This window comes from Theobroma cacao, chromosome 9 (genome assembly GCF_053813885.1).
Source record: "Theobroma cacao isolate CCN51 chromosome 9, ASM5381388v1, whole genome shotgun sequence".
Lineage (NCBI taxonomy): Eukaryota > Viridiplantae > Streptophyta > Magnoliopsida > Malvales > Malvaceae > Theobroma > Theobroma cacao.
Window position 1 is genome coordinate 4,799,490 of NC_142647.1, and position 267,299 is coordinate 5,066,788.

Here is a 267,299-nt window from a genome sequence, read left to right on the forward strand (position 1 = left end):
TGAAAATGGAAGGGGAGAGAAATAGTTTATTCCCTTTCCCATAATTAGTAAAGTTAGTCTCATAGTTTAATGGAATATTAATCGAACACTTGGATGGAGATTGAGATTGAGATTATATTATCTTGGATAGTATATCTTACCCAACTAGCATTTGTCTTATAATAGATTTATTATTATATATTATTATATTTAATAATGGTCGACCAGATTGTTTTTAAGGGTATTAATTAATTAATTAATTAAGCTTCTGAGTTTAATAATCCAATGCACCCTTTGGCCAAGTTGAAGAATTTATTAGTCCTCTCTAATTGACATAGAAAACAACTCCATTTGCTAAATTTCCAATTACACCTATTTGGCATTATAATGAAAAGGAATCCCTCTCCTTGTAAAAGATAAGATAATGTTGTCAAGATAGGTTTTTTTTTCTTCTAAGCTTGTTTGACTATCCGTTAAGTTAATTATTAGAGCAAGTGCAGAATGTTAATTAATTATTTATGATAACTATGTGAAAGTGAGATGTGAGACATCAATAATTAATTAAGTTCATTGCATTTAACTCTTTTCTTATGTGAATGAGACCAGACTACAGGCTATATACATCCTAGACCTAGAGAGTAGAGTCTATGCAAAAATATTCTAAGAAATTAAGATATACTACTATATTTAGTAGTCTATATTCATTGAAATACTTGTTTGATCTCTTTTTTACCCTCTCCTGAACTACATACTTTCACAGCTAAAGAATGGAAATTCCTTCCCTTTTAATTTATTAAAAGTGAAAAAAATTATAAAATAAATACAAATATATACTAATAATCCCATTTATAAAGGTTTTGGATTTGATGAGATGCGTCCAATTGCTTAAAGATAGTCCTAATTGACTTGCAAACAAATAATGCAACGCATGGAATCAACCAAGTTGCAAGGCGAATCTCCAAATTCCCATTTTATATTTTCCCGTTTGTACTAAACCATGTACTGTTTAGGGCTTTGTACTAACCATGAGCTTCAATTATTAATGTAGTTTTTGAGGTTAAAGATTTGCTTTGAAGTTGCTCTCTTGCACTTTGCTTTCTTTATCACCAAACCCAAAAGCAAGCACTTTTAAAGCTAGATATTTTATCAGTTGCAACTACAAAGTGACAAAAAAGCAGTGCATGGAACGTGGTGTTCGATCAAAAACCTCTTCATTTAGGCACTTTGTAGAACCCAATCCTTGCGCACTAAGAAAATTCTGTTGAAAAATTAGTGTATTTCATAAAGTTTTAATATCTTGCATTGTTAAGATATAAGAGAGATGAGTACTTTATATATGAAAACTAATAATGAACTTGTTGTAAAGAAGAACAAAGAAAAAGGACTTGTGCACACATTATATTGGATTAAGTCTTAAGAAAATGTAAATTTCCTACTTTGTTATATAATTTTATTTTTCTTTTAAATGTTATTTGACTCAGTGTAATTTTTCTTAATTTTCGTTGATTTTAAACTGGTTGGTCTTTGCGTTCATGGTATTTGGTTCTATTAGCGAAATATCCTGTGTTCGCAAAAACTGTAACATTTGCACTTTTGACTTTTATTGGGATTTAATTTACCAAGTAAAATTTGTACATAACATCTGCATTTTTTTCTTTTACTTTCTTGATATTTTCTTTTATCTGCTTACTTTCTTTTATGGTTTTTTTTTTCTTGAGTTAAAGAATGATAGAACCATTTTAATATTTCAAATTATTAATTTTTTTCCTCTTTATCATAAGGAAAAATATAATTTGCTATATGTTGAAAAATAAACAATAAACTTCCAAGTAAAAAACAAATGATGGACTGATGGTGATTTTTTTTCAAATAAGATTTTATGATAAAATTATTGAAGTCAATCAGCTATGACAGTAATTATGGCTCTAATTTACTTCATTGCCATAGTTTTGCCAATTCTATTATGAATTCTACATTATTGTTTATGTTACTTGATTTAACTTTACAACAAGTAGATAGAGGCAGCAAGCAGATAACCTAAAAGGAATTTCTGCCATTTTGCTTTCTCAATTAAAACATTGTTGTTGCATAATTCATTTTACATGACAGCATGAATTCACTGTCATTTGACATAAGTAGGAATATGGTTTATTGAGCTAAGGAATATGCTGGATTTGAACATTACTTTGACAATTACCTGGTTGTTGTGTATGATTTGAACACTTCTCTGATGATTAAATTGTCAATTGAGATTGCATGAGCTGGTAGCTATAGGCATGATTTTATTGCCACTAAATTTAAATGAGTTGATATGCTTATTTTTGAAACATGCATTGATGTGGTCAATAAAACAAAATGATTCTTGACTTCTAAATTTGATATGAAAGATCTGGGGGGAGTTAATGTTATTTTGAGTATTAAAATCATAAGATGTGATAATAGTTTAATGTTAACACAAAAGCATTATATTGAGAGGCTATTTAAAAAGTTTGAACATTTTAATATCACACCTGTAAGTACTCTTTATGATGGTAGTATCTTATTAAAGAAAGATAAAAATGATAGTGTGGCTTAGTTTGAGTATATTCAGATTATTAGGAGCCTGATGCATTTAATGAATTATACTTGACTTGATATAGTTTATGTTGTGTGTAGACTGAGTAGATATACACAAAGTCCCAACAAAATCATTGGATTGTCTTGAGCACAGTATTAAAATATTTGAGAGGTGCCATATATTTTTTATAATGGATTTCTCGCTGTATTAAAAAGATACAGTGATGCTAACTGGATCTCAAATTCAGATGAGACAAAATCCACAAGTAAATATATATTCACCCTTAGTGTGAGTGCTTTAACTTGAAAATCAACCAAACAAACAATAATTGCTAAAAATAAAATGAAATCAGAATTTTTAGCTTTAGAGTTAATTGGGGATGAAGTTGAGTGATTAAGAAACTTCTTAATAGATATTCTGTTGGGAGTGAAACCAACACTTTTTGTGTCTATGCATTGTGATTGCTAGACGGCAATAGTCATTATAAAGAATAAAACTTTCAATGATAAAAATAGACATATTCGCTTGAGACATGATATAGTAAAGTAGTTGCTTAGAGATAAAATTATGTAAAGTCAGAGTTAAATTTGGGCGATCCTTTAACTAAACCCCTAGGAAAAAAATTAATTAATAATACATTAAGAGAAATGGGACTTAAGCCAGTTAAGGAAATCAACAAATAATGGTAATCCAACCTATGTAACTGAAAATCCCATGAATTAGATTCACATGGGTAATAACAAGTTATTTGTTGATATATTGATATACTATTAAAAATCATTGTCCTTATGTAAATAGTGCAAAACTGCAATGAATGAGAAGTTGAGTTAAATTCCTAATGAGTTCCATGTCCCTTATGAGTAGTGTATTAAACTGCAATATACACTTGATGAAATCACTTATATAAGTGTGAAGTGGGGCCGCTCCTATGAGAATTGTGACAAGTTCACTAGAGCACTTATGAATAACTAGGCACGTGTATGGCTTATTTACACAAAATTGTGTGGAACAACAGAAATTGTAAGGATGTAATGTGATTAATGGAAATCATATTTCACACAAAGAATTTTTTGTTCATAAAAGTTACAAACTTCATCAAAATTCTATGATTTATGTTTCATTCTCTTTAAGATTAGTTCATAACTTAAAAAGTACCAGTCACGATGCATTACACTCAATTGAAATTTGACCCAGTAAAAACTTCTTATGAAACCTTATAAAATATGTGGGGGATTGTTGAAAAAATATTGTATTTCATAAGGTTTCAACATCCTACATTGCCAAATTATAAGAGAGATGATTGCCTTATATATGACAACCCATTATGACCTTGTTGTAAATAAAAAAAAAAAAAGAGGTCTCACGTGCCAACGAGATTAGACTAGGTTTCGAAATTTTTCTTGATTCCCTTTGATTTTTCGTTGATTTTATGCTGATATTTTGTAACGTTAACTAGTTGAAACAATCTTTGATTCCCTCTAATTTTCCACTGATTTTATGCGTAGTTAAAACAATTTTAATGATTTATGATTCTCTTTAATGTTATTTGACTTCTCATAATTTTTCTTGATTCTCTTTGATTTGTATGATTAGGTGAAACTAGTTAGTTGACACAGTCTTAATGATTTATGATTCTCTCAAAACTCTGCATAATTTTTCTTGATTCTCTCTGATTTTTCGCATTTTTTATGCTTAGTTGAAGCAGTCTTAATGATTTATGATTCTCTTAAATGTTATTTGACTCTGCTTAATTTTTCTTGATTCTTTTTGATTTTTCATTGATTTTATGTTGATATTTTGTAACGTTAACTTTCTACTCTAACTTATAAATATAATGTCTCTACCTCAGTCACAATACACCAACAGTTCTCTCATTTCCTCCAAAGCTTCTATGCATATTTTCTTTGTTTAAGATTTATCGTTAATCTGATTAAGCTTGATATTTTTTTATTCTCTTAAACATTATTTGACTTCACATAATTTTTCTTGATTCTCTTTGATTTTTCGCTAATTTTGTGCTGATATTTTATAACATTAACTTTCTGTTATAGCCTATAAATACAGTCTCTCTACCTCAGTCACAATACACCAACAGTTATCTCATTTCCTTTAAAGCTTTTCTGCATATTTTCTCTATTTAAGATTTATCGTTAATCTGACTAAGCCTGATATTTCTTGATTCTGTTATTGGACTCGGTATAATTTTTCTTGATTCTCTAATTTTCTATTGATTTTATGTTGATATTTTGTAACGCTAACTTTCTACTCCAGCCTATAACTACAGCCTTTCTACCTCAGTCACAATACACCAATAGCTTCCTCATTTCCTCTAAAGCTTCTTTACCTTTTTTTTTTTTTTTTTTCTTGTTTTCCCATTGAGTTTTTTTTTTTTTTTAAAGAAAAGTCTTTTTGCTATTCCTGTTATCTTTTATTAGTTTGTGAAAACTAATAAAGAACAGTATGTTGAATGTTGGAGGATAACCACTATAATCCTTTTACACCAAATTTCGTATTTCGAAAGAATAAAAATTGTTTTTAAGAACAGTGAAATCACACTTCAAACTTTCTTATGTTGTTTATATGTTTTTGTTATTTTACCAACAAATTCAACATAGGAGTACTACACCAATACAACTCTTCTATTCGTTTTTGGCAAAGGCTTGCTTTAAATACCTCTCACTCCACTGCCTCCAGAAATTCAGGTTGCTAAGTTAGGTATTAATTAATACGACCTTCATGATATGGATGTACTAAATGGTGGAATTGATTATGAGGAGATGGATATCATAAAGGCTTGTGAAGCAGAGAAAAAAAAAACAAAAGACCTATTGTTTGTAGGTCCAAGGAGGAACTGTTTTCTCAAACATTTCTGCTGTTTTTCTAGGATCCACTCCTCCAATCTTAACTTAAAAAAGAAAATTCAAGATGCTTGAAAATGCAGACAACTAGGATTTATTAAAAAAAAAAAAAAAAACTCATCAATTGGTTGTGTCACACATAAGAGGTGAGTACTCTTTTGTCTCCTTTTCCATTTAATTACTTGCACTTAATTATTTGATTTTGAGATTTCAAGTGTTTTCCTTAAAATAAGATATAGTCCTCTTACATGATTATTAAGTAAATTTACTTAATTTTGTCTACTTTCTTTGTATAAATAAAATTATCTTATACTACAAATCTATTTACCTTATAATATCCAGTTATGCGATAATTGATCTAGAAAAGGAAGCAAGTTCATTTATGATGTGAATATATGGGAGATAGAAAAAGCAATGAATGGGGGCATGACCACCACAAATGTCGCATTCAATTGAAGGAACTCAACCACTAACTTATAACATAGGATGCATGCACTTTGATTCTTTACCACATTCAAACCAAAGAAAAAACAAAAGATAGAAGGGGTAAGATTACATCATAGATCATACTCCAAAGTTGAAAACTACGGCATATGTTGTTGAATGTCTATGTGCAAAGCACTTTCATACCTTCGTTTCTTGACATTATTTAATGTCAGTGATTTTGAAGCATAGTGCGATCATTTGTACAAGGAAAAAAGAGAGCGAGGCGCAGCTCTTGCTTTATAGTGTGAGTAGGTGAAAGAAGAGAAGTAAAAGACAGTTCAGCTAATCATCAATGGCTTTTCCAAAGGGGAAAAAAAGAAAATAATTACAGAAAGTGGGTTGTTTTCCTCAAAAAAGAAACCCTGCTATGCCCCTTACTCTGACCAGATTATTCTTTACCACGAAGCAAAGCACATCATGCAGACGCTATTGGTTTGCTTGAACACTGAAAATGGCATGGAGACCATGAAGGAAAGGGTACACGTTTGCAAAGTACAATTTCCTCAACATCATCAATCTTAGCGTTTTAATTAATTTTTTTCAACAAGGAATTCAAACCAAATTTGTACCTAATAACTAGGCCAGAATATGCTGGTTATTTACAACCCTTTTCTCTCACTCAGCATTCCGCATAAAGTTCATGCTCTAAGATAGCTGCAGAAGCCGCCTCCATTTATCTTCAATAAACCATACATCATTTCTTTATGTTTAAAATAGCAAGAAAAAGGCGACTTGGAAAGAGAACTTTACGGAACCCAAATCAGGCGAAATTTTGGTCATGTGGTACATATCTACAAACTGAAAGAAAATAAGGAAAGAAAGTAACAGAGATAGTTTCCAAAATTGTATTCTTGAGGACGAGGACCCGTACATGAGAAATAATATGATTGCTGAAATCTGCTTGATAAGAATAAGGATTATATCCCTGCCGATAGGCTGACAAAGGTGTTGTTGAATGTCGTTGAACCAATAGCAGCTTCAACCAATGGATATGTATTATATCTGAGAACTACAGATCAAACCTCTGTGAAACAAGCCAGAGCTTTCTCGGACTGGTGCTGTAAAGCTCGAAACTGTGACAATTGTCATATAAAATCTGCAGAAAGCACACCCAAAAATAAGTTCAACTGAATCCACGCCAAAACAATAAGGCCATTGTAAACGAAATGGATGTCTAGCTTACATTCTCACTCTAGCTCTTAGATGCCATTGATGTAGGACCAAAAAGTAACTAGTAATGAAAAACACATACAAACATACAAAGCTAATAAATAAACTGAAACTCACTCCAGCAATGCTCTCAAGAACTGCTCCATTGTCTGAATTTGCATATTCCACGACGATTTTCAGTAAAAGAATCACGAATGGACTGGAGCATGGAAGATACAGCAGGAACACAACCCAGATCTTCATCATGTTCCTACAAAGTTAATTAAAACTTTCTTTAAGAATATCTTAAACATGAGTTTGAATATTTTTATGTCTGTAATGTGTGTGTGTGTGTGTGTGTGTGTGTGTGTGTGAGAGAGAGAGAGAGAGAGAGAGAGAGAGAGAGAGGGGTATTACCACTTCAGCAAGACGCTCATCAAATCCCATAGAATTTGTGTCACTGGGCATGAAAATTTTTCTGTAAGCTGTCCTCAGACACTTAATCTAGAACCTTGCCCAAAAAGAAAAAGGTACAGCACTTTTAAACACATGACCAGGAGTTATCACAACAAAGTAGAAACTTATCTCCATGTATCAAGGGTATAGAATATAAGTGATGAACAATCTAACAAACTAAAGGAAAGGCAGAATAAAAATAACAATATTGCACTTAAATAAAATTCCAAGAAGCTGCCTGTAACATCCTCCAAGCAATAAAAGGACAAAAAAGACTAGCATTCACATATACTGGTTCCTTGCAAATTCTATACCTTATGTTTGTTCAAAAAATTGAACATCTGGATACTATATGTTGATTTGAACAGCAACAGAAGCAAATATACATTAGAAACTAGAATCTTTCAATCTTGATAGACTACAGCCTAACTCCATATCCAATGAGTTCCCACATAATATCACCCATACGTTATAGGATGAACTTATCTTACCATGTCTTTCATTTCTATAAATATACTCAATAAACATTTTCTTGGCTGGAGTTAGACTCCATAACATGCACTTTGGAGAAAGGCATACCATAATAATGCCTTAAACCCATGACAGCGGGTCTTGTGGCCAATATCAAACAAAAAAAATCATAAGAAGGTGATACATTTCAACACAAATGCTACTCGAGGAAGAACTAAGAGAAAAAGTAAATGCAACTTTGAATAGTTTTCTGAAATTCCACCTACATACTATGTTGGTAACCAAAAACCTCAAGCAAAATCCAGAAGACCATGATATGCAATTTTAAACAATGAAAGACTACATTATAGACAAGGATCTTTTTGAAGGAAAGTCTTTTCCATCCTACACCAATAATATGATGGAAGTAAACTATGAAGCCATCAGAATAACTGCTGAAACTTTTCACCAACCTCTGTGACTAGGAATCCACGACGACGAAGACCCTCCAAATTCAAACCACGAAGCTCAGCTCTCTCTCCAGACACCATCATGTACTTTGGGACATCTTGTGAAACCTTCATGCAGGAAACAAAGTTGAATTTGGTTGTGAATGCAAAGGAATGTCTGTAAGTCGTTTGCTATATGATAAACCTGCCCTACAGCTGGATTATGTAACTGGAGGACTTATTTAGCATCTTATTGCAGTGTAAGGCACATATGTAACTAAAGGTCATACCACAGATCCACCACCAATGAAAGCAAATGAGCCAATATGACAAAATTGATGAACAACACTTGCTCCTGCAGTGTGTGCATGGTCCTACATTTGTAGCACTTGAATCAAATTTAGCAGACACTGTAATCTAAGATAGAAACATATAGAAAGACATTTTCCATAGCAAACAGTAGACGAAGGAGTTACCTCCACAATGACATGGCCTGCCAGGAGAGTATTGTTCGCAAATATGTTATTATTACCAATTTTGCAGTCATGTGCAATATGACAAGACCCCATGATAAGATTGTTATCACCAATAACCTGAATACACATGTTAGTTAGATAAGGGAGGAAATGCATGGATAGCATACACATGTTTATGACTTCAATATATAAAGACAAATAATGTTGGTAGTTTTATATTCTTATCTACCGTTATATCACTTGACTTTGAAGATCGATGGATTGAAGTAAATTCTCTGATCTCATTGTTGTTTCCAACATCAAGAAAGCATTCATCACCTGACTAAAACCACAGAAATATGATCATAAGTGGTCATATCTTTTGCAAATATTAAACATTTGAAACATAGTACACAGCTGCTATCAACGTACACATGCACAACAATTCTAGCCATTAGCAACATACATTTGACTATGCATCAAAAGCTGAAGAAGATAAGTTACCTTATACTTCATGTCTTGGCATTTAATACCAACCACAGCATGATGCCCAATGATGTTGTTGCATCCTATTACAGTATGCCCAGGAAGATCATCACCAACGACAGCACCACTGCCTGATAAAGTTTTAGTACTTCCATAAATTGCAACATATACTACATAAAATAAATATATTTCCAACAGAAACTCAAAAAGAAGAAGAAAAAGAAAAATGACCAAATAGAAACTCACGTCATCAAAATGCAGTGGTTCCCCAATTCAGTATTTCCAAAAATATGGCTTGAAGGATGCAACTGACATCCATTTCCTAGTTTTGCGGAAGAACCAATTGTGCAAAAAGGACCTATTGAAACACCCTGTGCCATAAATTTTGAAATTTTACCGATGGATACAAATCATTACAAAGGACACAGCAATCCATAGCCCAACTAATGATTATGCAAATAAGGAAAGATGTCAAAAGGCAATTCAACAAACAGAGAGCCGTTGTTAAAGTAGCAAATTGTTTGACAGGGAAAAGCCAACAAAGAACTGGGTTTTAACAAACAAAACAAATCACAGATTTTCAGGTACCTAACTACCAATGCCTATTGAGAGAAATACGTTCCAGGTCTTAAACAAAGAAGGAAAAAAAAAAGAGTAGAAAAAGAGCACCTGGCCAATCACAGCATTTGGATGAACAATTGCAGTTGGGTGTATAAAGCCCGTACCCTCCTTTTTATTCTGAAAAGCATCTGGTTCACAATCATGGGGAAAAAAAACAAGAAAGAAACCAATGTAACAAGTTGTTCAAGCTTCATGGTAAGATAGATAAAAGTGAAAAAAGAAAAAGAAAAAAGAAGGGCTTATTACAGTTGAGAGTTGAGGAGAAGCGATGCAAAGATAGAGTGGTGAGAGAAGAGCTTAACGGCTTTCGAAGCTTGAGCAGGGAATTCATGGATTGCCGCTCTCACTCTTACTCTCCGACAATGGCTGATCTTTTTCGACCTTTTAACGTTTTCGTTTCTTCAACTTTCAGCCGCCGCGCCCCCGATGCATCCGATCCTGTCTTTCCACGCAGATTTTATCCGTTAGTTTCGTACTATGACTCGTGTTAATCTAGACCGCTCGTTTAACCGACAGGATCTAGATGTACGGATGTAAATACACGTGGATTTATTGAAACAAAAAGAATAAATATTTGGGCCTTTTGGGCCAATTGGTAATCTCAAGAAACTTGGAATACTTGGAGTTTTCATTGTGAGTGGGTCATTCATTCTAAACTAGTTTTGAATTGAGGGTGGGAAAGGCCCAATAATAATCCGACGACTGCCCTACAGAAAGGCCCAATAGTTTATAACAAAGAATTTATCAAATTCCAACAAAATATGATTTTTTTTTCTTTTGTTACACCGATTGAGTTGCGAACCATCTAATCTGCACCATCGAAATTTACAAACAGGGGAGTGTTGATTGCTGACATAATAGAATTGAACGGTAAGCAAGCTCCCTCAATTTTCTTTAAAGAAAAAAAAATAGTAGTTGTTGAGCTTACATAATACAGACTGACAATGAAAACATACTAACGAAATCGGCATGTCACCGATTGACATGATTTAATGGAAACAAAAGGCAGAAGAATGCTATAAAACTATGGTTCAACTCTAAAAAAAAAAAAAAAAAATGGGTGTAAGGAGAAAAATGATATAATTTACAAAATGTCCACTCAATTTTACAGCTGTATGAGCATGACCATATGAATCTATACCATAATTCACCTCAGTTAATAACAAAGGGTGACACTGTTTCCAAATTATATTCGCCTTAGCCCTCAGGCCTTCTTCACTCTTTCCAGAGTGAGCTGCCTATCTACTCTCTGTGCAGTGTAGCTATCAATATCTTTCTGCCTTGGTCAAGATCGGATTACACAATGGTAGGCATTGCTTCTGCTGATATTCAGTCTACCTGCTTCAGCAGCTCGGCAGCTGTTTTGAAGATGCCCAGAAATTTATGTATGGACAGTCCAATTTGTGATGACATCCCCCTCCAACATCCGTAGCACCTTCAGTATGAACTAGAGTGAGTTAACTGTAGACTGACAGATTCATGTAAAATGTTTATAAGAATCAAACAGGTGGGGAAGGTGTTGTTTCTAGAAGTAAGTGAAGTTTAATAGGCTTATAAGCAAATATTGTTAAAAGCATCTTTCGGCCAGTAATTGTTAAACATGAAACTCAACCAGATTTGTAGCAACCACTACAGAAATAACTAACAGTGCCTCCGAGCAGATAGCCAATGCACAAAACTATAAGGTGCACATACACATGTAGAAATTCTTATTTCAGACATGTTGGCATTAGGTGAGTTTTTCACAGGTTTTGCTATGATAATTGAAACAATGATGATCAAATAAAAGTTTTTTGCAAGGGATTTTTATAATATTAACTCCAATTTACCAACCTGAGACATGCGAGGCCTTGAATGAGGATCCCGCCTGATGCACAAGGAAGCACATTGCAGCATGCCATAAACATCTTGCTCTGTGTAGCAGTTCCCCAAGCGGGGGTCAACAAGTTCCTGCATGGCATGACTTTCTAGTAAAGGGCGTGCCTGCTCCAAATTCGAAACATCACTAGTGAGAAAATGAATTTATGATAAATTTTAAAGTGATTAATATTTGCCCAAGGAAATTACCATACAATTAGAAGCAAGGGACAAGATAAACTAGAAGGTGATCTGTTGATCCTCTTATGACAAGAAGTCAATTTACTTTTATCAAAGATTTTCTGCAATCACCAATCTACAAAATTGTAACCTAAAATCCAGTCAGTTTCGTACCCATTCTGTGAGGCACTGCTGTCCCTTGGGCCGATTTATGTCCATAGCTTTTCGTCCAGTAATGAGCTCTACCAATACCACCCCAAAGGAGTAGACATCAGCTTTTTCAGTAATTTGGCCACTTTGCGCATATTCTGGAGCTAAATACCTACCAAGAATGTTTTCCTCAATAAATTTGTCTTCAGTAGATCATAAAGCAACAATGAAAAAGAAGTTATGTAGGTGTACCCGAATGTTCCAATTACTCTAGTTTCCACTCCCCTGTCTCCATCTGGCTGCCACCTTGCCAACCCAAAATCCCCAACCTAAATGATCCAGAAGCAATAGTCAGTTTGCATTCCCTGTTAATGGATAACTATAAAAGGCACACACGATATGTGCCTATTGTTTGACAAAAAATGAAGAGCATTCACACTTGAATGGGCAGTGCATTGAGGGCAAGATACAGCTGGTCAAGATAAATTTGAAAATTTGTTCACATAGAGCTTAGAAGACATGACATACTAAAGGTTCAAAATCATGGGTGAGAAGGATATTGTTAGGCCGCAAATCACGGTGTACTATACAACCAACTCTGCATTCTTCATGAAGATATCTCAATCCTCTAGCTGCTCCAACAGCAATCTTTTTCCGTGCAGACCATTGCAACGCATTACGATTATGTCCTGAAAATTGTCCATTTAGAGGAGTAATTATCAATGACCATTGAGGACAAGGAACATATTAGACTCACACACAACCATCTCCAGTCTGAGGACCAAGCAGCATTTCCCAATTAAGAAAGTTTCGACCAGTGATTGGAATGAAATACATGCATTTCAACCCATGTTATCCACAAAAGAAATAAGTTTGACAAAATTATAAAGGTATTACCTCGAAAGGCAATCTAAGAATTGATTAAACATCTTATGTAACTAGACACACCATTCCCCCAATAAATAGTCAACAAAAAATCAAAGTGGTCGTTTAAGGGCATGATTTAGGACATTCCAGTTAACTCAAATTAGTTAAGTACCAATAGTTTTGAAGTTCGTTAAACTGAGAAACTGTGATAAATATATCAATTTCAATTCATAAGCAAAGAAGAAAATCTCCCTTGATATTCTCTAGCTATTTGCTTGTCCATGATCAAGATTAGTGAGTCACAAATAAATTAGGATAGAAGAGAACTTACCATAAAGATGAGAATCCAGAGACCCATTGCAAATGTACTCATAAACTAGCAATCTTTTTCCATTCTCGATGCAGAACCCAATCAGCATCACAACATTACGGTGCTGGGCACAACTTAAAACCTCAACTTCTGAGCAAAATTCTAGATCACCTTGAGAACTAGCCAACTTATGTTGCTTTACAGCAATCGCCTGACCATCTGGTAAGATCCCTCTATGAACAGAGCCAAATCCACCTTCAGCCAAGAAATTCGATTGTGAAAAGCCATTTGTAGCATGTTCCAATTCAGCATAAGTGAACCACCTAGGAGGGTGCCCAAACACAGGGGCCTTGTGCTGACATATTGAACATAATGGAGGTGGTCCAGGAGGAGTATTTCTTGACAGTGCGATAGCTTCCCTCACACTTTTGCTCACCTTCAGATCAAGCCTGTAATTAAGGACCCCGACATCAGGTTCTCGATTCAATGTAGATAATTTCTCCAACAAAACACTATATGTTGAACTGCGAATGTCAGCTGTCTCTGGCTCGAAAAATAATCTTGTTTTAGGAGGATCTATCTCACTGTCAGAGCCCGAATCAGATTCAAACAGATTTTGGCTTTCTTCAGTTATAAATGAATACTCCTTCTTCAAACTCTCATATAATCCGGGGAGGAAAAATGGTGAGGCCCCAGGATCTGAGCTTGATATTGATGAAGTTCCAACATCTGTAGTAGTCAAAGACGATTCATGATCTGGACTGCTCACAGGAGTCACAAATGGCCCCCTAATTTCATCTAACCGGTCATGCTTGCTTTTCTTATGTTTAGGATATGCTTCTGACTCAAATGATAATGGCCAAGCCACTTCAGGTGCCATGTTAGGTGATCCAACCAAATTCAATCGCAGAACCTTTGGCTGAGATCGTTTCATGACCACAAGATTGCATTGCAGCTCTTCCAGGCAGTGTTTCTTCTCATGTTTTAATCTTCTGTGCAAAGGTTTGATAGCAATAATAACAATAATTAATTGAACAAACAGAAGAATCAAAATGAAACTAAAGTGAAAAAGGAAGCTTCAGAACATGAGAATGTTGGCTACTATACACATGTGTTAACTAAGACCTTGTGTAATTTGCATATTCTTACATAGCTAAAAGCATGCTTAAGCTTAAGAACAATATATGATACATCATGCAAGAGAACAAAGTTTACATTGTATATATTACTTATCCAATATAACCCAGTTTGATTGAGCTTTCTTGGCTTCAGCAGCCACTATCCCATACGGTGATCCAGGAACAATTTTTACCCTGACCTTGACCTGTAAACAGGAATTAAAAACTCAATACTAGGAACGAAGCATTTAAGAACTAAAGAAACATCTGAAAATAAATTAATCCACTAACCTTCTCTGGGTCATAAACATCTTGTAACTGAAAAATCATTTGCGAGCATGAATCTGCAATATCTTGTTTTTGATCTAAACTTGTTTCTGAGAGAGACTTCCAATGACCAGTGGTGCAATCACTGGTAAATCTTGAAATCCCCCATATCTTTTTACCTGGTAATGTATTAGATCTCGATAGGTTATCAACAGCAAATACTAAGAAGTGAATGTGACCAGCAGAGACCAAAAGAGATAACAAAGCAGCAGAATGCTTAAACCACATTCTCAGTTGTAGCAATTATATATAATTGAACCTGATAATTGCATATTAAGCTGATAAGAAAGTATACTGCACATGATCTTAGCCTAACAGCCAAGAATGTTATTCAACCCAATAATAGGTTAATGTCAATAATGTTCATTCTTTTGGCTCATGCTAAGTGGCCATTTATAATCTGTGAAGCAGCTGTATCAAATACAGCATGAAGAGGCTAAGATTAACAGTTATGAGCCACCCAACGGCCAAGTTCAACAAAGGAAGAAAGGAACATTATGCACCAGAGATCTCTACTATTTACTCAAATTACGTGAAGTTAAAAAGCATCACCAAACATATGCTCCATGCTTTATTCTCATTCTATTATATAGAAACTAATAATTTCAGAAACATAAAGAATTCAAAAGTTTACTCGTGTATTAAGGCGCAGTTTCATTTTCCACTGCAGCATTTACATACAGAGGACAAGGCCATCAACAGGTTCGCCAAAAGTTTTCTTCCTAATCTATTGAGGAAACTGGTAGGCAACTTATTTTGTTGTAACGATTGCATGTTGCCGCTTGTTAGACTTAAAGGTTTCAAGATCCAAACCTGGCAAAATCTCTATCTACTGAAGTTTATACTTTAAGCTCTGGACCATCGACAATAGTTTTTGCCTTGAACATAAGAAAGTGGTAGAACAAATTTGTGCTCAAATGTATGAAGGAAAGCCCAGTGCAATATTTAATTCTACTAGGTGGCTCCTCTAATCCCCCAATCAGCTCAATGACTTGTATCATCATTAAAAAAGTAAGAAGAAAACAAATAAAAGTAAAAGGAGATGTGTTTATAAGGTAAAGTAAGTTACTTGAGGAGAGGGCAGGAATAACCACCAGCAGCTTAATGCAATCCCCAGGCTGGACGACATGAGTCAAAGCCCAGACGAGAGCAGTCCTTGGGATGTCCCTTGCTGCTTTAACAGCCACCACCACTACTTTACCAGCCAAATCTGAGGTACCCTTCTGTTTCATCTCCGAAGCCAGCTAGAAACTAAACCCCTGTGCACCTTCCACACACCCCATAATCAAAACCCGCATCCCATTTCTCCATCAAAACAAAACTCTTGAGCAGAAAAAATTGCATTTTTGCTGATTCACAATAACCCAGATGCCTTTTTTTTTTTTCTAAGAGATGCCCAGAAGAAAAGTTTGATATGAAGAAAGAGAAGTTGATGGGGACGTGCACTTGAAGGAACTTTTATCAAATCAAGTAAGCTCTTTCTCTTAAAAAAAGACGTGTCTAAACTCTAGCTAGCAAAACAAGCCCTTCTTTCTCTCTCAAAAAGAGAGCTTCGGATGCAATAAAGGAACATGTATCAGCCCTTGCAAGAACAAGCTCAGCTTTCTTTCACCGAAACTGAGGCTGCCTTTTTTTAAGCTCATGTAACGTGCGTGAGCTTTCTTTAGAAACAGAATTTGATTCCTGTGAGAGCGTGAAATAAAGCGGGTGGCCTAATTTGGAAGCCTCCTTGTCAACTGGTTATCGGTATACATCCTTATCCTCCTGCTTTCAACAAATTTACAAGCAAGGGGCAATTGCCCAATTGCCAATATTATACAAATCACAAACGACAAAAAGAAACGGTCTATCTGTATTAGGAAACGACGACTGTTTAATACCAAACCACATGTAATTATGTAAGCAATTACCTGCACGATTGGAGGAAACCCTTCCCTTCCCTATCTATCTCCTTCTCAAAGAAATGAATATTTAAATGAAATTAGAACTTTGCATGGAGCCCTCAAATGTGGACTTTACCTAGCAATGAAATGTAGTTTGATCCTTTTCTTCTCGACAGAAAGTTGAGAGTAGGTAATGGGAGGAAGTTAATTCTTACCGTGTAGTTTGGAATCTGCCACCAGTGTTTGGTATTGTGCTTTACCTTCCATCTTTTGATAAAGACCAGATGCAATACTAGTAAATTCTTTTCTTTTCAAAAAAAAAAATTCTAGTAAATTCTTTTGAAAACAACAACAATATCCTTTAAGATATCGTTATTTGCCCAGTTTGTCATTTGTGATTGTTTTACTATTTCATCACCATTTTGGGATTAACTATCTATCTAGGATGCAACAAAACTGCCTATTTATTGCCCATATTGAAGTTCCCATTATTTTATTCTGGGAAATTTTTTAGGCATTGTCTCCTTGGAGACAGTAATCAACTCTTTTTTTGAGTCTGAGGCTAGATCCAGCTAGTAGACCTTAAATATGAACAGGTGGGCATAGATAAACTAATCCTTCTCTTTAAATGTGGCACTTAAATTTGTGCCAGACATCAAAATAAATTTCTTTTGTTTTGTGTTGCTCTGATATGGCACAGCATGGCAGATTGGTAGTGTGGGTAGGACATATGAGCCCTCACACTGACAAATGAAGACAAAGAGCTAATGGTAGGGCATGACTTGGCATAGGTAACATCAATTATGAGCTTGCTGGCATCCTGAATATAGCTGCTCACATTTTCTTCAAGAGAAATGTCAATTTCTAGCCAACAATAGCAGCTTATAGCTGGCTTCCTCTCCTTGAGCAGATTTGAATTCTGTACAAGTGACCATCAGTCAAAAAGTAATCTGCACCTACAAGAAAAATGCAACAGTGCTGAATTCAAAATAAATAATGGGTAATCACATGACACTTTACAGCAGATTGTCTATTTACACTGAAGACAATTTATCTTAAGGACTGAATCTGTAAAAAAGACCTTGTTGTTTGTATATCCTGCCATATAAACTATGAAAGAGGAACCAAAAAGTAAATTCAGAGGTAGGTTGGACTTAGGTGTGTAAACATCTACCAATGTAATTCTTTATGGAAGTGGGACCTAAAGTTCGCTAGCTACACGAAGTGAGTGACTACCTTTACAAAAGATATAAATCAAAGAAACCTTAAGATATTCCCTCATGTTATTCATGCATGGAGTAGCTCCAAATCTATGCCTCTCTAAAAGAAGAATAATAATGATAAAAAAAAGACACAGAAAAAGCTTTAACGTTTAAAGATAAATACAATGGCATGATACGATTGGTTGATGATTACCGGCTTTAAGAATTGATATATTCCATCAAAACCATCCAAATATTTCATCTATTCACCAAAGTATGAGATATCATTCAACGTTTTTTTCTTTTTTTTCTCTTTTGCTATGCTGGAAAGGTGAAGCAGCCTTTGATGAGACATACGGCAAAGAAAACGATAAGAGGCACTACCAAAGATGAAAACTTTTGAGGTCACTAAATCGTTCAGCTTTGAGGCAGGGAGGGGCCAAAAGATTTAGCTTAGCAATGAGTGCAGCACCAAAAAGACAACTGAATTTCACAATCACATTCACATCCTGACATAAGCTTGCTGCTTTCTTATCTGCACCAAAAACAATGAGGAAGATGCTTTTTCTCTTTTCCTTGATAGGCAGGATTATAATTTGGTGGGGAGCAGAATATGTTATAGTTGCTTATACTAGGGATAAATATTTCCGCCAAAATCCCCTTAGAACTAACTCCCTTTGCCACCACTCACCCCCCCCAAAAAAGATTATAATAGTAAATCTATACAATATCTTGATAAAGCATAGCTCATATAGGCACAACAATGCTTATAAAAGAGGAACGTTCAAAATTTGGATTTCCTTTTAAGGTGCCTGTCACGTGTTGCCAACAATGAGAGAGCTGATCTTTTCTTATCTTGGCTTTTTGCCAAGCTATGATGAACTCTGTATATATTACACTATATTTATTTCCCATCATGGCTTTTTGGCAAGCCATGGGGAAGAAAGATCACTTTTGCTCAAATCTCAGTTAACCTGAAGTCCAAAGTACAAACAACAGTTTTGCAAATGAACCGCAACCCCAAGCTTAGCCTAAGGCCATGATCTGATTCTAAGGAAGCTGATTACTTGATTAATGATGTTTCACCATCCATCTACTTCCCTTGTTAGATTTGAGATTATTCTTTAACAGAATTGGGCTTAAAGCCTTGTACTACTTCTTAATTGGATTGGGCTTGTAGCCCAAGGAAATTTAGGAAAGGGGTAAATTAAGGATGCAAATGTTTTGCAACTTCGAAAAAAGGAATAGGCAATATGGTCTTTTTGTATTTTTCATTGAAGACGCCTGTTATAACTTGACAACATGACAACGGTCGTTTTCCAACCAGGGAGAACCAATGCCGATGGGAGCGACTGAATTGGCCGCTGTAGTCACCAGATTGAAACGAGAAGGTCACAAGCGGACCAAACACGACTCCCAGTTCTCCAAATGGAAGGTTCAATTCAATCTACAAAGTCCCTTATCCCCCATAGTTTCCCCATAAATTGCTGAATTCTTACTGGATTGCATCAATGCATTCCCTTCCTTCTATCAGTTATTGTTTCTAAACAATATCCACATCCAATTTAAACTTGATTTATAATCTTTTATCTCTTCTGGATTTTTTGTATCTTGATGTGTTTAGGTTCTCATTGGGCCTGATGATTGGGTAGACTATTCAATAGGGAAAGAAGGAGTGGCCAGATACAGGGTTGAAAATCTTCCCAAAAATTCAAGCTCAGGGCTTTATGAGCTTGCTATATACCGTAGTGGCTCCTCGAGCAGGGAAAACACTGGCAAGCTTGGCCGGTATAAGGTTTTGGTGGTTTATCTTGGGGAAGCTGACAATGTCAGGACAAGACTCCAACAATATGGCCGTACAGGTGCTCATTTGGGTAGAAGTAGCTCTGGAGAAAAGGGATGTGGATACTTTGAGGACATTTTTTCAAGAGGCTATTCGATTGTGTACAGATGGGCTCCTGTGAGTATATTTCTTTGCAGTTTTTTTTTTTTTTTCTGATTTCAATTTACTTGTTAACCTATCTTATGAGTCTTGAATGGAAACTATTTGAGAAGTTAGAAAAATAAAAATTGGAATAGTAATTCTTAGCATTGGAGGCTATAAACTTTGTTATATTTTTCTGGAGTATCTTTAATTAGTAAAAAACAGTGATAAGTTAATACATAGTGAATGAGATATTTGTTCTAATGATATTTCATTGATCTTCTAGTTTGCATTCATTTGGATTGTTAACGATCTTGTATTTGTGATTTTTTTTAGCTGTTCTGCAATTATGCTACAATAGCCAAGCCTTTTACTGCCTATAAGTTGGAGTTGCAGTCTCCCAGAAATTAATACTGTGAATATTAATGCTTTTTAGGGTGAAAATAGTAAGAATTACTGGAGAAACTAGTATTAAGAGCAGTGAAAGTACGTGTATACAACTTGTTAAGGTCAATTTTGCAGGTGGTGAACCAGTATATATATTTTCTTCTTTAGACTGTTATAAGCTCTTAGTCTTATATGAATTACAGATGGTCCTCGAGAAGGACTCTTAGTAGTACTCCAATGACAAATTCTGGACTCTGAACCAGATGAGATGGTTTTTGAAAGCTAAATAACAGTGAAAGTGCACTTGTTAATAAATGTTCTTTTTACATATTCACCCACCTACACATAGCATTCAAATTATGCTTGATTGATTGTCCGTAGGGTGTCTTCCCAGTATGTATAGACAGAAGAATGCCCGCAATAAAATCTTGCTATCTAATTTTCTAAATTTTAATATAATTTTCCTTTCCCCTATTGAATGCTAAGTAGATGGAAAACAAGGCAGACGCTCAGAGAACAGAAGCTCAGCTTCTCAATACCTTTGATTATGCCTGGAATAAAGGTTCTAATGGTGCACGCCGCCATGACAATATTCTTCGGAAACTTGATAAAGGTGCATCCAATCGTACCCCACCAGCCATTTTCTCCAGAAAGCTTCTACCCTTCCATCAAAAGCAAGTAGGCATCAAAATCAAAGCAAGCAAGCTGCTTTCACAAGACAGTGAATTCAGCAAATATTCTGATGGAGAGGGCTACAACTTTTTGTGGCAAGTTTTCAAGTTCAGCAGATCACAGCCTAGGTTAGTTTTTGATCGTGGTGGCTCTAATGAGAATGACACTATCATTTGTGGGGTGGTTTTAGTGGATGGTTCCATTTGTAGAAGGCCACCACTTGAAGGAAGAAAAAGATGTGCTGAACACAAGGGAAAGAAAACTAGGGGGTCCTCTGTGAGTTTAAGTACAAGTGAGAAATCACACACGCATAAGGCATGCTCAGACTATGTTATTTTTGGAAATGGAGAATACAATGTTAATGGATCAAAGATTCCCAGCTTTGGCACAGTGCCTTCATTGATTGCAGGGGACTGTCCTGCAATTGAGCGCTGCAGCCCTATTTGTGAAGTTGCCATGGATGATGGCTCTCTTTGTACTAGGCAGCCAGTTTCAGGAAGAAAGAGGTGTGATGAGCATAAAGGGAGGAAAATTTGTAACTCCAATTCAGAGACAACAAGATACCAGACAGTGCCATATGTGGTTTCTGATTCATATGCTAACGATGCTTTAGGTTTTGACAAAAAATCCTCAGAAACTTTTATACGTGGAAAAGTGGAAACTGGAGTTGCTCCACATAGGCCTGTTTTCAATGATGGCTGCGATTCTATATGTGGGGTGGAATTAGGTAATGGCTATTTCTGCACAAAGCAACCTGTTAGAGGAAGAGTCAGGTGTGAGGAGCATAAAGGGTTGAGGGTTACTAGTCTACTCTCTGGATTCGATGCAAAGAGCACATCCCATGATTTTGACATGGATCCAAGATTCAATTCACATAATTGGAAGTACGGTCGTAGCAGTAGTAGTACAACCATTTGTGGAGCACCCACCCGCAATGGTTCTTCCTGCCAGAGGACAGTTAACGGAAATGGAAGATGTTGGCAGCACTCGAACTATGGTTGTAGTAGTATTAGTAGTAGTAGTAATTTTAGCACAAAGAACTCAAATTATGGTGATAGTAGTACATCCATTTGTGGAGCACCCACCCGTAATGGTTCTTTCTGCCAGAGGAAAGTCAAGGGAAATGGAAGGTGTTGGCAGCACTAATTGGTTAAGGCAATTGTGTCTCTTGGGCAGAGATTTGTGGGACTTCCTATTTATCATGGATGATGGTCTGAGTGCCGCATTGGGTGGAGAGTCACCATTTCTTCTGCTCTGGAGAGAGTGCAGGAACCGAAGAGTTTTTTAAGTATTTTGTACATTAGATGATGGTAAAATCAAAATACTTCATAAGAACAGTTTGGTGTCTCTTATTTCAAAATGATGTTTTTGGCTTTTTAATATTAGCATTGTTAGTCAATATTTAAAAAAAAATTATACCTAATACTATATAAATATTTTAGAATACAAAAGCTTTTTGAAAAAAAAATCTGTCCATGTTCCCTCTTAAAACTTAATAAAATTCACTTTGATATTTAATAAACTTCAATATTTGACAGAAAAGAAAACAATTTAAAATATAATAAAATTCTAGAACGAAATTTATGAATACAATAATTTGTCTCACTTTGATATATACTTAATAAAATTTAACATTTGACCAAAAAAAAATTGTTCTAAACCAAATTTATTGATTAAATTTAACATATAATTTTAGGGTTTAGACAGAGGCAGCCGCCCATACCCTTATTTTCATAAATTTATTAATGATGTAAGTTTGTTGGACCTTGGCTTTAAAGATCCAAGATTTACTTGGAGACGAGATCTGCTTTCGGAAAGGATTGATAAGGCGATTTGTAATACAGATTGGAGATTGAAGTTTCCTGAAGCCACCATTCAGCACTTGTCTCGAATTTGTTTAAATCATAGGCCTATTTTAATTAGTATGCCGAATGGGAAAGTGAGACACAAAGGAATTAATTTTTCTTTTTCAGGCAGCCTCACTGACACATGAGAATTTTAATAACTTTGGTGAAAAAGAATGGGTTGCAGCGAATGGTATTCAAGGGGCTTTACCGAATTTTGCTTCTAAAGCAAAGCAGTGGAATTTTGAAGGTTTTGAGAATATATTCTTTCGGAACAAAAGAATCCTGGCTCGACTCAATGGTGTGGAAAAAGCCATAGAAAGCAGGCATTCTAATTTTTGGAGCGAGCTAGAGTTTAATTTACGTCTCGAGTATGAGACTATTTTGAGATAGGAAGAGATTTTCTAGGTGCAAAAAGCTAAATTTGATTGGTTTGATGCAGGGGATTGAAATACAAGATACTTCCATATTTGTCCTTCTAGAAGGAGGTGTAAATCTAAGACACTTCGTCTCAGATTATCTAATGGCAATTAGTGTGACGATCAGGATATATTAAGGTCCCATGCAGTTGAATTTTTTTAGTAAACTACATTCAAAAGAGGACGACATTATTCCTCCATTTTCAATTCGGGGTGCTTTTCCTTCTGTGAAGGAAAATATGAGGGACAATCTTGTGCAACCAGTAGATGAAGCTGAGGTACATGATGCTCTTTTTGAGATGAAGCCTCTTAAAGGTCTGGGAGTGATGATTTCCCGGCTATCTTTTTTCAATCGCAGTGGCATATTGTTGGGAAGGATTTGGTGTCTTATGTCAGAGAAGTATTCAATGGTGCTGATGTTGGTAATGATTTGTGTAAATCAATTATAACTTTAATTCCTAAAATACCATGCCCTGAGGTGATTTCACAGCTTCGGTCAACCAGTCTTGTACCTATTGTTTTTAAGATCCTGATGAAGGTTATTACAAATCGGCTTAAGCCGATTATGAGTCACCTTAATGCTGATACTCAAGCCAGTTTTATTCCTGGTAAGTAAATTTCGGACAATATCATTGTAACGCAGGAAGCTATGCACTCATTCAGAAAGAAACAGGAAAAGTTTAGGTGGATGATAATAAAAAATGATTTAGAAAAAACCTATGAAAGGTTGAGATGGGAGTTCATATATGGCACTCTGATAGATGCCAATATTCTAGAATGACTCATTGACATCATTGTTAGAAGTTGGAATAGTGGCAGTTCACAGGTCATATGGAATGGATCGTTTTCTAATAACTTCTTTCTTACTAGAGTGAAACGAGGAGATCCATTGTCTTCTTTTTTTTTTTTTTTTTTTCTTATGCATGCAGTGCCTATCTCATGGCATCAATGAAGCAGTAACACAAGGGCTTTGGAAACCAATTCGCTTTGGTAGAGGAGGGCCTGCTTTACCTCATTTATTTTTTGTCGATGATCTTATTTTGTTTGCGGAAGCTTTAGTTCCACGGATGGATGTAATCAAAGGCGTGTCAAATCATTTTCGCAAGTATTCCGATGAAAAGGTTAATGTGGAGAAGACTTCATTTTATTTTTCCAAAAATGTTGGGATGGATATAATTCATGCAATTAGTGAATGCTCAGGCTTTTCTCATTCAACTAATTTGGGTAAATATCTAGGAGTCCCATTATTGCGTGGCCGTAAGAAATATTCCTTATTCAAGTATTTGGAGGAAAAAATTTGCAACAGATTGTCTTCTTGGAAAGCCTCGGCTCTCTCTTTTGCAGGCAGACTGACATTGGTAAAATCAATATTATTGTATATTCCTTCTTACGCAATGCAAACAGTTGCCATCCCGGAGAAAACTCGTGAAAAAATTGAGATGCATTGTCGTAATTTCCTTTGGGACGGGGATTCTAAAGCTCGGAAAATCCATGCTATGAAGTGGAAGAACATGTGTCGACCTAAAGAGGAGGGAGGATTGGGAATTCGATGCATGAGAAAAATGAATAACGCTTTCTTGCTTAAAGCCTGCTGGAAATTAATCTCGACACCAGCATCTTTATGGGTAAAGGTGGCTAGGAGTAAATATAACATTGGTATGAATTTAATACCGAATAACATCTGTAAGGCAAGGGCCTCAGCTTTTTAATGCTCAATTAGTAAGTTGTGGGATGCATTTAAAACCAATATGCGGTTGGAAGTTGGTAACGGTGTTACTACGAGATTTTGGTTGGATAACTAGTTGTGTGATTATCTCTTAGCAGCTGCTGCACGGACCTTGGGATTGGAAATTGATGATTCGAGCAGTGTTTGTGAGTTCATTCTATCTAATGGAGAATGGGACCTATGTCATATTGCAGGCAGGTTACCAATGGAAAAGTTTAATACTTTTAACAAATACGCTCCCTCCTTCATCCAGCTTAGAGCCAGATAGACCCTTTTGGATGTCTTCCTCTTCAGGTGTCTTCATGGTGGCATCGGCTTATGCAGCGTTGGGAGGTATTTTGGAAGTTAAATCCACTCATAATAGCAGTCTATGGAATCTAGTTTGGAAGTGATGCGGTCCGGAAAGAATTCACACCTTTCTTTATCATGCTTTCATGACAAATTGCTCAGGAATAAGGAAAGGCTGCGAAGACGTTTCACGAATGACCCAAGTTGTCCTCGATGTCATCTGGATATCGAGTCAGCATCCCATGTGTTGAGGGATTGTCTAGTAATCACTGCACTTTGGTGCAGAATTCTCCCACAAAGCTTACAAGGTGCGTTTTTTTAATTCTTCCTTTCTTGAGTGGCTGTCTTTGAAGTAGAGTAGAAGTAAATTGTTGATTAATGGCATTCCTTGGAGTACGGTTTTTGGTGTTACTTACTAGTTTTGCTGGAATTGGAGAAATCTTTTTGTGTTTGAGAATAAGGTGATGACAATTGAGAATCAAATGTCACTTCTTAATAGCTGGGTGGGTTCAATACATCAGGCCTGTGCCACTAATGTGCCGAATGTTATGTCAACTCATTCCTTAAGTGAACGACGGCTTACAGGGTGGCAGCCTCCTGAACCGTTAAATATGGATGGAGCGTTTAAAGCTTCTGTTGGTAAGTCAGCAGCTGGTGGTACATTACGAGACAACCATGGTGTGTGGAAAGGCGGGTTTTCACTCAAGTTAGGCAAGTGCACTACCTATAGAGCGGAGTTATGGAACGTCTACAAAGGTTTGTTATTGGCATGGGATTTGGGGTATAGAAAAATTGATCTTCAAATTGATAATAAAATGGTGGTTGAAGCTCTCAAGAATCCGACATCTCATCCTTACTCCAATCAATTCAACCTCTTTTTAGGCATCAACGGAAGGTTCACGGCATGTTTCTAGGGAAAACGATCTAGTTGCAAATTTCTTGACTAATATTAACTTTTCTAGTTTAGAAAAATTTATTATTTTCAATAATCCTCCTAGTATTGTTTCCGACATATGACGTCATGATGTATGGGACTTTGTGTTTTTCGTATTATAAAAGTATAAACCTCATTTTCCTAAAAAAAATATAGACAAAAGAAAGAGCGAAATGAATAACTGCGTTACTAGTACGGTACCTGTATATGACTCTTACCAAACGAAAAGTCATTCTCTAGCGACATGTTTGGTAGAGGGAAAAAACCTTACTCATTCGGAATAGTTGACAGTTCCTCAACTGAAGCAAATCTCCCCACGTGTCACCTCACGAACTCCCGACATACAAGAAAGTAAACGTAAGCAAGCAGCTTCCACAAACTTTGTGTTTCCCCTCTTCTCATCGTGCCATCACTGTAAAAAGTCCGCCCTTTCTATCCTATAACGCCGCACCATCAGAAACTTCGCTAACGTACGCCACCACCAAAAAATGCCGGCCGGCGATCTGGGGTACCCTTCTCCGCCGCCTTCCCAAGCGACGGAAACACCCGTGGAGGAAGACGATGCGTGGGTGTGGGCACAGATAAAAGCCGAGGCACGCCGCGATGCCGAGTCGGAGCCGGCTCTAGCTAGCTACCTCTACTCTACGATCCTATCTCACTCCTCTCTTGAGCGCTCGCTTTCCTTCCATCTCGGCAACAAGCTCTGCTCCTCCACGCTGCTCTCGACGCTCCTCTACGATCTCTTTCTGAATACTTTCTCCTCTGACCCTTCTCTTCGAGCTGCCGCCGTCGCCGATCTCCGAGCGGCTCGCGTTAGGGACCCTGCTTGCGTCTCATTCTCTCATTGCCTGCTTAATTATAAGGGATTCTTGGCTTGCCAGGTAATACACTTTCTTAATTTCCTCTGATTAATTGAATTGGGTTTCATAAGCTATTTCAATAAGTCCGATGTACTTTAAAGGATGATTTACGGAAGGAATATTAGGCCTTACATGGTTTCAACATTAAGTTTTTTACATCATTATAAGTTACATGTTGGACTTTAGATCAAATTCCTTGCTTGACATGGACGGTTAAGATTGAATACCCTTTAGCACTTTGAATAAAAATGGTATGCTTATTGTTAATTGAATGAATGTTGCAAAAGGAATTTGTCTAAATAATTGGTTTTTATTGATAGTGTAGAAAATTGGGGGAAAATGGAAAAAAATTAATAATATTTGGAATTTTGTTGCTATAGGCTCATCGAGTAGCACACAAGTTGTGGACTCAATCACGTAGGCCGCTAGCATTGGCGTTACACTCTCGAATCTCTGATGTCTTTGCTGTTGATATACATCCCGCGGCAAAGATTGGGAAGGGGATTTTGTTTGATCATGCCACTGGAGTGGTGATTGGTGAGACCGCGGTTGTTGGTAACAATGTGTCGATCTTGCATCATGTTACACTTGGTGGGACTGGGAAGGCATGTGGGGATCGCCATCCCAAGATTGGAGATGGGGTGTTGATTGGGGCTGGTGCAACCATATTAGGGAATGTGAAGATTGGGGAAGGAGCAAAGATTGGAGCAGGGTCAGTGGTGCTGATTGATGTGCCACCTCGGACCACAGCTGTAGGGAACCCAGCAAGGCTCGTGGGAGGGAAGGAGAAACCCTCAAGGCACGAGGAATGCCCTGGAGAGTCCATGGATCATACTTCATTCATCTCTGAGTGGTCAGATTATATCATTTGATCACCCAGTTTCAGTTTTGTTAATTGTTAACTATTTATACTTCTGTTTCGCATCCTATGATGTTGAAGCTATTAAAAAGTGTAATCTGTTTCTTATTTACTTTAAGCTTCGATTATACAGCGAGGCCTTGAGTTATGATCATGTACTGAGATATGTTGACAATAAAGTAATACTAATTTTAGTAACTGGATCATCTGGCAAGAATGTTTTGGTGATTGCTATCCAACAAGAATTACCCTCTGAATTCTGATCCCATCGTGGGACCCCATAAACAAGATTCTTTGAATGAAATTTGTTTTATAAGGGTAGAAACTGAATAGAAATTTTGATGAGAGAATGATCAAGACTAATCTAATTTTGAACCCCCTACTGGTGTAGTTTTTGAGTTGGCTACCAGTTCTCTTGTCCAACCATGGTGCATTGCAGGGTAGATATTTTGATGGGGAGCTCCATGGATGACACCTTGCCCAGCATTGGTGCAGGATGGTCTCCAGAACAGCCAGCATTTGCAAAGCAGCTGAAGCACTGAAACAGCTTGGTATTTGGCTGATTAGTTTTGAACTTTTGGCGCTATCAGATATGCTGACAAGAGATGGTATCTTGTCACGGCAGGCAATACCATCAAATATCAATTTTACTTCATTCAAGTTAACTACTTGAAAGAGGAGTACCCAAAAGAACATAAACTTGAGAAAAACGCTGTCGTTTAGGTCATTTATTGTTTGATAAGTTTATAGACATCCGCTGCTCGGGGACCGCATTACTTTGGCCCCCGTAAGAAAAAAACAATGGCGTCTCTGGTGTCCCTTCAAAACACGGGAAATTCCATTAGCTTCTCTTCCCACTTAAAATCTTCCATCAATGCCAAGCACTCTCTCGCCTTCAACGAGAAAATCAAGCTCTTTTTTTCTCAAAACCCCAACAAACTCAAGCCTCCATGCACCTACGCGGCATCCCATAACACTGATAGCAACAGCTCTACCAGGACTTACCGCCGCCAAAGTGTCACAACTCACCGCCAAACCACGAAAAATCGGCCGAACCCTCGTAAATTTAACACTGAAAACCGAAACGAAAACCACCCATCTCCTGAAAATCCAACGTTTCAAAGTGTTACCGTGGATTTGATGAAGTTATGCAAAGAAGGCAAGGTTAAGGAAGCTTTAGATCATATGGGTCAAGGTGTTTTAGCGGATTTTAATGTTTTCGGGGCGTTACTGGATGCTTGCGGGAATATGAATTCGCTAGAATTAGCCAGAAGAGTTAATGAATTTTTTAGAAGATCAAAGTTTTCTGGTGATATCGAATTGAACAACAAATTGATAGGCATTTATGGGAAATGCGCTAGTATAAGAGATGCTCGCAGGGTGTTCGATAAAATGCGTGAGCGAAATATGGCTTCTTGGAATTTGATGATAAATGACTATGCGGTGAATGGGAAAGGAGATGATGGATTGTCGTTGTTTGAGGATATGAGAAAAGATGGGTTTCAGCCGGATAGCGAAACTTTTCTGGCGGTTCTATCGGCTTGTGCCAGTGTGGCGGCTGTGGAGGAAGGAATAATGTACTTTGAATTGATGAAGAATGAATACAGGATTGCTCCGGGAGTTGAACATTATTTAGGAGTGATTGATGTTTTTGGGAGAGCTGGGTATTTGAATGAGGCTGTGGAGTTTATTGAGAATATGCCTATTGAGCCAACGGTGGAGATTTGGGAGGCAGTCAGGGGTTTTGCACGAATTCATGGAGATATTGACCTTGAGGATCATTTTGAGGAGTTGTTGCTTGGATTTGATCCTCCTATGAGAAGTGAGAATGAACACCAAGCACCACCAAGGAAGAAGCATTCTGTGATTAACATGATTGAGGAGAAGAATAGGGTGATTGAGTATCGGTGTATGAACCCTTTCAAGGGAGAAGTAAATGAGAAGCTGAAAGGTTTGAATGGGCAGATGAGGGAAGCAGGGTATGTGCCTGATACAAGGTATGTGCTTCATGATATTGATCAGGAGGCAAAAGAGCAGGCCTTGCAATACCATAGTGAGCGTTTGGCAATTGCTTATGGTCTTATTAGCACTCCGGCAAGGACACCTCTTAGGATCATTAAGAACCTGAGAATCTGCGGCGACTGCCACAATGCAATAAAAATCATGTCCAAGATTGTTGGGAGAGAGTTGATTGTGAGGGATAACAAGCGCTTTCATCACTTCAGGGATGGCAAATGCTCGTGTGGTGATTACTGGTAAAGTTGTGGAAAATACTTCCTTTGATGTTGTTTGTAATGTTAGTTGCCGCATCAAGGAAAATGTAGTTGCTGACTGCAGAGTAACTCATAATTAGCATTGTGGAAAGCTTTTTGGATTGTACATTATGCTTGTATTGAAATTTAAACATCCATTCAATAGCAACCTTTTGTCATCACTGAAACATTTCTTCACATCAAACAACTTTTTGCTTCTGAATACCTACCTACTTCGATCAGGGAACATTCTGTTCAAGGATTTTGTAACCCCAAGCTGACTCAGGTCAGAATGCTGCCAAGAAACATTTGCTTCTGTTGCAGTAAAGAGATATCTCATAGCATCCACCATTTTTGAGCAACCATCAGAAATCCGTAGTCACTTGATTACCTGGACCTTGTAAGCAATCAACTTACTACCTATATAATCTTTAATTTTTGAGTGTAATAGCCTTTTCCATCAAAACCTTGGTCCTCAGTAATATTGTAGCTAGTGACATACATACGTCCTCACTGATATTTATTTCTCAACAGCAGTAGTCAAAATTCTTTATTCCATTAATGCCCAAATTATTTACATTGTGTATGAGTCTAAAACTTGGAAGACTCATCATCCTTGATGAAGAAACTGCTACAAGTCTAATCAATAGAGTTTGCTACCTGATCATCCCTTTATGTAAGCTGTACAATTTGTACAGCTTAAAAGAATCGAATGTACAAGTGAGATGGCCTGACTTGGTCAGTAATTAAAACATGAGAATTTTGAAGGTGAAGCAAAGCACCCAATGAATGAGATGAATTAGTACTCATTGTTATGAATGGAGATTTCTTTTATTTGTTACCACTTCTATCACAGCTTCATCATGGGATGGAACTCTCAGGCTTGATTTCATGATTTCATAAACTGTAAAACCAATTGCCGTAGACGGTACAACCTGGAGTAGACATACAAAAATTAATATAACAAATGAACGATAAAAAGCTCACAAAAGGGAAGGGCCTTTTTCTACCTTAAGGTAGTTGATGCTCAGCCCTGAAAACAATTGCTTCCAGCCCTGATTTTGGGCAATCATAATAAGTGATCCCATCGTTCCCTTCAACTCGGGACTGTTGGATGCCGAGACCCTTTGGACCTAATAAGACAGTTCTCATCCATTACTTTAGAATTCACAGTTTGATCACTTTTCAATTGCTCTTTTGGATCCAAGGAGTAAATATACCTGCATTTGCCTCCTCACAACATCAAGAGGATATGTGAAAGTTTGGCCCAAGAGACCAGCTACAGACCCACATACTAGATTCACCATTATTTTTTTCTTCTGCTCCCCAGGTACATGGCGTTTCATCTCCTCATAGAAGTAAAACTTCAAACCAGCATATGGGAAGATTCCATAAAGTGATGGAGCTGAGACAATTTCTCACATATTAGCAGGAAACCCCACAAGACGAAAAGAGAAGCTAACAGCAGATTAGTTTTGAAATTCATACCTACACCACGATAGAGGCCTCTGAGCCCAGACCCTTTGTAAGTCTTTGAAAAACAATCAAGAATTCCTCTATAAATTTGTTCAGTACTAACTACCCCTTTCACATTAATCTTTGGTGGACCAACAACCTGCACTAGCAAATACAACTTTGTCAGAGAAACAGAAAAAGCTCAGAAGCGAGTGCCAGGCTAACTGCCCTGGCTGCAACTCCGAAGAGCCTCCAGCTTTATAATCAACTATTTACCTGATAAGCTAATTTAGTCCGAATCAAATCAAGAGGATAAGTAAAAAGCACAGCAGTTCCTCCAGCAAATGATCCAGCCACAAGATCAAGTACAGGGCCTCTTCCAAAGTCAGGAAAACCATTGATGATCCATCTACGGTACTGCTCATAAGCCATATAATGAAGGGCCGCATAGGGAACAATTCGAGCAACACTAGCACCATTTCCTCTGCTCATCCCATAAAATAAGTAAGAAATTGAAGATAACTTTTCAGAACAACCTTCATGTAAAGGATAATGAATTGGACATCAACCTGTAGAAACCCAGGATGCCTTCTGTCGTTGCAATCTTTTTAATGGATCCAAAGATCCCTATGCTGTGAAATTCTCCTCTTCTAGTCTGAAACGGAATAATGAATTAGTTATTTCTGCTAATGCAGGGTAAATCTTCACATGTTGCAGGTACTTGGGCCTTGGCGGGTGGCAGCGCAATATCAAAAACCACAGCCTCTCATTACTAATGATTTGGTTACATCAAGGATATGAGTTTGTTATTCCTCAACTTTTAGTCACCTAGAATGCAGACGGCATTCCGAAACTATTGGGAAAGATCAAAAAATCCACATTGGTAGGGTTTGAGAAGTTAAATCTCCTAATTCTCATCAGTCATTGATACTCAAGAATATCAGAAAGACCCCATCTTGGCGAAAAATGAACAATCCCAAAACCCATATAATCTTCACCAACAAAACATCGTCTCATTAAAAGATAATTCACTGACTTCATCGCACCTAAGTTGAGCTACGGTCAAAACAAGGCATCACAAGCTCGAAAATCAACTATGGATGCAAGCCATCAGAAAACTTTTTTTAAAAAAAAAAAAAAGAAAGCAACAAAATCACAACCAAGAAGAACCCAAGAATCCAACAACCATGACAAAGAGTAAAGAGACACAAAATAAAGCAAGAACCAAGAAATCAAGTCAAAGTGTTAAAAAAAAAAAAGGAAAAATCCAACTTTACCTGTAACAAAATCTTGACACGCTCAAGTGGGGCAACAACGGTCTTTGCAAGGCCCCCAGCAACACCTCCAGCAATGAACTGCTTTGCAAACAAAGGCATGGACTCTATGATCCCATCAAAGAACATACCCAGCTCTCTTTCTTCTCCCTTTTTTTCCATTTTAACTAGGCCTTGAGGCCCCAGATAGGGAGAAAACGAGAGATTTTAATTGTAAAAAAAGATTGGTTCTTGAAGGAACAATAAGGGAGGGAAAGCAAAAGAAAGAAGAAGAAAAAAAAGAGACTTTTCTATCTGTTGCGGTTCAGTATAAGGTCCGAAAAATGTGGTTTTTATATGTTTTGGACAACTGACAAGTCAGAGGAGTCCATGCCATGGCTCCTTGGTAAAGCAGAAAAGGGCAGGTAACGAGTTTCTTGGAACTGCTTTCGGTTCTATTTTATTCTGGAATGATACTGGCTTTATTCCCTTTTCTGATCAAGAATCTTGCAATCTTGGCCGTTCAAATTTTTTTCTCTCATTGGTTCCAGCTTGCCAGCTGAACGTTTGCACCGTTGGCCAGTCGCCAGTGGCAAGTACGGAATGAATAATTGAATATGTTGTGCTGGCCCATCTTCTTTCTTATTAAGAAATCAAATCGAAGCAGCAGATACGTGAAAGGAAAATATTGTTGTTGTAAATGAGTTTTACTTGGAAGTCAAAAGAATTAATTTCAATGCGTGAATTTTAATAGATGTCATTTTAAGAATTATTTCGTTTTCAAGACTCGGTATGGTATATTAAGAGAAAATATATAAATAACTTCATAAATACAATAATTATAAATTTTAACTATTTCTTATGTTTTAAAAGTAATTCATTTAATAATGCTTGAACAAATGTATTATTTTCATAATTATCTTACAAAAAATAATTATTCTTATCATATAATATAATCTTTAAATTACAATATAAAAAGATAACATTTCATATCTAAATTTTAAAATTATAATATTTGTTCACTATTTTATTAACTTTTACATTTAAAATATTTTCTCAATATATCCTTATACCATAAGATAACAATTCACGTAAAAAAGCTACTAATTAATTTAATAGTCAACATTTTTAATGATGTGGCGTCAATAGTCCAACGGTTTGGACAAACAAATATTGCAATCAAAGTACTTATGAGGGTAAGAAAAATAGTTTTTCTTCTTTTCCTTATTAATAATAATAAATACAAAAGCTCTGCATAACAAAATTTTCAGTGGTAATAAACTTGAATACTCGTTCAAAGTTGACTGCGGCATGACGCATCTGTTGTCTTTATAATCGAATTGAATACCTCCAGTTGTCCCTGTCAGAGGTCTAGGCCAATAGATGGTGACAGACATTGAACCCACAAGTGGGATTGGAAGTCTCTCATCAGAGACGAAAACAGAATCAAGCTGCGTAGGAAGAAATGAAGCAATGACTACGTGGAGGTGGGCAGAAAAGCTGGTGTTTATTAGATTTCATGAAAACTATGTTTGAAACCCTTGAACATCATAAGTGGTTTTCTTCATAATACTAGTAATATCTAGTTCATTACAGAAGCCCAAATGTTCCCAAGCAAGGATTAGACCTACATGTCATTTGATAAACATTATCAGAATTTAGTGATAAAGGCTAAAACTGAATCTGATCAGATTCCTAAAATACGTGGGCCTGATCTCATAACTTGATTCTAACTCGGCCTTACGTTCACGCACCAAGCTACCTTAAGCCTGGACGATGACTTTCCAAACATGATCCGATTTGAAATGAGATGCGCTAGGAAGATGTGACGAGGGTGAAAGGCAGAGATCATTGATCCTAAAGATAAAGCAAAATTCTACATTTATCAACTGTTGCTTGAGCTGATTGTAAGAATAGACAGCAATACGACAACACCCTCCACTGTTAAGGGTCTCTGGTATGACGTAGCACTCCCACCACTACCTAGTGAGGAACCCGGAGTGTTTGAGTAAATGATTCAGGCGAAGACACTGAAATGTGGAGCTTGCAATCAGATGAATTCGATTGAGAAGAAGGATTGCTGCCACTGATGCTTTGTTCTGCAGGGATTTTGTCGATAAGGTGGAGTAAGATCTTCTCAAGCTCTTCACCGTTGCTCCATTCATGAACTTCTGCTTTGACAAGGGCTGGTTCCCTAAAAATACGGTCCCATAAAGGATACTTCTTCCTTGGCATCACGTAATCACTGCCTTGAAGCCTCAAAGTGGGGCAGTAATCACCTCTCCCATCTCCCAGGTAGATAAAATTCTGCCTTCCACCTTCAGGAGCAGAAGCATAGATATGTTCGAGTACTAGGCCCTACAATAGAAGAAACCACAATTAAAACTCTACCTTAAGATGAGGAATAACTAAAATGAAAATATTTTATAGCAACACAAAGAATATAATTGTGGGATACTAACATACCGTAACTATTAAATTGCCAAACTAAGATCCTGGAAGGCAGCATATATCAAGCAGTAAATGAGCAACCAAACTATGATTTTATCAGTAATAGTGTGCATTAACTAAATAAATTCTATGTATTGTGATGACTGATGATGATGTAGCAAAAATTAACCACATTAGTTATGCACTGGTGCTTAATCACACAAAATATTTCACCCAAGCACCTAGATGCCAAACCAATATAATTCAACATGGCTAGAATTGACAGAAATAAATGAATCCTACTTTTCTCTATGCCAAATGCATAAACACTGACACCTTGCTTATTTTGAGGAGTAGGAGTAGATTGACAGTACATAAATTTCATGATAAAGACCCTTTTAGAAAACACATTGAACAAAGAAATTCAGATGCTTTAGAAACAAGGATGACCATATTCCCTTGCAATTCATAAATTCCCTCAGTTCTTTCGTGAAACTGGAAGGAATGTCAAAAACCATACCAGAAAAAGGACTGCACAGACTAATCCACCCTAGCATATACCAATATATCCATCTATCAAATAAATAAGTCTCCATTTCTACGATATGCAAATGTGTAATTAACACTCTATCAGCTTCACATAAATTCATATTATAGAAAACCATCCAAAAATTCAATCATCAGAAGGTCAGTGACTAATGAACCAGTGATTGAGAAACCATCACATGATTTGATAAATATGCTCAATCAGTGAACTCGTTTACCTTGCACAAATTGGAAGGGCACAGACTGCACCCATGTGGAGATAAGGTAGAATCATGATAAGGAAAGATCCTCAGCCTTCCTTCTTCATCTACAAAGCTTGGGTTTGTATAGATCTTTGAAAAGCAACCCAACAGACCCTGATATTCCAAGATTTTCTCAATGAAGAACTGATTTGCGTCACTGACTATCCTCAAGTCGCATCTGAAATTTCATAACAGTACCATGACAAGCATTATCAACCCCAGAACTTGACAAAGAACAGACAAGGAAAAAAGAAATGACCAAGATTACAACCCAAGCGCGTAGGCTGATTTTATAGCAGCAGCAATTCTTGGATGCAACGGAGTCCGTTTCAAGCATGCTGCAATCTCCTCAGCTGTTCTCCCTTGGGAATGAAGCTCTTTCATCATCCTATCCTAAAATTAGATTTAACATATCTATTAAGTTCATGATATTAAAAAGCCTCTACTCTCTTTCAGCAATAATTACAAAAACAGAAAAGTTTAGTACAGTTAACAGTAAATCATGCTCTTTACTTTTTAATAAAAAAATCAAACACATTTGATATGATGCAATTAAAACAGAATTTAGAAGCCTTAAAACTTTTGTAGTGGTAACTTATTAGCATAGAACGTAACATTAATTTGATAATTTCGAGTTCATAGATAATGCAGTTTCTTTCTAGTAATCAACATCTGTGAAGGAAGAAAATTTACAAGATACTGAAAATTTTAAGAGATAAATCGGATGTTCCCAGCAACCAAACATAGGGTAAATCAAATACTAATATTAACTAGCAATGATCAATAAAAATAAATTATTTATTATTATAAGCAAGCAAATCGAGTGGTAACGGATAAGAAAGTTAAATCAAAAGGCAACACAAACCATGAGGGAATTCCAAGGCAAGGTAGAGCGAAGCCGATGGAAAAGGTCGGAAAGGCCCATCTCTGCCACCACCCAACTGTCGCTGTCCCCGTCTATTATCGTCCGATCAAAGTCAAAAACCACCACTATTCCTGCCATTTTTAGGCAGCTCTCCGACGCCGGCCTGCCCGCCCGCCCGCCTCAAAACTGTTGAATTTTTTTTTGGTGATGTGGAGAATGTATTCGGTGGGAACGTGGAGTTGGTTTTGTGGTGGTGACGGAATACCTGAACTTGACCGTAGCCGTTAGATCACCGAACACTATGCCAACACGCTTGATGCGTGGTCAAAAAAAAAAAAAGAAACGAGGTTGGACTATTCAAACCCTATCAGCAAGGCAAAGACAAATAACAAAAAGAGTTTCCGCTTTTTCTTTTCTGCGAGTCCAAATGAAAACAAACGTTTCAAATGCATTATCCAATTCTTCCCATTCTCATATTCTTTTCTTGATGGTTTCCCTTACCAGAAAATCATGTAGTCTTTACGTTCAAATTCTACATCAATTTTTTTTTATTATCCAATCAATAATTTTAGGCTTTGCGTGGATTGAAAGTAAAGATGAGTAAATTTTGCATTTTAACAAAGCTGGAGGTCGACTTCCTCCAAAATTTTGAAGTCAAGACTCCACCGCAAATACACCACATCTTCCATAATGAGGTATTTAATTAAGCATGTTCCTCTCCCATGGAATGGGTTCATCCCATCCCCATGTGCTACCAAATCCTCCAAATGTATAGCATTATTAACACAGAAATTAACAATTCAGCCACGGGGTGACAGAGCGAGAGAAAGAGAGAGAGAGAGAGACCCTGAAATATGGGAAAATAATCACAATAATTAGGGACTTCAACTCCATTATTGGTTGTTCGTCATCATCATAAATAAATTCAGAGTCCCCTTTAGAATTTACATAAACACAGCTCAATGACTCCTTTATGACTGACTACAAAAGAATCAATGCAGGCCACGGTTACCCCTCCCTATATTCCTTCAGATTCTTCCCGTATCTACAGCCCCATCCCAACTGCTTCTACCCTTCTGATACTTGCTCTTTTTTTTACCAAGACAAAAAAGAACCAAAAATTTTTTATAAAAAATGAACAAAATAAATCCAATCTCTCTGAGCCCCTGGCCCCCTATCAAACTTCAAGGGAAACACGTGTCTTTATAGGTTTTAACTTCAAACCCATGCTTTCTGGAGACAGAAGCTCCGGTGAGATGCAAGATGGACTTAAAGGGCTCCTCGGGCTGTCACTCAACTGGCAAGGCCTATACAACCCATACCCCATGAAGAAGTATTCCATAGGTATCAACATTGCATGTGGCTGTTCTTCTGTCACCATTGATCCACAAGCCTGGACCTGCATACGCAATCCATCCTCCCCCATTAAGTATAAGATTTGGAGCTTTCATTTAGGTACACAAAGCATTAATCATCAAAAAGAAGACTCAGGAATTAATTGAAAACAGCAAATAAAAAGGGGAATTTATCAATATTACGAGAATGTTATTAACAAATTACACCTCACAGCCCCAAATGCGGGAATCCTTACTATCATCCAAGAGGCTCATTGACCTACCCATAATTGGGAGTAGGTGAGAGACTACTAGATACCCCTACCGATTTGCAAATCAAGTGTAATATTGACCAGGTCAAAAAAGTGTAACTAAGAATGTACATGACACTGACTTTGCAGAATATCCAAGTATCATTCAACATCATTTTAGCAAAGCAATCCCAGGTACATAGTAATCCCAAAAACTAAGTACTACTTACCTCAACTAAGGCACTAAATCTTCTATCCAACTTGGATGTCATGTAGAGGGCCTCAGAATGAAATGGTGAGTTATCCCCAACAAATATTAGGGTACGACATCTGAGTCTCTTCAGCCCACTGCTAAGGTCAGGTCTCCTGCAGATTGGCAAAACAAAGTTTTGAGCACTTGAAAATTCAACGTAATAAAGACTAGTAATACGCAAACAAAAGAAGTGACAATAAAAATGTAGTCATATTATTTTATACCTATTAATTGCTTGAAGAAATCGCATCACATTTGAGCCATGCCTCTCATCCAGCAACTAAGAAAACAAACATGCCATAGGAATAAGTATGCCAACTTTCAAATTCACCATTTAAATGAGGGTGAAATAGAAACAGAAAGAGAAATCCAAATCCAGCATACATGCTATGCAGGAAAGAAGAGAAAACCAAAATAAAAGAAAAAGAAATGCTTAAGCACTAACCCTTCTGCATGCTTGAACTATATCCGACTCAGGAACTTCTGCATTACCACGAACTTCCTGTTACAATTTATACGAATCTCATAATTCAACCTACTCAATAAGTGAGGTTATACAAAAAGAAACTTACAAGATAGACTGCTAGGATACCTTGCTGAAATAACGTTGAAGCAAAAACTCTTTAAGCAGTCCACACATTCCATAAAAATATAACAAATTTGACATCACCTACAGATCATAAGTCATTTTAGTTATACTATAGAAATTTAATACAAAGGATGTTAGATATAACCAACAATCTAAGGAACCTTGTTATAAAACCATTCTGTCCAAGAGGGGGCTCTGCAAAGAGGGGATATAAGTATCAAACCAAGAACACGTTCTCTGTATTTCATCTGCAATGCAAAAGCTTTGTCAATGAACTTGTACATCAAAAACATTTAAACAATACTACTCAAAGGATTCATAAAGAAACATACAGCAAACAGAGTAAGGATGTAAGCACCCGCAGTTACTCCCATGCACATCACTGCACCAAGCCTGATGCCATCAAAAACAAAGTTAACACATAATCTCAACTATGAATTTGTTAACAAAGACGTCCACTGCTCCTAATGGGAAAAGAAACCCCTTTCAATCAAAACATAGACACCAGAAAAACCAGATAGCTCTCTATTTAGATGCCATGCAACTTTATCATAAGTCAGTCGGCCGCCTCAACTATAAAAGAAAGTCTTGTACGTAAAATTCAGAATGAAACAATGCAAAAAAGTATTAGCAATCTGATTACCCAAAAAAGTTAAGGACCTCAAGGATCTGATCAGCTAAGTCGTCAACACAATGGGCAGAAACACTTGGACAAATTGGAGCAGCTCCCAACTGCAAGAACTCTTGTGAAAGTGCCAGAAAAGAAACTATGTGAGTAATAGAATCCAATAATTGATATAGTGTGTTATCAAGAAATAAAAAAGTCCATAGATGACAGAAATAAGGTATTACAGGCATATGCCAACTAATTTACAGACCTCATGCCCAGGAGGACTAATATGGTAAATGCAGAAATTATGGAGCAGCAAGGAGGCTGCTTCTGGACAAAAGAACAATCCTTGGAAACAAGACATATCTGAAGAAAATTACCAAAATAAGGAACAAAAGAGTTGTAAGAAAGCAGACTTGAAGATATACACAAACTAAGAGAAACAATGCTTCCTAACGAACTTCTCTAACATGCAAATGTGCATACATAGACGCATTGATCCAGCTAACAACAAAAATTATGAATGAAAAAGAGTGTATATTGAAGAAACTGCAAAAGACTACTCCTGAATTGTGTATATATTACAAGTTCATATAACAGGGGAAGAAAAAAAACAAAGGGAAGAAGACGCTCTGGTATCCAACACCATTATACTTACGATTCAAAGCCAAATCAGGATATGTAATTAGGGGTGGCTTGTCTTGGTCCCCATATACTATAACAGACACAGAACCACAGCGCGTTCGTACATGATGTTCCTGAAAGATGTTTAGGCGAGCACATTATAAACACATAAAAGAAGCATACCAATCAACACATATGGTTAAGCATTGCAAACAATCATAGATCAGATGCATTGAAACTTTGAGTACCATAATATTTTCTAACTACGTAAGTAGTTGTTCAAAAAGAAGAGCTATCAGTTATGTAAGACAAATCATTTGTTTCATGTGACCCTTTACGAAAAAGGAAGAAAAGAAAAGAAACACTGTAAATTATCTAAATAAATTTATTCATCAAAAAGTACTTCCCATGTGCACTCACCTCTTTTAGGGAAATCCAACTTAACATTACTTTGCAAAAGAACAGAAAAATCAAATTAGTGGTTCCTGATATCAATCATTGCATTCTTCAAAAGAGATGACAGTCTAAAAAGAGAGCACAGAATCTCTCATATTAAAAGAAGACATTGATATTGCGTTGATGTAAAAGCAAAATTGTAAATTTACAGGTAGACAATTTTAATATAATAAAATAAAAGTGAAACAAGGAAAAAGCTATAGCCAAGGTTTCTTCAATTAACTGCAAAAACAGGTTGCATAGTCCCGAAGAATGAATTGTTGGAAGAATCCATTATCCAACTTCTTTTGCCATTAGAAGCAACAAACTAAGAAGGAAAGAATCTCCAACCAATCAAAAAAGAACAGCAAAAGCAGATAAATCCAAAGGCAATAGCAACAACAAGTAACATTAGAGAATTACACAAGATCAGAAAAAAAAAATCAAATACCCAATATACATAAGATTGTAAATGAACCAAAAAAGGGTCTATCTTTGTGATTCAAAAGCCAGTAAATTTACAGCACATTTTAAGACTTAAAAGAACACAAATTTGAATACAAAGTAGGATGCCTCATTTACCATAAGAGAGGTAAAAAGATAAAAAAAAGGTTGAGAAAAAACCAAAAAATGATTGCTTTATAAATTTAAAAAAAAAAACGGAGGACAGTTGAAACTAGAAATGGAAACTAACCGAGCTTACTAAATATGTAAAAGAAAAGAAAAAATATATAATAAATTTGGCCAAATAAGGAATGCATAGATCTGATGATACCCATTTCGTTAAATTCTAAATATCGCAGAATTAAATTCAATGAATTTCGAATCAACCCAACAGTCCCCCGTTTTCAAAACAACAGAAAAAATGGGTTCTTTTCCCCATAAAACTAACCCCAATTCAGAAATCAAAATGGAGAACATAAAATGAAAACAAAAAAAGAGTGAAAAATAAAGAAAAATGGAGCGGGAACGAACCTTTCCACCCATATAGATCTTTTCTGTATCCAGAGGAATGAAATCGTTTGACTCAGCCATGGCCGTGGCTCTTTCTCTGTTAACTTCAAACAAAGAAAGAAAAGCTTTCTTTAAAAAACAATAAAAGCTTTTCTCTCTCTTGCTTCTTTCTTCTTCTTCTTCCTCAAGAAATATAAGCCCCTGGCTTTGATGGCTTATAAAGCTAGCGATTCTTTCTCTCTTCGAAAGCTCTCGTCCTCTCTCTCTCTCGCTCTGTTTGTTTATTTCTCTGTTTTTTTTTTTTTTTTTAAGCAGAGGTGGAGCTCCACCGACGCATTTTAGGAAACAAATGGATTTACTTGTTTTAACCCCTGACTCTGGTCAAATCTTAACCCTCGGTCAAATCCAGTCAAAAACGCGGCAGTATTTTAAAACATAAAATCGTTTAAACGACGCCGTTAAGAGCCGACGAAAGATACGGATTTACCAAATGGGCTCGGTTGTTGGTGAACATTTTTTCGGCTTTTTGTCTATTTCTCTTTTCTTTTCTTGTAAATAATTAGGGAGCATGGGGTATTATCATTTGGTTTGACTTAAAAAGAGTGATTCGCGCCGTAGTGATGTGTACGTCTGACATTGGATGCCCTTTTTGTGGGTTCCACGTCTTTTCCATTTTACTAATTAAATTATTTCTTTTTCTTTTTAGGTTTTTTTTTTCTTTATTTATTTCCACATGGATATAATATGGCCTTTGAAGTTACAATTTGGTGTTTGCTTTGCCGTTCATCTGACTCAAATTGATTAATCATGCCATCTTTTTCCAATAATAATCAAATTGTTATGTAAATATTTTTTTTCATGTCATTTTCCATGATGGTACCATTTTATTCTATCAATTTTTATTTAATTTAGTCTGAGCTGATTAATTATTGTCCATTTATAACCTAATAAAGCAAAGACAAATGTCACCAGCACATTACTATTCCATTTCCATTACTTAAAATAAATCATCAAACTAACATTAAAATTAAATCTATAATACCACCATGTTACGTTGATCATGATCCATAAGAGACAGCCCAATCCAACGGGTCACAAATGTCCACACCGTATTTTGTTTAGTATTATTTGTTGGTGAAGTTGGGGTCCACCACTTTTTTTTTTTTTGGTTTTTCTTTTTGCAATTTCATCACATTTTTTATAACCACCACATATTTTCTTTTTAAATGTTTGATTGATAAAGGTAAAAAAAACTTAAGATTATATGATCTGTCACATTCCATGTGCTTAATCTTTATCCCCATTTTTTTTTTTTTTACTATCAAAGAAAAACATGTATGTTTTTTTCACCTTTTTCAATTAATTTAAATTAAAAGATACAGCTAAATCCTTTTTATCACTTGATCCTATCCTATGCTATCCTATCCTATCACTTAAATGCATTATCATCAAGAATTATGGAAAAAAATTCTATCAATTAAGTTATTATTTATAAAATAAATTTGTAATTAATGCATTATGAGAATAGTGTCTTAGCATGTACTCAAAGATACTTGTTAACTAAATCTCTTTTACTTGTGTTTGTGAGCTGTGAAGGTCAAAATTTACCATTTTGGCAAGTGACAAATGCCAACTGGAAGGATCAACCAGACGAGACGACCACTTTTTGACATGGTTGGTTTTAATTAGGCAGAATTCCAAGTGAAATATTTGGCAGATCTAAGTGTGCATGGATAAGAGTAATTTGCTTGGTGTGTGGATTTGTTAGAATTTATTTATGGTGTCCCCTGGCTTCTACGATGCACACGTGACACGCTCCTTCCCGAATCTTTATTCAGAAATTAAAACCTGACACTCTATGATCAGACAGTACATGCAAAATCTTTATATTTTGTTGAGGAATCCAATCCATGGCATCGAAATACTTGTTTCCAAACTTCAAACCACTTGTTTATAAAGTCGATCAGACACAATTTTTTTAATCGAAAAATAGGATTGAAATCTTATTTTTTTAAATAAAATATTATACATTAACCAATAAATAAAATAATATTTGAGTACTCATCAGACACAATATTTGCTTTGATTTTGCCTGATTTTTTTTTAATTTAAAAAGTTATTATAAAGTAAAAAATAATAATTTTTACAATTAAACTAAAATTGTTTGGTAAATTTATTTTTTTAGTAAAACAACTTATATAAACTTTAATTTTAGTTAAAATTACTATAAAATGTATTTAATAAATTAGAAAAAAAATAAGTCAAATAAAAAAAAAAGATGAGTGTGAAAAAAATATAATATCCCCTATAATATTATGAATCGTTGAAAGTTAAAAGGAGAATATAAAAAAATATTTGTTGAAATTTATGAACAACCAAAGTAGTATTAATAATGAATGAAATTCACGTTTAGTTATTGATTTGGTAACCCATTTTTCTACTGAAATCATCAACTCTAATTTCATGCAAGTCTAGTGTCACCTCATTTGTTAAGTACTATTAGCTCAAATGTGAAATTTATTGCTAAAAAGTTGAAGGATTCTATAATTTTTATTGTTAAAAGAATTAAAGCTTATTTCAACTTTCTTGTAGTGCAAAATATTGTTATACTTAAAAGAAAAAAAATTTTAAAACTGAGTTACCACAAATGACTATAAATATTGATTTTTCAATTTTCATATAATTTATATCAACAATCATTGACTTATTTGACTAATTATTTTAATCATAATCAACAAATATTATATACATAAGAAAGAAGTTAAAAACAAATAAACATTATAGAATTGTCATATTAAACAACAACTGAGAAATATCGACCAATAAAAAGAGTTTTCAAAGTAAAAAAATAATAATAGAAAATAAAATGAAAAACAAAACAGAAAGAAAAAAAATAAGACTTGAATGTAGTTTTAAATTTTGAGTTTTTTTTTTTTTAATTTTTGTGGATGATTTGCAAAAAATGGGAGAGAAGAGGGAGATCAATAGCGAGAGAGAGGAGGAGGCATTTTTCGAGAGAGAATTTTTTTGAAAAAAATAATAATTGTCTTAAGAAGCTATTTAAAAAAAAAAAAGAGAGAAAACTCCTATTTAGAGGTTTTTTTCTATTTTTTAAATTTTTTTTTAAGAATTACTCATAAAATACTGTTTGACTTAACTAATTTACAGACTAAATTGAATCGTTCCTGTTTTCTTGCTTTACCCATTTTTACTAGTATGTTAGAATTCTAGCTTTTGAACTTATTTCTTCTCAAACAAAAGTAAGAGAAAAGGAAGTTTAGGGCATAAGTTTGGCCCTTGAATTAATTTAGGATATATGAATAATACGTTTAGGATTTACTCTAAATATCCAATAAATTGATTTATGATATCAATGCTGATTAGATTTGAATTATGTTTAAGTTGTAGCAACCTAAATTAGATAAAAAAAATTAATAATTACGACATATTGATTTTGTATAATCCTATGCACGGACATGGTTGTAGTTTAAACCCGAACCTCAGAGCAGTTTGGGTCAGGCTTGAGCTAAGAAGTTTGAACCCAAACTTGGTCAATATTAATTTTAGTAAATAGTTAATGTGTTTTTATTAAAATCCAATTAAAACTATCTAAATTTTAATAATAAATGTGTGCGGGTTATAGGCTGACCTGGGCTAAAGCTTCAATGCCTAGGCTCAAATGAGATCCAACTTGATCACGCCCAGGCTCGGCCGATGGACATTTTATCGGGCTAGAAAACAGAACTGCAATTCATGCTGTAGATGTTTAAACCGGAGGGGCAAAGCTCGTATACACCAGAGCTGCTGGCTCAGACTCAGTCGGGGGTAGAGACAATTCTCTCTCTAATCTGCCCCAGAAGCGCGCACGACTCCATTTTGTTGAAGAAATGTAAAAGGTTGAAGAATGAACCTTTGGTTTAAATACAATGCAACTCAATGCTTAGTGTGTTTTCAATTCATTGTAGTAGTGAATCCTTGCTGATTAAAACCTTCCCAACGAAGTGGCATTTCATAGCAAGAAACTTTACTTCATCCCAATACTCTGGGCTGCTACGAGACTCTGCGTCAAATGGATCTCTAAATTTTGGGAAGGCAATTCACGGGCAGCTGATAAAAATTGGTTTGACCTCTTGGACTTCGTTGCTGCATTTTTACACAAAATGCGGGAGCTTTGGGTGCGCTTGTCAGGTTCTTGATGAAATGCCAAATAGAAACGTTATGTCTTGGACTGTACTCATTTCACGGTTAGTATCCGAGGGACATAGCTATCGTGCTATGAATTTGTATTGTAATATGAAAAAAGATGGTGTTAGGCCAAATGGGTTCACTTTAGTGACAGCCTTGAAAGCTTGTTCTATGGGATTTGAGTTAGATTTTGGAACACAGTTGCATGCAGAAGTGATTAAGATTGGGGTTTTATTAGATACATTTGTTGCTTCTGCTGTTGTTGACCTCTATGCGAGATGTGGTGAGATGAAACATGCAGAAAGAGCATTCTTTTGCATGCCAGAGAAGAATGTTGTGACATGGAGTGCTTTTCTTAATGGTTATGCAAAGATGGGTGATAGCCAAGAGGTTTTGAAGTGGTTTTGTGGGATGAAAGGAACAGAAACGAAGTTTAGTAAGTTCATTTTATCGACTGTGTTTAAGAGTTGTGCGCGTTTGGGAAATTTGCAAGGAGGCAGGGTTGTGCATTGTCTGGCAATTAAGATTGGCTCTGATATTGATGAATATCTGGGTTGCTGCATTATTGATATGTATTCCAAGTGTGGGGTTGGCGAGGATGCACAAAGGGTCTTTGAGGCCATCAAGGTTCCCAACGTGGTTGCTTGGACTTCAATGATCAACTGCCTTGATGGGCAAGGCAAGAGTCAAGAAGCAGCAGAGATGTTCTGCTTAATGAGACAAAAAGAGGTGAGACCAAATCAGCTTACCTTTGCTAGTATTGTTCGTACTGCATCCAATTTCAGTGATTTGCACTACTGTCAAAGCATTCATGCTTGTATACTCAAATTTGGCTTTGAATCTGATAAGTTCCTAAGCAATGCGCTTATCACCATGTATATGAAAATGAAATCTGTTCAAAATGGTTGGGAAGTGTTTAATGCAATGAGTTCTTGGGATTCAACTTCATGGAATTCGCTTTTGTCTGGTCCTCGTGACTGTGAAACTTATCATCAGGGACCAAAAATCTTTTGCAAGATGCTTGCAGAAGGTTTTAGGCCCGACGTTTACACTTTTGCTAGCATTCTAAGATCCAATGGCACCCTGGAAAATTTTGGTTTTGGAAAGCAAGTACATGCCCATATAATGAAGAATGGGCTTGATTGTAATAACTTTGTCGGAACATCCCTTATTGACATGTATGCCAAAAACAGATGCTTGGATGAGGCTGAGTTACTTTTTAATGAATTGAATGAAAGAGATCTCTTCAGCTGGACTGTCATCATTGCCAGTTATGCTCAAGCTGATCAGGGAGAGAAAGCTGTCAAATGGTTCAATAGGATGCAACGGGAAGGATTTAAGCCCAATGAATTCACTCTTTCATGCTGTTTTAGTGGTTGCCACAACTTAAGAATGCTGGAAAGTGGGCTGCAACTTCATTCCATGTCAATAAAGTCTGGACTTCTAAATGATACCTATGTTGCAAGTGCACTTATTGATATGCATGGAAAAAGCAGGTGCATAGAAGATGCTGAGGCTATTTTTAAGGAAATGGATTTCCGGAATACGGTCTCATGGAGCACAATTATATGCGCATACACTCAGCATGGGCAAGGAAAGATGGCCATTGAAGCCTTCAAAGTTATGTTAGATGAAGGTTTCCTTCCTGATGAGGTTACATTTATAGGTGTTCTTTCCGCATGCAGTCAATTGGGTTTAATTGAAGAAGCAAAAATGTATTTTGACTCAATTAGCAAGGTCTACATGATTTCTCCTACGGTTGAACATTGTGCTTGTATGGTCAATGTATTTTGTCGAGCAGGTAAATTTGAAGAAGTTGAAAGGTTTATGAAGGAGAGGAATCTAACCGAAAATGCCATGATATGGGATACTGTTCTTTGGGGTTGTAAACTGCATAGTAATGTGGAATTTGGTGAAAGAGCTGCCAGAAAGCTTTTTGAACTTGAACCTGAACTAGAGTATAATTATGTGACGTTATCCAACATGTTTGCAGCTAGAGGAGAGTGGGATGAAGTTGAGAAAATTAGGGCATTAATGTGCAATCAAGGAATTAAAAAGCAGCCAGGGGGCAGTTGGCTTGAGATCCATGGTGAAGCCTACATGTTTTATACACAGGATACTTCTTATCCAGGTATCAAGGAGATTAATATGCAGATGGAGAAGCTGATAAAATGTAGAACGAATGAACACAAAATTATTTCAAATTTCAAGCAAGATTAAAGGATGTCAATTCAGAGGAACCACCATTTGTGCAAACTCAAGAGATGTATGGCCATGGGGAATCAGTCTCAAGGCCAATGTTAGTCAGTTGGAAACCACCTCGTAAAGCCCACAACTTAGCAGCAACACTTGTAGTTACTAGCAAATTACTTGAAATCCCAGCTATAAATTTTCCTTGCATTAAATTTGGCAAAGAAAAAGGGAAAGAAAGGAAGGAAAGTTTGAATAAAGTTGTAAATAAAATGATCAATTTAAGTTGAGTGAGTGTGTTTCTCTCACTTTTGAAGGAATTGGATTTTGAGAGAAAGGAAAGGAGCAAATCCACTCACTTTCCTCCCCTCTTAATTTTCCTCCTTAGAGAAAAGGAATGACACCTTTCCTTCATCTTTTGATCTTTCCGTCCAACCAAATACGGTGTTTATGATCACAGGTAACTCCTCCTAACCAAATACAGTGTTTATGATCACAAGTAACTCCTCCTGTCCTAACCTTTCCCGGATTGCCCAAAACTGATCCATCCGCCTTAATTTTGGAACATCCCAAATTTGGTGGGTTTTCCAAGCATTGATGGCAGTAGTCTTCATTGTCTGTTTAACTGTTTGTTATGTTCTTCCATGCTGGTTGGCTTTTTCTTTGATGTTGTGAAGTTGTTGAGAAGCCCCTTTTGCCATGTGAAACACTGTTGTTATGTTGAAGCCACATGGTCCATATTGTCATGGAAAAGAAAATGCTAATCCTGGGGATATTATGATGAATAAAGAGAGTATATTCTACCTGCAATTCTTTTTCAAGCCAATCAAAAACATTGATGTTAAACAAAATCCTAAGTTTTTTCTTTTCTGGGAGTTGGTATAGTTAATAAGGAAATGAAATGGACAACAAATCATCAAAAGTTTATGCCTCTTCATCAGAGAGTGGGTTCTCAACTTCGCTCTCACTACTCAAATCATCATTAGTAACAGCTGAGACCTTGTCTTTAGCTGATTCAGAATTGCTGCAAAGATCATACTTAAAATACTTGATCTTCTCCTTGTCTGCACTTCCATTTCCTTTCCTTTTTGTCCTGAAGCTATCTATCAGCCTCATTGAATGAGCAGCGGTCATAAATGCATCTGTCAAAGATTCATTTTTCATATTATTTTCTTCATCTTCATTTTCCTCTTTCCCTTGGTTATCAAAGTAAAAGAGAAGATCATCCTCAAGTTTCTTCCCCTCTAACTTTGATACTGATCGCTCATAGTCTGCCTCAGAATCATCAACAAGTAATTTAGCACGGCATTTCAAGATGCTATCATCAAATGGCTTTATCCCTTGTTTCTCAAGGTTCAGTAGCCAGTCTGGACAATTGGATTAATTGCAGTAAAAAAACAAAGAAAGCAGTTAGTAATGTATCTTAGAAGCTACAGTTACTGTGGACACTAGAAATGACTAGTGGAGGTACTCACTAATAAGAGCTTTAGGTGAGGATCCACTTGTTCTTCCTGCTTTCTCATCCATGCCAATCTGCCTCATGATGCATTGGGTTATTTGAGAGGGTAAATGAGAATTGGCAAAGGCACTTGTATAACGAGTAGCTCTTTTTTGATCCCCATTATTTCTACAGCAAACCAAATGAGGAGGTAAATGCAATGCAGGCTTCATTAATTATAACTTGAACTATAACATTTATCTATACCTGGAAAACTCAATGCCTTCAAGTGTGACAATCAATCTTGTCATGGCAATACTTTTATTGTGCTCGGCTGGTAGGTGAACTGTCTCTGACTTGAGGAAAGAATACTCAACCAAGATAACAGCATCATACAAAATATTTCTCAGCAGAACTCCATCTTCAAGTCCCTGCATGGAGTGTCCCTTCAGTTTAAAATAACCATCAACTAAATGGATGCGTATTTTCCCATGACTAGGTTAGAGTTTGACCAACAAACAAAATCTATCATCAAGCTTAATTCTCTAAGCATGACATAGTACATATGATTGATGGGATCAACTGTGCTCAAGGTATATCAAAATGGAAGCCCAGATCCAAGTTCAAGCACACGTTGCACCAGATCTATGGATAGGAAAAAGAAAATGAAGATATGGACACACTTCTAGACTCAAGCCACTGATACTTCATTCTCCCTGCCCCACACTTAATGCCTCTAATCCACTATTTTGCCCAGGAAAAGGATATAACTATCACCTTGCAGCATGGAATCACTCAATGCTTAAAATAGACAGCTAAATCCTATAAACAAATTTGTCTGTAAGCAATCATTGTTCCTATGGGGAATCAGTTACGGTGCTGGGACAAAGGGGGAAGAGAGTAAAGAATAAGAGAGGCAGCTAGAGGCCATGATCCACTGATGCAGAACCATTAATGCAGCATATGCATTTGGATGGTTTAAGCACTTGCATAGGCAGACAAACACAATTTTCTAACCACAGCTTACAACTCATACAAATTTAACAGTTGTGAGCATTGGCAGACAATTTGATACAAAGCACAAAAACATACTACTAAAAAGAGGAGGAAGAGATATTAAAAATTAAATATCCAAGCACAGCAAACTAACCAGAAAGGAAGTCACTGGCAATGCCAGCTGCAGCAGCACCCTGACAAGTATCTCTGATCAGCACAAAGTGATAATCAGATTGTAAGTATTGCAAATATGACAAGGGAAAATGAGTGCAATCATGGGGAAAAAGGTAATAATAAAATCAGTATATCTTTTCTAGGAAAACAATATAGAGACAGGCAAAGTTAACTAATTAAGCTAAACCAAAGGGGAACTGCTCAACAGTGCACAGTGTGTGATGTCTCACTTTATTTCACATGATTTGAAATTTGTCCAAGGCAAAAGGCATCCAAAAATACCCAAGCAAAAACTGAACGACATTACTATCAGTCAAGAGAAACGAATGCATTTTGCTAAAAATGAAAGAAAAAAAAAAAGACAGAATCTAAAACACACATATAAGCTTAAGATTTAGACAATGTTGAAAATATTTGGCACATAAATGCTCTTCAGACATCTAAGTAGAAGTACGCACTTAACTGAGAATAATGTAATGCCAAATACTTACAGAAAATCATGCTAAAAAATTACCTCAGGCATTACAAAACAAATAATAACAATTAAAATTCAGACAAAATTTCAGAGCACTAACCAAAGAAATAAAAGTTGTGAAAGCTGGAGATTAAAGCAACAGACCGACTTCTCAACTCTTTCTCCAACACCATCCCTTCAGTCCCAAGCCTTAAATCCAAGCAAAGTTTCAACAAAAATGCCTCCACCATAACTACACCAGCCAAGTAATTCACATCAAACCCTCTTTCACTAATCACTCTACAAATCTCATCACTCAAAAACGGAAAAAAAGATTGTAAATTTGCATTTCTATCCATCCAAATAGAAACCAAATCCTCAAACGGAATTACCAAATTCACATCAAGACCTTCACTCTCCTCACTCAATTCCTTACAACAGCACATGCTAATATAGCCAATAATCACTTCAACCATAGACTTTACCTTTTTAATCACTTTCTTCTCCCTCTTTGAACCCAAGTCTTTTCCTAGTACTTCCACAACTAACTTATAAACCTCTAAAACAATTGGCGCAAGCAATGCTATGCTTTTAGAAGAACTACAGGGACTTGAACATGAAGAAACTAACTGAAAGAAATCCTTTATGATTGATAATTGATTCAACGGATCTTCATTTGTAAAATTATGGCTTCGAAACGACAAAGCAGAGTATACCCAGACGGATTCCAGAGGTGGATCAATCTTTGCTTGCATTAAATCATAGAATTTATCAATGAAAACAGAGAAATTTGGGGTTTCTTTGTGGGTTTCAGCTAAAAGATCTTCCAGGGATTGTTTTAGAGAAAGTTGGTAGTTTTCACCAATCAGAAAATTGGGTTTTGGGGAATTTGCAGAATCTTTCAGAGATAAAGCCATGGCGTTAGTTAAAAGCTTAAAATTTGTGAACTGTAGGTGTCAAAACAAGGGAAGGTTTCAAGAGCTAGACTTTGATTTTCCTAAAGAGCTCAGCTTAGCAGGCTCCCAATGTAGGGTTTTGGTGGATTTCAGATATCCTTCAGTTTGGTTCTCTCCAGTTCATACTGTTCCTGCATGATTCTGCCACGTAAGCACAAATGACTGTGTCCCAATATGAAGTTTGGACGGCCCTGATCAGACAGAGAACTCAAGTCAGCGAAGTCGTCCCTGGGGTCACCAAAAACCAGAACTACGTGTATTCTCGAATCCTATTGGTTGACAAAAATGGACCCCATGTTTTAAAAGCTCAAAGCAACCAATCACATGCAGCGAAACACGTATCAGTTCTTTTCTTTCTTAAAACAATAAACTTCAAGTCCACTTCGATCAGTTCGTTAAAAAGGATCTTTTCTAACAACTCTTTGAGTTCAGCTAAACGTTTGTTACAATCAAGAGAGTGTTATGGGAAAGATGAAGCAAATTTTAGTTCTTCTTGTATCAGTTTTGTTATTGTCAACGTGGGTGCCTGTCTCTCTATGTGCCAAGAAGCCAGTGGCAGTTGCTAGAAAGGAAGACATTCCTTACATCAAATGTCAAGTTTGTGAGAAGCTGGCATCACAGTTGTACCAACAAGTGCAAACAAAACAAGCCCAGATCTCTCCCAAGAAGGTCTTTTTATCATCTGGGTTTGCTTTTTATTGTCTAAATTTTCTATCTTTGAATTCTGTTTTTGGTTTTTTTTTTTGTTTTAATTCTAAATTTTCTGTTTGGTTTGGTGGGTTGTTAGATCTCAGAATATCAAATCATTGAGATCGCGGAGAACGTTTGTAATTTGAAGAAGGAGGAAGCTGATTGGATTTTGAAGATTGATATAGTAGAGCAAGGAAATAAGTTGGAGGTAAGATAAATTAATCCTCAGTGTTGTGGCATTTTAAGGTTTTTCTGCTTTCTTGGATTTTCTTTGTTGTTCTTGTTAATGTCTCGATTCTGAGTAATGATGAAGGGAATAAAGAGTGGAGAAAAATAGGTGTATCGATTCAATTAATTTACTATGCTGACTCAAGAAAGTTTCATCTATTTGCAGCTAATCGAACAGGATGCCGAAGGGATTTGCAATTCAGAGTGTAAGACAATTGAGCGAGCTTGTCAGGAGGTTAGAATTTTGATAACATAAACAAGATGTTCTTTTGATCGATCAATGCAGTCTAGTCTCTATGTGAGCATATCAAATTTTTGTGCATTGTTTTCATCTAGAACTGTATTGATACATCATAGTATTAACTAAAATATCAGCCCATCAAACTTGGTCTTTGGTTCTTGTAGTGGTGATCTAAGACTGTTAAGCCTGGCTGCTTATGTTTTTTTCCAGGTTATGGGGTATTCTGATACTGATGTTGCTGAATATATATACACGTCCAAGCCTGATATTGAGTCGCTGGCCAATTATCTGTGTAAAGACCTGGCTAAGGCATGCAACAGCAAGCCTCCCCCACTACCAAAGGTAATCGGGTTCGCTATTCTATGCTCCTCTCTTATCATTATGTCTAGTTTTCTTCCTAATATTAAGAAAGAACTAATCCTCTATGAGGTAGACACTTGTTATTCTGTGGGAATAGCTGAATGGCTGAACTTTGGTTCAAATGTGGCTGAGTCACCCAATCCTTCTTGCTGTTTTCAGTAGGCTATTAATTGCATGTGCATCATGATTCTCCATCTGTAATAAAATGCTTCATCTCTAAGAACCTTAGAAGCATTACTTCTGTAGCATCATTTATTTTTGATAGATTGCTGTCTGTTGTGTTATTTTGTTGAAGTACTACTTTCTGTTTTTGTGGTGAATTGCTGTGAGGCAAAGAATTGGATTGTTACTTCAGTACTTTTTGAACTGAATCTACATAATTTGGATAATATGAATGTAATTTCACTTTCCCCATAAAATGCTTTGAATACAGTAGCCTGACTTCTCATATATTATTTTACTTGGGTACAACAGTGTCTTCATAGCTCTAAAACCCTCTCCTTTGTAAACTGTGTTTTTTTTACAAGGAGTTTGTTGTGTATTATGTTGTATGACAATCTCCATTGATGGTGTTTTCTTTTACATATGGTGTGAGGAAAAGATGAGTCAACTTTATGCTCAATCACTGATTTGTTCTCATTGATGCACACAGGATAGGACTCCGGGAGAACCTTTTGTACCCAAACCAACTAAAGAGGCTGAAATGGAAAAGATGTTACGATCAATGGAGGTGATCAAAGCTTTGTTGCTAAACATCATGCTCTGCATACCTGATGTTTATATCTGATCTCTGTTTAATTGTTTAATTTTATTGTGATTCAGGGTATGCCAGGGGCACCCAGCATGAAAATGTATTCAAGGGAGGAGCTGATGAACATGAAGAATTTGGGTGAAGATGCAGATGATGAAAATGACGACGATGATGACGACGAAGAGTTTCCATCTAATTTGGTACTTATCAAAACTCCGCAGCACATAAAAGTTTTCATGAGGTTCTTGTTTTGATTATGATTTTTTCTTTTCTCAGGGAAAACTTTTGAGAGACAAAGAAAGTAGAAAAGGCGATTGGAAACAGAGGATCAGCAAAGGCATAAAAAATGCAAGTGAATCATTGAAGAAACATGCAACCAAGGTCTCCAACCGGGTACAAAGGTGGTGGAGAGGAATTAATGCTGCCCGTTCGAAGGCCAGCAAGGCAGAGCTTTAGGATACCTTGAATTCTACGTGTGAGGAATACCAATGGTTAGCATGTTTTCTTCCGCTATATTAATATGCTTTGTTACTTATTTACTCGGAAGAATTTGATTCAGTAGGAAATCAGAGGAAGTAAATCCCCTTTTTCCCTAAACTTGTCTTTCCCCGCCCTTTGGGAAGTTTTGATGATTGTTTTCGTCCGTGGGGACTCTCTTAACAGTGTCACGAGTAGCAACTTCATCTTTTTGCTGATTTCAATACACAATATGTTGAAACGTCTCTCTTCCTATCTGCTCCTCTTAAGGTTTCTGGCGTATTGTCCATTGCTTACTTGCCTGGTAATTCCACAATAGATTGGCCTTGAAATGGATCTAAATTCTGAAATGAATACTTGGAAATGCAGCGGCCTACTGTTGAATATATGGTAATTCCCAATGCTCTGCTCCGGCCGAACTGTCACTTCTCGTGTCTGTCATTATAACCATGGTACTCCAGACTTATTAACAAACCCATATCTGAATGCATTGATTATCATACAGTGCTTGTAACTCCATTGATATAACATGAACTTAGGCTTATACAAAAGTGCTGCTCAAGTTCTCATCAATGAAAGTGGATTTAGCATTCGGACTTACATCAGAAGTTCATAGATAAACACTAGTAATGCCTCCGCTTTACCCTAGCCACTATTTGCATCAGATCTTACTTCTCATTCCTTCAATTGGAAGGGAGAAAAATTTTTAGGTTAAAAATAAAAAAAGCAAGTGCAAAGCGTGCAAGGATTACGTTAAATATCCAAAAAGATCTTGGCATTCTAAGTATCGAGAATCTATTTGATTCTAATTTCCTCATGCATTCATAGGAAAGAATTAAATAAAATTACAGGCAACTATCGTTACATTTCACATGAAAAAACCAATATATGGGCATCTCATTCTTAGGCGATTAAGGAAAACTAGAATACAGATGCATTAAATAGGAGCAGAGCTTCATGCCTTTGACAATTCATAAATTTACTTGTGTTGCAGAAGCTAATAGTCATGAATACCGTGACAATCAGCGCATCTTATAGAATTGAACTTTCGAAATCACACATCGTCGACCACTCAATGAATATTTGACCATTATATCGACATCTCGGGGATTCTTCTTGTTTGGTGCAACAGTCATGCTACCAACTATTGCCTCCCCTTCACATACGGTTAGCACATCCTCTAGGTATAGGACTGTTTGCTTCCAATGTGTAGCTCGGGATCTTGGCCCTGCATTTTGTTTTGATTTGAAGAAGTCAGAAACATAGATTAATTGCACAAAACTTCAGGCTTGAGCAGATGCATTATTGTATTGCCAGGGCAAAAGTACTTCTAAGCTGCACTTGCCGCTTTGTATTTGTAGATAAGATGGAAAGGCCGAATGATAGAAAAGTTTGCAATCTACTGACTAGAACCAAAATGGATGTGGGGCAAGAATGAAGAGACAAACCTGTAGAGAAGCCCATCAATTTGTGGCACTTGGTAAATGATACATCAAAGTATGCAACAAAAGCATGGATGTAATCATCACGTTGTGCAACAAGCTTAAAAGGTGCAGTGAAAGAAGCATCGCCAGGAGCCATCTTGGAGATATCCATTGTCTGAATAAAGAAAAGCAAAATGAAAAATGCAATAAATTCCAAAAACATTATGTCAAAGAATTTCCCTCAAGCATGTACATATAGATACACAATAATACACATTTGTGCTGTGTATTTCTCACCTTGAGAAGGTGGCAATTTGTCACAATTTGATTCTGGTCAACTGTGTCAACAAGAGGTTCCATCATAGCTTGCTTTTTGATGCAACTCATGTCAAAGCCGTAAACATTATTCCAAACTGTAGCAAGACGATGCCATGGAGAAAAGATGGGTATATATAAGAATACAGAAATCAAATTGCAATGAACCACAACAGAAAAACTGATTGAAAGCCCATAACCACATATGAATGAATACAAAAAATTATATCAATCTAGGAGTCTACTATGCTTACATTCAATCTTATCATCTTTGTACTCTGCATCCTCAATTGCTGTCAAGTAAAGAGAAGCTTTATCTGGTAGCACAATTCCATCATTGACCTGAAACAGGCAAAGGAATAACTTGAATGAAAAGAATTTAGTGTATTTGAAACGAACAAGATTTTGCTTTCAGGAGCAAGACAATAAAATTAAGCTCAAAATGCAACTTAGCCACACAGAGCACAAGCAAAAAATGCTCTAGAGAAGTTGGCACGAGGATGGAGTTAAAAGTCTTGATCAATTAAAAGTCTCTTGATCAATTAAAAGTTATAGCCAGACGCAAAGCATCCATTTACAACTCACCTTGTACAAATCATAACATGGAATAGATGATTTAAGCAATCATGTTAAGACATTTTAACCAACAGAGTGATAGCTGCAAGTTAATGTGCCTCCAACCCAGAAAAAGAGCTTAACATACTAGCAAGTGGAGATTAGGAAAGGACAAGACAGACAGGGATATAATGATAAGACCACGCAACATTGCCGTTGTTCTTTTAAAATTTGTAGATTGGTAGCACAACAGTACACTAGATATGATATCACAAGAAACAACCCACAGAAGGCAACCTGCCTTGATGGCCATTTGACAATAACAAACTCCAAGCCATACCTAACACATACAGCTCCATAAATGTGGCATATCTGGCATATATTATGTTGAAATTCCAACCTGTATATGCATGCATGTACTCCAGGTTGAATATCAGTTTTACACAGCAAACACATAAATGAATCGTCAAGGAACTTCCTATTACAGAACAGAAGTACAAAAACATATTTCTAATATCAACAATCATGAAAATATCTCACGTACAGACATTTATAGTATCCATAATAGCAGTGACTTACAAGCCATTTATCACGGGCATATAACACTGTATTCAACATATTCTCAAACAACAAAAAGTAACCCATCCACTCTGATATAATGATATCTACTTTCGCGACAGGAAGCTCAATTTCTTCAATCTTTCCTTTCAAAACTGTAACAACTGTAACAATCAAATAATTCTTGGGTAAACAGCAAGCTTAAATAGTGGAAGCAATACAGTAAAAGACAACAAATTTTAATAAACTCACCATCAGACACGCCATTTTTTTCAACAATTTGTTTAGCCATATCAGCCATATGAGAACACTCAACCTAGGAAAGGAAAAATATTAACCAAATTAGGCAAACAAGGAAAGGACACCAGGAGTGTAAGAATTATGAGATTATTAACAACATGTAAAACAGAAATAAAAGGAAAAAGGAAAACTGAAACACATACTGCATAAACATGTGCTGCCCCTGCTTTTGCACAAAACAGAGACAAAATTCCAGTTCCAGCTCCCACATCGAGAACTACTTTATTCTGGAATAGAAACTTATTCTGATAAATAACGTTTTGATATGTCTTAGTTCGCACCACATCCTTGAGCATTTCCTGAAATACAGGGAGTGTCAGGTTAACATAGAGGAAAACCATTTTCCAAACAAAAAAGAAGTGAAAAACTTATCTGACCCTACCAAGTTCTTCCACTGTAATCAAGAATAATAATTGCAAATGTAATTTTTCATAAATTGCCTTAACGTACAAAGGTCAGTACACAAACGACAATTGTTTTTGGATAGTAAGCACAGCAAATTAATTCATGGGTAAGCTTAAGTAAACAGAATAATTACAACCAAACGTTCAATCAGAGATATTCAGCACCCAACATATCACAAAGCAACAGTGACCAAAGCAAAAATACTCTATAAATAACTCAACAATAATCAAACAAGAAACTGCTCTCCGCTCAATAGTCCAAGTGCTGCACACTTACTTCATGAATACCTGCATAACAAAAAAAAGTAAAAAAAATCAAAATAAGCTTTATAAGGAAGTGTTCACTGAACATAAATAAAATTATGTAGTATAAAACTTCTAACATTAGTCAATTCAATGCACTGCCAAAGATGGACATGCCAATCCATTAAACATATAACCATTTGACCAGGGACCACAAGAGTTTCATTAATTACTTAGATGTAAACAAACTATTGAGCTGAACAAGCTCTAGTTTTTGAAAAGATTGAAACTTGTTCTCTCATTCCAAGCTTCCTCATAGGCAAGGTCAAAAGCAATACTAAAAAAGCCTCACTTTCCCATAGTTTTCTAATCAGCAAGACAATAACAGTCAAAAAGATGCAAACTTCAAAAATGAATCTCGAGTTAAAGAAAAGAAAGAAGAAAATATACCGAAGTGAGAGTAAGAATCGAAGTAATAATCAGCACTGGTTTTATCATCATCGCCTTCGCAATCGACAAAGGAGACGTCAGGTTCTCCCATGGAGACGTCTTCGGTAGCTTTATCAATGGCGACGATTGATTCGTCGAGATTAGAGCTGTCTGTGGCGGCTTCCTCGTCGTCGGCGTCTTGAAACCGAATCTTGGTTCCTTCGAATCCGTTCGAAGAGTTCGTCGACGTTTGAGCTGCGTTGCTGTTTTTACGGCGACCCATCTTTTTAGAGAGGAAGCTTAGGGTTTTGTAAAGGGAAGCAGGGCGAGATTACTGATTAGGGCTTTTTGCTTGAGACAAGGTGAGCTCCAGTTTGGAGGCTACGCTTTTGCTTGTATTTAAATATGGTTGTGTCTTCCCCTCGTGACCTTTTAGAGGGACGATAACTTTTAAATTAAGAAACACAAATATCTACTTTCAAACATCGCAAGGTAATAAAAAAGAACGGAGTAAGATCGCATATGACGTCGTTTTACTCCCAACTGTAGGAGTACATGCTCGAACTTCCTTCACTGAATCACCACCGTGCACTTTCTATTTGTTTCACCGGTCAAAGCACGGCGTCGTAAGTCAATGTGAAAATAGAAAGGGCAAATATGGTATAAAAAAAAGTTTTTTTTTTTTTACCATTAACGTTCCGCATTACAATATGAAACTTGTAGCTGAAAATAATAATAATAATTGTTCAAATTTTGTAACATATAAACATTGAAAATTATTCTCTTAACTGTCCATACAAGACTTTTATTCATCAGGCATGTTTTACACAACGGCGTAAGTCGAATAGCTGATAAGAGAGATATCTCCCCACATTTCAGGTGCACTAACAGTCATTATTTGTTAAATTTTGGCTTCCCCACCATTTTCGGTGTAACTAGAGGCCTTGCTGAGTGGTGGCCATGGTCCTCCTGCCATGACAGCTTCGATCTCCCATGTCTCCCGAGGAACTTTGGTCATGTTCTTGCTGCCACTGGCCGTGACGAGCTACGAGAGAAGAAAGGAACTGTATGATTAAGTGAGACCACAAACAGAACAAAAGCCCAGAGTCAATTCTAACCGTATAACAGGTGTAACACGTACATGAAAAAGCTAAGTTCTATAGCTAGATCCATCCCACATGAGTGAGCTTTAAAACATCCACGGTACATACAGAATTGCATGCATTTAGCAAGTGTTATACTGGCCTAGTACCAATTCTCACCAATACCACAGATCCTGCTGTAGGTCATCTGTAGCTCTTCAAACTTATTCCTAGCTACTTGAAGACCAACAATCAAGTGCATGAACTGAATTGTTACAGCACATTTGAAAGATTTTCGATCAAAACTCAGTTCAGCAACATATCTCATTGTCTCCTTCGGTTCTTTATAGCTAAAACTTAGTTTGGCACTATGAGTTTTGACCAAGTCTATTAACAGCACAGGGAAATTTACTTTCTATCTCCACATGCATGTATGTGTTAAATATGAGAGCATGTTTTAAACTATATTTGAAACTTAGACAAACTACTTATACATGTAAATTTAAATCAGGCAGGAAATTTTGGACTTGAATGACTGTAAGATTTACTAAATACAATACCACATCACTTTCTATTCGAACTCCACCAAAATTTTTAAATCTGTCAACTATTTCACAATTGAAGAACTTTGAAGTGTTTGCATTTTCCATAGCCGGAACCAACAATGCATCGATGAAATAGCATCCAGGCTCCACTGTTATCACCTACAACAAGAAGATGAAAGCTTAGTATGCATTCTGCAGGTTTGAAGCACTGATTGAATTCCCTGTGCAGAATTTTCATGAAAAAGAACAACAGATCACTTCTAAGAAAAACCTTCAAACTAATAGATTTATTGCAAACTGATTCTTTGTCCAAACGTTTTAAGTGCTTCACTTTAGAGTTAAAATAGGAGCAACTAACTGAACATTAAAGGGATGTTACCTCAGGGTTTCTTCAGAAAAATAGTCACTATGCTATAATTTTATGTACTACCAAAGCACATTAAGAGGGCTAATGGGTGACTGAGCTTAATTATAAACTGAGAACCTATAATCAATCAGAACAGTTGGTATTGGGACCTTGAATTGTAGTCCTTGGAAATAAATTCAAGGTCTAAAATTTTAATAGAGAGTGATGTCAGTGCCAGCCATTAATTCCACCAAATGGTCATGCAGCAAAGCAAATCAAACATACCATATAAAATTATTTTTCAAAATTCAAACTTAAGCAATGCTTTGGTAAGAATGAAACAAATATATTAATTAAAACACAGTTGCGCAACATTCCGATGTCATTCAACTACAAACGTATCAAAAGACATGTAATGTTTAACCAGTGTTACAGTGTACACAGAAATCATACATACATCATAGCTGTGCTGATCATAGTCCTAAAAGTGGAAAACTCCTTTGACAACCGAAAGGCAAACAAAAGCACTTACCATTCCCTCCTGGAGTTGTCTAGCAGTACGCAAAGACTTCAAACCAGGTTCTTTTGGTCTTTCTACTCCCTGCTAGATTTCCAATCCTTCCAATTCAGGGAAATGAAAAATATAGCTACTAATAAATTAGAAAAAAGTAAGACTAGCATTGAGATCAAATCCATAAGTAGATAAGTTAATCACAAGGACCTTTGGATAACCTCCAGGGTCATGAGTATCAATACCCAAGAAATGGCCCAGACCATGAGGCATAAACATAGCACCCAGTCTCTCAACCATCATATCATCAATGTTTCTACAATAAAAAATTGAAGCCAGCCACTTATAAGTTTAGATTTACTTCTAATAGTAGTAACAAAAACTGAATAAAAGAAATAACTATATCATCAAGAAAATAGAATTTACCCAACAAGGATGTTTCCCTTTATCAGAGACTCCAGAATGATTTTCTCAGCTAATCTGAAATAGATAACAAGGAAACAAGAATATACAAATTGAAGATAAAAGAAAGAAATTATAACAAAATTATCTCATGAGCATTATTATTTTTTGGCCTTACCTGTGCATATCCACCCAGCTTACACCAGGCTTCATTGTAGTTATAACAACATTGTGAGCATCAAGGACAGCCTGAGGAGCATAGCAAGTAGAAAAAGGAAGATCAAACAATGACAACTTAAACCAAAAGGATTGTCTTTTCTTTTCTGTTTTTTTTTATTATTCAAGTAAATATGAGTTCATACGAGGGAACTTGATATAATTCCTATCAATCATTGATCAAAGAGTAGAGAACTAACATTATATATAAGGCTTTGATCACTTGTAAACTTCCCATTCACCTGCACAGATGATAGGATGTATTTTAGAGAGGAAACTTACCACCGTATACTAGAGAACAAGCAGTTCTCTTACTCCCAGTCCCAGTAGCACGGGAGAAGTTTGATATTCCTAAGATATATCAGTATTCTCTATACAGTGTAGAAAAACTTAAAATTGTATCCCAATAGTGACTTGCAAAAACTGCAGTAAGAAACTTAAATATTATATGCAGCCATGAAACAAATACGTACTGCATGTTCTCTAAGCAACTCGGCCCCAAAGGTCACAAAGATACTCACTGATAATTCCATGCAAGCTACACAAGAATTGGACATGCAAAGCCTGCATTTTCTGCTTCACATCTTTGGACAAATGCTATCCATTCAATTTCTTTTTCTTTTTTGATTAATCAGATGATGGTATAACGGTATGGCAAAATTAAATCATAAAACTGAGAGATATAGGAAGGACTAAAGCATAGAAAAACATTGAGATTCTTTGTGAAGTTGCATTAAATGCTTCAATTGAAAAGTGAAAGGCCCACATCCAGCATTCAACACACAAGCAAAGAAATTAATTGCAATAAAAATACACGTACTCACAGGGAATGAGCAAGTAATGTCAGATCCATAGAAACTGTATTCAGCTCCCATGTCAAGCAAGGCCATATCTCCATCTTCTAAGATCTGCAGGAAAGACATAATAGTATTCAAACCTTACCAACTACTTCCAGTTTATCAGATTAACTAGAATACATCAATTTAAAAGTCTTAATGCTACTCCTTCAGCAAGCACGCGGACATACCCACTTACATCTACATGCTTTTACAAATATTCACCATTTATTTCATTAAAGAGAATAAGACTTCCTAGGTTTGAAGTTCAGATCAAAATCTAATGAGATCATGTTTTTCTTGTGCAACAAAATTGACATCTATTACAAACATTAAAGGACAAAGGACAAAAATTATACCTTATCATTAGGAGCTGCAGCATGTCCATAATGTAGAACAGCACTGCACCATTAAAACATAAGGATCGTTATTTTAATGGAATCTCATATCAATATATTCACACTCAAAAATTAATCATACAACAAGTAAAATTTTCCAAAGTAAAATCAAAATTCACAACTGCAGTACATTTCTCAAATTACGCAGCTGGTGAGCTGAGTACCAATTCTTGACCTTCAAAATGTTTTAAAACAACTGTAGCTACCCTAGGTTTAATTTATTTGAAGTTTAGTTTAAAAGGTAATCCTCAACATATAGATAATTGGGCATGAAAACATTACTAATGTGCTGTTCTTACTGCATTGCATGTACTGAACAAGTAACAATCAGAAACTGAGGTAATCCTTACCTATTTTCACCTGTAGCACAAATACATGTGTATGAACAGTGCCTACAGCCACCATACATGTAGGTGTGATGAAGAAACATGCTTTCCAACTGATATTCTTTCACACCTGCTTTAGTTTTTCTCATGACCTAGTTACATAAAGTACAGCAAATATATGTTAAATTATCATTATCAATACACTTAGGAAACTTTTTTTGCCAAGATATTATTAAATACAGGTGAAGTAAAAGATGAAGAAAAGGAAGAAAGAAAGAAGAACAAAGGAACTGGCCACAAAGTAGCTTCTAAAACCATGTCGAATGACAGATTAATCATTTGCTTAGATATGCAAAGAAAAATATAGACAATTGTTGTTCAAGCAATGAGATAAAACAATACCTCAACATGAGCTTCAGAACTTATATCATTGGCAAATTGGATAAGTGCAAGCTCCAAGTCTGACTTGAAAACGCGGCACTCAGTCAATATAGGATGCAGAGTTGTCAAATCTGTCTCAAATTTTTCTATTCCCTAAAAACAAGAGAGGAGAAAAAAACAGTATAAGCATCTAAACTAACTAATATGGCACTTTTACATAACATCATAAAAATTGAGTCAAAGGTAGTGTGCCAGTTCAGTAACTTTGACATTAGAAAAGAACACTAGAACTTGAGGAACAATATCACTCTGTTCAAAAGGCAAAAAGCAAATGAAAGTAGAATAAAGGATGAGATGTAAAACCTCAAACTCAGCTGGTTTTGAGAAATTATTGCTATCAGTGTTAAGCCCATGTAAGAGGAACAACAATGGTTTTCCAAATCCCTTATATTGGTCAACCAAGACTTGAACAATTTCATCAGTATAGTAGACCATGCTAACCATATACCTTTCCTGCAAACAAGAATGTAAACATAAAAATTACTAAGCATACGCATGCACTGGCGTCACAAGCTGGAAAACATTAGTAGAAGAGTCACCTGAAAGTAGGGCAGTGGCTTTATTTCTCCCATCCAAACAGCGTAATCTGCAGGTAACCTAGGTGCAAATAGTATCGACTTCCCAGTTGCAATGTCCTTTAGTGAGTAAAAAAAGATAAGTTTATCAACTTCAACAGTTTATAAATTCGATGAGCTATATTATTTAAAAATGGAATCGTAAGTTAATGAAAATGTAATTTTAGAAAAGGAAAAATGTATAATATGGAAATTGATGCATAGAACTTACAATAGCACCATACAAACCAGGCTCTCTTACACCAAAAAGATAAGCGAAGTAGCTCTCTTGCCTGAAAACCGATGGATTATAATTAAGTTTGAATTACTGCATTAAACTGAATTGTAATTCAATTGAAAGTTTACAAGAACAAGGCATGGTCTACGTACCTGAAGAGTTCGATGTGATCAGTGCAATAGCGCGTTTGCTCTTCGCCTCCCTGTTCGATCGATTAATCGAAGAATCTTACATCAATGAAGGCGTTTATGAATAAAATTTAATGGAAATGATTGGTTTAAGAGTACCTGAAGCAAGACGAAGCCGTGGAGGGGACGAGCGGAGTCGGAGAGGTGCCGGAGAAGAGAATCGAGGAGCTTTTGACGGTTGGAGACGTGGAGCTCCATGGGGACCTCCGGAGGGGAGAGAGACGACGGCGATGATGAAGCCATGGAAATGGCTTGAGTGCTTGAGGGACACTACTATTTGGCATTTTTCTGTTGAAAGTTCAGGAGTCCAAAACGACGACGCATATAACATGGGCCACGTATTGGGCTCCAATCGGTTTTTTTTTCTTATAATGATTGGGCATTTAGGGAAAGATAATGATTGGAAAATAATGACAACTTAGTACGTTTGTTTTAATGGAATATATTTTTTAAAAAATGTTTTCAGATTTATATTTATTTTTAAAATAAAAAATTTAATTAAGATGTTAAATATTTTATGAGTTAACAAGAAAAGTATCTATTGATCACGTAAAATGTTTTACCCTCTTGAGAGGCGTAAGACATTTGTTAGAGTATTGAAAAAACACTTTTATACTAAATTTAATAGTATAAGTTTGATGAATATTAATATTTAATTTAAAATATATAAAATAATATTTAAATAAAAAATTAACTTAAAATATTAATATTTAAATTATTCAATATTATCAACATATTAAAAAAATTTTCAAATAAAATTATTCATTGCAATTAAATTTTTAGTTATAAATTGAATAAATCTTACTAATAATTATAATAAAAAAATATTTCAATGATTTTCACTTAATGAATATACATTTATGAATTTAAGTTTTATAGTGTTATGATTAAAAAAATGATGAAATGGAAAATTTTTTGAAAATTAGAGTTTACTTTCATTATAGATATAAGGTTAAATACTTTGGAAAATATTATTATTTATTTTGTCAATTTTTATTTTCATTCTTAATTTTGATCGAAATGAGTGAGAATCAAATGTCACCCTTATTTTGTAATCAACTCATATTTATCATTTTAATACCCAATTAACTCCACTAGGTGAAAAATTTTTTTTACACAATGATCTAAATAATAAAAAATATTTTCGATAATTTATCAAAATAATATAAAATATTAAATTTTTTATAAAATATTTTACACAAAAAAATTTCTTTCAATAATTTATTTTTCGATTACCAACTGGGCTTAAATGACTTTTTGAACCTTTTACCTATGGCCTTAAAAACCTTTGATAAGGTTTATTCTTTAAATATTGTTTACAAATAAAAAAGTCATCTAAAACTCTTTGTCAAACTAGCATAACACCTACATAGATGTATGTAGTGTAATCAACCACTACAAAAAATTTGGCTATTTTCAAAACGAAATTTTTTGTTGAAAATAGGCCTTTTTTCGTTGGAAATGTTTATTTTCAACGGATTTTTAACGAAAAAGTTTGTTAAAAATTTCGTCGGTACAAGACTTATGGGTAATACTTTTCGTTGAAAATCCGTTGAAAATTTGAAATTTTGTCTATTTTTTTTAGAAATTCGTTGGAAAGCCCATTTCCAACAGAAAAAACAGTTGGAACAATTCTTGTTGGAAAGCCTATTTCCAACAGAAAAATCAGTTGAAATTTTTTCTGTTGGAAAATTTTGTTGAAAATCCTATTCCCAACGGAAAAACATTTAGCATTTCCAACGAAAATTTCGGTTGGAAATATTTTGACTTATTATTTTTATAATAAATTTTCAGAAAAAATTACCAGTTTTCATTCTGATATTAAATTTAATTCCGCATTTGAACTGTAAAATATATAAAAAAAATACACATTACAAAATTGAAATTCAAGTCCTAACATCTAATTAGAAATTATCCTTAACACACAATATATAAAATAGTTTGATACATATGACTATTAAACATAACTAAATTAAAAAGTATCCAAGTGTTTGCACTGAAAATTATACATCATGTGAGGGAATTTTTTTTCTTACTTGTCAAGTCTTGAAGGTCCCGCATCGCCAAGGTTTGAACGCGCATTACTCATAAACATGGTTTCCATACGTGCCATAAATTCACTCATGCCTTCCGCCATCACATTTCTCATTTCTTCATGTATTTTCCCACGTATTTCCTCACGTATCTTATTCAAGTTTTGTGTAAAATTTTTCACTTTTTCTTCCAATGCATTTGTGAGACTGTTAAAGTTTAAGTTGATAAGGCCACACGCAGACTCAAATGTTGCTACATTGGATTGTGTTCCAGTAAGTAAAGCTATAGCAGGGACACTAGTGCCGTTACATTATATTCTTTATTATCTCCAACAGTCGATCAAAACATAATTCACTCAAATTGTACTTCGTCTTAACATTTAAAAGTTGCGACACAGCTGAAAGTGTTGTGTACTTTGTGCAACCTACCCACAAAGGTTCCTCTACATTGCTTAACAAAGAGTAAAAGGGAGATGCATTTGGATTGGGATCTTTTTCCACAAAGCTCGACTCATTTTTAGAACCATGATTGAAAGCAACTTTGGGACGCATAGCATCTCTAACCATTCTAGTATATGAATTTTCTATTTCATCTTCATATGTAGGTACTCGAAAAACAACATCTCCCTCAAATCTAAGGGATGGCTCAACTCTAGATCTACTTCTTGATGATTGTCCAACATCATCTTCCCCATGTAAACTCTAAATTGTGTAAGCCCCAGTAAAACCCCGGTTTAGGATAGGTTCTGTGACTTTATCTTTATCTAAGAACTTGTTGTTACTACATCATGTGCAAGGGCATCTAATTTTATTCTTTCACATAAATATAGTCTTCGAACATGCAAAAATAATAAATTCAGTAACTCCATTTACAAATTCAGCTGTAATGAATTCATTCTGTAATCGACGGTACATCCAAGAGCGATCTCCCGACATTTTGTAATCATAAGTGTCATAGAATATCATTATGAAGACTAATTTGTATTGATGGTAACAAAACAATTTGTTAACCTTACATTCCAATATGTATTTTATATATATATATTCAAAATTATATTGTAAGATGCAAAGTAGCCCTTATAGTATAAATTATTGCATACATGAATTATCAAAAAACCTAGGAAGATGGTTTATATTTATTAGGATAAAATCAAATTGAACAGCATGAGTATTGTCGACGGGTCAAAATATATGTACTATTATCCATTGGAAAGGCTAGTATCATTATTTATAAAATTGAATAAAAACAGGGTTGGTCAGTTCTCAAATACCAACATTTAATTGCTTGTGTGTTTCTCTTACTCACCTGCAAAATTAGACCAAAACCCAATCTCGTTTTGAAGCAGACCGAACACTGTTTTGATGCTTCCAAAGCCGACCTTAGCCTTTGACTAAAATTAAAGCAATGAAACGTTTAGGCTTGTAACCCTAAATCAAATAATTAAAACACAATAACATCATTAAAAATACCTGGGGCGCATCAATTGATAAACAAATATTGATAAAAATCAAATAAACAAGATATACAAAATTAACCCCTAGGGTTGGATTTGTGGAAGGGATCGGACAGCGAGTAAGGCGGCACTAGGGGGACTAAGGCTACGGGGACAGATTCATTCACAGAGTCTTTGGGTCACGATGGGAAAGGTTCAAACCGGAGAATATGGCAGTAGGACGACGGGGCCAAAGGCGATGGAGAGAGACCGATTACTGTTAAAATAAGACAACGTCAGAATCGGAGTCAGGCCATCGGCAACGGGACAGCACCGGAAACGTCGTGGAAGTCGGGCAAAGGTTTTAGAGATAAGGGAGAGCGTCGCGAGTAGAGAGAGAAAATGGCATTTCAAAAGTCAGGTTTGGGGAGAAATTTGGGACTTTATAGTTAGGGTTTAATAATCAAAATTATGTCGTTTTGATGTAGGGTTAAGGGAACCGAACATGGCAGAACGGCGACGTTTTGTATCATGCAACTAATATTCATTTTGGTTTAATAATAAATTAAGTTTGGGAGATTTCATTCAAGTTTGGATTGGTGGAAGAAATGGTTATCTTTTAATTCTTTTAACATGTGGCCAAAGGTTCAAGTCTTGACAATAACAGTACTTTTAGATATTTTTTATTTTCGTAAAAAAAGTTTTTTTTTTAATATTACTCAATATAAACCATAGTGAAATATGACTAAATTTTTTATATACATATATAATGATCACAACTTATAGGTTATACATTGATATGTATTAACCAAATTTGTATAATTAATTATCAATATGATTTTTTTAAAATGTATGATTTGGATCCTATTATATTAATAATTATAATCATCTAAATGAAATTTACTATAATCTTACATAAATTATATATTAATATATATATGTAGACTTTTATTTAATATATCTCATATATATATATATATATATATATATATATATATATTCAGTTATAAAGTTATATCAATTAAAAAATATAACTTGTACTTTAATTTTAATACAATTATATATTGATTTTTTCCTTAAATCATACTTGTTTATCTATATATATATATATATTTTCTATTGCTTTCGGTTATATTTGCATGAATACATAGATATAATAAAATAATATTTTTTAAGCACAAATATTAATAAGTTTATTATAAAACTTCAATCTTAATTTACATATATTAGCTAATTATAATTAAAACGTAAATAAAATAATATATATTTTTTTATATGATTTTTATATCTTATCATGGTTTTTTATAAAATATAAAATTTTACATAGTTATTTTGTTCAATTTTGGAATAATATAACATTACCCTAATTTGGTATTATTAATCAATATTGTATAATTCATTAAAGTTAAAAAAATTATACAAAATTACTCAAAGGAAAACATATTTAAACTTTTAAAAAATTTTACTTCAATAACTATATATTTGCTTTTAGTAATATCTAATTTTTTAAAAATAATTAATAAAATTTATAAAATTTTATAATTGAAAAAATTATGATTATTTCCAAAAGAATTTTCCAACGGAAAATTCTGTTGGAAAGTTTAAAAAGTCATAAACACTTTGATGCATTAAAAAGTTACTTTCCAACGGATTTTTAACGAAAAATTTCGGTGAAAAGTTACTTTTTTCAATACATCATTGACTATTTACATTTTTTAACGGATTTCCAACAGAATTTTTCTTTGAAAATTTCGTTGGAAAGGTTAAAAATTACATAGGAAAAGTTTAGGGTTTCAATGGAAAATTTCGTTGGAAATAATAAACAGTAAAAATTGCGTTCTGAAGATGGAATTTCCAACGAAAAATTTCGTTGGAAAATTTATAGATTACACCCAGTTAGTTTGATGAGTTTACGGTTCCAACGAAAAATTTCATTGAAAATTTTCGTTAGAAATATTAAATAGTACATAGTATTTTGGAAACTGTCAAAATTACACCTTTTTTTTTTAAGTTTAAAGTTCCAACGAAATTTTTCGTTGAAAATTTCCAATGAAAAATTCCGTTGGAAATATTAAACAGTAATATGTGTGTGTTGTACAAGTTAAATTTTCAACGAAATTTTTCGTTAAAAATCCGTCGGAACAAGTATTTAAAAATTTTAATTAAATTCCGTTGAAAATCCGTTAGAAATCCGTTACAAATTCGTTGGAAATACAATGATTTTTTGTAGTAAACCCTTTAGACCTTCAAAGATAAAATATTTAGTTTCCCATAAAAAAACATATTTCATCACTAAGAACAATGTAATATATGGCATATTTTTACAAGATAGCAGCTGTATACATCATAACAATACAGCAAGTCATTGAAGGAGTGGGATTATAAACATGACGACCACTAACAATAGGAACTCCTAATGTCAAACCTTATATTAATTTTTAATTAACTCCTAATTTGTACCATATATGAACTAATTTGACCTTAAGAGCTCTTTTTGGTTTTGGTTATTTAGTTAATTAAATTTATTTGAAAGTATATGTGTCACCCTAAGATATTAGATATTAAGCAGATATTAGATGAAGATTTGAATTGGTTGATATAAATTATAAATAATTACTTCTTTTGGTACACATGATATTTGAAGTGTTGTTATGGTTTCACCTGCTTAGTACCTAAATCATGATTAACTTCACAAATAATAATGCTATTATATGCACTTTTGCAGATAAAACATAAAGGCAGAAGTCAAAACAACAATATTTAATTTACGTGTAACCAAAAAAAAAATCTAAGCAAAGCTGTTAAGGAAACTGCAATATAAGCTAAGAGTTATGAATCTAATTAATCTGATTATGATTTGGTATGAAATCTCCAAAGATTACCCAATTTATATAAAAGTGGGAGAATATAGTATAGTGGGCAGATTATTAGATTTACTCTAACTAAATACTATCACATGAATATAATAATAAGCTTATTTAATTTAATTGTGGGTAGGAGATGCTTAGAGGGTTTAATTGTTTATATATATATATACCAGCAAAAATTTTGCAATGAAGCTTTTTAAAAAAAAAATTTGCTTGGTTTTTGTCAGCATTTGATGGTGACAGAATTAGGTTTCTAAAGACATGAGGGAGAAAAAGGACGAGTTTTTCCTTGGCCAGATTGATGGATTCTGAAGCCAAAGCTCAGGATTTCTGGAGTTTGTCTATCATTTCTGGCTTTCAACTTCATAATTTTCTATCTTGGAAATTTGTGCCTGGTATACGAGCTAAGTAAGACTAGGAGAGCCTGTTCTCTGCCGATTTGAACTTTGATAGGCAAAAAGGATCCTCTTCCCTAACTCTGACATCTTTCACTTTTGGTTCCCCTTTTTGATCCTGATCAGATCATTCAAACAAATTTGCAACCCCTGCATTGAATAATTATTAACATTGTCATTAGTCTCACTAATCCAAATAACAACTCCAAATGGCTTTGTACTTAATTTTGTCTTTTAACAGTGTGTTAATGTCAATGTCATGAGGAATGAACTATTAACTGGCAATATAGCTGGGGTATATCGAGCAGTTTGGGTGTATGAAGAAGGAAAATTTTGTTGCCCTTCATAAAAGGAAATTTTTTTTTTCTATACAATTCATCTGTGCTGCCTCTTTCATTGAACTACCACTCACTTTTTAGTCGGTGGCAATTTATTTAGGATTCTTATCTTTTAGCCGTATTTTGCAAAGAAATTAGGAGCGAAAAGGACCAGAGCTGCTTCATTGAGCTGTCTAAAATCTAAATATTGCTTTGATTTTGTTGACATGTGATGGTGATAGAGGTCGGTGTCTAGCTAGTAAATACATGGCGGAGAAAAGGGACACGAGTTTTTCCTTGGGCAGAATAAGGGATTCTGGAGCACAGGGGCAGGATTCCTGGAGGTTGTCTATCATTTCATCTTACTTTATGGTGATAATCAATCTGGGAATCAAATTTTCTCTTGGAAATTTGTCTGCTAAGCATGACTTCTCCCAGCTGGTTAATATTCCTTGAGCATTCTTTTCTTTTGTTACATTACGTCTTTAAAATGCTCTAGTTGCGAAGTCAATGGGGAAATTTCCATTGACTTGGCATTTGGTGGTAGCAAGTTGTTCATACTGGTTTTTTATTCATACAGAGTTAATTTCTAACTTCCTTTACGTCAGCAGATGTATTTTGTACCAAGAAAAGTAACGCAATCAGTGACAGTAACAGCATTGGAAATGTGGTCCTTACTTGGCGGGGAGGATGATGCATGGCATCTGAAAGCTAAGATACCCACAGGGTCAGAAGATCTTGAAAGTTGAGAGTCGTATATTAAATGGTTTTCCTTTTCTGGTGTGTTTTTTCCCCTTCCAAGACCTCTTGTTGCACAATTATATTGGCTTTCCCTAGCTAGCTAGGGAGATTAGTTCATGACTCATTCAGAAGATTTTCTCTTCTCTTGGTCATCCGTAACCAGTATTTGATAAAACGTTACATCACACTATCTGTGATCTATCAACAGATTTGCAATAGATCGACAGTCAATGGTAAAACTTAATAAACGTAAGCCTACGCGGAAACAGTATCGGCATTTGTCTGAGTAGGTTTCACCGGTGAAGGAAGTGATCAATGATCATGCAATTTGCTTGCTTCATCATCCAAAGGTGTTCAGTGAATTTGCTACCAGCATAAGATATATCAAGTTGGCAAAACATGTGTACCCTTCAATTTGCGAGGCCATCATCCAATCTCTAAACAACATACGAATTTGTATATTAAAACCCCTTATTTTCAAGAGTTTCAATGTAAGTTATGATGTATGGATGATTGTGAGCGATGCTGCTGCCTGGTTGGCAAGGGGCTGGATGAGAAGAAAGCGAAATCATCTATTCAAATATAATGAGATAAACAAATAAAAGAACGAACGAAATATGCGAAAATTTTAAATATAAAAAAAATAAATATATATCGAAAAATTTATGATTTCTAGAACTTGTTGGCTGTTCTAGGATCACAATTTAGGGTGCACAAAAAATTGTTAGTAACAAATCATTCCAACAATAATGAAGATATGTATTCTGCGGGTGGAGGTGAGGGGGGAGAGTGGGAGAAAGCACATGGAGGAGAATTATAGAAAATTCTTTCATGAAAAAAGGCAACTCTTGGCTCGTGTGTTTCAATTATTTGCTAAATACTCATCCAAAAAATAATTCATTTATATGGGGAAATAGAATTGTGCTATAGAATAAAAGCAAGTGAGAGAATTAAATAGTATTTACATAAATATCTTCTTAATTCATAATTTCATTTTTTTCTTTTTCAAAATTCGAATTTAAAATCTCAAATTCTTAATTGTTAAAGATAGAGATATAAGTAGAGCTAATACTAAAGAATGATATATTGAATAGTCTTAATCATGTATTAGTGGTAGTCAAAACTCAAAAACATATATGTGGACGCCAGTGGATCACATTTTTTGTGCTTCATTACAACTATATATAGCAACATATTAAGAAATGTGTAACACACAAAAAAGAAAAACTAAAGTCAAAGAACATCTTTGTTGTACTATATGTAGGGCTAAGTATCATAATTATCAACAGGAAATTTCTAATATGGAGACAATGATGAGCATGTTTCCGATGGAACAATGCATGCTTATATGGGGTTCACAAAACGTGTTCGTACAAACACGCTAAGAATCTTATATGCGATATATATATATATATATATATATATATATATATATATATATATATATTATTATAAGCCTAATTAAGTAAGCACGCAATGCAAATTTGGACGAATGAAAATGAAGAAAAAGAAAAACACTTCAATAATGAATGGAATATATTATTATTATAATTGTTGAAGCATGTAATCTCATTGCAAAACCTTTTGTTTTTCTTACATGGCCAGAGTTAGTATTAATATCCGAACTACCCAATATTCTATGCTTCTCTCTCTATTGACGTGATCTTAGCATGATTAGAATAAAGATTCCGACGTGGCATGTCTTTATTGGCAATGTATCTTCCGAGAAGATACATGCCCGCTAATAGGGATGCAAATATACACACACCCGCTTTTATCTACAGTCGTAGGCTTACCTCATTGAGATGCGTCTGGGTAATTAATTATGTAACTCCAGGTTGTTTGGTCTCTTACTAGGGGTTACAGTTTATGAATTCTAATTTTCTTCCAACAAAAATTGGACAGAGAATCTGTATCTTGCAGGATTTCAATGGTGAAGAGTTTACCTTTTGATTATAAAATTACGAGCCAAAACAGCATGTTACGTTTTTTTTTTCCTTTGAAGAAGTTGCTGATCGAGAGAGTGATTTCGGACGTTTTAACCGCATGTCGGCGATAGAAGTGGAAGGCAATTTCTGTCAGGCGTCTGGTAGAGCAGCAACATCAGATGCAGAGATAGGAAGAACATATATACTTTTAGTTCCTTTTCCACTTTCTAGTCTATATTCAAAGCATATGAGGTGACAAAATATGGTCCTTAAATTTTGTGATGTTGACTCACTCAGCAGCTGAGTGCTGACAATTCGAAAACGTACTTCTCCTTAATCCTAAAAACTCATTAGTAGTACTAAATTAAATTAGTGTCTTATGTAGATAAGAAGGGTTGGGGGGGTAGTGCTCTGAGCCTGTCCAGTTGTAAGTTCCCTATTAAGCCAATTGGCCTGTCATTTTCCTTTCCGAAACCCCAACTTCTGGGGTGCTTCCGTATCCAGTTGCTTATCAGTTGGATTCCACTAAGTAGGGAAAATGTGAGCAACAAGACTTAATTGACAAGACTGCTTCTTAGCTTGGAGTTACCTAACACACTGACTGTACTGTTTTTTATATATATTTTCTGATATGGTACTTCAAGTTTATCTCTTGAATCTTGATGTAGCAGAAAAAGCTGGTTTTGATTATTCCCTGTCTCCCCATTCATTTAAAAAAAAGGGGGGTTTACTCTAGAAATATGTGATTTTTCCAACTTTAGCTACTGCTTAACTCTGTATTCTAACCAATGACAGAAAACAACCAGCTTTTGCTCTGTAAGTTGACAGTTGAAGAATGAGGTTTACCTTCATCATTAAAAGCAATTAACTCCACTCTTTTCCAACCAATAATTCTGTTATTATAATACTGTAACTGCCCATAACACACCAAATCCCATTATTATTCCAAAGATTAAACCAACACAAATATAAAAATTGAATTTTTTCCCATATCTGATGGAGGACCATTGCTTGATACTTGTCTCTCTCCTAGAGGCCGAAGTTGCGGAACAGTCGTCATCGACCACTCTTCTCATGTTCTCTCTACTTTGCACTGGTGTATGCAATCTATTAATTGCGAATCTCCTGCTGGTTGAATTCCTGCACATGGGTACTCATGATCTCCATCCCCACGTCGTTGATCATAGACAAGAACTTAAGCATATTCTTCTCTTTGGTTTTTGTTATGAGGATGTTGTTTATTCTCTACGTTAGTTAGTTCAAATCTAATAACTTTCTTTTTTTCAAAACAAAAAAAAAAAAAACCAACATAATCTTGACAAATATCTTAACTCTAATTACATGTAGGAATATACCTACATATTTATTAATAAAAAAACAAGCATAATGTCATTGATGAATGAATCTAATTTGCCATGTGCAAAAGTTAATTAGCTTGCTAATGAACCATTATCCTTCATTTGCTTTTAATCGATATATGTGCTTTAGTTTTTTCTTCAGCATATATATGTGCCTAGGAAGGACTAACAGAATATAGTATACCAGAAATAAACAAAGCATTTCACTTACCAGGCACTGAATGATCTAATGATCATTTAGTATATCATTAACTGAATGATTAAATCATAAAAACCCCATGATTGCTTTTGTTTAAGATTACATTCAAACCTTATATTAAACCTTAGATTAGATTAATGAGCATCCATAATGTTGAAAAATCCTCAACCCTCTGAAGAAGTAATAAGTTCTGTTGCTTGAAACTAATGCATCAGTGGGGCCATCAGATCTTCTCGGAGCTTCTCTTTTGTCTCAACTTTGTTTGCAAATCAGAATCTTAATCTTGAGTAATTAGGATCTTTGTCAGGTCATCGGAACTTAACTACTCTTAGATCTCTCGGCATGATTGTGTGTAATATGCATTCTTCACGTAAGATTTGGTTTCACTGAGGAACTTTCGTTTTTTTCAACAGGGATTTGATTAGTCATAGGTTTGGGAAGTGGGGAATTGCAAAGGGAACTCGATTACAATTATTTAAAAGGAAAATTAATTAGTACTATACATATTACAAATCAAGAGAGTAATTACTTGAAAATAGTATTATAAAGCAGATAAGAACCATTGTCTATTCTAACAATTTGAGAATTAAAGGCCTAAATAGGGCACCAACCTTCCCATATCAACCACCACATTTGGCATCGATCTCGTGGAGATTGAGATAAAGAAAGATTTGACAAGATGACAGTTGTCACTGGAGATAAATACTATCTGTAAAAGGAGACCTTTGATCTTGCTTACTCTACAGAATCAATCATTGATATTTTTTTAATTTTCTATCTTCTGAAAGATCCAGGGCAAGTTGTAAGGCCATTTTTTCTGTGTCAAACGGCTTCCAGGATCCTATATAAGGGCAAGTCTTTGGCAAAGGTTTCATTCATCTGCTATTCAGCTCCTTTAAGCTCTCTTCTCTCACTCCTCTATCCTCTACCCTGTCCTTGTTCATACACAACAGCTCCCTTACAGAAAAGGCCTTACTAATTCAGCTAGAAAGATAGACATGGCTATAGAGAATGAGCAACCTGCTGTTGGACTATCAAAGGTTGCAGTTTCTGAAACTCATGGAGAAGACTCTCCATACTTTGCAGGTTGGAAAGCATACGATGAAAACCCTTACGATGAATCAAGCAACCAGTCAGGAGTCATACAGATGGGACTGGCTGAAAATCAAGTAAGTGTCAGGGCAAAGCAGTTATCTAAAAACAGCAAAAGAAGCAATTAGAATTTGCATGTAATGTTGTTTGTTGTTCCTCGAACAGGTTTCATTTGATTTACTGGAGAAGTACTTGGAAGAGCACTCGGAAGCATCTAGCTGGGGGATAGGAGCACCTGGCTTTAGAGAAAATGCTTTGTTCCAAGACTACCATGGACTGAAATCTTTCCGACAGGTACTTTCCTTGAACCTCAAGATTGTTATTTTTACCTAACACTTTCATATATAGGCACAAAACCAGAAAGCAGCTATAGTATTGCAACCCGACTAAACCATGTTCATTTTGCACACAGGCTATGGCAAATTTCATGGAGCAAATTAGAGGGGGAAGAGCAAAATTCGACCCTGATAGAATAGTCCTGACTGCAGGCGCAACTGCAGCTAATGAGCTATTAACATTTATTTTGGCAGATCCTGGGGATGCTTTGCTGGTTCCAACTCCATACTATCCAGGGTAAGAACAAGTTCGAATAAGAACTTTTTTCTCGGAATTTCATTTCCCATGCACTTCCATGCTCATTCATATTTTTAAACAAAGTAATAAATTGAACTGTTTTGTTTCCTCCAGATTAGACAGAGATCTGAGGTGGAGGACCGGTGTGAAAATTGTCCCAATCCATTGCGATAGCTCAAACAACTTCCAAGTTACACCTGAAGCTCTGGAAGCTGCATACGAATGTGCAGAATCCATGAACTTGAAAGTAAGAGGAGTACTGATAACAAACCCCTCCAATCCGTTGGGTGCAACAATCCAAAGATCAGTCCTGGAAGAGATTCTTGATTTCGTCACACGCAAAAACATTCACCTTGTCTCAGATGAAATTTACTCTGGATCAACCTTCTCATCATCCGAATTTATAAGCATTGCAGAAATTCTTGAAGCTCATGACTACAAAAATTCTGAAAGAGTTCACATTGTTTACAGTCTTTCTAAAGATCTTGGCCTTCCAGGTTTTAGAGTCGGAACAATATATTCCTACAATGACAAGGTTGTCACAACTGCCAGGAGGATGTCTAGCTTCACCTTGATTTCTTCTCAAACACAACATCTCTTGGCCTGCATGTTGTCTAACAAGGAATTTACCGAGAACTACATCAAGACGAACAGAGAGAGTCTGAGAAAGAGATATGAAATGATCATCAAAGGGTTGAAAAATGCGGGGATTGAGTGTTTGAAAGGCAATGCTGGTTTATTTTGCTGGATGAATCTAAGTCCATTGTTGGAGGAATCTACAAGAGAGGGCGAATTGGCTCTTTGGAAGGTTATCTTGAACGAAGTGAGGCTAAACATATCACCAGGATCTTCCTGCCATTGCTCTGAACCAGGATGGTTCAGGGTCTGTTTTGCAAACATGAGTGAGCAGACGCTAGAAGTTGCACTGGAAAGAATACATAAACTCATGGAACAAAGAAAGAGCAAAGAAACCTAAAATAATATTCTCGGTAAATCAGTCATATTCACCAAGTTTTTAGTGGGGTTCTTACCCATTTAGATTCTTTGGACGACGTAACCCGCTTGAAGGTTTGGGTTTGTGTCATTAAAATGTAAAGAAATATTTTTATTTTGAGATTCTTGTTTAGGTGTACGTGATTATATTCTTGTTTTCTTGCTTCTGGTAAGCAAGTTCCCTAGAAATTCTTCCATTTATTTAATTGGAAGAACTTCTGCTGTTGTTTTCTCTTGTCACCTAAACTACTTAAATTATATATACTATTGTCTTTGATTTACTTTGTAATGTCTTTGACTTGGTCATTATTTAATTCAAGCAAGAAATGTGCTTGCTTTTGAAATCCTCAGCTCCACACAATCAAGGTTTTTTTTCCTTCTTGGGTCTAAAAAAAATTACTTAATCAAATTGGCTACCAACCAACCAAGGGAAGTAAGTCAATTCAGAAGGCTCCACAGTGTCATGAAATCAGGATTATGTAGATAGGCGTGGAAGGTCAAATAGCTCCCAAGATACATATTTATGTCCACATGAATTTTTCTAGCTTTAAGATAATTTTCCCACCTCACATTATCATTTTGAAGCAATAGATAAGTGTGTTGGACTACTTTGAGTTTTGTGAGAATGGATGATAATCAAACCCTTATGCATATTCGAGATTAAACTTTAAATGAAGTAATACGATTTTTTATCATAATTGATCTCGTATTTTATTTCAAATCTTAAAGTTTTAATATTCATAAAATGAAACAGTACGATTTTTTATTATGATATATCTCGCATATCATTTCAAATCTTTATGATTCAAAAGTAAATACATTTATTTAACATCTAATCAAAAAGTTAAATCTAAAAATTTTATTTGATGGAAGCTATTCCCATGTCATCGAACAGATTATAATTTTTTTCTTACTATGCGTATTTCGTTTCAAATCTTAAAATTTTAACATTTATAAAATAAAACAATAAAATTTTTTATTATGATTTATCTCGCATAACATTTTAAATCCTTATGATTCAAAAGTAAATACATTTGTTTAACATCTAATCAAAAAGTTAAATCTAAAAGTTTTATTTGATGGAAACTATTCACATGTCATCGAACAGATTAGAATTTCTTTTCTTGCTATGCTACATGGTTTTTTAGGCCAAGTGATGTAGCTAGGCAATTACTTGCTGCAACCCACACCATGCAAAAGACGCACACACATCTGTGCATGATGTGACGCCTTGCATATCATACTTCACAGATAAAGGTTAACTATGAAGAAAACCAGTCACACTTGTTTTCTTTGTAATTATCCTACTTTGCATTTGAAAATATATATAAAAAAAATCATAATCCTTCAGAAATATAGCAAGTTTGGTTCTGGGTTTCACAGCTCTAAATCAAATCTTTTCATTTTTCTCATATATTTATGCTTTTATATTTAAAAACTGTACCTGGCAACTATGAATGGGGTAGGAGATAGAGACATGCTCCCTGCAAATATGTTTTTGAGCTGGATTGTGGATATGAGTTTTTGTTTTTGTATATGGATTCAGATGAAGGGTCATGGCACCTTATTTTTGTTTGGGTGCTAGGTTGCTGGTATTTTTGTTTTACGGCTTCTGTAAAAGGTCTAAAGGAAAGGGTTTGTAGGTTTCTTCATGACCTGCGTCCTGGGATGTTTTCGTTCCAGAGGAAAATTTTCCTTCCCAGTGAATCAATGCAAGCTCTTATGATTTCAAAAAATAAAATAAAAGTGTACCTGGCAACTTGAGATATAATCCATTATCCACCCAAATTAATTATGCAGTTGTTGGGTTCAGCTGAAAATCTTCTGAGCAAAACACCCATAAATTATCAATGTATTAGTTGGCTTATCATCACCACATTCTCTTGAAATAATTATTAAGTTGGTTAAAGAGATAACAATGAATAAAGTAGCGGCCAGAGCCACACATCAACACCCCCCGCCCCCGCCCTCTAATTAACCCCATGGCTAGCTAGGTTGGAAAGCTGGACTTTGAATCTTTTGACATTAGAAGGTTTTTTTTTCTTTCTTCGTTTGGGGCCAACACATATTTCAGTTGATCCTATCAATTGTCATAATGAGGGCATGCTCAATAACACTAAGCTTGATTAAGATGTACTGATAATTAGATACTTTAACGACTGCATGGCTTGATTTTATTTATAATGTAATAATTAGTACATAAGATATACATACAATATTCTATGCAATTAAGTTATATATATAAAAGTTTGCGTATGATCATAACTAAACACCGAATTAATGGGCCACCGGTAATTAATCATACCATTTTTAGTGTTGGAAAATCAAGCGAGATTATTGGGAGTGATTACATCTTATCATTAGAGTGATTAGGCCTTAGTTTGTTTATCTATGTATCATTCAGAACATCTCATCGACAACTAACGTTTTATGTGCTATGATATGATATTTATCTAATCATACATTATATGCTAACTTAATCTAGCTATAGTTGATTTGATTAAAAAAAGGCAAGTCCTATTGGCAGGATAATTGTTTGCACAAATTAAGCATCAATCAATTTTATGAACCTCGAGAAATATTAGTGGTCATGAATTATACTAATCTTTAGGAAGAAGACATAATACTACTATTAAGCTTCCCTGTGAGGAAAAAATTTTTTTATTGGTAACTTTTTAGAGCAATATTTGACTTCAATAAGGGCATTTTCAAATTGTAATTAAAAATCAAATTAAAGATTAATATTGTTAATTAAATATTTGAAAATTTCCGAACAATCTGAAATAATCCCTACTTAAAAACGATTGAGAATAACACTAATGGCTTTGATTTAAAATTTTATAGTCAACTGATTTTCTTTTTGCCAAAAGTAGGATATGCTATTATTTTAATAATCATTAAATTATTGTAAAACTAAAAACTTCAAAAAGATCAAATTGATTTAAAAATATAAAAAAGGAAAGAAATACGTGAAGAAAAAAAAAATTTGAAAGAAAGAGAGCATGTTGGCACACGTGTGAACATTGTGGTTAGGATCCTATTTTCTCCGAAGGCCTGAGCAGCTCTGTTGACAAATTCTACAGTTTCGTAGTCAAAAGTCAGCCGAAAGCCAAAAAAGTTAATTGAATGACAGCCGTTGAGATCGACTCACAGGAGGACAAATCGTGAATGCCCCCATGATAAAAGCCACGTAAGCAGATGATGGAATGGTCATAAACTTACATCCTGGCAGCCAGCCACTTGGATGCATTGCTAAGAAAAACGGGGCAGTTTTGGTTGCGTAATCTGCGGCTGCCACGGGAGGCAACGGTCCACATTTGATCACGATCCATTCCAATCAGGGAAGGGAACAATTGGGATGGGAAAGCTTGAAAAGTTTTAGTGATGGAATGATTGTAAGGATGGATGGCATGTCAAAGATGTGTTGTTTAATCAAAGATTTACATGGTACAAATGATATCACTTTCCAAAGTCCAAACACATTATCCCAACAATATAGTACCAAAGCTAATCATTCAACTCTATGCAATAATACAACCTTTTTGCCATAAATGTTACTAGTCTTCGAGTTGGACGATAAGAATCCTAATCAGTTTTGACTTATTATCGGGTTACAATTTCTTGGGACCCAATTTTTTTTCTTCAAGTCAGTTTAATTTTTTCGCCACAATGTTTTTATATTTGTCCGTACAGGCACAACCAGCACTGTGAGAGTATATTCGTCAAATGAGACTTATTTTTCGATTATGTAGTTTAATCCGAACTCCGTCCATCGTTTTCATTCTTGCAACTTGAGATAAGTCTAAACAACACCCTGTTTAATAATTTTTTAATGACTTATATTTATCTTATTTCGATCAATTTATTTTAATAACAAATATAGTCATCTATTAGTCTGGCGTAGATCTTGGTCAAAATTTCCCTCTTATTACTCTGGCTAGATCTAGTCTTCTAGCCAAGCACATCAGGCATTCATCACGCAGCCCAACCCCAAATTTAAATTATGAGTTAAATAAATAGTCATATGGCCGGTTAGCCATTAATTTATTTGACCTATAATTGACAAGTGAATAAATTATTAACTATATGTTCCCATAACTATAATTTTGCTCACGTGTTGTTGCAGGGCAAAATTTTTTTATTTGAATCATTTGTAATTTTTTAAATATTTATCCTTTTTACATATCTTAATATACATATGTATAAAATAACATGAATATCTCATAAAATTATTTGCAACATTATTTATTAATAATTAATATTACTTAAATATTTTCATTTTTTGTTCATATTATAATCATAATATTGTTGATATAATTAATTAAAATTTTCCAGAGTTTGTTTTAAGATTTAGCTAATAGAATAAAATACAATGGAAAAGATAAAATTAGTACATAACTATTGTATGTAATGATAAGTGTATCTATCTCCTTATCAAAAAGTGGTTTCTAATCCTCAATCTAAAAAAATTAAGTGTGAATATGATTTTCATACATTATATCACTTCTCATAAATGAGTATATTACATATAAATTATTTAAACCTTTTGAGTTTATTATATAATCTTATTTTTTTGTATAATCAATTAAGTATACTATATTTATGCTACACATTCTCCACTTTCATTTCTTTCTTTTTTTGACAATATAAAAAAATAGTCTGAAAGAAATTATTTTGAATCTATGTAAATAAACATATAAGTATAATACATTACCGTATAAAAATAAAATAATTAGTTTTTAAAAAGAAAATTAAAAATTTAAAAACAATTTAACATATACATTATAATTAAATAGCTTTAATTATATCTTTTTGTATTCTTTATTATCCTTGAATTAATATTTATTTGATATTCTTTTATTTAATAACTCATATATGATTTTATCAAATAGTAATTAAATATTTTAAATATGTTATTTAATTATATATTTATTTTATTCAATTAGGTGTATTTTTTTATGTCACGCTTATTTTTTATTTAATAATAATATGTTTGTATCACGCTATGTTCATCTCTTTTTCCTTTTTTTTTCTTTCTTTTAATATATTAAAATAAAACAAGGAGCTTAATTAGTAGGGTCTAAGAGGCCTTAATTAGCTGATAGTCAGCTAATTAAGGTTCCTTAGGAACCTTACTTTTCTATTATGTAATATAATTTAATTGTAAGTTAAACAAATTGATAAATTGTCACTTTTGTTAATGATGAGCCTACATGTTTCGGTAAAATAGCTATACCAACTATTAAATTACTGACCCATTTAAAATATTTTCATAATAAAATTTAATGATATATCTCACTTGATAATTTCAAAATACGATCCATTATTGTGACACAATATGACATAAAATTACATAGATTTTAGTTTATAATTATCGTGTTTTGTATATTAATTATATTAATACATTTAAAATATGATGATTATGTGTCTTAAACTCTCTTAATTTATTTAAAACTTGTTTAACTCATTTAATTAATTAAGATATCTTGCCAACCTACATAATTTGACTCATACAACCCATTTATGAACTTTTTTAATATAAGCATTTAAAAGACTATTTAACTCTGTTAAAACGAGTTTAAACAATTAAATTTAACATGCTTAATGGATATATTATTTTGTTATAATATTTTAAGATTGTTAATTTGAAGTTTTAATATTGAAGTTACATGTTTTATTAACAAATATTTTTGAATGTAAACATGTTATTTTATTAAAATTTAATTTAAACAAGTTAATCATTTTTAAACATATTATCAATATCATATAAACTTTAATCTAACATGTAATGGTATCGTATTATGTAAAATATTTATTAAACATAATTGTTTAAGTTTTAATTCATTGACATATTGAATTAATTATGTTATTTTTAAATTTATTTATATAATTATTAATATTTTATGTTTAAACGATATAATTAAAGTAATTAAAGGACGTGAACACAAATTAGAATATACTCTAATCTCACCTTTATAAGTTATTCACAATTAAAACCTGTACAAATCACATGCATCATGTGAAAAATATGGGCCAATAAAAGGACCCAAAATGTTGGGCCTTATTCTAATTTTTACAAGCTAGAAACATGGGCTGCTGAAAGGCTCTTCTTCAAGACTAAGAGAGATAGAATCCACGCTGCAGAAGAAAAGGCCCAACAACCATTTGTGAGGACTGAGGAGAACTGAAATAATAAAAAAAAAAGAACTGAAATAAATTCCTGGAAATCGCAAACTGACCCCTGAAAATTACAGAATTTAAAACAGAACCTCAAGTAAAACCCCAATAGGGTCATGAGCGAACAAATCTACCGATCCCAAAAAGCTAGCTTTCTCAGTCTCTCGCTTTTCTTTCTGAGGTAAGCGGCGAGAGAAGCCAGGGCCACCCTACATCCCACTCTCGTCTTTGCCTTCAATCAACAACACGCTCTGTTTAGTCTTTTATTTTTTCTCTCATCAAAGGTAAGATTCACTTCCTTTTCTTAGATCTACAATTTATTTGATCTTAAAACATCTCTCAGTTTTCTCTTATCGTTTTATTCTCAGATCTATTGATTTTAGAACTCGATCACTATCAATAGTTCTTTTATTTCCACTATTGATTGCATTTTATGTTGATTTTTAGGGTTTTAATTTGCTGATTTCATGTTATTCTCAATTGCAACATTTTTTTTTGCTATTTTAGGTTTTCTAAGGCGTTTTTGGAAAGAGAAATTTGATTTAAAAAAAATTTTTTTTGTCTTATTTACGGTGCAGATTTGAGGTGAGAAGTTGATGGCGTCAAAGTTGCAGCAGTTGCAATCTAAGGCCTGTCAAGCGTCGAAATTTGTGTCCAAGCACGGAACTGCTTACTACAGGCAGTTGTTGGAGCAGAACAAGCAATACATTCAGGAGCCGCCGACAGTGGAGAAGTGCAATGAGTTGTCTAAGCAGCTCTTGTACACTCGCCTAGCTAGGTATTTGTTACTTGCCTTTTGTTATTTGCGCCTCTCATTTTGCCGCCTTGAAGACTTTGAATTCTGATAAATTGATTGCAATGTGTCGTTTAGTATCTGATTTCCCTTTCCCTATATTTTTTTTGCAATGTGTCAATATATTTTGCTTGCATTATTGAGTTCTGAATTCGCCTGCATAAAAATTGACTACTAAGTGTATGTTAACATGTTATTTATGTATGGCACCTAGATTAATCATATACTCAAAATGTCATGTTTGTTAGCCCGTGTCACTGTGAGTTTATTGTTATCTCTTCCACCATCAAAAGTTTTGGCAAGGAAAAAAAGACAGTGAGATATTGGCTTATATCACGTCTTTAGATGTCAAAGATTTTGTTTGTAGAGCTCCTAAGATCTGAGGTCTAAAATAACAAAATGATTGAAATTTCCTCTGTTGAACAGACTGCCACAGAGACTAACACAGTGAAGGAAATATGTTATTATTAGTCCAAAAAATCAATCAAGTTGATTCCCAGCAGTATTTTTCGGGCACAAACCAAGTGAATTTTTGTTTTTGACAGAGTTAGCGGCAAATGAAGTTGTTCTGCATGTGATTTCAGTTTTGAGTAGTGAAAATCATGCAGTCATAATGTCTTTGGTCATATAGGTGTAAGTTGTCCGCTGCTATTTTTAAGTAATGAGTATGGTGCTTTTATCGGTATCTACTAATTTTGTTTATGATATGAAAGTCTATGTGGTTGTTAGTAGAATTGGACAAATTGATAGTGTTTATGGCATGTTACTTAGGGCATGGCATTGTTAATCCTTGAGCATTGATGTTGCTTGTTCTAAAGGCTGCAAAATACTCACCTCTAGTATAATTTGTTCTTGATCTTCTCATATTTTTATATTTATCTTGCATTATACATGAATTTTACAGTTTTTCAGTACATCCAGGTGTCCCATGTTTTGGTTGAGATACAAAGTTTGTGGATGAAGCATGGGTATTAGGATTCTGGTCCGTGAGAGATGAGTTTTCTTTGTCACGTTAATAGGAAGGTTCTTGATGGTGATTGTGAGAGAAAATTGTTCAATAGGACAACTTGGATTTAATGCAAGCTAGTGAAATTCTTGCAGTTGAGATTGGAAGACCTTCGATGATCTTCTGGCAGTATATGGAGAAGCCATTTTCTGGCAATTTCTCTGGAAAAACATTTCATTTTGTTACTCCTAACTCTCAGTATGTGACTCATGTTTGGGAGTTTGCCAGTTTCATCTTGAGAAGGATGGGTAGTGAATGAACCAGCCTTGCAACTTACCAGTAAATACATGACCTTTTTGAGTTCATGAGCACAAAATAATGAGACTGTGCCATTCTATTTAACATTCTGGAAATTTCAGTGACTGTGCATGTGATGTCCTATGAACTTCCGAAACGGAGGAGAATAAAAGAACAATAACAATGTGGCTGGGTTTCTTATGATCGTGCATGTTGGAAAGAGTCAATGATAATGCTTCCATGTCTACTTGTGTATTTATTTGCAATTTCCTCTTTGTTATATGCCATCTCTTTAGAAACAAATATTAGATTATTCTATGGAGGCAGAAATACTGGTAAAAAATGAGAATCACCAGTGCATATAACAATAACTCCTTTTGATGCAATTTTTGCAGTATCCCTGGCCGTTATGAGTCATTCTGGAAGGAGCTTGATTATGTCAAGAATCTGTGGAAGAACAGGCAAGAACTAAAAGTTGAAGATGCTGGTATTGCTGCTTTGTTTGGGCTGGAGTGCTTTGCATGGTATTGTGCTGGTGAGATAGTGGGAAGGGGTTTTACTTTCACTGGTTACTATGTCTGAGGGTGATCAGCTGGTGGAAGGTCTTTCAGGGAGTTGGATGTGTATGCCTTTATCGTCTCGTTTGCACAATTGAATTGCGTCCACTCTAGATGCACATTTTTGTTATTTCGTGAAATTTTTGAAGCTGAGAAATCAGTGGTTAACTTGATAGCCTGAATAAGCCTTTCTATTGTTATGTTATCTTAACAGAGAATCTACTGCAACCAATGATTGATGATAATGGTGCAAATCACTCTCAACTTATTTACACTAAACTTCCAATCTGTTGCTATTCCTAATGTTAACCAGCCAAATGTTAGCAAACTTTTAGACGTGGTTGGATGATCGATTCTAACATTAACGACCTAACCTGGACTAATAATATTTAACTAGTTTCTGTGACTCAGATTTCCTTTGCAGCGGATAACAGCTTTGTTGGTGCTTTTAACAGTTGGTTGGCATCTGTCCAGGGATCACCAATGGTCGCCCCGACATATTTTTACTATTTTAGTGGTTGTATTTGCTAGATGAAGAGCTTTTCTGTCATTTGGGTTTAAACTTGGATCTCATCAAGGCCATCACATAATCAATATAGTGGCAGTCACCGATCTATGTTTAATTCTTCAGTTTATTTGTCCATGAAGCTGCTCCTGAATCTTGATTTCGAATTTGAGCAATACAGTGCGATGGATTTCGACCAGTATATGAGATAAATACTAGAGCATCAATTGCTCTTGGTTTGATATTTGCCGGAAATGAAGATCAAAAGCTTTTTTCTTTTCGGCCTGGAAAGAAGTAATCAGGGACCTAGCACATCAAACTTTTGCTGCATTTCCTCCTCTTTTACTTACTACATTCATTGTGACCTTGAAAATATCTATATTAAGATATATCTTGAATAAATATACAAATAAAGAAGGAAGGCGTAAATGTCGATCGCGATTCGCGAGTGAATTAAATCCACATACGAAATACTGGTCCAGCCCATTGAACGGATTCCGCGCTGGCACTTGGCTCCGGAGCTCTCAATGCTTGGAAGGGGGTTTTTCGTAATTTCCTCATTTCCTTGTGTCGTTGCGCGGCTTTACCGTGCTCGAAAGAAGAACAATGTTAGACAAAATTGTTATGACGACCTGAATCAGTAGGTCAACTCGAGGAAGAAAAGAAACTTGTATTGAACGACGAATCGGTGACAGAATGCCGTCCGGTGCTGCTATTCCTGCTCGGACACGTGTAGTAGCAATGTTTGCCTTCGTCTTCGTCTTCCTCACAGGCTTCGCTGATTCCGTCACCAATGATTCCAAGGTCTAATATTTTCAAAACCCTAGCTCTCTATTCCTCTTTCCAATAAGTATGAGAATTCAAATGACCGAATCCAATTGTTAAATTTTCTGTTCACTCCGTTTCAAAAATTAGTTGTTGAAACAGTAATTTTATATAATTACGCAGGTAAAATGTAGCAGAACCTGCATAGCTGAAAACTGTAATTGTGAGTTCCATCTTCTTTATCTCTGGAATTACCTACTTGAGAATTCAACTAGGTTTTTTTGTTTTTTCATTAAATCTTTTTCTTAATTAATTTCTAATATGGAATGAAGCGGTTGGAATCCGATACGGGAAGTATTGCGGGGTAGGGTGGTCTGGCTGTCCCGGGGAAAAACCGTGCGACGATCTAGACGCTTGTTGCAAGATCCACGACAAGTGCGTCGAGAAGAAAGGTCCCAATATTCTCTCGTCATTATATAATTGACATATTTACCAATCTGCCCACTTTTCCATTTGTAATTGTTGGCACTAGTTTCCCTCTCTCTGAGATTGTTTGATAACAATGAAGGTAAAACAGAATACCGTAATGCAGTCGTTCTTTCACAGGTTTGATTAACGTGGGATGCCATGAGAAGTTTAAGAGCTGCATAAAGAAAGTACAAAAATCCGGTAAGGTTGGATTTTCTCGGAATTGCCCCATTGAAACAGCTGTGCCTACCATGGTGCAGGGTATGGATATGGCCATCTTATTGAGCCGCTTAGGCGGCACCAGGCTTGATGAACTCTGATTTCTCAGCTTGTAGTTTGAGAGAATTTGATTGGATTTTCTCATTTAACTGTAGATTATTCCATTTGATGGGAATTTCGATGCCATGTATTTTTAATGAAGATTGAAGAACAAGAATTTTCATTTTTCTTGTTTGTCAAAAACAGCATCTACAGATTGGCCACTAGTTGATGTTTACCCCACAACCAATTGGACTGGCTAAAACTGACCTAATCACCATTTAGTTTAGCAACCAAATGGTGGAGGCTTTCGACTTACAAGTTTCACCGGACATGTTGTCTTGTCAGCACGAATTTTTGAACAATAATGACATATACTTCTTCGGGAGACTAATATTCGTAGCATTACCTAGCATAAGAGCTATGCCAAAGTTGAAAACTATAAAACAAAAACAATAATGGCTTCTTCATTCCTAGGGAATTAATATGCGACTTGAATCCGTTGACATTATCATGAAATTTTGATATCTTAATCATCTATCATTATAAATATTTTTAATAATTATTCAAAATATATTTATATCACTAGAAATTCTATTAATTTTTTTACGTAATTTTTTAATCTTATATTCAAAATTGATAATTACGGTAATGTGACGTTACTTTACTAGATTTTGGACATTACCTCTTAAATAGTACATCTTATAAATTTCATTTATTCTATTAATTTTTTGTGGATTACATTTTCGTATCATTAAAATGTAAGAACAAGAAGTGTTATGATAGAAATCCAAAAATATAAATGCATACTCGTAAAAGAAATAGAAAACATATTTTTCTTGCAATATTAAACCAAAAATAAAAAGTCTTGGAATATGAATCCTTACTTACCGCAGAAATGAAGTTGATCAACCATGAGTATGGTTCTAAGAAGCTACTTTGACTTTTATTTCTTACCCAGAGTTTTGATGGAAAATTATGTCCACGTGGCGTAAAACTAAAGCTGGTTAGGAGACAAAAAAGAAAAGAAACTGAAAGGGGCAATCTGGTAAATCCCGAATGTGAATTTCCGTGTCCCCTCTCTTAATCAAATGCTGACCCACAGCTTTTCTTACGCGGTTCCCAATCTGAGTGTTCTAATCAGATTCGTTTACTGACAAGCACAAGAAATTAAGAAACAGGAAAAAGGGCACAAGGTTTATTTTTTCGAAAAGAAAACGGAAAAAGGCGAGAAGGAAAGAACGAAATTCAATTTCCGCGAAAGTCCAATCGATTCGTATAACTTTCTTCATCTCTAAGATCCCAAAGGTTCCGTTTATGATCATCGCTCAAATCGATATCACATCTCACTTTCTGCGGCCCCTTGAAAAATAAAAAAAAAAACCTTTTAATCCCTTCCACTCCCTTATTATCGATTTGTCAGACACGCACCAAAAAAAGAAAAAAAAAATATGCTTCACAGGAGCTTCAAGCCTGCCAAATGGTAATTCTTTTTCTTAATTTTAATTGTTTTATCGATTGAATTTTGGGTGGTTTTTCGATTGAAGACGAAGTGATCGTTTGACTTTTTTTAGTTTTGATTGGTTTTGGTTTTTTGAATTTTGACTTGATGCAGCAAGATAGCTTTAAAGCTAGCCATACCGCGAATAAAGCTAATGAAGAACAAGAGGGAAGCACAGGTTAAGCAGTTAAAGAGGGAATTGGCTCAATTGCTGGAGTCAGGGCAGGATCAGACGGCCAGAATTCGGGTATTCAATTTGATCAAAGTTTTATAATCTTGACTTTGTTTGTATTTGTGGTATTAATTTTGGGTTTTTTTTTTTTTTCAGGTTGAGCATGTGGTTAGGGAAGAAAAGACTGTGGCAGCATATAATCTTCTTGAGATATACTGTGAACTTATTGTGGCACGTATGCCGATCATTGAAGCCCAAAAGTGTGTAAAAATACTTTCTTTAGTATTTTGTATTTTGATTTTATTCTTCTTTGAATGTTTTGCTGGAGATGCTTATGGAATTAGTGAAACTTTCACTGAGTTTGCAAATGTTTGAACAAATAGAGGAAAATAGACCACCATTGTTAAAGCAATTGGACTTGGTCTTTGGAACTCATAAGTTGCCTTAATCTCCGGGGAAAGTCACATTCAATCCAACTGCCAAAAACTACTTTGATTTGAAATAAGTGGCTTTCCATTAGAGTTTAGGGCACCTCTTTGTTTCGTTGAATTTAAATAGCTGGATACCTGTGCTTAAACGCATAAACAGATAAACATGTATGGATGGAGAAACGTATAGTTGCTGGTTCATTGAGAGATGGTTTTATAAATCTTTGGGTCTTTCTGCCAGATTAAATTTTGCCGATTGTTATTGTTTTAATTACTTTAGGTTATATTTTGCTTACTTGAATTTTCAGAAACTGTCCCATTGATTTGAAGGAAGCAATTGCAAGTGTCATATTTGCATCTGCAAGGTGTGAAGAGATACCAGAACTCAAGGATGTCTCCAAACATTTTACAGCAAAATATGGAAAAGAATTCACTTCTGCTGCTCTTGAACTGCGTCCTAATTGTGGTGTTGGTCGTATGGTGAGTTTGAACAGGAGGTCTACTCAGGAATGAACAATAGTTGAAATGTAATAATCAGCATATTAGACCAATCTGAAGTTTGATAGTAGTATTATTGACCGATGCTTATGTTGTTTCTTTTAGTTGGTTGAGAAATTATCTGTGAAAGCACCTGATGGTCCAACCAAACTAAAAATTTTGACTGCAATTGCTGAGGAGCACAACATCAAGTGGGACCCCGAATCATTTGGAGCAAAAGAATCAAAGCCTTATGATGACTTGCTGGTAAGACTAGTATAGTGCACAAAAGGTTATTTTTTGTTTGATGTGCCAACAATATAATCTTACTTAGGATACTCAGAGAAATATTCAATTATGAAGTGGTTGTATATTGTTATTTGTTTGTCAAAGATTGAAGGATTTGCTCAACAACTTATGTTCTTTGCATATAAATTTACTTGTGCAGAATGGACCTAATACTTTTACAGAGGCCTCCAAAACTTTGGCTGATCCTCCTAATGCACAAGCTTCACCCAGTCACTATGAGCAGAGACCTCCAGGTGTTCAAGTTCCTTATTATGATAAGGGACCTCCTAATGTTCAAGCTCCACAACACATTGAAAAAAATGATGCGCCTGCAAGCTTCTATGAGCACAGCTCAATATCATCTTCTCATCCTAAGAATTTTCATTATTCAAATAGTAGAGCCGATAATTCAATGTCCTCTGGAACTTATCCTCCAAATTCAAAACCTGATGGTATGTTAATTATTAGATTCAAACATACTGATCTATCGACTCTTTGTGTCTTGTTGTCTTTTTTTTTTTTTTTTTTCATTTAGCTTTTTCATTTGCCAGTTAATTATTAGTATATATTTGGGTGCTCTGTTTTGCAGGAACTAAAAATCAAGGGATTGAATTTAGGAATTCATATTCTGGGAATGAGCATTCTTTCTCTTCACCAAGGCAGCATTGGAATATGGAATTCAAGGATGCTACTGCTGCTGCCCAGGCAGCTGCAGAATCTGCAGAGCAAGCAAGTATGGCTGCCCGAGCTGCTGCTGAACTTTCAAGCCGTGGAAATATCTCCCAGCAGTATTCAACAGAATCACACATGTCATCTGCTCAGGGTATGAAAGATGGGGAGCAAAAGTATGCTGGCTCAGCATCTCAAAATGAACATCTTGCTGGACATCCAGTTAAATTTTCCCTTCATGGAAGGAATTCTAGGAATTATGAACAAACTGACAGCAATGAACAACATAACTGGGTAGAGGAGGCTGAAAATGTTTATAGTAACATTGTGAGGAGCGGTGATAAATCTACTCAAGGTTCCTTTAAGTCTACTGCAGCTTTCTTCAATGAAAAACCATCGGTGAATAATCGAACTGCAGATGCATATTCTCAAAGAAACTCATCTGAGGGCAGGCGGATGGAGCATTTTGCTGAATTAAGTATGAAGAGAAACTCAGGTGAAAATGGGATGCAATTTGTGAATGAACTGCATGATATTAAGAATCCTCAGAATGTTGATTATTATGAAGTCAGGGTCAGGGAACAATCAAGCGCTTCTTCTTCTCTTTTTCAATCAAACACTTCTACTGATGATCATGATGTTGTCTCTAATTTAAATCGGCAGAAGTCAGAAAATTATAAGGGAAACTCAGGCAAAACTGGGGCGCTATTTGTGAATGAACTGCATGATACAAAGAATTCTGAGAATGCTGATTATCACGAAGTAAGGATCGGAAAGCAATCAAGCTATTCTTCATCTCATTCTCGTTCAAGTACTTTTACTGATGATGATGATGATGTTGATGTTGTATCAAATTCAAACCGTCAGAAGTCAGGAAATAATTCTGGTGACAATTCTTTTCTTCTCAATGATAAAGGAAGCCTTCAAAGAAGCACAAAAGAAACAAAAGATTCTTATGACAATGCTTCAGCAGTTTTTGATGATTATGGATCAGATAATGATGGATGTAATTTTGATTTGGAGGAAGAGCATAAAGTACATGAATACAGTATGAACTTTTCATCTCCAGGTCAAAGTTCACCTACTCATCCATTTACAAGTATAAATTCTTGGAGCATTGAGCAGAATGTTGAGTCATCTGCAAAGCCCATTTCACAGTCGCATATTTTTTCGGAGCAGCAGTCTACTCCTGTCTTCTTTGAAAGTTCAACTAGCTCTGCAGTTCCTTCACATGGAGATGACTTGCCCGTGACTTTTGATAATTACAGCCCTAGTTCAGAAAGCGAAGAGGAGGTAGACAAATCTAATTTTGTTAGGAACACTGATCCTAGTATAGGTAGTCATAAAAAGATTATCGGTTCCCACCAAGCTGAAAACAGTATTTTCACTCCCCAGTTAGCTGAAGGCATGGAAGATACTGAACCTTCTAAAGATTCTAGTCTGGAAGAAAGTAAGGAATTGAACTTTGGAAACTTGACAGGTGGGCTTCGAAATAAGGGTTATAGGCATCTACTACCATATTCAAAAATTCAGCAAGGCAATGCTCTATCCCCTATAGAGGCGGCCAATCATCCATCTACCAGAAGTAAGCAATCATCACCTCCTGCAGCAGTGGAGGCTTCAGTTAGTTCTGGATCTTACAGTCAAGAGCCACACAGTCAGAAACGGGAAGTAGAAGTGAATAGAAAACTCAGCACGAGAACATCAGTTACTTATTTCGATTCTAGTGATGATGACTCTGAGGAGGAACAACCAAAACAAACTTTTAGTAGCACTCAAGACCAATATAACAAAATTCCAAGCTTTGAAGAAAATAAAAGATCTAGCTTAAGGGTCTCTGACCCATATTTTGGTTCAGGAAATGGTGATTTTGATGAGGATCTTCCTAAAACAAGTTTAAGTGCTCGTTCAAATGCTGGTTTTTCTCGAAGGACTAAGGCCTCTCCTTCAAATTCAAGGAGAAGTTCCAATCTTAAAGCTACAGTTTCCTCTGAGCCAGCAGTAGTTTCTGACTATGGTAGGGAGAAGAATTCCTCGTCAAGGAGTTCTAATGCTGATGTAGCTCTGCCAAAGACTGAGCCTCAGAAAAAGAACTCAGATCACTGGGAAAGTTTTCAGCATCCCCGATCGGCAGCACAAGCAACTTCAAAGCTGGTTTCAGATACCAAAAGGTCTTCATTTGATGGAAGTTTGAAATCATCAGAAAAGAAACAGCCATCCACTTCTGTCCCAAAGATTATATCATCAGGAAGTGCCAAAAGTTTGAAGGCTCAAACTTCAATTGGAGCGGGACCATCTAGGGAGAATGCTAGTCATGTTCACCCAAAGCTTCCTGATTATGATATCTTGACCGCACAGTTAAATTCTCTCAGACAGAATCGCCAATGAATATAGGTGCTTTTGGCATTCTGATAAGATGTGTTACATTACCACTACTAGTTTCTATGTGCATGTTTATACAGGTTCTTTTTGAGGTTTATAGGAATGTGAAATATAACATGTCCAACTAGAATCAAAATATTATTTGTTTATTGATTTGTTTGATATACTTCTTTGATTTGGAACTTGCTGTAATAAATAGAGACTGGAGAATCGAGTGGAATAAGTTTCTCAGGCTGAGTTTTGGTGGTTCAGTGTTGTGTTTTCGGCTTATATTAGCATGCAATATCATCAGTTTTTTTGGACATGAATATGTGAAGAGAGTAATTTAGCCATTGAGCATGATGTCTATATTAACATGATTCAAGCGATTATGCCCTCTAAATCATTTGCAGCCATGGCTTCTGTGTGAAATTCCTGCTTTTGCTCGAGCAATTTAATGTTGTCCAAGGATGCAATAAAATCGTGTGGAAGGGTGCAAGGGCTTTCTTAGTATTCTCTACCTTGACTTGTTGGGTAAACCAGGCATCATTCTCCGATGACCGGGCCTGTACCAAAGTTGATCATGTTTTTGTTAAGGTGTAGTTTCAATGGCTACTTCTACTACTTAATAAACTTTTGCGTGTACAGAACTTCAAAACAAATAGTAGGTTTGGTTAATTCACTTGTTGTAACTCATGTATCTTGATTCTTTTGCTTAATTTTGACAGTTTTTTCTTTCTTTTTAACTTTTTTTCTGTAATACAAATGCTGTAGTATCAAATGTCTATCATTTGTTGAGGGTTTTATTGTGAAAGAAAGAGATTTACGGTAAAATATTTAAACACTTTTAAATTTTGATCAAAATTATACAGAAGTTCATTAATTTACGAAATAGATATTTTACTCAAAAAAAAATTTATCGTCAAACTCATAAGTCCAATGGTTAGGATTATAGTAATATTTTTTAGGTAATTTTACTCTCGAGCATGTCAAAGATTACAATATTGTATAAATCTTTATGTTTCATTTAATTTTTTTTTTAAATACCTTTCAAGCTAGATCCAGCCGAATCCGCAGAGATCGGATTGGATTTGGTCAGAGAATTGGAAGTAAGTTTTTTTCAAAAAATAAAAAATAAAAAATAAAAAAGTATTTTAGTCTTTTTACTTTTTCTGTTAAGGATATTAAGGTTTTTGGAGCGAAATGTCTATTTTTCAAACCAACAGATTTTTATGTAATTTTGATGAAAATTTCAAAATGTCTAGATAGTTTACCAAAGATTTAATTACCTTGCATAATTAATTATTAATTTAAAAGAAAAGGAAAAATACTTCTCATTTGACAATTACATTGAACTTTACGTGCATGGGCACCTTCACAAGATCAGGAAGAATGTAAAGCTCGTGGGTTCCTACTTCCTAGCTAGTGCATTTTTCTCATGATGTGATAAAATGTAGAGAAAAAGAAATTTTTGATAACTTCCTCGTAATTAAAGGTTAATATATACATTGTAGATAGTTGATTTTGATTAATATTTATTATCTGAAAAATTAATTTATCGTGTAACATTATATAAAGAATAATGAGTACAACCATTACAAGTGAAGAACTACTTCACGCTGAACAAGTAAAATAAGTGAATCATTATTCTATGTGAAACAATTAATATAAGTAGAACAACTATTTCGCACAAAATAATAATTTCACACAGACGACAATGAAGTAATTTGGAATAAGTGGCAAAGTTCATAAGTTATTTTCATTTTGAGATGTTTCGAAGAGTTTGGCTTGGTGGCTCAGATATGAAAGTAGTTAAGAAGTCTTCCTCTTAACCTTTTCTTGAAGTTCAAATGTTTCACCCTCTTTTCTTGTTCTCATATACTTGTTCACATACACCTTCTTCTCTTATACCAATTCACGTATAGCTTCTTCTCTTATACCTATTTACGTATAACTTCTTCTCTTATACTTGTTCACGTACAGCTTTTCTCTATTAGCTCCTACTCGAGAACAAGTCTCATTAAATATAATTACTTCTAACTGTCACATAATAAGTTTCTAACCGTTACTCAATATTAACTCTCAGTAGAAGTTACCTAACATTAAATTTCTTCTTAATGGTATCATTTATTACGTATATTAAAACTTTTTTTTGTAACCGTTACTTCTGACACTATATATAGAGCATTCACAATTAAAAAAAGAGACTTTCTCCTTCACTTTCCGAATTACCCGACTTTTACTCAAAGCTTTTCTTTTTAGCCTATTCTCATTTAGAACACCTATTCTTTTCTGATTCTCTTTCAACTGCCATGTACTTCAGAAACTGCTCCAATCTTCCTCTCCGTTACCTCCGATACATCTCTTACTTGTTTGCAACGCTTCCTCAACCCTATTTACATATACTTATCAAAAATTTAAATATTTGATTTAATGATAGATATATATATATACTTAACTTTTTTTTAAATAAAAATAAAAACAGAAAAATGCGTTAATTAAGTTAGAGAAAATACTTGAGAATGAAAGAAATTTAAATCGAATAAATAATTTATTTATTTAAAATTTTAAAGGACATCAAGTTGGTGTGAGCTTAATTCATCTATAGTTGTATATTAATACACATATATTTAGCATCATCTGCAGGCTCTCTAAGCTTTCATCAGACCTTTGCACGATCCATATGATCAGTTGTTAGGCTAAGAAACTACTAAGGTATACCCTTCTTTTCTCCTTCAACATTCTTGTTAGAGATTTAATTTATTAACCATATGAATTTCTACGACTTTAATAGCACAGTAACAAAATTGTGTCCTTGTTTCTCAAGCACGTTGTTGCAGAGAATGGAAAATACCCCGAATAAATCACTTCTCAAGCATTATAAAGGGTTGTTGCAGAGTATTGACTTGTATGAGGTATGTTTCATCAATTCTTTCAATGTATCAGTTTATGCAGTTTTAAGTGATCCTTTATAAAGAAATGGAGCGAAGTTCTTATGGGGTAATTTTATGTGACAGTATATCATGGAAACCAGCGTGTACCCTAGGGAACCAGCACCTCTCAAGGAGCTCAGGATTGCTACTGCAAACCATCCATGGTAAATCTTTCTTTATTGACTGTTTTATCGGATTATTCCTGTTGGATTTCATTGTCTGAAATTAACATGAAGAAACGATAACATTCGTTTTAAAACTGTGTGATTGCATTTTGATTATCTGCAAAGCAGAAGAAACAAGTCTGAGGTATCTGCCAGGGACACTGATAGTCCTATTTTTTTTCCAGGTTCTTCATGAGTGCTGCGCCCGATGCAGCTCAGTTAATGGGGATGCTCCTTAAGATAGTGAATGCAAAGAAGACAATCGAAATTGGTGTTTATACTGGGTATTCTCTTCTCCTGACAGCTCTTTCCATCCCAGATGATGGCAAGGTATTTGCACTGCACCTCTCCATTTCATTGTCTCTGATAAGTCTATTTGCCATAATCTCCTTATACATAAGTAAAATTCATCTTTGCAGATTGTAGCCATAGATATAAACAGGGAAACATATGAGATTGGTCTGCCCATTATCCGAAAAGCTGGTGTTGAACACAAAATCGACTTCATCGAGTCCCAAGCTATACCAGTTCTGGACAAGCTTCTAAAAAATTTAAGCACTAAATATCCACCCTATAAATCTCTACTCCCATTTTGTATTACAATTCTCGAACTCCAATGAGTCAAACTCATTTTCTTCTTTGTTTTTTTATTTCATCAGAAAGAGAGTGAAGGGAGTTTTGATTTTGCATTTGTTGATGCGAACAAGGATGATTACATGAATTATCATGAGAGAATTTTGAAGCTAGTGAAGGTTGGTGGCCTAATCATCTATGACAACACTCTCTGGAGAGGCACGGTTGCTCTACCTGAAGAGGCTGTTTCAGAAGACAGAAGGGATTCCAGGAGGTCCATAATCGAGTTTAACAAATCCATTGCAACTGATAATCGCCTGGAAATCTCTCTTGCTCCATGTGGTGATGGGATGACCATTTGCAGGCGTATATGCTGATGTTCTTCTTCACTTCTCCGAAGGATCTTGAAATAAATGAAAGCATGTTGGAAGATCCCACTATTTACTGACAATAAGCATCAGAACACTCGGATGAAAATAAGATTAGCACAAAAGTTGAATCACAATTCACTTTGGGTGAGTGGCAATGAACTAACGACGTGTGACAATGATATTCTAATCTTATTGTCCGCTCCCAAATTTATTCCCGCTTTAGCCAGACAAAGAAAGAATTAATGTAGAGCTGTTGTTCTTATATGCATATGTGGCTGCATTCTGACATGTCACGTGGCATTGTCACGTCGTTCTTACATGCTTGAGTACAGGACGTCACGTGTTTAGACCGAAAACAACCCAAACTTTTTAATCACCAAAACAATCTCTTTGTACCTTATTTTTCTTTTCACGAATTGAGACAATTGGGATCATCGACGTTTTCCTGATCGCTGCTATCTGAAACGGCAATAAGGTCAAAGCCAGCACCTTGTTCACATCTCCGGGGTAATCTATCTCTCAATTATTTTGGTCCGCATTTAAAACTATGGGAATTTCTCCTGCTGTGAAGGCTATTATTAGATAGCTCAACTTAATCAAATCTACTCATCTCGATAACCTTTCACACCAAACGAAACTTTCTGTTGATATACGGGTTCATCTTCTTCCCGTCTTATCTATGTTTCAAAGTTTTGAACTTTGTATCTGCATATTGGTAATTCTTGTCCAAACAGGATCCTTCTATTGTTTCATTTGCCACGGGACTCAAGGATCGACTCGCTTGCCCTTTTAATTATGAACTTCATGTTTCTATTGATATGTTTATGCAGATAATTCAAATTGAAACAGAAAACTTTTGGTTGGTTTATTTGTTAAAGGTTATTGCTTTTGGGAATGAGGGTTTTGATAAGGAGTGGTCAATGATTAGGATACTTTTTGGGATTTATTGATTTGATTGGACTAATGTAAGTTGTTACTTGGAAACACCGATTAACAAACTTTGGTTTTCCTTGAAAATTCGAAGTTAAGTCACTTTTGATCTGTAGCAAATGAATGCGTAGGATAGGGAAGTCCTGTTCTGTTTTCTCACAACTACTTTCTGGACCTAAATCTGATCATCTTTTTCAACTGTAACTAATATTTCTAACTCTAAAATGTATTATCATCGAATTATACATATTGAATTTGATCAAATTGTGTTTTCCCTCCTGTAATAAACATTAGCAAAATTTTGGTAAATGTTTCCCCTTAACAACTTTGGGTTGCCATTGGTTAATTTATGTTCCAATTAAAACCTTGACTGATAATATTAGTTGCTCTATTGATGTTATATGTGGTCTTATAAATATTGGACTTGAATCATGAATGTTAGTGGTGACTATGACTCCCAACTTATAAACCATGTTACAATTACATTTCATCGTGGACTTTTAGAACTAGTTTCCTAGCAATTGTTTTCTATTGTAAAATGTGAGTTATTGGTAGAAACAGTTTGAGAGCTATGGATAATGAAAAGAAAGAATCAACAAGTTTCAGTAAGGGATTACTGCAGAGTGAAGAACTGTATCAGGTATAGTATATCTCTCAATCATTTTATTTCTTATTCTGTTGTTTAGATTCTTAATAGATACTACAATAATGTGACAGTATATCCTAGGGACTAGTGTGTATCCCCGTGAATCAGAGCACTTGAAAGAGCTAAGGGATATCACTGCTACCCACCCAAGGTAATATAGTACTCTTCACATTCATTTTAGTTAAATTTTTTTTTTTCGCCTACCACTCTCATTTTCTTGGTAATTGACTCAAACCAAAGTAGATTCAGTAGGTGCTCCAAGCACCACAGGGTGAAACCATTGGCTCTAATCTTAGTTTCCACATTGGAGCAGTAAAAACCAATAATATAAACTGATAACTTGTGGTTCTTAAAATGATTCAGTTCAGAGGGCATAAAGTCCATAATCAGAGCCCTTAAAATTTCACCAACAATGAAAATTGATTTGTTTCTAGACCTCTTAACCAATGGAGCCAAAGACAATAAATGGTATATTTACAACTAGATAACCATGTACTCTGTTAGCTTCTAAAGTGAAGTGATTGTCTTGGACTTTGTAGCATTTTATCCAGGAGCATAATTAACTTGTTACTTTCCAGGGCTGTAATGGCTACTGCACCTGATGCAGGGCAGCTAATTGCCTTGCTCTTGAAGCTAATAAATGCAAAAAGGACAATTGAAGTTGGAGTTTTCACTGGATACTCTCTTCTCCTTACTGCTCTTACAATTCCTGAAGATGGCAAGGTAAACAATCCATCTATTCTATAAAGACTAATATCTTAGTCCAAGAGTAAACAATCTGCATGTGGACCTGTGTAAAATAACATGCAAGTATACCCTGATTTCCTCTAAGGGCTTTTTTACTCGCTTTGTATGAAACTGTCTTGAAGACCATTTACTTGATGTTCTCTATACTTTTTTAACTGTGCATGTTAGTGCAGATTGTAGCCATAGATATGAATCGAGAGGCATATGAGATAGGGTTATCAATTATCAGAAGAGCTGGTGTTGATAACAAAATTGACTTCATAGAGTCTGAAGCTTTACCTGTCCTTGATCAGCTTCTTGAAGATGTAAGGATTCCTTCTTAGTTGTCCTAGTACAAAATCATTTTATATTCCATAAGTTCTACATTTCGTTGCTTAGCATCTTGCATTTGTCATCCAAATTAAGATTTTTGCTAATATTTCACTTTTATGTTATGGGGGGTAATTCTCATTGTGGGATTGTGGATTTGTTGCAGCCTGGAAATGAAAACGGCTTTGACTTTGCTTTTATTGATGCTGACAAGATCAATTACTGGAACTACCATGAGAGATTGATGAAATTGGTGAAGGTAGGTGGGATTGTTGTATATGATAACACACTGTGGGGAGGAACAGTTGCATTGTCTGAAAAGAGCACTCCAGAGGCAATGAGAGAGGGCAGGCAGAGAACACTGGACGTTAACAAATTGCTTGCAGCTGATTCTCGTGTCCAAATTTCACTTGCACCACTAGGTGATGGGATCACAATCTGCAGGCGTATTCTCTGAATTCTTGAAGTTATATATTGTTAGGCTCGACAAAGCTATGCCATTGCGCTTGTTTATAGTTCTTCTTAGCCTCAGACGTATCAGTTTCAGTTTCAATAACTGCTGTATGAGTTACTCTTCAATCAATGAATATTCATATTCTTCTAAGTTACCATTCTGTTCAAATTTTATTTCGTAGGTCAGATTTCAAAGGACATCAGTGATGTAGAGGCTCAGACTTTTAAAATTGATAATTAAGCATTCATCCCGACATTGTTATCATCATTGGTTAATTCTGCTTAATTCTTGTATTATTTTTTATATTATGTATTCACTGCATTGTTTTGGTACTGCACTTTTGGATGTTCAAAAAAAGAATCTGCACTCAGATGTGTTAAGCCATTAATGTAGTAGTAGATATATGCCTTTCTCCTTGGAGCAAATGTTTATCCATCACAGTCTACCTGGTTGAACCCAATCAAGAGGGAGAAGAATCTACAGCACTTTCGCATGCCTTAACAATTCCAGTGGAACGCTGTGTTTTCATTTCCTCCATGACACAGCCTCATCTCAGTACTAGCTCCAGAATTACTCCCATTAAACTCCTGAGCTATGTTGGTTCAGAAAGCATAATCCGTACCGTTACGAATCATATATATTAGCCTTGTAAATGTGATGGGTTTAGCCGTCCACCACCTAGAACTACATTATGCCTGTTTCCTTGGACCTGCACGGACATCTTCACTATAAATTCATAGCCCTGATGTCTCTCTCGCAAAGCAGTCAGCTAGATTTGCAGATTTATATCTCAAGCTGTCAAGCAAATTGCAATGACGCTGAGACAAAAGAACAGCTGCCTAGTACCATTTCAACTATTACACCAAGGCTGCGGAAGGAATGAAATACATAACATTCAAGAGTAAAATATTGGTCAACCTATGGGAGACCAAGTTTACAAAATAATTGGAAACTATTCAGATTTTTAAATTGCTTGACCACCAATCTGAAAAAGAATTCCAGCAAAGGCGAAATAACTTCTATTGCTAAAAGCGGAAAAACAAAGATTCCTTTAAGTTTAAATAGTACTAGCTCTAACTTAAGAGCATTTTTGTTTCAAATTTGATATCATACATTTTCTCTTGGACTGGTGTAGCTAAGTGAAACATTTTGAACTAGAATCTTAGCAAATACTAAGGGTATTACAATAAAAATGGGGCATATCAGAGGTGCAAAGCCTTCATTGGCACACCACCTGTGGCACTTCAAAATTTGAGACAAATAATGTTTGCAGCATCAAAATTCTAAAATGATATTTACACTCATCTTAAATCAAAATACTGAAAAAACCGACAGTAGCTAAAAGTACTTTTCTCCGCAAAAAAAGCAAGGTTTGCTTTTGTAGTTCAATTATTACAAAAATCAGAACTAATTGAGACATTAATCCAAAAGTTACATTCCAGCATTTGATATTTAATGATACAAAATTCAGATAAATATTGATTGAAAGTTCACAGATAAACCAGAGCTCAAAGTACTAGTCTTCTCTTTTTCCCCATCTAAAAGAGAGTAGAAAGACAGACAAGTCTAATGAAAATAACCAAGAACCTGCCCACCTACATTCCTACTAATGGCTGCTTCATGATCCAAAATACCATCTGGAGTTGAAATCACAACATAACCCCACTGCAAATGAGATTTTTAAAGGACAAGGTAAGTATTAAACTATAAAAGGTCATCATCTCATGATATGAGGGATTATACAGACATAGCTGGTATATTTGCTTTCCTTCTAGCCAGCACTTTCTTCACAAAGTTATGGCAATGAATAATTGAAACACTCAAAATACAATGACTTTTAACAAACCTGATGTGTTGGAAGTTTAAGTGTTGTGTACTTTTCAATATCCTTCGCTTTGATGTCCTGCCTGTAAGTGAGTGCCTTGCAATCATTTACCCTGCCTTGCAGTTCAACTGTTATCCTCCCCACTCTATGTGGATCATAAACCTCAAAATTCTTGATGTATCCTTTCAAAAAGAAAAATTACAAAGAAGGTAATGACACAGCAACAAGCACAAGATTCAGCAGTGGGCAGTAGCCACAAGTCTAAATATAGAAGACATCTAGACTTTTAGCCTCATTAGTCCCTAAGATTATGACTGTGCCAATGCATCATACAGAGCCCTATGCCTAATGGTTTCCAAAAACAAAGCTCTATTTGACAAAAAGCGAGGAGAAATTTCTCAGAACTCCCATCCACGCCATATTGATGAAATAAAAGGGCACACAAAGATAAAAACCATGAAATCTGGTAATGAACTGAACAGCCCAACTGTTACTGAGTTTCGAGTAAAGTTGAAAATCAAATAGAATCGCAAAGGAAGATATTATTTTCATAAAAATTCTGCAGCTATCAAAGAAATGCCAATTGCCCTTCAAATTCATACTGGATTAGGTAACTCAAGTGGCAAAAACTGATTAACCTTCATATGTTAAGATTATAGGTCCAGTTTAAAAGTGAACCAGCGGCTTAAAACATCCAAAATTTTATCTCACACAAAACTTCAAACCAATAAAAATGAGTGTAACCAAGTAAAGAAATATACTATATAAGTTAACTCTTAGACACACATAAGCATAAGCATACGCATTAATGATTTGACATCAGATAACACTAATTTCCTGCACAATAAAGCCCCAATTTAAGCATTGCAGAGAAGTTCAACAAACAAGAAGCAAATTTCTAAACTTTTTTACTGGGTCAGTACAACCATAACTAATCCTTGAGATTACTCAATAACAATTTAAAATCGAGCAAAAATTCATTGTTATTAACCAAAATAACCAAAACCCATTAGTAAAACTGCGAATTAAAAAAAAAATAAAAACAAAAAAAAAGAAGCTTACCTCGATATTTCATGATCTTGAGAAAGGAAGACATGACGGTGGAGATTGGTTGCAATTCCACCGTGGCTTTGCCCCTCCTCTCCGCATTCACAATTTTCCTCAACGCATCGTTCAGTATCCTCCTCCCCATCTCTCTCTCAAACCAGTTCTTAAAGCTAACCGGCTAAACCCCGAATGACGGCCAAAACCTCCGTTTCAATCGCATTACATTTTAAAAACTCTACCATATCATTTAGGGGTATTACTGTAATCTAACAGGCAACCTAAAATGGCATTTTGGCTATTACACGAAAATACATGGTCATTTCGTAACTTGGCCAGATTCTGAATGGTTGTAAAGACCGGTAAACCATGTGAAACAATTCTAACACCTTCCAATCTGCTGTCTAGTCTTTTTTTTTTCTCCACTTCGTTTTCTGAAATGGAGGATCTACCTCAACCTCTTGTCGTGGAAATCCTGAATCGACTCACCGATTCCACCGACCTTGCTCGGTGCCGACTCGCCTCCAAAACACTAAACTCCCTCTCACACGAGGTCCGTTCTGTTAACCTCCTATGCAATTTGTCTCGCTACCTCAAATCCCGCTCGCCGGAGACCAAGGCCCACGTCACTCCCTTCAAGGCAATCTTCAACAACCTTGTCCGCGAATCTCGATGTCTTAACTCAGTGTCGATCGGAGTCGATAAGTCGCTCAGGGAAATCTCGTACGATGACGTGGATGACGAGTCGGATGATTTGTATTTGTCCGATGTGGGGTTTGTGAAGGAGTGGTTGCCGAAAATTTGCGGGGACCTAAGGAAGTTGTCGATTTCGGATTTTTGGATCCAGTCTTGCTGGAGGAAATCTGACGTTTTGAGCTTGATTTCTTCGTGTTGTAAGTTCCTCGGCCGTTTCCATTTCTTACTTATTTTGGCATTGAAAATAGGAGAATTAGTTTGAAATTGAGCTTAATGGAGTGGTTTTAAGGCAAATGGGGGGGGGGGGGGGGGGGGGGGGGGGGGGGCGGCGGTTTGATTTAATGTTGGAAGGCAATTAACTTGCTTTAAAATTATGAGAAGTGGGATTATGAAAGATGGTTAAGCACACCTTGTGAAATGAATTAAGCATCAATTTTAAATTTGTTGCCTTATAGGCTAAAGCTTTTCTTTTTTTTGTTAATTTATATTGTATCTTATGCAAAGGCCATTGCTTTTGTTATGTGTCTGTAGGCAATAATCTTATGGAACTAGAGCTGAAGAATGCTTGGCTTTCAGTTGATGGGTTGAATCCGATGACTAGGCTAACAAATTTGACACTTGAATTTATTAGGCTTGAGGATGAGGACCTAAGCAAAATTAATGATTGCTTTCCTTCTCTTCGAGTTCTGAATTTGGTTGGTGTTGGAGGACTTAAAGATCCGAAGATTCATCTCTTGCATCTTAAAGCCTGCTTATGGACAGTCTCAAATGCTCCGCTTTCTTTGACTATCTCTGCTCCCAACCTGGTGAAACTCAGACTGAAATGTGTTAAGCCAAAATCACTTGTGCTTGATACCCCATTGTTGTCTGATTTCCATCTTTCAGTTGAGGAGGTGTATGATTTTAGAGTGAAAGAATTTTGTAATTTGGAAAACTTTCTGCTTGAATCTTCAAGTCTTTGTAGCCTCCTTGGCATGTTTACGTCTGGTAAATCAATTAAGAAGCTGACAGTGGATTCTCTCAAATGGAATGAAGCTCTTGAAACAAGAAAATTTGGCTTGGAAGCATTGTTTGATGTGTTTCCAAATGTAATATCTCTTAATTTAGGCCCTGGGGCTTGGTCAGAAGCAGAGATTTGCTTTCGCAAAGGAGGTTTGAAAGATAGGAATGCAATGAAGGAGTTGACAGAGATTGTGGCACATTTAGTTGTGTACGATATTGAAGTTACCCTGTCATTTATTTACTCTATCTTGGATAAATGCACCAACTTATCAGACATGGCATTACTCCTCCACCCTAAAGAAGATTCTAGAGCTGCTAGTAGCCTCATCTCTAGGTGTACAACTTATGGTCCAAGAGTAAGATGGAGATGGGGAATGTGGAAGGAAGGATCGAAAGATACCTGGGTCTTTGTTGGCATTTAATTTGGTAATCCTCCTTTCTTGGAAGGAAATGGGAATGCTTAATCTTTTGTGCTATCTGTCTGTTGTTTCTCTGGTATAATCTTCCCAATGAAAAACAAGACACTTTTTCAGCAACCTAAAGTAGTTAGAACAAGGATTGTGTCTGTAGATGTACAAAAAGTTTAGTTTTATGGGGACACTAGCAAGTATATCACCTGTACAAATGAATTAGTTAGTTGCTTGGAAAGTGAAAGCATAATGGCTTGCAGCATTGCATACATGTCTGGCCTTCTACAGCCCAAACTGCACAGATGGGTTCTTACATCTTCTGATGCATTTTTGTCCTGAATCCTGCAGCAAACTCCATTGGTTTTAAGTGACTGCACAATTTAGATGAATAACAACAGAGTTTAACGCCAACTACCTCAGTATCCTGCCTTCCAGCAGAAGGAAAGAGAAAAGGGGAAAAAGGAGGAAAGAAAACCAAGCATCACCGAGCTGATGCTTGGTTGTTGTTTTGTAAATAGGGTATATTAGTATTTTCTTTCAGGAATCCTTTTGCAGGTTGTATTTTTCTGCAAAGCACAATTCCATTGGTTAAAAATGTAAATATCCTTTGTTTTCTGAACGTGGTGCTGAATTGCTAGCCTTCTACATCATGTTTGTGTTTCATTCATAAATGTTGATTTTGTAGCTGGAAAAAATAAATCAATGGCCGTTTCATTGTCGTATTCTCTTTGATAAAGGCTGTATACTTTTCCCTAATAGCACGTTTGGTATGGGGAATAGCTATGCTATTCCCCTTCTATTCCTGATCATTTTCTACACCTTCGTTTGGTTACAAATTGGAACACGGAATACGGGTGCCGCAGGAATAAAAATTCCATAAAGCTGGCTTTTAGCCAGCTTTATCTATTCCCTCCCCCACCCCCCGTAATATCTATTCCATGTCTCATGGAATAGCTATCAAACATGTAATGACTAAAATGCCCTTACCAAATGTTGGGTTCAAAAAAATAATTTTCTTCTTTTTTTAAAAGGGTTTATGAATTTGCATTTAATCTATCAAAAGACATAATTTACAATTTTTTTTAGAAAAAAATGATTCATAATATATGAAGAATTGGCTTAAAAAAATCTATACACAAATTTAATTGATTATGATAGATAAAATATAATATAATTAAATTATATTTTTAAATAATTATCTATTTATAAAAATATGTGATTAAATTATAATTATTTTTAGTAATTAGGGAAAAATATAATTATGATGGATAATTAACTTTTGGGATAAATGTGTATTTAAATGATAATAGGGATAATTTTATTTTTTTATGAAAATAATTGTTAATATGGTCAAGGGTATTTTTGTCTTTTTATCACCTATTCCTTTCTTATTCCAATCTTATTTCTACCAACCAAACACTGTGATAAGTCATAATAGCAATTCCTGCTCTATTCCATTCACAATATCAAACAAAATAATAACTATTCTATTCTATTCCCACTTTATTCTATTCCCACAGAATAGCAATTCTATTCTATTCCTGCCTATTCCGCGAACCAAACGTGCAGTAATTTTTAAGTTCCTTTTATTCTTCGATGAAAACATCATTGATGAAGAAACCATTTGTGCACTTTTTAGTAGTTCATGGTGTTTTCTGTTTTAATTTGCAAGTAACCCCATTTGCACGTAAATTTGGCTTTCTTCGGTCTAAGGGTAATGGAAAAATAAATACAGGATTTTACGACTAGTAAATTACCCATCTCCAGGTAATTTTAAAAAGGAAGCAGAAAAAGGAAAACGTACCAAATTAGGGGCGCTCCGAGAATCGAACTCGGGACCTCTCGCACCCAAAGCGAGAATCATACCACTAGACCAAGCGCCCAACGATAATTTTCCGCACCTAACTTATTTTGTATTCTTCAATTCTGACCCTTTCCACATTGGCTAGGGTTTTTGACCCCGAATATAAGAGCACAACTTACGGTATCCCCATGGTCAAGCGATCCTAAAAACCTCTTTGCCGCCTTCCTCTCTCTCTCTGTGGCGGTAACTTCTTAGCTTTCTTTTATTCTAATTCCATTTTTTTTCCCTAACCTTGATTTCAGTTTACATTCCCTTTTCTACGATAGTAAATTTGTTTCCCCCGTTCCCCATTTTTGTTTCGGTACGATCTGATCTCTATCCATTTGTTCTCAGGTAAAAATGGCGACGGTTCCAGGGCAGTTGATTTGGGAGATCGTGAAGAAGAACAACTGTTTCTTGGTGAAGGAGTTCGGCAGAGGCAACGCCAGCGTCCAGTTCAGCAAGGAGAGCAACAATCTCTACAATCTCAACTCTTACAAGCACTCTGGTAACCTTATCCTCCATTTTCCTGAACTTGTGTTCCTAGAATCCCAAAATAGAAAAAATGTCAATTGTTTTGATGGTCTTTTCTGAAATTTTTACAGGTCTAGCAAACAAGAAGACTGTAATTATTCAGTATGGAGGGAAGGATCAGTCGGTGTTGCTTGCCACCTCAAAGACTAAGAAGCAGAACAAACCCGCAAGTTTGCTTCATAAATCTGTTATGAGGAAGGAGTTTCCTAGGATGGCTAAGGCTGTTGTCAACCAGGTATTCTACGAATTTGATTATTAGCATTTAATCTGTTATACTAGTTAGAAACACGTGTAATTTTGGCTTGTATTCAAACCTCCTGGAACACAAACATTGACTACTCTTATGTTTGAATGTAATGCTCTTTGCTAATATGCTAATTTTCTGTTTAATGCTACGTTGATTGTGCAATTTTTACTGGGAATGTTATTGTTAGTTAAACAACTTTTATTCTAGAATAGTTGCTTGTAACCATCCATTGCTGGTTTTGTCTTAGAAGCGGTGATGAGAAGCTAACATATAAGAAGACCTATCTTATAGTGGGTTCTTCAGTGAAATATACTTGTTACGCTTGGCTTCTGAGCTTCCATCCTTGACTACGGAACCTTGTTCTTTTCCATAATCTTGTCTATTCTGCTATCTTGTTTGATCAGTTGTTGCTGCTAACAATAATTATTGATATCAAGAAGTTGTCTTTTTTGTGGAATGTCTTGCATTAGTCTTACCGTGATCCATATCCGTGGATGAAAAGTTATGGAATGTGAGCCTTTTACTGACTGCTGCTTGTTTGATGGTTTCAGGTTGCAGATAATTACTACCGACCAGATTTGAAGAAGGCAGCCCTTGCAAGACTTAGTGCTGTTCATAGGAGCCTTAAGGTAGCCAAGTCTGGAGTCAAGAAGAGGAACAGGCAGGCTGTCAAGATCCCTGGTAGGAAGTGAGATACTTAGGGAACATGCCATGCTCGCATCAGTGTTGGTTTTCTTTAGTTCCAAAGTTTCAGACAGTAAATTTTTCACTTTATGTTCCAGGTTGATGTATTGGAAGAATTGTTACCTCTGCTTGAGATGTTCAACCTAAATTTTGAGATAATTGGTTATGAGTTTAATTTTTTTGTGCATTTGGAAATTTCAATTACACTATATATGGGTGTGCAGTTTGAATTTTCAGTGATTGAGTTGATTTGATAAGGCATACTATAAATTTCAATAACTGGATTGTACTTTTCAGCAATTGGTATTACGTAAACCACCCTCCAAACTTAATAGTAATTGGTAAAAGCATTTAGTTAATGTAATTTTACCGTCGGTTCATGTGCATAAATAATTTTATTGAACAACTTGAGGAAAAGTTTTATAGCCCCGGATATTTGTACACTTATGTCAAAACAGACTTGTTTTCCTTTCTTTAAGAGATCTTTAATGATCAAGGTCAAATCTAAATTAACATTTGATTCATATCTATTCATTGGAATAACTTGTGTAGCGGTGTTGTTGTCTCCTTATCTCCATGTCATCGATGATCAATCTTTCAATAAACACTATAATTTTGCTTGATATGCAAAACAGTTTGCGAATTTAATCTCAAGATGGTCACAATGAGCTCTATCAGAAGGTTAAATGATGAATTACCCCAATTCCAAAGGAAGATTAGGAAAAGGTTTTTTTTCTTCAATATTTTCATAATAGTTGAGATGCTTCTTATTTTATTTTAGGGTGATTAATGATCTTAAAATAAGTAATAAAATATATTAAAATTAAAAAAATGATGTGAAAAGATTTTGATCATCGATTTCTTTGAAAGTATATGTGTCAGTCTATAATAAAAATAATAGATAACTGTAGTATTTTTTAATAAGTCATCCAATTTATTTCGTCAATACTATATGCATACAAAGAAAATTAAACTGTGGCCTTCTCACTTTTCTTTAAGTCCATTTGTTATGGGCCATGAACAAGGTGTCAGCAAGGGCCTCAACCCCAAATCCAATCAACTTTCCTTTTTTAATATCACGTGCGCTGCACGCGAGGAGTGCACTTTGTTGTCTCTTTTGCATCTCCACTTCACTGGATTTATCATAAATAGCCCTAACTTATCCCCAATTCGTACAACATAATTTCCCGCTCTCAGTTCGCCATTTCCCGCTCTGCGAAACCCTAACCCTCCAGCAAATGGGGCAGAAGCAGCAACAACCCAACCCCGATCCTCTCCCCGAACCCAAGAAAAGACGACGCGTCGGTTTCTCCAACATCGGTTTGCCTACTCTTTTCCGATTCTTCATTTTCTGTTTTCACTTTTTCACCCGAAATGCATTTCCCATTTCGATCTTCACCTCTCCTCTCTTCGCAGTAATTTCCATTTTTATTATTTTCCGAAGTGTATTTTGTGATTCAGCTCATTGTTGTTCTTTTTCCTGTTCAACAGATGCTGGAGTTGAGGCCAACGATTGCACTAAGATTTATTTGGGTGAGTTTCACTTCTTTTGTTTTAAAATAAAGTTTTTTTTTTCTTATTTTCCCATAATTTATTTAAGCTGTCATTGGTATTAGTTTCATGAGTAGGTTATCTTCTGCTGTTGGAGCCTAAACTCTGTTTTTGGGTTTTGCTGTACTTTGGTGAAAAAATAGGAGAAAAAGAAAGTTAATTTTCTTGAATTTATCAATTGGATACTTTAATTAACTGCTTTAAGTAGCAAGGAAGACAATATTGTGATTTAGCCTCGATGAGAATGTTTTTCATAAGATAGTTAACTTTGCTCTGTCTAGAGTAGAGGCAGTCATAACATGCAACACATTGATCGAAGCATTTTAGAATTCTCCACAGTATATAATGCAGTCAGGCGTGTTACTATTGTATTCAAAAGTGGCATTGCTGCATAATTTGTCAATAATTCAGTTGGCAGACTCAATTCATTGTTAAATTCATTATATATCGCATGGGCCTAGTTCAGTGCTTCTTGATTGTTGGTAAATGGTTGTTCTTAATTATACATGGGCTACTTATTAGGTCAGTTTTTAGTTTTCTAAATTTAATTTAGCTGACTTTCTTTCCACTTTAAATTTTGATATGTTCCATTTGAACTTTCTTCTGATTGCTGATTTGTTTAATTGATGGTATTTAGTTTCTAGGAAAGAGGAGGTGGGAACTTCAGATGGTTTCTGTATTAGTCCAGTTGATTTGAACAGCTTTTTTGAAGAAGATGGGAAGATATATGGTTACCAAGGGTTAAAGGTAATATACATTCATAAGTTGCAGCACACTAGCCTTTAAACAATCTTTTATTCTCTGTGATGGCTTAGTTTTGAGGTATTGTTTCGTTTCATTTTATGCAGATAACCATCTGGATTAGCAGTATATCATTTCATGCACATGCTGATATTACTTTCCAAGGCACATCTGATGTAAGTTGAAATTCTCATCCCTGAACTACCAGTAGCAGTTTAATCTCATTTTATATCATATGTTGAGTCCGTGAAGCATTTTTTGTGTCTTTCGTGGCATTTTAATGATTTCTACTGTTATTTATTTCTAGGGGGGCAAAGGGATTACAGACCTGAAATCTGCTCTTGAGGTATACATTAGCTACCATTATAAAACCTTACTTTAATCCCTGATTTTGTGAGGCCTTCTTATTAAGTAAGTCTTCTTTCTGCAGAAAATTTTTGGTGAGACTCTTTTGGAGAACAAAAATGACTTCCTGCAAACTTTTTCAACTGAAAATAATTTCATCAGGTATTATGCCATGAAAATATTATGCACATATAAAGATGTATTGCCCATTTCTCTTTGCATTGTCAGGTTTCTATTCCTTTCAATAATGGTGTTGTGAACTTAAGATGTTTACCCTTTTCAGTTCAGCTGTATCAACTGGAGAGAAGTTGCAAAACAAAGCCTCCAATGGCCATATAAGTCATTTTAACAGCAATTCAGAAGCAGCCTCATCTGACCTGGAGGTATTATTTTACTATCTTTGCTATCTTTGCATGCACTGAAATGGGTGTTGTTCTCATTAATATCGTCTTCAATTATGGATGAATAAAGTGTTTGTTTTGTTGCCTAAATGTCACTGTTATACCATCTATTTTGTGTTCCATTTCCCCAACCTGAAACTTAAGTGTTCAAATTCTATTATATTTGGTCTCAAATTTTGCATTGGAACTGAGCACAGTGAGTTGGGCTGCACTTTTGCTATTATCTTTTGAGATTGTTCATTGTTGTTTCCCATCTTGATACTAGTTTTATTGTGACACCTGTTTGTGTTAGTTTTTTCATATTATGAAATTTTCAGGTACCCACGACAGAGAAGTTCTTTTTCCATTCCTTTCAATAATAATTTCCCTTTTTTGTTTTGCCCTTTTCTGTTTCCATATGCCTTTTTGGGCAGTGATGGTTTTAGTCCGTTGAATGATAATTTACATGTTATAGGAGGCTAGTTGTGGTGAGAGTGCTCATTAATAGTTAAGAGCAGCATGGGAAAGTTCCATGGAGTGATTTTGTGGGAAAAATATTTGATAGATTAAGTTACCTTGATGTTAACTTACTGGTAGATTGCATCACTATGAAATTAATGCTATTGAGTTGCATGCATGTGAATTTTGATATGCTTTCCTTCTGTTAGGTTGTTCGCATGGTGGTAGGCAATTTGGCTGCTGGACATCTTTATAGTCACTTGGTACCTCTGGTTCTTCTTCTTGTTGACGGTAATTCCATCACTTGTCACTGCATATTAATGGCAATATGTATTTCACTCTTAATATAATCTAAACAGTTATATTTTCTTGATTAGGTAGCAATCCTATTGATGTAACTGATCCAAGCTGGGAGTTATATCTCTTGATTCAGAAGAAAATGGATCAGCCAGAGAAACCTCAACATTTGTTGCTTGGTTTTACAGCAGTCTATCGCTTTTATCGTTACCCTCAGGGTTCACGCTTACGACTTAGCCAGGTTTAATCTCTTTCTTTGTCATTATTCATGTTAGTATCGGAGGTAGACTGAATGAAACCCAAACTATTTCACTCTTCAACAACTTTGGCATGTTGGTATATTTTACTAATCACCAGTAGCATTTTTCATGAAATTTTTGTTTTTGGCAGATTTTGGTATTACCTCCTTACCAGCACAAGGGTTACGGCAGTTACATTGTGGAGGTGCTCAGCAATGTTGCAATATCTGAAAATGTTTATGACTTGACAGTTGAAGAGCCTCTAGATTACTTCCAACATGTGCGCACCTGTTATGATGTAAAAAGGCTGCTAGCCTTTGACCCAGCCCAGAGTGCAGTTAAATCAGCTGTCATGCGTCTGAAGCAAGGGAAATTGTCAAAGAAAACCTGTGTTCCTCGATTCCTGCCACCTCCTGATGTAGTTGAGGATGTCAGGAAAACTTTGAAAATTAACAAGAAACAGTTTCTTCAGTGTTGGGAGATTTTGATATACCTCGGCCTTGATCCTTTAGAGAAGCATATGGAGGATTATGTGACAATCATTTCTAATAGGGTGAAGGCTGATATACTAGGGAAAGATTCTGAGACTGTGGGAAAGCAAGTGATTGATGTCCCTAGTGTTCATGATGAGGAGATGTCATTCGTCATGTTCAGGTCTCAGAACAGTAAGGTTGGTGGTGTTCAAATGGATGAAGATCAGGCAAAAACTCAAGGAGAGCAGCTGCAGCAGTTGGTTGATGAGAGAATCGAAGAGGTCAAGTTAATTGCGCAAAAAGTGTCTCAGAAACATGTATGAAATACCAGTTTCTAGGCATGATGCATTAACCAGGATAAGTATTACTGAAAATTTATATTCAAGTTGTAGGTTGAGGTAAATTGAGGCTTGTTTGTAAATTTTTGAGTCGTACTTTAATTTAAGCTTATCGTAGAATATTAGCTGACTTTATATTTCATAGTCCATGTCGTCATTTTTATCCTCGTAGTAATATGAGCAAGCCCAAGTGGTTGTTGAATCAAACCCTGTCATATTCACTTCCCATTATTTGTGGCTTGGACCTATGCAAAGCTTTTGAGCAAGCATTCATGAGGGCAAATTATTTGGTTTTTGAACTAATATTACCAGTAAGCTTACTACACTATGGCTTTGACAGTGTCATCCTCAGCTTTCCTATTTGGGCAGTTGGCCCATTGAAAGAGTGGTAATGCTAATGGTAGTCTATATCTCAACAGTATTTTGAACTCTTACTATCTGATTCTGTCCCCTTTTGGATTACTGAATATTAATGGCATATTTGCTTGGCAATTAATGTTTTTACACAGGCAAGTTTTCCTCCACTCCTGCATGAAGCAGGCAGCGCATGTGTTTGGTCCTCCATGCAAGAATAACAACCATCTATTACCATCCTTTACCTACTGGTTCAAAATATTTATCCTTGTTAGTATCACAGAGCCTAAAGTATCATCATTTAATAAAGTTATTAGACAGCACGGTCTCAGCAATCATCAGTTTCACATTGAGTTTTCAAACCTTTGTACATTCATAATGAGTGGAAAATGGTTAGATGTTTCCCTTGGTAGGGTGCTGAGTTAGAAAAGCTAAATTCTGTGAACAGTGTAGCCTGCATCCTCCGTTGTCAAGTCCTCCTTCCAATTTTCAAATTCAGATCCACCAAATACCAATTGCATAATTCCAACGTAGCTGTTGAATGAAACATTAAAAGGGTCAGTCGGTATATACATTCAAACCAGAAATTATGGCCAAGGAAGTAACAGAACAAGCAATGGAATTATATACATTATGTAAAGTGAAGTCAAACCATCTATGGAACTAAAGGTGATGAACAATTAATACTTTTTGTATTCGCGATCAGCAAGTTCCTATTCTTCTAAGAATGCCCATGGCAGAGATACTAGCAGTTTGGAGCTAGTCCAAATGTTTGGTCAAATAAATGTTTACTTCACCTGATATGATATAATGGGGATTCCAGATTCATACAAGTGCCAAAATGTTGTCCAAAGAAATAAATATGTAGGAAACTTACTCAGAGCTTATCTGTGTCAATGCATTTATCAGAACATCCAGAAGCAATGGTTCAGTGGTCCCAATATCCACCCTGTTTAAAATTTTTATCATATTCATGAGACTCGCAGGAATCACAAAATATCCATTTTCAAAATTCTAAACAAATTCGTAGTATGCACAAACTCAGTGTCTGAAGAAAACAGGAAAGACACTAATTTTCATTTTAATTGAAACCTATACCATATGCGTGCCACGTTGTCTTGAACCTCAAGATCCCCAATGTTGTAAAATGTAGTTGCATTCACATTTGCTCCTTGAATGGCATCATAACTTGGTCTTTTCTCCAAAGGAGATTGTGATAACTGCAGAAAATACATTAGTAAGCAACAGACTTCTTTTTCAAGGTGCTGGACATGGCACACTCAATCTGAATTAAAGAGCATTAATTCTTTTGGAACTCCAAGTATCCAGGAAAAGAAGAATAGTCCATTTCTTTTCCAAGCAATGGAATTTCCCTTCTGATTATTATAAATTCATTGTGTTACTTTAAAATGGGAGTTTCTTCATTTAAAACAACTAAAGAAAACACTTACTTGCATATTCATGGAATTGCATCCACCAAGCCGTCCAATGATGTGCCATGATCGAATTGTCTGCAAACAACCAGATCATTTGAGTCATTCAATTTTGTTCTGAAGATAACACCATTAAGATTCAACAAATTACTTACATCACAAATTAAGGAGATGTCTTTCTCCAATGGAGCATTGTAGAATTCAAACCAAATGTATGAGTTTGAAAAATCAAATCTGCCAGTGTGGACAATAAGAGCCAATTAATAAAACAGAAGCTCTGACAAATTCTATCAATTGGACAAGCAATAGTACAAGATGTTAGTAGAAGCTGACTCCAATCTCTGGGAGTGAGACAAGAACAGGCAATCATAATGAAATCCACAATTATAGTAACAGATTCGTAATGTAAACTAAGAGAAGTTAATAAAAGAAGATAACTCGAGTGGCAAATGAGGATTTTCAACCATTTGGCAGTTCATGATCAGCTACAACCAAGCTAAATTCCACAATCATGGAGCGATGTGAAAAATTGTTTATCTAACAGGGCCTCCTTTCAATGCCTCTTCGCTAGTAATCACAAACTTTGTCTTGAAAAGGTTCCCCCATCTTAGTTTCATCACCAATTACAGAAGGTAACACAAACATTTTCCAACTCTTGAAAACATCCCAATTCAGACAGGGATCCATTGAACTTAAAAAGTTCTTAAAAGATCTACTATTGAATTAACGGAGTTGGAAATTGTCACTATTGAATTACAGCAGAGATTCAGACAAATCCACATCAGAGGATAGATAAAGAGTGAATGAATTCTAAATCAGGGCAATCAAAAGTGCCTCCATTGAATCAAGCATAACCAATGTACAAATGAACTCACTTGTTGAATGTTACTTTCATGGGTGTTGCAGAGCCAGTCTTTGTGTGCAAAATTTTGTTTCTTTTCTTCCTCAGTCTGTCTTCCATCTGAACATTCAATCATCCCCATCAATTAAAAGCATGAATACGAATATGCTCGCAAATCTCCTACAATATTCCTCTTCTCTAAGAAAAGAAAGAAAAACCCATAAATATATGCAAAACAATTTATAAAGTGATTGAGTCTTTACTTACTTTAGACCGAGCTTTTTGTGGGTCATCAAGACAACTCCCAAGAATCTCAGCAAATTCAGGGTCTTTATCGTAATTCTTCTCCTCTTCCCTCCCTCTAAATCCACTTCTTGCCTCATATTCTTCATTATCTTCTTCCTCATCCATCTCTATCTCCAAATTTTGGGCACTCATTTCATGGCTTCTTTTTGCTTTAACCACCAAAAACGAAGCCTTGGGTGAAGCATACTTCTGTAAGGAAAAATTAACAGCTGAAAACGGCGGGAAGCAGTTGAAACGGAAAGAAAATTCAGGGCGAGTAATGTTGGGGGCTTGAAGAGAAAAGGCTCCTGGGTTTAGGATAAGCATTTTCTTCTGTTTCTTCTTTCTATAATGTTAGTTTCAGTGTAGAGATATCGCTTGGTAGCTTTCCCTTAATGGGTGCCTCTGCAAATGAGAGAGGGGGGGTTTAGAGGGCCTGTCTGTCTAAAACCCTGTGAATTTGATCTTATCTTATACTATTACTTGCAACTTGGAAGTTCATGAGCTAAAAACTTTTTCTTTCGGGTTTAAATAGTATCAAAGCATGCTTAAAAATTCAGCTCTTTAGGGACAAATATATAACTAAAAATAAAATATTTTTAGCAATTAGAAAGAACATGGAAAATCTATGCTAAAAGCTACGAAGTAAATTATTTGTTTGATGATTTTGATTGCAAGCATGTTGGTTATTTGTTAAGATACAGGAACCGAACCTTTTGTGATGGGTTTTGAAAAACATATCACATGTTCAAGTTGCTAACTTGAACTAACATCCAATGGAAACTTAATAATTTTGAAGTCAAATGATGGAAAGGAAGAAAAGGTTGAGATTAAATTCTTGATTTTAATTCTGTATGATGACGATGATGATGGTGAAGAATATGAAGTTTACCTTCTTAACCCAGATTTTAAAGCTTTTTGGCAACAAAAGTGACTGAAAATTGTACAGGACTGTAATTTTTTTAACCATGGTAGCTATCAGTTGCCACCTTGCTTACCATGTCCTCCGCTAAAAACAAAACAGAAACAAACATGAACATCAGTGATGAGACAGACAAGGGTTGAATGATAGAAAGTGGAAGGGCAGAAAATTTTCATGCAGGGCCGGGCGGTAGGAAAAAGAAAAATAATCATGCAAAAGGCGGGCCATCCATCCACGCATTCTCACGCGGATTCCACGCAATGTTATGGACAAATTAGATCCAATAAAAAGTTTTTTGAGATTGACTTGTACAAGACGTTCCCCCAAGTTTTTTCTTTTTTTAATTAAACCAAACACCTTCCCAAGTCTAAACCATGACTGTTACATCTTTCCCACTTGTTTCTACTATCTCCAAAGATGCCTTTGCTTTCAGCAGACAGCTCACAGACCACAAAAAGGCAAAGTTTCAGGACTCTGGAGATGGTGAGCATGGACATGGATAAAGAGTTTGATCAGCAGCCCTTTGGGGTGGACTATGGGAGGCTCGAAAATGGCCTTGTTTACTATGTTAAATGTAATTCTAAGCCCAAAAAACGAGCTGCTCTGGCTCTCGCTGTCAAAGTCGGGTTAGTTTTCTTTTGGCTTTTGTTGTTTTTACTTCATTGGTATGTTTATGGGGTTAAGCGCATGCAATTTTGATTTTATTGGAGAAGTCTGGTTCATTACACATGACTCTGGGTTCTTGTTGTATATGCTGAAACTAATATGTAGTTGATGGAAGTCAAGCACTTGCTACGTTCCCACACAATCCCATTTATCCCCACTGTAAAATTAAAATCAATTAACTGAAAAAAATCATAGCCTTTTGCATTCGGTGCAAATCATGTGGTATTTATGCTACACTTAAAGAGTAATATGCTAATTTACTTGCACAAAAAAGTTCCTTAGCTTTGATTCTATCAATAATTTTTCAGCTTAGCATTTAATTGATCAAGTCTCCAAAGTTTCTCTGTGAAATCCTTCTTTATGCTTGTTTTGAATCCATTTATACGAAGTTGTGCATTTGTGCTTGAATCTTGTCTGCACATGTTGATTTGGAACTCTAAAAATCGGGTTCATTACAGCTCAGTTTTGGAAGAGGAGGATGAACGTGGAGTTGCTCACATAGTTGAGCATCTTGCCTTCTCTGCCACAAAGAAATACACAAATCACAATATTGTCAAATTTCTGGAAAGTATAGGAGCAGAATTTGGCCCTTGTCAGAATGCTGTAACATCTTTTGATGAGACTGTATATAAGTTGTTGGTCCCTATTGACAAGCCTGAGCTGTTATCTGAGGCTATTCAGGTCCTGTCAGAGTTTAGCTCAGAGGTATCAGCTAATTGATTTAGTTTGGTAACTTCCATGATGGCTTTTTTCTTTTTATTTACATATTTGTGACATGCAGATTCGACTCTCAAAGGATGATTTGGAGAAAGAAAGAGGAGCGGTTATGGAAGAGTATAGAGATAATCGAAATGCTAGTGGAAGGATATTTGATGCATATTGGACATTGATGATGGAAGGGTCAAAGGTTACAGCTATTGAGTCTAATTCAATATTCTTTTTATGTACATCTATTTATTAATTATTGCATTAATGCATTAATAAGGCACTTATCAAGAAATTTTTTTCATTCAAATAATAATAAGAAGAAAAAACTATGTATTTTTCTTTTTAATCTAACCATGATGATCCTTTTTACTGCTTTTCTAATGCCAGATATAGTGCACAACAGATACTTCAAAGAATTAAAACATCAAACATAATTTAAATCATTATTGTGATTTCATATTGTACCATTTACATATGCCAATATGGAAGGATACTGGTGGTTCTTCATTTTTTTCTCTTTTTAATTGGGAAGAAAGAGATAGGGCAAGGTACTTTAGCACTGTTATAATCTTATTTTTCATTTCTGACATCAGATTTTCTTATTAGGGAGCAAGTATAAGATCACTGCTCCATGCATGGTCTTTACTGAAAATTTTCTTCTCACTTATGGTTGAAGTGGGTAAAGCCTGATTTTGAGCAAGTAATTTCATTGATACTTTTGATTGGCTCATGACTTGTCAATCCTACTTTTGGGGTGTTATGCTAATTTTCTGCTCCTTTTACAACCTTGGTTGACTGCAGTATGCAGAGCGTTTACCAATTGGATTGGAAAATGTAATAAAAACAGTTTCTTCTCAAACTTTGAAGCAATTTTACCAAAAGTGGTACCACCTATGCAACATGGCAGTGATAGCTGTTGGAGATTTTTCTGATACAAAGGTTGGTCTTGGTTAAATTGCAAATTCTCCTACTGGAATTACGAGTATGTTAAATTAATGAATTTTTCTTAACAATCTCTCTCTTTCCTTCTCTCCCTCCCTTTTTAACTATCTAGAGTGTCATTGAGTTGATAAGGACTCATTTTGGGCATAAATATTCAGCATCAGACCCTCCACCCATTCCACACTTTCTTCTTCCTTCTCATGAGGATCCACGCTTTTCATATTTTGTGGAGCCTGAAGCTGCTGGGGTTAGTAAAGTCTTAATTCTTGAACTTGTTTGTGCATGTATATATATCCGTTAACAAGACAGGCAAATACGCATTTGTTCACTTGAATGTTTGTTTGGAAAAGTCTGCAGTGAGGATTGGCTATAAGATGCAAGTGGATGAAGTAAAGACAGTGAAAGACTATAGGGAGATGCTTGTGAAATCTATGTTCCGAAATGCTCTGAACCGGAGGTTCTTTAAAATTTCTCGCAGAAAAGATCCACCCTATTTCTCATGTTCAATTGCTGCATATGTTCTTGTTCACGAATCCAAGGCTTATATAATGACTTCCTCCTGTAAAGAAAAGGGGATTTTAGAAGCACTAGAGTCAATGCTTATTGAGGTGTGCCTTTTTCCTTTCATATTGTGATTTTCTTATTTCTTTTCTTTCTTTGCTCTCTCTTCTTTATTTCTTTTGCTGGTGCATTCCATCACAGGTTGCAAGAGTACGACTTCATGGGTTTTCAGAACGCGAAATATCTGTTGTCCGAGCTCTAATGATGTCAAGGATAGAATCTGCCTACCTGGAACGTGATCAAGTGGAATCAAGCTGCTTGCGATATGAATATTCGCAGGTGTGTATTTATTGGATTTGGACTTAAAGCTACAACAAATCTGGAAAAGCATTTTGTCTTCATGTTTTTGTTTTGCAGCACTTCACTGACAATAAACCCATTATTGGGATTGAGTATGAAGCTCAGCTCCAAAAATCTATTCTGCCTGGTGAGTGAAATGTTCTAACATCATTAATTTGCTGTTTTTAGGCATATTATAATAAATGAGTCTCATATTATATATTGTTCAATTCATGATTTTATCAACATAGATATATTAGCATCAGAGGTATCCAAGTTTGCTGAGAAATTATGGACACCATGTAGCTGTGTCATACAGATAGTTGAACCTCAAGCTTCTGCTACAATTGATGACCTGAAAAATATTCTCAAAAAGATCAACAAACTTGAGAAAGAAAGGAGCATTTCTCCTTGGGATGATGAACACATACCAGAAGAAATTGTCAATTCAAAGCCAAATACAGGGTAGAGTTGCTATCTATTTGTTTTGCCTCATTGTGTCATATAACTTTATAATATCAAGACTCTAAAGCTATGATTTTTACCTAGATAGTGTTCCCTTATCGTTTTGACTTTACAAATCACAAATGGAATTCATAAGCTGAAATAATGCAGCCATGCATAGTAGCACTAAATGTGTTGATTCTTCCGTTCTCAGTCTGAAATGATTTTCCTCTTTTGCCCATTAGCATGGTTGAGTGGCAACTTCTCTTACATGACTAAGTAGGGGAAATTTAAAAACAACTTGAGCATTTGAGCTACAGTATATATCTTTTAGGCTTGGGAATTATAACCCATTACTGAATAACAAAACAAGAAGTTTTTATGTCTTCCAAGTTACATGGCATTTTGAGTTTGGACTGAAAGAACTTCTTGCATTAGAGTCATATTCTCAGGTTAGAATCTAGCACATTTTCTTCTTGGAGATGTCTGACTAGAGTGTGTTGCAAAGCTGGCAGACAACACAATCTTGCTTGTATTCAGGTCCATGGCTTCTTATGAGCACACTTCTCTGTCTTCACATCTACTTTTAATACTTCTGATACATCATACTGGTTTTGGACTTCGGAAAATTAATGAAGATGTTTACATGTTTTGCATTTGATTGAGCTACTAATAAGGCTCTTCTCAATTTTGTTGTTCCTATTAGTTTCAATTTGGAGTTGCTAGAATTTGAGGCACATGCATGTGTCTGCGAAATTTTAAATGTGTGATTTTCTTATTTAGTAAACCGAGAGAATTGATAAAGAGAAGATAAACTCATAAGAGGGAGAAGAAAACAGGGATAGGAGAATGACAACATTTTAGTGTACTGTGCTGGTGGGGAGTGGGGGCAGGCAAAGAGAGCAGAAAAAAAATAGGAAAACAGAGATGTCAGCTTGGGAAAGAGGCCAATTCAGCCATGCTCATTATGTATTAATACATATAAGAAGAGCATATTGTATCTGTCTTACTGCCGACGGTAAAATTTATTCCTTTAAAGTCAATGTAGTAACTGTCACAGGGTCATTTTTGCTTGACATGCACAGCACTTGTGCTTGCCTGTGAGTGGCACTAAGTGATTCTAGCCTTAGCCAGCCTAGTCTACTGTCTGATTGTGATCCTGTTTAAATTTAACAAGGTGTTGTAGAATAATCTAAACTAATGAATGGGATGACTTTTACTCAACTGTAACAAAATGAATTACTATTGACCTTCTGAATAAGCTTTCCTATCTCTTAAATTTCTGTAATTAGACATGTTTGCATACTCCATTTACTCCATTAGTAAGAGCAACTTGGTTTCAAGATTTGAGTTATAATTAGGTTAATTATCTGAATTTATTATGTAACTCTGTTAAAACAATTTACTTCAGGAACATTGTTCAGCAGCTCGAACACTTAAATATTGGAGCTACTGAATTGATTCTGTCAAATGGCATGCGGGTTTGCTATAAGTGTACAGATTTCTTTAATGACCAGGTAAACTTTCTCTATGCCTAGCAGTGTCTGTAGTTAGAAACCCAAACAGTTTGAATTCCACTGCATGTCAAAGAAAATAGTCAAATTGAATCCTAATGCTAGTTAATTGGCCCCCTAGTACTTTCTAACTGCCATTTTATTTCCTGGAGTTTAAGGTGTGGGTTAGGCCTTGTTCGGACACCAGTTAATGTGAAGCATATAATATTACCGTGTGTTTCAACAGGTTTTATTCTCTGGGTTCTCCTATGGTGGTCTATCTGAACTCCCAGAAAGCAAGTATTTTTCATCTTCGATGGGATCCACAATTGCAGAAGAAATTGGTATGTTTGGTCACAGACCATCAGTACTAATGGATATGCTGGCTGGTAAGAGAGTTGAAGTCGATGTAGAGATCAGAGCATACAAGAGAACCTTTTATGGTGATTGTTCACCCCTCTACTTGGAAACCGCCTTGCAGGTTTGCTTGTAGCAGTAAAACTATTGTCTTTTACTATCTTTTTAAATTTTAAAATATTCTGTTATCAATTATATATTAAAATATCAATGATACAATATCTATAATATTAAATGATATTTAGATTACTGAAAATGGTTTGGTAATGTTTTCAGAGAGTTACACAAAAAGAACAGTTAAAATCTCTTTTCCTCATGGAAGCAGAATGCTCTGCCTCTTTCCTTTGGGGTGCGTGTCTGTGTGTTCAGAAGAAGGTCACTTGGGTTTAAATCGCATGAATTAAGGTCCTCCATGCTGAATCCAAAGTAAAAGTTATTGTTAGCGTAGGAGACCTTATATAAGTTGACATGTTATAGATGATAACATATTGTACTTTGATTAATTGGGCCAACAGCTAACTGGAAGGTAATGCAGCACCATAGCCTAATTAAGGTTGAGGTACTAAAGAAATAATCGCTAGAGTGATAACACTTCAAAGTTATCTACGACTTTGTAGAGTCAGACCAAAAGTAGAAGACTTTCACACCACACTGGATACATTTAAGCTTCCTAAGGTTCTTATGCCTAAAAGATGAAGCATACATCAACAAGCAAATTTAAAAACACATCATTCATTAGACTTCTGCACTATCTACTTGTTCTTAAGCTTAAAGTTGGTTATCAAAACAATAAAAGAAATAAAGGTTTACAATTTTTGAATCATGTGGTAAACATTTCTTAGTTTTGTAGTTTCTAATAACTCCTATTCTGGCAGCTTGTTTACCAACTGTTTACGACAAATGTAACACCAGATGATGAAGTCATTAAGAGAGTGATGCAAGTGAAAGAACAAGCAATTCTTGCGCGAGAAAGGGATCCTTATACTGCATTTGCCAACAGGGCAAGGGAGATCAACTATGGAAACTCTTACTTTTTCAGGGTATGATGACCAGTTGTCTTGAACTTTTCTGAGAATTTCAGGTGGACGTGTCTCCTTGTAACGAAGATACAATTTTGATTTGCAGCCTTTCAGAAAAAGTGATCTTCAAAAAGTCAATCCATTGAAAGCATGTGAATATTTTAATAGTTGCTTTAAGGATCCATCAACTTTTACTGTCGTAATTGTAGGGAATATTGATCCCACGATTGCACTTCCTTTAATACTCCAGTATTTGGTAAGTTAGGACTCTCTTCAAGCTCTCTCAGTCCAGGTTTGCATAAAATTTTATTTGTTATCTTGGTTTTTGATTCTGCATGCAGGGTGGAATACAAAAGCCTAATGAACCTATTTTCCCTTTTAACTGTGACTACATCAAGGGACTACCATTCAAATTTCCTAAAACCATAACTAGGTAAGTGAAGTTTATGTCTGATGGCAGTAAACATCAAAATATTTGACAATAACAGTTTCTTGGGGCTCACGCTGCATGCATCTGCTCATTAACTTTTTGTGCTGGACGCACATGCTCCTGTTGAAATACAGTACTGACATATTTGATGTGCTTGTAGAGAAGTTGTATGCAGCCCCATGGTGGAAGCACAATGTATGGTCCGGCTATGCTTTCCTACAGAGCTGAAGAGAGGAAAAATGGTTTGTCATTCTTTTTCAATTAATCTATTAGAAGCTCATGAATGAAGACCTAATTCCATTATTGACTGTAAGTATCATTCTGTTGGAACAATTAAATGGCAGGAAGAAGAGATTCACTATATCGGGTTCCTGAGTAGACTTCTAGAAACAAAACTACTGCAACTTCTCCGCTTCAAGCATGGCCAGGTAGGATGTCCCATATATTTCCCATTCAGAGTACCATTTGTCTTGTTCTTTGGCCTTATTTTTTGAGTGAACAATATTTCTGTGTCCTAGATCTACTCTGCAAGTGTTTCAGAATTCATTGATGGTGATCTGCCATGTGTAACTGGTGATGTACGTGGTGATATTAGAATAGATTTTTCTTGCGATCCAAAAATCTCCTTGAAGCTGGTAGGAATTCTACAGTTTTATATTTTGCCCTTTTCACCTCTAGCTGGATTTTAGTCATTAAGTGGCCAACCATCTCAAGAATTCAGCCGTGCAATATTTCTTACCAGGTTGATCTGGCTTTAAGTGAAATATTACGTCTTCGAGAGGAGGGGCCTTCAGATCAAGATGTTACAACCATACTTGAAATTGAGCAGAGAGCCCATGAAAATGGACTGCAGGTAAAATTTCTTTCTGTACTTTATGCATTCAGTATTATTTTGGTCCATCTGGCAACCAAGATGAAGAAAAGTATCCTACACCTACAATTCTTACCTTGCCAGAAAACTAGTTATCTTCCTCTGATCTTTCTCCTCTTGATGTTCACCTATGGACTAGGATTCAAGATGTGAGAAACAGAGTAATTTATGCAGCACTTTGTTCTGTGTGCTAATTTGCTCTTACACCTTTCAGGAGAATTATTACTGGCTAAGTAGGATTCTATGCAGCTACCAATCAAGGATTTATGCTGGTGACATTGGCACTTCCTTTGAGGTTTGTGGCTCTGGTATCATCTTTCTGTGAAGCATATCTTGTAGTTCTGCCTTCTTTCTGTCTTCAAATGTTTGGTTCTCAAGTGAATGTCTTGTGTTGCATCTAGCCTTGTAATAAGAATTTAATATGTTCTAGACATGGAATTAGTAGTTTGATCATAAAAATGAGGCTGAGATTTTAAAACAACTTTAGGTTTTCAGACTAAATCTAGGACTAGGAAGATGGAAAATTTACTAAATGCTTTCCTAAAACTATAGTTTTTTACTTTTCTCTAATTGGAAGAAAGCTGTTTCCAGTATGAAGTTACAGCAAATATGTTCTAATAGCATGTGATTGATAGACATTACTGTCTAAAGGAACTTTGACCCCCAAAAAACACCCTCAAGGATGGCCTCTTGCTCTTTTCGAAGTTGTCTTATTTACATGAGTAAAATACAAAGTAATACTTCGATTATTGAAGTTGAAAATTTTATTATTTCTCTGATGCAGATTCTAGATGAAGGGCGTTCAAAAGTTAGAAAATCGTTAACACCATTAACAATGCAATTGGCATTACAGAGGATAATGCCTCACAAAAATCAGCATACTGTTGTGATTCTAGTGCCCCATGTATCTTGGTTTCAGAGGCTAAGATCATTTTCACAATGGACCCTCAATGGGATAGATGTGAAGGTTAGTTATCTAACCATTTTACTACTATTATCTATGACTATCAGCACATTTTCGGCACCATGATATTTTTTGAATTTCTCACTACACCCCAGTGATATAAAATTTTCTTCCTGATGCCTATTTTGTTTTGTTTATGTGTCTGACACAATCATTTGAGTTGAATGCAAATTTTCTTTGCTAGTTTTGCAAAATTATAGAAGTTTAGGCTTCAACTGTGTATTTGATATTTCCTGTTTTCTCCAATCATATTTTATCTTCTCAACTCATCTCATGCGTAATTTCTGGAAGTACACATTACACAAGGTTTTTATGCATTGAATAATGTACTGTTGGTGTTGGCAGATTTTAGCAGCCATTGCTGGTTTGACAGTTTTGGCTCTCAGCTTGCAGAGGTATTCGCGCAAATCTTAGAGATATCCTGTTCATCAAGTCTTCTGGCAAGTCAGGATGTATCATTTCTTCATTGGTGAAAACTGAAGAGACAGGTTCACACCACCATATTAATATAATTACCAGAGAGGAAGAGGATGCAGCAATTGATCTATATAGTAGCTGAAAAAACGCATTACATATTTTATATCTGCCCATTTCTGTACCTTTAGTCCTTCTTTTGTTTTGTTTATGTGAAGTAGCAATTTTTTTTTCAGAACAGTGCAATTTTAGTGATGTTCATTCTGATATAAATTTGAAATGAAGCAATAAAGATATTTGTTAGGGGTCATGTTTTTATCCTTGTTGTTTTTGTATCACTTGATCATACAAATCAAAGCATTATAAACCTAATGCAATATCTTAGACAAATGAAAATCCTACTTTTATTAGTTGAAGAAGAGTCAAAGCTCCTTTTTTACACTCTGTTGTAGAGAAGAATGAAGTGATAGAGAGGGTTGGAATTGTGGAAGGCTGCCCATGAATGCATCTTCCCAAATCACAATATCTTCTTTATATTACAGATAGAAAGTTAAATTTTCCTTTATTTAAAGAAATGCCAAAATCAGGGCCATCCACCCATTTTGGAAGGGAAAAAAGAAAAAAGACTGAAAGGGTAAAGCTTCCTAGTATTGCAACAATGGAACTAACTAAAACTGAAAACTGCAATGGAAGGGCAATTATAAGTTATAACCAAATCCATGCCCACAGAAAAGGAGAACTGTAACCACAAGGAGTTAAGACAAAGATGATTCCAGGCAGAGTAAGGAAACGGGTAATCCGATTCAATAATAATTTTGAAACATTCAGCCCAAGAAGTCCACAAATGCGAATGGAAAAGTATACACCAAGCATAACCTAAACTTTTTATGGCTCTTTCAAATGCAATGATTATCTTAATAAATATCTAATAAAAGTAGTATTATTCTTTATTCCAATGCTAACGTATAACATTTGAAACCATCCCCTGGTTTCTTTCCTCCCGTCTTAGACTTTCTAACAGGATATTCTGACAGCATCGGAAAAAGAGGAGAAGTTGTTGTAAAAAGTTTGAAAGGCTTCCGCGTTTTCATTTGCATGCAGAGGCTTGCTGTCCACGTATATCTCACGTGGGATTTTTAAACAGGTTCCTTCCGCGCAATGCAATGGAAAGTGCAATGGAGTTTGGCCATTGACCCATAAAGGCCAGTGTCCTCTCTTCTATAGTCATATTTTATATCAAAAGCGACAGTCTCCCCCATATATATATATAGATGAAAGGAAAGAAACTTCTTTTCAAATTGTGCGTCCTGACTCAAGAGAAAGAATCGAGAAATGGGGTCGCTTTTAGCAGAGAAATCATCCTTCGCAAAGATGCAAAGTTTCAGGTCTCTGGAGCTGCTAAACCTGTCTCTGATTCAAGAGGTTAATCAACAGCCCTTTGGAGTTGACTATGGAAGGCTTGATAACGGTCTGGTTTACTATGTCCGCTGCAATCCTAAGCCCAGAACGAGAGCTGCTCTAGCTCTTGCTGTCAAAGTCGGGTTAGTGTTTTACGTTCTTGTTTTTTTCCCCCCCTTTTTTAGGGGTTTCAGCTTCTTTGATTTATGCTGGTGTGGTTGTATGTTTGTAACAATCTCTGTTATTTGGGAGCTCAATTTCATGGATTCTTTTGTATCTTTCTTGCTGAAGCTAAAACAAGAAAAGTCGTTGAAAGCCAAGCATTAGCCAAAGCTTCCTCTTCTCATAGCAGAAAATACTTGCTGTTTCCCAGATAGATCCTACTTATCACTACTCTCAACTTATTGTGGTCTTAAATTTGATGAAATAGGCTAGACAGCTTGTTGCATTAATTAAATGCATAGAACAAAAGGATTTTGTGGCTAAAGAGCAATTTGTTAAGTTAGTTTTTCTAGGCTTAAAATTTTCTTAGGTGGGATTGAATCAATAGTTTAATTTAGGTATCATCATGTCCATAAACTTTCTATCAAATTCTTCATGTGATTATTATGATTTGCTTATTATAATAATTATGCTTCAGTCTAGACTCTAGAGCATGCAAGTTCATGGTATAAACTCTAAAGAAGCTGATTTTTTATATTCATGGCAGCTCAGTTTTGGAAGAGGAGAATGAGCGAGGAGTGGCTCACATAGTTGAGCATCTTGCATTTTCTGCCACAAAGAAATACACAAATCACAATATTGTTAAATTTCTGGAAAGTATTGGAGCAGAATTTGGTCCTTGTCATAATGCACTAACATATTTTGATGAGACCGTATATGAGTTGTTTATCCCAATCGACAAGCCTGAATTGTTATCTGAGGCCATTTTAGTCCTGGCAGAATTTAGTTCAGAGGTTTCAATCAACTTTTTTTTTTGTTTGAATATTTTCATGATGCCTTTCTTGGTTTGGTATAATTACTTTTAACATGCAGATTCGACTCTCAAAAGAGGATTTGGAGAAAGAAAGAGGAGCAGTAATGGAAGAGTACAGGGGGGGTCGGAATGCTAGTGGGAGAATAGAAGATGCACATTGGGCTTTGATGATGGAAGGTTCAAAGGTGCTTTTAACTTTTATTCATTTGCAAATTATTTGTTCATTATTGCACAGCGAAGCCCCTTCTCAAGGAAATTTTTTTTTTTCTTTTTGGCATTCTCATAGCATGATTTTCACTTAACTATGAAAAAATCTACTTATTTGTTTGACTGCACATTGTCTAATGCAAGACATGGTGCTCAACAGATTTTCCAGAAAATGGCATAGCAGGAAAGGGGCAGGGGCAGGTTGCTCTGGTGCTTTTTTTTTTCTTTGTTTTCTCTGACGTCAGATATTTCCTATAGCACAGTGAAAATTTCTTTTCACTTATGTTTGAGAACTTGAGAGTGAACTAAGGCGTGAGTTTGAGCAGATAATGTCATGGATAACTTCTTATTACTCTTATCATCAAAATAAAAAAAATGTTTACTTGTCAATTCTAAGTTTAGGTGTTCTACTGTTTTTGTCTTACTGTCACAATATTGAGCAATTGCAGTATGCTGAACGCCTACCAATTGGATTAGAAAAAGTAATACAAATGGTTTCTTCTGAAACTTTGAAGCAATTTTATCAAAAGTGGTACCATCTGCAAAATATGGCAGTGATAGCTGTTGGAGATTTTCCAGGAACAAAGGTTGGTCTCAGTTAATCTGCAAATTTTCCTGTTAGAATTATAACTGTTTTAAGTTTTAGTGAAGTTTAACAATCTTTGTCTTTCTCTAGGGTGTTGTTGAGCTGATAAGGACTCATTTTGGGCATAAAACTTCAATGCCTGACCTTCCACCCATACCACACTTTCCAGTTCCATCGCACGAGGAGCCACGCTTTTCATATTTTGTGGAACCTGAAGCTGCTGGGGTTAGTAAAATCTTAAAAATGGGACTTGTTTGTGCACATAGAAACACTCATTGAGGACTAACTTAACATAGCAAGCAAATATGTAAACTTTCACGTGGTTATTGCCCATTTTAATCAGTCCTTTTTTTTAACTTTGGAAAGTCTTCAGTGATGATAAGCTATAAGATGCAAGCAGGCCAACTAAAGACAATAAAAGACTACAGGGATATGCTTGTGGAATCCATGTTTGAAAAGGCTTTAAACCAAAGGTTCTTTAAGATATCTAAGAGAAAGGATCCACCCTATTTCTCATGTTCAGCTGCTACAGATTATCTTGTTCGCCAATCTAAGGCTTATATGATGACTTCATATTCTAAAGAAAAGGGGACTTTAGAGGCCCTAGAATCAATGCTTACTGAGGTGTGCCTTTTAATCTAACCCCTTTGATGTGCTTTTTTTCCCTTTGTTTTCTGCTTTAGTCTTTTTACTATTGTATTCTGTTACAGGTTGCACGAGTACGTCTTCATGGGTTTTCAGAACGTGAAATATCAGTTGTTCGTGCATTATTGTTGTCAAGTATAGAATCTGCGTACTTGGAACGTGATCAAATGGAATCAACCAACTTGCGAAATGAATATGTACAGGTCTGAAATTATTTCCTGAAATTCGAGTTGCACTTATGCGATCCGGAAAAGTATTGACTTCATGTTTTTGTTTTGCAGCACTTCATCCATGATAAACCTGTTGTTGGGATTGAGTATGAAGCTCAGCTCCAAAAAACTATTCTGCCTCGTGAGTGATATACTCAGAACATTTTAAATTTCCATTTATATATAAATTTATTTAATAAACTGAGTCTCGCACTATTTGTTGTTCCATTCATGATTTCATCTGCATAGATATATCTGCATCAGAGGTATCTAAGTATGCAGAGAAATTATGGACCTCATGTAGCTGTGTCATTAAAATAGTTGAACCTCAAGCTTCTGCTAAGATCAATGACCTGAAAAAAGTTGTCATGAAGATCAACAAGCTTGAGAAGGAAAGGAGCATTACTCCTTGGGATGAAGAAGATGTACCAGAAGAAATTGTCAATTCAAAGCCAAATGCAGGGTAAAGTTCTTTTTACTGTTTTGTCGCTCTATCCTATGTCTTTAGAAGTAATTACTATAACATTGAAACTATATAAGTTATTTATTTTCCTGTTTTAGTTTTTTTTTTTTTTGTGAGTTATAGATGTAGTGCATAAGCTGCAATGATATAACTATGCATGATATCATAGTGTTGGCTTCTTTTCTTTAGCTGAAATGCTCTTCCACTCTTGTTCATAGTTGGACGTGGTTGTCCACTGCTTCTACATGACTCAGTAGCTTAGAAAAAGAAAAGTTGAGTTTTTGAGCTGCAATATAGATCTCTTAGTCAGTATCTATAGACTATAGCCTATTATTGACTTATGTGATGAGCATTATTTTCTCAAATTAGTGTGTAGCACCATCATCTTCTTTGAGGCATCCAACTATATTGGGTCAAAAACTGGCAAACCACACAATCTTGCATGCGTTTCAGATCTATGGCTTTTATAAGTTCACTTCTCCAGCTTCACATTCCTGGGTGACATCTACTTTCTTATAAGTTTGTATACTTTTGATATTTGGTTTGAGCAATCAGTGATGCTATTTACAGTCTTGTATGGGATTTAGTTCCTATTAATTTCTGCTCAGAGTAACTATAATATGGGGCAGACACTATAGCATGCGTGTGCACACAAAACTTCAATACAAAAATTTTATTAAACTACTAGGATAATGAGGAGAATCGATTGAATAGAAAATAGGGGGAAAAATAGGAGAATGACAGTGCTTCAATGCAAAAATTGTTATTTGTGTGTCTCTGTAAGAGAGAGAGAGAGACAGAGAGGAGGGTAATGAATAGGAAAGGGAGATCCCACTTGGATAAGGAACCAACTCAGTCACTCCTATCATATATGGAAAAAGATATATTAGAAAAAACTCTTGTATACATGTTTCACGGGATGTGAGATTTATTCCTTAAAAAATAGTCATCACCTAACACTCCAATGGCAAAAGAGATGGGAATCAGTCTTTAAGAATTCTTAACTACAGTTTCTCAAGCCTTGTCTCTTATGTGATAATATTTCAAATTTATGAAGTTCTAAATGAATAAGATGATCTTTTACTCATCATTCAACAGATAAATATAATATATATATATATATATTGTTTCTGAATAAGCGTTCCTTCATCTCTAAATGAATTTTGTAATCTCATTTTGATGTGTTTATGGCCTCTTTTACTTCATTTCTAGACATCTACAAATTGCAAGATCTCACTTAGGTAGGTTGAATACGTGAACTTTAACCCTATTCAAATAATTTACTTCAGGAACATTCTACAGCGGCTTGAATACTCAAATATTGGAGCTACAGAATTGATTCTATCAAATGGAATGCGAGTTTGCTATAAGTGTACAGACTTCTCTGATGACGAGGTACAATTCCCTTAGGCCTTACAGTACTTTTTTTTTTTTAAAGTAGGCCTTACGGTACTTAGAAGTCCTATCAGTTACAATCCCACTTTGTTGCTGAGAAAATAGTTGATATGAATCATAATTCTAGCAAATTTTCCTATACAAGTTTTTAACTGTTGTTTGCTCAGAATTTAAGGCACAATAACCTAGGTTGAACACTGGTTCATGTGAAACATATAATTCTTATCTATTGGTGTTTCAACAGGTTCTATTTTCAGGGTTCTCCTATGGGGGTTTGTCTGAACTCCCAAAAAGCAAGTACTTTTCATCTCTGATGGGATCAAGAATTGCAGGAGAAGTTGGTATGTTTGGTCATAGACCATCAGTGCTAATGGATATGCTGGCTGGTAAGAGAGTTGGTGTTGATGTAGATGTTGGGAAGTACATGAGAACTTTTCATGGTTATTGTTCACCCTTGTCCTTGGAAACTGCCCTGCAGGTTTGTTCAACTGGATTTAACAGTAACACATTTGCATTTTAGCACCCTTCTAAATGATAAATTTTTGCTGATTTTTTTTCTTTTGCATCTCCAATGATTTCTAAATGAATGAAAACAATAGCTACTTCTTCCTTTTTGAGTGTCCCCCTCCCACAAAAGGGTGGTGGTTTGGGTTACATGAGATAATATGCATCATAAGAATTTTTTAGGTAGGCCTTCCTACCTAACTCAAGGCAATTTTCATGGTAAAGTTCTTGCTAGGATTGGTGATCTCATGTAAACTAATGAGGCAAATATGCCAACTATAATATAGTAATTCATTGAGTGTGGTGCTTATGCAATAGAATGTGCTTTTCTTGTGATATTTCTTTGCATCAATGCATCAAATTCCTATGCATAAACCTGTAATTTATGTTACTTGTTATATCCAAATGGTGGAGTTACTATTTATTCCTTCCATATGGCCTAATATACAGTTTTCTCATTTTGTTCCTCTATTGGATGCTACTTTTCAACTCTTAAGATGCAATTGTAGATTTCTCTGGCCTTATTCTGCTTTCATCTTGTAACACATGCTTAACTGCTTCGGAGCATGCCAGTATACCCCATATTATGTCTTCTGACTCTTGTTCTGGCAGCTTGTTTATCAACTATTTACAACAGATGTAACACCAGTTGAAGAAGTTGTCAAAAGAGTGATGCAAGTGGAAAAAGAAGCAGTTCTTGCTCAAGAAAGGGATCCTTTTACTGCTTTTACAAACCGAGTGATTGAGATCAACTATGGAAACTCATACTTTTTCAAGGCATGCACTATCACTTCGTTTTTAAATACTACTAAGGGTTTCAAATTTGCATTCCCCCATGTAATGATGAAACTTTGTTTGCAGCCTATAAGAATCAGCAACCTTAGGAAAGTTGATCCACTAAAAGCATGTGAATATTTCAACAGCTGCTTCAAGGATCCATCAACTTTTAGTGTTGTGATTGTTGGGAATATTGATACCACAGTTGCACTACCTTTAATACTGCAATATTTGGTTAGTTAGGATTCTTTTCAAACAACTCTAAGTATACATACAATATTTATTACATGAACTGGTTTTTCTCTTCTGCTTGCAGGGGGGAATACCAAAGCCTCCTGAGCCTATTTTCCACTCAAATTCTGACTACATCAAGGAATTGCGCTTTGCATATCCTACAACCATAGCTAGGTAGGTGACTTCTATGTTTGATAATGGTAGCAAGAGAATCAGTTGGTGGATTTGGTTGTGCCGGCTGCTCAACTTGATTGTCCATGGTTTTCAGAAGTTGATCTCTCTCTCTCTCTCTCTTTCTTGCAAACACATGCATGCACCCCCTGGCCAACTTTTGGTGTCAGAGTTGCATGGTTTACTGTTGGAAAATTTACTTATACAGCATATGATGTGTTTGTAGAGAAGTGGTTCACAGCCCCATGGTGGAAGCACAGTGTGGGGTCCACGTATGCATTCCCATAGAGCTGAAGAAAGGAACAATGGTTTGGCATTTTTTTCTGAACGGATATATTAGAAGCTCACTCAGTGGAAGACCTGAGGCCTCTATTGACTTCTGTTTTATAATGCATCTTTCAATTGGAAAAACCAATTACAGGTAGAAGAGATTCAGTATATCGAGTTCCTCAAGAAACTTCTAGATAACAAAATACTGCAGCTTCTTCGTTTCAAGCATGGGCAGGTATGGTTGTCCTATGGATTTAACTGTTATCATCTTTCATATTCTCTGGTCTATTTTATTCCCTATAATATTATTGTTCTTTATGCCCCAGATCTATGGCGCAAGTGTTTATGATTTCCTTGATGGTTATCTACCATGTATAGCCACTGATGTACGTGGTGATATTAGCATATATTTTTCTTGTGATCCAAAGATCGCCTCAAAGCTGGTAGGTGTCTTAAAGTTTCACATTTTGCCTACTTCCCTCTGGACTTTTATCAGTAAGAGGCCAACCATCTCGAATATTTTCTTATGCAATAATTTTGAACAGGTTGATCTTGCTTTGGATGAAATATTACGTCTTCAAGAGGAGGGGCCTTCAGATCAGGATGTTTCAACCATACTTGAAATTGAGCAGAGAGCCCATGAAAATGGACTGCAGGTCAAATATCTTTACATTTTGTTATGTGTTTAATATCATCATTTTGGCCAGTGGTTGCCACAATGAAGGATTGAATCCTATATGCACTTATCAACCTCGCAGCTAAACTCTAAACTTCATCTAAGCATTACCATCTATCACCTTGGTATTTGCATATTGATTAAGGTTCAGAAATGTGAGAACTGAAAGCAATTCATACAGCACTTAATCCTTGCCTCTTGGTGCTAATTTCTTAACTCTTTTCAGGAGAATGGTTATTGGCTGGAGAGGATTTTATACAGCTATCAGTCAAGGATCTATTCTGGTGATGTTGGCGCTTCTTTTAAGGTTGGTGGCTCTGTTTTCATCTTTCTCTGACCCCTACTCTGTAGTTCTGCCTCAACTCTGTATCTTAAAATGTTTGTTTCCATGCAATTGTCTTATATTGTATCCACCTTTGAATCTGGGTTTTCATACGTTTTGTAATGGTAAAAGAAATCTGATGCATACACTGAAGATGAATCTGATTATTGTTTCAACTGGATTTTAGGTTGTTAGACTACATCCAAGAATAAAGGGGAACTTAGTAAGGACCTCCTACGTCTAAATGGAAAACATACTGTTGGGAGGAAAAACAAGAGAGTTTTTTATTTATTCTCTGTCATAAAAAATTTATTTACAGCAGCCTATATATATATACATCCATGTTAACCCTAAAACAGCCCTCAAGCATGAAGTTACCATAAATATAGAAAGCAAAATATTAGGTCCTAATGATTAGACATAAAAATAGAATAATTCCTAAAGTTACTCCTAAAATATCTCTACCAAACAGTCAACACTCCCCCTCAAGTTGGTGTATAGATGTCACACATGCCCAACTTGCAAACTAAAGTATGAAATGGTCTGCTGTTAAGTCCCTTAGTAAACACATCAGCTAGCTGTTTTTCTGAGGTCACATGAGAAACCTTCAAAAAACCATCTGTTATTTTTTCTTTTATGAAATGTCGGTCAATCTCTATATGCTTTGTTCGATCATGTTGAACCGGATTGTGAGCTATACTAATAGGAGCCTTGTTATCACAGAACAAGGATAGACATTTCCCTTATGACAATCGCAATTCTTCCATTACTTTCTGCAGCCATAGTAATTCACAAACACCCTGTGCCATAGCTCTATATTTTGCTTCGGCACTTGACCGAGCTACCACTTTCTGTTTTCTGCTCTTCCAAGTAACTAAATTTCCACCTACAAATGTGCAATAACCAGATGTTGACCTCCTATCATCAGGTGATCCAGCCCAATCAGCATCTGTAAAAGCTTTTATCTTTAAGTGACCATTTTTAAAGAAGAGCAGTCCTTTTCCAGGTGCAGATTTTAGGTATCTTAAAATGCGAAAAACAACCTTTAGATGAGAATCTCGAGGGTCATGCATATATTGACTTACCAAACTTACGGCATAGGCTATGTCTGGTCTGGTGTGTGAGAGATAGATCAATCTCCCAACCAACCTTTGATATCGACCTAAATCAACTGGCTCACCAACTCTTGCTTGTAATTTATGATTAGCTTCAATAGGAGAGTCTACAGGTTTACATCCCAACATACCGGTTTCTTCAAGAAGATCCAAAATATATTTTGTTTGAGAAATAAAGATTCCCTTATCAGATCTGGCAATCTCTATTCCAAAGAAATATCGCAACTTACCCAAATCCTTAATCTCAAACTCCTAAGCTAAAAGTTTTCTAAGTCTGGCAATCTCCTCCTTATCATCCCCAGTCACAACTATATCATCAACATAAATAATAAGTAATGTGATCTTACCATTACAGTGTTTAATAAACAAGGTATGATCAACATTGCTTTGATGATATCCAAATGAGATAATGGCCTTACTGAACCTATCGAACCATGCCTTGGGTGATTGTTTCAAGCCATATAATTCCTTCTTTAATCTACAAACCTTCCTTTTAATCTTCCCATCATCAAAACCCGGAGGAATTTCCATATACACCTCTTATTCCAAGTCTCCATGTAGGAAGGCATTCTTGACATCAAACTGTTGTAGGTCCCAATCAAGGTTAGTTGCACATGATAACATGATTCTGATAGTATTCATTGTTGCAACAGGAGCAAACGTCTCTTGATAGTTTACCCCATAAGTTTGGGTGAAGCCCTTTGCCACTAATCTAGCTTTGTACCTTTCAACTGAACCATCTGCCTTATGTTTCACTGTAAATACCAATTTGCATCCAACTGGTTTCTTTCCGAAGGGAGGAGTAATAAGTTCCCAAGTCTCATTTTTTGCCAAAGCCTTCATCTCTTCAACCATTGCCTCTTTCCATTTTGGATCGTGATATGCTTCTTGCCAACCCTGTGGAATAGAAATGGAGGAAACAAACAATACAAAGGCTCTATAGGAAGAAGACAAAGAATCGTAGGAAACAAAGTTAGAAATAAGATGTTTAGTACAAGCTTTGACTCCTTTTCTGATAGCAATAGGAACATTAAGATCATTGGCAATGGGATTAGAATTAGGGTAATCAAAAGGTAAAAAAGACTCACCACATGTATTTTCAGGGATTGAACTCAGAGATGGCGCTTGACCAGGTATAGCATGCTCGATGGCTGTATCTGTCTTGTCCCGTCGTGTGTAAGTTTTCAAATCTAGCCTATCTAATCTCCTAATTTTAGGCTGTTCCTTATCATCACTAGGATTTTCACTAGAAAACTGTATAGGGGCAGGTGCTATCACCTCCACCTCTTCCTCCTTATTCTCCCCCTGAAGAGGTGACTGAGGTGTATGAAAATAAGGCTCAGACTCCCTAAAGGTAACATCCATACTTACAAAGTACTTTCTCGAGGGTGGATGATAACACTTATATCCCTTTTGAGTTGCAGAGTAGCCAACAAACACACATTTAAGGGCCCTAGGTTCTAATTTATCTACGTTCCTTTTGTGAACAAAACATACACATCCAAAATTTTTGGAGGAACAGTATATGAATTACTACCTTGTAGAACTTCTAAAGGACTCCTAAAATTAAGTGTTTTTAAAGGCATTCTGTTAATAAGGTATGCGGCTGAAAGTACTGCATCGCCCCAATAAACCTTTAGAACGTTCATAGTAAACATGAGAGATCGAGCCACTTCTAATAGATGCTTGTTCTTTCTTTCAGACACTCCATTTTGTGCACTAGTGTCCACACAACTAGTTTGGTGTAATATTCCATTGGAATCTATATATGCCTTAAACACATCATCCATGTATTCTGTACCATTGTCAGTTCTCAGAACCTTAACCTTGGCATCAAATTGTGTACAAATCATTTTGTGAAATAGTTGAAAACAAGAAAGAACCTCATTCTTTGCTTTCATCAAATAAACCCAAGTTAATCTAGTACAACAATCGATAAAGGTAACAAACCATCTGTAATCGGATAGAGAAACTGTTCGACTAGGTCCCCATACATCAGAATGAATAGTCATAAAAGGAACTGAACTCTTATTATTAGTTGAAGGATAAGAATGTCTACTGTGTTTAGCAAATTCACAAGCGTCACAAAATAATAAATCCAACTTGCATTGTTTAAACAAACTAGGATATAATTTTTGTAAAACAAAAAAAGATGAGTGTCCTAATCGTCTATGCCATTGGATTATTTCTTGATTAACATTCATAGAGTCTCCTAACAGGGCTCGAGTTATACCAGGAACCAAGATACTGCAACCCTCCTCTAGTAGATACAAGTCATCTTGCAATCTACCAAAGCCAATCGTTCTCCCTGTTTTCAGATCCTGAAAAACACAATGAGTTGGAAAGAATTCAATTTTACAACTAAGTGCTTTTGTAATTGAACTAACAGATAAAAGGTTAATAGGAAAACTAGGAACATGAAGAACTGAAGATAGATTAATGGTGGGAGTGCATTTAACAGAACCTGATCTAGATATAGGTGCTTAAGATCCATCTGCTATACGGACTTTATCATTGTCTAAACACGGAGAATAAGTTGAGAATTTATTGGAAGAGCTTGTCATATGTTTGTTTGCTCCAGAATCTATAATCCATGAATCATTATGAGTATCAAAATTGGCAAGAAAAGCAGTACCTGTTTTGACAAAATTAGAGGAAGCAGCTGTGGTTGATTGAGAATCAAGCTGAGACAAAAGACGCCTTAGGGTTTGTACTTCTTCATTGGAAAGACTCCCAGCATTAGTTGTCTCTCTAGGTATTTCTGCTGCTTCGAATAGGTTTGCTTGGGGTCTTGTTGAGCCCATCCGTTTACCTCCACGACCCCTAGTTGGTCGACCATTCAGCTTCCAACAAGTCTCTTTAGTATGCCTTGGCTTTCCACAATAATCACAGTGTAAATGATCATTGTTTGATGGACCTTGGTTACTGACTTTCAGCTGTTCACGAAAGGAATTTGCAACTAACCCTGCCTTGTCTACTGAAATTGTGTGTATCATGGCAATTCTTCGACTTTCTTCTTGCTGCACATATGAATAGGTTTGCCTTAAAGAAGGCAAAGGATCCTTATCAAGTACCTGAACCCATATTTGATCATATTCCATATTTAAACCAGCAAGAAAATCATATAGGCGTTCTTTTTCTACTAATTTTTAGAATTTGGCTGCATCTTCAGAACATGCTGCTTGGAAATCTTGGTAATAGTCAAGTTCCTGTCATAAATCACTCAATTCAGCAAAGTATTGAGCAATAGTCATCTCACTTTGTTTCGTCTCATGCACTTTATTCCGCAATTCATAAATCTGTGCATCATTGCCCACTTGAGAATAGGTTTGAGAAGCTGCATTCCAAATCTTAGATGCAGTATTCAGCAACAAATAATCTCGGGCAATTTGAGGTTGCATGGAATTAATGAGCCATGACATAACCAGAGAGTTTTCAGATTCCCACTGGTTGTAGGTGGGACTAGTGACGTCTGGCTTTTGTTTATCTCCAATAACATATCTTTTCAGACCTCTAGCTTGGATGAACAATAGACAAGATCTTGACCACGTAAGATAATTAGTTCCATCTAGCTTTACGGGACTAATTTGTAATGAAGGATTCTCACCGATCAAACCAACCTTATTTTCAGTAGTTGTTTTCTTCCCATCAACCATGATTTGAAACACCAATCAAGCAAGGCTTCTGGCGGCTGTCAAGAGTAGCAAACAAGATTCCCCTACTGCAAAACGATAAAAAATATGACTTCTTTAGTCGGTAGAAGCTTTGATACCATGTTGGGAGAAAATACAAGAGAGTTTTTTATTTATTCTCTGTCATAAAAAATTTATTTACAACAGCCTATATATATATACATCCATGTTAACCCTAAAACAACCCTAAAGCATGAAGTTACCATAAATATAGAAAGCAAAATATTAGGTCCTAATAATCAGACATTAAAATAAAATAATTCCTAAAATTACTCCTAAAAGATCTCTACCAAACCGTCAACACATACTTTCAGACACTTATTCATGAAACACACACTTGCCCTGGCAACTTTTCCAGAACCTTGTCCATTCCCTTACAGTTAGTTTATTGTGAGAGGAGTTTAACTAAGAAGAAAGCAAACTAGGTTTTACCCCATAAATGGTACCATCTGCAAAATAGACACAATTCTAATGATAAAACAGATGAGATACATTACTAGCGTGAAGTTTCCTTTTAAACATTGTAAGCACCCGGCTATGGTGGTTCTGATCTGTGGCATAGTTAGTTATCCCATATATGCATGCATGCTATTGCTATGTCAGATTATCTCATTCTCGGACAGAAGCTAGCAGTTATTTGCGGTTCCGTAGTTGGAAGAAAGCTGTTACTGAAGTGATAATCACCATTTATTAGATCATATATTCTTCTTGAACAAAAAAAAAAAGAAAAGAATATGTTCTAATAGCGTGCAATTGAATAGATGTTGTAGTTGAAACAAAATGGTGAAAAAGGAAACTCAAGCAGGCGCTTTCAAAAGCTGTGTTATTGACTTAAAAAGGATGCAAAAGGGTACTTGTTATGATGATCATTGGAATTAAAACTTTCTTTTTTGTTATTGCTCTGGTGTAGATTCTAGATGAAGGGCGTTCCAAAGTTAGAGAATCACTAACACCATTGACAATTCAATTGGCATTACAAAGGATAGTGCCTTTCAAGAATCAGCACACGGTCGTGATTCTAAAGCCTCAATTATCTTGGTTTAAGTGGCTCGGATCAATTTCACAATGGACCCCTCATGGCAGAGATGCAAAGGTCAGTTATCTTACTGGTTTAGTAGCACGTTTTCCAGGACTCTAACGCCAAAGCATCCCAACATTTGTCATGTATCTAATCCGCTGCAATTTTTTTTTTACATTAACTCATCCTACATCTCTTGTAGTTTCAATTTTTCACTCATAATATTGTGGTTTTTTTTCAATTGGCACCATGTTGATATCTCTTTTCTCAGTTAACATTCAGTAGATAACTTATGTTCTCGTAAAACTTAAGTTATTAATTTTGCTTAGTAAAACTTACAAAAATAGCATTTAAGTGTGAACACTGTAAATTTTGAATTGAAAATATTTTAATCATTTTATTAGTAAAAGTAATAATTTAACTTTGTGAAAACAGAATTTATTTATATAGTGTAATTAGAACAAATTTTAAATTTTTTTATTAGAATATGACATTTAGAAACAAACATTTCAATAAATGGCCGATTAAGAACTGTTTGAGAATTAATGATTGTTTTGATTGCAACTGCTGCACAATCTGATTTATTCTCTCCGATCAGATTTTGTCTTCTTAAATTGATCATTCTGATTTTCAGAAGTGCACCTAATAAAATTAAGTCTTTGTCAATGCATCAAATCAAACTAGATTTTGTTGGTGTTGGCAGATTCTGGCAGGCATTGCTGGTTTCACAGTTTTGGCTCTCACTTTCCGGAGGTATTCACATAGATCTTAGGAAACTTTTACTTGGGACCGAAGACCAGCAACATATTTATGTTCATGTAGAGCTCCTGTTAGAGCTCAAAAAGTCTATGTACAATTGTCCATTCCTGTAACATCTATGTTTTTTTTTTTTTTTTTTCTGCTTAATAAAAATTAAGATAACAAAAAATATGCACTTGAACATTTAGTTTATTGATTGGTACATAATTTATTATCTTTTCCTCAATTAAAAAAAGATAATAAAAAATGAACATATTCATTACATAAAAGAAATCAATAAGCATTCTAAGTAGTATTACAACCTTTTTTTAACATTTAACTGTTTTTTTTTTCCTTTTTCTCTATTTTATTTGCTTTTATTTGTAATATTTAACATAGAGGACAATTTATTGGAAATAAAAAAGTTTAGAGAATATACTATTGCAATAACCAAATCATTTTGCAGATATACTTTGTATTAGTACAAAAATCAAACTTGCAATTATATGTCTTTTGATCATTTCAAATTTGTAACTGCAAATGCATCAAATAAATATAGTTAAGAAGAACATAAAGTCCAAGTCTAAAGACCATAATAAGGAAAAAAAAATGCTTAGTGTTGGTTATTGCATAATGACATAATGTCATTATCCAATATAATAAGATATCATTCAACATCTTATAATAGTTGTAGATAGTATATATAATGAAAAGAGATTTTGATTATCACATCCAACTTACATGGCACGAATAAATAAATTTCTTTACATTTAAAAATATTTAATAAATTTAAATTAATTTTTATTTTTTAATTATATTCAATCAAAATTTTCTTATTTTTTATTTTAAATTAAATAAAATTTTTATAATTAATAACTAATTAATTATTATTAATTAAAAATATTATTTATTATTTATATATATATAAAGTAAAAATATTATATAATTATAGTATATTATTATATTAAATATTTATTATAATATATTAATATATCATGTTAATATAATATTAAATAATAAAAAATATTTTAGTTAATAAAAATTAACGTTCCATAGTTAGTGGGCGGAACATAAAAATCTTTCAAGAACCACAAAATCTCCTTAGATTTCACATGGGCTCCACGCGGTGAACGATGAGGCCCATCTTGAAAATGAAGAAAATTTTCTCCACTAGAATTGCGGCTACTGAAACTAAATGCCGTTGGGTTACTAAAGTTTATAACACGGTACCCCAACAAAGATAAAACAAAGCTTGTAAGAAGAAAAAAAAAAGGGAAAAATAAAGAAAAAACAGAAAGGGAACAATAAGCGAACATCGAACATTTTCTTCTCCAATTTCATTGTGTAATTAAAGGTTCGGGAGAGAGCGAGAGGGAGAGATGGATTTGCTGCCAACAGAGAACTCGCAGATCGCAAAGAAGCACGGGTTCAGGTCCTTAAAGTTGGTAAACGTGGAGCTGGACCAAGAGTTCCAACACGAACCCTTCGGAGTGGACTACGGCAGACTCGACAATGGACTCGTTTACTATGTTCGTTGTAATTCCAAGCCCCGAATGAGAGCCGCTCTCGCTCTCGCCGTCAAAGTCGGGTCCGTCCGCCTTTTTTTCCTTTCATTTTACGCTTTGTTTTAAAATTTCAATAAACATAATTGGCTTATTGAAGACCTAGTTCTTCTTTAGGGATTTTAGGAATTTTGTTGCTTAAGCCCGGATCATATATTAGTATACATGTTTACATAGGAAACTCTTAAGGAAGCTGATTTAAATGAGATTCATGGCAGCTCAGTTTTGGAAGAGGAAGATGAGCGTGGAGTTGCTCACATAGTTGAGCATCTTGCTTTCAGTGCCACTAAAAGATACACAAATCATGATATTGTCAAGTTCCTTGAAAGTATTGGAGCCGAATTCGGTGCTTGTCAGAATGCGGTAACGTCCGCTGATGAGACAGTGTACGAGTTGTTTGTTCCTGTTGATAAGCCTGAGCTGTTGTCTCAGGCCATTTCAGTCTTGGCGGAGTTCAGTTCAGAGGTAAATAACTAACTCTCTTTTTGTTGTTTTGGTGCTCTTTTTTTTTTTTTTATATGATGTTATCTCGTTTCTAGTGTTTACTTGTTTTTATCTCTGACGTGTTGTGCAGATTCGAGTCTCGAAAGATGATTTGAAAAAGGAAAGAGGGGCTGTAATGGAAGAGTATAGAGGAAACAGAAATGCCAGTGGAAGGATGCAGGATGCACATTGGACTTTGTTGATGGAAGGTTCCAAGGTACTAATGGTTGCTTCTTTATCTACTTTATCTACTTTTGTACACTTATATTTGTTGAATTAATTGATTGATGAGGCCCTTTGAGTGGAGATATTTGGCATACTCATAGCTATGATGGGATCTATTTATTAATTACCTATCTTTAGCAGTAGTAACATTTGAAATGGAGCTCAGCAAATGCCATATCAGCATGCAACGAGAATAAGAGTATTGCTCCCATGTATGGTCTTTTTTGAAGTCCTTTCATTTTGCTTATTGTTGAGACTTGAGAGCAAGCTAGCTGGAGAATGTGTTTTAAGTTTTAACAATGATATAACCAATAAGTTTTGATTGGGCTTATGACTAGTTGATCCTAATTTTGAGTTGCATTCACCCTGGTTGATTGCAGTATGCCGTGCGCTTACCAATTGGATTGGAAAAAATAATTCGAACTGTGTCTTCTGAAACAGTGAAGCAATTTTATAAAAAATGGTACCATCTGCACAATATGGCAGTGATAGCTGTTGGAGATTTTTCTGATACAAAGGTTTGTATTTGTTGACATGCAAGTTCTACTATTCTGAGTTATAAGTCTGTTTATCAGTCAAGGTTGCTTAAAAATTTCTGTCGTGCTTTCTCACTTCTGTAGAGTGTTGTTGAGTTGATAAGGACTCATTTTGGGGAGAAAAACTCAGCAACTGACCCTCCAATTATACCTTTATTTCCTGTTCCTTCTCATGAGGGGCCACGTTTTTCATGTTTTGTGGAATCTGAAGCTGCTGGGGTAAGTACATTTCAAGTCTTGCACTTTTCTGTGCATATGGCTTTGTGTTTATTGACAATTCTTAACTCTGTTTTCTTGTCATTGCCATGTAAAAGTCTGCGGTGATGATTAGCTATAAGATGCCAGCAGATGAGCTAAAGACAGTGAAAGACTATAGGGACATGCTTGCAGAGTCCATGTTCCTACATGCTCTAAATCAGAGGTTCTTTAAAATCTCACGTAGAAGAGATCCACCCTATTTCTCATGCTCTGCTGCTGCAGATGCTCTTGTTCACCCCTTAAAGGCTTATATTATAAGCTCATCTTGTAAGGAAAAAGGGACTTTAGAGGCCATAGAATCAATGCTCATTGAGGTTTGCTAGCCATTTTTTTTCTTCTTGACACACTTATATATATATTGCTTTTGGCGTCCCTTCACTTCCTTCATAACAATTTTCTGGTGTACTATGCTTCAGGTTGCAAGGGTGCGACTTCATGGGTTTTCAGAACGTGAAATATCAGTTGTCCGAGCTTTGTTGATGTCAGAGGTTGAATCTGCCTATTTGGAGCGTGATCAAATGCAATCAACTAGCTTGCGGGATGAATATATTCAGGTATATCAGAACAGTGGCTACCATCTTTTCCATTTATCTAATTTGAGGTTTCGAGAATGTAGAAAGATCCTTTATCTTCTTCATTTTCATTTTGCAGCACTTTATCCATAATGAACCAGTTATTGGTATTGAGTATGAAGCTCAACTGCAAAAATCTATTCTGCCTTGTGAGTGAAGGTTTTTTTTTCTTGGTATATAGTGATAAACCAGGTGCGATGTTATGTATTTACACCAATTATGAATTTATTTTCGTAGATATATCAGCATCAGAGGTGTCCAAGTATGCAGAGAAATTACAAACATCATGTAGCTGTGTCCTAAAGACAATTGAACCTCAAGCGTTTGCTACAATTGATGACCTCAAAAATATTGTGTTGAAGCTCAATAATCTTGAGAAGGAAGGGAGCATTTCCCCATGGGATGATGAGTACATTCCTGAAGAAATTGTTAATATAAAGCCGAGTCCAGGGTAAAGTTGGGCGTTTCTTTACTTTGATGTATCCATGTATTCTATATCTGCAACTATTTCTACCTTGCTACCTATTTCTTTGTGTTCTTTTTTAAACTTTATTTTCTGTTAGTCATAAATGTAATTCACGTTATTAGGTATAACAGAACTTCAGATCATAGTATTAAATGTGATGGTTACATTTGTTTTCTAGCTGCATTTCAACTTGCCCTTTGTTGACAATTTCGTTTAACTATTTTGGATGTTCTCAGTCCTGACAAGATTGACTATCTGCTTTAATTATTTAATCCTAAGCCCAATCAAATCACTCACTTCAGGTACATTGTAGAGCAGATAGACTACTCAAATATTGGAGCTACTGAATTAACTCTATCAAATGGCATGCGGGTTTGCTATAAGTGTACAGACTTTTTTGATGACCAGGTATAATATCTTTTATTGTTGCTGTATCTATTTCGTGTTCGTTTTCCTGGCTGAGACAACTTTCAATTTGTATCTTAATTCTAGTAAATTAGCCCTAAAACTGCTTTATGTGTCTTTTCTTAATTTCAAGGCATGGTAGTCTTTCTAGAGCACTAGTTCATGGTAAAAATATGCTTCTTATGTAGCATTTCAACAGGTTCTTTTTACAGGGTTCTCATATGGGGGCTTATCTGAACTTCCTGAAAATGAGTACTTTTCATGTTCAATGGGATCAACCATTGCTGGAGAAATCGGTGTATTTGGTCATAGTCCATCAGTGCTCATGGACATGCTTGCTGGCAAGAGAGTAGAAGTTGGTACAAAGCTTGGGGCCTATATGAGAACTTTCTCGGGTGATTGTTCACCTTCAGACTTGGAAACTGCCTTGCAGGTTTGTTTCACTGGATTTTAAATGTAAAATTGTCAAGTATTAGCACTGTTCTAAATTTTTTTCCACACGTCATACTGCAATTCATCCACATGCATCTGTTTTATGACCTTGCTTGTGGCTATAATCCCAAATTAGATCATAGGACTTAGAAGCACCCACCTTCATTGAAGTAACCATATGTTTGAAACTAGGCTCCCAAATGTTTCATGAAAATTGTCCCTCTGTACATTGTTCACACCTGCTTAGAGCTGAGGATTAGCTTTCTGTCTGGCAGATAAAATTCTGCCCTGATTTACCAAATATTCAATGTACTAAATATTTGCTTTTTTGCCCATCTTTCTGATTTTACCCTACGGGTTTCTCAATCATTTAGTTTCTCACTAAAACCTGTTCTGGCAGCTTGTCTATCAACTATTTACGACAAATGTAACCCCAGGAGAAGAAGAAGTCAAAATAGTGATGCAAATGGCAGAAGAAGCGGTTCATGCTCAAGAGAGGGATCCTTATACTGCATTTGCAAACAGGGTGAAAGAACTCAACTATGGAAACTCTTACTTTTTCCGGGTATGTATGATCTAACGTTTTTTATGTCACTGAGTTACTAGGATGTGCCTTCTTTTAACGTTGTTTTGGTGTCTTCTTTTGCAGCCTATTAGAATAAGTGACCTCAAAAAAGTTGATCCAGTAAAAGCGTGTGAATATTTCAACGGCTGTTTTAAGGACCCATCAACTTTTACTGTTGTAATAGCAGGGAATATTGATCCCACAATTGCACTACCTTTAATATTGCAGTATTTGGTAAGTTAGGATTCTTTTTAGCTACCAAGTTGTGCATTCATCTTTCATTATGTTAACAAAGGTTGCAATTATCCATGCAGGGTGGAATACCAAAGTCTCCTGAACCTATATTCCATTATAACCGCGATGATCTCAAAGGATTACCATTTAAATTTCCAACGACCATAATTAGGTAGGTACTTCTATGTCTGGTGGTAATAGACAAAGTCAAGATGTTTGACCCTGAGATTTTGGTGGATTCAGTTGTGCTGTCAATGGATTGTCCTTGACTTCAAATTTTAGCATTCTCTGTGACACATACAGACAGATGGATGCGATTTTGCATTAATGTGTGTGCATATCAATGACTTTTGATATAGGCCAACATGTAATTTCTATTGGCATTCTACAACCTTCTTGATGCATTTGCTGTGCTTGTAGAGAGGTGGTACGCAGCCCCATGGTAGAAGCACAATGCTCAGTCCAGCTATGCTTTCCTGTGGAGCTGAAGAATGGAACAATGGTTTGTTGTTCTTTGTCATAAATCCATACAAATCTGGCAAAGAAATAAATCAGTATCTTTGTTGAGGTCTTCTTTTAAATGATGCACCTTTCTATTGGAAAATTAAATGGCAGGTAGAAGAGATTCACTGTGTTGGGTTCCTGAGCAAACTTCTTGAAACAAAAATATTGCAGGTTCTTCGTTTCAAGCATGGGCAGGTATGTACTTCCCCTGGAATTTATGTTTAGCAGTTTAATTACTCTTTTAACTAATTTTCTATAATTTCCCTTCATGTACCAGATCTACTCTGCTGGTGTTTCTGTATTTCTTGGTGGCAATAAACCTTCTAGAACTGGTGATGTTCGTGGAGATATGAGCATAAATTTTTCTTGTGATCCAGAAATCTCGTCAAAGCTGGTAGGCATTATATGTTGTGTATATTTGCCTTTCTATCTTCCCCTGGTTGTAGTGACTAAGTGGCCAGTCATCTCACAGTTTCAGTTGTGGAACAGGTGGATCTTGCGTTGGATGAAGTAGTACGTCTTCAAGAAGAAGGGCCTTCAGATCAGGATGTTTCAACTGTACTTGAAATTGAACAGAGAGCCCATGAAAATGGACTGCAGGTTAAATTTCTTTAAGAACTTTGTGTGTGAAGATTTTTTGCTAGTCCTCTCTGTTTCAAGATTAAGAATGGTAGCTTACATCTCTTTTTCCAACTCAAGTGCTAAGTCATAGCAGAACTCCTTATCATCTTCAGTATTTGACTGCTTGGTGTTCATTGTAGATAAAGATCTATGAATAAGAAAAATGATAGAATATAGTGTATCATTCAATTCTGAATGCTTTTTCTTTATAAGCATTCAATTCTGAATGCTTTTTCGTTATTAGCATTCAATTCTGAATGCTAATCTGCAATCGCTCTCTTTCAGGAGAATTATTACTGGCTGGAGAGAATTTTACGGAGCTACCAGTCAAGGATCTATTCTGGTGATGCTGGCACTTCATTTAAGGTCAGTTGGCCTGTCTCTTTACCTGAATTTTGTCTTTCAGTGTTTAATTTGTGACTTTCTTATGTCACATTTAGTCTGAGTGTTTGGTTTTTGATGTTGTCTGAAGCCTAAGGGTACAAGTATATCCACAAGTAACAATTTACCTTATATAATGACGTTGGCCATAAAGTTAAAACTATTTTTGAAGGAAAGGAGAAGATGATATGTTTTAATATCATGTGGATGACTGTTACCTATTGTCTTGGCTGATTGCTACTCAAGCATGCCATTCTAGCATTCATTTTTTCTTTCTCTTATATGGAATAGAATAAGTATTTACTGCATTTGATTATATTTCTGGCGCAGATTCAAGAGGAAGGACGGTCCAGGGTTAGAGAATCTCTGACACCTTCAACCGCTCAGTCCTCATTGCAAAGGATAATGCCTTACCCTTGCAAAAATCAATACACTGTTGTGATTCTTATGCCACAAGCATCTCGGTTTAAGTCGCTGAGATCACTTTTTCAACATACTGCTCATGGTAGAGATGCAAAGGTCAGCTATCTTCTCATTTACTTATTTTTGTGTTTCTGTAATGTATTCGAACACAATGTCATTTATTTGAATTTCTAAAGCCCTCCAATGGTTGTGCAAGTTTTTCTTCTAGATTCCTGTTTCCATATATATATAAAAAAAAAGGTTTCTAAAAGAGGTCTCCATAGAACTATTTAACCTGCTTGTTAAATGTTTCTTTTCACACAGCTGATGCATTTTTAATCTCCAGTCAAATTTTCCCCATGATCAATTTTTCAGGTTGTTAAGTCAGAAGTAATACTAACAAAGTTTTCTTCGGGACACAGATTTTAGCCGGCATTTCTGGTTTGACAGTACTGGCTGCCTGCTTATGGAAATATTCACGGAAGTCTTAAGACACCTTTATGCGTAAGCTTCATTTGCTGGGGAAGCATGAACCTTCCAGCAAGTATTAGGATTGGATTATTTGTTCATTGATGTTCAAGATACAGCCATACAGGTTGCTCGGAGTCATCATGGGAAGCAACCGCTAAACTTACCTCTGGGTTTCAGTATATGCTTAAAACAAACGTATACTCATTTTTTTTACCTGCCAATATTACTGTATCATTGAATACTTTTTCCTTTTCATTTGTAACTTAACAATTTTTTTATGGTGTATGATTAGTCTTGCTGAGGATGTTAAGACATCAGAACACATAGAAATGAAATCATCGTACAATTTTAAATCTTTTCTCCATGCTTACTTTGCACTTTACAATATATAGAGCCACCATGCCAGTAGTGAAGTTTTGCAGGAAAGAGTGGGTTCGGAACATTAAATGTTTTGATCTCATTTAAGTTTCGTTGAATCATTTTCTCCTACAAACAGAGAATTGTTTATCCGCTTAAGTTGAATTGAGAATTTAAATCCATTATAGGTTTGCATATAAATAAAACAAATTAAATTTTACATGGATTTTTATTTTTTGGTTTATTAAAATTCCAAGTGGTTAATATTTTATACTCTGTTCCTTTTTTTACAAAAAATGAGCAGAAAGAAGAAAATTAATAAATTACTAGTAATTAATAAAAATTAAAAAATATAATGTTTAAATTTTTTTAATTATTTAAATAATTTTTTATTTTTTTATTATCGATATAATATTAATGTGAAAAGTGAAAAATATCATATTATTATGTTATCTGTATGCCATGTCACGATCTATTATGACATGTCAGTATTGCATATATAAAATTACAATTAATTAAAAATATGTATATAAAATAATAAGTGATGTTTTGATTAATGATAATTAATAATGATAAGTGCTTACTTAATTGAACATAATAAAAAATTACTTAAATTTTCTTAAATAATTTAAAAGTGTTTTTTAAATAATATATCAAATTAAAAAATACACAAATTTATTTCCTAATAATCCTTTGTCAATCGGCACCTTTATGCTAATAAAATAGAATTTCAGATTTTTGACAACGGACTTGGATTTCGTAGTTAAGGGCCCAATCAAAGTGGAGGTCCATGGTCCATTAATATACTGAAACGACACCGCTCTGATCGATTATACACGAAACCACGGATTTTAATAGAGCTTTATTAGGGTGTGCAAACTAGGGTTTTGTGTTTCATTTTTATCTCCTCTGCCTTCCCTTCTTGAGCCTCCCTTCTTTTCTGTAGCTGCTGCTTTCCTTCGAACCAAACCAGGTCTGTCTCTGTCTTTTGCTTTCTTTCTGTCACGGTTCCCTCTGTTTGGTTTCCGAGAAAGCCAACGAGAAACTGGGAAATGAAGAAAAAAAAAATTATACTATCGTTTCCCCTGTATCTGATTTACTTTTTTTTAATAATCTTCTATTGATTAAGAGTCGGTTTTGACGTGACAAGTGGGTGAATGAATGCAGGTAAGGGCTGCGCCAGAGAGAGTGAAAATGGTTGAGAAAACAAGGGGAAGAAAGGAAGAAGTGGTGACCAGAGAGTACACCATCAACCTTCACAAGCGCCTCCATGGCTGGTAACTTAACCATTCAACCTTTTTTTTTTTTATTTCCATGGCTTTGCATTCCTTTGTCCTTCTGTCCTTATTATTGTGCTCTTTGCTTGGTGGTTCTTTTTTGGTTTGGTTGTAAACTACCTTCTTGCTTTCAAAGTTCTTTGCTTGCTTTATTATTCTCTACAATATTCAATGATGCATATCAATCTTATTGTTAATTTGACCTTGAGTGTTTGTGGTATTGACGTTGTTTGTGATAAGTGGGCTAGCTATTATAATCAAGAATTTAGTTGGCTAAGGAAGGGTTTTTCATGGGGATAAGAAACTGAACTTTAGAGGAGGGTGTGTAAGCAATCGTGAGATTCATAACGCTTAGATTGAAAGGGTTTCTTATTGTTGGGAAATGGGTATTAGTGAAAAGTGATGCCTCAAGGTGGTGCCGCTGTGTAAGGCTGATTTTGTGCTTGGTTTTAATTATAGGAAAACAATGCTTAACTGGATGACCATGGCTAGAAATTACTAGTATTTTTATGGCATTGTCATAATTTCAAGTATAACATATTATAGTATGATATTCTTGTCTTGTTGACAGCATTAGCTATAGGGAATAATCTAACTATACTTCTGTATTGGGTGGGATTAGAAGTTACTGCTGCAGCACAGTATCAATATGTTTGGAAGTAGGTTTAATCATATACAAACTAATGATGTCCATCAAAAGGTCGAGTAACTTATTTTTAACTGTCTTCTTGTTTATCTTGGAAACAGCACATTCAAGAAGAAGGCTCCCAATGCTATAAAGGAGATCAGGAAGTTCGCTCAAAAAGCCATGGGAACAAAGGATGTTAGAGTTGATGTCAAGCTGAACAAGCACATTTGGAGCAGAGGGATCCGAAGTGTCCCAAGAAGGGTTAGGGTTCGCATTGCTCGCAAGAGAAATGATGATGAAGATGCAAAGGAGGAGCTCTACTCTCTAGTCACTGTAGCTGAAATCCCAGCTGAAGGACTGAAGGGTTTGGGTACCAAGGTCATTGATGATGATGAGTGATTTGTTCATCTCTGGTTTATGAAAACTTCCATTTTGTTGACAAACAAGTTTACACCAGAGTTTTGGCTAGTGTTACAATTGTGACTTGTGAGACATTATTTTTCTTACATATTTGGTTTATTGTTGTTTAGACATTTAAGGTTGGTGCTTTTTACTTTTGGTTGTAGTGGAGATGGGTACTCTAGAGCTTTATAAATAGATTCAAAACTATCTTTAAAATGGATGAATGGTTTTTGGATTTAGGTTCATAAATTATCTTCTCGGAATCCAGACACAGCTACCAGTAGTAGCTCCCGTGATTTATGAACATAGGGTGGCCACTGGCCAAGCCAGAGGAAAATTTTATGTATTAACTTGGAGTTAGGTCCTCGTGCAATTGTAAGTATCCCGCAGATTCAGAGTATTGGTATTCAGCTAAGCTACTACCGTCGTTGAATTGAGCTCAGCCAATCCTTTTAGAGGTCTTGATATAACCGAGTGAATGCCTAGTTGCCTACGACTTACGTGAATTAAGTCAAGCCTACCTGATTATTATGTTCAATGAGGCTTGAATAATGCCCTTATGCGAAAAAGGAATTGCTCCTGGCACCATTCGCAATGGTACAAAAAGGTTGGAACTGTTTTCAATTGAACCCAAGAGGGTAGAATCTGCGATGGTGCATTGAGGCCAATGAATGTGCACAAATTTATCTTTATGGTGCACTAGCATATCAAGTTGGTAAGTATATAGACTGTTGAAACTTTATGGTACACTCAACTAGTAAACACCCCAACACGTTATAAAAAGAACAAGAATCCTCCAACTCTGGTTTTTGTCCCTGTTTGTCCAGTGAGAGTTACCGGAGGACGACATTGTACATCCTTTCTCCAACCCATTTGACTCGCAGTAGCTGCTTCTAAATCCCAATCCTGCAGCCATTATCTTGTGCCGTCTGATACCCAGTTGAAACAGACTTCTAGCCAGCCTTGAAAGCATACATATAGCTTCTGAGTTTTCTTACTTCCTCTGATGACTCGGAAAGGAGATGGTCCACATAGAGGCATACCCCAGATCCACTGCAAGTTCAATGCATAAGTAAGAATTTAAGATGCATAGATAAAGAAAGGCAGGAAAATAGAACATACCTGAAGGGCCCAAGAGGAAGCCATATAACATCCCAACGGAATTTTGGCATTCTACCATGCAAATTAGCATTGCATCAGTAATAAGTGACTGAGGATATAAGTTATTAGAACATCCAGAAGGGTGAATTAAAGAACAAACTTAAGCAAACCAAGAAGATCCGAAGAGCCTCTTTATTACAAAAGAAAATAAAACTGAAAAAACTGCCCTAGAGACCAATTTCATAACATTACAAATGCAGCTCCTAAGCCGGAAACTGCTTTAACTAAATGTATTTCAATGTTTATATAGAATCCAACACAAGTGTATCTGATTAAAAATGACTGGAATCCAAAAGGTTTGATTGGAGTTGATCACCCATTACTTTATTTCATTCCCCTTAAAACCACAACACTTTCACCACCCCCTTTTTTCACCCACAATTAACCATCATATATTGTTCTTTCAAATTTTCACGGCACCAGCAAGACAATCATTATGGATAACAGATATCAAATATATGAAGGAGTTAAAATTCTGAGACTCTGATGTACCTCAGCATGTAATATAACCAGAAAACTGCAAGCATAAGGCCAACAAAGCATGAGTACTCAATCCATCGTCTGTGATCCTTTGAATTATTAAGTAGGCCCATAATGGCCATTGAGCAAACTAAAACAGCTAGCCAATCTGTTAAAGGATAAACTTAGTAAATTTACTATATGTCACAGTTATAAAGATTAAAAACCATATCATCCATGTTGAATGTAATACAAGGTGGAAAATATCTACAATAAATAGCATATTCAAAAAAAAAAACCCTAAAACAATATGGCTACATTTCACCAAAAGAATAGCAAAAATATAGACTTTTGGACTAAACTATGTACTATTTCAGCAAAAAATTATAACATGTAACAAGCACAATTAGCTACTGAAGGAATGCAAATCGATGAGGATAAGAAAACAGTCAAACCTGCAGTTATTATCATCCATGAGCCAACATCTTCCATGAAATAAGCATGGTATCGCTGTTAATCAAAAGGAAACGAGTTATATTTGATGATTGGTGCTAAGAAAAAAGAAATAGTATACAATCAAATGGACACTCAAATGAATTAATTATCAACTAAATACAATTCAGAGCAAAGTGCATTGTGGACCTTGCCAAATCCAATTACATTAGCAATTTTATAATCACGTTCATAATTTTTCCAAGAGAAATGCTCTATAATCGTGATAAGTTTTCTGGTCATATCAAGCAATTGGGTTCTATGAATGAGCAAATCGTACCAGTTCCCATGGAAATAAAGCTTGCTGATAGATGGAGTATAGAAGAAACGCGGAGTAACAAAAGAGAAGTGCTGCAAACACGCTCTACTCAAAAAAGGAATAATATGAGTAAAGAAATTAGAATTGCAAGCGAAGGGAAAGATAAAAGGCTTTTTTTTTTTTTTTTGTTTCTGAGTTTAGGAAGAACCAAAGATACAACCTTCCATTGAAGACTTTGCTGAGCATGCATCCTTTCAAGCGATCGGACCACCTCCTCTTGTTCTGCAAATTTCAAAACATACCCTGAATGAAAAGCTTTCTTTTTGTTACTATTATTCAAATGGAACATAAATCAAAATTGTTATCTGGGCTAAAGAGAAAGAGAAAGGGAAAGACCATGTGTATCCATGGGACGAGAATCGTCGAGAGTTGGGAGCGAGAACTTGTCATCTTCAGATTTTCGAAAATTTCTCGCTAGTTTCCTCATTTTCAAACCTAATTCGCAAAAATGAACCAACTGTTCATCCAAGAATAAAAGAACCTGCAGCCGATTCAGAGTTGAAAAGCCCAAGTAGATGCCATTGCCAGGTCGTCGAAACTCGTAACTCAAAACTAAACGAGGCAGCTATACGGTGCCGTTTCCGAAACTCTGGCAGCAGTTTTATAAATGATTCAAATTTTAGGTATTTGCTTAAGATTTCTACCAGTACTAATTTCCAATATGCGTACTAACGTAGGATTCATAATCAAGTATTACAGTAATTGATTTCTTTAAAGTTGTTAGAAGTAGTAGTTTTTACCATTTAATTTATTTACTAAATATAGAACTGCTAATTAAACATGTTAAATTATATTTGGGATCACTTAAATATTTATTTAAGGACCATGGCACCCAATATAAAATCATGCACACATTTATGTGGGTCGATATTTCAAGATTATAGTAATGCATTTATAAAGTAAAGGAATGGATCGCAAGATGTGGAATGGATCGCGAGATATGGAGCGCACAAACGCAAGACAAGGCTTCTTTGATAAGAAAATAATAATAATGATACTAACATATAAAATATAACAAACAAAAAATGGGGGCTGTTATGAAATATAGCAAGAGTAAGACTGATGAAACAGTTTTACTACTACAATTTGCTTCAATCAAATCAAAATAATATAGGAGTAATCAACACTAAGGGAAAAGACTAACATCCTTGTGTGTTTTTTTAAGCTGAAAATGAAGACCATTTTCTCAGGTCATCTGGGGAATACCCGATCAAAGATCAGCCCTCCCTGGATATCGCGGGAAGGGAATAACATCTCTAATGTTGTCGATGCCAGTGGCAAAGAGAATCATTCGTTCAAAGCCTAAACCAAATCCACAATGTTTAACAGTTCCATAGCGCCGCAGGTCAAGATACCACTCATATGGCTCAAGAGGCAGCCCCATCTCTGTAATTCTGTAAGGAATAGCCACCAAAGACAGGTTCATTATTATGTTCAATCTCCCAACGGTTCACTATCTATAAAAGAATATCCTATACTAATGATATGACTAAGACAAAGCTTAGCAGTACAAAACTAACATACAATCATGATATGAATCAAGGAAACACTTCCTCATACCTTTCCCGGATAACATCATAACGCTCTTCCCTTTGGCTTCCCCCAATTAATTCTCCAACCTGAAATATTTGACATATATCCACTCACAAATGTGAGTATGTGACAAAGGAAAACGGAAAGATTGTGAATGAACATGTGATGTACAGAATGAAAACACCCACCTTGGGCACAAGGACATCCATAGCAGCAACTGTTTTTAAGTCATCATTGAGCCTCATGTAGAACGCTTTAATTCCCTTTGGGTAGTTATAAACAATAACAGGCTTCTGAAATTTAACCTCTGTCAAGTATCTGCGAGATACCAAGGTATCAGCATCCACATTTCAAGCAGGTAGAAGGCATTAATTATACAGACTTGCATACCTTTCATGCTCAGATGCTAAATCAATCCCCCACTCCACCTCATTTTCAAATTTCTTACCACCTCTCACAGCTTCCTCTAACAGCTCCACTGCTTCTGTGTATGATATACGTACAAAAGGAGTTGACGCAACCATTCTCAGCCGGTCAATGCAACCTTTATCATAATTTTTAGCCATGAATTCCATATCATCAAGGCATTTCTCAAGCAACCATTTACACATATACTTCACATATGCCTCAGCACAGCTCATGTCATCCTGCAGAAGTATTCAATCCTTGATTTAACTTCAAAATGAATATTTTTATGGATCACAAATGAATCTAAAAGGAGTATTATAGTGCTAGAAATACCTGAAGATCTGCAAATGCTATTTCAGGCTCCACCATCCAAAACTCGGCCAAATGCCTTGAAGTGTGAGAGTGTTCAGCACGGAAAGTTGGCCCAAAGGTATACACGTTACTAACAGCACATGCATAAGTTTCAACCTGTAGTTGGCCAGAAACTGTCAAAAAGGCTTGGCGAGCAAAGAAATCTTGAGTATAGTCAATCTTGCCATCCTTTTGGGGGATCCCAGGTTTCAGTTTAGATCTCTCCTCCAGCTTTGAGAGACTCTCCTTCGCTTTATTAAGTTCAGCCACAGAAGCAGCAATATCCGCCTTGCTTGCTTTAGCAGCTTTCAGTTGTTTAACAGCCTCCCCCCTCTCACTCACAAGTTGCCTAGCTGCTTCTATATCTGCTTCTGATGGAGGAGGATTTTTAATCAGCTCCTTCTCCAACTTTTCAGCTTCACTAATCAAAGTTGTAACTTGAAACATTTCACCAGCACCCTCACAATCACTAGTGGTTAAAATTGGAGTGTGCACATAAAGGAAATGATGTTCTTGGAAGAAAGAGTGAGTGGCAAAAGCAAGTGCATTCCGAATTCGAGCAATTGCAGCAATCTGAATTTATGAATAATTACCAACAATTACAAAATAAGAAAACAATAAATAGCAAAATAATTACACAAAAACTCTAAGGCATAATAAAGATGAAAATACCAACATTATATTGATCCCCAAAGTTATCGAATTTTTCTTACCAAAAGTTCATACTTGGTTTCGAATTGAACTGTGAAATGTTACTAGTCCGGAAATTTGACAAGCTTTCCCTTCACTATATTTAATAGTATTAAAATTTTAAGATTCTTTTTATAGAAAATACTATAGTTTTAGAACGTTCCGAATAAGAAAGATAAGCGTTCAATTTGGGGAGAGATCCACACCGTGTTGGTCCTAGATCGAAGATGAAGATGATCCCTCAAAAATTCAAGCGTGAGCTTCGTTTTTGGTATCGGGTACTTAGCAGGATCCACCTCGCCTATATGAACCACTTTTTCGACCCGAAGCTCAATCCTCTGCCTCGTGCCTTCAGGCGGCACCTTCAATATTCCATCAACCACCACGCACGTGCCGGTCGCCACCAGCTTGCTCAGAACAGCCACGCCGGCGTCCACAATCACCTGCAAGTTCGCCGGACAAGACCCGTCGTTCAGTTCCAAGAACGCGAACGTTCCTTTCCCTTGCTCTCTCCCCGTCCTCACCCAACCAGCGGCCCGGACTCGTTGCCCCGCAAGGCCAGCCCCTCCGTCGGGCCGGCCAACGATGGACCGGATCAGGACGCGGTCAGAGAATGCGTGGTTCTGAACGGCGTCGGTCAAGTCCATCGCGGCAAGTTGGTCAGCAGGCGGCGCCGCCTGATCTCTTCCCACCATTGGCTTTTCGAGCGCGATTGAAGTGAGCAACAAAAATGACGGCTATGGATTTAGAACCTTAAGATAAACCCTAAAAAATGGATTTTATCTGTGGTCAGTGGTAATCTGTTGGAGCCAGGACTACATTAGTTTTAGCTGTTAATGTTTGGTTTTGTACACGTGTATTTTTTATTGGGTGTAGTTAATGACTCCCGCGGAATCTGTGATTCCTTTGCGGTCTGAAACGGACGAACTGATGTTAAGGGTTCTAAAGCGCGTTCTTTTAAAGCGGAATCTTTGTTTCAGGTGGGAGAATCTGAATTTGTCCGAAATGCAACAGCTGTTTTGACCAAACAGAAATTTTTTTTTTTTTTCATATTTCTATTTTAATTAGTAAAAGTAAAAATCTATTATGTACAAAACATCTCTTATGTTGTATTTGGATAATGGTATTTAAATTTTTCTTAAATTTTATATTATAATTTAGTTTACTTATAGAAAATTATTTGAGATTGTAAATTTTTAAGTTAAGATAAAACAATTTTTTTTTGAAAAGTAAAAAAAAGACATAATATCTTAAAAAATATTTTGAACAATTTAAAAAAATTTAAATAAATCTTATTTTTTTATTATCTTCAATCAAGTAACTATATTTTTATTTTAAATCAAATAAATTCTTATAATTAATAATAAATTAACTATCATTAACCAAAATGTTAATAATAAATTCTTACATTCACGTGGTGTTAATATAGTATTTGACGTAAATAGTGCAATATCACGCATAATATCATCATTTATTATGATACGTTAACATACAATATTAACATAATATTATATAAAAATAATTAAAATAAAAAAATAATAACTTGTTTGAATTTTATTTAATAATTTAAAATTTTATTGAAATATTATGGTAAAAAAATTATAAAATACATAGACAAAAACATGGGAAGATGAAGAAGTGGGTCCGAAAGGAACGAACAAAAAAAAATATTTATTATCCTATTGTTATATTTTTCTTAATTTATTTTGATGAATATTTTGATTTACTAAATGTTTAACACATCTATCTTTTTTTTTTTTACTGAAATATTCTATGGAAAATTTACTCAATTAAAATTATTTTGATGAAGTAAATTAAAGTTTGGATTTCCCAAATGTTTAGCCGTCTCATCGAAAAAAAGTTATTGCACGTGATGATTGATTTCAGAAGTAAAAGACTAGGTGATGGGCTTGTAATGTTTTGTCAGCAAGGGTTCATGAAAAGGCCCAAGCACGATTTATTATGAGCTCAATGGGCTTTAAAGTTGAAAGATCCTAAACATTGTTCACTTTGGACTTCGAAGGACCCAAATTTAACTTTCTGGGTTTAAACCAGACCCAAAATTCTCCACGACTATATATAAGCATTTCAAAACCCTAACCATAGTCTTTCTTATTCTCTGCTCACCGCCAGAAGCCAACCGAGGAGATCAAAGAACAGCCGCAGCCATGGGTAAATCTCCAAAGCTTCCTCACCTAATTTATCTTCGTTTACCAAGGGTTTCGCCCTGGGTTGGATGTTGATATTTGAACGCGTTGATTATTTCAGGTAAGGTTCACGGATCTCTAGCTCGTGCTGGTAAGGTGAGAGGCCAAACTCCTAAAGTGGCAAAGCAAGACAAGAAGAAGAAGCCCCGCGGCCGCGCTTACAAGAGGATGCAATACAACCGCCGTTTCGTCACCGCAGGTGATTAATTTTTTCACTCTATTTCATTTCTTTTTGTGGGTTTTCAATATTTGATTTGGATAATCTGGTTCGATCTTGTATATTGTTGTATATTCGATTTTGAGCTTATTGAAGTTCTTTCACGGGTGAAAAACCCTTTTTTTTTGTTACTTTGTCAGTGTTATGTTTGTTTATAGTTAATTTTTATTGGGGAACTTTTCCTCTAGAAATGGGATTCGCTTTTGCTCTTTGAAGAACTTTTACTGTGAACTGAATTTCACTGAAATTAAATGAATATAAAAGAAGATATGAATATTTATTAATTGAGACAAGTAATTTATTTTGTTTTGGGGTCTTTGCAGTGGTTGGATTTGGCAAAAAGAGGGGACCTAACTCATCTGAGAAGTAAGAACTGTGAAGGTGAAGAAGGCAAGAATTTGCTAGCTTTGATGGATTAATTAAGTCTTGGTTATTTTGTAATGTTTTGTGATACTTATTTTTAGCTACTGGTGTCAAGGATTGAGATGAACTTTCATTTTGTTAGCTAGAGATGATGATGTGATTTTGTCATTAATTATGTTAATTTTTGGTTTATTATGAGTTTTGTTTCTCCTTCATCCATGCCAGATTACTGCTACTGCTATTACGACATCAATGCTTAAAAGTTAAAACTACGTCTTTCAATAATGAATGAATGATTGTTTTATATTGTTTAACTTCACATTTGATTCTAGAATTGATTAATAGGCAAGGTTATGGTTATAGGTTAACCAGTGTTATTCCTTAGGAAGGAATCTAGCTGAACCATTGATGAGAGATTAGGCTCTTTAGTTCTGCTAACCTTTTTCCCATCAAAGGGAAATATTAAATATGCGTTTGATGAGTCTCATTCTCTTTCAATTCCTCAATCTGTGTTTTGCAATGGTATCATGGCGTTCACTTTGTGGGCATGCGCTTCGTAATCCAATAACAAGGTTTTGAATCCCATGGGGTTTATCCACTATTTGCCATACTCAACGGAAAAGGGTTTACACTTAACAGGAAATGGATTAATGATGTTAGAACAGTGTTAAATCTATATCAAATACAGTGCAGCTATTGTATCTCTTAATTTCATCTCCTACTGTTCTACCAATATTGCAGGCTTATTTTTCATCCGCCACAGTGCAAGTCTAGCTATCCTAGAGAGATTAATCAAAGGATATCATACCATACCATACCATTAACACGTTAATAGTTTTCTTTTTCTTTTTCTCATTCAAAATTCTGACAATTTTTTTTCAGTATCCAATATTCAATACGAAGATCAGATGGATTCCATTGAAAAGACAAAGAAACAACAATATTTATTCAAAAAGAAAAAGGTCCTCCTAAATAATCAGTTCTTTTTTTTTAATTTAAAAAAGGAGAAGGGAAGAAATAAAGAGAAGAAGTCAGTTTTCAACTCCGAGAAGCCCATCAAGCACAGCAGATGCGGTTGCAGTCCTTAACCATGGTATCACTCCTTCGTCCCTGCAATGAACATGCAGTCAATGGTACCTATACTCGTGTTGAGATTAAGCAATATATTAACAAATGATTATAACCAAGAGACAATTACCGATTCCACTGATTTGTTGCAAAATGTAATCACTGCCTTTAAGTTCTCATCACGCTCTTCAGCGCTCATAGCACTATATGCATGATCTGGTGAAGCCCTAACTGAATGAGTAGAGCTAGTTTTGGAAGCTGCGACAGAATCTCCTTTGCTTGATTTTTGTTTGCTTTTGGGTTTTGATCTTGCAGGACTGTAACATGTCAAATACTGCTTCACCGCCTTCCAAAAACTGGCATGACTTTTCCTGGACTTTGCCGCTGGAGAAGGTGTGGCAAACATCAGACCATTGGATAGGGGTGAGAGGGATGAGATGGTATCGGTGGAAGCTCTGGGATGTTGGAGGGTTTTGTTCCTGGAGGAGGAGATAGGACTCAGAACCCAAGAATCATTGGAGGCACCGTGGAACCCCATGGGTCAATCTCTGCGTCTTTTCTAACAGAGTAGGTATTTTAAATTCTTGTCAAAGAAATTTCCTCGTCTCCTCTACTGCCTATTAAATGAAAATACCTACTGCTAATTTTTGCAAGTTTGAATTTTCCTACACATTTATAGGCTATACAACTGATGTTACCATGTATATATATATTTGTTGTTTACTTATTTACTAACGTCGGCTTCGTTTGAGAGAGAATTATGGGCTGTATCGATTAATGCTCCAGTTTTTGTTCCTGTTGACAACTCAACTTCCTAATTGGACAACACTTGGATTTATTGACTCAGTGATTATTTCCTATTGGGATTCAGCCGCTAGAAGAAGGCAAAGAGCCTATGACTAGCGTGCTCCTACTTGGATTTCAATGAATCTGAATTCTACAAGCAGTAGCCTACTCTGATGTGCACCCATGAGCATTGGAAAAGTTCACAAGATCATGCAATTTACTTCTTTACTATCTATAAAAATGAAAAAATCGTTTCCCCATCAAGAAATATGTTATAGTCATTGGATTTTTGCTTCCAAACCATTCTCGTCCTCCCGAGCGAGGCATTTTCCTCGCTCCGTTTATTCATAAAAAAATGTTGACAGGCAGGGGATGACGGCGGGCCGTTTTTAACAGAATAAATCAAGTGGTCATTGAAATTAAAACTCTTATTATGACAGTTTTTAATACCTATAATCAGTTATGGTAGTGTTACGCTTGATTAGGTTTCGGGTAGAATTTGGATAGAAGAGTTAAGATATACTTTAATCGAATTCGATTATTTTTTAATAAAATTGGATTAATTTTCAAACTAAATCTTTTTTATTAAATTCATTTAATGAATTATAATATATTTTTTTGTTTTTAATAGTCATTTTTGCTGATAAATTAAAAGATTATTTTGTACAATTAATAACATGTTAAAGTTTTTCTCAAATTTTAATTGATTTTGATTTCAAATAATTTAAAAATAAATGAATATTCAAATCGTTACTAATCTACTCGCAAATCAATATTGTCAAATGAAAACGTTAAGAGTTACATGAATGATGTGCTCTCATTTATCAATTGTCATTAGTGATGGGGAATGAATGCTGAGTCTGCATCAAATCAAAATATAAAAGTCCTTGAATCATGATCTCACCTCAAAAAAAAAGATGAGATGGATTTAAATTTATAAATAAAAACCTTCCTCCAACTATAAAACATATTTTTTAAAATTAAAAACATCCACGATAAGAACTATCTAAACAAATTTCACTGATGTGAGACTTTCTTGAAAGATATCAAGATCAAATAAATCCAGAGTTATGTAAAGATCTCTTTCTTCTATGAGTAAGGAACGAGTACATCAAAGACGTTGCACAATTAAGTGAAGTAAAATGTCATGAATTATGTTTTTTTAATTGAAAATGTGAATCCGTGACACTTGCACTAAACAATAGAAGATTGAGTTGATCAAGATTCTTGACAATCATTCAAACTTAAGCACGTAGCTATTACTAGCATCAAACTCAAATTAGTTCATAGTAGTCAGGATGAGTTATACAACTAGATACTACTTGACATCACAAGAGTTTTATCCGCTCAGAGTTCATCATGATAACTTCCTTTTGGTGGTGAAGTATGCTTGGGTAGATTTTCCAGGAGGTACCTTGTTGCCAATGATGCATGTAGGACTGCACCATATGGAAGTACATCCTCATTCACTCTATAGTAGGGTGAGTGCCCTGAATGAAATTGTCCTTGAGTCTCATTCTTCATTCCAAGAAAGAAGAAAAGTCCTGGAATAGCCTCCGAAAAGAATGCAAAATCCTCTCCTCCCATAATTGGTTGCATTTCTACAATGTTCTCAAGGCCCAACATGTCTCCTGCAACCTTTCTGAAATATTCATGCAACTCTTTGTTGTTTAAGCTCACAGGGTAAGAGGACTTTTCATCAAAGATGACAGTTGCATTGCATCTCTGTACACTTGCTTGTTTCATAATAACCTGTAACTTTGCTTTGTAAGATAACATCCATGACAGCGTACTCCATAACAGAAACTCCATTCCTTGTTAAATCTCCCTCTCTCTCTCTCTCTCTCTCTCTCTCTCTTATATAGGAGAAAAAGAATAATCCCTCCTAGAGAACAGTGCAGAAGAGGAAAAGAACAAGAGCAAAAAAATTGTGGAAGTATCTTAATCTTTCAACACTCAGTTCTCCTGGTTATCAACAATAAAGCTATATAGATTAGAAGTAAGAAAAAAGCGCACCTCCTCAATCCTTTGTTTGAGTTGAACAAAGCTTTCTTTTGAAAATGCCCTGAAAGTGCCACCAATGGTAACAGAATCTGGGATGACGTTAAATGCACCACCCCCTTGGAATTTTCCAATGCTTACCACCTGCAAGATAATGTTGTTTTTCCTAGTTAATGAGACATGTATCATCATGTCAAGAATAAAGTATCTCAAATCTATACAAATATCTTCAGCTGAATAGATATTAGAAGACCCAAGAAATAGAAAAAAAGACATTTAAGCAATAACAGAAATGAAACCTATCAATGTACTTACTTGAACAGAAGGGAAATCTAACAAATATAAGAATCAAAATAACTGATATAACATGTACAAGATAACGCTATAAATGACGTGTTTATTTCAAAATCAACAGAGGGAAAAGAGAAGTACAACTTCCATTACACCACACCATAAATTGTGCTGCAGTAAAATTGCCTACAGGTTATATAAACTGAAAATTATTAACATAAAAAGTTGATACATAATACAATTTGTAGGTACCCTTTTGAAAAAGCAAGGAAGGGGGAGATTAAATATTTAAATGGAGTTTGGTGAAGTGGGTTGGCAGCTTCTCCAAGGTGACACTTTTGTGCTTTTCTAATTAACAGGGAGCAAAAGGAACATATACAAAGAAAACTAAATCTAACTGTGAATGTTAGAGCGCACCCCAAGAGTGAGAGAGATTACCTGAGAATCCAAGGGATCAGCTTCACGTGAAATTAGATGTTGCAAGCTAACAATCACATTGGAAGCTGCTAAAATTGGGTCTACCGTATGCTGAGGAATAGCAGCATGCCCCCCCTTTCCATTTATTACAGCCTCAAAGAAACTGGTTGCAGCTAAAATTGGGCCAGGACGGGAGGCCACAACACCAACTGGGAATCTAGAAGATACATGGAGTGCAAAGATGGCATCAACATTCTCTAAAGCTCCAGCATCTAACATTTTTTTGGCTCCCCCGCCCCCTTCCTCAGCCGGTTGGAAAACAAGAACAATTGTTCCCTGCTAAAAAACAATTTTAAATTTAACGATAACAGCAGATGTATCAAATCATGCAGCCTGAGTTCAATTAAGAACATGTCAACCTATAAAACAACGAACTGCCAATGGATGAATCACTCATTTATTGCTAACAAAAGGTTTCAAATGATGAATACACCACAGTTCTCGAGAAGAAATCTAGAAATACATAGAAGCCATGAAAAGTATCTTAAGTGAATCACTTTAAGTTATGAGCAGTAGGTCGCTCCAGCTCCACAGGTTTCCCAGCACCCCCCCCCCCCCCCCCCCCCCAACTTAAAGAGTGAGAGAAAAAATATGTACGATATATTAAGAAGCTAATATTTTGCAGAAAAATATATCAACTAATAGAAAACATTATAGAAAGGAACCTGCAAATCATTTTGATGTTCTTGAAGCATCTTTGCCGCACCAAGAAGCATAGCAACATGAGCATCATGTCCACAAGCATGCATCTTTCCAGGAACCTTGCTTTTGTGCTCCCACTCCACCAGTTCCTATAACATCAATACCCGACAATTCTCTCTCACATTAAATTCATATGAAAGCAAGTCTGATCATATGTAAACAATAATCTAAGGTAATATGTTTATCTTTATTGATCCAAGAAAAGGGTATTTTTAGCTTAATTGTTAGCTCTTAAACCCAATAATATATGATGAAACCGATAAATACATAAAGACAGACTACCTCCATTGCAAGAGCATCCATATCAGCTCTAAGTGCGACAAAAGGAGGCTGGCCAGTGCCAATATACCCAATAACGCCAGTAACAGCAACTGGGTATTTGTAAGGGATACCCATCTGATCAAGCTCGGCTCTTATAAGCTTACTAGTCTCATATTCTTCAAAACCAAGTTCAGGATTTTCATGTATTTTTCTTCGAAGACCAACCATCCAATCCAGAATCTCTGGTTTTTTGGCAAACTCAAGGAAGTTGATTGGGATTTGAGCTAAGGCTTCCTTGTTTAGTGAAGGGTTTGAAGAAATGGGTGTTGGCATAGACGAATAAAGAGAGAAAATCAGAAACACCCATTTCAGGAAAGCCATGAAATTGAGATTTGGATTGCAGAAATTTGGGTTTGTAGACAAGGAAGTGACGGAAACAGTGGCTTTTTGTTCGGGGAACAGAAAGTGGAAGAAGAAAAAAGTTACTAATATCCACTTGACAGGATCAAGAAAAGAAGGCTGTTGTGTAATGGGTGAACTCAACAGGTCAACGTATGGTACTCAACAGTAAATATTTTTTCATAGCAGTGAGAATCTACTGTATCTTTGCTTTTTAGTTTTCACCTACATCGTCTAGAACAAAAAATTAAGACATTTATAAATTATTAAATAAGATCAATGAAATTTAGCATAATGTTTCTAAAAAAAATAATAAATAATAATTTTTTATTAAGTTAAATCAAATTTTTATATTTTTATTTTGAGTAAATAAATTCTTATAATTAATAGTAGACTAATTGTTAATCAAATTATCCTTTACTATTTTTTATATTTATGTGGTATTAATGTGTAAAGTGAAAATATTATAATCATATAATTATATCACATAAACATATCATGTCAGCATCCATATCATCCATATCGTATGTTATGTCAATATCACATAGTATAATTTGACAAATATTGATTCGACTAATAACAATTAGTTGATCTCTTTCAAAAAAATAATTAATTGATGATTAATTATAATAATTTATTTTATTTAAAATAAAAATATAAACGTTTGATTAAATATAATAAAAAAACTCTATTGAATTTTTGTGAGTAGTTTAATATTAAATATTATACCTAAAATTTATATCTTTCTCTCTTTTTTCCTTTTACATTTTTTCAAGAATATTTCTTATTATTATTCAATATGCAAACATAAAGAACCTTAACAAAAATATATAGTTAAAGACATTAATTTCATATGACACCTACTACAAATGACAAATAATAAAGTATTTCTACCTTTTGTATTCAAAAACAAAAATATTATGGCAAATTGGGTGAAATTCATGTTAGGAGAACTTTATTTAGGATAAGATTTTTTTTTCTCCAAAAGAAATAAAAAGCAAAATTATAAGATGAAATATGGTATTTTCTTTTAGTTTTGAACTTTTCTTGAAACAAAGTATTTGTTAGTGAATGTAGGTAATCAATTGACTCATCTTTTGAATTTTGGCTATTTGTACAATTAGAACGAGTGGTAGTTTTTTATTTGGATAAAATGCACTAATATTTTTAACTTTTGATTATAATTACATGTAGGTTTATTCATTTTCAAAATTAACAATCTGTTCTAAAAAAATATTTTCGCTAGATGCATAAGTTTTGTCATTAATCAACAATCAATATTTTTGTTAGTTTGATAATGTGACAATATAAAATGAATCTTCATTTTCGTTTATTTTTTTAATATTCCATGCTCTTTCTAGTTATAACTAACTTTTTTTATTAATATTATTTAACATTTTTCACCAAAAAAATAAGCAAATTTTGTCATGTTTATTTGGCTTACCGTGAGCTTATATACATACACAAAGTCTTTTTCTTCTCATGATTGGGTAATATAAAAAGAATGTATATGGTTCATTTTATTTATTTCTATTCCATTGTTCTAAGCTTATGCAATTTTTTTTTCTTAACTCTAGTAACAAATGAGGTATTGGTGGAAATTAATTGTTAAATTTTTCATTTTTAATTTCTCAAAAAAGTAATGGAAGCTTCTCTCTATTAGGTACTCTAAATTCCTACTATATAATCGATTCTAAATTAATATAAATTAACTATTCTACGGTCAGAGAAACAGGATCGAGAGAGTTACCGTGAAGCTCAAGCTCAAGCAATCAAAGAAACACTTCAAAGAAATTCTTGGAGAAATCATGATGCACAAGAAAGAGAAAATTCCTGCAGGCTACTCCTAGAAATGGACTCTTCATGCTGTTTAATTTTTTTCTGAATAATATATGTTCCGAGCATAAAGTTGGTTATAAAGCACAATACATTCATTGGCTTGGCGTCAAGAAATAAATGTGTTTCATTTGAGTTTTGATGCCGATTCTGATATAAATTGTCTAGAAATTCTTTTATACCTGTGTTGTAGATCAGTTTTACATAAGTCGATTTTGAAATGAATTAATCGTGCAGTTTGACCGATGCAACATTTGTTGATATTTTAAATTTACAGGATAAAAAATTATATATAAAATTTAACATAATTTTCATTCAAAATGTAGTCTAACTAGATTTTCAAATTCATCAAAATATTTTGATTACCTGCATATTTCAAAGCATTACATGCATGAAAAACAAGGTAAATATCACATGCCGTTACTATGCTTATCTATAATAATAGGTAGTATTACATCTACTTTTCGATTTTCCCTTCTACAAGGACTATAATCTCACCACACACCTCATGCAGATGAGAAATTACACCAGTGTTGGATCCAATTTCTTTCTGCATTTTTTACTAACTACGTCTACAATACATATTATTGCTAAAATAGCTGGATTAAAACCTCAATGGCTAGATATATTACTTAAAACAGAATGCCATGTCTTACTATGTAGCTTGGTTAGTTTCTGCTGCGCTCAAAACCTCCAGATCTTGGTGCATCCATCATTTATGGGGTGTCTTTTGTCACTTTTTTTTTTTTTAAATTAATGAACAAATCAATCTTACTATATTGGTACTTTGACTCTCTTCAACAAGTTTACTATGACATCTGCTTGTTTATCCTCCGGCATTGATTTCTCGTTAGAATGCAAAGCAACAGCGTCAACATTATTCGACTCGAATTCTAGATTTGACATAACTTGTTTATGTTCTTTTAACTCCCCATTTTTTTTTTTGGACTCACTTGTTACAGTTTCTTGCACCAGCTCTTTAAGCAAATTGTTTGACACAAAACCCTTGTTGTCTTTTGCAGCCGTATCAAAGGTAGAAGATGTAACAACAAGACAAGAGATTGGTTCAGCTGTTAGCCTAGAATTGACATAGCTTCTTTATGTTCTTTTAACTCCCTCATTTATTTTTTGACACACATGCTACGTTTTCTTGCACTAGCTCTTTTAGCAAATTGTCTGACACAAAACCTTGTTCTCTTTTGCAGTTTAAACAAGATAAGAGATTGTTTCAGCTGTTAGGCCAGTACAAACACATTGCACATTAGAACAAACTTCCAAATAGTACGTGATATGAGAGGTTTAACAAAAGAGCAAGGAAAATATAATTTAAATTGCATTTTTAGACTGAGAAGCGTTAAGCTGCAATACGCATTCTAGCATTTGACTCATTGATTGGTTCATAATCCTCTACTTAAAGAGTAAAGTTCAAATTCCGTCTCCTCCAATTATAAAAAAAAAAAAAAGCCTTAAGCAGCGATACAACAGGCATTGCTAAAAATGTCTGCCCAACAGCAACTGCAATGGCATTTAGGATTTAACCTGTCATAGGATTAGGCTGATAATTCATGTAGTCATAAGATTAAGTTTGACAATTCATGTCTTAATTGTGTTTGTAAATATAGATATTAAACATAAATATGATATAATTAATTAATTAATTAAATATATGTAAGACATTACGATACAGTTATATTTACTAAATATATCGAGTTAAATTTTATATAAAATGAAATTAAACTTCATTTAATAGAGTTAATAGAGTACTCCTCACTTGAGTTAAATTTCTAGATCAATTTATCAACAAAGCCACTTCCAAGCACTTGATCATTTAACAATGTCATAAACTCAGTCCACTGCTCCCTTTCCCAGTCAAATGTGTTTCTTTTCAATTCAACTCGTCACCACCTTTATACTCTAACCCATTCACCAAACTGATCCAGAGTACCACCTTTTTTAACAACAAGAGCATAAATTCTTGAGAATTCATCCTTGAAATTATATCTATCAATCCACTGTTCATTTCAAAAGTCAATTCTTTTCTCATCACTTGATAGAGTTATCTATGCTTATAAGTGTTTTATTTTTAAAAATGTAACAAACGAAATTAAACTGTAGTTATTATAAAATTGTGATTGTTTTTACGACACCTTTAAATATTATGTAATATAAAATAAAGTAGAAATATAACAAAATAGATGTTATGTAATTTGGTTTATAAAATCAAATGTTAATTTTATTATTATTTTAATATTTAGTGGACAAAAATATAGAATAATAAGAGAATAAGGTGATAAACTAGCAAAAATGACCTTTATTATAATTTTTGAGGTTTTTGAAACTAATTTTTTTTTGCAATCTTATTATTAAATAATAATTTAATCTGTCATCATTAAAATATTAATAATTTCCTATTAAAATATTAATATGAATTTTATTTTATTATTTTTATTTTTCTCTATTTTCATTTTTCCAGTTTTTCTCTTTTAATTTTTTATTAAATAATATTAAAATATTAAAATTTTAATAATTAATAATCTATTATTAAATTATTAATATGATTTTTTATTTTTAGTTTTTTTTTCATTTTTCTCTGTTAACTTAATTTTTAATGAAAAATATTAATTTAATTTTCTCTTTAAATTTATTTTTTAAAATATTAAAAATGTATTAATATTAGCAATTTCTTATTAAAATATTAACATAATTTTTAGGTTTAATTTCTTTTTATTTTTTTTAACTTCATTTTTCCTTTTTTATCTTTTAATTTCTTATTATTAAAATTTTATTAACATATTATTAATTTAATAATAAAATAATTATTTTTTATTATTAAAATATTGTTATGATATTTTATATGGTAAGATTATTTCACATAATAAGCAAGTTTATTTTAAATATTAATATAAATGTGATGGAGATGGGGCCAATCACCATAAAACAGATCAAGTGGACGACACGTGGATAGCCGATGCATTCAACGTCATGAGGAAGAGGAGACCGACGCAGGTTATTTTCTAACACAACACGCTTAAGGAAAAATCCCATATAAAAACCGACTTCCCTTTTTCGTTCTTTCTCTTATAAGTTGACAGATCTCTCTCCCTCTCTCAACTCCCCAAATCCCTAGTTTCTCAATTGTACAGGTTAGATTAATTTTTCCCCTTATACTATAGTGTTGTTTTGCAATATCTGATGTTTGTTTTATATTGATTGGAATTGTTTTAGCTGTTTTTGAGTGATTGATCGTCTGATTAGGGTTTCTTCTGATCTGATCGTTTTGGTGATTGTTGTTACACAGAAGATCGGGGGTTTAATCGCGGCGAGTTAATCATGTTTAACCGGCTTTTTGGGAAACCCAAGCAGGAAACAAATGCTTTAACCACTTTAGACAAATTAAATGAGGTATATTCTCGATTTTTATATTTTTTATTTGTTTAATAGGAAATTAATATTTGTTTTCGATTTTTTTTAATTGTTCCTTGTGTGAATTGTGGAATTCGAAAATTGGCTTTGGTGAATTCGGTGGGTTGAATTTAGCATTCATAATTGCTTGGGACTTTTGGGATATGCTTGAAAGAACTGGGTTCCTGGCTGATAATGGTAACCCTTTTTTCTGAATTATTAAATTGTTTGATTAAAATTGGAAGGGCTGTTATCAGCAGAAATATAATAAACAGTTGAAGTGGAATAAAAGTTCATGCAAAAAAAAAAGAAAACATTTTACCTGGCAAAATTATGTGAAGTTGAGTCTTGGTAGTCCATCAGTCCATCTTCACAAAATTGGCCACTTGTGGAGGAGGGTGTTTGACGACTTGGTGGTGAAAATTTTGCAATAAATGTAACAGTTTCTGGAAAAAATAGATTAATACATGTAATTTTTTCCTTATACTTCTATCAAAATTTATCTAGTAGTGTCATTCAGATGAAGTGAAAGGTCTTAAGGATGAAATTAAGGAATATTTTTTATTTCATATGCATATTCCTTGCTGATCTTTACTAAAATTTGACAATACAAGGGAGTATGAGTCGTTGTTTATAAAGTTAGAAGTTTGGGTATATAGATTGTGTATTGGGCATGCATTCAAACTCCTTTATCTTAATCGTTATACTAATTCCAGCATTTTTTATTTCATGCGCAGTGCAGCAAAATGCAATTGCACTCTTTATTTGTTTCCACTGATTGAATTTCATTGTTGCTCTTTATATTTTGCTTAAACTGAACCCTATATTGATCTCCATCATGTAGACCCTTGAAATGCTAGAGAAAAAGGAAAAAGTACTTGTGAAAAAGGCTGCCGCAGAGGTTGAAAAGGCCAAGGAATTCGCCAAAGGGAGAAACAAGAGAGGTATGGTTGCCATGCATATGCACAATTGGTTATTGCTTTTCCTAGTTTTACATGACTTTCCTTGTTGAAGAAAATATATATCAAGTTTCGAGGGAACTGGATGACTACACTTTGTTAATTATATAGTTCTCATTTTTGGTTTCTTTATGCTTGATATGTGATATAGACCATAAACCTATGTCTTGCGGCAGAAACATGTGATGGCTTGTAGCTTAGTTATACCGGAGGTTCATGATAATCTTTCATATTTCTTTAGTATTTATATTAGAAATTTTTGCTGGTTCTTTTTCATAATATCCCCTTCCCTTACAATTTTTGTTCATTTCAATTCCCGGAAGAAAGACAAGAACATAATAGAGTGGCCCCAAAAGAAAAAAATTCACTCAAATGTTTTACGGCATTGCAAGCTTGTGGTTTGGTTTCCAAATTAACTTTGAGTTTTTAATGTTCTTTGGACATTGAGTGATGTTCTAAAGCAGATTAACATTAAGATGCTTAGATATGATTGTAATATTTTGATGTGTAATGTGCTCATGTCATGTGAACTTTTGGCATTGAAAGATCTTGTCCTCGTGTTGTAAAAAAGATTAAATAGTTAAGTATGGTTTATCATCTGATTTGTGACTCAATTTAAAACAATGTTGTCAATGTTGATTGCCAAATTTATATTGTTTACTCTTAGTACTCATTGATGTACTCTTAGTACTCATTGTTGTACTCTTATGCAGCGGCTATACAGTGCTTGAAGAGGAAGAGACTCTATGAACAACAAATAGAACAGCTTGGAAACTTCCAGCTTCGTATTCATGATCAAGTGAGCTTGGAATACTGTTATTTTTAGTGCTTTAACAATGTCCTAAGAGGCCTTTTGAGTTTTTCGCTGTTTCTGATGATGCTATATTTATTCATATATATCAACTTCTACAGATGATAATGTTAGAAGGTGCCAAAGCCACGACTGAAACTGTGGATGCATTGAGAACTGGAGCGTCTGCAATGAAGGCAATGCAGAAAGCAACGTATGTAACCAATATATTTCATGTACCATTTTTATCGTTGGCCAAAATTTTGCTTTTAGGGTTTTCTTCATTGTATTTGTCTTTTTGCATCATCATTCACCATAGTGCTTAAGCATGCTGACTTGCAGTTTGTGATATCTAAATTAGCACTTATTCTTGGGCCTTCATGTGGCTAATTCTTACTGTTTTACTGAAAATGGCTTTATTTGCAGGAACATAGACGATGTTGACAAAACAATGGATGAGATCAATGAACAGACTGAGAACATGAAACAGATTCAGGAAGCATTGTCAGCTCCTATTGGAGCTGCAGCTGATTTTGACGAGGTTATTACTTTCTGATGCACTCTTTTTTTCTTCTTGCTATTATTTGTGTACAAATTATCATGTTTAGCATATACACGCATCTAACAATTAGTCCAAAACTTTTGATGCTGTAGGATGAATTGGAAGCGGAACTCGAAGAGCTTGAAGGTGCTGAGTTGGAAGAACAGCTTCTCCAGCCTGCAACAACTGCTCCTGCAGCTCCAATACAGGTGCCTGCTGGCAGGCAACCAGCTCGCCCTGTTCCTCAAAAGCGCACAGCTGAGGAAGATGAACTTGCTGCATTGCAGGCTGAGATGGCACTTTAAGGTAAATTCATTCTATGGGGAATTAGAGATGGAGCTTAAAACATTGCTAATTGATGTGATAGTTGCTGCCATAATTGGACAATCCTTTGATGCTAATTTATTTATTTATTAATCTTTGTTGCTCCACAGGCGGCTACAGGAGAACTGATTTTGTTGCTTGGACTAGCGCAGGTCATGTTGCAAAACATGAAAAAGAGGCCATATTGTATTATTGAATCGTCTACTTTAAATTTGTGTGCATTTAAGGTTTGACAGACAATGTACATAAAGATTGCATGAACTAAACAAAGCCCCTTATTTGTACTCTGCTTCCTTGAATTCACGCCTTCATTTCACTCATTTTCTTGTTCTTGTTCGTTCAATAAACACTTATTGTATTCCGTGAATCCTTGTTGAGATCTTGACTCACTACTTAGTGACTTTATGTCATCTCGAAAAGAAAATATGGTGTTTTAGTCCCAAGAGATGTGCTCACAACTCACAATGTTGCAATTATTTTCTCCATTATGTAAAAAGATGACGGGCATCAAATGTGATAACCCAACCTAACGTATCCAGATTGGAAAACCAAGGCAAAATATGGTGAGTTATTTCTTTTAGGCTGAACAAATGTAGTTACACTGGGAGTAAGACTAGATGGGTTCCCCCATGACCATGATCTTTCTATACAAACTGTCATATTGGACCAATGCAAACCTAGACGATTACAGTTAAAGATTGATTACATTATGTTTTTTTGTCTAGATGACAAGTTTTCATGCGGTTTCACGCCAGAGCCTAATCAAACATTGCCCTATTGGAGTGAGTTGCGGGGTTTAGTTTATATTTTTTAGTTGGGTATCAGCGGGATAGACTTGAGCATGGTGAACCGCTGAATCGGGTAAAACTCGGAGTCAGGACTCATGATTCTTTAGATGATTCCTTAGTGGGAGTTGGAGCGGAGGAAACCGTTTGCCTTTGTCATTATTCATGCTCTTTTGAAGGAAATACTGAAGAAAAAAAAATATTTGCAATTGCAAAGAAACAGAAAAATTACAAGCTAGCAACTGAACAAGAAAGCGAAATTCTGGAGAGAAAAGAATTAGTACAAGACCTATAACACATTAATTTCATATAATTCATGGCTCAATCACGACATATTCATATCTTGGCATGATGTCAATGAATGATATATGTGAGCACCAGAGCTACCAGCATTAAAACATAGGCAATCCCCTGATCAACTGCTACCCCTGCATATCAAATTTAAATGATAAACTATGTCATGTTACCATAGAAACACAAGAAGTAGTTTCTTTACTAGATATTATAAAATCTCACTCAAAAGAACAAGGAAAAAAAAACCACGAGTAAACCAAAAGACAGAGAGAACAAACCATCGCTTGTAGGAGGAGGTGCAGGAGCGGGGCTTTGAGCGTTGATGGAAGGTATAAGCAGGGCCAATATAAATGCGAAAATGGCCATTACTGCAAACTGAACTCTTAACATCTCCATTCTATCTTCAACCTAAAATTCTAGCTTCTTTTTTTTTTTTTTTTTTTGCTTCTACTGACGAACTTTTTGATAACCCCTGCTGCTGCTTGGAAACTTTAGACTTTGGGGCCTTAAAAAGAGTAGCAGAGACTTGAGAATCTTAACGAAGAAACGGCCACTCTGGCTAATAATAGCGTTAGACAACACAATTTAACAGGGTTGCGAAACCCCACTTTTGGCCGTTGAAAGGTGCCACGTGTACGACCAATGACCGCTGCACGTTCAGCGTCCAGGTGTCGTTGAGCTGTGTTCCTTAGACTCGTCCAATGAATGGTGACTCCTTTTCATGCAAAAATGATTGAGTTTTGATTTTTTTTTCGTTTCTTTTTAATAATCTGTTACATTGATGTTTGTTGGTTTTCAAAATTCAAAGAGGATTCTGCTCTGCCTTGGCCTTGGCCTTGGGCGGCGATATCAACATGGGATGGGGTGGGATGGAAGTACCCCCAAACACGCCACCGCGATTTTGGCATCGTATTTCGCTGCATCCGTTGCCTTACGTTTTGGACCTATGCGTTTAATTGCAACTTCATACAAATATATTCCTTCTGTAAACAACGAATTCGATAACAATTTAATTTTTTATTTAACAGTTGTTTCCTTTTTAATGAAAGATCAAGGTGCAAAGTTTAAATCTTCTGACCTTATAATTGAACTGGGCAAAGAAGCTATAAATCAAGTGCAAATTGTTAGGGAACACACTTTGAAAGCTTAGAAGCAATTGAATCTAGTTAGAGCAAATCATCAACAAAAGGAAATTTCTTGTTCCTACCCAAGTCAAACTCGGAATTAAACAACTCACACAATTTTTATGACCAACTTAGTCTTGGGAGTCATGTTTACTTCAAGTAAGCCTTAGATGAACCCATTTTCATCTTGGCCACTCTTATGGTTTGATCAAGACAGCAGTTGTTAATGTTGGGGGAAAAGATGTTATTGCAGACAGGGTGTCCACTTAGGAGAAAGATGATCTACATGATATCATTTGAGAATTGTCTTTCTAGCATCTGATCACTAACTGCTCGGAGTGGAATGGCTTGTGACAACTCCACATAATCAAAATCATCTGTAATTCCTACCTGGAGTAAGATTTGAAAAGCATTATCTTTAGTGCACAAATTGAAACAAGTCTAACAAGAGGACTAGCCTAGAAACAAGTATACGTTCAATAAGAAAAACAGAGCGGTCATTCTGTAAAAAATATTCTGAAATATGCACATCAGTCTGATTAAATGAGAAGTGGCCAAAACAGAGTAAAAGGCCTTCTCTTTTAACTATAAAGTCTAAAATTATTCAGTTTCATTGGTTCTATGCCCACAAACTAAGGTACATGATGAATTAAGGCAGCCATAGACAGAGCTTTCTGTGTCATGTGTGACTCCCCACACCCAACAAATTTCCATTGGATTTAATTCACTGTCAGAGATTTGGATTTGAGCATTTCCCACTGGTTAGTGCACCCTAGAGATACTATTGAACACAGCAATAAATAGAAGGGATACCATTGCAGTGGTGGTTGGATATATTCGCATGTCATATGATAACTTTGTGCTTATGCTTAAAGAGGAAACTAAACCATATACCTCCTTGTACATGTGTTCTAGCTGCTCTTTGGCTTCAGGAAAGTTGTTTGAGCACCATTGCCGCAGAGTGAAGATGTTGTCTGTATAAATATTGCCATTATGATTAAAAAATATATTGAATGTCACTCCAATTTAATCAAGATGACCAACAAACATTGTGCATAACAGTAAAAGCGCACGTATACACATCTATGTGGCTCATAAAAAGGAGAAAAAGAAAAGGAAACCCGTTATGCGAAAGGTAAGAACCTGTCCATCTATTAGCTGCTCCATGAGCAACTTCAATTGCTTTCTCTGCCAACATTAAATAAATGATCAGTGGGCTTTGAACTTATTAAACTGTAGAAAACACTCAGACAATGCTGAATCTCAAAGATGAGAGGTTCATAAGGAAACTATCACTCCAAGTATCAATGCAAAATAAGCACTAAACTCATTGCTTCAAATGCAGCTGGATCATTGTCTGCATACTGTCCCATCTCCTCCTGACAATTTAGACCATGATTGTCACAAACTTGAATAGACGCTATATATTTTCTTGATACACAACAAAAGATATAAATGTAATTCAACCTTAAGCTCATTATACTTCAATTCGATAGCTTTTAATTCAGCCAAGGCCTCCTCTCTTTCTTCCTGATAAATGCACAAAATTTGAGATATTATATCCAACAGTCATCCCTAAAAACAAAATTGAAATGTTAAGTGATTGAACAAACTTATGCTTACAGATTCTTCGCGCCCCTTCTTTAATTCATTACACTGATCAACAAGTTCTGTGAACCTCTTCTTACTGCTTTGGCGATCTGACTCCAGTTTCCGCCGCACATTCCTCAACTGTTCAAATGCTTACATCAATATTAAGATGAAAACTATAATAAGATAGAAAGGTATGCTCGAAAACAAGACCACCTGATTTCCAGCACAGCTCGGAAGGCTCCAAAAGTATACCTAGATTCATCATAAGTGCAATTAATTACCTGGATATAGAGAGAAATTTCTCACTATGAATTTGGGAATGGTAATGCATTCAATTTGTACTTACGGATGTTCCAATTTTGTCCTTTGAAACGAGGTCATCATCCACCAGACTTTGGACAACATCTTTGACAGATTGGGTAATTACACCTTTCTTGGGACCCAACTTTTCAAGCTCCTTAAGCTAAAACCATTGAAAAGTTGCATGAAATTAACAAAAATTTCGGTATTTAGAGCTATTTAACAACAATTTTTTAATAACTGATATACTCACAAGGAAGAAGTCTTGGGATTCATAAAATATCTGGAGCATTTTCTCCCTCTTTTCTTCCAATGAAAGACCTCGTTTCTTTGACTGAATCACAGTTGAAAAATTAAAAATCTTAAAATGTTAGGGGGTTCATTTTCCATAGGAAATTACCATCTACCAACAAGTTTAAAGCAGATTATAACTTTAAAACTAAAACAAGGTTAGATTCAACTATATCTATGTTTGGCAGCTGAGAAAATGAAGGAAAATCACAGAAAAGAAAAACTAGAGGGTCGAAATTACCATGGCGACGACGATCCTTTTTCTGAAAGGAGACTCAGCCAAAATCGGAAACTCAGACCGGTAATCAAAGGAACGGTGTTTGAAATAAGGCTCCAGATAAAGCGTGTGCTCTTTTGGCGGGAATTTGTCACTGCTGTTGGTATTGGACGGTCAAGTTTACTCCAATACCCTTGCAATTTTACATATTTACTTTTTTCTGGGGTTTTCAGTTTTCTTTTTATTTTTTTTTAAATACTAGTATAATTCTATAAATTGATTGTTCATGTAGGAGCTGTAGCCTATTGATCCGTGAGGCTTTCTACTAATCAGCAACGACTATCAAACGTTACTATTTATAGTCCATGGATTAATAAAGATAGTGTCATGTCACTCTTCTTATGCTATTTTTTATTAAATAAATAAATATTTATATTTATCATTATTATATGATACGTAATACATATAATGTAATATGATATTTGTAAAAAAAATATCTATTTATAATTATATCATATTTTATTAAATATCGAAACCGTATCATAAAATACACAATACATATCTTAACATATCGAATGATACAGTCGATATATTTTTTATAAGTTTAATTTTAATTAATTATTAAAAAATTTATTTTATTATTTTTTTGAGTTAAAACATAAAAAAATATATTTTATGAGTTTCAATCTTCAAATTTTAAACAAAAAAATAAAAAAAAATCAAATTTTCTTTTTAATATTAACATGATAAATGACAACGACTTCTGTAATATAACCTCGACAGAGAAAGGAAAATGTCTCTCGACTTCCTTATTTCATTATTGTATTTCAATTTAGTAATTATGTAAGTATTACTATTTATCTTTCTTAATACTACTATCATTTTTTATGATTTTAAATTAGATAAACCTTAATTATACTCCTTGTAAATTTTACTTCTTTCACACCTTATAATTCTTTTAATTAGTATCTAGTGAATTTTTTTTAATTAATATTTTGTGGAAAACTTCTATTTTCTAAAGAAGTTGAGTTATTAATTTTGTTAATAAAACTATAAAAATACCCTCAAGTGTGAATAAATAGATTCATTTCAAATTATAAATATTTTAATTATTTTATTGAACGTTATTAATAACCGATATGATAAGTTAATTCGAGAAAAATTGCAATCATGAGAAAAGTGTAAATGAAGTTTGGACTTTTGAATTTTCACAAGTTGTAACAACTTGCATGCCCACTCTTTTTTTTAATATATATATATATATATTTGGTGTGCCACTAAGAATCTCATTCACATAAATTACAAATTATTTATAATTTTTTAATTATTTCCACATTAAAAAATTTAAAATTAACAAATGACTGAATCTAAGCGAAAGTCAGCAAAGGCTTGCTTCCGTTTTTTATGTTCTCTAAAACTTATCTTCATAATTTCAGCATCAGTCTCATTCACCTCGACAGAGAAAGGAAGATGTCTCTCGGCTTCCTTGTTCCATTATTGCTTTCCCTTGCTGCTCTTGTTTTCGTCCATGGGCAACTCCAAACAGGTTAGTAAGTTCTCCTGGACGAATATGGTTAGCATAGACATACAACTTCTTTTCTTTATTTTGCTCAGCCAAGATATAGATTTCATTAATAAACTGCATAAAGCAGCAATATGAATCACACAAGCTAAGCAAGGTGTATGACAAAACCGAAAAGCTTGAATAAAGAGAGATGCATAATAACATAAGGGCCAACAAAACAAGAGATAGACATAGAACTTCTGTTTAAATCTCTGTGATATTTCCTTTTTAACTTGTCTTTTTCAAGAGAGTTGTTTTTGTAGGATTGGATCTTAGAATTAGATTCACCACCCTAAAGAAGTATGACATGATTCATACTGATAAGCTTAAAACTGTTACTTTTGATTGTTCAGGATCAATTTCCTAGTTCAAATTTGAAGAAACTTAGATGATAGAGCTTGTGTTAGTAAACAGAAAGAGAAAACAAGTTCATTTTAATGAAATCATGGAAATTCTTCTCTTCAGGGTACATAAGCATTGATTGCGGCTCACCTGAGAATTTCAACTACATAGACTATGATACTGGCATAAGTTATGCATCAGATGGAGCTTACATAGACACAGGGATCAACAAGAACATTTCTTCTAAGTATGCGTACCCTAACAATCCAAACCTAGCTCTGCCACTTTCAGATCTTAGGAGTTTTCCATATGGGAACAAGAATTGTTATACCTTAGCGCCTACAGGCGGCCGAAAGGGCAGTTTATATTTGATTAGAGCCTCGTTCTTGTATGGAAACTATGATGGTGAAGATAAGCTCCCGGAATTTGATCTTTATCTTGATGTTAATCTCTGGTCAGTTGTTAAATTCAGGAATGCTTCTAACGTTGTAACGACAGAGATTATCAGTGCTGCGGTATCAGATACCGTAAGTGTTTGCCTTGTGAATAAAGGTCTCGGAACTCCTTTTATATCAGCATTGGAGCTTAGGCCACTAAATAGTTCCGTTTATAGTACAGAATTTGGGAGCACTGCTTCATTAGTACTCTTCAAAAGATTGGACATTGGTTATGTAAATGGAACTGGTCGATATAGTAGTGATGATATCTATGATCGCATTTGGTCTCCATACAACTCTGCTTCTTGGGATATGGTTAGCACCTCTTCGGCAATTAACAGTAATGAAAATGGATACAAAGCTCCATTACAAGTCATTTGCACAGCTGCAATGCCTCATAATGCTAGTGATCCATTGGAATTATCGTGGACATCTGATGAAGACACTAGTAAATTTTATGTTTACATGTACTTTGCTGAAGTGCAGCAGCTTGAGAAAAACCAAACAAGAAAATTCAATATATCCTGGAATGGGTCTCTAATGTTTGGACCTTTAGCTCCTCGTTACCTGTATGCAGCAACAATATCTAACTCAGAAGCCTTTATAGGGAAAGAACATCGAATTTCTATATATAGAACACGAGATGCAACCCTTCCACCTATTCTGAATGCCATTGAGATTTACATGGCCAAACAACTGGAGGAATTGCCAACATTTTCTGAAGATGGTATGATTTCTGCAACTTTATTAGATGAATGAAATGCAATACTTTACCTTAGTTTTTTTTTTTTGGTAATATAAATTAGGGATTGCTTGGATGTATTAGCTGATTAACTTTTCACTATTCTGTTATTGCTTTTGGTTAGTTACCTTGCCTTGTTCTGCTTTAGGCTGAGTTAGTTACCTGCTATAGCTATGTAGATAGCATGTTTATCCTACTATGATGTTTTAGGATTAATCAAAATCAGGTATCCAGAAAATCCTCGGATAGATTTTGATGCTGCATTTTATTTCTTCTGCCTTTTCATTTGCTCAAATTTGAAAGCTGAAGTTCACACCCTTGTAATTTTAATAAATCCTTCCACACAGCTGATGCTGTCCTTGATATCAAAAGAACATATCAAGTAAATAAAAGCTGGGTGGGGGATCCCTGTGGACCAAAAAATTATAGCTGGGAAGGTCTGAAATGCAACTACAGTGTTTCACTTCCTCCTCGGATCATTTCTGTGTGAGTTTTCTAGCAATACCCTTTCCTCCTGCTGAAATTCATTCGGTGTTAATAATTTCTTTCACAATGTTAGCAGTAACTTGACTTCAAGGGGATTAAGTGGCATGATATCTGCCTCATTTGGTAACCTATCATCAATGGAGTCCCTGTAAGTATACATGTCGTAGCACTCATATTGTTGAAATTTATTTCTGCACTGTTCCTGAGCAAGACGTTCTCATAGTATGAAATATATTTCTGCACTGATCCTTAACAAGACTTTCTCAGAGCTCCCAATGTTTATTATGCAATATTTTCTGCCAGGGATTTGTCAAAGAATCACTTAACTGGACCAGTTCCTGAGTTTCTGAAAGAACTTAAATTTCTGAAGTTCCTGTAAGTTATGGAGCATTAGGAGTGTAATAGTAAAACAATTAAGAACAAACGAATGTAACAATAATTACATTATGCCTTTGTAGGAATCTAGAAGGCAACCGGCTCTCAGGTTATGTTCCTACAGAGCTTGTAGTGAGAGCAAGGGCTGGACTTCTTAACCTGAGGTTTGTATTTCCATATCTGCTAGAAGATATTTATGCCTTCCTTTATCTTCTTTGATTTACAAGTGCTATTGTTTAGGAGGAAAAGAGAATGCTTGAAATTCTGATACTTAATGATGTAAAACAATGTACTGAAGCAAGATGGACACATGTAGAACATAATCTAACCACCTTTTCCTTGATTCCAGAGTGGATGAACAGAACCGTTGTGGCTCAGGTTCATGCAAAAACAAGAAGAAAATTGTTGTTCCGGTAGTTGCATCAGTGTTATCAGCTCTGGTGCTGTCTGTTGCTTTGATTATGTTGTATAGACTACGAAGAAAAAGAAAATCAGGTAATTTTAAACTGTGTCATAAAAATCCTTGTTCAGGCATGAATTTCATCAAGATCTAACTTTCTATCAAATTCCATACTGCATTCTGAAGCTATGTTTTTGTTTGTACTTGCCTGGCAGAGGCTGATTCATCCAATGGTGAAGGAAGACCATTGCCATCGAAGAAGCGGAAGTTTACCTATGCCGAGGTTTTAAACATTACTAGAAACTTTCAAGATGTCATTGGGAAGGGAGGATTTGGGACTGTGTATCGTGGAGACATGAAAGATGGCACTCAAGTTGCTGTAAAGATTCTTTCTCCTTCATCAACCCAAGGGTCAAAAGAGTTCAAAACTGAGGCATGTAATTATTCTCGTATTGCTTTCTTTTGTGGTTGGCTAAGCAATCTGATAAAACTGACTTCTACAGCCAGAAAAGAAATCCAATAAATTTCTGTTTCTGGTCCTGGAAATAATAAACAATTTCTCCAAATATTAATGTTTGTTCTCCATCTTGTTAAGAATTAAATTCAAGAAATGCAAATGCTCTACCATAAACTAGAGTCCTATGAGTTTTTGTGAATCTGCAGGCTGAGCTTTTGATGAGAGTCCATCATGGGAATCTGGTCTCCTTCATTGGATATTGTGATGATGGAAGCAATATGGCACTCATCTATGAGTATATGGCTAACGGAAACTTGAAGGATTACCTCTCATGTACGCTTGTTTTATTTCATAATCTGCATATGTAAAGGCTATATATCATTCCTTAGTTTATATGCATGCCCATGAAGATACATGACAACTTAATGCTTGCAGATAGAAGTTCAAATTCATTGAGTTGGGAAATGAGACTCCGGATAGCAATAGATGCAGCACAAGGTTTGTACAGTGTCAAAATGCGTACTTGCCCCAATGGCACCATGGCAAAACACATGTTGTTTCAGCTTCTTGATTGAGCATAAACAGGACACTGTAACAAAAAGTTTCCGAGCTTGTAAATCAATAAATGAATAATTTTCACCTATTAACACAATAGTGACAATATATGCTCCAATTTTCCATAAACTGCATCTTTTTGCTCATTTGGTCTGCAGTTTTTATCAATCAAAGTTCCAATAGCTTTTTGGGCTTAATTTACTAAACTCAGGATGGTAAGTTTTCGATTTGCAGGTCTGGAGTACTTACATCATGGATGCAAACCACCCATAATTCACAGAGATGTGAAGACAGCCAACATTCTCTTAAGTGAAAACATGGATGCTAAAATAGCAGATTTTGGTCTGTCCAGGGATTTTCCCAGTGATGACCAGAGTCATGTAGATTTTCCCAGTGATGGCCAGAGTCATGTAGAAACTACAGTTATGGGTACCAGAGGATATCTAGATCCAGAGTACGTGTCACCGTTCCCCCTTTTTCCCCTCTTTGGATAAATATTTGAATATTAACTTCCTAAGCAGTTGCAGTCACTATATCAGTCATGGGTGAAGAATTAATGTTAATATTTAAGAAGGTTAAAAAAACAAAAAAGAATTCTCAAATTTTTAGATGAAATGTTGAACATTTCCCCATTTGTCCAGGTACTACAGTTCTCGGAGGTTAAATGAGAAAAGTGATGTTTATAGTTTTGGGGTGGTCCTGTTGGAGCTGATCACTGGACAGCATGCAATCATAAGGAAAGATGAATCAATGCATATAATTCAATGGGTGAGTCCTCTGATCGAAAGAGGGGATATAGGAAGTATTGTTGATCAAAGGCTGCATGGAGAGTTTGATGTGAATTCTGTCTGGAAAGCTTTGGACGTGGCAATGGCAAGCACTACACCAAGTTCCGTTCATAGAGCTGCAATGAGCTCCGTGTTAACAGAGCTAAAACAGTGCTTGGACATGGAGTTGTCTCACAATAGGGAAAGAACGCAAGGGTTCAGTGAGGAGATTTACGTAGGATCATACAATTCAACTGAAATGTCTTCCATTAGCACTGTCACTGAACCCATTACTATTCCATTTGCAAGGTAGCATTCGATATTTCTACAACTTTTTTAGTAGCTGAAGAAGTTTGTTTCAAGCAAACTAACAATGAACAGCATGATTTGCACCAGAGATCAAACTGGAAATTTCTTTCAAATAACTAATTATCCAATAAAAAAAAGTTAGTCAAATCACGTGGTCTTGATTCTAATTTTCATTGTTTCTGTTTCAGTCCTTTAAATGACATGACAGTTCAAAATTGGTATAAATTATATTTATTTTCCGAGTTCATCACAGGCATCCCCATTGCAGATGTTATTGAAATTGACAACCCCCTCCCCTCCAGGCTAATTTCCGCCAATTTGACTTGACAAAGTTTATAAAAAGACTTACCCAAAGGGACACCCCCATTTCAAACTGGGGGACAACATATAATTAGCGAAAGAGATTAGAGATGATCACACAACCACAAGAATAAAATATGAGTCTTTAGTTGACTTGGAGTCATGCAAGTACAGCCAAGTGATATTGAATCAAGCTTTTGAGATTCCCATCATGTAAATGGATGTCTGTTTCAGAAACTGGGAGCATTCCTTGGAAGTCTCAAACAACATACAAACGTCAAGGCGTTCATATATTTAGGGCAGATGGATTCACAAGAGCTGAGCCTTTTTAGTCTGAACATGTAGTTTAGGTGATCGTTTCCTTGGAAAAATAATGCTATTAGTTGAAAGTTTGCCTAATCATTTGCTTTTTAGGATCTTCAAAACAATAATCTTGACTCTTTATAATTAGTTCTGAGCTGAATATTTATTCTTCAAAAGATATCCAATTAATCTTGTTTCCCATGCCGGTAATTTCAAAAGAATCCTAGGCCCCTTGGTTGGGAGAATGAATTCTTATGTTTACATAGGGCGTGACGAAAACGCTTGACAGCCATAACCGAAGCTTCTGTTCTGTATGCCTTGTGGAAACTAGTATCAAATATGTCCATACAATGGATCATGGCTGCTTCAAGAGTCAAATTCACATGGCGAATATATCTATAAATGTGAATATAGTATACGAAATGCGGTAAATATTTCAAACACATTGACTCAGATGTTGTAAATTCTTGGTCTCTCCAGGAACTTTATCGCGTGCCTGCACGTGGAAAAGATTAACGACTGGTCAAACAAATCCGGAGGCAGTGCGTTAAATTAAAGATAAATGGAAGGCTAGTATACTAGTATATATACACAGGGCTACGCTAGAAAAAAAGGACTTTTGACAATTCAACGTATCAGATTGAACCTTATAATTAATAATCCTGAAAAGCAAATTGGTCCCTCTGCTCCCCTCTCTCTTCAATTTCTCCTTCACCATTGATAAATTTGGGAAAGAAAACAAAATCTCAAAATTCAAAAGGTTTAATTACCCACAATGCCAATTTATTGTCCTTTAATCAGCTACCTTCGTAAAGAAGCGCTAAATAGTCCCCCAAGTCTTAGCATCTAATTTATATGATCTAGTTCCCATCTCTTGATTATAATTAAAAGTTTTTAATTAGATGGAGTTCTTCCTTGAATAATTTTTGCTACACCAGATGCAAGTCTTCTACATTTTTTCAACCTTTTCAAATTCATCATATATACAAGGCACAAAAATTTTACTAGAATCACATGATATCTAACTATATTAAAATTACTTTTTCGCTCAAATTAAAAAGCCTTAAAAATATTTGAAATACTATTAAGTCATGGTGGTTTTAGAGTGGTAAAATTATTCATATATCAAGTTGTAGTATTGTTGGTACATAAATATAATAAGAATCATTGTTCTTATTGTGAAATGATTTTAAATTAAATGCGTGTCATAAAATTTAAACATGATATCAAAACAAGTGCTACTCTGTTATTATCTCTTTCGTGATAGTGCTTTCTATGATGAGTTGTTACGTATTAGATCTGTTATCTCTAACATGAGAGTAAGTATTAGAGTGATGATAAAAAAATTACACATATGCTAAAGTTAGAGATATAGGGATACATAAATATATTAAGGATCACTTTATTTATTAATAATTGATTGAAGTTAGATATCTGTTTTAAAAGTTAAATAGGTGGTAGTTATATAACATAAATGACGATTCCGAGATGCATAAAAAAATCAATGTGTAACCCTGCTTTCCACGTTCACATGGGTCTTAATTTTTCTTTCAAAAGAAGGAAAAACGATCACACATTAAGTCAAGTCAAACAAGTTCATGCATTGTGCGGATCAATACTTCACCGTGACATAAAGGTGCAACACATGCAACAACAAATTTTTGAGAAAACAATCAAAGTATATCAAGGAGGGTAAAAGAAGCAACACAGCAGAAGTAAAGAAAGTTGTTTGTCTCTCTGCTTTTTGTTGTATATTGTTAGGATAGTGTGGAGCAAGGGAAAGTTCAAGAAAGCAGGGTCCAACTTCCAAGTGGGGAAGGCTAGACAAAGAGAGTTGGGGTCTACAGCATTGACTCGAGGCAAAGTAGCTGCAAGTTGTTGTTGTGGTCACAGTTTGTCTACTTCAAAGTCAAACTGAACTGCTAAAAATGAAGCAAACACAGTAAGACTAATCCACGAGAAGGAGACTATCACATTTCCTATTAATAACAGATAGAGCCTTCAAACATTCTAACCCCACCAGCCTTTTGACTTGTAGGACTTTGGGTTTTCGTTCATCCTGATCACTCCATAACGAAAACTAAAGTTCTTCCACTATGAAATTAAAGTCAGGAGTTTGAAGAATGTGGCTATAATAAATAACTTTGATGCTACATTAGAAACTTTGTTGGGGATGAATTTCCAAAACAGTCATTCTCTTGATTTTTCCACCACTGATAATTATTTCTTATATAATTGGCTTTGAAGAGAAGGATAAGAAAAACTTTGGGATATGTGTATTCAAATTTCGTCGGCGGCAGACTTCATTCAGGAGGATGATAAAGGAATATACGAGTACTTTAGAAAATTTGGCATCCTTTGAGGCCATAATTCACGACTTGACTGCTGAAAGTTGCCCTTAATAAGTAATTTCTATAATGTTTTTCTCTGGTAAAATTTTCTGGGTTTAGCTAGGTAATGGACACCGATTTATCAGAAAACCTACTCTTAATTTTATGGCTTACACTAAGCTTGCCTGAAGGAAAAAAAATCTTAACTACTGCAGTAGAATTTTGACTCCTTGATGAAAAATATATTGGCAAAACTTTTGAAGCTTTTGTGTTAAAATAAGCTATGGATTGGTCGGACCCATAAATTTTTATGAGTGATATCAATAACTAACAATTTGAAAAGTTTCTATTTATTAATCAAAACTAAGTATAAGTATCTATAAATCATATAAAGTTAAATTTAAAAATCAAATAATCAAATAATATATCTACAAAATAAATAAATAAATAAATAATTTATAATTTTAAAATATTATTTGACATATAATATTATTTTCTATTAATTAGATTCTGTTCGAGTCTCAAATTATCAAATTAATCAAAAAACATTTACACACGAAATATTTAAAAATTTAATTTGAGTTAAAAATTACTAGATAAGTTGTTTTAAGAGAATGAAAAACGTAATCGAAGATTGAGAAAAAGAAGTCTGACTACAAGTCTCAACAGTAAGAATTGAATTTTTTTGGAGGGACGGGAAGAGTAGTTTAAATTTTAACTTTTTTTAATAAAATTTTAAATTATAGGAAGAAATTTTTTTATCTTTTAATATTTAAATATTAATATATAAATAACTTTTTGATAAATTTACTTAAAATCTTTAATCTCTTCCCTACAAAATTACAACAAAAAAATAATGAATTCATTATTGTCATTGATTATATAAAATTCTAATTAAATAATATATTTATACAGATTTTTAGGAATTGCGTACACCACTCCCACAAGGCGGGGTCCGGGAGTTGCAGCGGATATGTGTAGTATATATGGTAGCTTAAATGGTGCCAAGATGATTGTGAGGCTTAGACAATGTCGAATATATTGATTCGATATGGGTTTTAGGGATTTTCCAAACAGTAGCAGCCCTAAAGGTGAAGAATAGTCAGACCAATCGAATCAAATAGTAATAATGTTGATCAGGAAAATGTCATAGTTATGTTATTTGATGATGCATGACTGACTCCACCCCGAATTTGTTACATGTGTACATCACATGCATGCATATCGATCATTGACTCATATGGACAGAAAACGACATAAAATCAACCTTCCATGGCAACAGCCATTTGGGTCCATCTCCTATTAAAAACTAGTCTTGCTTGAGAACTTGGGTGGCCAATCGCAGTATGATGTGTACTTGCAAAAAACTGATTTCGATGACTCTCTAAAGAACATGAAAATTATCCTAAAAAAAAATGAGTGGGGGTGTATCATGCATCGGCTGTATGTGATCACTGACAGATGGAGACGTTTTTCTTCAACTTTGAATTGGCTAAACCAATGCAACTTTCGTGACGACTGACCAGTCAGAAGCTAATACGCACCAGTTCCGGTGACTGCGTTCCCTCAAACTCATGAACATTTCACCTTAGCAATCAAGCAAAGCTTGGTAAAACTGAGGCTCCACTGACGAAGAAGCCCCATAAACAGTATAGTGGGAAATAGTACACCCCACATGACTAATTAATTACAAGCTGCTGATTTCATACTTTCCACCAGTTTAACTTTAGTACTAGTTACATTGAACACTTCCTGTTTCCACCATAACATAACATAGCCTGGTAAACATCTAATTATAACTTATAAACGTTATTGTCTCCACTATGTCCCTAACTCTACCACTATTTAATTTCTCTTTTATTAAAAAAAAAAAGCTTTTTCCCATCTTCAACTGTTCAACATTGATATGGATTACATTAGGGTTAACTGTTAGCCAGAGAAGCTGTAGATTGAAAGTTCCCAAAGCATGGAGCATCTTCTTCACTACTTTTAGCTTGGAAGGTAGAGCCACTGAAAAGATAGTGAGGGCCCTCAAAATCAAGGTCCAGTACGATTCCTTGATCTTCCGCACCTCCATTGCCCGACCAATTAGTAGCAAAACTCATGTTCTCCATGGGAAAGGAAGATGAATTGGAAAGACTTGAAACTTCTTGAGAAGATGACATATTGTAATTGTTGTTGGCTGTACTCGTGCTATAGTCTGGAACTTCCATGAGCCCTGGAAGAGGAAACTGATCAATTTGGTTCAAGATTAAACCGGGATAATCATAATTTTGTCGGTGATTCATTTCTGTCATATATGAAGATGATGTACTGCCATTTGCATTCAAGTAATCTGAATTCCCATTAGCACGAGCTTCAGCTTCAGAAGGAATTGAAGCAGAAAATTGCCCCGAGTTGAGATTACTGGTAGAGCTGTCAGTGGTTATTTCATTGTTGCTAGTTTTGTTGAGTCCAACTTTTCCTGCCAACAGCTTTTTCTTCAACTTGGTGTTCCAATAGTTCTTTACATCATTGTCAGTTCTTCCTTGCAGTCGGGCAGCTATAACAGACCACCTAAACCAAGAACATAGTGTAAAGTTATTCAGATATAATCGAAAAGAAAATTAGCTAAAGATTTAGGTGTTGAATTGGCACTCGCCTGCTTCCTATGCTATTATAAAGAGAGCATATAACGTTATCTTCTTCGTCGGTAAATCCTCCATGCTTGATGTCTGGTCTGAGATAGTTAAGCCACCTTAACCGACAACTCTTGCCACAGCGTTTAAGCCCTAAGAAAATATAGAAATTAATTATCAACAAACAGAAACAAAAGTACATATATAAGATATAGTCTGCTTTGAGATGCAAAGACATGCCATGAAATTAAATTAAATATTTCATGAACAAGATCTCATCGCTTGGTTTCGAAGAAAATCATCATTGGCGTTGACCCCGAGGTTTAAGAAAGAAGTATAGATCGATGATTACGAGAGGAAAGAGACCTGCTTTGCGGGGCAGAGCAATCCAATTGCCTCCAGTCCCATGTTTCTCAAGGAAGTTTCTGAGGATGTTATCTTCATCGGGCGACCATGGCCCTCTTTTCACGTTGGCTTTGTCACAGCATGGAGCTCGCCCCATTGAACCCGTTAGTCACACAAATTCAACCTCACCAAGAGCAAAGAAGAAAGAAAAACCGAGAGAGAGAGACAGAGAAGGTTAAGAGAAATGCTTGAGCTACGGATGATGGTTAGGTATGCGTTATGATATGGTCCTATTCTTAAAGCTGGATACGAAACTTGACTTTTTCTGACTCTTTCATACTAAAAAACCAATAGGATCATTTTCTGCAAATGTTGTTTCCCGAGCATTGATTTCTTTTGTTTGAGAGCCAAGTCAATGCAGGTGTTTGAGAGAACACGGAGATTTCATGCTTTTGCTGTCAGCTGCAAAACCCATTGGCAGTTTTTTTGCTTACATACGCATATGACTCAAACAATGTGAAGTACTCTTACATTTGATTAATTTTCACGCGGTTTCTGCTTGACCCCTCAATATTGCCCATTTCTGTGAGAATCAATAATGCCTTGCTTCGTCCTCGCTAACATTAATCAATTCACTCTACTTTTCTCTCTAGCTTCCAGATGAATTCTACATTAGAAAAAATCAAAGTTGATTGGTATTTATAAATACTTATTGAAAATAGTTAAAAATATTATTTCTAGTATTCAAAGGGGAACATCAGTCTGTCTACAGCCTAAATAAGGATGTCCTTTTAAACCTGAAATTTTCTGCTTTTGTTGTTACAAACACATTGGAGTGAGGCGAACTGCATTAACCCGATGATTGCCATCCACCCAAAGCCGGAGGGGAGGGGGGCTAGTAGGGCCTGTCTCTCAAAATTTTTAAAATTTTTATAACAATATTTATTTTTACAATAATTTTACAAAATATTCTTATTTTTTAAAAATTTTATAATTTTATCTCTATAATAATTTTATAATTTTGTTCCTTATTTTATAATTTTTATAACATATTAATATGTCATTTGAATTTGTGTTTATCTTACACCTTATAAGAGAGTTATTGGATATAGCAAATGATCTCTTAAAAGCTTTACAACTTAAGTCTTAAGGCATACTTAATGCAATTCATTTAGTATCGTTTACTAAAAAGCATGTGCAACAATTGAGAAAATACAGATGGAAACCTTTGCTTGTGTCAATCAAGAAGTTTTGTGAGAAATATGAAATTAAGATTCCAAGTATGAGGCTAGATATAAATTAGGTAAATATTGTCTTCAAAAGGATCATGCCATAATTGAGCACGATTTTCGAATTAACTTGTTTCTAGTTGCTATTGACTCACTCTTGCAAAAATTAGATTCTAGATTTAATGAGAATGTGGTGAAGTTACTCACTCTGGGCACTTTTTTCAACCCTCACAATGATTTCGAATCATTTGATATTGAAAGTATTTGCAACTCTACAAATAAATATTAGCCTGATGACTTAGCATGATAAAATGCATCTAACAATTAAATTTATTCAAACTTGACATTCTTCATAATCAGGTTTTGAAAAATGTATTTACACTTTTTGAGTTATGTCAAGTGTTAAATGAAGACAATAATATCCAAAGTTTAGCTCCTTGTTGACAAATTGATTTGGTTTGTCTTGACTCTTCCAGTTTCCACTACAACATCAAAAGATGCATTTTATATTATGAAACTCGTTAAGAGTGAGACTCATAACAGAATGTCAAATTATTTTTTTATAAATTCATTAATCATTTTAATTGAAAATAAAATCATTCGAGGTTTTGATATTGATTCAGTAATAGATACCTTAAACTCTATAAAAGATCGTTGATCACAATTAAAGATGTCCAATTTTAACACACAATAATTGTTAAAAAATGTCTTTATTTTGTACTTCACATTTATTTGTAAAATTTTCACATAAATTTTTTCCATCTAAATTACTTTTTATTTTTATCAAATATTAAACTTTTAATATAACTATTTTATAAACATATTTATACCCCAAACACAAAATCCTAACTTCACAACTGTATTCACCCCGCAGCATGCCAAAAGTGCTAAAGCATTGATTGGCAGCCTCTTACAATTGGATTTCTACGGCCCAAGTTTCCAATCACGGGCTCCTCTCCGTGTTCCAAGTCAACATTCTGCAAAATAGATGACCACTAAGGAAGTTGCTAACAGAAACTTTATACACTTAACCTTATTCACGTATTCTCTTCTCTCTATCAGATCAGGCATTTTCCAACAAATAAAAAGAGGACAATCGGCCACATTTAAGAGAAAATTAGTGTTTTCCATTGACAGATGATTTGTGTGCTAAAGAAAGATAAAATGACAAAGAAATGGCACCCCAAAGCCAAGGGGCGGAAGGTAGTTAAGTCACGGCACTCCAAAATTTTTAAAATATTTTGTTCATTATATATATTTTTTAATCAAGAATAGAAGATAATATATTTATTAGGGCCGTGGTCTTCACCAAATTGTTAATATTTTAATTATTATATAAATATTTTGATTTCCTTCAAATAATGCTTTATTTAATAATTAATATAAATAAAAACTAATAAAATGACATTATAAGTCCTACTCAACTTTATTTCTCTACGCCTCTTTCTCTTTCTTTCTTTTTTCTTTAAAGCATTGGATAAAATTTCATTCCTTAATGGATGTGTACAAAAGTTACCTCATTTTGGTAGTATTGTAGCCAAAACATATAGGATATGTCTTTAATATGAGATAAATTGCGTATAATGAAACAGAATACACCTAAAATCTAATGGTCTACTAGTATGAACAACCAAAGCTCTGAGCCATTTCCTTATGAAACACATGGCTCTTGCACAATCTCCATAGCTCTCTGATTTACAAAAAATCTCAACAAGCATTGTGTGTCATTCTTACTAGACAGACCTCAGTTTGACTATACATCAATACCGAAAGAAAAATCAGCTCAATTCTCTAATATTGATTTACCAACTAGCATAGAGAATCTCTATCAATTTTTAAACCAACAACATAATGCATAAATACAAGTCTTAATGGGTTGCACATATTATGAAGTTGGAGCCAATAAGCAATGTTTTTTTATTTTTATTTTATTTTCTTCTTTTTAACTCACCACTAAAATACACTTTATTTTTTAAACATCGAGTATAACTTTTTTAAAAGACTATTGTAAATTTTTTTTTAATTTACATGTTATAAAAAATTATTATCTATTATGAATCTTTTGCTTGTTGGTTAAATTCAATATATTAGTTTTAATAATTTTTAACCTTTATTCTTCTTCATCTTTGACCCCCAACAAAAATTGACTAGCTCTGCCCTTGCGCAAAGCAGCTTTGTAACCTGATTAAGCAAATGTGTTTGGAGGACCAAATGTATTAATTTCTTTGTAAACATATAATAAAAGCAATGTTTAGTTTTTGAATTCAAATTATACATGACACGTTATCGTCATCTTGAATTTGACTAACTAAACATTGAATATGAATATGTAAGATTTGATTAATTGATCAACCTAATGAAATACTTTTAAAATATTCATCCTATTAAAAATAAGTATTATAAAGAATTTTTTTCATATTTTTAACCTTTAAGCCAAAAGTTGACTGAATTCTTCAAAGCAAGATTCAATTGATTAAATCAATGAAACTGAAACTTTTCAAAATTTTAACCATGATCCTTTGACAGCCACTTTCATAATAAAAAAATCTAATAAATGGATTGAATGTTTATTAGAAGATCAAAGTGAAAAGCCAAATTTTTAAAATATATTTTAGTCATCAAATTAGTATAGTTTTCATTATATTATATTCATTAGAATTTGAAAAATAAAGGGATTTTCGAAATGGAAATGTTGAATTTCCATTTTTGAAAACTTTCTAGGAGGACTTCCCCTAAAACTATGTATTAAAGATATATTATAATAGATTTAGATTGTGAGGGTTGTAAAGTCAAACTTTGGACCAAAGTAAAGTTGGGCCCAAGTCATTGGTCCGTAGTCTAAACTCATTAGATGCTTTAAATTAATGAAAGAAGCTTTCTAGAAAGAGGAACATATTGGGCCATTACCCTCTCTTGGACCTTTCTTCTGGACTCAATTGGGCCCCCGGGTCCATACCGAAATACCGACAACTTTGTGGAAGCTGGAGGGAGATTTTAGTGCATTAGATGATAAGTTTGATGTTTGTTGATTGGTTTACCGTTATTGGTTAGAACAACTTGTTATTTTTGTTCCTTGCTTGAACTGGTTGTTGTTGTAGCAATAATTCTTTCTCGTTTTTGGATCAAGGAATATTTCAGTTATCCAAGACGGAGCCCCCTATCCTTTCCTTTACATGGTCAGGGTGACCCAAGGAAAATGCAAGAAATTTAACTGTTAAATATGTTGATTTCTTTTTTATTTTTTTAATTTCAAATGTTATATAAATGTTGATCTTTCCAAATATTAAGATTTTAACTTAAAAAAACTGCCCAAAATCAATTTCTTCTTCAATGGTTTTAGTCCTTTTTGGGCCTTGATTAGTAAGTCTATTCCCTTCATCAGCTGCAAGACTTGAGGTGAGTATAAAGTATAAACCCATTTCAGGAATCTCACTAAAAATAGCAAAAGCAATTCTCGGGTATTTCTTTCTTTTTTCATTGAAAAATCTAAATATCTTTATCAGTGCACTAATTAATAATTTATAAACAAAGCGAAAAGTTCCGAAGAGCTATTTTAACAATAAAAATATGAGATTCTCCTTTAAAAATCTTGAATTTAAATCCTGAATATAATAAAATTGGAGAGAATTATTTTTTATTGTATAACTAATTCAAAATCCTTATATAAAAAAAAAACAAAACAAAAAAAAGTAAAAACTTTGCTATATCAATTATCCTAAGCTTTACCCCAATTCCACCTAGTTTTTGAGCATTGAGGTAAGATTTTAAGAGTGTGTTTGATTGGGAGAAATGAAATAACTATTCTATGCTTATTCTTATTACTGACTTAAAAATGTATTTAATTCGATGAAATTATTATTCTTCAAAATAGTCATTCCAGTAAAATATGGTTTATGACTATTCCAAGTTGGTGGACATAAAAAAAAATAAATTGGATGAAAATACCAATTTAGAATTTTAAAAATTACTCTTATATAATATAAATTTTTTTCATTTCTCAAGTTCTCTCTCTCTCTCTCTCTCATCTTCTGCGACTCTTGCTACATTCGCTTTATCACCGAAAGCCAACGAAGGCGAAGACGGTGGTGACGGGAAGCATCGATCTGGCACTTCTCGACCATGCAGAGCGCCTATCTAGCACTCTTTAACCAAACCAATCGCGAGAAGTGTCGAATTTAAGGCTTCCCAATTAGATCTCATAGTCGGATCTGACACTCCACGGTCAAATCCTGTCATGAGGAACGTTGATTTGGCTCTCCCTGACATAATTGGGCTACAAGGAGTGCATATTAATGCTCTTTGATGGCGGCCACATCTTTGGTAGCCGATAAGAAAAAGGGAAAAAAAATTAAAATGAATTTAATATAAACAAGCTTAATTTTAAATGAAATATAAATCATTAATATTTTTAAAATTAAAATAAATAATCATATTAAAATTCAAATAACAATTCATTAATATTTTTAATAAATTATTAAAATAATAAATGTTTTAATTTAAAAATTAAATATTATAATAAAAAGCATAATGCTCAAATAAGCCTCTAAACTATTTAATAATATTCAAATAAGTTTTTATTTTTTTATTGTGTTCAATCAAGCTCCCGTACTTTTATTTTAGGTCAAATAAGTTTTTATTGTTAATGATTGATTAATTGTTATTACTAAAAATACCACTTGTCATTTTATATCCACATGGCACTAATATGATACTAATGTAGAAGGTGAAAAATGTCATAGAATTATATTATCATATTAAATTAATATATCATGTCATCATTAATTATGATACGTTTAGTATGTTACATCATAATCAGTTATGATATTTTAACATATCATGTCAGCGTCACACGATATAGAATAACAAATAATATTTTGATTAAGTCAATAATTAGTACTAAGGGTTTATTTGACTTAAAATAAAAATTAAAAAGTTAACGATTTTATTGAACATAATAAAAGTATAAGAGCTTATTTTCTTGAATAATTTAAGAGTTTTTTGTATATTATGCCATAATAAAAAATATTTTTAGGATAAAATACCCTTACCTCATAAATTTCAGTCGAAATTACACGAAAATCCGTTAATTTTCAAAATAAACACCTCCCCAAAAAAACTATCTTCTGCTAAACATGTAAGTGTAACTGTTAGTATTTTTGTCAACTTGTTGACATGATAAAAATAAAAAGATAATTTTACTTTTAATTAATTTTAAAAATTATTATTATATAATTTTATTTTTTATTAATTTAAAAAAAATCTCTCAAGATACGAGCTTTGGTGCTCCCTTGGGGAGCCCGATCAGGACTCCTAAGGGAGCACCAAATCTGGCTCTCCCTTGGAAGCACCGATGCTCCCCTTGGGGAGCCTGATTTGGGCCTCCCTGCCCCCGGAAGGAGCACTGATGCTCCCTTCCATTGGGAGCACCAATAGGTGTTTTTTTTTTTTTTTTTTTCTAAATATAAAAATAAATTTTTAAATTAATAAAAAATAGATGTTTTAATTTTTTTTAATCTCTGTTAACAGTTTGTGTATTTTTTGGATGAGATGTTTACTTTGAAAACTAATAAATTCACTTGAAATTTCAACTAAAACTTAAGGGGTTGAATATTTTACCTATATTTTTATCATTTATCACTTATTTTTTAATTATTTTTAAAACTATTCATATCAATCAAATATTGAAATAATTTATAATAACAATTATTATCATATTCTATTCTCATTAATTAAACTAAATAATAACTATGTCTCTCTTATTTTATTTTTACGAAAAAATTATTCTATTTCTATTATATTTCATTATGTGAACCAAACATACCTTAAAAAAAAATTAAACAATTAAAAGACACGGCATGATGATAGGAACAAAATAAACGACCGAGACTTCACCACGGGTCTACTGAAAATGAGAAAGACTCCAAGAGGAGCTAATAATTAATGCTGTTCATTTCGTACCTAATCTGCTGCCAAAGATTCCTATAAAAATTTTCATTTAAAAGTACTTGTACAATTCTTTAATCTATAAAAAGGTCCAAATAAAAAATTTACTCTATATCCCCAATCTATTCCAATAAAGAGAAGTCTACCCAAATCATGCTTTGTCTTAATTAGCTATTACTAAATTGCATAGTATCATATAACCCCAATTCCAAAAAGTCTAAACATTACTAGTTGTTTCTATCAAAGTATCAGCATCAGATTATACAACCCTTTTTATTTTCCCTATCGGAACTGTTTGTTTCTAGGCAAAAATTCTAGGTTAGATTACATAATAAAGCCAAATCTTTTCGAACAAAACCTAACAGTCTACCCTAAACCATGGGATAAGTTTGAACATTTTTCTTTTTTTTTTTATTAAATTTAAATGTTCAATAGCGAAAAGTCAGCTAATGAAACCATTGATTAACACATGAAAGGGACTTCCATTGCTTTTGCACTCCAAATTTTACATCAGTTACTTGGATTTGACGGTAACCTTGATTTGTTGGCAAATCACACTACACGAAACCCCATTTTAATTTTATTTGTGCTTATGATTTTGGCTTTGCGTTTGACAAAACCATATCACCACTCCATCTTGTCTTTTTCCTCTCTTTTTCTTTTCCCTTAATATTTAATGGTTTATATCAATCAATATGGGCCCATTCTTTCCTTTTTCTTTTTCAATTGGCAGATTTTGATCAACATCGACCATGATTAAGATCTCACATTGACATTGTAAGAAGATATCCGAGGACTTTAGGCAACACCCGGCAAAAGTCATCATCCTCACATGTCCTAGATTACACTTTCTTATACTATAAATATATTCGACAAATATTTAAAATTAATTTAATTAAAAAAAATGATAAAAGAAAACATATAATACGCAATCAGCAAAATATCTTACTCTTCCGTAGGAAAAAAAAAAGTTGTTTTTTTTATGAAAACTCATGAATTATTAGATTATATGCAATATTGAGATGAAAAGACAATATGGATAATTAAGTAGTACTAGTATTATGTTTGGAGAATTGAGAGCAAACAAAATTATTGAAACTTTGTGATTCGTTTTTAGCTAGGGCTAGATACATAATAGACATAGCACATGTGTGTTCTTTAAGTTAACTACTCACTGTAAGCGGGTCGTCGGTTGAAGGGACATCATCAGTCTAAGAATCGGGGCTGCGGACTAGCTTAGCCCTAGAGTTCACAGTCAATAATAAAGCCACATCGATCCTCTCTTATTTAATGAGATCCATATGTTTTTCTCGATTCAGTGGATTGATATCACGACAAAAAGTGATCGCCATCGACTCAATAAAGTCGCCAACTTCAAAACTATGTATAGTTAGAATACTAAAAGAAACAATGGGAAATTAAGATGCAATTGGAATATTTTAAAATTTCATTCGCTTGGTATTATTTATTATTTGTTAAAAATTAAAAAATATAAACAAATCGAATATTCTGATCTAAGTAAAATTGATTATGTGCTTTGTTGGGTGAATAAATTTGTAAAAAGGACAAAAAAAAAAAACCCTTCGTCCAAAATTAGTTTCGACTGCGACGCTGGTTGTTTTAATTTTTTTTATTTTAAAGTCATGTTGCCAATCGAAAAGGAATCAATTATTTTATTTTAGGGCAAAACATGGTACAAAATTGATGCATATTACATATTATATGGTAGAGGGCTGAATGCACGCGGCAGCCATGCAGAGGCAGCACAAAAATGTATGAACTGATAGATGCCAACTGTCGAGTCTCCAAGGACTAGAATTTTTGAGCAGTTCCTGCCTTATTTATACGTCTTGGATACTTATATTTTTCTAATACAAATCTTTCAATAGTAAACTGTGATAACGAATTTTCATCTTTGTAAACTGCAACTCCATGCAAGTAATTACTAAAATTTTTCTACATAAAAGCTTTTAACAATAACTTGTATATCAGTTCTTTTCTTGCTATTGCAAAGAGAAGAATGAAGATAGAACAAATATAATTTAACCTGGTCAACTGATGAAAAGTTAGTTTATGTTTGGAGTCTAAATACTTCAGCTATAAGCTAATGTAACATCACTATTTGTTTCTTTGTACACGAAAATTCGGCGGATTGACAGCTGCAAATATGTTCCTACAACTTCCCTGTAAAATTCCGCTATCTTCTTGCTTTTTTCTTCTTCTCGCCTCCTTGCCTTAGGCGCAGCCAGCTGTGGGGTAACTCTCGCGTATCTCTGTCTTCGTATACAAATTAAAACGTTATAAGACTCATGCCCCAATATGCATTTAGCTTTCACAGGACATACATATATATATATATATATATATATATATAATATACATATCAAATCTTATCTTGAAATGGCTTTTGCAATTAATTTAGTTGACCATTTTTGTTGATGGCAGAGCAATTAAATAGCACTTGCTGATACCGACTCTTGACTAAATTTAGTGTTTTAGAGAAAAGCATAATGTTGGTTGACAAAAACGAAAAGTAGAGAGCTGATTTCAACCATACAATTAATAAAAACAAAACAATCAAATATCTCAACCTACGAGTAAGAGGGGGAGAAACATTATTATATGAGCGGTAAACAGGACCAACCCAAAACCCATTCGGTTAATAGTTTTAAAGAAAGGAAATTCCAGGGGTAAAATCCTCAAAGTCTAAATCAAGCTTTCATCATTATCATTCTTATTTCAAGCCCCATCAAATGGAGGCCTACATCAACCATGATTTGGTCTAGTTTTGCACGTCCAAAATCATCCAAAGTCGAAGAGTTAACGATCCAACGGCTGAGACTACATCACTTCCCCGAAAATGGACGTACCATCATTCATCCTGCCAAAGCTGAATAGAGATTCATGATGTTGCGTGTTGGAAGGGTTAAAAATAAAAGAACAAGCAAAGTCGAGGGCGAGTCTGGCTGGTTCCTCTTTTCAGAAATGTTTCTTTCTACACTTAATAGCACACTCTGTCCATGTCCCACCTTGATTGGAACGGGAAAAGAGTTTTCTCTTCAAACCCTTGGACCATAGTAACGTAAAATATTGCCATGCTTGGTTTCTTTCCCAAAGCCACTGAAGAAAGCCATTTCAGAAAATCTCCATCTCATTCTCCATTCCACTCAGAAATTGCTGCCGGAATGACTTTTTGAGTGCCTTGACTTGGTTAATTTCCAGTCTACTCCAAACATCATCACTCATGGGAGTTTTGAGAAGAAAAGTAGCTTAAAAACAGGTTTTTTTTACCAGTACTCACATGACAAAGTCTATGTTCGTAGCATCATTCACAGATATAGTCTGTCATTCTCAGATCGATCTTGAACAAAATATACACTGCATTCATCTGTTGCAGGATCACAAGAGCATAGGCAGCTCTGAAATTTTACAATGATAATTATAGTAACATTACTACTGGTAAATAAAGATCAGCAACTTCGGTAATCATAATTAATACTTAATAAGCAGAAAATCAACCATTTAAATAGAGAAAGGGAATAATCCATTGTCTGCTACCTATACAAAAGCTTAAGCCTCTTTTTTTTTTTGTTTTGAGTTCTGATCTTCGGAAGTTCATAGACAATTCCCCAAAAAGGAGATTCTAGTCTTCACCAGTCACCACCCCCACCTCCACCTCCATCACTTGTAGGAAATAATATTTGATATTTACACAGAATCTGCAGGTTGGTGCAGCACAGTTACCCGAAATATATTCCAGATTTTTCAGATTTCTTCTCTGTTTCCAGATACTATTCACAGTGAGAAGATAACCCAAAATCAAAACCCCCCAAAATAGATTCAAATAAATCGGAAATTAATGAAAAAGATTCACTTGAGCGAGCTAGCTCACATCCACCTTTCTTTTCTCACTTCACCAGGTCAGAAACCCAATCCACATCCGGACCTCCAGAACATTGACCCGGGTTAACCCTACCCAATGAATTCTCTTTACTCAATTTCTCGAACATCTTTGCGCGTAAATCCCTTCCAGACTCAACTCTTTCCATCACAGGTTCCTCTTCACACCCGTTATCCCAGAAATCCAAGTACCCAATCCCAGGACGGGTCAAGTTCCGGGTGGGAGTACTAGGCAGGCTACAGAAACCGGGTCGGATCACTGCCCCTCTCGGAGACCCAAACCCGGAAGGTGAACAACAGCCCACTTGAGTGGGCCAAGAGGAAGGTAAAGACTTAACCTTTCCCAGCTGCAAGTTCCTCAAGGAAGCGACCATCTCATTTATAGAGGCGGAACCCAGAGAACGACTCAGCGACTGAGCCATAGGAGAAACAGGCGGTGAAGACTCAGCCCGCGGACTCACCGGAGGAGAACCGGAACCAGGAGAAGACCAAAAAGTCAGAGTTTTAGCACAAGAAGGTGAAACATCATAAGAATCAGCAGAGTTCACAACCCTAAGCTGGTCCGGTGTATGAGCAAAGAAACAAACCCGACGCCTACAATTCGGCCCATCTTTGCATGGCTGGGTCCGGTAACGAGCCGGGTGGAGCCAACACTCGAAAACCCCATGAGCGAACTCGCAAGAGTCACCTTTTCGACAGTTTCCTTTCCTGAAATCAGGGCAAGCCGTACCAGAATAATGATATTTTCTCGGATCCCTCCGACGAGCTTTTTCACCAGGATGAGCGTACGGACACTCAGTCCAGTCATGTGACCGTCCACGTGCGCATCTCCGAACTTTGAACTCAAACATCCTGAAATGATCACAAGAGTAAGCGTCCACCGGAGAATCGGGGTTGTCCAAACCCGAAAGCTCAGAATCCGACTCGACATCCGGTTCATTCGATGGCAAGTAACGTTGTAGCGCTGCTAACGCTTCCTGGAGGTAAAACGGGGTGCCGCTATTGTTTAAGTGGTTGTCGGCTACATTGTACTTGAGAGGAGAGTAAACCTCGGGCGTTTGATCATCCTCGAGGTTAGGCCACGGCGGAACAAGAACCGTTGGATTGGGACGATGAGTTTCCCCAAGCATCATTTTTCTTTTTTTTCCCCTTGGTTTGGTAGTGTTTGAGGTTTTTTGAGATTTGTATACAGAAACACCGGCAAGGTTTGGTTGCTTATAAGCAGAAGCTGGTCGTGGTAGTAGGGGGGATTTAACCGTGGTTAGGTTTGTAGTAACCGTAGTTGGTTAAAAATCTAGGAGCTATATTTTGTATGTTTCCGCTTTCAACTGCGGTAAAAAATATGGGTTGGGGTGGAGGTGTTGTTACCGGCCTGTTGCATAAACAGATTCGAAAGTGCTCGTGAGGCGTCTCCACGTGTTGGAAGAAACGGAATTTTGTAAGACAAAATGGAATTTCTAGTGCAACGTGGCTTAACGATGAGAAAGCTTGGAAATAGTGCGGTGACAGGTCTGTGAGGTGATCGATGCCTGGGAATATAATTAATCCAGCTAGGGCCCTAGTGTTCCAAAGGCGGTGGAGCTTGAGATCCGCAGGATAAAGATGAAAAAAAATCTTTTTTTTTTCCTACTTAAGAAAAGAAGAAAAGTAATAGTACTGTTGTACAAATAAACATACTGATAAATCTCCATCTACTTCTCTGACAGCAAAAGAAAAAGAAGGATAAATATCAACTCTGAATTCTTTATAAAACTAAACAATTAATCTCATAATGTTAATACAAATTAAACAAATTCAAAGTCTCAAAACCGCTTATTAAGTATTAACCCAAAAATAATAATATGGTAAACTCATTTACACTGATGTTTTACCTTATTGAGAATTTGTTCCACGTAATTTCATTTGGTCGGAAACAGTTTTGATTTGCTCATTGTATTTTCCCTTGTCCTTTTTTGGCTATTTCATGAAATTTTCCCTGTCTCCCATCTAGAAAAAGAACAGCCAAAATGGAAATGCTAGAAAGTAACATTTGAATTGCCCCAGTTGAAGCTGAAGCAAATGATTGTTACAAGCACAATATGTTACATCCATTCTTTGTCATCACTCTCAACAGCTAACCTTGTCTTGTTAGCCTTCGCTTGGTTTACCTCATCACCATTTTTCCAATCCTTCATTCTTCATTAATTTACTCGCTATCTGAACTTGGTCTTGTTGAATCGAATAATGAAGCCACACCCAACATTGTATCGTCTTGTTAATATTACGTAGATCATATATTAAGAAGCTTACGGTGATTTTCATTCTCAATGCTTGTTTGTTATGACTTATGTTTATGATTTCATTATTTTTGTTATTTAAGTTGATTTTGATGAGTTAAATGAAGAATTTTGTCAAGCATGTCAATTTATTTAAGGTAATTTCAGTTATTATCTTTGTCCATTTCACATTGAATAGTCATTTTTTTATGAGTAATTAACATTTAATAAATAAGTTTTTGAAAATGATTAAAACTCAGACTTTCCAAATATGTATATTTTACTTTTAATTTCACGTGCAAACGCAAAAAATTATAGTGAAAGTTAGTTAATTCGATGAACTCTTGACTTATTGGCGAAACCCTAGCTTCTAAAAGACAGAACAGCCGATTCTTTTGCTTTGCTCTTTTTGCAATTTTTGGAATAACGAAGATAGGAGCTTTAGTGCCTTTACTAACAAAACCCTTTTTTTTCTCCCTTTGTTAGGGCAATTTGTTTAAGTCACCTACGGTTCCTTGAAAGGAAGGGCTTCCAACAGAAGGGCAGGTAGGTTTCCCTTTCAGTACGTCGGACATCCAAAAAGTCTTGATAGAGGGAATAACTTGACCTTCGTTAGCTCTCGCATTTGACTCCCAATATCTCTTCGGATTTTCCGCTGTATACGGAAGAGATTATTCCCCCATGTGCATTTTCACTCAACTTTCTGATACTGACCCAAACAGTTTTGTATTGAAGCCTTTTGAATACCGAAGGAGATTGGAATTGCTTCTTGAAACGTCTAGACAGGGAGAAAACTAGAACTGCTCAACCTCGGCCTTCAAGCCTCCATTTATTCTCCACCCTCAAACCTTTGATAAGAAAATTATAGTCTTTCTCTTCATGCTAGCTAGCTCTCTAAAATCAAACAAGCATCTATTTCCATTGCACCATTGTTTGTAATAGAAGTGAAATATGTATGATGAGCAATAAGAAAACTACAACTCAGCAATAACTACTGATTTGGTCAAAATTGTTAATATCATTAGAGAAAGGTCATTAAAGTCTTTAAAAAACATAAATTCAAAAAGCTCAAAATTAATCTGAAATTTGTCATCAACTTGAATTCAACTCAAATCAAATCATCATGTGTCAAATAATTAAATTAATAAATGGCAACTAGTTAATCTATTTAAGAATAATTTTTAATGTATGTAGATCACTGGAATTATTAGAGGATGGAGAGTATATAATTTGAGTGTTCAGGTGGAGGTTAGATGGGGCTTGAATTGAAGGTGTAGCCATGTGCTAAAGCAGGGGATTCAACATTCAAGGACAGAGCATCAAAAGCTCTGCCGACTTTAGCAAGGACCCATAAATTAAAATTTTAGAAAAAAATAAACATAAAAATGTTCTGAAAATCCGGAATAAAAGAAATCCCATGCCATCCTTTTCTATCCAAACACCTGGCACTTTTCTGGAATCCTCCTAATCTCCATATTTTCCCCACTGACCACGAAATGAATTTTACCACCTAAAGTACTTGACACCCCTTTTATTTTTCCTACCAAATTATTTAATTCCCCACTTGAATTACTCAAAATGCTACGTTCCCCTACTAACCTCGGGAAATGAGTCCTGCCACGGTTTTTTGTCGACTGTTTCTAGCGTATTCCAGAACAGTTTCATTCCCCTCGCGTAACGTGCTCACATATTGGCAATTTAATGAGAATCACTTGGCTTAGTTTACATGTAAGCCCCTTTGTCCGGACGGTTAATTACAGCCATTTATTTCACGGGAAAAATTAGGTGAGGTTCATAAATCCTTGATCTCAAAATTTTTCTTTCTCAAATATTTATAATGTTTAATCTCATAAAAATTACTTTACATCTTAATAAAATAATTATTTTAAACACATAACTTCTTTTCGCTAAAATTTTTTTAAAAAAAATGTACGAAGTTTATTTTATGCTATGTAATTATATGTATGTGCAAGATAAAATACTCCTTTTATAGGTTTTTTTTATATATTTTAATTTATTATTTATGAAATGAATATATATAAGGGAGCGATAAGGACTCATACTACTTTTTTTAGAAAAATACATTTTAGTTCAAGATGCATCCATGTATCCTCCCCGAAATAAATGGGATCATGTAAGATAGGGACCATATAACTGTAATGATAGTTACGTTCAATAATGTTTTCCCATTCTCGGGTATGAAACTTTCGAACCCAAAATTGATTAGAAGGGATGGAAGAGGAACTTACTCAAGTACTACTAACAAATTAACAGCACCATCCTCGGAAGGACAAAATCGTCAATCTGCAACCCAGTCAACGACCGTCACGTGAAGTTAGCTAAACCAGAATCGGAGCCAAAAAGGAAAGCCAAAACGGAGCCACACGTGGCACGTCGTGGTGAAACCTCTCGCGTCCCGACAAAACGCAAACGGGAGCTCGGCGTACGAGATAAATCCCCTCCGCCCTGCCACCCACACCCCCCCTCTCTCTCTCTCTCTCTCTCTCTCTCTCGCAAATGTGAAAACCATACCAATTTTATTTGTACGGACGATCCCAACATGCCTACTTTTGTTTCGTTTTTTTTTGGGGGTGGGGGGCGGGGGGGTGATGGTGGTGAGTTTGACCGTACGCGTGGCGTGGTCCTTTTATTCTGGAGGAAACAAAAGGGACACGACGGTTGCACTTTGCGAACGCCACGAGACATGGGAAACGACTCGTGGCACCATCTTCGTGTCTCCCTTCATCCCCCGCCCTTGTGCATCGAGATTCGTGTGATTTTGACGCTTGCTTTTTTTATTTAATTTAGTTTAATTTTAGTTTTTTTTGGGTTCTACTAATGCAATGTCGATGAAAATTGGATGTTGGCCTGGTTCGTACGTATTTATTCAAGTTATTCACCTTTAACTAAGCTCAGATTATAGAATATAGATTGAGTTTTAATTTTAATTCATATATAGCCAAAATCACAAAGTGAAAACAAATAAGAAAGAGAAATACTATAATTGCATATAAGAAATATATATACTATACTTAGCAGCTAAGTGTTTGTTTTTTTCTTTCTAAATCCTAAAATGATTCCAATTAACGTTGTATTAATTAATTGTGTTAATTAAACAGTTACAAAAATTCTTTTATTTTAGGATAATGTTGACCTGTTTTCCATGTTTTACTCTTATAATTAACAAACTTATTCATGATTTGATCTTCTCATGCCAGAGACTCGAAATCAAAAACATTAAATTACAAAAACGAAGGTTGTTTATTAAATTTCTAATACCAATCTATCTTAACTTTGCACTAAATAGTTTTTTTTTTAAAATAAAGCTAAATATATCTTATTATTGATTGGTTGTTAATTGCAAATTGTTACTAGGTCAAAAGCTATTGCTTTCCATGATGCAAGGTGCAGACATGCACAAACTCTCACGTGATTCAAGAGAGTTATTTCTTTTAAACCAATGAAAGAGTGCATGAATCTGCAATGCGGAGGAGCAGCACTTTTCATAAATGAATGGAAACATTGTATTCAATTTTTATTTTCAAGAAAATAGAGATATATATATACACTTAATTTTTGCAAGAGAGAAATTATTACATGTAACTATTACACAACAAAATACATGCATCGTTCGTGTCTTGGATTCTTAAATTATATCCAATATTGGATTTTCTCGTGATCTTTTCGGTGGCGTATAGACTTGGTCATTTCTCATAATAAAAATCTTTTTTTTTTTTTGACAATGAAAGTGTTTAGTTTTCTCCACTTAAATGCAATCAAATCACATCGTTTTACTTGCCTGCCTCTACGCTCGGTATACACTTTTGATCCATCAAACTGATGTACATTAACTTTTTCATTCTCTTTCTTTGTATCACTGCCTTATTTCATCTAATCTTAACTCTCCCGGCTTAAAACTTTTCACCTTTACATTAATGGAAGCTCTTTTTCAAACGCTTTACTGAGTTAACCTGTATAATCTTTGATCTACGTTCATTTCTTTTGGATTCTTTCTGTTTTATATTACTATTTTAAAAAATATATATTTATTAATCTCAAGAAATTTTTCATGACACAATGACTTGATTTGGACAAAGAAACCTATAGAATAACAAAAAACAATTATATTATACACTTGAGACCTTTGTGTTATATACTTGGAAGCAAATCTTTTATACCTTTCCTCTTTCCGCCTCCTAGAAACACAAGCCATTTACTTAATTATGATCTCTTTGATCCTTTTCCACTCGAAGCAAATCAATTGCACAAGGGTGAAACAAGATCAATTAATTTTTCAACATGAGGAATGAAAGGAAATTAATTATAAAATATAATTATATCGATTAAGTGATCAGCTTAATCCTTGGCACTGTACACAAAAGAATTATATAGTGAAATAATGGATTCGAAAGGTATCCAATGGTAACCAATAATAGAAAATATTAAATATGACACCTATATAGTAATCTTCTATTTTACTTAAAAGACGTGATGCATGTAGTTTGCTAGTGACTTTATAGGTTAATTTCTAAATCTTTTGATACTTTATATCATAGTTTAATTTAAACTTTTGTCCATTTGGGTTAATTAAGTACCTTGAATACTTACTTTTTCCTTAAAATAACTATAAATTCTCGTTCAATCTAGTACAATTTCAATGGCCCAAAACTTAATATATTTGTGGGGGGAAATCGAAGCCTTTTTGCCCTTTTCCGTAAGTGAAAATATAATCCCCTAATTAATTAAACCGACTCAAAATGATCTTTCAAGGGATTCAAAGAGACTTTAGACGTAGTGGAGAAGTGATGTAATAATTCAGGAAAGACTTTTTCAGAACTGGCCTCAAGTCCAAAGGCGTGGAGTGCATTTAAAACGACTGAAAATGAAAGCAATGGGAAGCAAAAAGAAAAACGACACTATTATCAAAGCAACCCATTTGGTGCCACGAGTCAAGGAGCAAATTCAGATGGCCCTCTTCGGTCAAAACCCTCCTATCAAGATTGAGGATTGAAGCTGATGAAAATCACCACCACCAGAAAAATATATGGCATTTTCGCTCAAGGGACGAAGCACCAAGGGGCTGTCAACGTTTCAAGGATTTACAAGATCTCGTGGGGTGTTTAGTTGAAAGTGAAAGCTTGGGGAGAATGTAATCATTTACCATTAAACTAGCGTTCTTTGATATTTTACAGATTAAGGTAAAATCGGTTTTTACGGTAAGAGTTGATGTTGAATTTTGCTATTATACTTTTAATTTTGTTGAATTTTGTTAGTATATTTTTAGTTTTGTTGAATTTTTAATATAAACTAATTAAACTGATGAAAATTTTTCATTTACATTAATAGAATATTTTTAAATATTTCAACTCCGTTATATTTTTTTTTGAAAAAATCAACTAAATTGAAAGTGCAATTACAAAATTTACCATTAGCTTTAACAAATTATTTTGGGAAGTATTTCAATTCTGTTCTTTTTATTTTAAAATAATCAAAATTAAAAATATAATGACAAAATTCAATAAAGTTAGTATAATAGTAAATTTTACCTTAATCCAATATTTTTGGATAGTTCGATTCAATGGTGAAACGTGAGTGAGCAAAAAAATTGTTGAGGGTGAAAGGTGACAGCATCAAAAGGGTCACTATTATGCGCATACGTACACACGCATGCGAGAAAAAATTCACTCACGGCTAACTATTTTATATTTTTTTTATACAATTTATATTTGATTTATAATCCAACTGCTACATTTCATATTTAATATATATATATATATATATATCTTTCTTCCACGGTTGGTTTCAAAAGAAGGTAATTATTAATATTTTTGGAATTCAATGACCATGTTTTTCTTAATTTAATTTTAAAAAGAATTAAATTCAATTATTTTAATAACATAACATATACACTTATTATTAAATCAAATATATATATTTTATTATTGAGTCAAATGTACCTTTATCACATGAAAGTTTTTTAATTTAAGTCATGACCTTTCTTTTTTTACAGAAAAATAATCAGTTTGGTATTTAAAAAGTCCATAAAGGAGAACATTACATCATGTAGATATTGACACCAATTTGAAACTCTCAACCTGCTAAAGGGCACTTTGTCTCCTTAAAGAACAGAAAAGGTGTCTTTATAAATAATAACTTAATAAATTTAATCAGATACTATATTTGTTTAAAAGAAAAGAGGAGAGGTAATTTCAAGAGGAATGGCACTTGTTTCTTTTTCCTTTGGTGATCCATTAAATTATTGTAAACTTGTGGATTTGCAAGTATGGGTTGGTACAGATGTTTCAAGTGGTTCCCATTACTTTATATACTTGGCGAAAACAAGCTCTCCTCACCATTACGTTAAATCAACATGCCACAGTTGATCAGCATTCATGGATACAAAAATGAATAGTATAGAAACAGATACTTGCTTTCCACATCAGAGGAATTAAATTCGGAGGGAGTAGGATACTGGTGATTTGATGTGACTGAAGATAAAATGCTACAAGCCACATCTTGTCTCTGACGTAAGTTGCCTTATAAATCATGTATGCATGATCAGGATTACCCATGTGCGTATGTTACCCAAACATTCAGATTACATAATTCCGATACATGCATACCCTAACTCTCTAACATTTTCCGACTATATAATTCAAACATCGACATTTTGTCACGTGCGTGTGTTACTCGTTTATTTTTTAGAAATTAAGGTCTAAAAGTTGAAATCCTTCCTCAAAACAAAATTATATTGTTTTGAGTGATTAGATAGGGAGGACTTTCCTTAGTTACCAAAAGGTTTCCATCTTGAAATTAAGATAGGTCATAGCCCAAGTGTGTGGCTTGGGAAGATATTTTTCCAATTGCATTATCATAAAACATGATTATACCCAATGTCAGCAATGAAGAAGGAAAGCTGATTGATGTGAAAGATCACAATAGGAAAAAATCAATATATATATATATATATATATATATATATATATATCCTATCAATTTCATATCCAACTTTTGCCTTGGGGCACCACATTAGGATTAACCAACAGTATACCAACAAAGGTATCCGTAGCTCCAATGTTTGGCAATTATGGTTTTTAGGTTGAAAGAGCATGAGAAAGTTTCGAGCAATTCTAGACGAAATTTTGTGGGCAGCGAACTGATTTTGATCAAAAGATGATCACCGAGAAATTTGATTTTTATTTATAAAAGTTTAGGGGTCTAACCTACTTCTCCTCTAGTTTAGATGACATAATACATAATATATATAAAAAAAATCAAATTCATGGGACCCATTGATACCTAATTGTGTTTCATCATGATAGAATTCAATTTATATAATTTGTATAGATGCATGCTTGAGTACCATATGCAAATTTCTTCAAAAAAAAAATAATATATATATATATACTAATTTACCTTCAAATTTTTCTTATAGTTAATTATATCTTTGAGTACTATATGTTAAAATAACTTCGAAATCATTGAAATGTCGATTATTGAATTAGTTTCAGATTTTAAGATATTGTAAAAAGTTGATTTGATAAATTTGTACCTATATGATTATATTACTTAAATAATCCCTTTTTCTCTTAATTTTTTTTTGAAATAATGAGTGCTATTTATATCAATTAATAATCTTATTTATCCTGTTAGTATATCCCATTAATTAGTTATATCAATGGCACCTTTATCCTATAAAATTTACTTTCACTTTCTCTTTCTTGAAATCTTTTTTTTTCATTATTATTTCTATTGGTTACTCTAAACTAGTTTCCTGAGCCTTTCCCTATCTTAATTATCTAGGTACCTTTAACTACATTGCTTAGAAGCATTCCCTTTGCCTATTACGACTACGACTACTACTACTATCAGAAATACACTTCCACTTGCTACCTTCTCTAATTGGCTATAACTTTCATAAAGTTGGCAATAAGCATGGTGTAATTAATTTAGTTTGAAATCAGACGAGTCGGTTTGTCTTTGGGGGAAGGCATGGGCATGGGATAGTGATGATTTGATTTGAGAAGTGTCGTCGTCCGAAGTGCTTCTTGATGAGGGATGGCAGAGGGCGGATTCTCATTTCCCCTTTGGGTCATTTGCCCAAAACGAACTCTCGATTTTGAGCACAAATTAGTCCATGATTGACTGTTGTGGATAACCATCAACAAGAAAATGATGTTCCCAGTCCCACATCCCATGCCATTATATATGCACAAGTCCAAGATGGCAGCCGCGATGTGACCTTACATCACCTTGATTGAGATAGCTCAACTTTTTTATTATTATTATTATTATTTCACTTAAGATTACATATAATTTTTGAATTACACGAATAAATAACTATTTTGATAAAATATTTAAAATTTTTTAATTATTCATTAAATTCTAAAATTTTTTATTATATTTAATCAATTTTTTAAATTTTATTTTAAATTAAATAAATTTTTATAATTGATATTATTAATTAAATTATTATTTTTATATTATGTGATAAATTAATAGATGATATGACATGATGAAATGATCATACAATTTTTTCACTTTTCACATAAATATTATGTTAATATCATATATATATATAAAATAACAAATAATAATTTAACTAATACCGTTAGTCATATTAATACCTCTTTAATCCAAAATAAAAATAAAAAATTTAATTAAATATAATAAAAATTAAATATTTATTAAAGATTTTTTAGAACAATACAAAATTTTTTTCAAAATATTATATCAAGTATTTTTTACCATATAAACTCTACTTTTCTTATCTTAAAATGTAAACTTGAAACTCCTCAAATGAAATCTCAAGTATTAATAATTAAAATGTTTTGATGTGGTAAAATTTAAATTTACTTTTGATAGACTTAGTTTATTGGAATTTAACTGCGAAAAAAAAGAAGTAAATTACTGATTTGATTATTTCCATGAGAAACGTTTTAACAACCCTGTTTGTGGCTCATGATGATCCTCAAGTACTTTTTGCACATGATTCATGAAATTTTGTCACGTCTTTGGCTTTTTTTCTTTTGTTAATTGTAGCTGTAGAGGTTGAACACAAGATTATGGTGGTGATTCGACATCACCATTCACCAGAACAAAATGACCATCTCATCTGACTTATTAGTAATGAAACATGACAGAAAGCAAGAAGACTGCCCATCGGTTCCATGCTGAAAGACTTTGAAGCGAGCATCATGCCTCACAATTCACATGCAGATAGACTACTGCATAAGTGGTTGGCATGTAATATCAAAGTTTGCAAGAAACGTTTTGAGTGCAAGGAGAGGAAATAATCATACACTTGGTGGAATTTTGCAAGCAGATATAATACAACAGGACTTAATAAATCATGAATTCCATTATTTTCTATAAAAAATTCAAATAAAGCATAATTTATGCAAGAATATATTATTGATAGTACAAATGTGGGAAATACTATGATAATAATACTTTAAAATCAAAGTCTACATGAAACTTACAAGATGTGACACTTATCCATTATCCTAGCACAAGTCTGGATGCGACACCAAAAGTATAAAAAGATGCAATCCATCGGCTTCTAGCGCCCGTGCTCAGAGAAAAGCACAATTCTATCGGGACTAATTTGCAATCAAGTGAAATTTATACTAATACATTTTTTAAAACAATTAAAACGTATTTTAGATCTGAATTTTACTATTTTTTAAAGATGAATATTATTATATATCCAAATACGATTTAGAAGTAACAAAAAAATTTACAGATTGAATATTAAACACAATCTATCTGTGATATATAGTGCATATTTTATTTCTTTTCATTTTAAATTAAATGGTAGTTATTTTTATTATTAAAATGTTTTTAATTATCTAAGAAAGAAAAATATGAGAAAAGAGAAATACAGAACAGAAAATTTTTTTTTTTCAAGTATTTAATTTAATCGTAAATTCGTATATATTTTTCTTGATTATTGGATTCGAATTGTCTTTTCCAAAAACAGGCAAAGGATTTTTTTTTTCAAGAGTTACGGGGCATAGAATCTCTTGGGAGGCAGGACCTGAGATTCGACCCAAGTTTTGTTGGTTCTCCTTGTCCCTTTATGTAATGATTAGGACAAAAGCACCCAGTTTAATAAAGAAAATCAGTTATTATCTATGGAAACCATTTATACCAAGCATATAATATGTGATATGAATGACTTTACAATAAATTTAATAGCATCAGATTTTATATATATATAAAACTTTCTTTCAAGAAAGGGTAGTCATTACCTCCGGGATTTGTCCCCTATGGAAGATGGTGCATCATAAACTGTGGTTTTTAGCTTTAGAAAGACAATCCCATAAGCTTGAAAGAAATTATTGCAATGAGAAGCTGTTGACTGAGTCCAGATATGGGTTCTCAACGCTATGCTCCAAAATCATGACTGCAGGTCCCCCCATGAAAAGATTAGACAACTTGGTGAGTTTGATTTGGAGAGAATCTGCCACCGTTGGATGTCATAGTCAACACTGTAGGGTTCACGGTTAATGCTCTTTCATGGTAGTCAGGATTATACAGGTTTGGTTTGCTTGACTTTCTGTCAAGATAAAAGACAGGGACGTTTTGATCGCTTCATTTTACAATTTCTTAGTTGAGTTTAAGTGTTAAATGGCATGAGCTGATCGATAAATTATGACAAGTAAATCACTAGTTTCAACATTATCAAGTTCTTGAAAGTAGCTGCTTGAATTTTGATGGGTTAGATAGTATATATACTTAATTTACAGGGAGATGTGGCAGAGGGAGACAGCTCGAGTAGAACTGACAAAATGAAATTTGTGATAAGGATTTGGATCTTTCTTGGAGGAATTATTTTTCGTCTTTACAAATTTGTCTCGTCCTTTCCTCGGCTAGCGAACTCCCCCCGGATTCCCCCGGATTGTGACTTGAAACTTGAGAGAGTTTCCATGGTCTGGGACGTAAAGGTAACAAAGCTCCAAGGAGAGCAGACTTGATGGCAGGGCACTCCGTGGCATATACTGCTGACCTACTTAAAGTTCGTTTATTAAGATTCTTACCTTACTTGGCAAGTTTCATTGTTTTCCTTTTTTGTGATTTGCCAGTGCTTGGAATCAGAATAGTTCAAGGACCAAATATAAATAGGCAACCAGGCATGGGGTTTCTCGTAGTATTAAATTCTCCCTGTCCGCCCCAAGAAAAAGATGAAAACAATAGAACTTAACTTATTCAAGTGGAGAAAAGAGGATAAAATATAGAGTGCAAATGAAGCTATATATTCTATTAAAACCAGAAAGTGGGGTTAAATCTACCCACTTAAACTGGGATCAAATGGTTGTTTCCTCAAGATACTGCAAGAGGGGCCCAAAAGGCAACCCACAAGTTGTGAAAGCAATCAGAAAGGAGACAGATAAGGTTGTTTTTGCAAGAAATATCTATGTGCAACTGCATATAAGGGTGGCTCCATATAACTTGAGTACTAAACAAATGCATGTGAACTATAATGCCTTGCTTGCACTGTCTGAATCTTTAAAGTTGCCTTCTCTCTAAAGATTGAGGCAGCAAAGTAGGTAGAACTAGGTAGAAACTCTTACTTTAAAGCTCAAGGGAATGATTGCCTTCTGTTGAACCAATGCCTAGAAAACAAATATAAGCTTTTTGCTTTTGATAATGTTAAGGAGAGTATTGATTCCACCAAAAGCTACTAGGTTGGACAATGCGGACTGCCAAGCTCCATGGTTTCTTGGTATAATAGCTTCTAAACCTGTTTATAACCTATGAACAAAATTATACTGGGCCATGTTATTGTAAAGCGTCAAGAAGCAATTCTAAAGAGGGTATGAATACTCCTGGCAACAAATTGACTAGGCCGAGATCAGATCATTTTGAACCCAAATTGGGCCCTTGGAAAATGGCTTTTCTCTCCTAACCACAAGGGCCCACGCTTAGGCGGGCTCATCTCTAACCCAAAAGGGATAAAGAAGACTGGCTTAAGCCCCAAATCCCAATGTCATAGTGGTTCGCGATCAGTTTCTTCAGCCATCGTCAGATATTCACTGGTTTTAGCATGCTGTTATTGACTACTTGATCATTTGCAGCCACGAGCTTAATAGTCAGATTCAGTTGTTCGATAGCATATATTACGACAATTGATTAACTACTCAATTAAGGACTTAAATTCTATTCATAAAAGTAACAAAGCGAGGGTTACATAACTCGATCAGGCTATGCCTGGATAAGGATTACATGTTATTCCTCACTTACAACAAGAACAAACAAGAGCTCATACTTTCATTAAACTAGACGATGTAAAGATGCAAACGGTGGCATGAAAAACCACTCTATGCACAGATACTGGAATTGCTACAGAGCTTTATTTCCTTCGCCTTTTCTTTCACCACTTGAGTTTCTTAGGGAAGTACTGCAAGGAAATGAAGAAATAAAAGATCAGTTAAGCATTCGGAATACTACAAATAGTTTCTAATTAAAATTAATAACATTTGAAGTCAGCTGTGTGGCTGCATAGAGTAGGGTGCTACTAATGTACCTTCTGGATGAGGGAGAGATAGTATGGCTTCATTTCCTCCACGTTTACCCTGACCTTGCTTTTGCTATACAGGTCATATTTGCTGCATGTAAGGCAGTCAAGTTAAAGGATGATCCAACCTATTTATGTTGTCAATCAAATGAATTTCTCGGTTAATTAGCTTTCGTTATAAGTTAATGCTGTCATTTCTTTTGTGCACAAAATGGAAAGAGTAGATCATACTTGAACACTTTGAGCCACTCATCATCTCCTTGTCCTCATCATTCATCAGGTAAGTATAAGATCCAGATCGGTGTAGGGCTGTCCAAATCAAATTACCAAAAATTTTCAATAAAATCATCCCAGCAACTAAAAGTTTGCCCCAATCCTTGTTCTCTAATGGGAAATCTTTGAATTGCAGGACTCACCATAGATGGAATGGACCCTGATAATAAAGAGACCAGCTGGTGGGAGAGTGGTGTTGTTACCCTTGGCAACCTGTCAATTTATTAACAGTTTCAATATCATTTCACTAGAAAGGAAATAGAAGAACTTGATAAGATAAAAGAAAAAGAAAAGAAGTTAGAGCTGATATAAGGTCAGATGAGTCACTCACCAGATACATATATTCATCATGGCCCCATGACATAGTAACATTATCAAGCCCAGAGTTCAGATGAGCATTCCCAGATGCTCATCACTGCCTTGTCAAGTTTCTCGTACTCCTCTTTCCCCTTCTCAGCCTGTGACATTATTTATCATATCAACCATCAGCAATTCGTCCTGCACTTGTACAAAAAAAAAAAAAAAGGGCTCGTAATTACTGAGTAGATAACAACTATTGAATTAGCTGTTGCTAAATATGTAATGCAGGACAAAATGAATCACATTCGGTGCATTAATAGCGAATAAAATGTTGTTACGATATAACCAAAGAAATTATCCAAAAAAAAAAAAAAGAACTAAATATAGCCAGAGAAGAAGGCTTCACAAATTCATAGGTTTGATTTGATGTGATTCTTTCTGTAAATTTCCAGGACGATCTCTCTTCTCAAGCTTTCCTTCTCATAGTCCCTAGGAACCATTGAGACACACATTTCTCCGTAAGTCATCCGGAGATTGTATAAACGGAAAATGTACTAGCTATCAAATTGAAACTGAGCGTTAAACCTGAAGCTATGGCCCAAGGCATTGCTCTCCGGAAGAACAAAGCCACCATCAAGCTGCATTTCTCTCACTTCTTGCAGCTCCCCCTTCTCAATATTCTCGTTTTCAACTACGGTGGCAGTGGCGGCGGTGTTGGCATTGTCAATAACGGGCTCTGATCAGAACAATGGGGAGAGAAACATCAAACTGATTAATTAACATCAGAATATATATCTTACAACGTGGGGAACCGAGCTGAATATTGAAAACATACAAAAAGCATAACGTTTTCGTTGGCTAATAAAAAGGTTTCGACAGAAGAATAAGAGCTGAGACCAAATGAAAGAGACAGCGAACCAGGAACAATAACCGTCATGATGGCAAAAGGATATCAAAGGGGATGGAAAAAATTGCAAGCGCGAGGCAAAGGAAAGGCTCTATGGTGAGCACAACGAAGAGGCTCCCTTATTATAGGCTAGATTCTTGGCATGGCTTGGTTGAGCCTTTAGCAAAGGGGCATGTTGTTGAGATGAAATTACGAGTTATGCCACTTTTGTTAGTCAATGGACGGGAGTAGTCTTCATCTTTCCTGTGATGTTCTTACAAACAATTCAGGGTTGGAGATCATGCGTGGTTTTGGTAAGTTTTATGTTTAAATGTTATATTTGATTTATGCCTGCAAAGAAAAAGAAATGATCAATTTGCTGTTTTGCTACATCCAGATTCTATTGGCAAAAGAAGAAATAAATAAAAATTAGGACGTAAACGTTGATTCCAACAAGCAAATGTTTGCTACAACTAGCTACATCATTAAAATATTTAAAAGTTTTACTTAATGAATTAAATTTTGATAAGGTAACAAAATGTGATTTCTATAATTATAATCTATAATTTCTAATGAATCAAATACAGACTTATTTTGACAAAATATGAAAATGCATTTATAAAAAAAAATTAAAAAACTTAAAAATTTTAATTTATATCAAAAACAAATGATGACATGAGATTTTATGAACTCATTTTATAACGGTTTGATTAAAAAATATTAAAAGTAGAAAAAAAAACACATATTAATTGTAGTATTCGTATTATTATCTTATTAATTTTGTTAAATAAACATAATATTAGATATATATTATAAAAAATTTGTATGAAAAAATAATAAAATACAGTCATCTCATATACAGAGTTATAGTTTTAATATAAATATAAATAAAGAAAATTTTAAAATATGGTACAAGGCGGTTTTTCGACCAGGTGTCGTCAGCTACAGACAGTAGCAAATAGTGGCGTTGTGGCAGTTCCAAATAACGGTAAGGGTGGAAATGTAATTAAGGAAAATAATGGAGATAGTGACAATCTAAGGTTGTCTTACCCTAAATCCAGTTAAATGCACATGTGAAAATTACACGTCAGACTTTTGTTGGTTGGCATCAACCAAAGGAATTTATAGCATGTTTGGTTGGGGAAATGGCTAACCCATTCCTCCTTTATTCCTAAAAAATTTTGATTCTTTTATTTGGTTGAAAAATGATCCAAAGAATAGCCATTTCATAAGAATGGTTATTCTTCAAAATCTTTCAAAATCAAGGACTAGCTAATACCACCTTCTCCCATAGTAGTAGCTATTCCATAATTGAGGAACAAATTCAAAAATTGATAAAGATAAAAATATCCCTTACAAGTTTAAAAAATTACAACTTCATTTGTATAAAATATTATTTTTCTCTCTCTCTCCTCTTTCTCTCACTTGATTTCAACTTTTAATAAAATATTAATATTAAATTATAAATAAGATATTAATATTTAAATTATCAATTATTAATAAAATAAATTATAAATTATTCTTATTTAAAAACAAAATAAATTAAAAATAAATAAACATAATATCATTTAAATTAGATAAACAATATTAATAATTAAATCATCAATTATTAATATTTTAAATAAATTACCAATTATTAATATTTAAAAAATAAAATAAAAAATTAATCATAATAATATTTAAATAAAATAAAATATTAATATTTAAATTATCTATTATTAATATTTTAAATAAATAATCAATTATTAATTTTAAAAAATAAAATAAAACAAAATAATTGATCATCATAATATTTAAATTAAATAAAATATTAATATTTTAAAATATAAATAATTAAATTATAAATAAATATTAATATTGAAATTATCAATTATTAATATTTTAAATAAATGATCAATTATTAATATTTTTAAAATAAAATAAAATAAAAATTAATCATAATAATATTTAAATTAAATAAATATTAATATTTAAATTATTAATTATTAATATTTTAATTAAATTCTAGATTATTAATATTTAAAAAATCTAATAAAAAATAAAATGTCATATAAATAATAAAGGGTGTTTTTATCTTTTAATTTTCTATTCATTTCTTATTCTAAAATTATTGTTACGAACCAAACACTACAATAAGTCATAATAATTATTTTTGTCCTATTCCCTTTGTCATACCAAACTTAGTAATAACTATTTTATTCTATTTTTACCTCATTCTATTCCCACATAATAACTATTCTATTCCATTCCTGTATATTCTGCCAACACCATTAACAGATCTTACGTGTCCATTAGCTAAGCTCTCAATCCCTGTTAATTCTCCACCTCCTCTGCCACGTTGCCTTTCACCCCTTTGTCTAAAAGTAGCTTTCTCTAATTTCTTCTACTTTAATTCTGAAAAAAATGAATAAATAAGTTCGAATAAAATTTCATCTGTAAATGGAATTACCACATGTGAAAATAATTTATATCATTGAGATAATTCTTTTATGATTATTATTATTATCTGGTTAAAAAGATATTAATAATTAAAACCCAAATGCCAAAATATCCCAAAACTCTTACCACAAATAAAATACACCTTAGGCTTTACGGGTTAATAACAAAGGACTTGACTTGTCTCCTTTGAAAAAAAGAGGACTAATCTTGAGTTTGAAATGTTTAAGTAAATGAGTTGAGCTGTACTTTTAGAATAAACCTTGCTGCAATTAAAACTCGTGAAACCATGCTCTTTAATATGATATGTTATCTTCATCATTGTCATTGTCATTGTCATATTATTAATTCATAAAATAAGACTTGCATCTTACTTATGAATATTGTTTTAATATTTTATTTTCATGCTTGCAAAATAAAGTATCATTAATGGTATATATTTTTTTATCCAAACTTCTCCCTATCCCTATAGTTTGAATTAATTAAGCTTGCTAAATTCAAGCGTATGATGTGCTTATCAAGCAAGACATCAAGATCAAACTAACCCATAAGTTCAATTTGATTATAGCTTTCAAAAAAAAAAAAGTTCAATTTGATTATTGTCAAATTAAATTACTGTCATGCATATAGTATTTTTAATTAAGTTAATTTTAATAATGGATCGATCAATGTCATGACAACTTTATTTTGTTGCTTATAGATTTCAATTTTGTTGTCTCGCATCATTCACACATGGATTCAAGGGCCAACGCAATTCTGAAAAAGGGATGGATTTCAAAATTATCTTTCCAGGAAATGACCAAAATAAGTGACGAACATCTTGAAAATAAAGAGATGTTAATTCTTATATGTATCTGCGAAAATGACACATGAATATCGTACTAATTTGTTAAGTAATATATTACAAGGGAGGAACAAAGTAAAGATGATCCTGTAACGAATCAATTTGACTACCCAAGTCTCATCATATTCAATGCACAATTAATTTCTAACACAAAAGTCTTGTACACGACAGTTTGACTTTGATCACAGCTAAGCAATTGTCTTGTAAAACACTTTAAAAACTCCATCAAATTCTTTCATATTTATCCTTCTTGCTTCTTCTTCTCATCCAGCTCGGGCGGTTGGATTTTCTCCTTAAATCGCATAAGTTTATTCATAAATAGAAAACAACAACCATATCCCGCCACGAAACTCTCATTTCCAGTCAATGGAACTCCAATAACAAAAAAAATCGTGATTTAACTCTTTTATTTATTTCTTTTAACACAAGGAACTCTTTCATGAGCATGTTATAAGAGGCAAAGTAAAGATGGTGGCGTCACCCTCAATTTTTAATATTTTTTTTATATATAAAATTTAAAATATATAAATTTAAAATTTTATATAATTATCTTCAATTACTTTTATATAAAATTTTGAATTTATCGATATATGTTATATATACAAAATATATATTCAATTTATACCAAATTAATAAAAAAATATTAAATATCCACATTTTAACAATTTGTAATTGTAAGCATCACACAACTTTATAACGCTCGAATCAAATTAAATAACATAATAATCTATTAGCCAATATGGCACTACTCTAGTACTGTAATATAAATATTACATAAATGTAAAGCTTATGTAGATAGAAACTTCAATGCTTTAACGAGGAGCACCCCCTCAATTTCTAATAGGGTCATCTCACCTTCGCATTTGTAGTTTCTTTGCCTTGGTGCATGCCATTATTTTAACATCTTTCCACTTCCCATGATGCCTAACGTGCCAAATTAAAGAAACATATTTCCTTTGGTAACGCACCAACTACCATCTTTATTAGCCAAAGCAACGCCTCGGTTTCCAAATGTAAAGAAAAGCAGCAGCCGGCTGAATAAATTAACAAAAATATCTCCGCTGGCATTCTTTCTGATCCATAGCAGCAAGCAACTTGCTCATCTACGGACAATGGAACAACCCTTCGTGAAAAAAACATCTTTAAGTGTATTTGTCGGTAGATGACGTGGCATAATCTAAACCGTCCGTTCACTTTTTTTCTCTCACGTGTTTTTGAGCTCTGATTAAATGGACCAACACAGCTCAGCCGTTGACAAAAAACCACTCCACTCCGAGTTTCGATCAGAAGTTGTCAAATCGACTCGTTGGCCATGACTAGATGCCTCGTCAGTTTGAACCAACTTACCATAATATACGTTATCCACGTAGAGCTGAGTCAGGCTCCTCCAATTTTTTTTTAATTTCTTTTTAGGACTTGTGAGTAATCTTAAGGTAAACGCATTCTCATTTTATTATCTTGCATTCTTGAATCTTAAACTCAAGTTTAAGACTATAAAAATCTTAATATGAATTAATCTTCATTTCTAGATAATTGACTAATCAAAGGAATTAAGCTATTCTTATCATAAAAATGGTTTAAGATAACTAGGTTTACGTGTGATAATCTTATCGATCCAGATATTTCAAAGTTGGATAAAACAGGAAGACCAGATAAAAAGATATTTTTGGGATAAATTTACAGGTGGAAGAAATTGATTTCAAAGGAGTGAGTCTGGCGTGATTAGATCACATGTTTGGATTATTGTGAACGTTTCTATTTTGTGAATAAAATAGTTGGGGGAAAGAAAGTAAGATTTTCAGTTGAGGACATGAAACATTCCAATTGACAAGGAAGGACTTTTTTATGTGACTATAAAAGCCCCCCCGCATTGCAACATCACCTACCACACATAACACAAGCCATTCAATTGTGCTTTTCTATTGGTTTCTTTTGCTTTTCTGGCAGATTTTTTTTTTTGCTACGGAGGGAAAATGACTATCCTTATTGAGAAGCCCGAGATAGGTATATACCCTTTTTTATTTTCTTTGGTCATGGAGTCCGTACTAAAAATGAGTTCGGGAAACAAGTAACAGTCACTAATTGTCGTCAATTTATTGGTTTTTCATTTTAATGTTTAACAGAGTCTCAAGCAGAGTGCCAGAAGCATGTCGAGGAAAATAATGAGTTGGTGTTGGATGGTGGATTTCCAGTGCCAACGTGCCTGTCAGATGATGCATTTTTGGCACCAGAAATCAATTCATTTGGCCACTCCTTTAGGTATATGAATTGACCAATAACTTATCTTTGAATGTCCCGGACTCCCGGTGGTTTAATTTCCATTGAGAGAAAATCTTAAATGGGATGACAAGAAAAGTTGAAATGATTTGCACTTAGCAGGGACTACGATGCAGAAAGTGAAAGGCAAAAGAGCGTGGAGGAATTCTATAGGCAGCAGCACATTAACCAGACCTATGACTTTGTAAGCAAACTTGGAAAACATAGTTGCAAATAATTTTTTAACAAGGGAATTTTTGGCTCTGTCCATGGTCTGATATTTGTGAACTTCCAATGAAAAATAATGCAGGTGCAACAGATGAGGAAAGAGTACTCCAAACTGAACAGAATGGAGATGAGCATATGGGAGTGCTGCGAACTTCTCAATGAGGTCGTGGATGACAGCGATCCTGATCTGGATGAACCACAAATTCAGCACTTGTTGCAATCAGCTGAAGCTATTAGAAAGGATTATCCTGATGAAGACTGGCTGCATTTGACTGCTCTTATTCATGGTATATACCAGATAAAAATTCCTTTCGTTATATCCCAAGGCAACAATATTTTGATAATTAACGCAACTTCCATTTATATACATGTAAATCCGTAGCCATATTTTGACTCTATCCATGGAGCTGTCCCACCAAATCTTCATAGAGATGGTCCTGCCTTATTGGATACCTGCCAAAATAATAGCCCCCTTGAAACTTAAATAAAATAGATAAAAAAAAAAAAAGAGTTTATCTAAAACAGCTAATACAACAAGAAAGAGGAATTAATCAACTTGTTCCATGGATGCCAGATCTTGGAAAGGTTCTTCTTCTACCTAAGTTTGGAGGGCTTCCACAATGGGCTGTTGTTGGTGAGTATTGACTTTACAATCATGCAAATTAATTTATATGATTATTTTCATTGATTTGAATAATTCCAATTAAGCAATCAATTTAATGTCAATATTGCAGGAGACACATTCCCTCTTGGATGTGCTTTTGATGAGGCCAATATTCACCACAAGGTCTTTTTCTTTTCCCCAAAATCTATGCCAGCTAGCCAAATCAATAACTGTTACGATAATCCATAATCAGCTAAAATAAATCCACAATTTTTTTTTTGTTTCAGTATTTCAAGGAAAACCCAGATTGTAACAATCCCGCTTACAACACTAAGAATGGGATTTATTCCGATGGCTGTGGACTAGACAATGTAACGATTTCATGGGGGCACGATGACTATATGTACTTGGTACGTGATACCTTTTTGTTTAACTTTTCAAATTTGTAATTACTTAAATTAAAATTTTATAATAATAATTAATGGTCGTGTGTTTTCAATTTATATATGCAGGTAGCTAAGGAAAATGGAACTACTCTACCTTCAGCCGGGTTGTTCATTATCCGATATCATTCCCTTTATCGTAAGCACTCATATTTGGTCATTAATATTTCTTATAAATGTACAATTTAAATTATATTTATTAGTATTTAATGCAAATATTTTCAACCCTAATTCTGCAGCTTTACATAAAGAAGAAGCATACATGCACTTACTAAATGATGAGGATAAGGAAAATTTGAAGTGGCTCAGAATATTCAAGTAGGCCTCAAATTTATTTGACTTTTTATTTTTGTTGTACACATATGGTTAATTATTAAAACCCAAATTAATATTTATTTTGTTGCAGCAAATATGACCTTTACAGCAAGAGCAAAGTCCTTGTTGACGTTGAGAAAGTCAAACCATATTATCTTTCACTTATTGAAAAAGTGAGTGCAGATTTATATCATTTTTTTGTCGGCTAAATTTCCACCTTTGAGTTCTTTTGTTTCCTGAAAGTTGATGAATTGACTTTTTGTTGCAGTATTTTCCATCCAAGCTCAAGTGGTGAAAGCTTTGATTAGCTCAAGTTTTCTGAACGATGCGCTGCGTAAAGGGGAATCATAAGCGGCTTGGTTCTTCATTTTTGAACCCAATTATATGATTTAAATCATGTGTTTTGAGTTATGTAAAAAATAAATTCAAAAGTCGTGTGTTTTTTTTCTTTTTCCTCCTTTGTAAACAAAGTCGTGTAAACTATTGCTCAATGGAGAAAATTAATATAAAAATATTATTCCTTTTAATAATTCCATTGGCATCGGATGGCTTAACTTAGGTGCATGGTTAATCAAGAATTACGGGAGAAAAATCTAATATAGAACACTATTAATTTATATAATTTAAGGGATTAATTGGCTGGTTAAATGAATCTATATATAATATAGCCCTGTCACCCAAATGCTACCCAAAGATTCCATATGCGTTGCCTCTCATTCTCTGATTTTCAACCACATAAATACAGAACATAAGTGGTTTTCACAGCTTACACCCTTTCCAAAATCGTTTAAATAAAAGTTGATAAGTCATATGCCTTGTGAGGAGATTCCACAATTTTATGGCCTGTTTGATCTTCTTTGTTTCGACCGATTCTTCTGAACAAAATTATTGATAGGACAGAAACCAAAATTTTGCTTCCATCAAGGGAGCACTTTCTTCCTCCTGTCATATAATATAGACATTTTATCTTACCGCCTTTCGTTTGACATCTCCTATCACATGTCATTCATCTAGCTTTCTTCTCGCTTCTTTTAGAGTTCCATTCTGGTCAAAACTTGGCATTAGAGTTTTAGTTCCATTCTGCCTTTCGTTTTTTTTTCTTTACCCTTTCATTGATTTATCACTAACTTGAACAAAGGCAAACAAGGTTTTTTTGTTATGAAATATCTTTGTTAAGTATATAATTGACAAAAAGCAGACTGACTAAACTGAGGTGCCAAAACCCGTGTCAAATGATGGATTTTTGGCCCCCAGACACCATTGCATATGTTTGTGTCGTGAAATCCTGCTTTTGATTTGTAAATGTTTCGTTTGCATTGAGAGATAATGGTAATGGACTTTGTGAAAATGCTCTGTAGAAATTACAACAATGCAGATTGTTCACGGCAAGAGACTGTTAAGGAGTTCTATGGGCAGAAGCACATTAAGTCACTAACCAAACATTTGACTTTGTAAGCTAACTTTAATCTAAAGCGTTCGTGTACATAAGTCAGCAATGAATCAAATTATGTGGTTGGACATGTTATGGTACTTAACTGTTCAAGGCAAAAATTGCAGTTTATCAAAAATGAGGCAAGAATACTCCGACATGAACAGAGCAGAAATCAGCATATGGGAATGCTGTGAGATTCTCAATACCATTGTAGATGATAGTGATCCTGACTTGGATGAACCTCAAATTCAGCACGCACTGCAGTCTGCAGACAGCCGACGCCATCAGAAAGGATTACCCTAATGAGGACAGGTTGTACTTGACGGCTCTTATTCATGGTAATTAAATAACCTATCAGAATTCCTATATTCTATATCAGGCAAGAAATAAATGGTTCTAAAAAGTTTGACACGTATAAAATTCCTTGCCTAAGCAGCTAATTAATCAGCTTGTTCTTGCCTGGATTTTGGATCTCCAAAGATTCTTAATCTGCCTCAATTTGGAGGGCTTCCTCAATGGGCTGTAGTTGGTTAGTATTCTGTTTTGGCCAATCAAAAGGTGGGATTTATTGAATTAGTGTTACTATTATTTTTATATTTTCTTTATTGTGATTTTATTTGATTGAATGGCCAAATCAACATAATGCAGGAGATACTTTCCCTATTCGATTCACTTTCCATGAATCTAATGTTTACTGAGCCTGACTACTTTGGGAGTTTACTCTGTTGCTCAATCAGAGGAAATTTTTTTATTAATAATATAGAGGGTCATTTTAAGGAAGAATATATATAATAGCTACTCAATCATAAACATATAAAGCAGCAGTAGTAGAGAAGAACATGTAAATATCATGAAGGCATGATGATTACATGCACTGGTATAGCCTCCTGCATCCTTAATTTCTTATTTAAATGTGGTTGAAATGATAATAAACCATCAGTAACTCAATTTGCCTTCTTATCTCTGCAGGTGGTTAAGGAAAACGGATCAACTCTACCTCCTCCTGCGCTTCCGATTCCACTCCTTTCATGGCAACCATTGCCTTTAAAGATTTTATTATTTCTCCTGAATAAGCAATATAATTAACATTTCAAACATCCTAATGGAATGATTTTAATCAATAATCTTGCAGCTTTACTTAAGGCTGGAGCATATATGTACCTGCTAAAATGAGGAGGAGAATGAGAACCTGAAATGGCATCATATATTCGAGTACGCTTCAATGCCGAAATCATAGCCTTTCCTTTGTAATTTTACATCAACAGAAGTTAACTTGTTTGTAGATCTTGTGAGGCAAATATGGTCTCTTCAGCAAGAGCAAAGAGCACCAGGACCTTGAACAGTTGAAGCCATGCTATCATTTTCTAAATAATTAAATGTTGTTGATGTAGATGGTTCTTTTGGTTAGAGTGAGAGAGAGTATGTGTTGTAATAAGTGAATTGAAATGCGTTAGAGGTGATAGAGAGGAAAACTCTAGCAGTTCTTGAAGCGTAAGTGCTTTGGATGGTAGGTAGTGAGGTATGAGAAAAAGTGAAAAAAGCGACGGATTACGGCAAATGAGAAAGGCTCAATGGAAATAATGTTTGGAGGAATTTAGAGAGAGCTTTTAGGATAATCTTTGTTGAGTTTCTAATGGTTTTTTCCTTGTTTCACAACCTCCAAGGCTCTCATATTTATACTAATTAAGAACACCTTCTTAAGAGTAGTTGGGAGAACACGTTCAATCATAGGAAAATTTGTTTGTCATGAAAGAATAGTTAAAGAACGGTTTATGGGATATTAAGAAAATGACAATGTAGTTGAGTAATGGGCGTAAGTTTTGGGTAATGAAATAGTGACACTTAATAGTGCGTCACGTGTATTTTTAAGAAAGTGAGAAAAAGGAGTAAAGCACATATACTTTAAAGAAATGTTAAAAGAAAGTCTTCTTAACTATCTCTATATTTGAACCACCAAACCAAACTCTTTAGTACATCCGAAATGTGAAGATAACTCATGAATCTTGTCACTTATTCTGAGTTACTTTCACTTTCTTGTACAAACAACTGTTCGATGCTTGTTACCGAGTGTTCTCGAACACCCATAGGTGCTTTTACACTTGGAATACCCTGGACGCTTCTATACTTGAAACACCTTCGAGTGCTTCCTTGTTTGTAACACCTTGGGGCGCTTTCGCGTTCGAAACACCTTGGAGTGTTCAGAACACTCCTAGGTGCTTCACACTTGGAATACTCTAGGCGATTCTATGCTTGGAACACGCTTGAGCGCTTCCCTACTTGAAATATCTTGGGCGCTTCCACGTTAGGAACACGTTGGAGCTATTCCGCTTTCGGAACACCCTGGGCACTTCCACCTTCGGAACACGTGCTTCTACGCTTGGAACACTCTTAAGCGTTTCCCTGCTTGGAACACCCTAGGGCACTTCCGCGTTTGGAACACCTGGGGCACTTATCTATTTAGAACACCCTTTAGTAGGGCTGTGCAAACGGATAGTTCGGTTAGTTCGGTTACTGGATATCCAGCAATCGAACTAACATAACTCATCTATGAAACTAACCGAAATCGAACCAAAGTAAAGAGCTAACTGAACTAACCGAAACTTAACTAACTCGGTTAGTTCGGTTCGATTACCGAAAACCGAACTTAATCATTTTTTTTTCTAATTCTTGTTTGCCTTCTGAATTTTTAGGCACATTTTGCAGAGGGAAGCAACATTGACTTAAAACCATAGATAAAAACAAGATGCCTAGAGAGCAACAATCATTGTCAGACACTAGATTTAAAAACATCACAACACAACTGGCACAAAACACCCACATATGACAAGGAAGTGCCAGCATTGTATATTAACTTCATATTCAAAAATAACAAAATATCTATATATTAACTTCCAAGGAATAAAACACAAACAGAAATGAAAAGGTAAGCATTCCTAGAACCTACAGGCAACTAGATACAGAAATGAAAAGGTTCCCATATTTCTTTTAGTTCTTCTGAAACTTTTCCACATATGCCTGCAACAAAATAAGTAATGTAAAGGGGTCAGCAAACTAGGCAAGAGGAATCAATTTCATATCCTAAACATGCTCAACAAGCCAGCTTGATCTGTCTCATTATATTATCTGCAAAAGCTAGCTCACTCAAAAGATTGATCTTAATTATCTCTGGATTATTCATATTCCATAATTTCAAGTCACATTTATAAATAATAAATTTTTGTATTTACCGAGTGGACAAATCAAGCTTGAGAGGCTGTTCTGGTTTCACAACATTTCCTAAAATTGTATGAGTGAGATTAGATTACCAATGATTGCTCTCAAATTTCATGCAGTAGTATAAAACTATAAAAAGAAAAATCAATTTCATCTCGTTTACTTTTAATTGGAAAAGTCATATGGTTCCACACAAAGGAGTAAAGAAGATTCTGTCAAAAGCTCATGTATATCAGGCAATGAACCAATAAAACTATTTAAATGTTTAGTTACCATTGGCTGTGTTTAAATATTTACATTGGCTGTGTTTTAGTGTTGGTTGTGTTGGGGGCTTCTTTGGTTGAGAATGGGGCTGTTTCTTTTGTTTTTAAAGACAACCATGCAATATTAGGGAAGGCATTTTGGGTTAAAAAAAGACATGCTTGATGAAATCTTGAGTCTCTGTTTTCCTCTGTACAGCACAAGCCTTTAGGAAAAGGCTAGAAAGCTTTCTTTTGTCTGTTAAGCTCATATTAGGGAAGGAAATTGCCACTAAACTTAGTTAAGTAGTTTCCTACTGCAATTGTATTTACTCTACTTTCTGCACAAATCAAACGTTTTATGCCAGCTTAAGTTTAAGATTTTAAATGTTATGGTGATTGGTTACTCATGTAGGAAATTTCATAAAACATTTAAATATTATTTTTGGATAAGCAGGTAACTAAACATTTTCCAATACAATAGCTAGCTTAAATTCAATGAATAGTATTTGTATAAACCCAAAAAACTTACCAATAACTTGATGTGGGAAGGCCCGAAAAGCTGAAGCAAGAATGGCAGTGACCGGCAGTGGCAGAAGTAGAAACCAGAAACGGTGAGACCGTGACAGTGGAGATGGCAATGACAAACAATCAACAAAAGTTGAAAGTAGAAAGGGTGAGACCGTAAGACAATGAGAGTGGAGATGGAATACTAGAAGTGCTTGGAAGGTGTCGTGACGTGCGGGTTCGGGAACCCGTCCGCCAGACGCGGGCGAAAATTAAAAATCTCAAAGTGTGGGAGTCGCCACCAATCTTTTTTATCTAGGTGTGATTGGTCACCTATTAACCCGATTCTTAATCGACGAAGTCCTAAATTAGTTTTAGATCCGTCGAAAGAACGAGAACTGGTCCACGTTTTTTAGAGATGGGTTCGGGAGTGCGATTACGCACGGAGAAGGGTTAGCACCTCCATGACGCCCGTTCTACGAACGGTACCATTTAATCTTAAGTTATCTTAATATAGCCTTTTCTTAGTTTAATCCCTATTTTATTAATTAAAAATTTTTATTGAATTGTCAGACTGAGTTTTTCACTTGGTCTTACGTATGCATATGATGCAAGCGTAGAATGATGCCGTGACTTATTTATTTTAAATGATGGAGTCGGTAATCTTTTATTGAAAAATTATTCGAAGACCATCCCAACGCTTTGGTGAAGTCTCGAAATTTTCCTCACCTAGAGATATCCCCGGAAGAACTCGTCTCTACGAGCTCCTCGGGAAAATCCCATCATCGGGATTCCCGCGCCATTTGCAAGATAAGGGTGGCATGCAATGACAGTATAAAATGATGGTATCTACATGCACGCGTTTATTGATTATTTAAAAATTTTGATTATTTGTTATTTATTATTTTTTATATATATATACTTTATTTTTTGGTTATTTAAATCCATGTTTGTTATTGATCAATTTTTTTACTTGTTTACAAAGCTTATCTAAATAATTAATTAATTAACTTTTAAACGATTAATTTAACTTTGTTTGGTAATATTTATTTGAATTAACAAAATCTTTCATATATTATTTTCTAACAATGACTATTTGACTTAATGGGTTTTGAATAATGACTATTTGACTTAATGGGTTTTGAAATTTAGAGTTCAGATTTATCCTGACGCTTCGGTGAAAATCCGTCTCGAACTTCGCATCCGGAAAACCTCCGCCAGAAAGAGGCAACTCTTTGCCCCCTTTTTGGCGGTAATACTCAAATATTTTCTTCCAATTATATTATTTATTATTATTATTTATTTATTTTTCATTTTATTATTATCATTATTTTTTATTTTATTTTATATATTTTTTATTTTTTATTATTTTTTTTCTTATCTAAAAATATAATATAATATATATATGTATATTTGCATCATGAATTACTATTATTATTATTATTTATTTTATTTTTGCAAGCCTTGAAATATATTTATAATATTAATATTTTTTATTATTATTTACATATCTTTATTAAAGCTAAACAAATAATTAAAATAAACTAGATGAGCCCAAATCCACAAGAGATGGGTAAGGCCTCACCTTGCTTGGGCCGAAAGGATGGCCCAAGTGGTCTGGGCTGCGCGGAGGTCTGCCTGGCCCGCTTCCTTGGTCCGCTTGGGCTTCTCCTAAACGCACCGTTTTGGGCTCAGGAGACTCCCTCAAACGACGTCGTTTAGGCGTCGACCCTTGGAATCCTTCACTTCCTTGAAACGGCGCCGTTTAGGCGTGCTTCCTCTGGCTATAAAATCCTTTTTCAGCCTTTTTTATTCATTTTTTTCATTTCTGTTTCTCTCTCTAGACCGCACCCTCCCCCTTCTCTCTAAAAATTTTTTCTTCTCCCTTCGTCGGCGCCGGCGTCCTCCCTTCTTTTCTCGATTTTCTCTTTTACCCGGCGAATCACTTCGCCTTCCGTTGGACGATTCTTCCCTATTCCCGTCGGCCTCTCTCTCTCTTCGCTCAGATCTGAACCTTCCGTCGGTCTCTCTCTCTTCGCTCAGATCTCCCCTTCAGTCGGCCTCTCCCTTTTCTCCCGGATCTCACCCTTTTCTCCTTGTTTTTCTTTGTGTTGTTTCTCTCCCCTTTTTGTGGCTAACTGTTGTTGTTTGTTTCTCTTTTTTGCAGGGTTTTTAAAGAGCCGGGTTGTCCAAAAAATTGGACAACCCGACGAGGGGGGTTCTGGCACCCCTGGAGTTGGTGGCCAGAACCCCCCCATCCCGCGTAGTGGGTGGGGGATGGGACGGCGAAGGGATGGCTGGGCGTAGCCGTGAGAATGGAGATGGAAGGCAAGGGATGGTAGTAGTGACGGGCAGTAGCAGTAGGTAGAAACTAAGGGTAAAAAGAATTAGGTATTTAGGTTTAGGAATTTTTAAGGAAAAATTTCCAAACTACCCTTTTTAGGTTCGGTTAGTTCGGTTAGCAATTTCTCTAACCGAAATCGAACCGAAATAATTTCATTAACCGAATTAATCGAACCGAACTAACCGAACTCTGAACTAACCGAACTGAACTAACCGAACTCAATTTAATTCGATTCGGTTCGATTTTGCTCACCCCTACCCTTGAGTGCTTTCGCATTTGGAACACCCATGGATGCTTCCACATTTGAAACACCCCTATATAATTTGTCTGAAACACAATACTTCAAAATAGTTGATCAAAATTAGACATCTACAGTTGATAATTAATTTAAATGTAAGTATATTATCTTTAAAAATGCCAGACAATCTTGGAACTTGTGATACAACTCTACATTATAATTATTTATGATGGGTTCTCTATCTTTTGATTTTGTTAAATTACATTACATTAATCATTGAAGGTTGTAGCTGCAAATTTTAGATTTAATTCATAATAATTTCATATATCAATGGAATAGCAAATTAGGTTATTTTCTTATTTTTAGTATCTAATCTAATCTAAAGTATAATGAATCCTACCTACATATCTTCTCTATACTTGACATCTGTCCTTGGTATTTCAACATATTTGGAGGGCATTTTCGACTTCACAGTTTTGTTTCTCCTTTCTTCCTCACCTAGCTTCTTCCGTCCATGTTTTTAATTGTTAAAAAAGATTTGAAACGGGAGAGGAGGAGAGCTTGGATCGACCAGAATTTTTTTCTTGGTATTTATTTGCCACACTTGGGTTTGTCATTTTTTAATTCTACGGAACATTGTTGAGTTTTCACTCCCATTTCGTTTTGTTTTTCTTTTTCTTTTTTTGTTCTTTTGCCTTTCACAACTGCCACTTATGGCATTCTTGTTCTTTTTCCCACTTCATGATTCTAAGCTACATAAGCTCTTTACCCTCGACACCTGTATTTGGAATTTCATGATATTTAAAGGGTATTTTGAACTTTTCCTCTTTCTCTCCTTCTCTTTTCACCCATTCGCCTCTGATTAAGCCACACCTGGGTTTATCATTTTTTAATTTTGAGGAACATTGTTGAGTTTTCACTCTCATTTGCCACTTCATTCTGGTGCTATTAGCCGTGTGAATATGGTTTACTATGCTAGTGCTTTGTACACGTGGGTGACATGCAAGGATAATTGTTGATGTGGAATTCAAATTGAGATGAGGATGTCGAATATTAGGTATTTTTTTTTACCTTTTTGTATTTTTTTCAGTGCGGTGTTTGTCTCTTATTTTTATTTCTTACTTTATTTGCTTTATTTTTTTGTTTTTGTTCTTTGCTTTTTTTTCTCTTTGTTTACTTCGGTTTTTCCGCAACATGTGAAAAGTAACTTACACTATCTTGCTTGTGGTCTTATTTTTTAAGCTTTCACATTTGGAAGGGTAGCTGTTCAGAAAGGTGTATAATTCTAGCTTTCGAAGGTAATGTAGTTGAATTATACATTATTGTGCTTGAATTTGGAACATTATTGTGCTTTTAATTGTGTAAATATTACCTGTTGTTGACTGCAGTTGTATCAATTATTTTCAGCATGAACTTTTGGTTTGTCTTTATATGTAATGACTGATATCCTAAGTTAAATTGTGTTTTTTGCTGTTTACCCTGTATCTTCTTTAACTCTTTAAAGTGCAGTTACTGTTTGTTATTCCTTTGACATGTCAAATTGGCTTTAATCACTTAATGACATGTTGCATACGCCGACCTTTGAGGATGCTACAAATAGAAGGAATAAAAAAGGGTGGAGGCTGTTCTCTGTTTGAGGCCCGGTAGTATTTGTTTTTCTTAAATTTGTGATGCATTGATGGAAGATTAAAAAAAACCGTGGGCTATTTAGTGAGTAGTCACAGCAAAGTTAAGCAGCTCAAAAGAACGGTTCTTTTGGTATAATAGCTTATTACGTAGTAAAACCCCAACCAAGAATTGCAAGCGTGTTTGTTTGGCCCTGAAAATGACTGAAATCTCTATCAGTATATATAGGTAGTTCTTGCTCGTGCCCCTGTAGTATTTCTAACCTTATTTTTTATGTATAAACATTGAGCAGTATTCAGCATTTTTCACTATTGTATTGATCGTTGGATAGTATATTTGGTTTCTTATGTGTGAAGCCATAGTTTTATAAGAGTATTAACAATGTTAAATGGTCTTAAATTCAGGCCATTGGAAAATCAATTAAGGTTGAGATTTAAGTGAATGGCTTTTGTTTGATGTCGACCTTTTGCCTTTGAACTTATCCATGTGCTTCTCATTTCCCAATTGCCTAGATGAAAACTTACATCCCTTTATAGTTTTGGCTTTGGTAATTCTTCTCTTCTTTTTTGTTGAAATGTACAAATATATATACAATACAAGATGTAGCAAGAGACCAAAAAGAAAGAGATAAGGTGCTTCTTTCTGCTGCAACAACCCCGAGTACTGTGAGCAAATATATATATATATATATATATATGTGGTACAGGGTGTCATTAAAAGTTTAAAAGCCATTTATCTTGATGTTTTTTAATTGCCTTTCCAAGGCCTAAGAAGGAGGGAAGAGGAAGTAGAGAACGTAGAAAAGAAAACTAAATCATAAAACAAGGGCTGTTTTCATAAGCAGAGCAGGCGGGAGGGCTTAATCTCTTCTTTAAGAAAATATTTGAAAACTTTGTAGAAGAGGTTTAAGCTTCTTATTTTTTGATTCTTTTTTTCTTTTACTCATTTTGGCAGCATGCTGTTGTTACTTACTGTTTTTATTTAGGTAGTGTTAAATTTATGTTTCTTACGTGTTTTGATTTTTATTTCATTAGATTACTTATTCTTTGTTTCTTTGTATGTATCGATATAAATAAATTATCATGTTTTTGCTAATGTAAGCATCTTTTATAGTATTTTAAATTGTCAAATATCTAATCTTGAAACAATTTTTTTTTTCCAGGCTATATCACCATCAAAGCTAGGATATTCTCTTGGGTAAGTTTAAAGTATCTTAATTAAAATATCTCCATCTTTATGTTTTTATAATTAAATAATCATGATTATAAAAATTCCTTTGAATATTTAACATATTGTTCAAACCTTTATAATTTTTTCCTGTGAATACTTAATTCCTCATGATCATATGATGAAATTACTTATGTTACTTACTGTTCTTATTTAGGTAGTGTTAAATTTATGTTTACTTATTTTTTGTTTCTTTGTATGTATCGATATAAATAAATTGCCATGTTTTTCCTAATGTAAGGATATTTTATAGTATTTTAAATTGTCAAATATCTAATCTTGAAACCATTCTTTTTTTCCAGACTATATCACCATCAAAGCTAGGGTATTCTCTTGGGTAAGTTTAAAGTATCTTAATTAAAATATCTCCATCTTTATGTTTTTATAATTAAATAATCATGATTATAAAAATTCCAAATTTCTATCATTTTTTTTTGCGAGAGTGCTGTGTTTTTGTTTTGTTCTATTTTTTTAATGTGTTAAATGTGTGAATTGAAAATCAATTGTCTACTTTTCCTTTATTCACATGTTGATAAACAGAGACAAAGCTACGGTTAGACTATGGAATGTGCCAAATTTTATTCTAATTGTCCTGCTTTTGTCTGTCATCGAGATGTTTTCCTGTATTCAGTTGTTGGGTTTGATGGTGAACTAAAGACTGTGTCTCAAAAATCTGTTGATGTTTTCATTCCTTCTGATTTTTATAATTTACGCTTCTTGAATCCGAACACAAATGGATATTACACATCGTTGGCAAGCACCAGTCAAATACAAAATTCTGTTGCAATTAGAAACTCCAAACAAAAGCTTGGTTATAACACTGTTGAATCGTCATCCTATATTCAAAATGTCGAACAAGATTGTCGAAATTCTCAAAGGAGAAAAATTGTGAGTTTTGAGATTGATCATAGAGATGATGACAACTCTTTCGAACAAGAGCTATCTCTTGCTTCTGATGCTTCTCAAATGCTTCCTATTCTGAATGATGAAGATCATATCTCAGCATTTGATCAGCAAACTGCTCACATTGGGACCAGTTTTGTTGGAGATAATTCAACTTCTACGCATTTTGATTCAAGTGAGTATTTTTATGGATTCCCATTTTATATGTAATATTTCTTATTTTCATGATTATTTATTCTTCGTTTTCCTAACCATTTTATGTTCATTATATGCAGATCAATATAATATTCCTCTAAATTTATGTGGGCCAAGATATGTGTTTTGTTTTTGCGGTGCACAGATATGGTATGAAGAAAGAAAAAATAAGTCAAGGAATGAGCGGAATCCGAGATTTACCATGTGTTGTATGGAGGGCAAAGTGTCTTTGCCACCTTTCAAGCAAACACCTTCATTATTGGCTACATTGCTCAATTACAAAAAGTGGTCGAACTGCTTATAAATTTAGACACAACATACGGGTTTACAATTCGATGTTTCAGTTCACATCTATAGGTGGTAAAATAGACAGTGAAATTAATAGAAGGCCAGGACATATGTCTTTCAGATCAATGGGCAAAATCATCACAAGATAGGTTCTTTGCTACCTGTTGATGGTGAAAGACCGAGGTTTGCGCAATTATATATTTATGATACTGAGAATGAAGTGTCTAACAGAATTAATGCATTGGGATATGATGTTCAACAATCTGGTGTCGAAGAGAATATTGTGAAGGAATTAATGGAAATGCTTGACCAAACTAATCAAATTGTCAAAGCTTTTCGAATGGCCAAGGAACGGTTTAAAGAACCTGATTACATACCAGTTAAATTGAGATTGATTGGTGCACGAATGAATGATGGTCAGCAATATACAAATGTTATCTCTTCATAAGTTGCTGTACTTATTGTGGGAGATGTAGATCAATTGATTGACAAGCGTGACATAATCATTGAACATAGATCTAATGGTTTGCGAAGGATAAGTGATTTGCATCCAGCATTTATGCCTATGCAATATCCGCTGTTATTTCCTTACGGAGAAGATGGCTTTCATTTTAATATTCCATACCAAAAGTGGAATCACACAACCAAAACGAAGTGAAGGACTGTGACTGTAAGAGAGTTTTATGTTTACATACTTCAATTTCGCTTGAATCAAGGTTTCACATTGTTCTTGGGTGGAAAACTTTTTCACCAATATATAACTGATGCATTTACAAGCGTTGAAGGAATGAGATTGGATTATAATTTGAGGAATCAAAAGAAGTTCATAAATGAAATTTTTCAGGGAGTAGTCGATGCTTTCACAAGAGGTGATACAAATGGAAACATGATTGGGAAACGAATAATTTTGCCAGCAAGCTTTACTGGAGGGCCACGTTATTACATGCAAAATTATCAAGATGCCATGGCAATATGTACATATTATGGATACCCGGATCTCTTTATCACCTTTACATGTAATAGTAGATGGCCATAAATAATTGCAGCATTGAAGTTCATTGACGGACAAAGAAGTGGAAGATAAACTAGATATTGTTTGTCATGTTTTCAAGATTAGACTTCGATGTTTCATCAAAGAGTTGGTAGATGATCAACATTTTGGAAAAGTCCGAGCAGGTTAGTCTTCAAAATTAATTTATTAGTATTTATCATCTTGCTGCAATTTTTCAATAAACAAACAAAGCATTAATACTATTAGTATTTGCTTATTTTTTGAAATTCTCAATTTGTTCTCATAGCCCTTTATTTTTTTTTATCAAGAATTAAAGTCTGAGATTGCATGTGTGTTTTGTTGGTTATACATTTTTTTCTTGGGGATAGGTATTTTGTTCATAATTTGTTGGTTGTTTTTTCTGCACATTTTATGCTATAATTTCTTCTTTTCTTTACTAGATACAACTTTTTATATTTATTTATGTTACTAAATTGTAAACTATTAAGGTTGACATTGGTATATATATTTCTATTTCAATTTTTAAATGATTTGTTGACAAGTTCATTATATGTTTTAACACAATATTGTATATTTACTGTTTTTTCCCATAAAATATTGTTAATATCACTAACAACATTTATTTATGCATTGTTGCTAACTATTATTTTATTACTCAATTCAAAGATAAAATATATTATCAAATTATTTAACTATTTAAACTAATTTTTAAATTATACATATCAAACAGTAACTTCTGCAGCATAGTTGCTTAGCGCTTGTATTCTCATCATCATAAAAAAAATAATCAACATCTTTTCATTCTTCTATTTCATCAGTTATCTACATGATAGAATTTCAATCAATCTTTGGAAGTGTTGGGATCTTAGGACAGTTTGGAATGATGGTTCTGTGTTTTGTAGGACAAAAGTAAAATATAAACAGAACAGCTTAAGCTATAAGCTTATAGCTTTGAATTTCATCAAGTTCCTTAGAAACAATCGTTAGCACTTCTTTCACAACCTAAATATTCTCCTCTGAGGTAATTTCTTAGGGCATGTGATTTGTTATTCTTTGTCTTTGATCATTTCTGTGGCTTCTTAGAATTTTTGTCTTTGGGCAAATGGGGCCAATGAACATTACATATGTAGTTATAAATTTTGGACTTTCTTCTGTTTTATTTTATTTGTCTCTGTTTGATTTTATATCAAAATTCTAAACCCAAACTAGATAAACATTTATTCACAATCATCCAAATGAAGTGACTACTATGAGTTTATTACCTTTATCGTTGGTTTTAATTTTGTTTATTAATAAAACAAGTTACCAATTCCTGCAACTCAATTCAGACATTGAATCCACTTTAGTTCTTTCTCTTAAAATAGAAAAATCTCATCTTTCCCTCATTACAACTTACATTAGTACCTTACAAGTAGTCTAATTTTTGTTTTACGTTTAGTCATTGAAGAACAAAGACAGATACAACTAGGGGAATCGTTAAAATGTCAATAGAGATACAACCACAACACAGACTATTTAATACTCAACTTTATTTAGACCAAATCCAAAAAAAAAGGGAAAAAAAAGAAAAATGGAAACTTTTTTGAATGTCGGTTGTATTATTTAAATGATTTTTAATTATCTCTTTTTTCTATATATATTTATATTCAAAAACTCAACATTTGAAGTTGTTGGATCGTCTTCAAAATCTTTCCAGAAGAGCATCAGTTTCGAGTTTCTTTCTTCTCTGCAAATTTTCTAGCTGAAAGAATTCTCAAAACCCAATTTAAAGATACAAACTTTAAGTGCTGAAGTACCGTTTTTTTTTTTTATCAAAGTTTGCTGTTTTTATGCTTTTTCTTGTAGTTTTTGGTGTTGAGTTCAGAGAAAAGTCGAGATTTTTGGGGTCTAAAATTTTGGTTGTTTTCACCTTTTTTTTTTTTTTACTAGAGATAACAAATGGGTTTTGCTTTGATTTAGATTTTGATTAGTTTTGGAGGAAGAAAAATGAGTTGAAAGAGTAAAGGACTTGAGCTAAATTCAAAGTTTGTGATGACAAAAAAAATGGACTCTTTTGCTTTGCATTGGCTGTTTTTGTGCTGGGATGTTTTTTTCTGATAGATAATTTCATCTAATTCTTTTAGCTTCTTTAAATTTCATTTCTTAATTTGGTTGTATCTACAGTTTGGTGAAGTAGGTGCATGCAAATTCATTAGTTTTATGGGATTTCGTTATGATTTTCATAAAATTGCTTTTGGTTTTATAAGTTTCTTGATTTAGTAGGATTTTGTTTTTGGCTCATTTGCAATTTTAGTGGAGACACTAGCTACTATTTTCTTTTTTCTTTTTAGATTAGTTCCATGGACCATGGTTTTTAACATTTTTTTAGTAAGTTTGTTGATGTGTGTTTGTGGGCTTTGTTGCTTATTTGTGGATATTATATGAGTAACAATGATTATCAAAACTTTTAATAAATAATCATTCATTTTTTGTTTCTTTAATTTAGACTGAGACAGGCTTTGTAATTATTGTTGTCCACTTTGTTAAAGGGTGTAATGCAAAGATCTGCATTAACAATATTTATCTATGTATTATTGTTAACTATTATTTTATTACTCAATTCAAAGATAAAATATATTATCATATAAGTACTTAGAAATCAGGTGCTGAAAATTATTGGATGTAAAAATCCACACCATTTATACATGTTGGTTTTAATGTAGTGGTATGATAAGCCAGTGATTTAATTGGTTACTTTTTTTGTTAGAAGAGTAGTACAGAAAAATAGTATGATTTTATTTTTGATTTTGTTTGTATCATTATCTGTTTAGACAATGGTTTTCATAGTCAATTGTGTTTTGTATTTGGATAGTCAAGCACCTTGGAACAATCTTCTATTTTGAACCTGCTAATGTCAAAATAATGGGTATAATCTATTGTTGTTGATGTTAGTTCCCAGATATTGTTGTTTTCAACAAACTTGCTTAGTGTTTGTATTCCCATCATCATAAAATAAAATAATCATCATGTTTTTATTCTCTTGTTTCATCAGTAATCTACACGATAGAATTTCAGAAGAGAGGGCTTCCTCATGCACATATATTACTGTGGTTACATCTTGATAATAGGTGTCTCAGTCCGGAAGATATTGATCGCATTATTTCTATTGAAATACCTGATCCGAACATTGATCCTTCGAGCTATAAGGCTTTCATAGACTTTATGGTGCACGGACCATGTGGAACAATGAAGCCCAATGCTATATGCATGATCAAAAACCAGTGCAGCAAACATTATCCGATAAAGTTCCAACCTCGAACACTTTTACCAGAAGATGGAGTTCCACTTTATAGAAGAAGAAATCAATCAAAAGCTATTCTGTTGGATGTCAAATCTGGATTCGAATTTGATAATCGGTACATTGTTCCTCATAATCGGAATTTGTTGGTCAAATACCAATCCCACATCAATGTTGAAATCTGTAATAAAGCAAGATCCATCAAATACCTTTTCAAATATCTAAGCAAGGGTCCTAATAGAATTAGAGTTGCTATCGAACAGAGTGCCACAGCAAATGCATCCAATATTCACATGACTTCTACAGCAGTTGATGAAATTAAAAACTACTTAGATTGTAGATATGTTTCGGCACATGAAGCATGCTGGAGGTTGTTTAGTTTTGAATTGCATTATAGAGATCCATCAGTGGAACGTTTGCCCATTCATTTTCCTAATCAACAGAGGGTATCTTTTTGTGATAATGATTGCCTATTACGTGTTCTTTCTAGACCTGGAATTCGTGATACAAAATTCACAAAATGGATGGAAGCTAATGCACTACATGAAGATGCACGATGTTTAACTTACGTAGAGTTTCCTACAAAATGGGTTTGGAAAGACAACTTAAAAGAATGGAAAAGAAGAGAAGGAGGCAGATCTATTGGTAGAATTAGCTACATTCATCCAGCAGTAGGAGAACTATTCTATTTAAGGATGTTAATTAATGTTGTTAAGGGACCATCTGATTTCAAAGATTTATGTACAGTTGATGAAATCTTATATGAATCATTTCAAGCTGCCTGTAATGCATTGGGTTTGTTGGGTGATGATAAAGAATGGGATTATGCTTTGGCACAAGCATCTCAGTGGGCTATGCCTTATCAATTGAGGCAACTTTTCACAACAATAGTGCTCTTTTGCCAAGTCACAGATGCAAGACACTTTTGGGAAAAACATTGGGAAGCAATGTCAGAAGATATTCGACACCGATTCCAAAGGTTATATCAATTACAAAATTATGTAATACCAGATGAGCATATCAAAGATTATACATTGAGTGCTGTGGAATTACTATTTAGCAACAACTCCACCTCATGGCAGAGTACGATTTTCCAACTCCGATGGTTAACATGAACAGCTAGTCGATTGACAAGTTGTTGATGGAGGAATTAGATTACAACACTGAAGAACTTTGTGCTGAACATGCGACATTATTTGCTAAATTAAACAATGAGCAAAAAGAGATATACCATGCTGTTTTGCAATCTGTTGCTCATGATGAAGGAACTTTTTTTTTTCGTGTATGGTCATGGTGGTACAGGAAAAACTTTTCTTTGGAAAACCATCATATGTGCCCTCAAAGGAATTGGTCAAGTTGTTTTAACTGTTACTTCATCTGGCATAGCTTCTTTATTACTTCCTCGAGGTAGAACTGCTCATTCAAGATTCAAGATACCTATTGATGTTGATGATCTGTCTACTTGTGAAATAAAAAAAAGAACACAATTAGCAAGATTGCTTCAAAAAACTGCTCTTATTCTTTGGGATGAAGCACCAATGATACATAGGAATTGTTTGGAAGCATTGCATAGAAGTCTCCAAGATATTATGCTTGATGATACCCGACATGAAAACAACAAAACCTTTGGCAAAAAAACAGTTTTCCTCGGAGGTGATTTCGGATAAATTTTGCCTGTCATTCCATTTGGATCTAAGCATGATGTGATCAATGCTTCGATATGTAAATCTCCTCTATGGGAACATTGCAAAATCTTTACTCTACAAACAAACATGAGATTATTGAGTCGATCGCTTGATCAAACTGCAACTGGTGAAATCGAAGACTTTGCTACATGGATTCTGAATGTTGGTGATGGTTGTGCACAAGGAATTGGTCCTAATGTTGATGACGATACAACAATCATCAAAATTCCAAATGATTTGTTGGTTAGTCCAGGAAATAATCCAATTTAAACGATATGTTCTACTATCTATCCTGACTTTGCTAAAAAATTTACAGATATATCATATTTGCAACATAGGGCGATAGTAACTCCGTACAATGATACAATCACCCTCATCAACGAGTTCATGCTTTCCGAACTGCCTGGTGATATCAAAACTTATTTGAGCTGTGACACAATTTCAAAGAGTTCGTTGAGCACCAGAGATGAAGATTTTTTGTATCCTATTGAGTTTCTCAATTCTCTATCTTTTAATGGGATTCTGAACCATAAACTTCAACTAAAAGTTGGTGCTACAATCATGTTATTGAGGAACATAAACCAAAGCTTAGGATTATGCAATGGTACTAGATTGATGGTGACTCATTTAGCATCCCGTGTGATCCAAGCTGAAATCATCACTGGAAACCATATAGGTGAAAAAGTATTTGTTCCTAGAATAAACATGACAGTAAAAAATTCAAAGTGGCCATTTGTTTTGACCAGAAAACAATTTCCGATCAGATTGTGTTATGGGATGACAATAAATAAGAGTCAAGGACAAACACTTGACATAGTTGGCCTATTTTTGCCTAAGCCAGTTTTCACTCATGGCCAGTTATATGTTGCTCTTTCAAGAGCAACAAGTAGAGAAGGATTAAAAGTATTAATCCAATATGAAAATGATTCTAATATAGGAACTACTAAAAATATTGTTTATAAAGAAATTCTAAATGCTTTACATTAGATATATTCCATTCTTTCTTGATATTATTATATTTTGCGATATCCTATTCTATTCTATCTATAATAGAAATGTATCTATTGATTAACTTGATGCATATTATGAATTATTGTATCATACAAAACTTTTGTGAATTGTAGTAGATATTAATTGAATCTTCTTCCATTACTATTCCCAACATCTAACACTAGATGTTTTTCTTCATTTTACAAAATTTTTGCTATTATATGGTAATACTTTTGTTTATATTTATTTTCCATCAATATATCTAAAATCATGATAATTTTTTTACTGCCAAAATTATCTAAACTTATTATTCCATGCTTTCACAGGAAATCATGTCATATCAACCTCTGTCTGAATTACAAATTGGAAAAGAAGGAGGTACAATTCAAATTTATGTTGCACGCATCTAGCACAACATCAACTACAAACAGGCAAATGACATTATCAGCCTTGATTTCCTTGCCACCGATGATAAGGTTCATCAACTTTTGATAATGTTGTGATCTTAAAATAGTAATGTTCCAAATCTTATCAAACAATTAATAATCTTCTTTGCATCCAGGGCAATGCAATTCAAGCTATCATCCATAAAATACATATGAAAGAATTTGAATCCATCCTAAAAGAAGGACATGTACATATGAAAGAATTTGAATCCATCCTAAAAGAAGGACATGTTTACTGCATCTCTGATTTCAAGGTGTCTAAACCAAAAAAAAGCTACAATGTAATTTCAGCTCCTTGTGCCATCACAATCACTTCAAAAACAAAGATTGTCAAGGCATCATCATCTGCTTTATCATTTCAACGCCACTACTTTCAGTTTCTGGAATTTGAACATCTGCCACATAGATATAAGATCAACGAAACTCTCACTGGTATGTTTAAATCTTTTTCTCAAAAATATCAGTTATTTATAAATTTTTACATAAAATTTAATTCAATTTAAATACTTAGACAATACAATCAAATTAGTATTGAAATGATAATATATGAATCTATCCTAATTTAAATATTGCTTCAATTTGCTAGAAAATATGATCAACTTACAATTTCGAGTGGAGGATGTATGCATGGACTATTATCAAATATTTAGCTACTTTTGATAAGAAATTGAAACAAATAAGAGATTTACACAAAAGAGTATAAGTTAAGTTGTTAGATTATAACTTGGATATTGTTTAGTTTCATATATCAAATGTTTAAGCTTTTACCTCATCATAGGACAAAATGCATAAATAAATTTCTCACCAAATAGAACTTACACTGCTAAAGTGCTATCCCCCTTCACCAAACAGAACTTGCAACGCTGCAACGTTGTTTCCCTTCACCAAACAAAACTTACAGCACTGCAGCACCAAGTTCTCAACGCTACAGCGCTATTCAGTACCATTCCTACGAGGCAGTAGCATCACTTCTGCAACCTCAAGTCTGAATATGTTCAAACAGAATACGATAGCCTTAACCAAATTAATTGGTGTGATTATTCTTCAGAATGCTACATTTTTTTTATTGCACCATACCTTATAGATATAAACATACTGCATAGCTGTTTGTTTTAATTAGTTCATTATTACATTTTGCTCTTAGTAATTCTATATATAATGTCAGTAATTCATTTATTGTTAAATGCAGATATCATCAGTCTGATCATTTCAATGAGCAAAGTTACTGCCATATATGTCAGCAACAAATCAACTAAAGTTTCTAAACGGAACTTGCAATTGTAGAACATCAAGTTTGCTACATCGAACTATACTTTCTTAACAAATATTACGTTTCTATACATGATTTATATAAGTTGACTATTATATTCCTTTTGTTTCTATCCAGAGGCATAATAATTTACGCAACCCTCTGGGGAGATCTTGCATATTGTGTTGATGATGATATTATAGGACTAAAAAGCAAACCAATCATTATTTTGACTGCTATGACAATTGGAGAATACCAAGGTAAATCAATTAAATCTTCAATCATTATGCTATCTTCAATCATTATAATGTTTGACATGAACATACTCATAATTTAATCCATTCTATGCATAAATTTATAGGACAACCATCTGTTGCTTCGTGTTCTGCATCCAAAATTTATGTTGACTTAAATATTCCGATTGTGGCAGACATGAAAGCTAGGTAAACATTGAATAAAAATTATGATCTATCATACTTTTTTTTTTTTCATTTTGCTGTTGTTTCTTTAACCACCATGCATTAGTATTGAATTTATTATTTCTTGCTTTCATGTTCAATTCACACTCAGATTCGATGAAAAAAATGCACCAGTATTACTGCTTGATGTCCGCCAACGACCACAAATACCACCTGATCAACAAGAAAATCATAATCGTGTGACGATTAAGCAATTGCTGCAAATTGATCACTCCAAAGCACAAGTAAGAATATCTTCCAATAATTAATTATGAAAACAAAAATCATATTCATTCTATTTGTCATCATCACTTATATTTTTTTTTGAACATCTCATTACAGACAGAGACATACACTTGCATTGCAACAATCAAAGAATTTGAATCCACAGAAGGATGGTATTACATCGGTTGCAAAATATGCATGAAAACATTGCAACAAATAAGTGATACTTTTTGGTGTCCAGATGCAAAACATGGAGAACAACTGCCTCATCTATGGTACATTTATCATCATAAATCATAATAGTCATTAACAGAACTTGATTTTTCATCACTCCTATCATTGTTTAACAAAATCATCTTTTCTTTCTTCCAAATTAGCTACAAATTGATCATCACTGTTGAAGACAATATTGGCAACGCAACATTTGTGGTATTTGGTGATGATGGTGAAAAAGTCATTGGTGCATCAATTCCTAAACTTGCATTGCTAAACCACTTAGACAAATATGTCCTTCCTGAACCAATCACCAAACTCATTGATCAAGAAAAGCTATTTAGCATAAGCTTGGTGACAAAATCATTGGACACTGGAAATCTTACCTTCAAAATCAATAGTTGCAAAGCTGTTAATGAAGCCCAGAAACCAACAATGATGCTTGGACAATCATCTACCTGTGAATCTACTTTACATTTGAATAAAAAAAAGAGCAACCTCGAAGTCCAAGAATGCCCTACTTCCTCACCAGAAAACCAAATACAGCAAGACCTTTTTCCTGAAGAATCTCCAATCAAAAAAGTCAAAATGAGGTAATAGACAACTACTTTACATTTTCATATATTATTTTAGATTTCTGAATTTAATAATATACATCTAAGATGTCTTCTTAGTGGCAATGTTGCTATTATGATTATATTTTCCTTCCTATTAAATATTATCTTAAACTGACCATCTCTTATTTAATATTTGTTACAATGCTGAACAGAAACAAGATAAACATGGCTGAAAATCTATAATCACTGCTGTGACATAAGTTTTTGTTGCTTCATAAACACCATCTTACTTCTCTGATGTTGTCCAAAAATTGACGCTGCATATTTTGAAAGAATTTGTACAGATCAAACTTTGTCTTTTTTTTGGACAACAAAATGTTCAGTTGTTCATCACTGAACATAAAACAACTTTTATATATTTTGTAATGTATGATATTATTATAGTAAACTTCATAATCCTATGTGTGATACCCAATGTTACCACGAATGCATTAGAAACAGCAAAAGCTGCTGTTGAAGAACTCTTTTATCATATAATAACAATGATATATGTTGCTCATCTAATACTTCCAAGTACAGAACCAAGGATGGGAAGAATTGAATGTGGAATTGTCACTAGAATTCCTCCAAGTGATTATGGCTTCATCGAAGTAACAGGCAAATTTAGACTAGCAGCTGCAAAATGATTCTTCATGAAAGGATTGCTCACAGAAACAAAAACTACCTGGTTTGCGATTACAAGGACATTGAACAACATGTAGATCATGTTGCACAGAACAAGCTGTCAATGAAAAATGACTGCTACCTTTCCTATTTTGATTGAACAATTTCTAGATGCTAAAGATCAATGGTAATAAATATCAGTTGACAATTTACATAGAGTTGAAGACATTGCCAACCAATTAAATAAGAAGCTCTAAGTAACATCAGCTGTTGACATGGGCAGGAACCCAGGGAATACCAGAGAATCATTTCTTAGTAAATTGAAGCAAAATCAATCGTATTTCTTAGCAAATTGAAGCAATACCTAACTTAGCATAGATTCATTTATTATCAATTAATAACACCCACGATATAACGCGGGTCAATAACTAGTTTACTTATGAAATAAACATGAGCGGAGACCAAAAGCAAAAGAAAACCTCAAAATAAAAAAAAAAGTTACTAGGATTAATGAAACTTGAATTGGGCGAAGTTCGGGCTGAAGCCCAAGAAAAGGCCTTGAAAAAACCCAAAGAACTAACACGTGTCACACACGTGGGAGCTGTCAGCGTCAAATTGTTCTTCCTCCTCTCTCTCTGATCTTTCGCTTCAATTTCCCTCCCGCAATCAGCACTGTCTTTTTCTCTTCTACATACAGGAATTTATCCTCCACCCTGATTTCCAGACATAGCCGCGCAACTTCTACGTATTTTCAGTTCTACCCCCTTTTCATTTCAATTAAACCCCTACTGGTAAACTGATAATTCAAACTACCGGTTTGCACGATCAATTTTTAATTTTCTTATTCTTTTTTTTTATAAACCCAATTTGTTTTACATGTTGGGTTTTTCTTTGTAAATGAATCTCGCCTCTTTTAAATGGCTCAATTTTCTAATTTTTTTCTTTATTTTCACTATAAACCCTTGTTTTTCCGTTGTTCAAATTGATGAATTCTCGATCATCGCCTTCGATGTCGACTCTTTTCACGGAGACTACACTCCCCCGTCGCCTCCGCCGCCTTCACTGCCACCGCTTCCACCTTCTCTCTCGTGCGAAGAAGATTTAAAAGGAGTTGGCTCTCTCGACACAGTCTGCGAGCTCAATTCCAGCTTGAATTTTCACAAAGATGTGTATATAGCAGGAAGCGGCAGCTTCCACGTACTTCCTGGTGTCGTTTTGAGTTGCCCTATAAAGAGTTGCTCGATATCCATTAATGTGAGTCATGGGGAATTCAGTTTGGGTCAAAACTCCAGCGTGTTTGCCGGGACAGTATTCGTTTCGGCTTGGAATGCAAGTTTCTTTGAAGGTTCAGTGGTAAACGTAAGTGGCTTAGCTGGTCAACCCCCGGCTCAGACGAGTGGAACCCCTTCGGGGATTCAGGGCGCGGGCGGGGGCCACGGAGGGAGAGGCGCAAGTTGCGTCACAGATAACACCAAACTGCCGGATGATGTGTGGGGAGGAGATGCTTACTCTTGGTCATCGTTGGAGAAGCCTTGGAGTTATGGGAGTAAAGGAGGGACGACTAGTAAAGAGGATGATTATGGAGGGGAAGGAGGTGGGAGGATAAGGTTTGAGGTGGAGGAGACGGTTGACGTTGGCGGGAGTTTATTGGCAAATGGAGGTGATGGGGGCGTAAAAGGGGGTGGAGGCTCTGGTGGGAGCATTTATATCAAGGCTCATAGAATGTAATTTAATTTGCTTTCCCCCCTGCTCATCAGTTTTATAGGATTCACGTGAGTTTTAATTGCTATGATGATATATTTGTTTTCTGTAGTATATGATTGATTTATGATGCCTTTAGTTTGTCTTTGGATTGGTATCTATCATTTTCAGTAAATGACTTTGTCAAATGGTCCCATTTCCTCTTGCATAGACGTGTATATCTTGCATTGTATTTGATTCTGTAATCAAGGTTTATGATTAATTTATGATGCTTTTAGTTTGTCTTTGGATCGGTATCTATCATTTTCAGTTAATGACTTTGTCAAGCGATCCCATTTCCTTATGCATGTCTAATGTATATATCTTGCATTGTATTTTTTTTTTTTTTTGAAAGGTGATATCTTGCATTGTATTTGTTTCTGTAACGGAGGATCTTGTGGTTACGAGTTGGGAGGTCATGGGGCATTGGGTGAGAATAAGAGTGAGGATGAAACTAAAAAAATGAGAGAAACTCAAAGTGAATATGAAGTTTGAAGAGAGAAGCTGAATTATCTTCTGGAGGAACTTTGGGTATTTTTAGAACAGAGAGAGTTGAGTGAATGTATAAATATATTGAGGAGAATCAGAATTAGGCTACAAAGTAGAATAATGATTTAAATTAGTGTTGACATTCGATTACTTGGATTGCCGTACGTGCATTTCCAGATATTTTTCTTTCTTAGCTCACACGCTTCCACAAAATAGATGACATATATATGTAGACCAAAATGTTGAGAAACTCTAGACTTTTTCTCCCATACTTTTGGTGTTGAAGTTATTGTATGCTCCTTATGCTTGAAATTGATGGCAGAGTCTCTTCAAATTTTCACTATTGCTGTAGTTTGTTTTCCTTCAGACTTTTCTTTTATTATTAAAATATATTATCCATGCATAAGTAATAATTTTTGCACTGAATGATCAGCACATTGAATGGATTTTCTCACAAAGTTAAAAGGTCATTCGCTCATTCAATCTACTATTAATGTCATATTGAACTCTATGTTGCTGTGATGCCTCTTGTATGCTTTAATTTATTTGGACTTTGTTTCAGAGAAAAAAGGTGGTTGCATGTTGCTCCATTTCCTTCTGTTTAATACTCATATTTTTCCTGCAGTATACTCCTTTTTGGTCTATTTATAGTATGTCGCTACAAGTTTCACTGTAAATTTTTCTAAATAAATGGATTATGAATTTTCTAATAATGACCTTCTTATGAAAGACAGGACTGGAAGTGGCAGGATAAGTGCCTCTGGGGGGAATGGATTTGCTGGAGGTGGTGGTGGAAGAATTTCAATTGATGTTTTTAGTAGGCATGATGATACAGAATTCTTTATTCATGGTATGTGTTGAGTTTCTATGTAAACTTCTTATGCTTAAATAAATGGCTCACTAGACTGCCTGTTCAGTGATTCTAAGTAGAAGTTCTTTTTTGAATTGTGCTAAATCACTATTGGAAGCTGTTTTGGTCATTGTTGAAAATACGAGTGAAAGCTTGATTAAGAGTATCTTTTATCTACAAAAATTTTATATGTCAACTTACAAAAAACAATTAAATGTTAAATGTTGAAGAGCGAAAGTTGCTTGGAGCCAAAACTCCATTCTGTTTGTAAATATGTACTCTTACTGAAAAGATATTGTCTAATATCTATTAATTCCATTATGCCATCTTTGTTTTTTGGCAGGAGGAACAAGTTTTGGCTGTAAAGGTAATGCAGGTGCTGCAGGTACATATTATGATGCTGTGCCTCGGAGTCTAATAGTTAGCAATCACAACATGTCAACAAGCACTGACACACTTTTAATGGAGTTCCCTAAACAACCACTTTGGACAAATGTTTATATTCGAGATCATGCCAAGGCTTCTGTTCCTTTATTTTGGAGCCGTGTTCAGGTCATTGGACAACTAAATCTTGTGTTCTTATTTGAATATACTATATAATTATTGCTGTAAATTGAGTTTCAGGAGAATCGCGTTTCTTTGGTTTAGATCTTTCCAAATCATGCATTTAAGTAGTTATTCTTTATAGAGGTCAGGACAATTATTTTGCAATTGCTTGATCTGTTTATCTCCTCCCTAAAAGGTTGAATCAGATGTGGTTGCTTGAGTCAATTGTTGAAACTTAAGTGATTAAAATGGTACTTAGGAATTGGGATATGTCAACTTCTGATGGCTGGCATATTGGACTATCACCCTAATGTAACCATGTTGAACGCCAGTTGAAAATCTTGAAATGTTAATTGGTATAGACACTTTGATCCTCAAAATTAATGGGAATATTTGTCAAAAAACAGTGTACACTAAACCTGTATCCAAGTTAATGTAACAAAACATGAGAGTTAGACATGTGCACAGACCTTTGTATGTACGTATGTGCAAAAAGTTTTGTGGATGATTCTTCCTAAGATATAATTCAATGTATTTCTAGTCTTGTAAATCATGTTTGTCCAATTTAATCTTATGTATTTCATAATTTGACATTGTAAGTCCTTATATAGGTTAGGGGACAAATTCACTTATCATGTGGTGCAGTTCTAAGCTTTGGCCTTGCCCATTATGCTTCATCTGAGTTTGAATTGATGGCAGAAGAACTTTTAATGAGCGATTCAATTGTCAAGGCAAGTAATTGTTGCTTTGCTGCACAAGTGGAGCATTTCTCAATGATTTAACAGCTTTACTTGTTTCTATTTCTGTTTAGTTCAGATACTACTGGGCTCTGCCTCGATCTTTTGCCATGTGAAATAGCTACAATCTAGATTGTCATTGTCCACTATGTTGTTATTATGTTAATGATAGTCTTCACTTTACTTCTTTCAATTTAAATTATAGATATACGGGGCTCTTCGTATGTCCGTCAAAATGCACTTGATGTGGAATTCCAAAATGCTTATAGATGGTGGTGCTGATGCTATTGTAGCGACGTCCTTGCTTGAGGCCAGCAATTTGGTGGTCCTCAGGGTAACTAACCTCACTTATGTTTACATTTTAACAAAATAACCCTAACTTATGTTGCATCCTGGTATGATATGGTGCTTTGTGGTTTTTAGGAATCTTCAGTGATACAATCTAATGCAAATTTGGGAGTTCATGGACAAGGTTTTTTGAATTTGTCTGGACCAGGGGATATGATTGAAGCACAGCGTTTGATCCTCTCATTATTTTTCAGTATCAATGTAAGCTGGATGTTCTCTTTGGTTTGGCATATGAATATAGCCTTTTGGAACCAAAGTTCCCAGTTCAGTGTTGAAGGGGTCTTGTTAGTCATTTTTGTTACGTATGGGTAGATGGATAGCGCATACAACTGTGTGTTCTACATAATTGACAACTATGGGACCAAAGTTTGCGTATAGTTTGCTCCTACTTCTTTAGTGGTAAACTAGGTGCCAGCTGGTTTTTTAGGTTTTGCCCCCTCTTTTTCTTTTGAATTGAATAGAAATTTGAAAATTGAAAACTTTGCTACTTGAGTCGATGTTCCATTTAATTTTTGCTTTCTCCTTACTTGTTCATGCACTAACTTTTCCTTAATAATATGAAGGTTGGAAGTGGATCTATTTTGCGAGGTCCCTTGGAAAATGCCAGTAACAATGATATGTAAGTTATTTATTTAAAACAGTTTATATCTGCTGTACTTATCTTGTTAAATGTTAAGTTTTGGTAACTGGCAGGACCCCACGGCTCTACTGTGAACTTCAGGATTGCCCCATGGAACTTGTTCATCCACCTGAGGATTGCAACGTGAATTCTTCATTATCCTTCACCCTTCAGGTGTTTGTTAGCCACCTTGAATTCGAAGTCTTACATCTTGGTCAGATTAGAGTAGAATTCACTGCTTTGAAGGTTTTGTTTGTTTAGCTTGCTAATCAATTGTTGGATTGGAATGGCATTGCAGATATGTCGTGTTGAAGATATTGTTATTGAGGGCGTTATAACAGGATCTGTTGTTCATTTTCACTGGGTTAGAAGTATCATTGTTCATTCTTCTGGAGAAATTACCACGTCTGCACTGGGTATGGCTTTTACCTAATTTTTGGTTTGAACTTTTAATGCGAGGAGCTGGTCATTTTTAATATGGAATAATGTTAGAACATTCTAGAATTCAATTATTTGGCCAAGCATTCTGATTTGGACTGCTCTAGGTTGCACTGGTGGGGTGGGTAGGGGAAAAGTACTCAATAATGGTCTTGGTGGAGGTGGAGGACACGGTGGCAAAGGTGGGGAGGGATACTTTGATGGCAGTTTTATTGAAGGTGGTGTTTCATATGGAGATGCTGATTTGCCTTGTGAACTTGGTAGTGGTAGCGGAAATGATAGTCTTGCTGGCACAACTGCTGGTGGTGGAATAATAGGTAAGCTTCTGAATCTGATGAGATTCTAATCTTTTTATTAATTATTTCATGTTCTTTTGATGAGATAGAGCATGGGAAAGTGGTTAGGTCGTTGATGTTTTTGTTTTGTACTTTAGTTAGATGAGATTGAATGATTTTAACGTGTCAACCTTGGAGACTTGTCCTAATATATAATTGACATTTACTCATGGTGTAGCCATAGGGCTTGATGCCAGAGGCTTAAGCCTTTAAGTGCTGCTGCCAATGGCACATATATAATCTTTTGTGAGGCTATTGAATATTTTGCTGGTCCTTGGTGCAACGGGCATCTAATTCCATTTTCTTTTTTAAATTTATTTAATCAACATTTTTGACACAATTATTTCCAATTATTTAACAGCTATGAACCTTTGTTAGGAAAATTATTTGCATCAATTCTAACTGCATCGACTTGATAGTTCAACATAATATGGTAAATCTATTGTAGTATTTTAACTTTATTCTCTATAAATGTGTGACACATTTCATTGGCTCTCATAAAGTTGATCCAATGCAGAAATTTAGATTAACTTTCATTCAGTATGAGAAATTGCATTCAAGTAAACTTTAACGTGGATGGTTTTTTTTGGTAATATGATCAGTTGCCTTAATCCGATTCAGTTCTTGGCTTTGTCCAACTCATATTCTGAGTGGTGGATACAGTCCAAGGATAAGTTGAATTTCAGATATCCTATTATTTGTAAGTAATTATTCAGGTAATGGTTCTGAACTTTTTCTTTTGTTTTCCGATATTGATACAAAGAAGAAAAGGTGAGTTCCTTCTGTTAGGTTTTATGTACATCATTAAAGTTGGGTGATTGTTTTGCTGCTCTCCCGTGGTGACTTTTGCTGATGTAATTTGGTTTTGGCAATCTCTACTCCTGTTAATATTTCAATCGTTGTTTGCCCGAACAGTGATGGGTTCATTGGAGCACTTATTATCAAGTTTGACTGTCTATGGTTCCCTTAGAGCTGATGGAGAAAGCTTTGGGGAAGCTATCAGGAAGCAGGCCCATAGCACCATTTCAAACATAGGTCCTGGCGGTGGATCTGGTGGAACTATCCTTTTATTTGTTCATACAATTGTGCTTGGTGATTCTTCAGTTATCTCGACTGCCGGAGGACATGGCAGCCCAAGTGGTGGTGGCGGTGGAGGTGGTGGACGGGTTCACTTTCATTGGTCAGATATACCAACTGGGGATGAGTATCTTCCCATAGCAAGTGTGAAAGGAAGCATTATCACCAGGTTTGTAGTTAATGAGTCATGTAACTTGCTTCATACGTTTTGCATCAAATGAAAGCTTAAGTTGCCAGCTTCCCTACCCAACACTGCCAACCCCCAAGATCTGCCTTGTTATAATTGTGTACTATTGATGAATTGGATTTGGTATTCAACGAAGGAAAATTTAAATGCATAATCTGATATGCCTTGATAACAACGTATGTTACACTTATATTCTTTGAATAGTTTAGTAGCTAATAAATGGTGATCACTCCCATTTTAGTATGCTACTCCAATTTTAATCCTGAAATCATAATGGTTACTTAATCTTTATTCAGCTCTCAGTTTAACTAACTGAGCAAAAAGGTTTGGTTACTAGCTCATTCTGTCTTTCAATGGCCTCAAAATCCCACATAGTGCAGATAGGATAGCATGTTGATAGGTGGGTCTGGACATGTGGGCCCTTTTGTTATGATGTATATTATGGAATGCTGGAGGAACAAGAAAGCAAGGAAGAATGATGGGACAACTGCACACTGCTGTCAACTTTGAATTTTTTGGATCATGCTTGTTAAGTGCTAGCCATTAAGGATCTTCTGATTCTTATGTAGTTGAGATACTTCATAGCTTTCATGTTCTTAATAAAGGATATCCTCTTCCTTGGCTGATTAAGTTAATAGAACTGGAAATGAAGCATTTCTTGTTCATAAGTGACAGAATCCTCCATTTACCTTTTGAAGCTGTACTAAACTTGCAATACTTTTAATACCTTGCCTGTTGATTGGTTTTCAACTAGCTTGGTTGTGGATTCTTCATGAAATTATTCAGATTATTGGTGCTTTTTGTTTCCTTATTGCAGGGGAGGCTCTGGCAGAGCTCAGGGTCACACTGGGGAAAATGGAACTATCACTGGAAAGGCCTGTCCTAAAGGGCTTTATGGTATCTTTTGTGAGGTAGATTTGCAAATGCACAGTGTCACTTTATTTTGGACTTGTTTTAAGGGCTAATTTTAGTCATGGTGTAATTTTCTAAAGAAGTTAAGTATGCCTTTCATTTTGGAATTTTTTAAAGTAGTGTGCTTAAGAGAACTTTCAGTTGAAATAATGTTCTCTTTTGTTGACCGCTATATTAAAGGTTTTCTTCATGAAATGAATGTTGCCTGCTTTTTGAAAAAAATTGACTTGTTTGCAGCACTGTAGCTATTTCTAAATGTTTCCTGGTCGCCAAGATAGCGCTTGATTTCTTCTCACACACATATCTTCCCATGATAATCGAGTAATCAGAGGTGTAATTGGTTATTTGCTGCAATTGTTCATCTATTTTTTTTTTCACAAATTGAGTACTTCCACTGCAGGAATGCCCTGTTGGGACTTTTAAGAATGTCAGTGGATCTGATAGAGTCCTTTGTCTTGATTGCCCATCTAATAAGCTTCCAAGTCGAGCCTTATATGTTAATGTTCGAGGTATTTATAAGATTTAACTCTAGCGCTTATAGATGTTGAAGCATGGCCTTCTGTTGTTGCATGCATTAGTGTGGAGCTTTCTCAGTTTATTACTTTATAAAATTTAAGAGTTTTTGGTTAGTGTGGTATTTCTTTTCTCGTTGCTGTCAAGAATATATTGCATTTTAAGGCTTGCATAGTTGGAGGTTCTGCTTTTTTTTTTCTTCTTTTTTGGGTAATAACTCTTCTCATTGGTCTCAGCCTGATCTTTTCTACAGGTGGTGTTACTGAAAGCCCCTGCCCTTATAAGTGCATTTCTGAAAGATATCATATGCCACACTGTTACACTGCACTTGAAGAGCTGGTATATACTTTTGGTGGGCCATGGTTGTTTGGTCTTATTCTTTTAGGCCTCCTCGTCCTTTTAGCACTAGTTCTTAGTGTTGCAAGGATGAAATATGTTGGTGGGGATGAATTACCAGCTCTAGTGCCTGCCCGTCGTGGCTCTCGAATAGATCACTCATTCCCTTTCCTGGAGTCATTGAATGAGGTCTTCTTTTCTAGTTTCTTCACTATTACATTTGATGATTTGTCTGTCATGCTAATCAAAATACAAACCCGAGCTGGCTACTTTTAAGATGGTGTTCTCAAGTATTTGATTCTTTTATCTATCAGGTTTTGGAGACAAATAGAACTGAGGAATCCCAAACTCATGTGCACAGAATGTATTTTATGGGACCAAATACATTTACTGAACCTTGGCATCTACCTCATTCTCCACCGGAGCAAGTAATTGAAATTGTGTAAGTTCTTATTTTTTTGCCTCCTTGATGCATTATAGTTTGGTGGTCAATTTTCACTTTAATGCTAGTGCATAATTACAGGTTTTGTTCTTCACTTCTTTATGAGCAGCTGTGAAGTATACTAATTGTTTTAAAAGTTTAATAGGTAGAAATTATTTTAAGTATTGTAAAAGAGTTCTCGAATTCATTGACATGGCAGATATGAGGATGCCTTCAATAGATTTGTGGATGAGATTAATGGTTTAGCTGCATATCAGTGGTGGGAAGGATCAATCTACAGCATTCTTTCTATTCTTGCGTATCCACTTGCATGGTCCTGGCTACAGCAATGCCGAAAAAATAAATTGCAACAGCTACGTGAATTTGTTCGATCTGAATATGATCATTCTTGCCTGCGTTCTTGCCGTTCACGTGCTTTATATGAAGGGCTCAAGGTACCTTCTTCCAAAAAATATTCTCAAATTTATTCTATAATATTGCATAAGGCTTTTCTTTAGACTTGTTATATGTTGGGATATCAATATGGATGCTGTAATTGGAGGGAAGCTGTTTGAAAATCAAAAAGGATTTTCAATGATTATGGAGTTAGAATTTCTCCTCTTGGAAAAAAAAATAGTGTTTTACTTGTATAAGGTTTTTTCTTCCGTAGAATGTGCTTGCTCAGATGAAGTGGAATGGGCATGTCTTAAATAGCAAGTGAATACTTCCAGATGAAATCATGAAGATGTATCTGGTCCCGTCTTTGAAATCTAAATTCCTTGAGGTATTATAAGATTGTTGCTATTGGGCATGGCTAGTTAATTAATGTTGTGGAAGAAATTGAAGAGGGTTTGATTTGTCATTTGTGATTGATTGGCGTGTTTCACTCTAAAATCTTGTTTCTCTAGTATATCATGGAGTAATTTATTCTTTCATTGGTCTTATGGTTTAAAATGTCCTCTGTGATTGAAACAGATGAAAATATTGCACTGTCTGTACTTGTAGGCATAATAGCTCTACAAGTTGAGATTGATTTTTTTGTTGATATCTTTTAGTTCCTTAACCGGCTGTGTGTCATTTATATCGTACCAATGAAATTGAAAATTTTATCCCTGATAATTACTGTGTTACTGTGCAGGTCGCTGCAACCACAGATCTAATGCTTGCATATGTGGACTTTTTCCTTGGTGGAGATGAAAAGAGGAATGACCTTCCTCCTCGTCTTCATCAAAGATTTCCAATGTCTTTGGTTTTTGGAGGAGATGGAAGTTACATGGCTCCTTTCTCTCTTCAAAGTGATAACATTCTTACTAGCTTGATGAGTCAGGTTTGCAGTTAATTAGTTGTTAAATGGTTGTTTAGAAAAATTTGATTGATAACTTCTTTTAATGGTTGAGTGCTATTTTTTCCTTTTTTCTTTCAGTCTGTTCCGCCAACCATATGGTATCGATTAGTGGCTGGTCTAAATTGTCAATTGCGCCTAGTTCGCTGTGGACACTTGAAACTTACTTTTGGTCATGTTATTAGCTGGCTTGAAACACATGCAAACCCTACCTTAATTACATATGGTGTATGTGTTGATCTTGGGTGGTTTCAGCCAACTTCTTCTGGTTATTGTCAGTTTGGACTTATAGTATGTGCTACTGGCAATGAAAGTGTGCGGTACTGGACTGGACGTCAAGATAGATGTTTGCCACCTATGGAGCATTCATGGTATCAATTGTTTGATAGTGTTTCTTTGGCAATTAGTTCAAATATAAAATTTGCCTTAACTTAATCTTTTTTTGGGGATTTGCAATTGGTGTGGTGCTAGTAGGAGAGACTCAGTTGGTTGCTCAGGAGCCAGTGAACATTTAAGGACATGCCAAAGGATATCTGGAGGGATATTGCTCGCAAAAAGCTTACGAACACTTAAAATGAAGAGGGCAATTTGTTATCCCTTTTCCTTTATAGTTTACAATACCAAGCCTGTTGGTCATCAGGTTGTTCATTTTCTTTGGAGTAGACAATTAGGTTATTTATCCTTTCCTTGACTTACATTTGGTTGAAATCTTAGGATGAAGCTCTAACTTTCCTCTCCCTTATTATTGGCAGGATCTTGTCGGTTTGCTTATCTCTATATTACTTCTAGGAGATTTTAGCTTAGGTTTGCTTACGTTGCTACAGTTGTATTCGATATCACTGCTGGACTTCTTTTTAGTTTTGTTCTTCCTTCCTCTTGCAATACTCTTTCCATTCCCAGCTGGTATCAGTGCCTTGTTTAGTCATGGACCGAGACGATCAGCTGGCCTTGCACGTGTATATGCTCTATGGAATATTACATCCTTGATCAATGTGGTAAGTTGTTGTGAGGTTACTTTTAGGCTAATTCTTAATGTTCAATAAATAATGCATGGTTTAAAACATGATATCATTGAACGTGCATGAAAACTGTAGCTGCACAAATATTGCCTTAGCTTCTAATAATACAAGAATGAAAGATATGCTGTTTTTGCCATTAATTTCAAATTGATAATGAGCACCCGAGGCAACTGTGCTGATTTTTTATGTGTGATTAATGGAAGAGATGTCATGATCTTTTGATTCTTTGGAGGAAAAGTCAGTAAAGCTTTTGCATAATTAGTATTGCTTGTACTTGTTTGCACTGCTGTAGCGATTGCTGTAATAGATATACATGACAAAATAAGGGGTTTATAGGCAGTTATACTGCTCAAACTTGCATGTCACTACTTGCAAGGATAAGTAAAGCGATAAGTTACTTTTGAACCCTGTCCTGTCCCATCTCTCTTTGTACAATGGCAAAGAGATTTCAAGCATTTGTTATCCTGATTTCTCAAATCAGATTTCTCTTTTGTGACAGGTAACTGCCTTTGTTTGTGGATTTCTACATTACTGGAGCCACTCAAGCAAAAAGCATATAAATTTTCAGTCATGGAATTTAAGCATGTAAGTATGTTTTATCTGCTATCATGGCCATGGTTAACTCTATAAAGTATGCTTGCCTTACTAGTAATAAAAAATACCATTTCTTATTTCAAGGATAAGCTACTAGTTTGTGTTTGCTGAAATTTTTATGCTGTTGTTATGGCATTTTTGCTGGTGCAGGGATGAAAGTGAATGGTGGATGCTTCCTTCTGGATTAGTGCTGTGTAAAATTATCCAAGCACGACTTATTGATTGCCATGTGGCTAACCAAGAAATTCAAGATCAATCATTATATAGCAGTGATCCGGATGTGTTCTGGCAATCATGAAGGATTTTTTTGAATACTTACAGCAGAAGTTAGAAAGATGGTCAGGCTTTTAGGAAACTTACCCCATTCTTCTCCGTTTTTTGGTGTTGGGTGTGAAAATGTAGTTCTTCTTAATTTGAGTTAGGCAGTTTAAATAGGATATACTTAGTTTTTGTAGAGTCATTGTGGGTTTCCTTGTAATTGAGTGTGATGGATTATTGAATAGCAAAATGGTATATAACTGAAGGAAGTATGACGACTGACTGAGTGTAAATGACGGATTTGGTACCTCAATGTATAATTTGTACTTGTAATTAGGTAATCACAGAAACAAGGAAATGAATCATTGTTTGCCTCCCAACTTAGGCTTCTATTCTTTTCAGTACTATGGAAATGGGTTTTCTTTTTTCCATAATAAACCGATGGATAATTCTTACTTGCTTGAGTTTCTTTTATAGTAATTCCTCTAGTTAAGTGAAAAATTGACATGAAGGAATCTAAAGGCTCAACCCCCATTTAGTCTCTCTTTATGTCCATCTGTCTCATTGCAACTTTTATAGGCTATGAGATGATGTGCCGGTGTTCTCCTTTTTGTGATGTGTATTGAGGAAAAAAACAGAAACAAATGGATTCAACCATTGAATTTCCAGGTTAAATTTGTATTCATTTGTTTCTGACATAAGGTGCAGGAATGTGATACATGTTTTCCTTTTCTGTAGCATTTACCATAGGCAAAAACTTTTTCTGATGTTTGGTAGATGCTTTTTCCATCAAATTCTGGGTAAGTTGGGCACAAGCATCGATCATTATTAAATATGGACTTTAAGTGGTGTAATGTGATAAGATGAGGTGGAAGCCACAATTCCCATTGCAAATTGATGGAACTTGTCTTAATTTTTATATGTACAGCTTGGGTTTTGGTGTATTCGAAATTGGACAATTACAAGTAATCATTTTCCTAATGAAAGTGAATTTACCCAAAGGTTTTACATTTTTTGCACAAAGAGACAACAGAAAAGGTTTCAGATCTCCTATTTTCCTTCAACATAATATAAACAAGTAAGAAGGCAACGTCAGTTTCAATATTCTTCTCTATTTAAAAACCTTTAATAATTGCGTTTCTCAGGACAACAAATATGGATTCTTGGCCATTCACAGAATCCTTTACCTTTTATGGGTAGTTTGATGTAAGCCCATAGCCTAATGGATTGAATGCCTACTCAGAATATTACGTAAGGATGTGGAAAGTTAAACTTATAAAGCTTGAAGAAAAGATTTTGGGTATTATTTTTAAGAAAAATTTTTTTTAAAATTTTAAACAAAAATTCCTAAATTGTTAGAATTGTTTAAAATTGCTTGGATTTAGACTACACGGGCAATTGACTATTTTATTTTATTCCTAAAACCCTAAGGTCCTATTTATAATAGGTTTTCCTGATCCTAAACTAACTCTATTTGTATTGGTCTTTGTACAACAATAGCAGGTAACAAGAAGTTTAAATGAAATAAGTGTCCTAAACTTATTAGAACACTCACTAGCCTAAAGTTCTAGTGTAAATAAAATAAATAAGGGTAAAATATTTTTATTTTTTTAAGTTTTGATCTAAATTATATGGAAGTCTATTAGTTTTTAAAATAAACATCTCGTCTTAAAAAATATTTTTCGCTAAATATGCAAATTCAGTCGTTAGCCAATCGTTAGTATTTTTGTCAACTTGTTGACGTGACAAAGATAAAAATATAATTCTACTCTTGATTAATTTTTAAAATTATTATTATATAATTTTATTATTTTTTATTAATTAAAAAAAAACTCCTAAGATTGGAGCACCGGTGCTCCCTTGGTGAGCTGATCAAGCTCCCCTTGAGGAGCTTGACACTTCGATGCTCCCCTTTGTTGGGAGCACCGATCTAGTGCTCCCCTCCCTAGAGGAGCACCAACCGATGCTCTTTTTTTTAATTTTTTAAAAATATAATCATAATTTTTAAATTAATTAAAAAAGATATTTTAATCTTTTCTTAATCTTTATTAACAATGTTTGTATTTTTGGAATGAAATGTCAATTTAAAAAACTAATAGACCTGTTTGAAATTTCGACTAAAATTTAAGAAGTTGGGATATTTTACGTAATAAATAATTATACAAGAATTTTGTCCTCAACAAACTACCTTATTTGAGGAGGGGTCCTCTTAAAGTTGGGTTCCTTGTGTAATTTTTTGTACATTTGACCCACAATCTTGTGAGACTGGGTTCGACCCAATGTCTTACTAGACTGGGTAACACAGTGTGTCTACGGTCCAATAATTGTCAATAGCCCCCCCATCAATATTGACCTAGGTTCGATTTCTGATCATGGAAGGTGTGTGACACTTATTTGTGTTATTATCCTAACTAGTCTTGCGGGTTATGTGCCCCCACTAGCCCTTTCCCCTTCACCACTGAATTCACACTTTCGATTTAAAAGATATATTTTAAAATAAAAAAAAATTTATTTATAAATTTAAAATTCATCTTATATTTAATAGATGTGAGATTCATGCCATTCTACCACATTCAATTGTATAACTTCGTCACTACATTGTTTTTTCCACCTATAAAGAAAAGCAACTTATCTTGATTCAGATTTACTTCGACATTAATATCTCTCATAATATTTTTAAAAAATAAAAAATTAAATTAATTTTTGATACCACTTATCACGATTTATTAATTTAAAAAATCTTTATTTATAAGTACAACATCTATCTCATGTGTTAATAGCTTGTGGTTCGTGACATTAGCAATTACCGAAACCCGAGATAATTACTAAAATTTTTAGAGTTCTTTTTTTAAATGGGCCCCATAC

At 34.7% G+C, this 267,299-nt stretch overlaps 41 protein-coding genes, 2 non-coding genes and 1 pseudogene across 65 annotated transcripts; 25 read left to right on the forward strand and 19 right to left on the reverse strand.

Moving 5' to 3' along the window:
- Positions 1 to 6,612: 6,612 nt before the first annotated feature.
- On the reverse strand, positions 6,613 to 10,426 carry LPXA (bacterial transferase hexapeptide repeat-containing protein). Of its 3 annotated transcripts, XM_007012812.3 has the most exons (11): positions 10,193 to 10,422; positions 9,995 to 10,074; positions 9,572 to 9,696; positions 9,344 to 9,452; positions 9,090 to 9,182; positions 8,861 to 8,977; positions 8,675 to 8,758; positions 8,409 to 8,513; positions 7,447 to 7,533; positions 7,168 to 7,300; positions 6,613 to 6,976 (listed from the first exon to the last, which is right to left on the reverse strand). In XM_007012812.3, the coding sequence occupies exons 1-10, from the start codon at positions 10,275 to 10,277 to the stop codon at positions 7,181 to 7,183; spliced, it is 1,005 nt and encodes a 334-aa protein (XP_007012874.3). In that variant the 5' UTR covers positions 10,278 to 10,422; the 3' UTR covers positions 6,613 to 6,976; positions 7,168 to 7,180. The 3 variants fall into 3 exon arrangements, with proteins under 3 accessions (XP_007012874.3, XP_017984000.2, XP_088665500.1); XM_018128511.2 differs by lacking the exon at positions 8,675 to 8,758 and having other exon boundaries at positions 10,193 to 10,423; XM_088809374.1 differs by lacking the exons at positions 6,613 to 6,976; positions 7,168 to 7,300 and having other exon boundaries at positions 7,503 to 7,540; positions 10,193 to 10,426.
- A 383-nt stretch (positions 10,427 to 10,809) lies between these two features.
- Positions 10,810 to 16,544, reverse strand: LOC18588423 (Protein kinase superfamily protein). Of its 3 annotated transcripts, none has more exons than XM_088810073.1 (9): positions 15,825 to 16,544; positions 14,720 to 14,874; positions 14,540 to 14,634; positions 13,332 to 14,302; positions 12,662 to 12,822; positions 12,386 to 12,462; positions 12,158 to 12,305; positions 11,780 to 11,896; positions 10,810 to 11,381 (listed from the first exon to the last, which is right to left on the reverse strand). In XM_088810073.1, exons 1-9 carry the CDS (start codon positions 15,985 to 15,987, stop codon positions 11,328 to 11,330), a joined length of 1,941 nt encoding a protein of 646 aa, XP_088666199.1. In that variant the 5' UTR covers positions 15,988 to 16,544; the 3' UTR covers positions 10,810 to 11,327. The 3 variants fall into 3 exon arrangements, with proteins under 3 accessions (XP_088666199.1, XP_017983467.2, XP_007012879.3); XM_018127978.2 differs by having other exon boundaries at positions 11,780 to 11,929; positions 13,332 to 14,299; positions 15,825 to 16,535; XM_007012817.3 differs by having other exon boundaries at positions 11,780 to 11,929; positions 15,825 to 16,533.
- Positions 16,545 to 19,121: 2,577 nt separating this feature from the next.
- On the forward strand, positions 19,122 to 22,205 carry LOC18588425 (protein EFFECTOR OF TRANSCRIPTION 2). Its single transcript, XM_007012824.3, has 3 exons — positions 19,122 to 19,275; positions 19,465 to 19,800; positions 20,641 to 22,205. The coding sequence occupies exons 1-3, from the start codon at positions 19,177 to 19,179 to the stop codon at positions 21,967 to 21,969; spliced, it is 1,764 nt and encodes a 587-aa protein (XP_007012886.3). The 5' UTR covers positions 19,122 to 19,176; the 3' UTR covers positions 21,970 to 22,205.
- Positions 22,206 to 26,390: 4,185 nt separating this feature from the next.
- On the forward strand, positions 26,391 to 27,951 carry SERAT1;1 (serine acetyltransferase 1;1). Its single transcript, XM_007012826.3, has 2 exons — positions 26,391 to 26,915; positions 27,275 to 27,951. Exons 1-2 carry the CDS (start codon positions 26,523 to 26,525, stop codon positions 27,764 to 27,766), a joined length of 885 nt encoding a protein of 294 aa, XP_007012888.3. The 5' UTR covers positions 26,391 to 26,522; the 3' UTR covers positions 27,767 to 27,951.
- A 559-nt stretch (positions 27,952 to 28,510) lies between these two features.
- Positions 28,511 to 30,193, forward strand: LOC18588428 (pentatricopeptide repeat-containing protein At2g15690, mitochondrial-like). The gene has a single exon (XM_007012827.3). It carries the CDS (start codon positions 28,555 to 28,557, stop codon positions 30,010 to 30,012), a length of 1,458 nt encoding a protein of 485 aa, XP_007012889.3. The 5' UTR covers positions 28,511 to 28,554; the 3' UTR covers positions 30,013 to 30,193.
- Positions 30,194 to 30,524: 331 nt separating this feature from the next.
- Positions 30,525 to 33,130, reverse strand: LOC18588429 (Mitochondrial substrate carrier family protein). Its single transcript, XM_007012828.3, has 7 exons — positions 32,738 to 33,130; positions 32,030 to 32,115; positions 31,737 to 31,944; positions 31,494 to 31,620; positions 31,226 to 31,410; positions 31,016 to 31,138; positions 30,525 to 30,940 (listed from the first exon to the last, which is right to left on the reverse strand). The coding sequence occupies exons 1-7, from the start codon at positions 32,894 to 32,896 to the stop codon at positions 30,818 to 30,820; spliced, it is 1,011 nt and encodes a 336-aa protein (XP_007012890.2). The 5' UTR covers positions 32,897 to 33,130; the 3' UTR covers positions 30,525 to 30,817.
- Positions 33,131 to 34,261: 1,131 nt separating this feature from the next.
- Positions 34,262 to 37,207, reverse strand: LOC18588430 (Pyridoxal phosphate phosphatase-related protein). Its single transcript, XM_007012829.3, has 4 exons — positions 36,797 to 37,207; positions 36,203 to 36,324; positions 35,908 to 36,109; positions 34,262 to 35,071 (listed from the first exon to the last, which is right to left on the reverse strand). Exons 1-4 carry the CDS (start codon positions 36,932 to 36,934, stop codon positions 34,697 to 34,699), a joined length of 837 nt encoding a protein of 278 aa, XP_007012891.1. The 5' UTR covers positions 36,935 to 37,207; the 3' UTR covers positions 34,262 to 34,696.
- A 442-nt stretch (positions 37,208 to 37,649) lies between these two features.
- LOC18588431 (protein NDL1-like) lies at positions 37,650 to 42,161 on the reverse strand. 3 transcript variants are annotated; one of them, XM_088809762.1, is made up of 12 exons: positions 41,868 to 42,159; positions 40,878 to 40,906; positions 40,492 to 40,591; positions 40,102 to 40,199; positions 39,867 to 39,955; positions 39,556 to 39,616; positions 39,385 to 39,471; positions 39,227 to 39,304; positions 39,080 to 39,136; positions 38,859 to 38,914; positions 38,612 to 38,747; positions 37,650 to 38,195 (listed from the first exon to the last, which is right to left on the reverse strand). In XM_088809762.1, the coding sequence occupies exons 2-12, from the start codon at positions 40,902 to 40,904 to the stop codon at positions 37,974 to 37,976; spliced, it is 1,011 nt and encodes a 336-aa protein (XP_088665888.1). In that variant the 5' UTR covers positions 40,905 to 40,906; positions 41,868 to 42,159; the 3' UTR covers positions 37,650 to 37,973. The 3 variants fall into 3 exon arrangements, with proteins under 3 accessions (XP_088665888.1, XP_007012892.3, XP_088665889.1); XM_007012830.3 differs by lacking the exon at positions 40,878 to 40,906 and having other exon boundaries at positions 41,868 to 42,160; XM_088809763.1 differs by lacking the exons at positions 40,102 to 40,199; positions 40,878 to 40,906 and having other exon boundaries at positions 39,867 to 39,966; positions 41,868 to 42,161.
- A 3,885-nt stretch (positions 42,162 to 46,046) lies between these two features.
- On the forward strand, positions 46,047 to 48,251 carry LOC18588432 (pentatricopeptide repeat-containing protein At2g27610-like). The gene has a single exon (XM_007012831.3). It carries the CDS (start codon positions 46,047 to 46,049, stop codon positions 48,249 to 48,251), a length of 2,205 nt encoding a protein of 734 aa, XP_007012893.3.
- An 811-nt stretch (positions 48,252 to 49,062) lies between these two features.
- LOC18588433 (uncharacterized) lies at positions 49,063 to 52,354 on the reverse strand. The gene is made up of 5 exons (XM_007012832.3): positions 51,405 to 52,354; positions 50,810 to 50,862; positions 49,927 to 50,090; positions 49,697 to 49,848; positions 49,063 to 49,588 (listed from the first exon to the last, which is right to left on the reverse strand). The coding sequence occupies exons 1-5, from the start codon at positions 52,198 to 52,200 to the stop codon at positions 49,146 to 49,148; spliced, it is 1,608 nt and encodes a 535-aa protein (XP_007012894.3). The 5' UTR covers positions 52,201 to 52,354; the 3' UTR covers positions 49,063 to 49,145.
- A 257-nt stretch (positions 52,355 to 52,611) lies between these two features.
- LOC18588434 (nucleophosmin) lies at positions 52,612 to 55,231 on the forward strand. The gene is made up of 7 exons (XM_018127339.2): positions 52,612 to 52,908; positions 53,027 to 53,137; positions 53,324 to 53,392; positions 53,609 to 53,740; positions 54,411 to 54,488; positions 54,581 to 54,709; positions 54,786 to 55,231. Exons 1-7 carry the CDS (start codon positions 52,702 to 52,704, stop codon positions 54,963 to 54,965), a joined length of 906 nt encoding a protein of 301 aa, XP_017982828.2. The 5' UTR covers positions 52,612 to 52,701; the 3' UTR covers positions 54,966 to 55,231.
- A 553-nt stretch (positions 55,232 to 55,784) lies between these two features.
- PRMT11 (arginine methyltransferase 11) lies at positions 55,785 to 59,646 on the reverse strand. The gene is made up of 9 exons (XM_007012834.3): positions 59,236 to 59,646; positions 58,820 to 58,830; positions 58,282 to 58,437; positions 58,091 to 58,154; positions 57,860 to 58,002; positions 56,980 to 57,067; positions 56,708 to 56,823; positions 56,435 to 56,585; positions 55,785 to 56,214 (listed from the first exon to the last, which is right to left on the reverse strand). Exons 1-9 carry the CDS (start codon positions 59,495 to 59,497, stop codon positions 56,009 to 56,011), a joined length of 1,197 nt encoding a protein of 398 aa, XP_007012896.1. The 5' UTR covers positions 59,498 to 59,646; the 3' UTR covers positions 55,785 to 56,008.
- Positions 59,647 to 59,956: 310 nt separating this feature from the next.
- On the reverse strand, positions 59,957 to 65,559 carry LOC18588437 (Metallopeptidase M24 family protein). 2 transcript variants are annotated; one of them, XM_007012836.3, is made up of 16 exons: positions 65,397 to 65,559; positions 65,262 to 65,311; positions 65,104 to 65,164; positions 64,857 to 64,952; positions 64,621 to 64,770; positions 64,279 to 64,410; positions 63,901 to 64,028; positions 63,512 to 63,554; positions 63,141 to 63,224; positions 62,517 to 62,558; positions 62,279 to 62,349; positions 62,125 to 62,178; positions 61,909 to 62,014; positions 61,720 to 61,788; positions 60,857 to 61,000; positions 59,957 to 60,259 (listed from the first exon to the last, which is right to left on the reverse strand). In XM_007012836.3, the coding sequence occupies exons 1-16, from the start codon at positions 65,538 to 65,540 to the stop codon at positions 60,116 to 60,118; spliced, it is 1,518 nt and encodes a 505-aa protein (XP_007012898.3). In that variant the 5' UTR covers positions 65,541 to 65,559; the 3' UTR covers positions 59,957 to 60,115. The 2 variants fall into 2 exon arrangements, with proteins under 2 accessions (XP_007012898.3, XP_017983806.2); XM_018128317.2 differs by having other exon boundaries at positions 61,720 to 61,791.
- An 11,905-nt stretch (positions 65,560 to 77,464) lies between these two features.
- ACS7 (1-amino-cyclopropane-1-carboxylate synthase 7) lies at positions 77,465 to 79,507 on the forward strand. Its single transcript, XM_018127047.2, has 4 exons — positions 77,465 to 77,737; positions 77,826 to 77,954; positions 78,073 to 78,233; positions 78,348 to 79,507. The coding sequence occupies exons 1-4, from the start codon at positions 77,567 to 77,569 to the stop codon at positions 79,207 to 79,209; spliced, it is 1,323 nt and encodes a 440-aa protein (XP_017982536.2). The 5' UTR covers positions 77,465 to 77,566; the 3' UTR covers positions 79,210 to 79,507.
- Positions 79,508 to 85,529: 6,022 nt separating this feature from the next.
- Positions 85,530 to 88,275, forward strand: LOC18588439 (uncharacterized). Its single transcript, XM_007012845.3, has 3 exons — positions 85,530 to 85,687; positions 85,982 to 86,181; positions 87,835 to 88,275. Exons 2-3 carry the CDS (start codon positions 86,000 to 86,002, stop codon positions 88,019 to 88,021), a joined length of 369 nt encoding a protein of 122 aa, XP_007012907.1. The 5' UTR covers positions 85,530 to 85,687; positions 85,982 to 85,999; the 3' UTR covers positions 88,022 to 88,275.
- Positions 88,276 to 89,062: 787 nt separating this feature from the next.
- On the forward strand, positions 89,063 to 90,196 carry LOC18588440 (putative phospholipase A2 homolog 1). The gene is made up of 4 exons (XM_007012846.3): positions 89,063 to 89,305; positions 89,450 to 89,489; positions 89,599 to 89,718; positions 89,873 to 90,196. The coding sequence occupies exons 1-4, from the start codon at positions 89,198 to 89,200 to the stop codon at positions 90,052 to 90,054; spliced, it is 450 nt and encodes a 149-aa protein (XP_007012908.3). The 5' UTR covers positions 89,063 to 89,197; the 3' UTR covers positions 90,055 to 90,196.
- A 933-nt stretch (positions 90,197 to 91,129) lies between these two features.
- On the forward strand, positions 91,130 to 96,219 carry LOC18588441 (Regulator of Vps4 activity in the MVB pathway protein). The gene is made up of 7 exons (XM_007012847.3): positions 91,130 to 91,475; positions 91,608 to 91,740; positions 91,822 to 91,925; positions 92,402 to 92,573; positions 92,697 to 92,837; positions 93,019 to 93,310; positions 93,448 to 96,219. The coding sequence occupies exons 1-7, from the start codon at positions 91,444 to 91,446 to the stop codon at positions 95,913 to 95,915; spliced, it is 3,342 nt and encodes a 1,113-aa protein (XP_007012909.3). The 5' UTR covers positions 91,130 to 91,443; the 3' UTR covers positions 95,916 to 96,219.
- A 2,512-nt stretch (positions 96,220 to 98,731) lies between these two features.
- Positions 98,732 to 99,935, forward strand: LOC18588442 (putative caffeoyl-CoA O-methyltransferase At4g26220). The gene is made up of 5 exons (XM_088810046.1): positions 98,732 to 98,803; positions 98,906 to 98,985; positions 99,171 to 99,315; positions 99,405 to 99,540; positions 99,649 to 99,935. Exons 1-5 carry the CDS (start codon positions 98,732 to 98,734, stop codon positions 99,933 to 99,935), a joined length of 720 nt encoding a protein of 239 aa, XP_088666172.1.
- A 342-nt stretch (positions 99,936 to 100,277) lies between these two features.
- Positions 100,278 to 103,165, forward strand: LOC18588443 (putative caffeoyl-CoA O-methyltransferase At4g26220). 2 transcript variants are annotated; one of them, XM_018126532.2, is made up of 6 exons: positions 100,278 to 100,436; positions 101,415 to 101,499; positions 101,577 to 101,656; positions 102,084 to 102,228; positions 102,426 to 102,557; positions 102,728 to 103,165. In XM_018126532.2, exons 2-6 carry the CDS (start codon positions 101,431 to 101,433, stop codon positions 103,016 to 103,018), a joined length of 717 nt encoding a protein of 238 aa, XP_017982021.2. In that variant the 5' UTR covers positions 100,278 to 100,436; positions 101,415 to 101,430; the 3' UTR covers positions 103,019 to 103,165. The 2 variants fall into 2 exon arrangements, with proteins under 2 accessions (XP_017982021.2, XP_007012915.3); XM_007012853.3 differs by having other exon boundaries at positions 101,421 to 101,499.
- Positions 103,166 to 104,321: 1,156 nt separating this feature from the next.
- Positions 104,322 to 106,096, reverse strand: RPS15AE (ribosomal protein S15A E). Its single transcript, XM_007012855.3, has 3 exons — positions 105,903 to 106,096; positions 104,862 to 105,022; positions 104,322 to 104,680 (listed from the first exon to the last, which is right to left on the reverse strand). The coding sequence occupies exons 1-3, from the start codon at positions 106,030 to 106,032 to the stop codon at positions 104,582 to 104,584; spliced, it is 390 nt and encodes a 129-aa protein (XP_007012917.1). The 5' UTR covers positions 106,033 to 106,096; the 3' UTR covers positions 104,322 to 104,581.
- Positions 106,097 to 106,252: 156 nt separating this feature from the next.
- Positions 106,253 to 108,728, forward strand: LOC18588445 (F-box/RNI-like superfamily protein). Its single transcript, XM_007012856.3, has 2 exons — positions 106,253 to 106,777; positions 107,112 to 108,728. The coding sequence occupies exons 1-2, from the start codon at positions 106,324 to 106,326 to the stop codon at positions 108,002 to 108,004; spliced, it is 1,347 nt and encodes a 448-aa protein (XP_007012918.3). The 5' UTR covers positions 106,253 to 106,323; the 3' UTR covers positions 108,005 to 108,728.
- Positions 108,729 to 109,803: 1,075 nt separating this feature from the next.
- Positions 109,804 to 109,875, reverse strand: TRNAP-UGG (transfer RNA proline (anticodon UGG)). Its single transcript has one exon. It is a non-coding gene; the product is annotated as a tRNA-Pro (tRNA).
- A 62-nt stretch (positions 109,876 to 109,937) lies between these two features.
- On the forward strand, positions 109,938 to 111,487 carry LOC18588446 (Ribosomal L28e protein family). The gene is made up of 4 exons (XM_007012857.3): positions 109,938 to 110,039; positions 110,190 to 110,343; positions 110,441 to 110,604; positions 111,168 to 111,487. The coding sequence occupies exons 2-4, from the start codon at positions 110,196 to 110,198 to the stop codon at positions 111,306 to 111,308; spliced, it is 453 nt and encodes a 150-aa protein (XP_007012919.3). The 5' UTR covers positions 109,938 to 110,039; positions 110,190 to 110,195; the 3' UTR covers positions 111,309 to 111,487.
- LOC148760642 (small nucleolar RNA R24) lies at positions 110,863 to 110,954 on the forward strand. Its single transcript, XR_016028732.1, has one exon. It is a non-coding gene; the product is annotated as a small nucleolar RNA R24 (small nucleolar RNA).
- A 972-nt stretch (positions 111,488 to 112,459) lies between the features above and the next one.
- Positions 112,460 to 116,330, forward strand: HAG2 (histone acetyltransferase of the GNAT family 2). Its single transcript, XM_007012858.3, has 10 exons — positions 112,460 to 112,620; positions 112,792 to 112,833; positions 113,489 to 113,598; positions 113,700 to 113,768; positions 113,900 to 113,938; positions 114,023 to 114,099; positions 114,221 to 114,320; positions 114,986 to 115,067; positions 115,154 to 115,314; positions 115,464 to 116,330. The coding sequence occupies exons 1-10, from the start codon at positions 112,539 to 112,541 to the stop codon at positions 116,106 to 116,108; spliced, it is 1,407 nt and encodes a 468-aa protein (XP_007012920.3). The 5' UTR covers positions 112,460 to 112,538; the 3' UTR covers positions 116,109 to 116,330.
- A 357-nt stretch (positions 116,331 to 116,687) lies between these two features.
- On the reverse strand, positions 116,688 to 120,156 carry LOC18588448 (oxidoreductase/transition metal ion-binding protein (DUF3531)). 2 transcript variants are annotated; one of them, XM_007012859.3, is made up of 8 exons: positions 119,929 to 120,156; positions 119,019 to 119,246; positions 118,786 to 118,871; positions 118,066 to 118,144; positions 117,929 to 117,988; positions 117,576 to 117,697; positions 117,355 to 117,426; positions 116,688 to 117,011 (listed from the first exon to the last, which is right to left on the reverse strand). In XM_007012859.3, the coding sequence occupies exons 1-8, from the start codon at positions 120,004 to 120,006 to the stop codon at positions 116,909 to 116,911; spliced, it is 828 nt and encodes a 275-aa protein (XP_007012921.3). In that variant the 5' UTR covers positions 120,007 to 120,156; the 3' UTR covers positions 116,688 to 116,908. The 2 variants fall into 2 exon arrangements, with proteins under 2 accessions (XP_007012921.3, XP_017982659.2); XM_018127170.2 differs by lacking the exon at positions 119,929 to 120,156 and adding an exon at positions 119,750 to 119,894 and having other exon boundaries at positions 119,019 to 119,441.
- Positions 120,157 to 120,285: 129 nt separating this feature from the next.
- LOC18588449 (zinc protease PQQL-like) lies at positions 120,286 to 129,416 on the forward strand. Of its 4 annotated transcripts, none has more exons than XM_088809565.1 (21): positions 120,289 to 120,584; positions 121,083 to 121,329; positions 121,406 to 121,531; positions 122,134 to 122,271; positions 122,387 to 122,521; positions 122,625 to 122,882; positions 122,977 to 123,114; positions 123,193 to 123,262; positions 123,366 to 123,579; positions 124,970 to 125,075; positions 125,299 to 125,532; positions 126,284 to 126,448; positions 126,534 to 126,683; positions 126,769 to 126,860; positions 127,018 to 127,099; positions 127,202 to 127,285; positions 127,376 to 127,492; positions 127,600 to 127,710; positions 127,943 to 128,023; positions 128,513 to 128,695; positions 129,079 to 129,416. In XM_088809565.1, exons 1-21 carry the CDS (start codon positions 120,376 to 120,378, stop codon positions 129,163 to 129,165), a joined length of 3,027 nt encoding a protein of 1,008 aa, XP_088665691.1. In that variant the 5' UTR covers positions 120,289 to 120,375; the 3' UTR covers positions 129,166 to 129,416. The 4 variants fall into 4 exon arrangements, with proteins under 4 accessions (XP_088665694.1, XP_088665691.1, XP_007012922.3 ...); XM_007012860.3 differs by having other exon boundaries at positions 120,293 to 120,584; positions 129,038 to 129,416; XM_088809567.1 differs by having other exon boundaries at positions 120,460 to 120,584; positions 121,088 to 121,329.
- Positions 129,417 to 130,101: 685 nt separating this feature from the next.
- On the forward strand, positions 130,102 to 144,715 carry LOC18588450 (zinc protease PQQL-like). Of its 2 annotated transcripts, none has more exons than XM_007012861.3 (21): positions 130,102 to 130,647; positions 131,214 to 131,460; positions 131,540 to 131,665; positions 132,137 to 132,274; positions 132,364 to 132,498; positions 132,640 to 132,897; positions 132,984 to 133,121; positions 133,200 to 133,269; positions 133,377 to 133,590; positions 134,880 to 134,985; positions 135,230 to 135,463; positions 136,102 to 136,266; positions 136,351 to 136,500; positions 136,583 to 136,674; positions 136,898 to 136,979; positions 137,093 to 137,176; positions 137,268 to 137,384; positions 137,487 to 137,597; positions 137,844 to 137,924; positions 143,657 to 143,839; positions 144,468 to 144,715. In XM_007012861.3, the coding sequence occupies exons 1-21, from the start codon at positions 130,439 to 130,441 to the stop codon at positions 144,534 to 144,536; spliced, it is 3,009 nt and encodes a 1,002-aa protein (XP_007012923.3). In that variant the 5' UTR covers positions 130,102 to 130,438; the 3' UTR covers positions 144,537 to 144,715. The 2 variants fall into 2 exon arrangements, with proteins under 2 accessions (XP_007012923.3, XP_088666295.1); XM_088810169.1 differs by having other exon boundaries at positions 130,510 to 130,647; positions 131,219 to 131,460.
- A 1,010-nt stretch (positions 144,716 to 145,725) lies between these two features.
- On the forward strand, positions 145,726 to 152,972 carry LOC18588451 (Insulinase (Peptidase family M16) protein). 3 transcript variants are annotated; one of them, XM_018127168.2, is made up of 21 exons: positions 145,726 to 146,090; positions 146,283 to 146,529; positions 146,639 to 146,764; positions 147,153 to 147,290; positions 147,393 to 147,527; positions 147,623 to 147,880; positions 147,983 to 148,120; positions 148,218 to 148,287; positions 148,376 to 148,589; positions 148,907 to 149,012; positions 149,209 to 149,442; positions 149,842 to 150,006; positions 150,091 to 150,240; positions 150,321 to 150,412; positions 150,661 to 150,742; positions 150,856 to 150,939; positions 151,022 to 151,138; positions 151,234 to 151,344; positions 151,651 to 151,731; positions 152,077 to 152,265; positions 152,524 to 152,972. In XM_018127168.2, the coding sequence occupies exons 1-21, from the start codon at positions 145,882 to 145,884 to the stop codon at positions 152,575 to 152,577; spliced, it is 3,000 nt and encodes a 999-aa protein (XP_017982657.2). In that variant the 5' UTR covers positions 145,726 to 145,881; the 3' UTR covers positions 152,578 to 152,972. The 3 variants fall into 3 exon arrangements, with proteins under 3 accessions (XP_017982657.2, XP_007012924.3, XP_088666356.1); XM_007012862.3 differs by having other exon boundaries at positions 145,730 to 146,090; positions 152,571 to 152,972; XM_088810230.1 differs by having other exon boundaries at positions 145,950 to 146,090; positions 146,288 to 146,529; positions 152,571 to 152,972.
- An 848-nt stretch (positions 152,973 to 153,820) lies between these two features.
- Positions 153,821 to 155,503, forward strand: LOC18588452 (large ribosomal subunit protein eL31). The gene is made up of 3 exons (XM_007012863.3): positions 153,821 to 153,949; positions 154,144 to 154,253; positions 155,001 to 155,503. The coding sequence occupies exons 2-3, from the start codon at positions 154,171 to 154,173 to the stop codon at positions 155,278 to 155,280; spliced, it is 363 nt and encodes a 120-aa protein (XP_007012925.1). The 5' UTR covers positions 153,821 to 153,949; positions 154,144 to 154,170; the 3' UTR covers positions 155,281 to 155,503.
- A 375-nt stretch (positions 155,504 to 155,878) lies between these two features.
- LOC18588453 (histone-lysine N-methyltransferase) lies at positions 155,879 to 158,291 on the reverse strand. Of its 2 annotated transcripts, none has more exons than XM_007012864.3 (7): positions 158,051 to 158,291; positions 157,875 to 157,957; positions 157,676 to 157,759; positions 157,359 to 157,413; positions 156,937 to 157,072; positions 156,406 to 156,456; positions 155,879 to 156,336 (listed from the first exon to the last, which is right to left on the reverse strand). In XM_007012864.3, the coding sequence occupies exons 1-7, from the start codon at positions 158,139 to 158,141 to the stop codon at positions 156,237 to 156,239; spliced, it is 600 nt and encodes a 199-aa protein (XP_007012926.1). In that variant the 5' UTR covers positions 158,142 to 158,291; the 3' UTR covers positions 155,879 to 156,236. The 2 variants fall into 2 exon arrangements, with proteins under 2 accessions (XP_007012926.1, XP_007012927.1); XM_007012865.3 differs by having other exon boundaries at positions 157,875 to 157,936; positions 158,051 to 158,264.
- A 435-nt stretch (positions 158,292 to 158,726) lies between these two features.
- Positions 158,727 to 161,482, reverse strand: SYNC1 (Class II aminoacyl-tRNA and biotin synthetases superfamily protein). Its single transcript, XM_007012868.3, has 6 exons — positions 160,903 to 161,482; positions 159,989 to 160,579; positions 159,638 to 159,894; positions 159,436 to 159,565; positions 159,275 to 159,333; positions 158,727 to 159,108 (listed from the first exon to the last, which is right to left on the reverse strand). The coding sequence occupies exons 1-6, from the start codon at positions 161,389 to 161,391 to the stop codon at positions 158,925 to 158,927; spliced, it is 1,710 nt and encodes a 569-aa protein (XP_007012930.3). The 5' UTR covers positions 161,392 to 161,482; the 3' UTR covers positions 158,727 to 158,924.
- A 1,266-nt stretch (positions 161,483 to 162,748) lies between these two features.
- Positions 162,749 to 163,681, forward strand: LOC18588455 (small ribosomal subunit protein eS30z/eS30y/eS30x-like). Its single transcript, XM_007012871.3, has 3 exons — positions 162,749 to 162,868; positions 162,965 to 163,102; positions 163,444 to 163,681. The coding sequence occupies exons 1-3, from the start codon at positions 162,865 to 162,867 to the stop codon at positions 163,488 to 163,490; spliced, it is 189 nt and encodes a 62-aa protein (XP_007012933.1). The 5' UTR covers positions 162,749 to 162,864; the 3' UTR covers positions 163,491 to 163,681.
- Positions 163,682 to 166,470: 2,789 nt separating this feature from the next.
- LOC18588457 (IAA-amino acid hydrolase ILR1-like 4) lies at positions 166,471 to 169,580 on the reverse strand. Of its 2 annotated transcripts, none has more exons than XM_007012877.3 (5): positions 169,091 to 169,580; positions 168,772 to 168,897; positions 168,068 to 168,385; positions 167,354 to 167,482; positions 166,471 to 167,089 (listed from the first exon to the last, which is right to left on the reverse strand). In XM_007012877.3, the coding sequence occupies exons 1-5, from the start codon at positions 169,448 to 169,450 to the stop codon at positions 166,685 to 166,687; spliced, it is 1,338 nt and encodes a 445-aa protein (XP_007012939.3). In that variant the 5' UTR covers positions 169,451 to 169,580; the 3' UTR covers positions 166,471 to 166,684. The 2 variants fall into 2 exon arrangements, with proteins under 2 accessions (XP_007012939.3, XP_007012935.3); XM_007012873.3 differs by having other exon boundaries at positions 168,068 to 168,382; positions 169,091 to 169,579.
- Positions 169,581 to 174,306: 4,726 nt separating this feature from the next.
- Positions 174,307 to 177,640, forward strand: SNF7.1 (SNF7 family protein). 2 transcript variants are annotated; one of them, XM_007012879.3, is made up of 8 exons: positions 174,307 to 174,447; positions 174,603 to 174,706; positions 175,551 to 175,650; positions 176,379 to 176,464; positions 176,578 to 176,669; positions 176,882 to 176,996; positions 177,110 to 177,302; positions 177,431 to 177,640. In XM_007012879.3, exons 2-7 carry the CDS (start codon positions 174,635 to 174,637, stop codon positions 177,299 to 177,301), a joined length of 657 nt encoding a protein of 218 aa, XP_007012941.3. In that variant the 5' UTR covers positions 174,307 to 174,447; positions 174,603 to 174,634; the 3' UTR covers position 177,302; positions 177,431 to 177,640. The 2 variants fall into 2 exon arrangements, with proteins under 2 accessions (XP_007012941.3, XP_017983256.2); XM_018127767.2 differs by having other exon boundaries at positions 174,311 to 174,447; positions 174,606 to 174,706.
- Positions 177,641 to 178,291: 651 nt separating this feature from the next.
- LOC18588459 (arabinogalactan protein 41-like) lies at positions 178,292 to 178,931 on the reverse strand. The gene is made up of 2 exons (XM_088810162.1): positions 178,678 to 178,931; positions 178,292 to 178,533 (listed from the first exon to the last, which is right to left on the reverse strand). Exons 1-2 carry the CDS (start codon positions 178,793 to 178,795, stop codon positions 178,460 to 178,462), a joined length of 192 nt encoding a protein of 63 aa, XP_088666288.1. The 5' UTR covers positions 178,796 to 178,931; the 3' UTR covers positions 178,292 to 178,459.
- Positions 178,932 to 179,578: 647 nt separating this feature from the next.
- Positions 179,579 to 182,060, reverse strand: ATMND1 (Mnd1 family protein). The gene is made up of 10 exons (XM_018126725.2): positions 181,949 to 182,060; positions 181,670 to 181,750; positions 181,463 to 181,579; positions 181,330 to 181,368; positions 181,147 to 181,254; positions 180,991 to 181,053; positions 180,851 to 180,902; positions 180,667 to 180,711; positions 180,418 to 180,497; positions 179,579 to 179,913 (listed from the first exon to the last, which is right to left on the reverse strand). The coding sequence occupies exons 1-10, from the start codon at positions 181,949 to 181,951 to the stop codon at positions 179,806 to 179,808; spliced, it is 696 nt and encodes a 231-aa protein (XP_017982214.2). The 5' UTR covers positions 181,952 to 182,060; the 3' UTR covers positions 179,579 to 179,805.
- A 1,250-nt stretch (positions 182,061 to 183,310) lies between these two features.
- Positions 183,311 to 188,505, forward strand: RHS16 (root hair specific 16). 2 transcript variants are annotated; one of them, XM_007012884.3, is made up of 12 exons: positions 183,311 to 183,470; positions 183,954 to 184,994; positions 185,357 to 185,495; positions 185,572 to 185,643; positions 185,799 to 185,870; positions 185,954 to 186,034; positions 186,220 to 186,365; positions 186,486 to 186,703; positions 186,934 to 187,060; positions 187,163 to 187,225; positions 187,517 to 187,736; positions 187,924 to 188,505. In XM_007012884.3, exons 1-12 carry the CDS (start codon positions 183,329 to 183,331, stop codon positions 188,360 to 188,362), a joined length of 2,760 nt encoding a protein of 919 aa, XP_007012946.3. In that variant the 5' UTR covers positions 183,311 to 183,328; the 3' UTR covers positions 188,363 to 188,505. The 2 variants fall into 2 exon arrangements, with proteins under 2 accessions (XP_007012946.3, XP_007012947.3); XM_007012885.3 differs by having other exon boundaries at positions 183,312 to 183,470; positions 183,842 to 184,994.
- A 4,469-nt stretch (positions 188,506 to 192,974) lies between these two features.
- On the reverse strand, positions 192,975 to 194,729 carry LOC18588462 (transcription factor MYB36-like). Its single transcript, XM_007012888.3, has 3 exons — positions 194,276 to 194,729; positions 193,933 to 194,062; positions 192,975 to 193,847 (listed from the first exon to the last, which is right to left on the reverse strand). Exons 1-3 carry the CDS (start codon positions 194,409 to 194,411, stop codon positions 193,214 to 193,216), a joined length of 900 nt encoding a protein of 299 aa, XP_007012950.3. The 5' UTR covers positions 194,412 to 194,729; the 3' UTR covers positions 192,975 to 193,213.
- A 10,059-nt stretch (positions 194,730 to 204,788) lies between these two features.
- On the reverse strand, positions 204,789 to 206,545 carry LOC18588463 (zinc finger CCCH domain-containing protein 20-like). Its single transcript, XM_018128182.2, has one exon. The coding sequence runs from the start codon at positions 206,457 to 206,459 to the stop codon at positions 205,335 to 205,337; it is 1,125 nt and encodes a 374-aa protein (XP_017983671.2). The 5' UTR covers positions 206,460 to 206,545; the 3' UTR covers positions 204,789 to 205,334.
- Positions 206,546 to 219,736: 13,191 nt separating this feature from the next.
- LOC18588465 (inositol oxygenase 1-like) lies at positions 219,737 to 221,652 on the reverse strand (annotated as a pseudogene). The gene is made up of 6 exons (XR_016028555.1): positions 221,081 to 221,652; positions 220,706 to 220,832; positions 220,518 to 220,587; positions 220,333 to 220,410; positions 220,111 to 220,192; positions 219,737 to 219,984 (listed from the first exon to the last, which is right to left on the reverse strand). The product of XR_016028555.1 is annotated as an inositol oxygenase 1-like (transcript).
- A 5,053-nt stretch (positions 221,653 to 226,705) lies between these two features.
- Positions 226,706 to 229,216, forward strand: LOC18588467 (inositol oxygenase 2). Of its 2 annotated transcripts, none has more exons than XM_018126609.2 (11): positions 226,706 to 226,844; positions 226,964 to 227,099; positions 227,217 to 227,301; positions 227,407 to 227,611; positions 227,899 to 227,958; positions 228,059 to 228,111; positions 228,216 to 228,338; positions 228,441 to 228,510; positions 228,611 to 228,689; positions 228,778 to 228,859; positions 228,955 to 229,216. In XM_018126609.2, the coding sequence occupies exons 1-11, from the start codon at positions 226,814 to 226,816 to the stop codon at positions 228,979 to 228,981; spliced, it is 951 nt and encodes a 316-aa protein (XP_017982098.2). In that variant the 5' UTR covers positions 226,706 to 226,813; the 3' UTR covers positions 228,982 to 229,216. The 2 variants fall into 2 exon arrangements, with proteins under 2 accessions (XP_017982098.2, XP_007012955.3); XM_007012893.3 differs by having other exon boundaries at positions 227,220 to 227,301.
- Positions 229,217 to 245,135: 15,919 nt separating this feature from the next.
- On the forward strand, positions 245,136 to 246,302 carry LOC108663210 (uncharacterized). The gene has a single exon (XM_088810388.1). It carries the CDS (start codon positions 245,136 to 245,138, stop codon positions 246,300 to 246,302), a length of 1,167 nt encoding a protein of 388 aa, XP_088666514.1.
- A 6,014-nt stretch (positions 246,303 to 252,316) lies between these two features.
- On the forward strand, positions 252,317 to 264,814 carry LOC18588472 (uncharacterized). Of its 2 annotated transcripts, none has more exons than XM_007012900.3 (22): positions 252,317 to 253,397; positions 254,637 to 254,752; positions 255,096 to 255,304; positions 255,910 to 256,029; positions 256,241 to 256,369; positions 256,459 to 256,584; positions 256,947 to 257,002; positions 257,077 to 257,176; positions 257,301 to 257,418; positions 257,548 to 257,757; positions 258,691 to 259,021; positions 259,857 to 259,950; positions 260,352 to 260,460; positions 260,718 to 260,989; positions 261,115 to 261,242; positions 261,442 to 261,676; positions 262,360 to 262,548; positions 262,645 to 262,934; positions 263,035 to 263,203; positions 263,316 to 263,558; positions 264,082 to 264,167; positions 264,327 to 264,814. In XM_007012900.3, the coding sequence occupies exons 1-22, from the start codon at positions 252,571 to 252,573 to the stop codon at positions 264,472 to 264,474; spliced, it is 4,305 nt and encodes a 1,434-aa protein (XP_007012962.3). In that variant the 5' UTR covers positions 252,317 to 252,570; the 3' UTR covers positions 264,475 to 264,814. The 2 variants fall into 2 exon arrangements, with proteins under 2 accessions (XP_007012962.3, XP_007012963.3); XM_007012901.3 differs by having other exon boundaries at positions 263,038 to 263,203.
- The last annotated feature ends 2,485 nt before the right edge of the window (positions 264,815 to 267,299 follow it).

Bases quoted from the DNA above. Each gene is read 5' to 3' on its own strand.
- LOC18588434 (XM_018127339.2), top strand. From the start codon at position 52,702: ATGGGAAAGATGAAGCAAATTTTAGTTCTTCTTGTATCAGTTTTGTTA. The intron at 53,741-54,410 runs GTAATCGGGTTC...TGATGCACACAG, and splicing joins AGCCTCCCCCACTACCAAAG to GATAGGACTCCGGGAGAACC. The intron at 54,710-54,785 runs GTACTTATCAAA...TTCTTTTCTCAG, and splicing joins AAGAGTTTCCATCTAATTTG to GGAAAACTTTTGAGAGACAA.
- LOC18588450 (XM_007012861.3), top strand. From the start codon at position 130,439: ATGGGGTCGCTTTTAGCAGAGAAATCATCCTTCGCAAAGATGCAAAGT. The intron at 131,461-131,539 runs GTTTCAATCAAC...TTTAACATGCAG, and splicing joins TGGCAGAATTTAGTTCAGAG to ATTCGACTCTCAAAAGAGGA. The intron at 136,980-137,092 runs GTTTGGCATTTT...AACCAATTACAG, and splicing joins AGCTGAAGAAAGGAACAATG to GTAGAAGAGATTCAGTATAT.
- LOC18588467 (XM_018126609.2), top strand. From the start codon at position 226,814: ATGACTATCCTTATTGAGAAGCCCGAGATAG. The intron at 227,959-228,058 runs GTGAGTATTGAC...TCAATATTGCAG, and splicing joins TCCACAATGGGCTGTTGTTG to GAGACACATTCCCTCTTGGA. The intron at 228,112-228,215 runs GTCTTTTTCTTT...TTTTTGTTTCAG, and splicing joins AGGCCAATATTCACCACAAG to TATTTCAAGGAAAACCCAGA.
- LOC18588423 (XM_007012817.3), bottom strand. From the start codon at position 15,987: ATGAAACAGAAGGGTACCTCAGATTTGGCTGGTAAAGTAGTGGTGGTG. The intron at 14,635-14,719 runs GTTAGTGGATTA...TCCTGTTTACAG, and splicing joins ATGTTTATGACCCAGAGAAG to GTCAAGGTCAGGGTAAAAAT. The intron at 12,463-12,661 runs GTATGTCATGTC...TGGATCATTTAG, and splicing joins CCCATGATTTTGAACCTTTA to GTTGGGGATTTTGGGTTGGC.
- LOC18588433 (XM_007012832.3), bottom strand. From the start codon at position 52,200: ATGGCTTTATCTCTGAAAGATTCTGCAAATTCCCCAAAACCCAATTTT. The intron at 50,863-51,404 runs GTTAGTGCTCTG...TGTGCTGATCAG, and splicing joins TCACAACTTTTATTTCTTTG to AGATACTTGTCAGGGTGCTG. The intron at 49,849-49,926 runs GTATAGATAAAT...GGTTTGCTGTAG, and splicing joins GAAGGCATTGAGTTTTCCAG to AAATAATGGGGATCAAAAAA.
- LOC18588441 (XM_007012847.3), top strand. From the start codon at position 91,444: ATGCTTCACAGGAGCTTCAAGCCTGCCAAATG. The intron at 91,741-91,821 runs GTATTCAATTTG...TTTTTTTTTCAG, and splicing joins ATCAGACGGCCAGAATTCGG to GTTGAGCATGTGGTTAGGGA. The intron at 91,926-92,401 runs GTGTGTAAAAAT...TTGAATTTTCAG, and splicing joins CCGATCATTGAAGCCCAAAA to AAACTGTCCCATTGATTTGA.
- LOC18588437 (XM_018128317.2), bottom strand. From the start codon at position 65,540: ATGGCTTCATCATCGCCGTCGTCTCTCTCCCCTCCGGAGGTCCCCATG. The intron at 65,165-65,261 runs GTACGTAGACCA...ATCGGTTTTCAG, and splicing joins GATCACATCGAACTCTTCAG to GCAAGAGAGCTACTTCGCTT. The intron at 63,555-63,900 runs GTAAGGATTACC...TTAATGGTGCAG, and splicing joins TGTGCTACAGGTGAAAATAG to TGCTGTTCTACATTATGGAC.
- SNF7.1 (XM_007012879.3), top strand. From the start codon at position 174,635: ATGTTTAACCGGCTTTTTGGGAAACCCAAGCAGGAAACAAATGCTTTA. The intron at 175,651-176,378 runs GTATGGTTGCCA...ACTCTTATGCAG, and splicing joins CAAAGGGAGAAACAAGAGAG to CGGCTATACAGTGCTTGAAG. The intron at 176,997-177,109 runs GTTATTACTTTC...TTGATGCTGTAG, and splicing joins CTGCAGCTGATTTTGACGAG to GATGAATTGGAAGCGGAACT.
- LOC108663210 (XM_088810388.1), top strand. From the start codon at position 245,136: ATGAAGCCCAATGCTATATGCATGATCAAAAACCAGTGCAGCAAACAT.
- LOC18588451 (XM_007012862.3), top strand. From the start codon at position 145,882: ATGGATTTGCTGCCAACAGAGAACTCGCAGATCGCAAAGAAGCACGGG. The intron at 146,091-146,282 runs GTCCGTCCGCCT...GATTCATGGCAG, and splicing joins GCTCTCGCCGTCAAAGTCGG to CTCAGTTTTGGAAGAGGAAG. The intron at 147,881-147,982 runs GTTTGCTAGCCA...ACTATGCTTCAG, and splicing joins TAGAATCAATGCTCATTGAG to GTTGCAAGGGTGCGACTTCA.
- LOC18588449 (XM_088809565.1), top strand. From the start codon at position 120,376: ATGCCTTTGCTTTCAGCAGACAGCTCACAGACCACAAAAAGGCAAAGT. The intron at 123,580-124,969 runs GTAGAGTTGCTA...AATTTACTTCAG, and splicing joins AATTCAAAGCCAAATACAGG to GAACATTGTTCAGCAGCTCG. The intron at 126,861-127,017 runs GTAAGTGAAGTT...ATGTGCTTGTAG, and splicing joins TTTCCTAAAACCATAACTAG to AGAAGTTGTATGCAGCCCCA.
- LOC18588440 (XM_007012846.3), top strand. From the start codon at position 89,198: ATGCCGTCCGGTGCTGCTATTCCTGCTCGGACACGTGTAGTAGCAATG. The intron at 89,306-89,449 runs GTCTAATATTTT...ATAATTACGCAG, and splicing joins CCGTCACCAATGATTCCAAG to GTAAAATGTAGCAGAACCTG. The intron at 89,719-89,872 runs GTCCCAATATTC...GTTCTTTCACAG, and splicing joins CAAGTGCGTCGAGAAGAAAG to GTTTGATTAACGTGGGATGC.
- LOC18588443 (XM_018126532.2), top strand. From the start codon at position 101,431: ATGGATAATGAAAAGAAAGAATCAACAAGTTTCAGTAAGGGATTACTG. The intron at 101,657-102,083 runs GTAATATAGTAC...GTTACTTTCCAG, and splicing joins ATCACTGCTACCCACCCAAG to GGCTGTAATGGCTACTGCAC. The intron at 102,558-102,727 runs GTAAGGATTCCT...GATTTGTTGCAG, and splicing joins TTGATCAGCTTCTTGAAGAT to CCTGGAAATGAAAACGGCTT.
- LOC18588428 (XM_007012827.3), top strand. From the start codon at position 28,555: ATGGCGTCTCTGGTGTCCCTTCAAAACACGGGAAATTCCATTAGCTTC.
- LOC18588453 (XM_007012864.3), bottom strand. From the start codon at position 158,141: ATGAGGAAACTAGCGAGAAATTTTCGAAAATCTGAAGATGACAAGTTC. The intron at 157,958-158,050 runs GTCTTTCCCTTT...CTTTTCATTCAG, and splicing joins TCGTCCCATGGATACACATG to GGTATGTTTTGAAATTTGCA. The intron at 157,760-157,874 runs GTTGTATCTTTG...TTTTTTGAGTAG, and splicing joins AGCAAAGTCTTCAATGGAAG to AGCGTGTTTGCAGCACTTCT.
- PRMT11 (XM_007012834.3), bottom strand. From the start codon at position 59,497: ATGGGTCGCCGTAAAAACAGCAACGCAGCTCAAACGTCGACGAACTCT. The intron at 58,003-58,090 runs GTGAGTTTATTA...TGATTGTTACAG, and splicing joins AAAAAATGGCGTGTCTGATG to TTGTTACAGTTTTGAAAGGA. The intron at 57,068-57,859 runs GTAAGTCACTGC...TGCCTGTTTCAG, and splicing joins ATGCCCGTGATAAATGGCTT to GTCAATGATGGAATTGTGCT.
- LOC18588432 (XM_007012831.3), top strand. From the start codon at position 46,047: ATGCCAAATAGAAACGTTATGTCTTGGACTGTACTCATTTCACGGTTA.
- ACS7 (XM_018127047.2), top strand. From the start codon at position 77,567: ATGGCTATAGAGAATGAGCAACCTGCTGTTGGACTATCAAAGGTTGCA. The intron at 77,738-77,825 runs GTAAGTGTCAGG...TTCCTCGAACAG, and splicing joins TGGGACTGGCTGAAAATCAA to GTTTCATTTGATTTACTGGA. The intron at 77,955-78,072 runs GTACTTTCCTTG...TTTTGCACACAG, and splicing joins GACTGAAATCTTTCCGACAG to GCTATGGCAAATTTCATGGA.
- LOC18588462 (XM_007012888.3), bottom strand. From the start codon at position 194,411: ATGGGGCGAGCTCCATGCTGTGACAAAGCCAACGTGAAAAGAGGGCCA. The intron at 194,063-194,275 runs GTCTCTTTCCTC...ATATTTTCTTAG, and splicing joins TGCTCTGCCCCGCAAAGCAG to GGCTTAAACGCTGTGGCAAG. The intron at 193,848-193,932 runs GCGAGTGCCAAT...TTCTTGGTTTAG, and splicing joins TATAATAGCATAGGAAGCAG to GTGGTCTGTTATAGCTGCCC.
- LOC18588463 (XM_018128182.2), bottom strand. From the start codon at position 206,459: ATGATGCTTGGGGAAACTCATCGTCCCAATCCAACGGTTCTTGTTCCG.
- LOC18588452 (XM_007012863.3), top strand. From the start codon at position 154,171: ATGGTTGAGAAAACAAGGGGAAGAAAGGAAGAAGTGGTGACCAGAGAG. The intron at 154,254-155,000 runs GTAACTTAACCA...TCTTGGAAACAG, and splicing joins CACAAGCGCCTCCATGGCTG to CACATTCAAGAAGAAGGCTC.
- LOC18588448 (XM_018127170.2), bottom strand. From the start codon at position 119,363: ATGCTTATCCTAAACCCAGGAGCCTTTTCTCTTCAAGCCCCCAACATT. The intron at 118,872-119,018 runs GTAAGTAAAGAC...TTGAATGTTCAG, and splicing joins CACAAAAAGCTCGGTCTAAA to ATGGAAGACAGACTGAGGAA. The intron at 117,427-117,575 runs GTATAGGTTTCA...AATTTTAAACAG, and splicing joins GACAACGTGGCACGCATATG to GGTGGATATTGGGACCACTG.
- LPXA (XM_007012812.3), bottom strand. From the start codon at position 10,277: ATGAATTCCCTGCTCAAGCTTCGAAAGCCGTTAAGCTCTTCTCTCACC. The intron at 9,697-9,994 runs GTGCTCTTTTTC...TTTATGGCACAG, and splicing joins CAAATGCTGTGATTGGCCAG to GGTGTTTCAATAGGTCCTTT. The intron at 8,514-8,674 runs GTATGACCTTTA...TCCTGCATGAAG, and splicing joins TCATTGGTGGTGGATCTGTG to GTTTCACAAGATGTCCCAAA.
- LOC18588431 (XM_007012830.3), bottom strand. From the start codon at position 41,927: ATGGCTGAGTCAAACGATTTCATTCCTCTGGATACAGAAAAGATCTAT. The intron at 39,305-39,384 runs GTTCCTTAGATT...TATGATCTGTAG, and splicing joins CAGAATGGTTTTATAACAAG to GTGATGTCAAATTTGTTATA. The intron at 38,915-39,079 runs GTTAGTGCTTAA...TTGTTTTCTTAG, and splicing joins TAGTTCAAGCATGCAGAAGG to TTGCTGGATGAGAGGCATGG.
- ATMND1 (XM_018126725.2), bottom strand. The intron at 181,255-181,329 runs GTGGTCTTGTTT...GCATTTGAACAG, and splicing joins CGAGCTGTGCTGGAAATCAG to TTGAGGAATGTGCGGCGGAA. The intron at 181,054-181,146 runs GTAAGCATAAGT...TGCATTTATCAG, and splicing joins AGAAGGGGCGCGAAGAATCT to GAAGAAAGAGAGGAGGCCTT.
- SYNC1 (XM_007012868.3), bottom strand. From the start codon at position 161,391: ATGGTGGGAAGAGATCAGGCGGCGCCGCCTGCTGACCAACTTGCCGCG. The intron at 160,580-160,902 runs GTGTGGATCTCT...TCATAAATTCAG, and splicing joins TTCGATCTAGGACCAACACG to ATTGCTGCAATTGCTCGAAT. The intron at 159,334-159,435 runs GTGGGTGTTTTC...CAAATATTTCAG, and splicing joins TGGATGTCCTTGTGCCCAAG to GTTGGAGAATTAATTGGGGG.
- LOC18588472 (XM_007012900.3), top strand. From the start codon at position 252,571: ATGAATCTCGCCTCTTTTAAATGGCTCAATTTTCTAATTTTTTTCTTT. The intron at 260,461-260,717 runs GTATTTATAAGA...TCTTTTCTACAG, and splicing joins CTTATATGTTAATGTTCGAG to GTGGTGTTACTGAAAGCCCC. The intron at 260,990-261,114 runs GTCTTCTTTTCT...TTTATCTATCAG, and splicing joins TCCTGGAGTCATTGAATGAG to GTTTTGGAGACAAATAGAAC.
- LOC18588457 (XM_007012877.3), bottom strand. From the start codon at position 169,450: ATGGCTTTCCTGAAATGGGTGTTTCTGATTTTCTCTCTTTATTCGTCT. The intron at 168,386-168,771 runs GTTCCTTTCTAT...ATTGTTTTTTAG, and splicing joins AACATCAAAATGATTTGCAG to CAGGGAACAATTGTTCTTGT. The intron at 167,483-168,067 runs GTAATCTCTCTC...ATTATCTTGCAG, and splicing joins CTGATCCCTTGGATTCTCAG to GTGGTAAGCATTGGAAAATT.
- LOC18588439 (XM_007012845.3), top strand. From the start codon at position 86,000: ATGGCGTCAAAGTTGCAGCAGTTGCAATCTAAGGCCTGTCAAGCGTCG. The intron at 86,182-87,834 runs GTATTTGTTACT...CAATTTTTGCAG, and splicing joins TTGTACACTCGCCTAGCTAG to TATCCCTGGCCGTTATGAGT.
- LOC18588445 (XM_007012856.3), top strand. From the start codon at position 106,324: ATGGAGGATCTACCTCAACCTCTTGTCGTGGAAATCCTGAATCGACTC. The intron at 106,778-107,111 runs GTAAGTTCCTCG...ATGTGTCTGTAG, and splicing joins GAGCTTGATTTCTTCGTGTT to GCAATAATCTTATGGAACTA.
- LOC18588425 (XM_007012824.3), top strand. From the start codon at position 19,177: ATGCCGATGGGAGCGACTGAATTGGCCGCTGTAGTCACCAGATTGAAA. The intron at 19,276-19,464 runs GTTCAATTCAAT...TGATGTGTTTAG, and splicing joins CCCAGTTCTCCAAATGGAAG to GTTCTCATTGGGCCTGATGA. The intron at 19,801-20,640 runs GTGAGTATATTT...AATGCTAAGTAG, and splicing joins TTGTGTACAGATGGGCTCCT to ATGGAAAACAAGGCAGACGC.
- HAG2 (XM_007012858.3), top strand. From the start codon at position 112,539: ATGGGGCAGAAGCAGCAACAACCCAACCCCGATCCTCTCCCCGAACCC. The intron at 113,599-113,699 runs GTAATATACATT...CATTTTATGCAG, and splicing joins ATGGTTACCAAGGGTTAAAG to ATAACCATCTGGATTAGCAG. The intron at 114,100-114,220 runs GTATTATGCCAT...TACCCTTTTCAG, and splicing joins ACTGAAAATAATTTCATCAG to TTCAGCTGTATCAACTGGAG.
- LOC18588430 (XM_007012829.3), bottom strand. From the start codon at position 36,934: ATGGCAGGAATAGTGGTGGTTTTTGACTTTGATCGGACGATAATAGAC. The intron at 36,325-36,796 runs GTTTGTGTTGCC...ATCTAATTTTAG, and splicing joins TGCCTTGGAATTCCCTCATG to GATAGGATGATGAAAGAGCT. The intron at 36,110-36,202 runs GTTGTAATCTTG...ATGAAATTTCAG, and splicing joins AAATCAGCCTACGCGCTTGG to ATGCGACTTGAGGATAGTCA.
- RPS15AE (XM_007012855.3), bottom strand. From the start codon at position 106,032: ATGGGGAGGAGGATACTGAACGATGCGTTGAGGAAAATTGTGAATGCG. The intron at 105,023-105,902 runs GTAAGCTTCTTT...TCTTTTTGAAAG, and splicing joins CAAGATCATGAAATATCGAG to GATACATCAAGAATTTTGAG. The intron at 104,681-104,861 runs GTTTGTTAAAAG...TCTCATTTGCAG, and splicing joins TTAAACTTCCAACACATCAG to TGGGGTTATGTTGTGATTTC.
- LOC18588459 (XM_088810162.1), bottom strand. From the start codon at position 178,795: ATGGAGATGTTAAGAGTTCAGTTTGCAGTAATGGCCATTTTCGCATTT. The intron at 178,534-178,677 runs GTTTGTTCTCTC...TTTGATATGCAG, and splicing joins ACCTCCTCCTACAAGCGATG to GGGTAGCAGTTGATCAGGGG.
- LOC18588442 (XM_088810046.1), top strand. From the start codon at position 98,732: ATGGAAAATACCCCGAATAAATCACTTCTCAAGCATTATAAAGGGTTG. The intron at 99,316-99,404 runs GTATTTGCACTG...TCATCTTTGCAG, and splicing joins CCATCCCAGATGATGGCAAG to ATTGTAGCCATAGATATAAA. The intron at 99,541-99,648 runs GCACTAAATATC...TTCATCAGAAAG, and splicing joins CAAGCTTCTAAAAAATTTAA to AGAGTGAAGGGAGTTTTGAT.
- LOC18588429 (XM_007012828.3), bottom strand. From the start codon at position 32,896: ATGGAAAAAAAGGGAGAAGAAAGAGAGCTGGGTATGTTCTTTGATGGG. The intron at 32,116-32,737 runs GTAAAGTTGGAT...ATTCCGTTTCAG, and splicing joins GTGTCAAGATTTTGTTACAG to ACTAGAAGAGGAGAATTTCA. The intron at 31,139-31,225 runs GTATATTTACTC...CTGTCTTATTAG, and splicing joins TTGTGAGGAGGCAAATGCAG to GTCCAAAGGGTCTCGGCATC.
- LOC18588446 (XM_007012857.3), top strand. From the start codon at position 110,196: ATGGCGACGGTTCCAGGGCAGTTGATTTGGGAGATCGTGAAGAAGAAC. The intron at 110,344-110,440 runs GTAACCTTATCC...AAATTTTTACAG, and splicing joins CAACTCTTACAAGCACTCTG to GTCTAGCAAACAAGAAGACT. The intron at 110,605-111,167 runs GTATTCTACGAA...TGATGGTTTCAG, and splicing joins CTAAGGCTGTTGTCAACCAG to GTTGCAGATAATTACTACCG.
- RHS16 (XM_007012884.3), top strand. From the start codon at position 183,329: ATGTTCTCTAAAACTTATCTTCATAATTTCAGCATCAGTCTCATTCAC. The intron at 184,995-185,356 runs GTATGATTTCTG...CCTTCCACACAG, and splicing joins GCCAACATTTTCTGAAGATG to CTGATGCTGTCCTTGATATC. The intron at 186,704-186,933 runs GCATGTAATTAT...GTGAATCTGCAG, and splicing joins CAAAAGAGTTCAAAACTGAG to GCTGAGCTTTTGATGAGAGT.
- LOC18588455 (XM_007012871.3), top strand. The intron at 163,103-163,443 runs GTGATTAATTTT...GGGTCTTTGCAG, and splicing joins CCGCCGTTTCGTCACCGCAG to TGGTTGGATTTGGCAAAAAG.